Below are 218,328 nucleotides of genomic sequence, written 5' to 3' on the forward strand. Positions count from 1 at the left end.
ATCACTCTGAATTCCTTTCCTGAGTGTAGACAATGGTTCAATGTCCGCTTGCTCCTGCCCCTCTGGGCTCTGTTCAGGACACAGCCCACTTTTCTTTCTGTTGCTCATGTGACAAAGCCCCAGAGGACTGTCACACCAGCCATTCTTTCTCCTCCTGGCAATCAATTGAATGCACGAAGCCTTGACTTTCTCTGATGGACTCAGATCCATGCCTTGTCTTACAGCGTTTCGCATTCTCAGCAGGCTTTTTCATTTCTGATAAATGACTGGGTGCCTGGAGAGGGGCTGTCCCGGTGGAAAGACTGGATAGCTCAGGAGGCTGAGGAAATAAACGTGCTTTTCTCTGATTCAAATCCCATTCGGTTAATGGAGACAAGAGGCTATTGTCTAAAAGCCATTCACCAGCAGAGAAGGAGCAAATCTCCCCCATACCCGGGAGTCTTTGCAAAGGTCACTCCTCTGGCCTTGTTTTGAACTGAATATTGTGTCCCTCCAAAATTCATACTTTGAAGCCTCATCCCCTTAATGTGACTGTATTTGAAGATAGAGCCTTTGCAAGTAATGAAGGTTAAGTGAGGGCATAAGAGTAAGGCTCTGATCTAATAAGATTAGTGTCCTCATAAGAAAAGGAAGAGACACCAGAAGTCGCTTGCTTGAGCACTCTCTCTCTCTCTCTTTCTCTCTCTCTCTCTGTCTACAAGCCAGAAACAGAGACCTTACCAGAAACCAATTCAGCCTGTACCTTGATCTTGGACTTCTAGCCTCCAGAGCTGTGAGACAGGAATGTCTGCTGTCTGAGTGCTGTGTCCATGGCGGGTTGTCATGGCAGCCCGAGGAGACTCAGGCATGAGCCACTGCAGCGAGCTCGCCCAGCCTTGTCTCCTTGGGCCTGTATTTGCATCCCAGCCTTTCTCCTGCCTGCCCCGGCGCGAGCAGCTGAGCCAGGAAGAAGCGTTTAAGGTACTAAGGTACGTAAGGTCGGTTCAGGGGGGGAAGAAGGCCCCTCCAGAAGAACACGCATTTGAGAAGTATTTACTGAGCATCTCCTAGGCCCGTGACTCGGCCCAGTGAAGTCATTTGTAAGCACAGGCTGAGAGCACAAAGGAAGCAATTTTACTAGTAGCCAATCAGGTCCAGATGCTATTGCAGCGTATTTCTTTATGATTCCTACCCTCATCTTCCAGTCTTTCAGAAGCCATCGCAGAGAGGCCAATGAGGTCTTTCTCTTGATCCCCTTTGTTTCCTACCCTCGCCCACCCTCTAACCTAGACTCCTTTTGCTGCCGCCCCTTTAGGTTAGACCTGTGAGGGGAGCTCTGTCCTCATAGCCCAGGCCATCCAGCCCCTCATTATGCACTGCTCTGTCTTCTGCAGGAAGCGCTTGCCAGACAAACAAAGCTCTCTTCTGCAACCCATGATCAATTGGCTGTGGCTTTAACTTTTTTCCCAGTTTTATGGAGCTATAGTTGACGTACATCACTGGGTAGGTTTAAGGCATTCAGCCTAACGGTTTGATTTACATATATTGTGAAATGTTTACCACAATAAATTTAGTGTGCCTCCATCATCTCATATAGATACAATGAAAAGAAAAACCAAAATAAGAAAAAGAATATTTTTTTCTTTGTAATGAGAACTCTTAGGATATAGTCTTTTAGTAACTTTCCTATATATCACCCTGCAGAGTTAACTATAGTCATCATGTGGTACTTTATATCCTTGGTACTGATTTATCTTCTAACTGAACGTTTGTACCTTTGGACCACCTTCCCCCGATAACTTTCCTTTTTAAATTGAGATTTAATTCATGCACAGTGAAATGCCCAGATCTTAAGTGTACTGTCCACTCAGTCTTTTTTTTTTTTTTTTGTCCACTCAGTCTTAACGAACGTGCATCCAAGCACAGAACGTTGATGTTGCCCCAAAAAGTCTGTCTGCCCTTCCCCACTCAATTCTCGCTCCCTGGAAGTAATCACTGATCAGATTTCCATCACCATAACATAGTTTGCTTTACTTAGAATTTTATATAAGTAGAATCATACATTTAGGTTTCGGCTGGTGAGGAGGTCTGGCTTCTTTCACTAGGAAAATGTTTTTGAGGTGCATCTATCTTGCTGCGTACATCATGAGTTTGTTCCTTTTGCTTTGATGGGTAATATTTCACTGTATAGATGTATCACTGTTTGCTTATCCACTCTATTGATGGGCATGCAGGATACTTCTAGTTTGGGGCTATTATACAGAAAACTGCCATCAACATGCTTGCACATGTTGTTTTCATCTCTCTTGGATAAATACTTAGGTCATAGGGTAGTTGTTAAGTTTAACTTTTTAAAACACTGTCAAACAGGATGGACCACTTTATGCTCCTGCTAGCAATATATGAAAGTTCTGATTGCGGCATGTTATCTCTCATTTTATCCACTACAGTGGGTGTCCAGCAGTATCTCGTGATTTTCATTTGCATTCCTGAAGGATCGTGTGTGCTTTTTCATGTGCTTACTGCCATTTCATTATCATCTTTTGTGAAATACTTAAGTCTTTTGTCCAGTTTTTATTTGGTTGTCTCTTTTACTATTGAGTTGCAGGAGTTCTTGATATACTAGATACAAGTCATTTGTCATATGTATGTGTTGTGAATTATTTTTCCCAGTCTGTGAATTGCCTATCAATTTTCTTGATGGTGTTTTTTAACCCACAGGAATTTTTAATTTTGATAGTCTAATTTATTAATGTTTATTCTTTTATGGTCTGCGGTTTTTATGTCCTCTCTAGAAAATATATACCCACCTCAAGGTTGTAAAGATACGTCTGTGTTTTATTCTAGTAGGTTAATCATTTTTGCTTTCTCACGTAGATCTGTGATCCAGCTTCAGTTGGTTTTTGTGTGCGGTGTGAGACGGAACAAAAGGTTCTTTATTTTTCCAAACAGATACACAGTTATACCAGCACTGCCAGTTGAATAGATTTTCTTTTCTCCATTAAATGGCTTTGGTGCCCAGGCTAAAAATCATTTGAATGCTTCTATGTGGACTTACCATTACTTTAATATGTTTATGTAAAAAAGAGCCCCTTCCTACCAGGAGGAAGGGAAGGGCACAGAGAAATTGATTCTCATCTGTACAAGGACTCTACCAGGTCTGCTGTGAATCCTCCAGAGCAGGAGCTGCCCTGTCCTCGAACAGAAGAAACCAACAGTGAATGAGGCCCAGGAGCGTTCAAGCTGGGGAGGTGATGGGCACAAACCAGGGGGCGTTTCTACCTGAGGCCTGATTCTCATGTTAGCTTCTCAAGCTCTCTGATGATGAGAGAGAGAGGGAGGGAAAATAAATCAAAAGAGCCGTTGGCATTTGCAAAGGATAGAGTCCTAGTTTGTTGTTTTCCATCCCCACTGAAAGAGGAATGGTCCCAGGTTCTTCATGAAGCTCTGCCGTGTGGGGCTTCTTGATCCAAAACACAGTCATTTACTCTCATTATTTCTAGAAAACTGCATGGAAACCTCCTCAGTGCTAGGGCACTGAGCAGATATATTTAGAGTTTTACGGCTGCTCTAAATCAGAATTAAGGAGTAAGTAGCCTGACCAATTTTCACTTTCCTATTTCCTCCTCATAAATTCTAAAGTGATTTTTATCATAGGGAAGCTGACATTTTAAGAATAGTAATTTTTTTACATCCATGGCAGATAGGTAGGTCTCTTTGAAGTTTTGGTGGGAAGTCTTCTTTCCAGCTCTGGTTGTCAAAGTCATAGTGTAGGGGCCTTGTAAGTGTACTGAGCGCTTGGGGATGGGCAGGAGGGGACTTGCTGGGCCCTGACTGTGCCACGCGCTGTGCTAGGCCCTTCAGAGGCAGCGTCTCCTCCAATGACCACAACCGCAGCACAAGGGAGGTTTCATCATTGTGATCTTCTAGGTGACCAAGCAGAGACGCAGGGGGATTCAGCCACTTGCTTGTGGGCACAGAGCTAATTAATCCTGAGTTTGAACAGAGGGCTGTCAAGCTTCAATGCCTGTTCCTAACCACGATGTAGGCTAGATTCCTCTGTGTTGCTCTGGGTGTATTATTTGTTTTATTTTTTGCCAGATCAAGCTATGTGTTAAAACTACCCGCCCCCCCCCCCAAAGTGATACAGCGCCCTCATACGCTTTGGCAGCTACAATTTTTCAGGCCAGAAGGATGACATGGTCGTCTCTGATTTTTGAGTTTGGAATGTTTGGCAAAGAAAAGCTGTTTCCTCTGTTGAATCTGATGGTGTTGTTGGAACACAGCCTCCTTCATTTCAGCTTCATTCAGAACAGACAAAAATCAATTTCTGCTGACCTAAAAAATAAAGTAACATGTTACACCAGGGGGGAAAAAAAGATCTCAGGTTCCATGTTATTATTGTGAATAATGACAAAAGCAGGGATGGTGCGGAGCCTCTTGGAATTGCTGTTTGGGGTTTCCTTTTTTGCTTTCTTTGTGGAGAAGGAAAAAATTCTGATTTGTAGATATTTTTTTTCCAGCTCCCCAGATAGTCACTCTTTTTTTTTTTTTCTCAGATAGTCACTCTTAAAAGCCTAGGGATCTAGCTTAAAATGGCTTGTAAAGCATCTTGAAAGGCCTAGGTTTTTGTTTTTGTTTTTGTTTTGTTTTTGTTTTTTTGCACATCTGAACTCCTTCTAACCGTATTGGTGCAATTTTACCTGGAAATGCCCCCAGGACACCGGGTTCAGGAGCCCGCCAGGTGGCCGACATTCATCCTTTCCCTCAGTATCCTGGAGGCACCCGGAAACCCAGGACAAGCCCGGACCCACGATGTTGCAGGGACAGCTGCACGCAGACACGAGGCAGGGGTCCCGTGGGCAGCCCCCTCCTCCGCCCTGAACCCCGAGGCCGCTGCCCTCCTCCAGGGGCGACTCGCAGCCCTGAGCATGGGCCCGTCATGGTCCCTGTCCCCCCCACCCCGGAGGCACAAACCCCTTCTCCCGTTTACTTTATCCTCATTGTTGGAGGACTTTATTTTTATGGCTACCTTGCCAGCCGCAGAAAACAAACCACAACAGCACTTCCGGTTGTCTCCACACCCGCTGCGCCTGGAGCAAACCCCACCTGAAGCCATCGTCTGCGACAGTGCTCCTTTCGTCCGCATGCAAACGTTTCCAACAGGCCTCTGAAAGGCAGCCGCTTTCCCGCAAACACTGCAATTTCAGATATTAATGGCAGCCCCTTGATTAGACATCGAAAGTCCATAAGTGAGCGTTTGAAATGGCATTTCTAAAAGGCAAATCTACCCATTTCAAGTGCCTCCACAGGGTTGTCCGAGAACTGCATTGGTTTTGTTGTTAGGCAGCAAGTTAGCCATGAGCAATGAGAGGTGGTCCCCTCGGCGGACTGTCCAACAGCCGCCTAATCCCGCCAAGCTATTTTGCCAACCCCGCCCCAAACACGCCCCCATCAGTACTCCAAAATGGTCAGGGCACCGAAAACCCCCCCTGGCCGACTGGAGGGACTGTCCTCACTCTGGCACATGCACACACCTCAGGCTATCATGTCCTTAGATAACCTTTGAGCTCATTAAGTGTTCATAAATATTCTATGAATACATATATCTAATTATAACAGACTGCATTATGGGAAGGACATGTGCAGCAGAGCCTCTTGTTATATAACCTGCAGCTGTCAATTAAGACTATCAATCAACGACCTCCTGGATTACGCAAAAACCTTGCCTAAAAAGCTCTACACCCCAGTCCTTGGGGGCCATTGCCTTCCTTGGCCTGGCCCACCTCTCTTTTGAGGTGTTCTCTCTGCTCTCTCCTTATCTTCAGTAAACTCTCTTGCAACGGGTAAGACCTCAGATTCTTCTTTGCGTCCTTACCAAGAACCAAGGCCCATGGGAGAAGGGGTCTCCAGACTCTCTTCTGCTAACAGTGTTTACCAATTTTTGAAAATTCATTTGCACCACCCCTAGGAAAACACTCGGGTGGGTAGCACTAGTTATTCTTCACTCTAATAGTCACCTTTTTCAGATACCTACAGAGAATCTGAGCCTCGCAGCAGCCAAGAAGAAGAAGAAATAGAAAAGGAAAGACAGTGGCGGGGGGGGAACATTGGGTGAAATCTCGCCCCTACCCCACGCGGGTCCATGAGGCACAAGGAGGGGCAGCTGAACACTCCCCCGGCTCCTCTGCAAGCGCCTGGTCGCATCCCTTCAACTTTAATAAACCAGGACCTCAAGGATTTCAGATCTGAAAATCTGCAAGGAAGGGGCTTGCATCCAAGTGGATCACCCTTCCTGGGGGAGAAAAACGCAAGAACTGGAAGCTACTCCTTCCAGGAAATATTTGTGAACCACTTGATATGTGCCCGGCCCTGTGATAGGTCACATGACAGGCCCCCCTCGTGCCCTGCTGCTCCCCACCACCCCCTCACACTTTCCCATCTTTCCACAGGAACCACAGCCCTCTTTGAGGCCGAAATCTCTCACTTTAAGAAGACCTCGGGGGTTCTAGAAAGAGCAACAACTTCAAAATCAGACTGATCTTGACTTCAGTAAAAGCTCTGCCTCTTTGTAGCTGTGGGTGCTTGAAAGAGTAACTTAACTCCACTAAACCTCAGTTTTCTCATCAGTAAAATGGGGAGAACATCTACTTCATAAGATTATCATGAGAATTAACAAGATAACGTAGCAAAGAACATAGCCCAGGGTCCAAAGCCAGTAAACATTCAGTAAATATTAGTTTCCTCATTCTGGCCCCTTTCCATTTTCTGGTTTATTCCAACATCCTCTGAACAGCACCAGACTTGAAAACCTACCTTCCTAATTCACCCAAGCTGCTGTACTAACACCTCAGAAGCCCAGCTCTCACTTCCCTTCACCTCGACATTGACTTCCTGTTACATGCACGTGGGTACAAGAGTTTGTGTTCCTCTAACCCTGGTAGCCAGTGTACTAGTCAGGATTTTTTTATTGCAAGAGACAGAAATCTAATTTGCTCAAACATGGTCTGGAAGGGCATTGATTCCCACCACCGAGAACTTACGTGCTGGCTTATCCAGGGCCCTGTAATGTCACCCAGCTCTCTCCGGCTCCATTTCTCATTCTGCTTTCCTTTGTGGATCAGCCCCCTCTCCTGCTGCAGATGGCTTGTCTGATGGGTGGGAAAGATGGCTCTCTGCGTCCCCGGAATCTCATCCTCCCAGCGTATCGACCTCCATAAAAAGAGGATGCATCACCCACAGTGCCTACACACCAACTCCAGGGATTTGCCCCAACTGGCCCTGTGAGAGTCACATCTTTGTACAACTGAGGGGACAGGCAGATCACAGTGGCTGGGGCTTCTGGTGGAGCCTCAGGGCAAGAAAGGGTCGTCATGACATTCTGGAGGGCACATGCCCGCTGCAGCCAAGGATCCCGGGCCCAGCGACCCAGGGCCTTACCCCTGGAGCATTAGAGGAAGCCTGGCCCGACTGGGGTCTGTAATGGGAGTCAGAGGCGGGCTCCCCACCCGACCCTCCCTTGGGGGCAGGGGTAGAACCCAAACCAGGCTTTCCACGTAACCCATAGAAACTTCGGGTCACAGAATGGGACAAGGCAGGTTTCCCCAGCATCCGGCCTCAGGACATCAAGCTTAGAAAAGTGTGGAAAGGAACAGCAGAGCTACCCAGGGCCACTCGAGCACCTGGTCGAATGCAGGAAGTACTAAGCGCCATGACCTTGACCCTCTGCGCGGCTCAGAGCTTTGTCTTGCTGGACCAGAAATGAAGAAGAGTGAAACTGGAACATGGCAGCTAAGTCAAGTCTTTCAAGGGTTCCCATCACACTGACAAAGCACTACCGGCCTTACATTTATCTGCTCCCAGGACGGACACACACACACACACACACACACACACACACACACACACACACACGGGCGCGCACGCGCCAGGTGCTGTGGTGAGGACGGTTACAGGGAAGTGTCTGCAGAGAGAACAAGAGGGTTGTTTGGCCTTTACTAGATGCCTTTTATCTGGGCATCACAGGAATACTTTTGAAATATTTAATTAGGTCATAACATGTCTGTAAGGAAGGTATTATTATTCACCTTCCCCAACTGAAAAAACTGAAACAAAAAAGTTCAAAGCGCTCCCAGGAAGTGGGATTTCCAGCAGCGTGACGGTCACAGATTCTGAACGTGGCCACCAACTCACCTCTTCCCCTCTCCCGTGGCCCTGAGTGCGCCTTAGCAGCCGGAGGTCTAAATCCACGTGGTTTAAGCTGATAAGGCCACACAGCGCTGGATTCCTAAAGAGGAGGAGAAATTTTAAATATAAAAAATATTTTTAGCTTAATCTCACCCACTTGTAGAGGTCATTGAATCCATTTCTCACTCTAGTCCTGGCCTGCAACGTTTTCTTTGAATATATCAAGGCACAGGGAACCATCCCCAGAAAACACTGGTTCCAAGACCAGACACCAGCAATTGTTGGAACATCCCATGTCTTATTAAGTTAGAATTAGTCTCTTCCTAACTCTATGCGCTACGTCTATTTTTGCCCATTGGAATCCATTCATGTTTTCTTCCTTCCTTTCTATCTTCCAGCTATTATTGATTAAGAACCTACTCTGTGCTGTGTAAATTGGCTTGAGCACCAAGGCACAGCATTGAAGAAGAGAGAAGGGCCCTTGCCTCATGGGGATTATAGTTTGATGGATAAAGAGAAAAAAAAAAAAAAGAAAACAAATGAACAAAAATTTCAACTTGTGCTAAGCCTTATAGTGGAAATGAAACAGGATGATGAGATAGTGCAGGCCCGGGAGGAGGGGCTTTCTGTGAGGGCTTATGAAGGGCTAAGGCGACATATGAGCTGCAACGTGAATGTTCCTGGAATCACACAGCATATTTCCAGCCCTCTTGCCTCAGCCTCTGCTCATATTTGAAGACAGATACCATGACACTCACACACGCGTGTGTAGGCATATGTAGGCACGCAGACACAGCTGTCTTCTTTCCTCTTGGTTAAACATCGATATTCCTCTATCATTTCAAACGTATAAATCTGTCCATCAGTGTTGCTCTTAAAATATAGTGTTCAAAACTGGAGAGTCCACTTTAAATTTGGTCTGACGGATACAGGAGGGGTGGGTCCATGCACTCACTCTCTTGTTCTGGACTCCATCCTACCATTAACTAGACTTCTGTGCTTCCAGACATTGGGGTGCCAGAGTCGCAATCAGCTTTGACAACCTGTATGCATTAGGTCTCCCATTAAGCTCTCAGCCAACTAAGTACAGTAAGTCTATCACATGTGCTGCTGCTGAGCGTCGTCACTAGTATCCTGTAATTTTGTCATTTTGGGTGGGGAGGGGTGGTCAAGAGGAGGGCCTGGGTCTCACCCTTTTTCTGTTAAAGCCATTTTGCTACCTGCTTAATATTTTCTTTTTTTTTTTAGTGCAGATATTGTCATTAGGATTTTAACTGTCCTACATTTCACTCTCAGATTTGATAAGCATGACACCAACATTCAGATCCAACTCGTGATAAAAACATCTCCCAAGAGGGGACAGGGAAGGACTGTGGACAGTCAAGCAGTTATCAACCCAACTAAAATATAATGAGCCAGTCCACAGAAAAGAGAAATATGCAAGACACTTGCTGAAATCCAAATACACTTACACATTCATTCAAGACCCAGTGAACAAAGAAAGAAGGTCATTGTGGCATTAAACGGGTGCTGAGTCTTGAATTTGAATTCTCAGAAACTCTCCTTTTGAAACTCTGTTCTAAATATGTGTTCTAGAATCTTGCCTATTCTATATATGGGCTCACCAGTTTATGGAACACATATCTTTATTTTCCCCTTGAAAATTCCAACATTAATCCCTGGATCATGTTCCAGGATCCCCCAGAGGTTGCTGACAGCATTGATGCAGTTGAAAATGAAGGTGTTTTCTCCATGTCCTAAGACGCAATCCATTTGGGGCCAGAGACTTAGAAACTTAGAACCCATAACAGCCTCACTTACAATCACTGATCTAATGTTGGGTTCCTTTTATGGTCATCAGTCCACCCATTTCCAGTAAGATTCTCATCCCTAAAAAAAAATGTAGGTAGAAAATAGGAATTGAACACTTCTCCATTTATTGCTTTTCGTGTATCGTTTTTGTTGTTCATACCTTTTATTTGAGGATATAGAGAAGTTCCCCAACAGTAAAGCAGAAGGTGATAGAAAGGAAACCTATATAAGAAATAAGTGAAAGACAAATACCGCACAATGTCACTCATATGCGGAATATTAAAAAAAAAGTGAACAAACCAAACCAAATGAAAACAAACACATAGACACAGAGAACAGAGTAGTGGTTACCAGAGGGGAAGGGGCAGGGGGGTGGGCGAAATGGATAAAGGGGGTCAACTGTATGGTGATGGATGGAAACTAAATTTTTGGTGGGTATACAGAAATAGACATATAATGTTGTACACATGAAACTTATATCATGTTATAAGCCAATGTTACTGCAATTTTTAAAATCTTTAAAAAAGAAAAAATGAGATTTTACACCTATCTTTTTAGGATATTTTGAAAATTAAATTTCTAAATTCATATGTGCCTGGTCTAAGCACTATGCTAAGAAATTTCTTTAAGCTTCAGATGACGTTCTCTTTCACACCCAAGGTTTTTATAATTACAAAGTATTCCCTCTTTGATCTGAAATAATTCCACAGCAGCAATACCCACTGTTGCTTCTTTTAACTTCCTAGAAATAGAACTGTCGCCAAAACAAGTGGGAAATCTATCGGCAGCTCTGTTTTCACTGAGTGAGGGGTCCAGCCGAGGTCCGGTTATTTCCAGCCCTCGCTGGTGATTCGCTCTTTCCCCTAAGCCTGCCTTGGGGTTTGTATCGGGAACACGTGATTCACTTCCTCTCTCAGGCCCGGGGATTCCACATGGACAAACAACGCCCCTTCTCTTTTAAGCTTGACTGAGAAACTCTCCATCTTGTGAAGGGGACATTCTCAAAAGGAGGAAGTCCTGTTTCAGTCACCCTTTTGCAAGGGTTGCTGCTGACCTTATGATCAATCTCATCACCAGGAAAGGAACTCAAATATGGGTTGCGCCTACCTAATTAGGTATGTCCCCAAAACAATATATAAAGTATGCTTTTAACTTGGGGCTTTATAAAGACCCTACAGTCATGTTGATGAGATATATATATATATATATATATAGTCAAAATACTGGTTAATACACCAGTATTCAACAAATAGATGAATACAGAAATAAAATATAAGAAATATGTATTATATATATGCTATTTTCTGAATGCTGCGATTGTTCTTAAGTGAGTTGAAATACAACTGAGGTGATAAAGTTCCACTTGTCTCCATGTTTATCTATGCTCTTTTGGATGAGGTTATTTGAAGAAAAGGAGACAGAAAAGAGGAAGCAGAGGAGGAAGGGGAGGGCTGATATTTCGGAGGACCTACTATGCTGCAGGTGTTTTTGACACCTCCTTGTACTTTATGTACATGTGCACACACGACGAAACAACTGTTATTATTACCCCATTTTACATCTGAGAAAACGGGAGCTCAGATGAGCTCAAATAAATGAAATAATGAAATTAGTAAAAGGCAGAAAATGGACACAAAATGAGTCTCACCCTTCTGGCCGCATAGGGAAGGAGTCAGGGTCACTTTCAGCCTCGAAGGTGTGCCCGGGGATCTGCTGCAGCACAGTCACAAGCAGGGGTGAGGAATGGCAAGTCAATGGAGATGACGACGGACAAAGAAACGGCTAAACATTTCTCCCTGCTGATCAACGGAATCAGTATGGGAGGAGACACCTGTCGCCAATGGGAAGAGCAAGGCTGCCTGTCTCCCCTCACTTTCTGCCGTCTCCTCTTCCTTCATCAGGCTGTGATGCTTTGCTGCCTTCTACATCACAGCCTCTGGAAATGTGCCTGCGTCCTCGGCATCCTTAATGCAGCCGCCTGCCTTCCCGCCCCCCCGGGGCCCGGGTCCGCTGCCCCTTGTCCGCTGCTGGCGGCGCCCCCAGAGAGGGTGCTTGGCGCTGGGGAGAGGGGCTGGGGGCACGCGGCAGACGTTCACCGGCTCCTGCACCATCCTTAAGCGGGAAGAGTGTGTCACCAGATGATAAAGTGCTAAACGACAACTCATTTTCATTCTGCGGAACAGATTTGTTGACTATTTCATTCCTGTCACCTGCTCCTTTTCGGGCCACCGTTACACGGCTGGAAGGGCTCCCCGGGGAATCGCTTGACGGGTTGGCGCCTGCAGCGAGCGTGGGTCCTGAGGCTCGGCTTCCCGGCGCGGCCCCGGTGCGCCGGCTCCGTTGGTGTCTCAACACTGCCCTCTGCTGGGCGGCGGCGCTGGCAACGCCCCGAGCGGAGACGCGCGGCCACCAAGCGGTTGAACGGAGAGGGGTCACCTATGCGGGAGGGGAGACGGCGCCAAGGGGTGTGTAGCTGTATACAAGGGGGCACAGCAGAAATCTACCGCCTTCGAGGGCATCGGACCCCACCGGATGGATGCTCAGCTGCTCCTTCTTTCCGCCGCGCGGCCGCTGCTACCCGCTCCCAGGCTGTCAGTGCACAGATGAAGAAAGCCACTGTCGCCGAGGACTTCCCTGCCTGAAAGAGATTTGCTTGGGGAAGGAAGATGCGTGTGTGTTGGGGGCGTGGGGGAGGGTTGCTACTAGGAAAGAACGAAAAAACACCTGGGGCGTATATACAAGATTTCCAGATTCAGGGTCCAGTGATAAACCATTCACCCCAGCTGGGAACCACCATCCCCCCAAGGAGCACTCCCTGAGGGGACCCAGCCCCGCCCGCCTAGCCGGCTGCTGTCCCTCCCCTTCAGGCTGCGTTCCTGGCACTATTCCCCGGTCAGTCACCCTAACTTGCCCCTCCCCCGCCAGCTCTCTCCTTCCCAAGTCCATCCTCCACTCAACCCAAGGAGATCTACATTAAATGACTCAATTAACATAAAGCTCTTCATACAGTGCTAGGCATGGGGTAAGCACTCAAGAAATTTTAGCCAGAAATTTAGTTATCTCTGATCAGCCACTTCCTGCTCAGTGAATGCTTTAAGGGGCTCCCTACATACGTCTCAGATAAAATCAGCGGGCCTCTGCCTAGCTCTCCGCTTCCTCCTCAAGCATCTTCTCAAGCTTCACAAACCAGCGATGGAACCCCCGGGGCTCTCGCATGCACACCCTGTGTCTGATCTCTGCCAGTGGTAATGCTAATCCCTTTACCTACTGGACCCTCTCCTGGCCCCTTCATCTGTTTATTTACCCAAGACTCAAGCCTTGCTGAAGGCCTCTTCTCCTTCAGGAGTCTCCTAAGTGTCTGCTTAGGAGTCTGTCTGCCCTCCATGTATGAGCTTCTTGAATTCCAGGACTGTCTGAGTCATCTGTCCATCCCGTACAGCCTGCACAGTACCTGGAGACACTTGAGACTCACCACATGTTCACTGCATGAGTGAATGAATGAAGGCAGGAAAGAATGCACACACCAGAGGGGTCCCAGAAGCACCTACCTGCCCCAACCATCTCCTTGTACCTGCCAACTCAGAGTCTTATGACTTAATCTGCTCCTGTGGCGGTTGGGAAGGACACAGCATCACCTCCTGGGAGGCTTTGGCCAGTCAAGTTCACCTGGACCTTCAACTTTTTAAATTAGATGAAGCTGGCCACTTCAAGCCTAGCTACCTTTGAAAAGGGACGTGATTTTTGGAGGAGAGGAGAGAGCGGTTCTGGAGACTTGCGAACTTGGCAGAGGACAGGTCTGGCAGGAGTACAAGAATTGAGACCCAGGAGAGAGCTATTAGGACACTAGGCACACAAGGAAAGAAGAGAGTGTGGGAGCTCCGCAGAGGGGCTTAGAGGAGAGGGAAATTGCCTGAGTCCCTTGTACGTGACAAATGCTGCTTATATCCCTTCTGAACCTCATGGCAGCCATAGAAGATCACGATCCCCATTTTCTCAATGGGAAATTGAGGCTCAGATGGATTTGGTTCCATACCTGAGGTCACACAGCAACTAAGTGACAGCCCTAAGATTCAGACCCGGGCTCCATGACTTTAAGCCTATATTTTCACATTATGTTAACGTTTGCTCGGCTTTGAGAAGAAAGGCCAAAGCACCTGGCACAAGCAGGAACTAACCTCCCACCTCTGAGTAAAGTGGTCTAGCCCTTCTAAAGATCATCCTCCTCTCCATCTTGGGAGTACCGGTAGATTTCTCCAGCTCTGAAACAGGCCCCCTTGAATATTAAGGGTCACCTATAATTCAGACCCCTTCATACCTCCCAGTCTGGGCAAGTCCTAGGTCCGATGGGGATCAGTAATTGAAGAGTCTCATTTCCCATCTTATACAGGCGATGTCCACTTTCATATACCCCACGTTACTAGGAAATATGAGATGCTACTTCATTCATCACGTTCCGTCCCTGTGTCACACTTCCTTAGGCATCAGTAGGATTAAATAGCAGTGATTAAAGAGATCTAATCGACTATTACATTCTTCAGAGAAGAAACCCAAGCTCACAAATCTCTGTACTTTGTTGTTTCAGAGAAACCCAGACTTGTGTCTCAACTTTATATCACAAAATGGTGTTGCAGTGAACCAGGAGCTTAGAGCTAAGAATTTGAGTGTGCCATGTTTTTACCGAGTCCAAGTTTGCTCTGCTCGCCACACGACAGGCCAATCAATTGGAGACGAGGTGCTGAGGCAAGGAAGACGACTTTATTCGGGAAGCCGGCAGACGGAGAAGATGGCAGACTAAAGTCTCAAAACAACCATCTTATCGGCGTTTGGATGCCAGTTTCTTTTATAGCACAGAGAGGGGGAGGTGGTGCGGAAGTAAAGTACAAACCACAAGTTTGGCAAATATCGCCTGGAATGGCCAGCCTCGGGGAGGGGATGTGTTAATTTCTTCTTTCTTGCAGCCATCCACAGGTGGACAGGGGCCGGATGTTTCCCTGAACAAAGGCACTTTGGTTTAACATTCAGGCGGAGGGGCGGGGTGCCCCGAGGCAGGCCATTAGGGATAGACAGTATCCTTTTCGTGAACGAAAGCAGCGGAAAGCAAAGGTTACAGTAAAAGAAACAGATCCAACCTATAATCAGATTTAGCCCTTCCCTGTTACAATGTCAGCAGGGAAATCAAATCTCAAGTCTTCGACATCAAGATCCACTGAATTCCACATGCATCCCACATGACCCTCCGGTGATACTATACGTGGCAAGAGTCAGAAATAGCAGCCTGAGAGCAGTGGTTCTCAAACTTCCGTGTCCATCACAATCACTTGGAGGATTATTAAAATACAGACAACTGTGCCTCAAAATCCCTGGAGTTTCTGATTCAGTAGGACTGGGGAAATCCCAGAATTTTGGTTTCTAACCAACTGCCAAGAGATGCGGGTGCTGTTGGTGTGAAGCGCATACTTGGAGTACTGCTGCCCCCGAGCAGGTGTAGCCGGAGTCAGTGGGAGAGCCCAGAAGAGTAAGGCCCGGGACTGGAGCACTCCCTGAGCATCCCCAGGTGGCTTCATCCTTAACTTACACTGGTCACCAAGGCATGTATCCTCTAGTAGAGTTACTTTTCTGTTGTGAAATGCATTTTTAAGCCTCTACTCACCGACTCTGCATGTGCAAAAAACTCCAGAGGCCTCTAGGTGGGTTAGGGCTCATTTGGTTTAAGTGACAGAAAGCCTGGCTCCGGTTGAAATAAACACAAATATATTGCAAAATAAAAACAAATGTATTGGTTCCAAAAGCGAGAAGTCTAAACCTGGCTTGATCAAGGCTCGAATGACGTCACCAGGACCAATTTCTCTTTCTCAACCCCTCCTTTCTCGTGCTCTGTCTCCTCTCTCCCTTTCTCCTTCACATAGTCTCCGTTACCATGAGTCCTTTTCACTGGGGTCTAAAGAAGGCTACTGAAGCTAAAGGCCTGGCAAATTCTTACATTAAAATCTTTCCCAGGATTCCCAGCCAAAATCGCATTCTTGTGATCGCTTCTCATTGACACAAATTGAAGCAAGCCCTCGCCCCGAACCAAACGGGAAAATGGCAATTCACATTAGGCTGACATGACGTACTCCACTCTTGATCCCCAGACAAATCGCAGGCGTTTGGAAGGGGACAGGTGCATGGATTATGGACCTCCCCAGGCCATCAGGCGTCACTGCCACTGCTAACTGCCAAATCTAATGGGCACTCTTCCATCTGAATCTCCCCTGACTTCAATGGAGCATTTGCCTCCCTCCTTGGACCGCTCTTCTCCTGGCTTTCTTGATTACATACTTTCCTTGCCCTCCTCCAATTTCAGTCTACTTTTCAGGATCATCTTCTTGTGCCACTTAAATCCAGGTGTACATCAAGGATTTTTCCTTAGGGATCCTTCTGTTTTATGTACTTTCTAGGATGCCATCCACGCTCTTGCTTTTAAATACCACCCTAAGGCAGTTGATTCCCAAATGTATATCTCCATTCATGGGATATGGCAGAATAATGGTCCTCCAAAAATGTCTACATCCTAACTTCCATAACCTGTGGCTATGTTATGTCACATGGCAAAGGGGGATTACAGTTGTTAATCAGCTGACCTTGAGATAGGAAGGATATCCTGGATTATCCAGTGGACCCAGTGTCCCATAAGTAAAAGGGTGAGACAGAAGAGTCAGTGCCAGACTGGTGTGATGTGACAAAGACTCCACTGTGGTTGCTGCTTTGAAGATGGAGAAGGGGCCACAAGCCAAGGAATTTGGGCAACCACTAAAAGTGGGAAAAGCAAGAAAACGTGTTGTCATGTGTGTTACCTAGGACCCCAGAAAAGCCCTGACAACACCTTGATTTTAGCCTAGTGAGACCTATTTTGGAATTCTGACCTCCAGAACTGGAAGCGCATAAATTTGTATCATTTTAAGCCATAAAGTTTGTGGCAATTAGTTATGGTAGCGATAGGAAACTAATACAGATTTTAGTCTATTGATTCTCAAATAGATATCTCCATCCCAGATACTTTACATGGCAAAGATGTTTTGAAGCCAGCATATGTGGCGAAAATTGCATCTAACTGAAAATACCCTTGAAAATTCCTTAAATCATTCACAAAATATACAAGGATTTTTCTATACATGCATGTACAGTAACATATGTGTACAAATGCATACTGAGTTTGGCTTGTGCTTAGTGGTATGTTACTAAAGCAATGTGTGTTTAGGCCCTAGAGCAGGGATCAGCATACTTAATCTGTAAAAAGCAAAATAGTAAAAATCTTTCTCTTTGGGAGCAAAACTGTCTCTTTCTTAACTTTGCTAATATATCGCTAAAGCGGCCATAGATAACTCACCAACAAAAAAAAGTGTTGATGCCATACCCTAAAAGTTTATTTATAAACACTGAAATTTGAATTTCATATAATTTTCACATGTCATGAAATATTCTTTCTAAAAAACATTTTTAGGGCGGTCTGGGCAAGATGGCGGAAGGGTAAGACGCAGAGATCACCTTCCTTCCCACAGATACAGTAGAAATACATCTACACGTGGAACTGCTCCTACAGAACACCTACTGAACGCTGGCAGAAAACGTCCGACCTCCCAAAAGGCAAGAAACTCCCCCCGTACCTGGGTAGGGCAAAAGAAAAAAGAAATAACAGAGACAAAAGAATAGGGACGGGACCTGCACCAGTGGGAGGGAGCCATGAAGCAGGAAAGGTTTCCACACACTAGGAAGCCCCTTCGCGGGCGGAGACTGCGGGTGGCAGAGGGGGGAGCTTCGGAGCCACGGAGGAGAGCGCAGCCACAGGGGTGCGGAGGGCAAAGCGGAGAGATTCCCGCACGGAGGCTCGGCGCCGAGCAGCACTCACCAGCCCGAGAGGCTTGTCTGCTCCCCCGCCGGGGCGGGCGGGGCTGGGAGCTGAGGCTCGGGCTGCGGTCGGATCGCAGGGAGAGGACTGGGGTTGGCGGCGTGAACACAGCCTGAAGGGGTTAGTGCGCCACAGCTAGCCGGGAGGGAGTCCGGGAAAAGGTCTGCAGCTGCCGAAGAGGCAAGAGACTTTTTCTTACCTCCTTATTTCCTGGTGCGCGAGGAGAGGGGATTCAGAGCGCCGCCTAAACGAGCTCCAGAGACGGGTGCGAGCCGCGGCCATCAGCGCAGACCCCAGAGACGGGTGTGAGACGCTAAGGCTGCTGCTGCCGCCACCAAGAAGCCTGTATGCGAGCACAGGTCACTCTCCACACCGCCCCTCCCGGGAGCCGGTGCAGCCCGCCACGGCCAGCTTCCCGTGAGCCACGGACAACTTCCCCGGGAGAACGCACGGCGCGCCTCGGGCTGCTGCAACGTCACGACGCCTCTGACGGCGCAGGCGCGCCCCGCCTCCTCCGTACCGCTCCCTCCCCCCGCCTGAGTGAGCCAGAGCCCCGAAGCAGCTGCTCCTTTAACCCCGTCCTGTCTGGGCGGGAACAGACGCCCTCAGGCGACCTACACGCAGAGGCGGGTCCAGATCCAAAGCTGAACCCCAGGAGCTGTGCGAACAGAGAAGAGAAGGGGAAATCTCTCCCAGCAGCCTCAGGAGCAGCGGATTAAAGCTCCACAAACAACTTGATGTGCCTGCATCTGTGGAATACCTGAATAGACAACGAATCATCCCAAATTCAGGAGGTGGACTTTGGGAGCAGGATATATTAATTTTTCCCCTTTTCCTTTTTTTGTGAGTGTATATGTATATGCTTCTGGGTGAGATTTTGTCTGTATAGCTTTGCTTTCACCATTAGTCCTAGGGTTAGGTCCGTCCGTTTTTTTTTTGGGTTTTTTTTTTACTTAAAGAATTTTTCTTTCCTAATAAATGTTTTCTTAATAACTTTTTCCTTATTTTCTATTTTTAGAAATTAAAAAAATTTTTTAATAACTGTTTTCATATTTTTTATTTCAAAAAATTAAAAAATTTTTTTCTTAATAAATTTTTTCTTAATAATTTTTTTCTTATTTTTTATTATAATAGCTTTATTTTATTTTATTTTATCCTCTTTCTTTCTTTCTTTCTATTTTTTTCTCCCTTTTACTCTGAGCCATGTGGATGAAAGGCTCTTGGAGCTCCAGCCAGGCATCAGGGCTGTGCCTCTGAGGTGGGAGAGCCAACTTCAGGACACTGGTCCACAAGAGACCTACCAGCTCCACGTAATACCAAATGGCGAAAATCTCTCAGAGATCTCCATCTCAACATCAAGACCCAGCTTCATTCAACGACCAGCAAGCTACAGTGCTGGACACCCTATGCCAAACAACCAGCAAGACAGGAACACAGCCCCATCCATTAGCAGAGAAGCTGCCTAAAATCATAATAAGGCCACAGACACCCCAAAACACACCACCAGACGTGGACGTGCCCACCAGAAAGACAAGATCCAGCCTCATCCACCAGAACACAGGCACTAGTTCCCTCCACCAGGAAGCCTACACAACCCACTGAACCAGCCTTAGCCACTGGGGACAGATACCAAAAACAACAGGAACTACGAACCTGCAGCTTGTGAAAAGGAGACCCCAAACACAGTAAGATAAGCAAAATGAGAAGACAAAAAAACACACAGCAGGTGAAGGAGCAGGGTTAAAACACACCAGACCTAACAAATGAAGAGAAAATAGGCAGTCTACCTGAAAAAGAATTCAGAATAATGATAGTAAAGATGATCCAAAATCTTGGAAATAGAATAGACAAAATGCAAGAAACATTTAACAAGGACGTAGAAGAACTAAAGAGGAACCAAGCAACGATGAAAAACACAATAAATGAAATTAAAAATACTCTAGATGGGATCAATAGCAGAATAACTGAGGCAGAAGAATGGATAAGTGACCTGGAAGATAAAATAGTGGAAATAACTACTGCAGAGCAGAATAAAGAAAAAAGAATGAAAAGAACTGAGGACAGTCTCAGAGACCTCTGGGACAACATTAAACGCACCAACATCCGAATTATAGGGGTCCCAGAAGAAGAAGAGAAAAAGAGAGGGACTGAGAAAATATTTGAAGAGATTATAGTTGAAAACTTCCCTAATATGGGAAAGGAAATAGTTAATCAAGTCCTGGAAGCACAGAGAGTCCCATACAGGATAAATCCAAGGAGAAACATGCCAAGACACATATTAATCAAACTATCAAAAATTAAATATAAAGAAAACATATTAAAAGCAGCAAGGGAAAAACAACAAATAACACACAAGGGAATCCCCATAAGGTTAACAGCTGACCTTTCAGCAGAAACTCTGCAAGCCAGAAGGGAGTGGCAGCATATACTTAAAGTGATGAAGGAGAAAAACCTACAACCAAGGTTACTCTACCCAGCAAGGATCTCATTCAGATTTGATGGAGAAATTAAAACCTTTACAGACAAGCAAAAGCTGAGAGAGTTCAGCACCACCAAACCAGCTTTACAACAAATGCTAAAGGAACTTCTCTAGGCAAGAAACACAAGAGAAGGAAAACACCTACAATAACAAACCCAAAATATTTAAGAAAATGGGAATAGGAACATACATATCAATAATTACCTTAAATGTAAATGGATTAAATGCTCCCACCAAAAGACACAGACTGGCTGAATGGATACAAAAACAAGACCCGTATATATGCTGTCTACAAGAGACCCACTTCAGACCTAGAGACACATCCAGACTGAAAGTGAGGGGATGGAAAAAGATATTCCATGCAAATGGAAATCAAAAGAAAGCTGGAGTACCAATTCTCATATCAGACAAAATAGACTTTAAAATAAAGACTATTACAAGAGACAAAGAAGGACACTATATAATGATCAAGGGATCGATCCAAGAGGAAGGTATAACAATTGTAAATATTTATGCACCCAACATAGGAGCACCGCAATACATAAGGCAAATACTAACAGCCATAAAAGGGGAAATCGACAGTAACACAATCATAGTAGGGGACTTTAACACCCCACTTTCACCAATGGACAGATCATCCAAAATGAAAATAAATAAGGAAACACAAGCTTTAAATGAGACATTAAACAAGATGGACTTAATTGATATTTATAGGACATTCCACCCAAAAACAACAGAATACACATTTTTCTCAAGTGCTCATGGAACATTCTCCAGGATAGATCATATCTTGGGTCACAAATCAAGCCTTGGTAAATTTAAGAAAATTGAAATCGTATCAAGTATCTTTTCCTACCACAACGCTATGAGACTAGATATCAATTACAGGAAAAGATCTGTAAAAAATACATTCACATGGAGGCTACACAATACACTACTTAGTAACGAAGTGATCACTGAAGAAATCAAAGGGGAAATCAAAAAATACCTAGAAACAAATGACAATGGAGACACGACGACCCAAAACCTATGGGACACAGCAAAAGCAGTTCTAAGAGGGAAGTTTATAGCAATACAAGCCTACGTCAAGAAACAGGAAACATCTCGAATAAACAACCTAACCTTGCACCTGAAGCAATTAGAGAAAGAAGAGCAAAAAACCCCCAAAGCTAGCAGAAGGAAAGAAATCATAAAGATCAGATCAGAAATAAATGAAAAAGAAATGAAGGAAACAATAGCAAAAATCAATGAAACTAAAAGCTGGTTCTTCGAGAAGATAAACAAAATTGATAAACCATTAGCCAGACTCATCAAGAGAAAAAGGGAGAAGACTCAAATCAATAGAATTAGAAATGAGAAAGGAGAAGTAACCACTGACACTAGAGAAATACAAACGATCATGAGAGATTACTACAAACAACTCTATGCCAATAACATGGACAACCTGGAAGAAATGGACAGATTCTTAGAAATGCACAACCTGCTGAGACTGAACCAGGAAGAAATAGATAATATGAACAGACCAATCACAAGCACTGAAATTGAAACTGTGATTAAAAATCTTCCAACAAACAAAAGCCCAGGACCAGATGGCTTCACAGGCGAATTCTATCAAACATTTAGAGAAGAGCTAACACCTATCCTTCTCAAACTCTTCCAAAATATTGCAGAGGGAGGAACACTCCCAAACTCATTCTATGAGGCCACCATCACCCTGATACCAAAACCAGACAAAGATGTCACAAAGAAAGAAAACTACAGGCCAGTATCACTGATGAACATAGATGCAAAAATCCTCAACAAAATACTAGCAAACAGAATCCAACAGCACATTAAAAGGATCATACACCATGATCAAGTGGGGTTTATTCCAGGAATGCAAGGATTCTTCAATATATGCAAATCAATCAACGTGATACATCATATTAACAAATTGAAGGAGAAAAACCATATGATCATCTCAATAGATGCAGAGAAAGCTTTCGACAAAATTCAACACCCATTTATGATAAAAGCCCTGCAGAAAGTAGGCATAGAGGGAACTTTCCTCAACATAATAAAGGCCATATATGACAAACCCACAGCCAACATTGTCCTCAATGGTGAAAAACTGAAACCATTTCCACTAAGATCAGGAACAAGACAAGGTTGCCCACTCTCACCACTATTATTCAACATAGTTTTGGAAGTGTTAGCCACAGCAATCAGAGAAGAAAAAGAAATAAAAGGAATCCAAATCGGAAAAGAAGAAGTAAAGCTGTCACTGTTTGCAGATGACATGATGCTATACATAGAGAATCCTAAAGATGCTACCAGAAAACTACTAGAGCTAATCAATGAGTTTGGTAAAGTAGCAGGATACAAAATTAATGCACAGAAATCTCTTGCATTCCTATATACTAATGATGAAAAATCTGAAAGTGAAATTAAGAAAACACTCCCGTTTACCATTGCAACAAAAAGAATAAAATATCTAGGAATAAACCTACCTAAGGAGACAAAAGACCTGTATGCAGAAAATTATAGGACACTGATGAAAGAAATTAAAGATGATACAAATAGATGGAGAGATATACCACTTTCTTGGATTGGAAGAATCAACATTGTGAAAATGACTCTACTACCCAAAGCAATCTACAGGTTCAATGCAATCCCTATCAAACTACCACTGGCATTTTTCACAGAACTAGAAAAAAAAAATTCACAATTTATATGGAGACACAAAAGACCCCGAATAGCCAAAGCAATCTTGAGAACGAAAAATGGAGCTGGAGGAATCAGGCTCCCTGACTTCAGACTATATTACAAAGCTACAGTAATCAAGACAGTTTGGTACTGGCACAAAAACAGAAATATAGATCAATGGAACAGGATAGAAAGCCCAGAGATAAACCCAAGCACATATGGTCACCTTATCTTCGATAAAGGAGGCAAGCATATAAAGTGGAGCAAAGACAGCCTCTTCAATAAGTGGTGCTGGGAAAATTGGACAGGTACATGTAAAAGTATGAAATTAGAACACTCCCTGACACCATACACAAAAATAAACTCAAAATGGATTAAAGACCTAAGTGTAAGGCCAGACACTATCAAACTCTTAGAGGAAAACATAGGCAAAACACTCTATGACATTAAATCATAGCAAGATCCTTTTTGACCCAGCCCCTAGAGAAATGGAAATAAAAACAAAAATTAACAAATGGGACCTAATGAAACTTAAAAGCTTTTGCACAGCAAAGGAAACCATAAACAAGACCAAAAGACAACCCTCAGAATGGGAGAAAATATTTGCAAATGAAGCAACTGACAAAGGATTAATCTCCAAGATTTACAAGCAGCTCATGCAGCTCAATATCAAAAAAACAAACAACCCAATCCAAAAATGGGCAGAAGACCTAAATAGACATTTCTCCAAAGAAGATATACAGATGGCCAACACGCACATGAAAGAATGCTCAACATCATTAATCATTAGAGAAATGCAAATCAAAACTACAATGAGGTATCACCTCACACCGGTCAGAATGGCCATCATCAAAAAATCTAGAAACAATAAATGCTGGAGAGGGTGTGGAGAAAAGGGAACACTCTTGCACTGTTGGTGGGAATGTAAATTGATACAGCCACTATGGAGAACAGTATGGAGGTTCCTTAAAAAACTAAAAATAGAACTACCATATGACCCAGCAATCCCACTACTGGGCATATACCCTGAGAAAACCATAATTCAAAAAGAGTCATGTACCAAAATGTTCATTGCAGCTCTATTTACAATAGCCAGGACATGGAAGCAACCTAAGTGTCCATCATCGGATGAATGGATAAAGAAGATGTGGCACATATATACAATGGAATATTACTCAGCCATAAAAAGAAATGAAATGGAGGTATTTGTAATGAGGTGGATGGAGTTAGAGTCTGTCATACAGAGTGAAGTAAGTCAGAAAGAGAAAAACAAATACAGTATGCTAACACATATATATGGAATCTAAGGGAAAAAAAAAAAAGGTCATGAAGAACCTAGGCGCAAGACGGAATAAAGACACAGACCTACTAGAGAATGGACTTGAGGATATGGGGAGGGGGAGGGGTGAGATGTGACAGGGTGAGAGAGTGTCACGGACATATATACACTACCAAATGTAAAATAGATAGCTAGTGGGAAGCAGCCGCATAGCACAGGGAGATCAGCTCGGTGCTTTGTGACCACCTAGAGGGGTGGGATAGGGAGGGTGGGAGGGAGGGAGATGCAAGAGGGAAGAGATATGGGAACATATGTATATGTATAACTGATTCACTTTGTTATAAAGCAGAAACTAACACACCATTGTAAAGCAATTACACTCCAATAAAGATGTTAAAAAACAAAAACAAAAAACAAAACATTTTTAGCCACGCAGCTTGTGGAATCTTAGTTCCCTGACCCTGGCTTGACCCCGGGCCCTCGGCAGTGAGAGCATGGAGTCTTAACCACTGGACTGCCAGTGAATTCCTAAAACCATTAAACCCCTGCCCCAGAATCACCATCAGGCCGACCCTCACACTCTGAAAGGCCCCTGGCACACATGGTCCACTGAGAAAACGGATGGTTAGTGCCCGCACTTGCTGCTCCCCACTGGGCGTATGCTCATGAGCAGAGTGGCACAAATGCTTTTTAAACTAGTGTTTCCTCTCCCTGGACCTCCCTATCTCTGTATCTATGTGCTGTGTGCAGTTGGATTTGCATACACTACATATGCTAATGACGTGTGGCTCCACTATGTACCCAGCTGCCTGCTGGACGCTCCTCCTGAACATCCCATAAACACCTCACGGGCACTGTGTCCAAAGCTAAGCTCCACTGAACTCATCATCTCTACTTCTTCTCCCCGCCCCACACACTCAACCACCTCAACCAGAAACAAGCAACTTCTAGACACCTTTCCCGGCTTGTTAGCACCACGATGCACCTGGTCACCCAGTTCAGACCTCGAGACATCATTCTCCCCTTCTCTCCCTCACATTCTGCAGCTGGCCCTGAGAGCCTGTGGTGTCCACCCTTGACTCCCAACAGCGCCCTTCAACTATCCCCCTGGCCAGTGCCTTCATCCCAGCGTTCATCCCTAGGACGCTCCATCACAAAGGCCTCCTAAACCTGGGCTGGCAAACTCCAGTCTTGCCCCTTCCAATGCTTCCAACATATTTTGCTGGAGTAACCTCCAAACGCTTCAGCAGAGTCACTCCGTGACTCCTGGACCCAAAGCCCTCCAAGATGTTGCTTCATTCATTGCCGGGTGAAAGGAGCCTGACATCAGGTTCCTTAGAATCACAGGAAAGGTCCCCGTGACCTGGCCCCTGCCTGACTGTCTACATCCTGCTGCCCCCCGCCGCCCTGATCACCAGTCACAAAGAACAACTTGCAACATCAAGAAACATGCTGTTCTGTGCTGTCACGCCTCTGCACGTGCCGTGTCTTCTTCCTGGACTTCGTGCCCCTTTGTCCACATGGCTGATCTCTACTCACTCAGCACTCACGTCTGCTGGGGAGGTTTCCTTAGCGCTGCCTCCTGTGCAGAACTGATGTGATTCCTCTCCATTCCACCTCTGTATCTTTTTACATCTGTCTCTCTGGCATGTAATTAACTCCACCGAAATTGTTTGCTTTCCGGTCTGCCTTCCCCATAGGCTACTAGGTCTTCGAGGGCGATGTCTCTTGGTGTCTCCGGGACCAAGCACAGCACCTGGCCCTCAGTTGATGTCACATGCATAAAAGCTCTAACCTCCAGGCTGACACGAGACCGCCCCCCCCCCCCCCACGGTGCAGTAGAAGGACGCTGGTTCTCGCAGGACTTGGATGTTGGCAGTTATCACTCTTCCAATTCAAAATCTCACTGATTTCCATAAAAAGAGCCACGCTGCTCAGGCCTTTCTGTAAGGGAAGACTGTCCTGTGTGAGGCCCACCCCACAAAAGCTGCATCTCATGCTTGGCTAAATGGCAGCAGCAGGATCATGCATCCCCCCTGGTAGATGAAACCACATGCCCTGCGTCACGTTGCACTAATGACATGCTGCGTGCACCCTAATCCACCCCCTTCAGCATCATGGGAGTCAGGCATTGAGTCCCAGCAGGGACACTGGAGGCCCCATCACAGGAGCGAACCCCGCCCCGCTCCCAGGGCATCGGAGGCGTCCAGCTGGCTGAGCAGCCGCTAGCCTGGGGGTAACAGCCCTGGATCAGCCCTGGGAGTCTCACTACTAAGTACGCCCACGGACAGGTCGATCCCGTGAGAAAAACTGACAAGTAGGCTGGGCTCTGCCGCACAGGAGGGCAGGTGTTACAAGCTGCAGTGTCTCTGATGGAAGGAAGGACACCGACGAGGGTTCTCTCTTCTCTTTTGTGAAAATTGGGGCAACTGCTTCTTGGGGGCAGGGATCCACCTGCGCCAAAAGCCAGCCCCGTCCCACCAGCCTCAGCCCCCCTCACACGACTGAGTCGCCCTCGGCCGGTGCATCTCCAGCTTCCAGAGCTTTCCGGGAACACCTTTCTGGGCCTGGCCAGAGTGAAGTGTCACTTTTCATCACCACCAGCAGCCGATTCCAGCCCAGCTCCCCAGATCCCTCCCAAAGGGCTCCCAGGCCAGAAGACTGGGCCAATATAGGGCTGGTTTCTCACATCGTGGTTTCACTTACTGCAAAGAAGGACACACGCAATCTCCCCACGAGTGAAAGAATCACAAGGTCATAAGGACGAAAGCACTTTGAAGCTCTAGCCTGACCCCTGCCCAATGCGGGTGCCTACCGGGATTCAGCAGAAAGCACAGTTCTTTTTTTTTTTTTTTTTAACATCTTTATTGGAGTATAATTGCTTTACAATGGTGGGTTAGTTTCTGCTTTATAACAAAGTGAATCAGCTACACGTATACATATATCCCCATATCCCCTCCCTCTTGCGTCTCCCACCCACCCTCCCTATCCCATCCTCCCTATCCCACCCCTCTAGGTGGTCACAAAGCACCGAGCTGATCTCCCTGTGCTATGCGGCTGCTTCCCACTAGCTATCTATTTTACATTTGGTAGTGTATATATGTCCATGACACTCTCTCACGTCGTCCCAGCTTACCCTTCCCCCTCCTCGTGTCCTCAAGTTCATTCTCTATTAGGTCTGCGTCTTTATTCCTGCCCTGCCCCTAGGTTCTTCAGAACCTTTTTTTTTTTTTTTTAGATTCCATATATATGTGTTACCATACAGTATTTGTTTTTCTCTTTCTCTTTCTGACTTACTTCACTCTGTATGACAGACTCTAGGTCCATCCACCTCACTACAAATAACTCAAATTCGTTTCTTTTTATGGCTGAGTAATATTCTATTGTGTATACGTGCCACATCTTCTTTATCCATTTATCTGTCGATGGACACTTAGGTTGCTTCCATGTCCTGGCTATTGTAAATAGAGCCGCAATGAACATTTTGGTACATGACTCTTTTTGAATTATGGTTTTCTCAGGGTATATGTCCAGTAGTGGGATTGCTGGGTCATATGGTAGTTCTATTTTTAGTTTTTTAGGGAACCTCCATACTGTCTCCATAGTGGCTGTATCAATTTACATTCCCACCAACAGTGTAAGAGGGTTCCCTTTTCTCCACACCCTCTCCAGCATTTATTGTTTGTAGATTTTTTGATGATGGCCATTCTGACCGGTGTGAGGTGATACCTCATTGTAGTTTTGATTTGCATTTCTCTAATGATTAGTGATGTTGAGCATCCTTTCATGTGTTTGTTGGCAATCTGTATATTTTCTTTGGAGAAATGTCTATTTAGGTCTTCTGCCCATTTTTGGATTGGGTGGTTTGTTTTTTTGATATTGAGTTGCATGAGCTGCTTGTAAATTTTGGAGATTAATCCTTTGTCAGTTGCTTCATTTGCAAATATTTTCTCCCATTCTGAGGGTTGTCATTTTGTCTTGTTTATGGTTTCCTTTGCTGTGCAAAAGCTTTTAAGTTTCATTAGGTCCAATTTGTTTATTTTGGTTTTTATTTCCATGTCTCTAGGAGGTGGGTCAAAAAGGATCTTGCTGTGATTTATGTCATAGAGTGTTCTGCCTATGTTTTCCTCTAAGAATTTGATAGTGTCTGGCCTTACATTTAGGTCTTTAATCCATTTTGAGTTTATTTTTGTTTATGGTGGTAGGGAGTGTTCTAATTTCATTCTTTTACATGTATCTGTCCAATTTTCCCAGCACCACTTATTGAAGAGGCTGTCTTTTCTCCATTGTATATTCTTGCCTCCTTTATCAATCATAAGGTGACCATATGGGGCACAGTTCTTTCCGTGTGAGTGTCTGGATACAGAAGATCGTTTGGCATCCATGACCCCACACAGTCACTGTGGCTACCAAAGTGCCCCTTCACACACCCAAGTGGAGCTTCAGGGGAAGGGCTGCCTTCAGGAAGTCCCCTGGTGCTGAGGTTCACGCAGTTTTCAAAAACACCAGGTCACATTTACTCATACTTCTCTGGGCTGAGAACAAGTCTGGTCCACGCTGAGAAATCACTTCCTGGAGCTCCTGCCTCACCTTGGTTCTCTTCCCCATCATTCTCTTGATTCAGATCTTTATTGAAAAAGAAAAAGAGTCTGGATTTTAAAAAGCACTCACTTAAATCTTGCTCTGTGGGTAGTAACAGTTAAAGAACCATCTGCGCAGGCCCACAGGTAGGGTTGTTCTGGGCACTAAGTAAAAGCGCTTGGCTAACCCATATCTCTTCTCTGCCGATAGTAAAGGCTTGGTGCTCACATCTCTGACATCCTAACCAAGAGCAACTTTTCCTTCCTTCCTTGACTGTCCCCCCACCCCGGCCAAAGCCCCTTCTTCCCTATTCCCTTCCATAGCCACATTGTCATCTATCCAGTTGGAAAAGCTCAAACCCAATATATTTGCAGCCCAACATGGCTGCAAATTGGGTTTTTGTGGGGGTTTTTGGCTCATACAGTAAGCATTTATTTTCTCAAACCCAAGCAATTCATACCATTTACTTCGCTTCTGCAGACTCCTCAGCTATGTTCACTATTTCTCAGCTGCATAACGACTGCCCTAAGCCATGCCCGCGTCACCTGACACCTGGACTATTGCAGCCGTCTCCTCCCATCTTGAATCACTCTCCCTTCTGCTACCAGAGGGAACCTCCTAAAATGCAAACATACTCAGGTCAAAAAGCTCTGGTGTCAAATGGTATGTGCGCACTGTTGCTGTGATAATACCTCAGCGCAGAGACACAGATGGAAATTACCTCCCCAGAGAAAAACATTGGGCCATCGGAGGGGGACATAGAGTGGGGAGTAGTCATTGTGGGGACCCCTGCCTGGGGATTAGGCGCATGACCCTTGTGTAGAACAATCCCCAGGTATGCAGGTGGGCACACCCAGGGCTAACCTAGAAGTAGAAACGGGTTCAGAACATTCAGGCCTGAAACAAGCCCTGAGCCAGAACTCCTTCTAACCTTATGAATAGTGAAATTATGATGATTTGATGCATCTGGAATTTTGGAAACGTCTTAGGCCTCTTCCCTGGCATCAATTTTGCAGAGAAAGGAAGAGGCCCAGGGTGATCACCAAGCAGCCCCATGGCAACTAGCTTCCAGGCTTCTGAGAGAATCCCAATGAGCCTTCCATCAGCAGTGAAGTCAGGCAGGGGGGCCTGCAGCCTGTACATTTCAAACACTTGCCCTGGAGCCTCTCAAAGCTCTTCAGAAAATGTTCTCTTCCTCCGCCTTCCTTCATCCCATCAGGCAGTTCTGTGAATATATGTAACTACCTTTGAACGAAATTATATGTACAAATAAAACAAAGAGAAACAAATGCTATACTAATTATAATTTAGAAACATATTTCCTCACCCGGGATGCCAAGTTATTATTCATTCTGTTGGCTTCTAATCTATTTGGCTTAAGAGTTTTTTTGATTGATGACAGATATGTGAACTAATGCATTATATATTCATCCATTCACTCCGTAACTCTTTATTCACTATCCACAGAAAGCTCGGCATGAATTGGGCCAACTGGATGTACACAAAGGCGCCATACTGTTCATGAGATCTTATGGAATATACTGATCTACAGTGGAGCTTTGCAATATACATGTGCTTTTAAACTCTTTAAACCAATTGTTCAATCAGGATCATTAAAAAAAAAAAGCATGTGTTTGTTTAGATTCAAACCAAAGAATATATTAACATTGTCTTAGAGAGGTGTGCTGCTTTGAAAATATGTCTGCAAATGGTTTGACATTCCTGCCATTGAGAGGTAGCAGTCTGTATGCCCTCCCTTTGAACCCGGCCCAAACTTAGTGACCAGCTGACCAACGAGTTTGGCAGTAATGGTGCTACAGGACTTCTGAGACTGTGCCATAAAAGCAAGGTGGTTTTTACCTGGTTCTCTGGAACATTCACATTGAAGCCCTAAGTCTCTGTTAGGAAGTGCTACCACAGAGAGGATGCCATTCTATGAGGAAGCCCAAGCTGGCCTGCGTAGAAAGACCCTACAGGAGGTCCCGAGACTACATGGAGAAAGAGAGAGGTATGTGCCTGCACAAGCCCCTCTCTCCAGCCTCCTACTGTTTCAGCTCCAGCTACTGGCTGACGGGACCACTCGGTAGACCCAGAGGCAGGTCAGCCTCGAGGAGTCTTCCTGAATCCCTGACCCTCAGAAAGGTGATTGATTATAAAATGATTACTGTTGATAGACACCATTAATCTTGGGACTGGCTTATTACCCAGCAACAGACAAGCGATACAGGAGGAAAGGGAAGGTTTTCAATATGCATTTCTACTGCTCTCATTAGGAATGGTCCAGAAAGTATTTCCTATTAACTTCAACGAGACAAACCACCTCTCTCTTCTTATATTTGACCAGTTATTTCTCTGAGTAGTCAATGTTTCATGTGCCCTTAAGTAACATTGGGCTTCTCTATCCATACTTGACTCTAAAAAGATTATTCATAGATAGCGACTCCAACTTGCTCACATTTTAAAAGGAGACAGAGTTAAAGGAAAAAGCAGTAACCATAGGTTTAGCCAAAGTGTAAATGTCAGAATCCCTGCAGTGGCAGGACACAGAACCAGAAGCAGTTTTTCCTCCACTTAATAGCTGTGTCACAGGTGCTCAAATCAAAGTCCTCTAATTGCTACACAACTAAAATGGCCAAATTTCATTCATCCACAGGCAAAGCTTCCACTGTGCCTCTTCTTTTCTGAAACAGATAATGTGAAATTGTCTGGTCATCAGCAACCATGAGTTACTATCTATTTGTTCCATTTAGCTACAAACAATTCCATCTCTCTCTGTGGCTTGCCTGGGGCCTACCTTGCAACAAATGAAGCAGCTGAGGGTTAGCATTCTAACAAATCTGGATGGGCTTCAGAATCAGGATCTTCTTGGTGTAGAAACAGGACTCACTGAACATTACCCTGGAAAAGGCTGAACAGTATCTAAGGCAACAGAAACAGAATCAGTCACTAATCAGTCAGGAATCCCCCAAACAACTTAGAAAAACTTATTATCTATTCCTCCGACAAACTGGGACAAGGTCAACTCTTGATGGTAAAGAAAAGGGTCTTCTGGGAATTCCCTGGCGGTCCAGTGGTTAGGACTCCACGCTCTCCCTGATGAGGATCCATGTTCAATCCCTGGGCAGGGAACTAAGATCCCCCAAGCTGCGCGCTCAAAAACAACAGCAACAAAGAAAAAAACGGGTCTCCTAAGTGGGTTGATATGAGAAGTAGCTATTCAGCAACATGCTTTTTAGGGGTTTGGGCTGGAGAGTGAGAAGGAAGGTACAGACGGCAAAAAGCCAAAGTGTATTCACGTGTCAGTGAAGCTACTGAAAGTCGAGGCTGACGGAAACACTGGGACAGGTTGAGAAGCCCCAGAGTGGAGACAAAAGAGCACAGATGGAGGCCACGCTTGGCGGCTGCCGTGGCACGAATCCTCTGCCTCTTTCTCCCCTGGATCCTGGATTTCATACCATGTTACGTAACACACCAAATCAGGGCTTCATATTGCAGGAGCCTGCGACCATTAAGAAGATAGAACAATTGTTAGAAAAAAAGAATCTAGAGGAAGGAATCCTACGCATGGAGGAAAAGAGTCCAGAAAAAAACACAGATGATAAAGACAACCAAACATCCACTTCTGTGGCTAGTGCTGACTGTGACGGCTTATGAAGGAATTTCTTGGAAAGCATCTAACAGATCAAAAAGAGTGAAATCTAACCCACGTGCCTGTGGAGTAATTCAGGTCTTACCCCTCAGTGCCTAAATGAGTTCCGAGAAGAAGTTAGATCACAATAATTCTTTCAGGACTGCATGTATCTGTGCACAAATCAGGTAACACTACTAAGAAATAGCTTTAGATCTAGGTGATCATATACAGCAAGAACTCAAAAAATCAGATATTTGATTATACTGATCCCAAAAAGCTTGTTTAAAAAAAATAATAAAATCAGTCAACTGAACACTCCACAGCAGCTGGTTAATGAGTTTTCAAAATAACTCTTTTTTTTCCCCACTATTGTTGCTTCCTAGATCTTCTATGTGTATTTAAAACCATCTCCCATTGGGATGGTCCTCTAATAGTGACAGTTGTGTTTATTACAAAGAATGGTTAACAGTATTTATTTCACATGGTTTGTAGAACAGACTGTATATCTCGAAAAAGAATGAGGGGAGGGGATTCTTGTTTTGACTTCGCAAGGATGCTGTTTGATATTGAATATCCAATTGGAATGCACAATGAAAGAAAAGTATATAATCTTAAAGTGTAGTTTATCTCAAAGATTAATCAATTTGGCTTAAAATACTCCGTGTGCTATCAAGTGTAGATATAATATTCTATGAGCTCATTAGGCATATTCCAGTTAAAAATTAATCAAAACTATAAAAAAACATGGTATGTTTCCTCCACTTTATAGATACTTTTTTTATCCTAAAAGACATACATCTGAGGCTTAATTCTAAACTGAATCAATATTAAAAATAAATAAATAAATAAAAGACAACTCTTGTTGCTGAAGCTTTTGTCTGCAACCCTCGTTTTGGAGGTTCTTTTGGCAAGCTCCTCCCCCATCCTGTGGGCCTGTACAGGGGTGAAATCACCATGCTCATTTCAAGCCCCCCAGCAGGCCCACCTGGACCTGACCGCAGGAGGGAAAGAGATCCCAGGCCAACACGGAACCATAGCCCCAGGACCCAGTGATTGGTTCAGGATGTACATGTGACCTAAGTGGAGAGTCCTCTGTGCCACCTCTTGGCTTCAGAAGGAAAGACTACCCTTTCCGTCTGGGAATCGTGAATGGTAGGAATGTCAACTCAAGACTTGCCAGCAATTTAAAGAAAAGTATGAATCAGGAAGAGAGTAAACCTGACATACAAACAAAAAACAGAAATAAGCTGCTCTGAAAAATGAGAGGAAGAGAGAGAGAAAGTGATAACAGTGTTGTTTAAACCCTTGGATCCAGCCATGCAAAAGTGTGAAATTTTCCCTAGACCTCAATTAAATCAGTCAGGACTTCTGGTTCTTGCACTGCAAAAACCCCTGATTAATACAACTTAGGTGGTTATTTTAATATTTCTTTAATGCTGTCAGTTCCACTGGATACAAAAATTATATATTTTATGTACATCAGAATACACAAAATTTGGATGTACAAAATATTCCAATTTTGTAAAATAATAATGTAAGAAATAATTCTAGTTATGACAATAGCAAACAGTTTTGCCCACTTATTATGTGTACATGTATGTATAAAGAGAAAGAGAGAAGTGAGACCATGATACAGGGCCAGCTAGCCTGGCAGGACAGACCTCCACAAAGTTCATGGTGGGGCTCTGAGGAAGCCTCAAGACCTTAGTGATTTCCATTTCTTTGGGTACTTATCATTCATTTCCAAACCTTCCACAATAAACTATATTACATTTGGAATCAGACCAAAAAAGAAAAAAAATGTCCTTGAAAAAGACTCTACTCCATTTATCAAACCAGCAAGGCTATTTCTCATTAATTGTTGTTTTAATATTAATTAAGAACGTTTATGTAATGTTGAAAAATCAAACTAAAATATATTATCTGTCATAGTATTTCATTGCGTGTGTCTCAGAGTTGTGTCTTCCTATTAATCTCCCCGGGATATTTGCATATCGCTTTTTTAAATTCCCTCCCATAAAACCTTCCTGCGTACTAAGTAGGACATTGTCCTGACCCTGGAAAAAAAGAACAATGGACTTCTTTAGATTAGAAAATCCCTTTGGACTGAATTTAAACAATAGTTGAAAGTTTGTTGCCTGTTTATTTTAACTCTCCCAAGAATGATTCCATGTGCCTCTATCATGTGACCCAGTGTTCTTTTAATCTCGTGTTTTAAAGGAAGAAAAAAAAATCACTCATGTCTTTTTCAGTCAGTTTGAACTAAGTGAGAAAAGAAATAAGATCTGGAAGAGACAAACCAAAATGAGGAACTGAATTTACATAATTGTTTTAGTTTTACTTTTAGTTTTGAGTAACCCCTTCTGGGTAAAACCTGACTCTCCTAGGCCGGCTGTGCTGTGGCATAACCTGTCCCCCATCAAGCCCTCACCCCCTCCCGGGACACTGTCACACCTGTGGATGCAGCTGCCACCGTGGGGGAGAGAGACCCGCTCTGTGTTTGCAGCACCAAAGCCGAGAAAGGGGAAGACAGCGAGGGTTAGCGTTTAAAGGCAGACACCGGGGTTCATTGCCTGGAGGAGAATCTTGAAGTTGTCATGCTGATTGCATGACCTTGGGCAAGTTGCTAATCTCTGTGGGCCTCCATTTCCTCTTCAGTTTAGAGATAATAATAGTAACCAGCAAAGAGGTGTGCGGAGAGAGATGAAAAGTGCCTGCAACGCCCGGGCCCCGGGACATGCGCGTAGTAAGTGCTACGTGATTGTTTGCTATTACTATTAGCCAAGGACTTTCCCAAACATTCACTCTCCTCTGTCTCTGATGTCCCCTGCTCCTCTCGTCCCCAAGGAGAACCGATCACTCACCTCCCACCCTCACTTGGTGCAGGGACACTTCCAAGAGCTCAGGGCACGCATGACATGAACATGTGCATCTCTGCACCACAGCGTAACTCACGAGGTTAATAATAGTAAGACTGTATCTTATTTGTCCTTGTGTGTCTGACACCCAACATCTAGTGGCCATTCCCTGAATTTTAAAGGAATGAGTGGATGAATTCTAACATGAAGAACTGGAGGCTCAGCCGTCCTGAGCGGCTTCCTCGAGATCACACGCATCAGAGCGCCAGTCTGGTGCTTTCATTAAAGGGTCTGCAGGAACCACAGTGACACGCTGCAGTTTCGTGTCCTAGAAAACTAGACAAGCTTGACTAGAAAGGGGACAAGATAAAGGGGCTGTTAAAAATAACGGATTTGGATCAAACATATGACAATAACATGCTCCCTTTATAAGAAATGAAGGCCTTGTCCAGACACGCACACAACCGCTTTAAAACAAAGCGACTCACTCCAGTGCTGTCAAACACGTGATGACTGGGAATGATTCATCTCCTTCCAGAGATCAGTCACCAACCATGGAATCTCGTATGAAGTACTTGGCCTGTTTTTTTAAGACCTCCTAAATCTTGTCGTTCGGTTATGTATTCGTTGCTTTCATTCAAATCGTTGTTTTAAAACTCACTCAGTGATGGTGAATTTTGGAGGGTTTTTCTTCTGCAAAGGTTTGAACCTGAAAGTATAACCACCGAGGAACACTGATCCTCTGAAACACATGGGTATTTTACTAAAGTGACTTTTTAACAATTGATTGTCATCCATTTCTTTTTTTTTTTTAACACAGAAGTTTGTGCTTTGAAAGTGAGTCGTTTGAGCCTTGGTTGTACAAAAACAAAACACTTTTAAACCTCTCTTTAAGACTCAAATGAAAGTCAATTCTTTTTTTTTTTTAATGTGTTTGGAGCTGAAGGAAAGGAGAAGCGGTCACCTCTTCCCCTGTTATTTCTGCTCCAGCTCCCTTTTTGCCTGGTTTGATGATCGGGCTGTTTCCAAGTGAATCCAGAGCTGCAGTATAAACAGGCCGCGTGAAGCCTGTTGGGGCGCCAGCGCCCGCCTGGCCGGGAGAGCTGTGGTCGCTCAGCCCCCAGGAGGCCCTGCCCTCATGGGGTTTAGTCCATGGACACGGGTGGACCCGGCATTTATAAAACTCCAAAAGAATGACCCAAATCAGCACGACATACTCTTCCCAATTTGGGGGAGCAAAGTTTTCTGTTAAACTAATAATGAAGAAAAGAATAAATATTTCTAGTTATTTTGAAACCATGGGAAATTTTTAAATATTTTAAAATATTTTTAAATATTAATTTTTTAATATTTAAAAATATTTTATATATTATTTTTTTAATATTTAAAAATATTTAATATTAAAATTTTTTGTCCAAAACATTCCTGTTTAAAAATGGAAATTTGGGGGAACAATTTGAAATCTATTTATTACATGTGCTTTTTAGCTTTAACAGCACAAAAAGGCATTTGTTGTAACTTTTTTTGGTCATAAAAATTCACAATGATTTCTACTCTACATCAGAAAAGAAGGTGACTTAAAAATAATTATAATGTTGCGGATTGAATTTATTTCCCAAGGTTTTATCATATTCTATAAAAGGAGGTACAAACTATGAAAATTTTTAAAGCACTAGATATCTTTTTTTTGACCAGTTTATGAAAAGCAGGCAAAAACCGAAGAAACCAGAAACATTAACACAGAAAGTCACATTTTCTAAGCTTAAAGCCATTACAGCATCAAGCATCCTTTTCCAGCAAAGGAGCCAGGAGCTGAAGCTGGTCCAAAGCATCTTTGGTCTTAGGAAGTGTGTCTCAGCCTCCTCTGGTGCTAACGTTTTATCCCTTTCACTGCCTTCTGAAAATTCAAAAGACCAACCTCACACTTTCACGTGATCTTTAATTTCTTGGTTTGCTGTTTTGGGGTTTTTCTTAATAGAGGCCAATGGTTTTTGCATGTTGGAAGAAATGGATCAATAGGATTCCATAAGAAGTATGGAGACCCAAAAGCCAGAGTTCGCAAAGCCTGGCCACTAGGTTGCCATAAAACTGTGTTTGGGGCTTCCCTGGTGGCGCAGTGGTTAAGAGTCTGCCTGCCAATGCAGGGGACACAGGTTCGAGCCCTGGTCTGGGAAGATCCCACATGCCGCGGAGCAACTAAGCCCGTGAGCCACAACTACTGAGCCTGCGCGTCTGGAGCCTGTGCTCCGCAGCAAGAGAGGCCACGATAGTGAGAGGCCCACGCACCGCGATGAAGAGTGGCCCCCGCTTGCCACAACTAGAGAAAGCCCTCACACAGAAATGAAGACCCAACACAGCCATAAATAAATAAAATAAATTAAAAAAACAAACAAACAAAAAACTGTGTTTGACAGAACCCCTAACAAGCCATATTCCTGGCCTGAGAAACTGGAAAAACTCTGAATTTTGTAGCAATTGCAAGGATCCTGTATGTGGTGCTTAACCTGCTCTGCTATGCTGATGAGGCAGTGATGGTGTCACTCCCTGCATCTTCCAAGAGGTTTGCAGTGGCAAGAACTCTCAACAAGACCCTGCCCGTATCTTCAGCAGCGCTAGTCTTCTCCTTACTTTGCTGTGTCCTTATAACGGAAGCAGCTTTAGAGGAACCAAATCAGCTCATTTTACCTGGGTCATTTTTGTAAGTCAGGTCTACTAGCAACAGACGGAAACAGACACAGGAATTGCTGGAGAAAGTGGCTTTAGACTCTTCAGAAGGTTTTATAGTTAAAGGTTTTATAGTTAGAAGAGATCTGCACCAAGTTCGGTGTTTTGTTTTGTTTTTTGACTTATGGAAACTTTAATGCCTCAATTCATCTGACTCTTTTACCTTCCCACTGTGTGGAGTCTTACTATTGTATGTCAGGGTCTTTATTTCACCGGCATGCTTTTCTTCTGGAAGACAACACTTCCATATGGATAGTTTGCATGTATTCATGCATCTTTTTTTTTTTTTTTCCTCTAGACTCTTTCAAGAATTTCTATTTTGTGCTGCTTTAAGCAAGTATACACCCTCAAATGTACATCCACCTGCTCTAAAGCCTGCGTGTGAGCGGGCGTGTTTCCGCGCTAAGCAGCCCTGCTGTTTTTGCGGACGCTGTGCTTTGACAGCCATGGATGTACTTGAAATGCTCAGCCTCTCTCTGTGATTTCACAGGCTGCAGTATCTGTTCACTCAAGTTTTGATTCTTCTGCAGAAACCTGATGGACGGAGACATAATTTCAAAGTCTATCTGATAGTTTTATTTCCCAGAACGTGTCTGATCCATATGTAAGGGCCACGAGAAACATGTTTCAGTGATTCTTCCTGGAATATATTCTAACACACACACACAGTAAATCTAATAGTTGAAATAATACAAGCTGCCCTTTTTCTAACCCTTAATATGTGTCAGACGTTGTACTAAATGCTCTGCACACGGTATCTCATTTTGGTTCACAATAATGGTGAAAAATCACTATTATCAGTCCCATTTTCCTAATGGTTCAGAGTAATTTGTCCCAAGTCACACAGGGGTAAGCATCAGAACAGCATTTTGAGCCCAGGGCTGCATCCTCCAAAGCCTGTGCCCTGAACCCTGCTTTCATGTCTCCTCTACAAAGGGCTGCTTCCAAAAATGTCTGTGGAAAAACATTATACAATCATTTCAGTCATTTACAGAGTCTGGCTTGCACACACCTTCAATGGCTGAAAACGACAAGCCAGAAAATTGCATGGAACTTTTAAGAGCACGGAGAGATTTTTCATATCTTCTGAGGCTGTCTTACACTCACATGAAAGCACTGGGAGCTTTCTGTTTTTATTTTTGTTTGTTGTTTTTCAATAGAGAGTTGCCTGTGCTATTCAGTGATTTGAGAATGTTGCTTAGAAAGTACAGAAGCAAAAGATGAATCTGGAGGTTTGAGAAGGCTGGAATAAAGAAAATTTTATTCACTTTCTTTTAATATTTGCAAGATATTTCCTATACCAAAAGTTATGTTGGCCATTCTAGAACTCTTGGCAAATACATGCTTCATTTGCAACCATTTTTTTTTAACCTCAGGATAATGTATTAGGTGATAGTTTCAACATCTTGCTCACAGGGGAAGAAATTTGTTTAGCCGTTAGCTTGCTGATAAACATTGTTTATCAGTACAAAAAATAGCTTGATTGTTGAATTTTTTTTCTTTTGATCCTTTAACTGCAAAAGTGGTTTTATTTAGGAATTTGGTCTTTTTTTTTTTACATCATTTCTGTGAAAGCCACTCCCTCAGAGCGTTTGTGTAGAAGGCCCAGTTAATTCAAAATTCAGAGGGTTTTCTGGGCAACCTGCTGTGGACGATGCTTTACCGAACCCACACAAAGCTCCTCCTGCTGTTTCGTTTATTTCTCTGGGTGGGGTTGGCTCTACCAAAGGACTGTATCCGGGTTCATAAAGCAAGTGAGTCTTTCTTGTGGGTAAAGGCAGGGTCGGCCAATTACGGTCTGCCACCTGGTGTCCTAAGGCCTGCAACCTAAAACTGCTTTTACATTTTCAAACGATTGAAAAGAAACACAAGAAGAATAATATTTCATGACATGTGAACATTACATGAAATTCAAATTTTATTATCCATAAATACAGTTTTACTGGAACACGGCCATGGTTGTTCATTTATTTACCGCCCATGACTGCTTTCGAAACACAAGGACCGAGTTGAATAGTGGCTACAGGCCCCGAAAGCCTAAAATATTTGCTACCTGGCCCTTTACAGAAAAAGTTGGCAAAGAGTAAATATAGTTGTTGAAGGATCTTTTAGATATCAGAGCCCTTCAGTGCTTGTTGGTTTCTTTTTAATCTACCTTAACTTGACAGCTTTTGCAACGTAGAGTTTGGCATGGCTTAGTGTTCTATATGAATAAAAGTTCCAAATGTTAGCATGTTAAACTGTTGTGCAATTTATTGACTAAATAAACATTAAGATGAGAAAGGGCCTTAAGAGCCATCTATTGTCCAAAATGGGCCATATACTTTCTTGTCTTCTGAATCCAGATTCACTGGACAGCCCACACCTCCCCCCATGGACTGGGGGCTGCCCATGATGGAAGCTGGGACCTGTGATGGGGGTGGAGCTGGGGGCTCTGATGCACGTGGCCTGGGCGGGAGCATCCCTTCCAGGTGGCTCTATGCTGCGTGGTTTCTGACCCGGGAACTTGCTCTCTTGAAAAACTTCCCACAGCCAGTTTGTGTCTTGGTCCTTTGCCTCTTTTGCACAGACGGGGTGAAGGATGGACAGCAGCTGGGGGGCCTCTGGGTGGTGTGACTAGAAGCTGCCTTCCTGGGGGCTGAAGAGCAAGTTCAAGTCGGAGGCAGGCTTCTCCCATGTGGCTTTGCCTACCACCACCCACCCCCAAAATTATCTTCTTCGCTTTCGCTCTCAGTGTAGTTTGACACGTCCGCACCACTCAAAACGATGTTTGCTTAATCTGGACATTCCTCAGGGCTCAGCAGCCTGTGGGTCTAAACAAGATCCCTTTTACAACATTAACTGAAATTTCCTTTTCTTGTTCTGCTGCTGCCAAAGACCTCTGGCCCTCCACATCTTCCCACAAGTTTCCTGCAAGGTACTTCCAGGAGTACCCTGAGATGCCCCCGTGTGCTTGAGAATCGAATCGTCAGCCCAGTCTCCCAAGGCCTTCTGCCTCACTCTACTTCTCCCGTGAGGGAGCTCAGGGCTGCCCTGGGAGTGGGAGCTATTGTGGACATTGCCCCACACGCCCCCGGCTCTCTAAACTGCAGACTGTCCAGGTGCCAAGGCAGGGCAGCAGTCCAAGCAAAAAGGGGAGAAATGTCTTCCCAGACTGCACTGCTCTCTGCAACCAGACATCCCACATGTTCTGCTGTGTCCAGAGCCTCCCAAAGATTCCCACAAAACAGCTTTTTCAGGCTGTTATCACTTATTTTTAGGTTAGTAAGATTATTCCCATTTTACAGATTAAAAAAGGAAACTCACAGAGGTAGGCCCTGTGTTACCCTCTGGGGGCACCAGGACCCGAACCCCAGTCAGTCAAACTCCAAAACTTTGCTGGTTCTGTTTCTTTCCAGACTGGGGTTCAATCAAGTTCTAGTTTTCTTTCACCTCTCGAAATTTTTAGACCCTCTCTTACTTTTCTCTGCTCTAAATCTTTGGAAAAAGTGAGGCGCTAGCATCTTATTTCTAATTTTTATAGAAATACACATGTAGTATTGACCTGCAAGGCTTTAATTGGCTAATTATTTCAAGGCTTTAAGGAAAGACTTCTCTCTCTGCCTATTCGAATTATTCCAAAGTTTTAAAAAGGGGAAGCTTTGCAATTATTTGATCAACATAGCTGAGCTCTGATATAAAATCTTACAAAGATAGCACTGAAAAAGAGAAAATGATTGAACAATCCTCAACTACAATAGAAATGCATGAAATTCTACATTAAATATTAGCAAATTTAATCAAGCTTGTATTATCGAGATTAATACACCATGATCAAGTAGGTTTTATTCTAAGAATTAGGAATGGTCAGAGGAAAAAAACATATGAACCTCTTTATGTGTGCGCACGAGTGTGTGTGTGTGTGTGTGTGTTTAGCATGGAGAACGTTACACCAGAATAATAACGGTGGTCACACTAGGTGGTAGGCTTATAGATTCTGGTTTTTTCTTCCGTTTTCTTCTCTGAAAAGCCATTTGAAATATAATGAGGAAAAGATCTTACTCATAATAGCAAAAAACAAAACAAAAACAAAAATGCCTAGGTGACATTTAGCAAGAAATCTGCAGGACTGGTTTAAAAAAACTTTCCTGAGACTACTAAGAGAAGACGCTACTAATTAGAGAGATTTTATGGCAAAAATAAATGCCAAGTCTCTGCAAAATCATCTATAAATTCAATATAATTTCAATAGAAATTTCAAGGAAATATTTTGAAACCTATAAAAATGAATTTTAGACTTATTTGATAGAATGAATATACGACAGCCAGTAGTTTTAAAAAAGACAACAGAAAAGAAGGAAGACTCATTTTCCCATATACTAAAACATGTTCTAAAGCCACAGTAATTTGAAAGTGTACTAACAGCAAAGAACTAGGCAGAAAGATTTACAGAACAGCGTAGACCAGAAATGGGCCCATATATAAACAGATTATAACAGTAGCATTCAGATCAACATGGAAAGGATCAATAAATATAGCTAGAACTTGTTAACTAAAAGGAATTTCAATTGAATTAAAGTTTAAATGTGAAAGATAAAACCACAAATGGACCCTGCTTGTGTTTCTTTTCCAGTCCCAATTCTTTCGTGCTACATTCGAAGGATAATACACATCCAACACATCTATCTTCACCAAAAGTAAATTCCAAGAAGATAACAAAGAAAATACTGAGCCACCATCCTTCTCTTGGGAAAAGTGACAGTGCCTTTTGGGGGAAGAAGAGCATCTTGCTTCTGTGATGAACCGTCATTGCGTAGAGAATTTTAATAATCTGACAAATATTATGATCTTTCTGTTCATGAGTTTTCTAGTTTTTTGCACAGCAAAAGCTGAATATTAATATCTGAATATGTTCTTTTAAGCATCATTGCATTTTCTTCAGAAAAAAATCCTGCTTATTTTTATAAATCTTCACAGTTTTTTAATTATAGGAAGGGGAAAACATCCACATTCATGGATAGCTGTCTTAGATTTATTTCCCACCTAAGACAGGGCTTGAGACAAGGATTCTTGGGAAATTAAGAAACAGTTCTCCAGAGGGGACAGAGGGAGGGAGCAGAGGAAAGAAGATGCAGGACGGGGTCTCAGCTGGAGCCTGGCCGCAGCCTGGGCCCACAGGGCAGCTCTCCAGCACGAACTGCACTGAGGGGGTCCCTCCTTGAGAAAGGGGGCTGGTCTTTTGTGCCCCCTGCCAGTCAGTCAGAGCCACGGGCTGCTCCCATTTCAGGGAGAGGGGATGGCGGATCCTTAATTTCCCAGGTGAGGCAGCTCTGTTCAGCCAAAGGGGCAGCTGGGGGCCTTCAGCAGCCAATCAGAAATTCCACCTTAACTGGGCATCCTGTTTTTAGTTGCTTAATTTGGCAACCCTAGGGGGTGCCCAACACCACGTCCCCCCAGTAGCACACAGGTACCAGGCTCTTTTATGGAAATTACTTCCTTTAGACTTTAAGAGTAGTAGTATTTTCCTTATAGTACGAATGAGGAAAGTTACAGAAATCACTGGAAGAAGTGGAAGGTGGACCCAGTATGACTCCCCAGCCTGAGGACGTCAGCCTCCACCAGCCACGCAAAGGGACCCTCTGCAGTCACTGTTCCCCTCACACCAGGTCCTCGGGCCGGCGCTTAGCCAAGAGGGGGAGAAACCCCAAGGAGGAAACTGCTTAGCGAATCCTAAAAGAGATGGGGAAAATCCCTGCCCACCCCCTTCGCTCCGACCAAGCATCTTGCTAAGGAAAATGCTCTCTGCTCTCGCAGGAAAGGCTGTTCCCCTGCTCAAGGCAACGTGGCTCAGAACCAAGAGAGATGAGCAAACCAGAATACAGAGCTGGAAACGCGCACAGGCCTCTGAATCAACAGGGCTGCCTGGCCCACTAAAGAAAAAAAGAGCCTTCTAAACAGTGAGCTCCAGACTCGGGGCTGCGCTTTGTAACGACAGTCAGGAAGTGTACAGCCGAGAGGGTTGTAAGTGGAAAGGAAAAACAAAGTCAGGGGAAAATACAACCCCTGGATTAGGACTCATTGTATTTAGCCTGGTTGGGTCTTAGAAGATTTCTTGGAAGTTCTAATAGCCTTACCCAGGCTCACACATATAAGTACAATAATAGATGTCCCTTTCATCCTTTCTTCCAAATGTTCTTAGGGATGTACATATTAGCTGAGTATGAGTATATACAGAGAAAGAGATATACACAAAGAGAAAGAGACAGACACACAGAGAAAGAGACAGACACAGAGACAGAAAGCATGAGAAATTGGAATAGACTAAAATAGAGATCCATTCAGAGCTTTTAGATACCAGAATTACAGATCAACTAAGTAGTCAACAATGACCCATGAATGGCACAGAAAAGTACCAAGCAAGTGTCACTCCTTTTGATATAAAGGAGAAATGTAGCCATTAGTGTATGTTTGTAACTAACATTGCAGATTTTTATTACACTGAATGTAAGACCCAAAAGAGCAGAAATTCCTGTCTGTTTTGTTCTCTGATGAATCCCAAGTGCCTGGAGCAGAGCCTGGTATAGAACAAGCACTCAATAAACATTGATTGAATGAATTACATTTCAGCTTATAAATAACCAGAGAACATAGAAACATGTTGGTTCACAATTCCACCCAATCCAAAGGAAAAGGCGATCACTTGAACTCTGGAAACTGCAAAGAATGGGGGAAATATTTCCAAAGCAGCTCCAACGACATTTCAGTTCAATCCAGACAAAAACGTTTCTGTGCCAATTGATGCCGCGCTGAGCAGAGGGAGATGCAGACAAAGATGCTGCAAAAGTCGACTTCACAGGGGACCATCCGCGGCTCCAGGTTGGTCCTCACAGGTGGAGAACCTCAGCACGTTGGGTTCCGCAGAGCAAAGGAAGGCTTCGGTCCTGAATTCTGACTGGTCTTTAGATAAGTTCTCACTCTCTCTAATGTGCAGACCAGCCCTTCCGGTTTCAAATTGTCCGCCTAGTTTTTATGTTCTGCTTCCTCAGTTAGGGTCACAGGGAGGTAGATGATCAAAACGTCCAAACTCCATTAGGATAATCAAATGGGGGAGTGAGGGAGGGTGGCGTTCGGCCGGCTTCCGTCCATCCTTCTGAGGCAGCCTTCTCAAAGATTCGGGACTGTCACTGCCTGGGCCCTCCGTCAGGCACGCTGTCACAAGCAACTATGCAGCTGTGCGTATTTTCTCATTCATTCATTCCATCATTCATTCATTCCTTCATTCATTCATTCCATCATTCATTCATTCCTTCATCACTGAGTACCTCGCCCTCCGCTTGCCTCTAGGCATCCTGGAAGAAGAAGCCTGGTCTTTTCTTCTCAATGTCACGGTACATCCCTTAAAGCTGACTTGGGCTGATTCTTATCTATGAACTTCACAGTACCTGGGAGTTTACCCAGTAAGATTTCAGTAGCTGTGTCTCCTCCGCGTGCAGGGAACAAAATCAGGCGTCTCCACATGGCCAAGTGCCTCCGCGCAGCCGGTCCAGGCCGGCAGCCTGCATCTGGGCTGCTTGTCAACGTGCCAGGGGCTGCGACGCCCCAGCACCGTCCGCCGCCAAGATGTCAGCCGCTCATTCCGCGGGGTCTGGAGCGGGCCCGGGCTCCGCTCTCCTTTTCCTAATCTCTAATCCTCCCACCATCATTGTGTGTCTCCCCTACACCCAGTCTGGTTGCAGAGCCTGTTCCAAGGATTGTTTTTCTGTTTGGCTCCCCAAACCTCTTTAGCCTTCACTCTAAATCTTTTTTATTTTTTATTTTTATTTTTTTGGAATTTTGGAATTTTATTTTTTTTTATACAGCAGGTTCTTATTAGTTATCTATTTTATACATATTAGTGTATACATGTCAATCCCAATCTCCCAGTTCATCCCACAACCCTCCACGCACCGCTCCCCCCCACCCCGCCGCTTTCCCTCCTTGGGTCCATACATTTGTTCTCTACATCTGTGTCTCTATTTCTGCCCTGCAAACCCGTTCATCTGTACCATCTTTCTAGGTTCCACATATATGCATTAACATACGATATTCGTTTTTCTCTTTCTGACTTACTTCACTCTGTATGACAGTCTCTAGATCCATCCACGTCGCTACAAATGACCCAATTGCGTTCCTTTTTATGGCTGAGTAATATTCCATTGTATATATGTACCATAACTTCTTTATCCATTCATCTGTTGATGGGCATTTAGGTTGCTTCCATGACCTGGCTATTGTAAATAGTGCTGCAATGAACATTGGAGTGCATGTGTCTTTTTGAATTATGGTTTTCTCAGGGTATATGCCCAGTAGTGGGATTGCTTGGTCATATGGTAATTCTATTTTTAGTTTTCTAAGGAACCTCCATACTGTTCTCCATAGTGGCTGTATCAATTTATATTCCCACCAACAGTGCAAGACGGTTCCCTTTTCTCCACACCCTCTCCAGCATTTGTTGTTTGTAGATTTTCTAATGATGCCCATTCTAACTGGTGTGAGGTGATACCTCATTGTAGTTTTGATTTGCATTTCTCTAATACTTAGTGATGTTGAGCAGCTTTTCACGTGCTTCTTGGCCATCTCTATGTCTCCTTTGGAGAAATGTCTATTTAGGTCTTCTGCCCATTTTTTGATTGGGTTGTTTGCTTTTTTAATATTGAGCTGCATGAGCTGTTTATATATTTTGGAGATTAATCCCTTGTCCGTTAATTTGTTTGCAAATATTTTCTCCCATTCTGAGGGTTGTCTTTTCATCTTGTTTGTAGTTTCCTTTGCTTTGCAAAAGCTTTTAAGTTTCATTAGGTCCCATTTGTTTGTTTTTGTTTTTATTTCCATTACTCCAGGAGGTGGATCAAAAAAGATCTAGCTGTGACTTATGTCAAAGAGTGTTCTTCCTATGTTTTCCTCTAAGAGTTTTATAGTGTCTGGTCTTATATTTAGGTCTCTAATCCATTTTGAGTTTATTTTTGTGTATGGTGTTAGGGAGTGTTCTAATTTCATTCTTTTACATGTAGCTGTCCAGTTTTCCCAGCACCACTTATTGAAGAGACTGTCTTTTCTCCATCGTATATCCTTGCCTCCTTTGTCATAGATTAGTTGACCCTAGGTGTGTGGGTTTATCTCTGGGCTTTCTATCCTGTTCCATTGATCTATATTTCTGTTTTTGTGCCAGTACCATATTGTCTTGATTACTGTAGCTTTGTAGTATAGTCTGATGTCAGAGAGTCTGATTCCTCCAGCTCCGTGTTTTTCCCTCAAGACTGTTTTGGCAATTTGGGTCTTTTGTGTCTCTGTACAAATTTTAAGATTTTTTTGTTCTAGTTCTGTAAAAAATGCCACTGGTAATTTGATAAGGATTGCACTGACTCTGTAGATTGCTTTGGGTAGTATAGTCATTTTCACAATATTGATTCTTCCAATCCAAGAACATGGTATATCTCTCCATCTGTTTGTGTCATCTTTAACTTATTTCATCTGTATCTTATAGTTTTCTGAGTACAGGTCTTTTGTCTCCCTAGGTAGGCAGGCATCAGATACGTTCTCTGTCATAAGAAGTTCTCTCTGGTGGTTATGAAAAATGAAATGAATGAGGAAGAACCTGGGGTCAGAGAAATCAGTTGAGAAGCTATTCGATTTCAATGACAGAAGCTTTATGCAAAATTGCGTGTGTGCATGTGTGTGTGTGTGTGTGTGTGTGTGTGTAAGGTATGCACAAAAGTTCTCTGTGTACATCTAATTGATTCAAGTTTGTTTTTCAAATTCCTTTTATTGTTTTTTCTTCCTATAAATACTGATGAAAGCTACCTTAAGAAAATCTGTATTTTTAAAATGTCTCTTAAAATAAATTTTAACATTCTGATCTAATTCTTGGGTTTTCTTCAAAAAACACATATGCTTTTGATTTGACCAAAAAAAAAAATCTGAAAAAATCTGTATTGTATAGAGTAAACCAAGTTTCCAAATGATGATTTGAATGTGTTTCATATTCTTACAGGTCACTACAGCTAATAACATTAAGATGTAGCAATAGATCGCTTTGGTAACTTGGGTGAGTTTTTCTTCTACTCCATCCAAATCACTGGAGTCAAGGACTGCATGAATTTCTCTTGGATTTCCCGTTACTGCCAACCACAACAATAGAGATAGCTACACTTTCTATATACCTTTCAAGCACATTAATTTTAATCTGCTGAAACAATTGTTTAACCTTCCATTCAGCTCAAGAGGTTTGAAGTTGACCAAATGATGAATCCAGCCTGACTCCTGGTTTATATGGACCAAGTTTCTTCCTTCTGCTGCCTGTAGCTCAAGTTTTCATTATCTATAGTAAGAAGTTTTTAGAAAAGCAGCAATTTTGCAAGGCTGAATTTGTTCTTCAAAGAGCAATGGGCTAAATTTGCTTACTTTCATGCCTTCTGAAATCCCAGTATCTAGTAGGTTGTTAATCACTTTCCGAATACATGAAACACACAGAGAAAAAAAACAGATTTTATGATCTATGTTGGTTATCTATTGTATTGTGCCCCTGAATACCAAAAAGCCAAAAGACTTTGTAGTTGGAGTTTTGTTAGGCTTCTAGAAGAGGGGTCCAGTGGAGGGACGATATAATAGCATCTATTCTCCACTCATAAATTCCCACCCATCCAGGAGAGAATAGAGTCCTAACGTTTGCATTCTTTTAAGCCAGCCCTTGCCTAAAGTTCACCCCTTCCTGAAATTCAACTCAACTGTTCAGCACATGTCGACCCTGCAGTAATGAATTGGCAGAAGCCTAATTCTTATGATGATTAATGGAGCGCCTCGGACGCAGCCTATTATTTCATCCAAAGTTAAAACAGTGACTCATCATTAATCACTATAAGAAATGGGCCAGTGATTCATAATTCTAAGCCAGCCCATTTCCTTAAGGATCCCGTTTGACTTTTGTTATTCCAGAAGTGCCACTGTTCACAGCCTTGTGCTGCCTACATTCTGACGTGCACATTTTCTGATTAATTCTCTTTAAAAACTCACATACTCCAAGGATATTTCCTTATAACCCCAAAGCCTCTGAAAAATCATACTCCTTTCAGATACCAATCTTTTTCTGGATCCAGCTGCCTTCAGATTATCCAAGTTAAAACAAGCACCCGCAACCCAGAGATTGAATGAATTAATCACGAATCAATAATCCTCATGGTTACCTTTGGTCCTTGGCAAAGAACCACATTTGGAGTAGGGCCATTTGGGTTGAAATGCACTCCCCTTGGTTATTTCTTCATTGTTACCCCTCACCTACAACCAGATGGTCACCAGTGGGCAAGGAAGAGCAGCAACACAACTGAGGCCTACCCTTCCGTTCCTGGCTCAAAGTCACTGACAAGGACAGCATCACCACTTTCTACACAGAAACCTGCGTTGCATCATTTGCCATCTTGACGCTATTTTCTCTAAAACTGCCCATCCTGCATAAGGATTTGTTGCTTTTCTGCTTTACACAAAGAAAACGAAAGCCTTTACTAAGCTAGAGCACCACTGCCTGCCTTTCCTGCTGGTGATCAGGCAGTACACAAAAACCAAAAGCATCACTGCTGGCACGACTGCCTGCACAGAGCTCAGAGAGGAAAACTTCAGCCCCAGAGCCAACTCTTTTTTTCTGTCCTTTTCCTTCTCCTCCTCCTTCATTACCTCCTTCCTGTTTCTCTCCCTTTACTCACTTCTCCTTTTCCCTCTCGTTTTCCCCTTTTCCTATTTTCCTAAGATATTTCTTCCCTAGGGACCTAGTAGTAAATCCCAGATGACAGCTCAGCCCAGTAACGGCATTTAGGAATAAAGAGCTTTGGAGAGGCACGGAGCTTGTCACTATGATCCGTGATAGTCTCTCCAGAAGTTATAATTTCTAACCAAGTCAATTAGGCAAGAATCTTAAGTAACAGGCATACAGATTGGAAAGGAGAAAGTAAAACTAACTGTATTTGCAAATGACATGACCTGATGTATAGAAAATCTCAAGGAACCCACTAAAAAACTACTAGAGCTAATGAACAAGTTCAGTGAGGTTGCAGGATACAAGAAAAATATACAAAAATCAATTGTATTTTGATACAGTGGCAATGAGAAAAATAGAAAAGAAATTAAGAGAACAGTTCTGTTTATAATAGCATCAACAAAAAAATACTTAGAAATAAATTTAACAAAATAAGTGTAAAACTAATACTCTGAAACCTATAAGCTATTGTTGACAGAAGTTAAAAGAAGAACTAAATAAATGGAAAAGCATCTCATGTTCATGGTTTGGAAGACTTAAAGCTATTGTTAAAATGACAATACTCCCCAAATTGATCTACAGATTTGATGTAATCTCTATCAAAACCCCAGCTGACTTCTTTGCAGAAATTGACAAGAATGGGATAAAAAATTGAACCCACAGAATGAGATAAAATTTTTGAAAATAATATATCAGATAAGGGATTTGTATTGAAAAAATATACATAAGAATTATTACAACTCATTAATAAAAAGATATCCCAGTTGTTTAAAAGATGGCAAAGGATCCAGATAGACATTTTTCCAAAGAAGATGTGCAAATGACTAATAAGCACATAAAAAGACTATCAACAGTATTAGCCGTCAGGGAAATGCAAATCAAAACCACAATGAGATTCCACTTTACGTGCACTAGGATGGCAAGAATCAAAAAGTGTTGGTGAAGATATGTAGAAATTGGAACGCTTGTACTCTACTGGTGGGAATGTAAAATGGTGCAGCCACTTTGGAAAACAATCTGGCAGTTCCTCAAATGTTTAAACATATGGTCATGCTACCACATGACCCAGCAATTCCACTCCTTAGGTATATGTTGAAGAGACATGAACACATATGTGCACACAAATATTTGTACACTAATGTTCATAGAAGTATCATTCATAATAGCCAAAACATGGAAACAACTCTCATGTTTATCATCTGACAAATGAACAAACAAAATGTGGTATATACATACAGTAAAATATTATTCCACAATAAAAAGAAATGAAGTACAGATACAAGCTACAACATGGATGAACCTTGAAAACATTATGCTAAGTGAAAGAATCCAGTCAAAAAGGACCATATATCTATATTAAATGTTCAAAATAGGCAAATCACAGAGTTTAGTTTGGTGGTTCCCTAAGGCTGGAGGAGGGGGTAGCATATGGGAGATTGGAAGTGATGGCTAAGGAACATAAGGTTTCCTTTGGGGGTGATGAAAATGTTCTAAGATTGATTGTTGTAACGGATGCACAACTCTGTGAATACACTAAAAGCCATTGATCGTACACTTAAATGGGTGAATTGTATATTATATGAATTACAATTTTCTATTTCTGAAAAAAAAGAAAAAAAAACAATTTAAAAGAAATAAGTCATGGCTTGAAATTTAAAGCTTTTGTGGAAAAGTCAAAGTAAATTCTCCAGAATACTAAAACATTTTAGGATACTATTTGAAGTTCTGGTGTAATTTCTAGTGCTGGAATTTAGACCAGTCATTTGCTTTACTTGTATCATTTTTGCCTATGCCATAAAATAGTGGCTAATAAAATAGCAATTAATAAAATAGCGATGAACAGTTCAACAGATCAGTGCCTCACAATGCATTGTGGGTCCTGCTCATTGTCAATGGTAGTCACCGTGATGGTCCTTAGGTCCTTGTCCTGCTTAATGAAACTATTCAAAAGTCTATCATTCCAGTTAAATTCTGTCATTCTAAGGAAACACTTCAGAAGAGACCCCTTTGGTCAGGAATGAAATAGACTTGTCCTTTGTCATCCGCACACCTGCAGTGGGATTCAATGGGACTAAGAACTTTGGAGAGTAAAAAGGGGGTAGCAGAGGGTGACCCCCCCGTGTTTCAGGCTTAGCTTTCCCATTGCCCTGAGCAAAACTGGAGGCTCATGAGTAATTAATAGCATTCAATCCACCAAAATATTGTGTTTTTAAAAACACAACATTTGGGGCTTCCCTGGTGGCGCAGTGGCTGAGAGTCTGCCTGCCAATGCAGGGGACACAGGTTCGAGCCCTGGTCTGGGAAGATCCCACATGCCGCGGAGCAACTAGGCCCGTGTGCCACAATTACTGAGCCTGCACGTCTGGAGCCTGTGCTCCGCAACAAGAGAGGCCGTGACAGTGAGAGGCCCGCGCACCGTGATGAAGAGTGGCCCCCGCTTGCCACAACTAGAGAAAGCCCTCGCACCGAAACGAAGACCCAACACAGCCATAAATAAATTTTAAAAATTAAAAATAAAAAAAAAACACAACATTTATCATCTCTTTTAAAATGTCCTTTTACTCATGGTGACAAAGACTGCTGTATGTCCCTTAACACACACTTTCCTGTTCTTCCTTAGGCAGCTGTGGACGTGGACGCCTGGTAAACACAAAACTTCCCACCCTCCCCTGTAGCTAGGTGTGGTCACATGACCAAGTTCTGGGAAACGGGAGAGAAGCGGGAGCGGGGTATGCAGTTTGCAAAACCTTTCCTTCAAGGGTGGCTGCACCTTTTTTCCACCTACTTGCTCCCTGATGGCAGGGTGTGGACATGTGGCTTCTCCTCCAGCACCCACTTACACCACTTAAAACTTGATCTTGGTCAAAACTTGGATTTGTGGAGACACTACCTCTGTCCACTGATAGCTTGTTCTCTCCTTCCAGATGCAATGGAGGGTTATGATTCCTCACCCCTTGACATTTGGCTTGGCCATGTGATTTGCTTTGACCATGAAATGTCACTAAAAGTGATATTTGTCATTTTGAGTTTAAAACAGTTAATTAATTGCCTGTGTGTAAGTCTCCAGGGTGATCTGCCAGTCACTGCAATCAGGTAAACCCATTCTAATACATAAGTGCAACATTAAAATAATGTTATTTGTTAAAAATGATCTCATTTGTTACTGCAGCACAGCCTAGCCTAATCCAAATAAAACAAGAAAACTGGAGCCAAATACAGGTGATGTGAGATCATAGAAAACATTAGGATGTTTTTAATGTGTTTCCTGGCCTAGAAAAGTTATATCCCAAGCAACGTACATATTCGTTAAAAACACAGTCTTTGGAGTTTGAGGGGAAAAAACCCACAAAAACTAAAAACAACAAAAACAAAAACAAAACCTGGTCTCGGCAACGGGAGCTTTGCAAGGTGGAGCGATGAGAGAGCAGGATGGGGGCTCTGGGTGCTGTGCCTGGAGCATCTGCTGCCAGACTTCGACGTGAGAGGGGACGAAATGTTCTTCTTGTGTAAGCCACTTCTGCCTGGAGGGTTCAGTCCCTGGCAACCAAACCTAATCCTACCCTTTAGACCTGCCTGCCCAAGAGTCTTTGGATGCTCTGCTCTCCAAAGTCAAAGCCCACCCCTCCTAGTCTGGAAGTGAGGTCTGACGGTACAGCTTGAAGTAAAGGGCTCCAGTGGTGGCTGGGCGTGTTGGCACCATGAGGGGTAGGGGGCACTGCCGGCGCCACAGTCAACGAGCATGAAAGCCCTGCCCCATCTGCCTATGCCTGGGTCCCATCTCTCTTCTACAGGAGCCCTGCCTTCTCACCAAATGGCCTGTGTTTGGTCCACTCAATATGCCCCCACCTATCCCCACCGCAATCATTTTCGTTTTATTTCCTCTGCCTAAAATCTCTCCTATGCCTCTCACTAAATATCAGAGGTTCTCATCCTAGCCCCAACTTACTGTCCATCTCCCCCATAAGTATCCTTAATTCTAGCGTTTCAACGTTCACCCTCTTTTCTCTGGATTTCTACTGTGCTTATCATCTCGGTCCTCAAGTGGCACTAACTAGACATCACATCCTATGGCTACTTGTCTTTAACATATATCCTGTTTTCTCAAACAGATTATAAGTTGCCTGAGGTCAAGAATCATTTCTAGTGTCTTTGCTTCCCCAGGAGTCCAGGAGTGTGGCTTGTGTATATTAGGAATTCGGTGACCACTTGCTGCTGCTGTAAATGATGCTATCACTCCTAATCACAGACCTCCAGCAAATGGATAACGCTTGAAAGTTTAGCTCCGTTGCTGCCCTCAGCAAACTCTTCATCCTACAGACGCATCCTCTTTATGGTCAACAAATGCCTCTTGGAAGATTTCTCTGAGCCATTCAAGCTAATTTTCCTTAATCAGACTTTGTAAATGTCTCTAGGATTACTTATTATTTTATATAATAATTATTTGTTGTTTATCTTTGCTCCTTGATTGCAAACTCCTGCAAGATGAGCATTATGTCTTATTCATCTTAGAACTGCTTGCACCCAGCCAACGACTGGCGTACAATAGATCCTCGATGAATGTTTGTTGAATAAATAAATGAATCATAAATAAAGACAATGGCCCAAGAAGGCTCATGGTTTCCCACTGAATTTGCTACTCTGCCTTTCAAGCCAGTCTCTGGAGCCCTTTGACCCCAGGTTCCAGGCTTTCAGTGGCTCTCTGGACATTAACTAGCCCCTTTGGTGCCCACCCAGATCACACAGTGGCCCCCTCTTCCGGCTCCACTGAAACTACAGTGAAGTCCATGTGAAACCAGCCTGCATTCAAGCGACACCAAGGAGAAAAGGTTGTCTGTCAAACTCAAAAGACAGATGTTAGTACTTCTCAGTTTCAAACTGAATCCTAACTCTTGTGAAGTTCAAGTTTCATTTCTGCTTGGCCAAATGGAATTTCCTGATTCTATGTAAGAAAAGTTTAAGGGTCTATATTAGAAGACTTTGAGGACTTTGGGGCTCTATCTAAGTGATACCCAATTTTATTTTGGTGATTCATGTACACATCTCTTTTCCTTAAAGAGCACAGGTTTTACATTTTAAGAAAAAAAAATATTCTGGCTTTGTTTTTGGCAAGATGTTCAGTGTGTTTCTCCACAACGATATTCAAAAACAGGTGGAGACAATTCCCAAGATCCAGCTGTTATTGGCTTTCACTCCTGGGAAGCGGCAGACTGGGGGCGGAACACCAGCAGGCTCTGTTCTCTACCCAGCTCTGACTCTTGCGACCTTGGGGAAGTTACTGAAATCCTCTGTGCCTCTGTGGCCCTGTCTGGAACATGGGCTAATCACCTTGCCTCCCATTCACCTCCCTGGAGGGTTGCAAGTATTAATGGGTTAATGATGTTTGGAGAGCACCCTGAGCTTTGTATGAAAGATACAGAAGAACAAAGTAAGGGGGTTATTACGCATAATTAAAAGCTCCAGCAGAAACGCTGGTCTGAGTTAACCCCCGATACCACAATAACCAGAACTCAGACATACCATAGGACCAGTACTCAAATATAAATCATTTTTAAATTTTAAAAGTTAAAAGGGGATTTTAATCTGATTGCATGATTATACCAAACTAGCTTGTCTCATGAGCAGGGGGTAAATGCCGTGGGTAAATGCCTGATTCCATTCCTACCCCGAGGCAGTGGCTATTGCCCCGACCGTGGACTACCGTGCACCAAGAGGGCAACTCGCACCCTCACACTGTGCGCTCTTTTAAGACTGACCTCTTTGAAGAACTCTTAGGGGTGGATCAAGAAGATCCACTGCTCCCAAACCATTCTCCCACGTGGTCATGGATTCTTGAAGTTCCTTTAATAAGAAGACAAAACCCTTTGCAAATTAGAGAGGAAACTTAAAATACAACTACTGGGGCTTCCCTGATGGCACAGTGGTTAAGAATCTGCCTGCCAGTGCAGGGGACACGGGTTCGAGCCCTGGTCCGGGAAGATCCCACATGCCGCGGAGCAACTAATCCCGTGCGCCACTACTACTGAGCCTGAGCTCTAGAGCCCACAAGCCACAACTACTGAGCCCACGTGCCACAACTACTGAAGCTTGCGCGCCTAGAGCCCGTGCTCCGCAACAAGAGAAGCCACCGCAATGAGAAGCCCGCGCACCGCAACGAAGAGTAGCCCCTGCTCACCGCAGCTAGAGAAAGCCCGCGCGCAGCAACGAAGACCCAACGCAGCCAATAAATAAATAAATAAATTTAAAAAAAGAAAAAAAGAAGAAAAAAAAAATACAACTACTGCCCGTAGTAGAGCAGAGCAGTTAGCCTGTGAATTACGTCCACCAGATGACGTAAGCGATAGTAGACCCCATCCTCCACCCAGCGCAGGGTTCAATAGAGAAGAGAGAACAAATGACCTTGAGTCCAGGCATGAAGATGAGTTTCTCCGAAGTATAGGGGCTGGGCGCAAAAGGAGAGACTCGGGTCCCTGAGACAGTCACAGCCTCCCTTGCAGCTTCACCCAGAGCACAGACTGCACACAGAGGACCCTCTCCTCTTCCTCCAGAGCACGGCCTCCACTCACACCACCCAGGGAAACGCACAAGCCACGTGCGCCTGAAACCGTGGGCAGGGAAATAGCAACCAGCGCCGTCCTTGCTAGTTTCTGAGGGTGAAAAGGCAGTGTACTGCGGGAGCTCATCAAACATCACCCCGCTCACACGTCTCCCAGATGACCAGCTACACCTTTTAACAGCGGCCTCGGCGCACTCCCGCTGTTGCAAAGTGCTCGCTTTGCCGGTCAGGTTGATGTCTGAGTTGGACAGAATAGAAAGCAGGGATTGCAGAGCGGAGGTGATGTTGTCCATCATTTTCACAGGGGTTTGCCGCGGATGCTCAAGTACAGCAATCCAGGCAGGACCAGCGACGAGCGGGCACAGCCAGAGGAGCGGGGGGGGGGGGGGGGGGGGGGTGTAGGGATCAAGGCTCTGAAGGCAGGTCTTCAGCCTGAAGGATAAAGCGCAGGGAGCTGGGATGACTTCTTCATACGTGTGAAGAGAGACAATCCGCTTCCTCTGTGGCGTTCCAAAGCACGGGACCAGGCTCAAGAGGCGAACACAGTTTAATCCAATAGAAGGACATGCTTTCTAATAGCACTGACCCAAGATGGAGTTAGCTGGCCACTGGCCACTGACCGCTTCCTGAGCTCAAGCAAAGGTTACTGCACCTGATTTGTCTTTATTTTTTAATAAATCTTTTTTTAAGAGATTTATTTGTCTATTTATTTATTTGGCTGCACCAAGCAGCATGTGGGATCTCAGTTCCCCCACCAGGGATTGAACCCGAGCCCCCTGCAGTGGAAGCGCAGAGTCCTAACCACTGGACTGCCAGGGAAGTCCCAACCATGATTTAAGTATTTTTAAATGACATTTTACAGTGAAAAGCATTATTGGGTCACTTCTGAGATGAGAGGGGAAAAAAATAAAGAAAAATTTGAAATGGTTGCCTTGCCAGTTCAGACACTGTGTCGAACAAATCCTTCTCTCAAGGCTCCTCTTTCAATATTTATATCCTCTTTATTATAAATGTGTTAGAGAATTTGAAGATTCATTATAAAGAAGAATTTTTCCTACAGAATATGAGGTTTCGCTTTGTATTCTAAAAGAAAATTTAAAAATTCAAATAAATACAGATTCTGATCTCTTGAATGACACTGGGAAGTGGGTAGAAGAAAATGTCATATAGAGACCAGTGAGTCTAATAATGGCTGAGGATGGGCAACTTTGGCTGCGCACGTCCCCGCTCTGTCCTGTAGGTGGCAGCATTTGTTTACAGCTGTCGCATTTACCTTCAATGGCGGCTGGAGGGCGACCGGGTTGAGCGAGTTTGAGTCCGGCTGCTTCAATTTCCAGAACATCCAGCATAATCAATTAAAATTTTAATATCATTAGGTAACTGCCTTTACTGAAGGAAAGAAAAAAAAAGAAAGAAAGAAGCATAGAAGTAGGTTCTGCCTGACAGAAAGGGAAGCAGCGTACTGATTCTATGCAAGGTCATAGCTCAAGCCACCACCGTCACATTTTTTTACCTGGACCACGTATTGAATCCTTTATTTTTCCTCTGCTCAAATCCACATGAATGCAACAAAAACTGTTGTTTACTGTTCTCTTGTCCTTCCCACGTAGATTTTAGAAAGAAACCAGTGAAGAAGTAGCCTATGCTAACCCAGTGAAAATTCAGAAAGGCCGTGAACTGTCTATAGCTGAAACCCGGAAAGTGGGCTAGCGTGGCTTTTTATAAAAATAAATAAATAAATAAAAGTATACAATTATATTTTAAAGTTATATTTTTAAATATTATACATATTTTAAATATATATATGGAATGGAATAAATTTCTTAAAGTATTAAAAATAAAAAGCCAGATGTGCCTTGCTTGAAACACCAAACATTCCACTCCCTATGCTTGGGGTCTCTGTGTTGATATATTACTGCAAAGCCCCAGAGTAGGCCAGAGAGCATGGTGAGAGCAGGTCTCCAACTGCCATTATGGTCAGTCTTTTTGGAAAACTCAAAATACTCTGTTGTGTAAGATCCTCTAGGGCAAACATTTCCAACCAGTAGACCAGGATCAACCAGTAGGGTCACCTAGCTCCCCAGGGGGTTGGCCAAGTCAGGGCTGTCCACACCCCGCCCACTCATCCCATTCTTATCCCAGGCTTCCTGTTGGGAAAAAGACACCACACAGGCCCACACCTCAGAGGCCTCCCCTGGGGAGACTCCCCCCAGCCCCTCAGCCCTCCCCCATGCCCAGCCTCTCGATCCTTTGGGAAAATAAAAAGTGCTCCACTTCTGGAGAGGCCGCCCGCCCCTGCTCTGGAGTCAGAAAGCCCCACTCTTTGGGGAATTTCCAAACCTTATTGTTCGTTTGATTTCCTGAAACCTGCCTTCTGCCCCTAAAAACCAAAAGCTGTTTTGCATAGTTGTTTCTTTCCCTTTAATTAAAGAAAAATTGCGTAAGTGTTGTTTTGAAATTTTCACGGCTCACTTAGACATAACTGGACACCAGGGTGGCACAGAGTCAGATTTGGGAGAGACTACTTTCAAAATTTGGTAAATATGTTATAAATAGGAACAGAGAGACATAGCTAGTATTTTAAAACGTGTCCTTTCAGAATATTAACTAATGCTTAAATGTATTACTTGGAACTTATTATAGAAAAATTATGAGGTTTACACTGAAAATGTGGGTGCTGTAGTCAGGTTTGCCCGGTGTATAGCCTTGGGAAAGTTACTGTATTGCTTTGCTAAGGCTGCCATAACAAAATACCCCAGGCTGGGGGATTAAAACGACAGAAATCTACTTTCTCACGGTTCTGGAGGCTGGAAGTCTGAGATCAAGGTGTCAGCAGGGTTGTCTTCTTCTGAGGCCTCTCTTTTTTGCTTGCAGTTTGGCAGCCCTCGCCCTGCGTCCTCACGTGGTCTTCCCTCTGTGTCTGTGTCTAATCTCCTCTTCTTATAAAGACACCAGTCATGTTGGATTAGGGTCCACCTTAACGACCTCATTTCAATGTAATTACCTCTTTGAAGACCCCATCTCCAAACCCAGCCACATTCTGAAGCACTGGGGATCAACATGTGAATTGGGGTCGGGGGGTACATAATTCAGCCAACAGTTACCCAACCTTTTGAGTCTCGGTTTACTCACGTTTAAAACAAAGAAGATAATAGTAACAGCCTCTGAGTTTTCCTGAGTATAAACTGCCTTCGGGCTGTAAAGTGCTTAGCAGGGTGCACAGCTTGGGGAACTGGCTGTGGTCTCTGCCATCATCATGGACAAGGTAACAGCAAGAAGACAACACACATGGACACACCCAGCATCAGTGCCCTGCATCACTGAGTCAGAAAGACAGTGCTGGGAGGGATAGACTAGGGAAAAAGAAAGATGAAAACACAATTTTCACTCCCCTCTCCCACTTCTGACACAGATATCTCAGAGCAGAAGATTACTGGACCCATAGGAAATTCCAGCAGAGGAGGGTCTATTTAAAGTTCTGACTTCTCGGCTTCCCTGGTGATGCAGTGGTTAAGAATCCGCCTGCCAATTCAGGGGACACGGGTTCGAGCTCTGGTCCGGGAAGATCCCACATGCCGTGGAGCAACTGAGCCCGTGCGCCGCAACTACTGAGCCCGCATGCCACAACGACTGAAGCCCGCGTGCCTAGAGCCCGTGCTCTGCAACAAGAGAAGACACCGCAATGAGAAGCCCGCGCACCGCAACAAAGAGTAGCCCCTGCTCGCCACAACTAGAGAAAGCCCGCGCGCAGCAACGAAGACCCCCATGCAGCCAAAAATAAATAAATAAATAAATTTATTAAAAAAAAGTTCTGACTTCTAGAATTCAAACCAAACATGGGTTCAGAATGAAAGCAAGAAAAGAAAGATGCATTTTCCTTCCCTCAAAGAAGTGCCTGGCCATGCACAGAGTGGGTGGCCAAGCAGAGAAGACGCAATGGCCAGATGAGTGGCACCCCACGCTCCCAGGCACACTAACTGGCATGGAGTTTCACAAGCAGAGCTCTCCTGGCAGAGACAAAGGCTGGCCTGTCTGTCCCTGCTTCTCCAGGGAAAACGCACGGCCGTTCACCCAGTCACCCCAGTGGCTGTGACACCTGATGCTGGCATAGCAGCCAGCTGCTGAAACAGCATTGCTAAGGTAGCCCGAGAAAACCAAACCATGGCAGATAAACGCGGTGATTTCTTGCTGGAGGGGAAAGGGCCCCAAGAAAAGAGCAACCAAGCAAGTGTGTTCCAGAAAGAAAGGTAAACAGAGATCAGCTAGGTGCCTCACTATTTCTTCCTTCACCTTCTCCTTGGTGCGTGCTTTTAATTTATGACACGCGGTACTAAAGAGACTGCCCATAGATTTAGCATTGACATTTGCTTCATGCAGTAATCCTTTGAATCCCATTTGCTGTAGATTTCCGCAGAGTGACATAAAAAAGACTTGTTTTGAAATTAGTGAGCACATTGTAATGAGCTATTTTTTTCCAGTATTTGGGGAAAACTTGAATAAGCTAACTCACCCAAACTCACCTCGTTCGGCCTGCGCCCAGGAAGAATTCTACAGCAATAGAGGCTGGATTACAAATCATCACACTATCCATTGTTATGAAAAACGCCAACAGACACTAGCTCTAATCACATGATTTTTCCCACACAAACAACTCAGACCCTCACCTGACTTAAGGAAAGGATTTGTATGTGGTCAGTATGGCAACTTCAATAGGATTAGCCTTTTTTCCATTACATTGGTGCACTTCATAAAGTTGTGTATAGTTGTCACATATACAGTAAAGTAGAAACAGAAGAACGATATACTCTCTTGCTCCTAATAAAAAGGTTTCTGAGATTCCACATTTAAAAAAAAAGAAAAGGAGAGGAAAAACAAGAAGTTGGACGTTCAGTACGAGACATTTACTTGGGGAAAACTTCCCATTTTGCAGGGAGGAGACAAGGGATTTCTTTCTCCCCGCCTCACACTGTCAGGGATGTGTCTTGTCCACGCCTCTCCATCCACGATCATAGCTCGTGCGGTGGTCCAGCTCCCACTGTATCGCCCTGGCTGCCAGCCCCAGCAATACCCCTTGGGGAAAGCAAAATAATGGCTTCCAAAGATGTTCATGTCCCAATTTCCCCAAATTGTGACTATGTTACAACAGAAGGCCAAGAGGAATCAAGGTTGTCAGTCAGCTGATCTCAAATAGGGAAATTATCCTGGATTGCCTAGGTGGACCCAGTGTAATCACAAGGGTCCTTAAATGTGGAAGAGGTGGCAGAAAAGTGATGTTTGAGCGAGGTGATGGGAGAAAGACTAGCCCGCCATTGCTGGCTTTGAAGATGGAGGGAGGGACTCAGTATCCAAGGAATGTGGGCAGCCTCCAGGAAACAGGTTCTCCTCCAAAGCCTCCAGGAAGGCCCTGGTGACACCTTGATTTTAGCCCACGGAGACCCACTGTGGACCTCTGAATTACAGAATTACTGCAAGGCAATAAATCTGTGTTATCATAAGCCACTTAGTGTAGGGGAATTTGTTACAGCAGCAGCAGCAGAAACTACCCACCATGCCTGCCCCTGGGCCTCTAGAACTAAGGCAGGGGTAGCCTCCTGTGTTGCTGACCAATGGGTCTCCCCAGTGCCCTTGACTGGATCTCAGATCTTTCATCACATGCGTAACCCACACATCTGGTTTCCTGACTGGTCTGTGACTGATATAGGTACCATCAGAGCAAACTGGTATTTAGTCAAAAAAGCTCAAATGCTAAGAGAAAAAATGCCACCTAATAAGCTAGTTGCCTAAATAGAATCTTCAAACTTCTCCATTTACAAATCTTTTCCAGTGAAAGAATCTGCATCCATACATTAAATGTAAATGAACTAAATGTTGTATGCTTGCATCTCTGATCAGTCAAAAGAAGAAAGTAAACATGGGAACAAAGACCTCAGTCTAAAGAATGTTCTTCCTAAAATCGAAAGCACATACATTTTACTTTAGTGTTTTGCCAGATCTGCCTAAACCTGTCCTAAATAACCAGTGCCATCAAAAACACCTTGCGAGGGGCTTCCCTGGTGGCCCAGTGGTTGAGAATCTGCCTGCCAATGCAGGGGACACGGGTTCGAGCCCTGGTCTGGGAAGATCCCACATGCCGCGGAGCAACTGGGCCCATGAGCCACAACTACTGAGCCTACGCATCTGGAGCCTGTGCTCCGCAACAAGAGAGGCCGCGACAGTGAGAGGCCCGCGCACCGCGATGAAGAGTGGTCCCAGCTCGCCGCAACTGGAGAAAGCCCTCGCACAGAAACGAAGACCCAACACAGCCAAATAAATAAATAAATAAATAAAATTTATAAAAAAAAAAAAAAACACCTCGCGAGCTTTAACCATGGCAATTTTCCCTATTAGGATTTCATAAGAATATCAATAACGTGATCTTGCTTTCATTTCGGCAAAAATAATGTTATACGTTATTGTTAGTTTCTTTCCTAAGAGGCCTTAGGTCTTCTAGAGAGAGGATTTTAAAAATGGAATTAGTTCAGATATTTAGTAAAAGCTTAAGTATTGTACCCCAGGTAGTATCTGCTAAATTATAGAACTTTTGTTTTATGAAAGACTTTATAATTTAGTTGCTTCTTTGTAGTGCATTTAAAGATGTTGTTTTGTTTGAGAAAAAGAAAATTCACCAATTATAATGAAATAAATAGTCCTCCTAGGAAAAACGTCCCCTCCCTCATTCCTTTTCATACAACTGCTCTTGCTAAAGTTCTTGAATTTACAAGAGCACTTAAGGACCCTGGCCCAACAGAGAGTGTATTAGTTTCCTACTGCGGCTCCATAACAAATTCCCACAAACTTCATGCCTTAAAACAACACACACGGATTACTTACAGTTCTGGAGGTCAGAAGAGTAAAATAAGTCTCATGGGGTCTAAATCAAGGTGTCAGCAGAAGCTGGTTATTTCCGGAGACTCCAGAGGCGAATCTGTTCCTTCCCTCTTTTACCCTCTAGAGGTGTTACCGACCAGGGTTCTTGACCTCCTTAATCAATACAAATTGATCCGAGGCCGGACAAGAAATTCGGGCAAGGCTTTACTGGGGCTCCTGCTGCAGCAGCAGGGAGCGAGAACACGTTCCCCTGCTCACTCGCTCTCTCCCTGAGGCAGTGGCGAGCTGGTTCCTTATATAGGGGCAAGTCCAGGGTCAGCCGGAGGCGGAGCTTAGGTGGTGTGCCCACCCCTTTGGTGGTGGTGTGTGCAGCAGGCATGAGCAGCGCCCTGCTTTTGCTCCAGGCTCTTCTTTTTGTATCTTGTTGCCCATAATTTGCCCCAACTGTGCACGTACACGGTTATTTTTAGTCCCTTATAGTTTCTTTGTATTCTATTGCTGGAGGAGACATTTGTCCAGGTGCAAGCACTGCAGCAAAGGGTCCCAGGTCCCAGGTCCTAGCCTGTCTCAGAGGCTGCTGACATTCCTTGGCTAATGGCCACATCCAATCCAATCTGCTTCACGTGGCCTTTTCCTCCGTCTCTGACGCCTCCTACATCCCTCTTACAAGGATGCTTGTGATTATCAGGCCCACTTGGATAATCCAGGATAATCTCCCACGTCAAGATCCTTAACCAAATCACATCTGCAAAGGTGCTTTGGCCAGGTAGAGTAACGTCACAGGTGTTGGGGATGAGGGCCTAAACATATTTAGGGGGTCATTATCAGCCTTCCACAGTCCACCCTCTGGCCCCCAAAGATTCACATGCATCCCACATGCAAACTGCATTAACCCCATCCCAAGGTTCCCAAAGGCCTTAACCCATCACAGTTTCAAGTCCAAAATCTCATCCAAGTCTCAGCAGCTCCCAAATCTCATCTAGGAAATACAAATCAGGTACAGGTGAGTCTCTGCATATAATCCATCCTGAAGCAGAAGTCCTCTCTTCCTGCGAACTAGTGAAATTAGAAAATGAGTTATATGTTCCAAAAAAACAATGATGGGGCATGCATAGGGTAACAATTATAGGCATGCCATTCAAAAAGGGTGAAAACAAAAGGAGAAAAGGAGCATGTGGGTCTCAACCAATATCCAAATGCAACCAGGCAAACTCCATTACGTTCTGGGACCTGGGAATGACTCTCTGTGGCTCAGCCCACAGCTTCACCCTTGAAGCCATCGTTTTTCTTTCTTTCTTTCTTTCTTTTTAATATTTATTTATTTATGCAGTGCCAGGTCTTAGTTGCAGCAGGTGGGTTCTAGTTCCCCGACCAGGGATCGAACCCGGGCCCCCTGCATTGGGAGTGTGGAGTCTTACCCACTAGACCACCAGGGAAGTCCCTCATCCTTTTTCTTGAAGGGTACTGCATGTTTTCAGCTGAGTACTTTTATCAGCCTGTCTCCTACCTGTGGAATTTGGGGAGCCCACCAGCCTTATTTTATTTCATCTTCTTTCTGTCCCTTTGCATCCAAGTGTCAGTGTTTCTGCTGGAATAACATTCTCAAAAACCTGTGGGCCATTATTCAGCCTGCCACAGATTGCTCAGACAGGATAATTAATAAAGGGAGGAAAACGTGACTTCTGGAGGACGCATTTGGCTATCTACGTTGTAAAGCACCACATACACAGAATGCAATCATTCACCGCTCTTAAGTGTGGATTTAAGGTATGTCAGGTCTTTAAATCTCAAGTTATACACTAGAACACGATATTATCTGAAAGACCTTTCAACTGTGATATATCTCCTTACAGGAAAAGTCAGAATGAGTGCTAAAAAGTAAAAACTGGACTGTCCAGAGGATGCTGATGATTAATAAATAGAGAATAATTTTAAAAGGAAGGAGGTGCTCAAATTACAGCAGGAGGTTATTAGGGACAACTTCCTCATAGGACCCCAAATGAGCATCAGGAAGGTTTATGAAGCTGTGGAATCTGCTTCCTGGAAATTTTTTAATAATTTCTTTTGAAATTAATGGCATCAAAGACTTTCTTTCCTGAGTTAGGCCCCCACTGCTGGCAAGGTGGACACTGAAAAAGTGGCAATCAACTACTTTGGAAAACAATTTGGTAAAAATTAAAAAGTGATACCATACAACCCAGCAATCCCACTCCTAGGTGTATACCCTAAGCGAACTCTTGCAAATGGGCCCCTTTAAACATGTTTAAGACAGTGTAGTATATAATGGCAAAAATGCCAATAAGCCAAGCATCTATTGACAGGAAAATCGATAAATACGTTGTTATGTATTCACACAATGGACTACCGTACAGCAGCGAATGTGAAGAATTTATAGCTCTGTGCTTCAGTGTGGATGAATCTTAGTAGCTTAATGGCAGGCGAAATAAGCAAGTCATAGAAAAATACATACATATAGTTTGATACCATTTAATAAAGTTCAAATCAAGCAACACAGTATAGAATACTCACATATGAAACAGAATTGTAATGAAAATAAACCAAATATCAGGGTATTGCTCAACTGGTAGCAGAGTGAAGGATGGACTGGGGGTGGGGAGCAGGGGTCTACAGGGAACTTCAGGATTTGAGGCACGTGCTATTTCTTTGGTCAAATGGTGGGTTCATGAGGGTTCATTTTATTCTGAAGATTAATAATTTCAACATATTGCATAGTTTTAAAGTATAAACCAGACTCAAGATAAAACTAAAAAATTCTCCCAGTGTCATTTTTTTAAAATTATTTATTTATTTATTTATTTTTGGCTGCGTTGGGTCTTCGTTGCTGCATGCGGGCTTTCTCTAGTTGCGGCGAGCAGGAGCTACTCTTCGTTGCGGTGCACGGGCTTCTCATTGCGGTGGCTTCTCTTGTTGCGGAGCACGGGCTCTAGGCGCATGGGCTTCAGTAGTTGTGGCACAAGGGCTTAGTTGCTCTGCGGCACGTGGGATCTTCCCGGACCAGGGCTCGAACCTGTGTTCCCTGCATTGGCAGGCGGATTCTTAACCAATGCACCACCAGGGAAGTCCTCAATGTCATTTTAAAATTAGGGTAGAGGGGAGCCTTCCCCCCCAACAATAGCTGGATAAAAATGCCAGCAGGTTCTGTGACTGCGCTGGTCATTCCTTCCTAATAGAAATTCCTGGTCATCTTACATGAGTCAAATCAGAAATGAGAATGTCTTCCATCTTCACTCCCTGCTGAGATCTGTTTCTCTCACTCCGTCCAGATAGGCATATCACGGGCACGCTACCCAAGGTCAGCTTCTCCTCTTCTATAATTGCCTGTACCCACACCCCCACCCAGAGCTCCTACGAAATCCTCCTCTGAGTTGGAGCCTGAGAAAGGATCTTGGAAAAGGAAACAGAATGTTCTAACTTGACCAGTAAGAGCATAAGCTGGCTTTGAGCCCTCTGGACATGGCAAACTCTAGAACTGACTCCCTCATGGAACTTCTTGAAGATTTCTGCAAGAACCCAACTGTGACACCCATGCGGTAGGCCATGCACTTTCTTCTTCCAGCTAATGCCCCCATGTGGCCCCCATGTGGTTCTCGGTTTTCCACTGCACACAGATTCTCCATTGGCGTGCCATTGCTCTTCCAAGACCCCACATGGCTTCAGGCTGGCTCTCCCCTGTGTAGTCCACATCTGTTTTGCAGGAAACACTCTTGCCCCCTTGGCCCCAACAAATGAGTGCAGGTCAGCTCCACTCTCCTTTGTCCTGCCCCAGAGCAGCTCTCTGGACCAGCTTTCTTTCCCTCTCAATTTCCGGGGCTGGAGGGTGGAGGCCAAACAATAAGGACAGCGAAGGCGGTCACCCTGAGCCTCGGGGATCACCACCCCACCCCTATCTAGCCCTCCATCTCCATGAGGGGTGGGGTGAAAAAGTCACAGAATAGCTTTCACCAAGGAAATCAAGTTCAAAACTTCCTCCAAATGTCTTATCTCTTTTATATGCATGATTTGGGTGAGGAACCAAAGAGTTATGTAACTGTTTCTTGGTTGTTTCCTTACAAAGTGATCTTGGGTGTCTTTCTCAACTCACTTTGGTATTTGCTTTCTTTATGTATTAGTGTCTGAGGCAAATATTCTAATTTAACATCTTTTGACAGGTATTATCAAATATTTCACTTCTCACATGGAAGGGAGCCACCTTGAGATCGATTACAAAACCCACCTGCCTTCCTTTGCTTTTCACTCTCAGACCTGGCTTCCTTGGGGCCGGCACTTTGGGTCAGTCTGTCCTTGTTAGATTAGCCCTTGACCTTATACTGCTTCTTTTCAATAGCATCGTGCTAACACAGCAACCATCAATGAGCACACGATAACTTTGGACCTCATTTATGAAATGGGCATAATATTACCTGCTTCACTCTGGTGAGTGTTAGATGGATACAGAAGTTAAAGCACCACGCAAATATAATTTGTTTTTACTGTTATGATTACAGCACTTCCTTGACAACCTTGGAGCTTATAGTCTAGAAAATAACCATGGAAGGCAGGATCAAGTTCTCCTCTAAAATATGGAATTGAGGAAAAATAAGATATAATTAAAAGGGCACAGGAATTAAAAGTTCTAGAAGGTGTTTGCTGCTTAAAAAATAGGTGTTATATTTGAATAATATTTTGAATTGCTAACTTGAAAAATATAGCCCTTTTCCTGAATAATCTTATTTAGCTGTTCAAGAAATATTGCTTTGGATTATGGTCTAGGATAACTTTACTAGATAAAACACAGGACGCCCAGTTAAATTTTAATTTCAGATAAACAATAACTATTCTTTTAGTACAAGTTAAGTGCAATATTCAGGATATACTTGTGCAAAAAGTTATCTGAATTTCAGATAAACATGAATGATTTTTAAGAGGGGAAAAGCAATAATAATTGTTGTACTAGTTCATTAAGGACCTTGAACTAAACCCCACATATTTATTAAAAGGCTATGGATTTCTGAATTATATTCTATAGAAATAGAACCGTGGGCTTCCCTGGTAGCGCAGTGGTTAAGAATCCACCTGCCAATGCAGGGGACACAGGTTCGAGCCCTGGTCTGGGAAGATCCCACATGCCACGGAGCAACAAAGCCCATACGCCACAACTAATGAGCCTGCGCTCTAGAGCCCGCGAGCCACAACTACTGAGCCCGTGCCCCACAACTACCGAAGCCTGCGTGCCTAGAGCCCATGCTCCGCAACAAGAGAAGCCACTGCAATGAGAAGCCCGTGCACCGCAACAAAGAGTAGCTCCTGCTCGCCGCAACTAGAGAAAGCCAGCGCGCAGTAACGAAGACCCAAAGCAGCCAAAAATAATAATTAATTAATTAAAAATAATAATAATAATAAATAAAAGCAGACCTTACAAAAAAAGAAAGAAAGAAAACCGTGACATCTTAGAACCTCAGTTGGCAAAACTATGGTGGGCAGGAGGTTGCTCTCCTCCAACCATCTGCATCGTGCCTCTTCTTTTCACAGGTCTGATCAAGTTGCTGCTCAATCCCTTTGGACCCTTTGTGAATATGGGACTTCTGCTGTACTTTTCCATTCCACGGGACTTACTAACATACCTGTTTGTTTACTATCATATGGGACTTACTAACATACCTGTTTGTTCACTATCGTATGAAAACAAGATACCTATGATTTTCTTCTCTAAGATCTCTTAGACCCTGACTGGTTCCATTCCCATCCCAATGGTCATTGGTCATCCCAATGGAGACCTTTTAAAACACTTTAAATTATACTCCAATAAAGATGTTTAAAAAAAAATAAAAAAATAAAACACTTTAATGCCTCACCTATTTCACCAGCTCCCTGTCCCTACCTCAGTGACCAGGTTTTGCACAGACAGTTTTGTACCATAAGATCATTATTAGGATTTCCCTGCAGCTCACCTCTTTTATTTCAAGAACCTTTTATTAGCTCTTACACTGCACATCCCAAGACAATCTCTGATTCTCCCCTTACATTTAAGTTTTATACACATAAATAGAGTGAGGTTTGTACTCACCACTCTCTCCATTTCTCATTATCTTCCCCGAATTCAGGGTTTCCCAACTTTGGCACTACTGACATCTTGAGTGAGACAATTCTTTTTTGGGGTTGTGGGCACTGTCCTGTGCATTGCAGGATATTTAGCAACATCTCCGGCCTCTACCCCTAAATGCCAGAACCTCAGTTCTCGCCTCCCCTGGCTGTGACAACCAAAAATATCTCCAGATATTCCCAAATTCCAGGGAAGTGAGAGAAGGGGCGCAAAATCGTCCCTGGTTGAGAACCACTACCCCACCTCAAAGTCTCTCTTTTTTTTTTTCACTTGATGTCAGTTTTCTTCATATGGAGTATTTTACTGGGTAACCAGTTGTCCCAGTTTGCCTAAGACTGAGGGGTTTCCCAGGAGACAGAACTTTCAGTGCTAAGATGGACAAAGTTCTGGATAGACCAGGACAAATCAGTCATCCTACTGGGTGATAAAAGTCTTAAATCCTTGCAAATCCACCAATATCTTTCTTTCACTCTGTCAGATAATTGTTATTTTGGTTAGGCATTGAATTCCTGGTCTTAGTTCTATCTTCTCAGTAGCCTAAGCATGTTATTGTCTCACTTTCTAGCACAAAAGGGACATATAAACAATCGAAGTCTAGTCTGGTTTCTGAAGAAAAGTCTGATGTACTTCTTATCCCTGCTCCTCCATAAATAATGCATTCTCCCACCTCTCCCTGGAGCTTCTTTGAAGATTTTCTCTTTGTCTTTGATTTTCTGAACTTTAAATATGATATGTCTAGGTGTCTTTTCTTTTTTTTGGTATTTATCCTGCTTGGTGTTCTCTGAGGTTCCTGGCTCTGTCTATTCGATGTCTATCATTAATTTTAGGAAATTCTCAATCAGTACAGCTTCAACGGTTTCTTCCGTTCCTCTCTCTTCTCCTCCGGTGTTCTTATTATGCATATATAACACCTTTTGTAATTGTCCCATGGTTCCTACATATTCTGTTCAGACTTTTTCATCCTCTTTTTCTCTTTGCATTGTTTTGTAAGTTCCTATGGACATTTCTTTAAGCTCACTGATTCTTTCCTCAGCCGTGTCCAGTCTATTGATGAGTCCATCAAAGTCATCCTTTATTTCTGTTACAGGGTTTTTTTTTTTATCGCTAGCCTTGCTTTTGGTTCTTAGAGTTTCCATCTCCCTGTTTACATTACCCATCTCTTCTTGCACGTTGTCCACTTTTTGAATTAGAGCCCTTAGCCTATTAATCATAGTTGGTTTAAATTCCCAGTCTGATAATTCCAATATCTCTGCCGTATCTGAGACCAGTTCTGATGCTTGCTCTGTCTCCTCAAACTCTGCTTCGTGTCTTTTGGTATGTCTTGTCATTTTTTGCTGAAAGCTGGGTATGATGTACTGGGTAAAAGGAACCTGGTACTGATTCCCATGGAGGTTTCTGCTCTTGTACCTCTACTCCAATAAACTGTGATTCTCTGTATCTGCCTATCTGTATCTCTAATTTGGGGGGCAGTGGTTTGCCCTGTGACCTCGGTCTCTGATGTATCTAATAAGAGTTGTTGCTTTTCAGTTTGTTAAGTCTTTTTCTTGCTGTGAAGATGGGAGTAATGACTTCCAAACTTTTTACAAGCCAGACTGAAAGCCAGAAGTCCTCCCTTCTGTTTATACCAACAACAAGACGCTCTTATCTCTGCAGACCAAGATACAATTTACTCTATTTGCCTCACATAGGCTCTTCCCACTAATTCCAGGCTCTTGTCAAGCACACAGAGGAGAAATCCTGCATCAACCTCGGAATCTGCCAGAGATGGGGCCATCCTCACACCCTCCAGCCTGGCATGCCTGCTGGCTTCTGCAAGCCTTGGCTCAGGAGAGGAAGCCTGGACACACTCGAGTTGCCATCTTTCCAGAACTCTCTTTTTAATCCACCTGTACCCGATTAGCTGCCAAATCAAATGTAGATTCTGCCTCTTCTCTTTCTTTCCCTGTTGCCACCAGCCTGGCCCAGGTCCCCACTCCTTCTGTTCTCTCTTCTTCACAGGGCATCCTACCAGCTTCCGCCCTGCAGGTCTCTTCCCAAAACATCCCAGTGCAGTCCCCACTGTCAGTGAAGCATGACTTGGATCATTTCACTGCCTCCTCAGAAACTGTCAGTGTCTTCCCAGTGCTTTCTGGATTAAACACAACATGCCTCGTCCTGACATTTAGGACCAATCTACATTTCTAATCTTAACTCTTACTGATCTCCTACAAACAACCTACTTTCAGCCAAACTAAAATTATAGCATTTTCCCAACACCTGGGCATTTCCTATTCTGTGCCTTTGCCTTATCATTTCAATTCTGCCACCTAAGATGCTTTCTCAGTTTGCCAAATTCTTACCCATTCTTCCAAAACCACCTCCATTATAAAAGGACCAAACACACACACCACAACTTCACAAAAAATAGCTAGCTCTTGTCGCACTTTCTCTCTCCTTTGTGAAGCTCCAGGCCACTTTCACTTTCAGCATTTAATACTCCTTTTTATTAGAGTGTGATTGTCCTTTGGGCACCTGTCTTTTCTATGATATTTCTAGTTTTCTGAGTTCAGAGTCTGTGCCATACTCATCTCCATATTCTCCCATAACATCTAACACAATGCTCTGCAAACAGTACACACTCAACAAACATATCTTTCATTTAAATGAAACCATGTTATTTTAGGAAGGCAAGCCATGGTTTTCAGCTCATTCATTATGGTTCTGATGTATTGGATAAAATAGATGATACAATATCCCTGATATTCTCAAGGGGAAGAAGGACTGGGAAACAGATGAATCCCAAATAGTAGAACTCAGAAATGTTCATCTACCTCTTAATTCCTCCTTCATTGCGTCTCTGTCAATAGCTACGTGTTGACCAACTCTCCACGGATTAACTACATTTTCTATCTTTACTAACTTCTTCTCTTACTTAATGACCATTTTATTCAAAGGAAAAAAGTTCTGAATCACTTCATGAATGTTACTATACATGTACTGGGAGCAGGTAACCAGGAGAGATACCGGCAGCCAATGAGCCTGGCGATTTGTGTTGTTGGGTTTTTTTATCTCCCCAAAATGACAAATTACTATAAATTATAGACCTTACGCTGTTTTTCTTACAAACAGTGATCACCACAACTGTTAAATCCTTATTGCTAAGAAACTACTATACTAAGAAGAATATTCAAATTATCTGCCACTTGCCATTGATAAAATTTAGTGCCAGCAATAAATAACTCCAGGTTTGGAATATTACACCCTTGCTGTTCCCGCCACCTCATTGGAAATCACAAAGCTACAATGATAGTCAACATTAACATTCTCAGTCACTAGAGTAAGATAAACTTTTTCTATTGACTCTTTTTATTTTGGTAAAATACACATAACATGAAATTCATGATTAGTGACATTTAGTACATTCACATTGTCGTGCAACCATCACTACTATCTAGTACCAGATACACTGACTTTTTTTTTCTTTTCCTAAAGGCTTTTTGCTAAAATAAATTAGGACTATTTTCTATAATGTAAGCACTATTCATTTTGCAGAATTGGATATTTTCAATCTCTTAGACTCACCAGCTTTTGTCAATAGGACAAATAAACAGCCCAAAAGAAAGAATCACTGCTGGGTCCCTTTGTTGGTCTGTGTAGAGGTATTCTGAAAGTAACAGGTAATTGATATCCATTTGCCTTGCGAGGACCAGGCAGCAACGTGGTTTCTAGCCCCTGGCAGTATGTTTCTGGAACTATAACAAACCTGGATGAAACACAGGAGACCCAAGACCTTGGCACATTTTCACCTAAGCCAAGTCACACCATTAAACCTCAGTTAGGAAATATCAATAACTTGGGGAAGGTGGATTGCAGTTTAGCATATTACCAGCTGTCAGCACCTCAGGAACTAAATTGAACAGCCAGGGAATTGAGATATGAAAAGTAAAGAAAGCAATCACATGGGTCTCCTTTAATATCATCGGTGGCATGACCACCCCCTGCCAGCCTCACGCCACTGCCCCTCCCCAGCTGAAGCAAACATAAACAGTAAAACAGAAGTTTCATTTTATTTTTAAAGAAATAGGGACAGAGCGATTATAAAATTCCAGAAATATAAAAGTTGATGTCTCAAAGACCGCTACTCTTTCTATGCTTATATTTTCTAATATAAACCAGATGTTTTGAGTTTTTCCAAATAACTTCTTTCAGAGAAATAATGCTTTAGTCTTTGGCATGTTTTTGATCTTAGGTCAATTATTCTTACCTACTTTTTCCTCAACCTTCACAGATGTTGTTTTCATACAATTCTAAACGTAAATATCCCCTAACTGGGCTAATTTGCATTTGCAGCTGTTTATCTCAACATTTAATGTTTATCATATAATAGGGTATTGGTTTTGGAAAAACTGGAATTTAATGAGAAAAATGCATTTACAGGCATATCTCAGAGATATTGCAGGTTCAGTTCCAGACCACCACAATAAAGCAAATATGGCAAGAAAGTGAGTCTCATGAATCTGTTGGTTTCCAGTGCATATAAAAGTTATGTTTACACTACCCTATGGTCTACTAAGTGTGCAATAACATTATGTCTAAAAAAGATAAGGTACATATTTTAAAAATACTTTATTGCTAAAAAATGCTAACCATCATCTGAGCCTTCAGAGATTTGTAGTAATAACATCCAAGATCACTGATCACCATCACAAACATAATGAAAAGGTTTGAAATATTTCGCGAATTATCAAAATGTGACACAGACACGTAGTAAGCAAACACCCTTGGAAAACGGGCACCTATAGACTTGTTCTACTCAAGGTTGCCACAAACATTCAACTTGTAAAAAGGCAATATCTGCGAAGTGCAATAAAGCGAGGTGTGCCTGTAGACAGCTCTTTTGACCTAATGATATCCAATTCTTTGGGAAACTTTTGGGGGAACATTAGCCCAATACGGTTAGCAAACTAAGATAGAAGGAATGGCCCAATATACATAAAAATGCCTGAGGTCTCTACAATGGTGGATTTCGTTGACCAACATCAAAAAAGAGGGAAGGAAAATTCTTGAATTCAAAAAGTGTCCTTGAACTTGTTAGATTTATTGTTAGAGTGAAAAATACAACCAGTTTCAGAATAAATTAGATTCAATCTTTCTGAGGTTTCACTGACGGTTTGCATGCATTTCAGGCTCGTAGAAAGCCCAGACAGTAACACAAATCAAAATGGCCATAAAAACAGATATAAGCTGAAACTAGAAATTTCCAGTCTCTGACCAAGACACTACCTCTCGCCATGGCCTGGTCCCCTGCCCTGAACCGACTGCCAGAGGTGGCAGATAAACAAACACACAAACACACACCCAGGTGTCCTAATCCAAATCAGGCCAAGTTAGCGAAAAAAATTCATCACTTGGGCCTCATGACACAGCACAAGGGAGCAATTCTGGTGTGAGTGCCTTAGTCCCCCAGACAGTTAACATAGCCACACTGCAGAACGCAAAACAAACAGACCTCCCTCCTTCCCACAGCCTGTACCACGCAGCTTCTTTTATCAGCTGCCTGGTGCGCCCCTTAGACAGGCAGCCCTATCGGGTAGACTGGGCACCATGCTGTCTGGGATCCAGTCCCGGGAAAGCCCGGATGGGGTTCTATGGAAAACTTCAGATCAGCACTCCCCTCGGCTCCCCCCACCCGACCCCAGCACTGCTTGTTAAGACAATAGGACAGCGGGGGCGGTCTGATCCCAAGTCGAGGCAGCTCAGTCTAGCGCAAGGACACAAAGGCTGCTGAAGGAGGGGCCCAGCGCCCCCGCTGGCCACTGCCTGGCAACGCCAGCCGCGCAGACTCGTAGCCACCCGCCACCCGCCACCCCGGGCCTCGTCACGTGGCTCTGGGCTGGTCTGGGGTCCACTGAGGCCGCCGGTGCTCTGCCCGCTGCTGGAGGGGAGCGGCGACGTGCGCTCTGCTCGCCCCAGAGCGGAGCGTTTCCTCTCATTCCCCTCCCCTTCCGGCGCCGATTTCAAACCCCGGTTTGCAGGCAAAAAGCTTTGCGAGTGTTTAATTTTGGAGGGCTTGCTGGCTTCCAGGGGCTCAGGAATAGCTGAATGCTATTCATTCTGGGGAAAGTAGATTATCTGGTTTCTAGGCTAAGACCTGGCCCGAGGCCAGCAACACGTTTTGGTAAATATTTCAAGGACCAAATGTAAAGTATAAAGCAGGAGCCCTGGCCCCAGAACAGCGCTCCGTAGCACTCCTGGGGAGACACAGTAATGAGTGGCCTGCTGGATGAGGGTGTAAGAGGAAATGCACTGTTGCCAGAAGATGGAAAATGGGCCTAAATCTTAGTGCAGGGCCTCTGGCCTTCTTCCAGGGGACGGTTAGACCTGGTATCAGGGGTGGCACGGCAGGAGTCGCTGAGATGACGCCTTCTGACGCCCAAACAGCTGGCGAGCTGCCCTGCTCCGCCCATCTCCATGCGCTCACCGCCACCTGGACGCATCTGGCACGTTCATCATCTTCTCCGGGGCGTAAATGGATGCCTAGGAGGCAGATAATTTCGCAGGCATATATGTGTGTATTATCATGCAGATACGACAATTATTTCATAATAGAAATGGAACCTGGGCCGTCTCTGCCTGACTTTTGATCCTGCCAGCGCTGCAGAAAAAAACGCTCGCTGATATGTTCCACAGTCAGGAAATGGAAGCACAGAAGGAGAGCGAGATTACAGGCCACTCTGCATTCGCTAACACGTGCTGTGATTTTAGCCCTTTCTTGTGGATATCTCATTTCACAGGGAAGGGGAAAAGGCAAATGGGAGACAAAGAGGCCGCCACCCAGCATGCACGCATTTTCCATCCCAGTGTGTAACTAGAAAATAGAACAGAGTCATCTAAATAAGGCAAAAGCGTATCAACAGACCAGATGCTGTAACATGATGCAAAAAAAAAAAAAAAAAAAAAAGAGAGAAGTGGAGGAAAAGTGAGAGAACAAATAAATGAAAGAAATGTGTAAAACTGACTTTTCCTTATGATAATTTTCTTTTGAGTCAGGTCAGCGTACCCCACTTTGTTTCATTTCATGTTGAGTATATAGATAGATAGATGTCCATAGAGAGAAATGATTTTCTACGATAGATTTTAAACTCAGTGAGGGCCAGACAGGGTACTATTCCTTGTTTAATTCCATAGCCTCAAACTCTTGGTAGAAAATCCAATATTAAACTTTTTTCTTATCTAATTTGGCAGGAATCGGAAGATTTAGGGAAAGAAGGAAGTTAAATAGGATATGAGAACAGGTTTAACCAAGCTTGAATTGACTGAGCTGTAAAAAGAGGGAGGGGAAGGAAGCATCGTGGTCCAAGCCATTGAGTCCGCCATACTCCATTTGTAATCAAGGCGGCAATGGTTAGTCAGTGGCCCAGGACACCCTGGGTGTTTTCTAAGAAGAGCATGTGTGAGAGGGGAGCAAGGATATTTGAGGGAAACTAGTACCCAACCAATCATTCATATTTATGGGCCATCATAAATTAGGTGTTTGTAACTTGCGAGATACTTTCGTTTGCATCATACTTAGAGTAGTTTCAATCATAGTTTAAGGTTAGGAAGATGTGACCAATGCAAATGTTATTTCATTTTAATTTGGATCTATTTCATGCATCTAAGGAATGTGATGGTCCTGTTAGCTCAGCTCTGATCCCCCTCTTTCAGCCTCTACAGGGGTCACACCTTGCCAACATTGGAGGGTGCTTATGCATCTTGATCCAGATAAACTTAGGGGTGCTTGACTGATCTGTCATAATTCTTTCAAACTGTTGGTCCTGTTTTGGATCAATTCATTGCCCTTTCAGCTGTAGAGAAAGGAACACCCTCTGGGGAGAAAGATCTCCACACACCTCTTTCATTTGCCAGGGGCTGCTATGTGAAAACAGCCACCTGCGGCCGTCTGGCATCAATCCATCAATCCATGCCATGCTGCTTGAGCAGGTGGTGGTGACTCCCATTCCTTAACTACTTGAGAAGCCTTCCCCACAAGCTGGGCCATTGATTAAGTGCTCACTTTGGAAGAGGTGTAAGCAAGGACTACAGCGTGATCATAGAAACCACGTGTGCCCACTTGAACAAGAGGAGAAAGACATAGAACAGCATTTTTAAAGGGAGGATGTGATTTTCTGTTTCAAAAGTGGGCCCCCCCGCCCCTGATTCTCGAAGATCAAACAGCCCGATAGGAGCTCTCTTTGTTGAGCCAAGCTGGGAATAATAGTTCCTTTCTCTGAACTCCCAGTATTTATTCATTTAACATTTGGTAAATGCCTACTAAGTGCCAGGCACTTTAAATGCATATTTGTTTTTACAAACAAACCTACAAGGCAACTATTATTATCCACCCCACCTCCACTACCACCACAAATATAATAAATATAAAAATCAGATGAAAGGAATGCAACTCAGAGGAAATGCTAAAAACTAATATAAAATTATCAATAAAAAAGATAGCCAAATACCAAAATATAATATTATTAATATATTATCAAATATTATATTATCAATAAAAATATATCATCAATATGATATTATCAGTTAAAAATGATAGCCAAATACCAAAAATATATAGACTTCCATAAAGGAAAACCTTATCATTTCACTTTTTAGTTTATTATTCCTTTTCACTGAGCTTGATTTTCCTAGAGGTTTCAGAGATTTGACCTAAAGACAATAGCTAAACAGTTCTCTTTGGAAGATAAAATGTTTATTAGCAAACATATACTTATGGTGCATGGTATTATTTTATGCTAAGATGTGAGCTGAGAAATGTGATTTTATTTATTGCAGGAACACCATATTCAAAACCCCTTTGGTGCTATATATGGGAAGCAATGGATGGACCATGGACCCATTAGCTGTGTTTAAATCTCCATTCTAAACTTTAATACTCTAAATCAAGTTTTTGCTAATGTAACTTGTCACAATTTTGGATGTGTCTTTCTGGTTTTTTCTCTTTTTTTAAGTGAATTAGATAACCTGACTACATTAAGTATGGTTTATTTTATATGTATGTTTATAAGACCACTACCATACCAAATATTCAGTCAACGTGGGTCATTAAAACATATAACCTCTGCAAATTAAAACCTAATCAGTAAAACATCTTAAACCAAAAGAAATAGTAGAGGCACTTGAGAAACTATCAAAGAAATACTTTATATTTAGTATTTTCCATTAGGGACATAGGTCTGGAATTCATCCCCACAGGCGAGAGTTGCAGTCATGGGAGTGGGTAAGATGACCAAAGAATAAATTCATGAAGGAGGGAGGCAGTCCTTAAAGGATAGAATCTTAATGGAAATATCTCCAGCTGGGCGTTGAGGGCAGTGGGCAAAACTGAGGAAACCAAAGAACAAGGCAGGGAAGTGGGAGGCAATTGGGGGTGTGCAGTCAGTGCAACAGCAGGTGGGGGGCATCTGTCACTCTGGGCTTTGGAGTTTTGGAGACTGGAGAGAAGCCGGTGTCATTACTGGCACCTGAGTGAGCCCAACACCTGGACACCCGGACAACTCCCCTGACGGGTTTACATGTCCTCATAGGGGCTCCCTTTCAACAGGCTGAAAGAGGACACGCTATTGGCATGATGGTTTTTCCATGACGTTAAACACAAACACTGACACGGTAGAAACCACACCCTTTACGTGGGTTTTCTTTCTTAAAGACATGTCAGTATACCTTGAAGGTGGACTCTCAAAATAAACTTTTATGTACGTATCCACAATAAATATATAATATACATTTATGTATGATATATGATAATTATATATACACATATATAAAGGAAAATGCCTTATTAAGTAATATTCCAGGGCCAAAGCAAAACTCAAGAAAGTGACACAAAGACATGTGAGTGAGTCGTCAAAGGGCAGGTGAAATTCAGTGTGTGATACTGCTAAATACTGTCCCCGAAGGTATCCACATTCTAACCCCTGGAATCTGTGAATATTAATCTTATATGCCCAAAGGGATGCTCCAGTTGTGATTAAATTAAGGATCTCGAAATGGGGGGATTAAATATATTTTAAAAAGCGGGGGGGCTTCCCTGGCGGTCCAGTGGTTGAGGTTCCGCACTTCCAATGCAGGGGGTGTGGGTTTGATCCCTGGTCGGGGAACTAAGATCCCTCATGCCACACAGGGTGGCCAAAAAAATATTTTAAAAAAATAAAAATAAAAATAAATGGGATTATCCCAGGTTATCTGGTGGACCCTAAATGTAATCACACTCTGAGAGGGAGGCAGAGGAAGTAAGAGACGTGACTAGGGAGGCAAGAGGGCTGGGTGATGTGGGGAAGGGGCCACAAGCCCAGGATTGCAGGTGGCCTCCAGCAGCTAGAAAAGTCAAGGAAATGGATTCGCCCAGAGACCCTCCGGGAGGAACCAGCCCTGCTGACACCTTGACTTTAGCCCAGTAAGACTGTTTCCAGACTCCTGGCCTCCAGACCTGTGAGAAAATAAATTTGTGTTGTATTAAGTCAAGTTTGTGATAATTTGTTCTAGTGGCAACAGGACACTAACACAGAGGCACTTTGGAAAAATATCCTCATTTAGAGCACAACATGTGGGTGCGTGCTTTTCTCTGAAAAAAACAAAACAAACAAACACGACAACCTCTTTAATGGATGTTCCTTGAGGGGAAGCCTTTCTCTTTTTTACTGCCACCTTCACTGCACAGAGCCAGGCTTGCAGAATCTGCTTCACACTTACTTGGTCCCAGGTCAGCAGGGGGATCTAGGTTCTGGCGGGAGCGGGGCAGGGGGGCTGGGAGGAAAGGTTTGAAAGAGGCCTGATGAAGGTGAGAGAGAAGAGAGGACTGGTGCTGCCACCCAGCGTAGGTCAAAGAGGTCAGGCCCTCACAAGAGGCCATTTTTGTTTGGGACTCAGGCTTCTGAACTTGAGGAGCAAATTTTAAGGTCAGCAAGTGTTGGGGTGGGGGATGGGAACAAGCAAAAATTTTTGAAGACTTGGGAAAACGTGCTGCTTCATCCTAACATGTCATAAATTCTCACTGTCCTCAGGAACAGTATTGACAATAAAACAAAAAGAAGGATTTTAGAAAAATCAAGCTATAATTCTTCTTGGATTAATGCCTACGTCCCAGTAAGCAAACCTCAACAATGGTCAGCTAAAGCTCTCAAAGACCTAGCGAATGAAACTAAAATGATAAGGGGACCATGCATAAGGGATGCACACAAAATATGCCAGGGGGTAAAGCCACCTACAGAAAGCTCAGAGAGCCAGGACAGGAGGTTCTGCTCAGAACCCCATGGACACGGCCTTCAGGGGTCAGGCGGAACAAGAGGCATCCACGGAGGAAACAGGAACCACTCCAGCGCTGTGAGGGAAACGGGGAGTGTAGGGGGAAGTCTGAAAACAAGCAGGGTGGACGCTGTCAAAAGCCGGATGCAAAGACTGAACAAAGATCAGTGGCAACGAGGAGGTCCCAGTGACCCTGATTTTCTAGGGGTGCTGGGAGCAGAGCCAGGGAGCGGCGGGGAGGGCGTGGAGGTGCGCGAGAGACGCTGTAAGGCGCACCCGGAGAACTAGTGTTACTATTAATAACGACTCACGTATGCAAATGACTTACTTTCAAAGGGAGGGAGGGAAGGAAGGAAGGGAGGGTAAAAGTAGAGAGGATTTAATATCACCCTTAGTTACTCATATCCTGATATGATTAGTGAGACGTAGGTGAGTTGGAGCTCGTGCGCTGGGAATTGCCTGTGACCCTGCATTTTAAAAGATTCCATGTGACCGCGGTGTGATAGAGGCAAAATGGAAACGCAGGGCAGGTTAGGGGGCCGCTGCAGGAATCCAGGAAAGCGGTGAGAGCGCAGCCTCTTCACAGGCAGAGGGGGCATCATCGTGGAAATGGACCTGAAGATTGGAGAGCCTCCTGGGCCGGGAAGGGATGAGAGATGAACCCAGAAGGGCGGGGGTAGGACACGGACCCTGCGAGAGGCTTACACGGCTGGGAGGAAGCCACCTCACCTTTGCCGGCTGGAGGCCAGGCTGGAGGACGGACGTGGGTGTAGGTAAATTGTAGGTAGAGGGTGGGAAGTTACCAGAAAGCACACGCAGGCCCTCAGTTTTCTCAGTGACTCACGAGGTGAAGTTGTCTGCTGAGAGCAGGGGCGTAGGAACTGAGAGTGTGTCTTGAGAGGAGCGCTGAGGTCTATAAATAGTCTTCTAACTAATTAGACTGTGGAGGGAGACTGGGGGTCTGTCTGGGTGCATTCGAGGCCTGATGGTGACCTCTTAGTGGGGACCACAAACCCAGCTCTGCACCCACTCTGCGTGTGCCAGACGTGCAGTTAACATACCTAGCTCGCGGAGCTTTGCAGCCGCAGGGTCTCGGCCATATTTAAACAGCATTGAGGCCTGGAAGAAGCTATTGAGTCCAAAGTGGGAGCTGTTTAAAAAATGGTTTGGATTATTGTGAATTTTTTGTTTGTGCTTTCAAAACATATGGCTTGATACTAACTGAAATAGTGTGGCCTTCGGAAAGTTTCTTAACTTCTCTGTGCTTCCTTTGCCTCTTTTGGAAAAAGTAAACAAGCGAATTAATCCTCATAGGATTCTTGTGACAATTAAGTAAAATGATATATGTAAAACACTGAAAAAAGTTTCTGTTTATAAAAATTAAAGTGCTCAATAAATGATAACTATTTTTGTCAAAAACTATGACTTGTACATATAGATCCACACCTTGAATGTATATATATTTATATGTTCAGTGAAAGTATACATATACAATGTGTTGTAGCATTAATATATGTGTGTATATATATGTAGGTATGCACATATATGTGTATTATATATGTATGTATGCGTGTATAAACACACACATATATATAATTATAGCAACCATTTATTCAGTATGCATTTGTTGAGCACATTCTACGTGCCAAGAACTACGCTAGATTCCAAAGAGACAATAATGAACAAAAATAGACGAAGCATCTGCCATCATGGGGTGAACAGTCTGATGGTTATTACAAGAAGAGGGTCGAACTGATGTAAAATGATAATGTGCTCAGTGCTGTAAAGCGCTCTACCGAGTGCAGTGAAAAGGTAAATTAGCACAGGTCAGGGGGTTCCACCCCACCTGAGGTCACAGGCTGACGTGTCCTTGTCCTTCTCCCCGACTACACTACGATTCCTTCGAAAGCTGTGGGTCACTGCCTACTCCTCTCTGTTTATGGCACCTGACCCCCTGACCACCGTGCGCACAGCAGGTGCTCAGTGTGTGTTTGCTGGCTAACCTGATGCCATGGGATGTTCACCAGCAGTTTTAGTCATGACGGCCATGTGGGGCACCCACCGCCTTTCTTCATAAGAAACCACAGATGGGCATCTTGGTGGTAACAGAACATCGCCGTTGTCTGGCTGGTTTGGCAGGAACAGCTCACCCCAGCCGCTGCGCGGACTCTCAGCCCTAAAATGCAGCGTCGTTGATGCTTTTCCTTCTAAAAAAGCACAAATCACAGTGTTCTTTGTGCTAACGTACATCGAGGACCTATATGTTTATTTCCTCTTGTTTGTCAGCGCAACTTCAATTGATCCAGCAGGTTGTCGGGAAAATGGGGGAATGATTGTTCAATGGGTACAGAGTTTCCCCTTGGGATAACGAAAATTTTCTAGAAATGGATAGTGGAGATGGTTGTACAATATTGTGAATGTACTTAATGCCAGTGAATTATACAGTTAAAATGGTAAGTTTTGTTATGTTTATTTTACACAATAAAAAATCCCCCCCCCCAAAAAAAAAGATTTAAGCTTGGGAATTTAGAAAATAGAAAAAAAAAAAAACTAGGTATGAATAACTGTCACCTTTTTCTTAAAGTCCTTCAACAGTTCCCCATTTTCTCCTGACCAAATCCCAACCAGGCCCTTCATGGACTGGGTCCTGCTTGGCTCCTCCTACGTCTGTCCTTCCTGAACCCCAGGCTCCACCCAGGCCAGATAGCTTGCGTTTCCCCCATCATGCATCTGTGTTTTGCCTGCATGGGTTCTGATCTCTGGGATGCTCTTCTCATCCCCCACCTTCTAGCTGGAAAGCATTATGCATCTCAGCCTAGCCTCCTCTAGGGAACTTTTCCCAACACCCATTTCAAATCTTTCAGCCCCGGCCAGAGAAATGACTGCTTTCTCTCTCTCTCTCTCTCTCTCCCACTTTCCCTTGTGTAGCTCATTATCACAGCAAACACAACATTAAATGCACTTGTTTATTTATAGGTCTGTCTTCCTGTGCCCTACCTTGGTGGCAGCAGGGGCAAAATCTTTGTTTTATTTGCATACTATGGTTTTAAAATCTTTGGCTCCAACGGTGTGACCTTGGGCAAGATATTTAACCTCTTCTAGATCTCTTTCATCTTCCATACAATTTGAATAATAATAATCGTCTCTATGTCATAACCTAATTCCAGATGTTTATTTAGAAAGACATATGAAGAAGCTGAATGACTGGAAGAAAGAGCATTATAGGAGAACACCTTTTGGTGTGTGTATCATAATATAGTCAAAATACTTCCAACGACCTCCCACGTTTCTGCCATAAACTCTTCCACTCCCTCCAGAACCAGCCTGATCAGGCTACAGAGGTCTTTATAACTAAAATATCAGAGTCTTCTTAGAAAACAAAAACTCAATGAAACCGATAAGAAAGGCTCATTGCCATAGTCTTCAATACCGAACCAGTGGAGGCTCTTCATGCTTTAAAGAATATAAGGCAGTCCTGCCGTAGACGTTGAGGGATTTTTGAGTGTTTTCTATACTGACCCACTTGCATCAAAATTTTGGCAAACTAGCCTGACTCCTGGAATTTAAATCAGTAAGTAACCTTTTCTCCAATCAGCTTGGTTTTGGGTGTAAATTCTTATTTTACTTAAGCAGATGCTGGCTATTTTCAAGGTATGGAGCTGGCTTATGCAGTGGACACAAAACATCACGTGACGCTTATGCACCGTTTCTTATAAGGCAACACACACTGCAGTGAACAGTGCCAGAGCCCTCCTGGTGACTGTACCCGATTTCCGTGCAGTCCCATTAAAGCGGGCTCCACACCGAGCCCCAGGAGTGGAGCTTGTGACCAAGGCCTATGCCATCAGCATATCTCACTTCCCCATCCTTTGATCTTCGTGGATCATATGTGACCTAGTCAGAGTCAATGAAATGCAATGACATTTTCACTGCACTTTCTGGGGAAGAGACTCTCACTCAAAACCTTTGACCTAAAACATAAGAGAATGAGTGGGTTAGCAGGGACCTTTCTGGTACCCATAAAACCCAAGGCTAAAGTCAGCGCAGTGGAAGGCAGAACAAAGGAATAAAGTTTCTAAAAGTTGGCAGGTGCCAGTGGTAAGCCTGAGCCCTGAATTGAGACCCGTCTGTAGCTAACATCCTCTTTCAGCTTCTGAGTCAATAAATTCCCTTTTGGACTAAGCCAGTTTGGGTTGGGCTTTTCTGTAACCGCAACTAAATAATCCCAACTGGCCTTCATCAAAGCCACTCTTCCCAAACGGGAGCTCCACACTCTGATTCCATCCAAAAGATAACTGGCGTCTCTAGAGAACCCACATGTGAATAGAATCAGGGCATATTCAAGAGGGTAAGTATCTGGGTAAGAAAATCTCTCCTTTGGGGATACCTGTGGTTCACACTTCTGTGTGGGCCAGGAATCTCCTATAAATTTCACCTGTTGACGCATTTTCTTTGCAGGCACTTTGCTACTTCAGGGGGAGGAGCCGGAAACAGAGGTGGAGAAGGGAAAGCATGAGGCAAAATGTGAATTATTGTGCAGGAAGCAATATAGCTGATGGCCTTTTAGCAGAGGGCTGGCGTGTGGGTACATGCGGTGTGAATTCATGGTGGAGGAACTAATCAGGCAATGTTATCTGATCTGGAACAACAAGAAAAAGAAAGGGTCTCTTTCATTTTCCCCTGCTTTGGTATGTCTGAAAGCCCTTATCAGTGTGATAAGGCTTGGAAGCACCCAACCAGAAAACCTTGACTTGGGATTGTGCTAAAGTGGGGACCTGGGATCTGGGTTGTTTTCCAAGGACCAACCATCATTTCATTTTCAGAATGAATCTGGATTTTTGTTCTGTGAAAACAGGGCAGGTTCTGGATTGAAAACAAAAGTCAGACGTGCTGATGCTTGAATATAAAGAACTACGGAGTTTCATAAGTTCTTCTGAGTAATAGAGGTTAGTCTCCAGCCTGGGGCCGAGGAGGCAGTGGGAGCAGACCCAGAGTCCGTGAGGTTATTTCTCCCATGAAAAGCAAAAGCCTGAAGCAGTACTCTGAATAATCTAAGTGCAAAGCTGCTCCCATGGAAGGCAACAGAGCTTTCAGGAGGGGCCCTGGCCTTTGGGTACCAGGACGGGTTTCAAACTTGCTTCCATCCCCCACTGTCTCCATGGTGACAGAGAAGTTAGTTATCCTCTCTGAATCTATTTCCTCATCTGTAAACATCAGTTAGGTTCTTGAGAGAAGTAAGTGGGTTGACTTACATCAAGAGTGTATGGCCCATCATAAGAACCCAAGTAAATGGCAACAACACGATTTCAGTTACTCTGGGGAGACTTGAATCAAGTACAGGGCTGCAGGTACTGAGACATGAATACCTTCTTCTCATTTGTCAGGCAGAGGGGGCAAAGTTCAGTTTCATCTTAATGTGATTTTCTGCAGAATATCAAGAGAAAAACACCAATTTGCCACCAAATTTCTGCATTTTTCTGGCTTCTTCGAAGCTCAGCAAAATCTTGTCCCTAAACCGCTGAACAGCTCTATAATTCCAGACTGGCTAGAGACAAAACTAAATCAAAAGATTTTCATTGGACCATCAGTTTCTCAAATATTCTCAAGTATTAAGAATTGGGTTTTATTCCTCTTTTTAGGCCAGATACATAGCACAGCACCTTACGGGTTGCTCAAGAAATTTTTATTCTCTTATCTAAGAAAATGAATTCATTTTCAGACCAGCCAACCTAAACTTCTGTTGGAATGTGCTCAAAGAATCGAGGAAGGATGGAAGGAAGGAAGGGAGGGAGGGAGGGAGGGAGGCGGGAAGGAAGGAAGGGAGACTTGCTTGGTGTATTAGTTAGGGTAAGAGCTAAGCTGCTAAGGGCTGATAAAGAAACCCCACATTTCAGTGGTTTAAAAGCAGATAGAAGCTCATTTCTCCACCGCGCAACAGTGCAAAGGTGAGTGATGGTGCTGCACCAGGTCATTCTGATCCCCAGGGCGCTGTTCGCACCAGCGTGACCAAAGCTGGTCATAAAAAAGGGTCCAGGGCTTCCCTGGTGGCACAGTGGTTGAGAATCTGCCTGCCAATGCAGGGGACACGGGTTCAAGCCCTGGTCTGGGAAGATCCCACATGCCGCGGAGCAACTGGGCCCGTGAGCCACAACTGCTGAGCCTGCGCGTCTGGAGCCTGTGCTCCACAACAAGAGAGGCCGCGATGGTGAGAGGCCCGCGCACCGCGATGAAGAGTGGCCCCCGCTTGCCGCAACTAGAGAAAGCCCTCGCACAGAAACGAAGACCCAACACAGCCATAAATAAATTAATTAATTTTTTTAAAAAAAGGATGAAACTGAGGTGAAAAAAAAAAAAGAGTAGGTAAAAAAAAAAAAAAAAGAGTCCAGAGAAGCACACACATTATTTTAAAGACTGAACCCAGAAGTAGCACACTTCACTTCTACTCGCATTCCACAAGTAACAGCTCAGTCACGTGGCCACACCCAGCAACAAGAGAGGCTGCAGAATGGATGCACATCCGTTGTTGAAGAGGATTAAAGACAAGTTACATGATATTTGCAGGGCACATATCTGATAAATGTCTTGCATCATGAATATATAAAGACTCTCAACACAATAATTAGATAACCAACAACTCAAAGACAGTGAACAAAATATTTGAATAGGCACTAAAGCATATGGACAGATGGCAAATAAGCACATGAAAACATGCTCAACATCATTAGTCATTAGGGACATGGAAGATACCACAACACATCTGTTAGAATGCCTAAAATTGCAAAAATAGATGTTATCGATTATCAGTGAAGATAGGGAGGAACTAGAACTCTCATACATTGCTAGTATATGACTCTAAAATGGTACAATCAAGTGAAAACAGTTTGTCATTTTCTTAGGAAGTTATATGTATACCTACTGTATGACCCATCCTTTCTATCCCTAGATATTTACCCAACAAAAAAGAAAGCATATGTCCATACACAGACTCACACATGAATATTCATTGCAGCTTTTTTTGTAATATCCAAAACCTGGAAACAACCAAATGTCCAGCAAAAGTTGAGTGAATAAACAAATTGTATAATACCTGTCTGATGAAATACTGCTTACCAATGAAAATGAATGAACTCTTGAAATACACAAACAGCGTGGATGAACCTCAAAATAATTTCACTGAGTGAAAGAAGGCAGACTAAAAAAAGTGTATACTATATGATTCCATTTATATAAAATTCTAGAACGTGCAAATTAATATATTGTAACAAAAAGCAGATTAGAGGTTACCTGGGGAAAAGGGGATAAGGCAGAGAGGGACAGAGATGGGGGAATTGCAAAGGGATACAAGGAAACTTTTTGGAGTCATAGATATATTCTCTGTCTTGATTGTGGTGATGTTTTCATGGCTGTAGACATATGCCAAAATTAGTGACTTGTACACTTTTAGGATTTGCAGTTTACTGTATGTTAATTCTACCTCAATTTTAAAAGTATGTGCCTTTTTTAATGGATAATGAGGAGAACAGAACTTGGTGGTCAATCGGAAGTATCCTCCACATCTAGTTTCTTTTCGTCACGTTACTATCAAGTTCTGGGATATTCTGGACCACAGGAAGGGAGACTATGGAAGGAAGATTTCTGTTGGGAAATAAGACTCAGGAGATTTATCTACAGCTCTCGTCCCTGCCTCGAGCTCACGCGCTTCTCAAGCATCGACCAAGCTTCCTTCTCTGGTCTTGACTCTTTGCAGTGAACACATCCCGTCCTGCACAGTTCCATGAAACTCTCCCACCCACCACCAGTCCACAGTGCCAACTGCCAGAGACTTTGCACCCCAGCCTCAGCCCGCCTGCCAGACCACACCTTTCACTGTAGCCTGCTGGCCCCAGGCCCCACTCCAGTTCAGCCCACTGGACAAAGTTCTAGCCGGGTGGACGCTGACCTGGCCAATGGGGTGATTTTGCTTTCCCTGACACTTTCAACAGAGTGAGAAAAGTGACTGTATCTGCACCCCATTGAAGCTCACCTAAAACCTTTCCCCAGAATTCCAGTTAGCGTCGATGGGACTTTTTCTCTCAATACTCTTCCAAAAGATGTCTTCAAGTCTAACCCCTTCTGCAGCCACTACGCTCCTTCCCAACTGCACGGCACATTCGTTTTGGTGACACTTTGGAATCGTCCCAGGTGGAAGGCTGAGATATATAAAGCCATCATAAAAGAATTCTAGAGGGCTTGGGCAGGATTATTCTAAGAATTTTATCCATCCACTTCAAGCAATTTCTTCTGTTGATCTTTAGGATTACTACAGAAACAGGCAAGGCTTTTGCTGATTTATCCCAGAATATCATCCTTGTGGGAGCATAGTGGTGAGGTATCACGGATGTAAAGGTTTTTTTCCTCTGACTGGCTCAAAGTGGGATACCAGAGCTAAGTAAGAAATAAGCCTATGTAAGAATGAGAAGATTTAAAGATTATAATTGATTCTCATAAACTTAGTTGGGGAGAGCAGGCTTGCAGGGGGAGTGATTTTCATCTTCCTCCATCATGTACTCAGGCCTCACATGAGAAACACAGCGTACCACCCACCCTCCATTTAGAGGTGAGATTTTTCTTGGAGGGGTGTGTGTGTGTGTGTGTGTGTGTGTGTGTGTGTGTGTGTGTGTGAAGGATGCTAGCATGAGCAGGGCTAGATCAACGGAAATGGTGCTAGCTGGAGTAAATAGCTGCTGATAAATCAAGGAAATACGTGAGAGAAGAGATGGAGGATAGAAAATGCCAGAGGTTGACTAAGTCGAATTACACTGGGACAATGAGATCGGGGCGGTCCTGTTGACCGAAGGCCTTCCCTCTTGGGTTCTTGGAGCAGAATTATCAAAAACAAACTGCAGGAGAGCCTTTCTCCAGCCAGGATTCTTGATAGGCAGTCATGTGGGGGTAATTGCGCCTTTGTCTGGCTCCTACTCCCTCCTCGCCCTCAGACCCTCTGATTTCTGCCTGAATGGAAATAACTCTTGCTGCCATTAGGTCTTGGGGAGGCGTGGAGGGTGGGGAAGGAGAGGCGCTCCACCATCCTGACAAAGGCTCTGGTGGTTTACCTCTCCCCGCGTGAGACAGGCAGGAAGGAAGCTGGTGGTGATGGATTGTCCAGGACGGCAGGCACTGGGGTAGGTGATTTCTCCTTCAATATCTGCCATAACCCTTACAGCGTCCCATGAGATGGGAACTATTAACCCCATCTTCACAGAATAAGGGACCGAGGAAAATAATTTACAGAATAATTTAACCTAAGGAGGTTAAATAAGTTGCCCAAACTTCACAGCTACTACGTGATGGGCTGGAGAACTTTTCCCACACCTGCCCGAAGGTGGGAGTTGACTCACCTGCGGAAGTAAAGAAGCTGGGGGTCTGGGCAAGGCTTGACATCCTGAAACAGGTACTCAGTGATAAATGATACCCAGATCTCACAGACAGAGGTAGAGACAGAGAGAGCGAGAGAGAGATCTCCATCTTGTCTGCCTCAGACCATGTTGATGCAGAGCCTCTAATTTTCAGACGATTTACAAAAAAAACAAGGTCAGGTAGACTTCTTTTTCTGTAGACTCTCTCCTTTTTTGCTGTTTTTTTTTTTCTATGTTATTATAGACCGAGATTTTAAGATGTTTAATTCCAATCTAGAAGGCTATGAGATAAGCAAAACTCAGTAGCAAACAAAGGAAATTAATTTAATGCCCTCTCTTGAGGTCCACCCTAGCAAGTGTTCCACATCCTTTGGAGGGAGAGTCTGGCCACTGCCAGAGTCAAAAACTTCTTGACTGTGGCCACAGAAGGCAGACAGCGTTATTACATGTTCAGGCTGGCACACAGCTAAACTGCACTCCCCAGCCTCTTCGCAGGGTGATGTGGCCCTGGTCCAGCATCCCTCCTGCTCTGATCAGTTGAAAAGGAGCAGAATTGATCCACCCCAATCCCAGGTCTGGATCACAAGTCACCTGTGACCCTCCATGTGCTCTTCTCTTCCAGCCACTGGAACGATCGGACTCTGGGAACTGTCTTGAGAGCCACACACTGAACCTGGTGGAGTCACAGAGGAGAGGAGCCGCTTCTTCCAGTCGCCTCGTGGAGGAGAGCTGCCCGACCGGAAGTGTCAGCCTTGGACCATCCTGAGATCAGAACACAAGCTTGCGGCACATAAGGCAGCTACCATGCAGGGATTTTTCTGTTACAGCAGCTGGCACTTCCTTAACCCACACACCGAAGGCCGGGTTCTGCCCACCTTCCCAGGATCAGGATGGGAACCTAAAAGCACCAGACCTGGAAGAATAAAAACTGCTCTTCCAGAAAAAAAAAGACCTATGGATTTCTGAACCTCAGGACTTTCCTCTCCTGCACTTCATGTCCCAACTATAGGAAGTGTGGAAAGACTTTTTGGAAAACATTTTCTTTATCTGGTTTCGAAAGCAGCATCCAATGATGGCACCAAGAATATATATACCTTATTGGAGGGTAAAGTCTTAAAGTAAAACATTCTTTTTCAGACCGACTGTGGGAGAAGGTCAAAGGAAATTAGCGATCGGGTGAATGATAGGGTATTTAGGTAGTTTTATTGCAGAAAATAAACAGTAGGCTGAAAGTCCGCAGCCTCCAGAAATCCTCAAAAACCTGCTTGTGTGAATCCAGACGATTTATGTGGACCTGGCATCCATTGTTTGAGTGCAATATGATGGTTTAAAGCGCTTGAGGTGGTTTGAGACAGTTTTTCTCTTAAACACTCTAAATTCACCCTTCCTGCAAATGTGTTTAGTCTGGTAACGTGCACTATCTGAGCAACAAGTAGATTTCATTTCAGCATCTGTCAAATGCTGCAGATTCCAAATGGGTGGCACTACGTTTAATGAAGTTTGTTGAGTCGGTCTCCTTCATATTCCACGATGGGAGTAAAGTATACTATTACTTTAGGAAGGAAGGCTCAACATCGTTAGATGATGAAAGGGTTGGTGTGAAAGATAAGTCTTCTCCAAGGACATAAGAAATCCTGAAATAGGAGCAAGCAAGGAGGCAATGATTTCAGATGCACAGGACTTAGACCGAGACCTTGGGTGCAGATACCGCAGGGCTCTCCCAAGTCCTGACTTCAGCCTAGGTAACCGGGGATTATCACTGGAGTATCATTTACCTGGTCAGGGTGCAGAGGAGAAGATCAGGGCTCTCCCAGGGCTGACTCATGCATCCGCCCTCCTAGGGAAGAGCGATGAGACGGACTGAACAACCCATCTGCACCAAGACCTGGAAGAAGGGGAAAAACATGGAGAAGACGCACTGGGTCTTCAGAGCTGAAAGCCAGCACCCATGGATTACACTCTGCTCCCGGTGTCTTTAAGACGCTACAATGTGTGTGTGGCTGGCCCTTTAAAAACAGTTCCAAGCCAGAGATACCTCAGCCAGCAGAATTAGTTTGTTTTAGCAACTGCTTCCCGTGCCCTGGTCTCCCATTACTTCATCTGCATTCCCCAGATGCTGGCCCTGTCCGCCCCCAAGCCCGTGGCAGTTCCCCTCGTGGCTTTCGTAATCTCCCAGGGAACTCCCAGTACCAGTACGAGCCCTGTGCCCCGCAGGACGCCGCCTCCTGGGTCACAGGTGGAACCCGATGCCCTCACCCAGCTTCTCTGTTTGCAACCCTACCTGCCCCAGATTTCAGACCTGCGTCAGAGGCTGCCACAGGAGGAGGGGGGAGGTGACCTTGTCTGGTCCTGCCCAGCCCGGCCTCCACCATGCAACTCCAGGCAGCTGAGAGCAGTTCTGAATCCAGGGGTTGCTTAGGAAGGCTTCATTCAGAGGCCTGCCCCGCAAGGACTGTCCGTGTCTTTGCCCGGAGGCTCAGAGACCCGTCTGGTCGGCCTCTGCCTGCCCAGGGGCTCTGCAGCACGCCCTGCCTCACACTGTCTCCCACCACCAAGGGGTGGGCGTCAGAGAAATCCCCTTGGATGCAAGGGACAGAGGCCGATTCCAGTGAGCTTAAAACAGAGGTTACTGGCTGGGAAGTGACACCGAGTCCAAGGACGCAGCGGGCTTCAGGCAGAGCTGCATCCAGAGCTGGTCCAGATGCTCTTGTCAGGGACCTGTCTCTCTCCATCTCAGAAGGAGGGAGTCCACCCGACAGGCAGGACGTCTGCTAGAGGCTGGGACTTGCACCCAAATGCTTAGCAACCCCAGGGGAAGGGCCCGTCTGTCCTGACAGCTCCAGGGGGAAATGGCCAGAGAGCCGTCCAAGCGGCCAGTCTGGGCCACGTGCTCCACTCTGAACTGGTCACCGAGGCCAGAGGAAGGGATCCCCGTGGTCAGCCAGACCTGGGCCCACAAGCCCCCCCTGAGGCTAAGGCAGGGGCCGGAGCCACAGCTAAAGTGTATTGATGGGTTTTCTTTACAAAAACTCGGGCTCAGCAGTGGCCTCCCCTTTGCTGGGACCAGCTGTCACCCGTAGGCTTTATCTTCGTTGTCATGGACAACCACCCAAAACACCGACCTGCTCACCCCATTGTCCCAGTCTCCCCCTTAACGGGTCTTTCTCAGCGCCCTGGCCTCCTCACGCTGGAGGCCCCCAAGCTCAGGCCTTGACCTCTCTCCTGTCTCACCCGCACCTCCCCACCCCCAATGGTAACCTTATTCTGCCTGTGGACTCGAATGCCATCTCTGTGCCATGGGCACCAAGTTTCTCTCTGGAGAACCGTCCTCTCGTGGGCTCCAGACTCTACTCTTCCGCTGCGGTGACCGATAGGCATCTGGGGAAGACCCAGCCCCCAGTGCCTTGCCCACTCCGCCCCTCCAGCCCTCTCCTGGCCCCCCATTCTCACTGCCCTTCAGGCCAAAAATCCCACCCCACGTCTTTTTCTCCACTCTCTCTGTCCCACATCACGTGCAGGCTGTTCGACCGCTGTCTGAGCTCCGTTTCTCACCTCGTCCACCTTGGCCAGTCTGGGCCGAGTCATGTCACGTCTCACCAGTATGGTCACAACCCCCCACCTGGGCGCCGTCTCCTCCTTGGTCCTCTTTGGCATCCTCTCATCTCAGCCATCAGAATGAACTCATGAAAGTAGTCAGACGATGACTTCCTCGGGTCAGCACCAGAAGCGACCCTCAACTCACTCAGAGTAAAACTCGTACAGCTGTCTGCAGAGCCCCTCACCCCACCCTCCCCATCTCCTCTCTGATATGCTCTGCCGCCCTACCTTGTCCCTCACTCACACCAGCTCCCTTGCCGGTCCTCTGGCTCACTGAGCACAACTGTGCCTCAGGGCCTTTGCACCTGCGTTCCCCCCTCTGTGCACGGAAAGTGCCTCATTTGTGTGCCACATGTGATCAGGCCACCGAGAACCAGGGCGTTTCTCCTGCCTCCCAGGCCCCTCTGTGGGACCAGCAAGCTGTGTCCAAGTCCAACCAGTGGCGATGTTTAATGTCCCTTTTCTGCCCAGGGCAGTCACCGTGCCTTAGAGAATGCATTATTTTGGGAGAAATGATCCTGCCACATGGAGCCCTTGGAGGCTGGGGGAATGGGATGGGAGATGCAGGCAAAGCACAAGAATGCATCTCCCTCAGACTCCATGGATGAAGATGAAGTCAACAATTTCCTCCAATGGGCAAAATATGCATTTTCAAAAAAAGAAGAATTTGGATGCAAAAGGGGGTTGTTATAGAAACACACAAGGAAAGGAGGAGAGCGTGAACACAGTAAAAAATAAAATAGAATCAAAAACAAGAATGGGAGTTTCTAAGGTTGGAAATCACCCATAGCGCTGTAAGGAGCAGCTGAAATCAGACCGCAAAGAGTTAAGTCCAGTCTTAGCTAACAGCACCTACTGATAAGTCCAGGGCACACAGTGTTATTGTGTTAAAGATAATAGCAGACTTATTACAACAGAGAGCTCCACATACATTAGTGCCCACACAATGTCACCTGTCTGTGAATTCAGCAGAATTTGCTCACAGAAGAATACAGTATTGCCATTGTCACAGCTTAGAACTACACATTCATTAATAGAAATGGTATCTCTAGCACCTCTATGCAATACTCAGTCCCAAAAAAGGCTCATTACGGAATGTGGCCCCAGAGCCAGTAATGGCAGTCATTATGACAATGTGCATTAATATCAAAGGGTCTGTAATTATTTTTACATTCTTCCTGGTGTCATCAGTGATTCTCTAAATTGTGCACCTCTTTTGGTGTAGTCATGGGCCCTTAGAGCCTCTGACCATATGCAAAATTTATTGCAAGCTGTTGCAGAAGATATGCCTAGTAGAATGTTTATTAGCTACCATTTTGTTTCAAATTGAACCTCAGATTGTAGTCAAGGTGATTTTGCTATCATTTAGTGATATTTAGCCAAAATCAAATCAATCAAGTGCTTCAGAATTTATAATTGGAATGAATGTAATGAAGGCAACATCTCTCCTCTTCTCTATATTGGGTTAGGATGGTTTGAGCTCGCCACCAAAACTGGAGGAAAGGAGAGAAATTGATATACCCAAGAAAACTCAGTGGGAAAAAAAGATGACTTTGCCAGATTTGTGTTCATTGCTGTAGAAATTCATAATCTTACCCACATCCAGTTCTCCCCTCCACTTATAGGTGGGCCATGTCCCAAGTTCTAGCCTAGACATGACAATGGAAGTGTGATGGTTATTTCTGGGCTGAGTTATAGAAGAGTCTGTGATATCTTGTACCCTTTCTCTTCCTTTTCTGCAATGTTCTTGTGAAAATTCAGCAAGCTGTATATTTCAATGTGCTTTTCTGTGCATGCATTATCCTTCCATTAAAAAACATAAAAATAATATACATACAATGGAATATTATTCAGCCATGAAAAAGAATCAAATAATGCCATTTGCAGCAACACAGACGGACCTAGAGATTGTCATATTAAGTGAAGTAAGTCAGACAAAGACAAATATCATATGATATCACTTATTTGTGGAATTTAAAGCAATGATACAGATGAACTTATTTATGAAACAGAAAGAGACTCACAGACATAGGAAACAAACTTATGGTTACCAAAGGGGGTAGCTGGGGTCAGGGGGAGGATAGATAAATTAGGAGTTTGGGATTAAAATATACCCATTACTCTATATAAAATAGGTAAAAAACAGGGACCTACTGTGTAGCATAGGGAACTATACTCAATATCTTGTAATAACCTATAATGGAAAAGAATCTGAAAAAGTATATATATCACTGAATCACTTTGCTGTATACTTGAAATTAACACAACACTGTAAATTAATTATACTGAATACTTCAATTTAAAAATTAAAAATTTTAAAAAGTAAAAATAAGAGGTGGTCTTGAATAAATTTTGCCCTTCAGTTCTAAAAATTCTGCCATTAGCAGCTCCACTCACCAGGGTTCTTATTTTTGTTCATGGGATAATGAACAGAATGCCTTCTCCCTAGGCCCAAGGACCAAAGGAGGGAGAATATCAGAGTCTTGGTCAGAGATCCAGGTGTTCAGGATTCATTGAGGGAGCGCCTTATGGGAAAAACTGGTGAGGAAGGGAGGGAGTCAAGCATGGCAGGGAGAGAAAAGAGCTGAGCAAGGCTGTTGTCTTGGGTGAAGTCCAGCTCTGCCTGACCCATGGTGGGGGGGTGGAAGGAGCCCTAGGGCAGGGACAGAACTGCAGAGCTATCCCCCCGACCGTGATGCAAATGATCCCGCCTTTTGTACCCTTTTATCAGTCAGTCATTGCCTATGGGCCCCCCAACCTGGAGGGCAGTGAAAGTTTTCCTGACAAGGCTGTTCCCGTCAGCGGAGGGAAATGATTTGGAGAAGCATCCACCTCTGGGAACCAAGATATCTAAAACTGTGTGGACGGAAAACACAAATTTCCCAAGTCAGTCATGATGTTGGCAATGATGGTGAAGAAAGCCACAACTGCTTCCTGGAGCCAGGTTTTGACCTCTCATCCTAAGAAATCTACTACATCCTGAAACAGTGCCTCATCCACACGGAGTGTGAACTTCATGCGGTCACACTCTATGTGTGACCCAGATGCTTTGTTAAAAGGCTCTTCCACTATTGCGTCATGTTAGCAACTTCTGAATGGTGGGGTAGAGGGTCGAATGAATGATCTCACGGTCATGCACCCACTGCCACACCTCCTTTGCCACAGAGCGAGCCTTTGGTCTAAGGACATGTTGTGTATGATCCTGGGTCACGGACTCTCGGTAAGCCCTTGTATAGTCTAATGACCAAGGTCTTGTGGGCAGAAAAGACCAACCCATGTCCAGAATGTGCATCAATCCCAATGAGTGTGAATCACGGCTCCGTCCAGAATGGGAGGGAACCTTTGTGATAGACTTACCACAAGCGCCTTTTTGGTCTGCTCAAGGAGCTCGGCTTTGCTTAGCTAAGAGATCTGACTTCCAGCAGCACAGTTGCTAAATTAGCCTTGGTGAGCGGAAGCCCATGCTTTGGGGCCCATGCAGAGCCTCCTTCTCTGCCTTCATGCTTACTGCGTTCATGAGCCCGTTGCTCACACACTGGGGAAGCCAAGGGTGGAGGTTAACATCAACTGGTCAAGTCATCCTGTCTGTTTGGCTGTTGAGTACTCCTTACTGCAGTGGCTCTTGGCGTGTGAAGTGGCCAAGGCCCAACCTCTCTCCTGAAAGTTGTTTATGAATGAATAGGAGAGATGAATATGAGAAAGAATTCTCAGTTCATATGAGAGAGATCAAAAGCAAAAAAGGGATTCAAGCTGGTTGGAATTTTGACTAGAGGAAGTTAAATCCTCCGGAAATCTTAATTCACAGAGAGTACCCATCTAAACAACTTTTTTCTCATATGATTCAAGCCAATCTGGGAAGTACAAGGAATTCAAAACCTGAGAGATTAAGTCACCTAATTCAACCATTATCCATTGGAAACACCACCATCGACTGAGTCCTGAGAAAAATAACCACCATCCTGTACTGAAGGAACTTGCAAGCCTATTGGGATGAACTTGGATGCAGTGGGCCAGAAATGAACCACAGAAGGCTCAATGGCCTCATTTTACAGTGTTTCTCAAATTGCAGGTTTCAACCCAAAATTGTATCTCTTGTAGGAAGAATAAGTATTGTTTTGTGAAGTTGTGTTACTTTGGATGAAGCAAAATATATTTCGTACTGTGGTCAAAAAAATTGGAAAAGACTGCATTGAACATACAAAAAAATATAATACTTCAACAAACAAATCAAGCCAGCCTCCAACCAAGGGGCACGGAGTTAGCACGACATCAAGAGAAAAGTGAATGACCAAAACAGAAATGTTTCCAAGACTGATATAGCTATCTGAGACTGATATAGCTACAGATGTTTCTGTATCCTAAGGGGTCACATTAATGAAAAATAACACAGGTAACAGCAATAACAACAAAAAGAGCGTAATGCTTTTAAACGTTCTTTGATCGTGACCCTCTCTCAGGGTCATCTAAGAGAGATAAGTGTTTGTGCATGTCCAGAGTCACTTCACATCACAAAAGGACCTCCTCCAACACCACTCATACATGCTGAGCACTCACTTCTCCATAAAGTGGGTCTGAGGAAGTGGCTTTGATACACAGGCCTGAGCGGGGGAGCGACACACCAACCACAAGGGCAGAGGAGGCTGACGTGGACTTGAGATGCTTGCCAACGCTGCTTAAAGGACTGATCAGCACCAATCCTTATGTTGGCCACCAAGAAATCCAGGATTTCTTCTGTAGCAATCCACTCCACAACAATAACTCCCCTGATTTGAGAATTCCCCCATTATGGGTCAACAAAAGTATAAAATGAAAAGGAAAAAATGTATAGTTTTTCAAAGCACTTTTCATCCAGGAAGGGCTCTATATGAGTCATGCTTCATACTTTCCTTCCCAAAGGGTCCTGAGAGCCTCACCCTGCTTATCACTGCCTCCCATATGGGAAGCAAAGATCCTTGTTAGGGACTCCCGGGGGCCCCAAGCCCTCAAACAGGGCTGGGTTGTGTGCAGCCTGGAGAAGAAGGATATTCATGCTTCTATCTACTGCTGAGATGCTGCAGTTCCAAAGTCTCAAGCATGTCAATAGCCATAGTTTTATGCTTGGTTCATAAACCAAAACTGAGCTGCTGGAATGTCAGGGACTCGAGTCACACTGGACAACCGGAAACACAGCCAGAACTGATTGCAAAGGGGGAGTTGGAAAATCAGTTCAGGAGTTTCGCCCAGAACTTGCCTGCACCGCGTCCTCCCCCAGGAGTCTCTTCCCTCCCACTCTGTGCTGGCCTGGCTGCTTCTCACTCTCAGACTGCAACACAAATGTCACCTTGTTGGAAAGCCCCTCCCTGACCACCCACCTGAGCCAGGTCACCCATCAACGTGCTCTCAATGCATCACTTCCTTCACAGCGCTGATCACAATGAATAATTATATGCTGATCGGTATGTTCATGTGTTTAACACCTGCCTCCTCAGGTGACCAGAGGCTCTAGAACAGCCTGTGGGGTTCACCCCGGACACCCAATACACGGTCCCTGGCACCCAGCACTCCAAGATAGAGAATGTTTGTTGAAAGAGCAAATGAGTTCCCTTTATGAAATTGAAATTTCATTACCTGTTATTTACCATTAAGCAGTTGGTTTGCTATCAAGTTTTGAAGAGATAATCACTAGTATCAAAATATGAAGTGTTTAACGTACACTCGTGTTCCTAGTAGCATTGTTTGCAGTAGTCAAAAGATGGAAGCAACCCAAGTGTCCGTCGACAGATGAGTGGATAAACAAGTGTGGTCTATATGTACAGTGGAAAATTATTCAACCATAAAAGGGAAAGACATGTTGGCACAGGCTGCACCATGAAGGAATCTTAAAGACAGTATGTTAAGTGAAATAATCCAATCACAAAAGGACAAAGACTGTGTAATTCTACTTAATATGAGGCACCTAGAGTAGCCAAATCCATAGAGACAGAAAGTAAAATGGTGATTACCAGGGGCTGGGGGCAGGGAGGAATGGGGATTTAATGTTTAATTGGTACAGAGTTACACTTTGGGAAAGATGAAAAAGTTCTGGAGATGGATGGTGATTATGGTTACACAAAAAGGTGCATGTAGTTAATGCCAGCAAACTGCACATTTAAAAATGGTTACGATGGTAAGCTTTATGCTATGGGTATTATAAAAAAATAAAATTTAAAAAATATTTTAAAATATTAAGTGTTTATTACTACTCAGGTGCATGCTTTTGGTGTTACGGCAGTATAGGGCATATTTTGTATAAATGTTAAAAATACTGAAAATGTCGGTCCTCTATTGAATGCAAGTTTTGTATTCTGGCTGTGATTTCGGTGGAGCTTTCATCTCCCGCCTCTTCTAGTTGGAGAGGCCCAGTGTCAAGCTCAGTGTCAGACACACGGCAGGAGCTTAGAAATACTCATTGTATGGCTGCTGGAGGTCCGATAGGATGCAAGGGTGAACAGACAAGTGGGTAGATTAATAAAAGGATGTCCATGATAAAAGAAGTTGTTCAAAAGTATGTTATGGAAACTAGAATTCATATCCTAGATTTGATAGATTTTGGTAGTTGTGACACCTATGTCCTCAAATCACTTCATTCCTTTTTCTAATGAAAGGTATATAAATGATAGATATTTTTAAATAATCAAATCTGAGGGGAATCTTAAATAAGAAAGGCAGAATTTGAAATTGTATGACACTCTTTCTGAAAGAAGAGTTTCATTCCCAAAGATTCAAAAAAATCATAATCCTCATTTTAACATTTACAAGTTAGCCATTTTTTATCAGCCACATTTTACAGGAAAGATCATTGGAGCAGAGAGAGATAAGGACCCTGCTTAAGAGCATGTGACAAGAAAGTGACAGAGCCGGGGTACAAGCCAGAGCCTGTCTCGTGAACCAAAAGTTCTACTAGCTCTAGCTCTTCCTCTTAAAGAAAGAAAGATAGGAAGGAAAGGGGAAGGGAGGGAGAGAGAAGGGACAGGAAGGGAAAGAAGCTTTTAGTTCAGCTTCTTAAAATTTAAAAGCCAAGTCATAATCAACTATCTGGTCTAATTTAATGCTCACATTTTAATAGAAACAACTTAGAGTGGAGCTTCTGTGAACCCCAAGCCCACGTCCAGTCCAAGTCTGAGTCTTGCCAAGTGAAGTCTCTTGTTTCCCAGGACGCTGGACCCCGCAGCTGCCCTGAGAGCCTGGCCAGGGGTCCCACAACATCCAGCGCCTCGCTCACCCTTCCTGTAACAGAGGATAACTTCCCTGAAGACACTCCACAGTTTCCAGGAGGCAGCATTGTTCTCAAATTCCCATTTTGGAGTTCCAAAAGACCTCATTTCCTCTGGCCGTTCTTTCCCCTTCTCAGGCAAGCAGGGGAACAACATAAACCCTTCCAACCCCTTTGCTCTGGTTCACCATCTCCTAAGGGACCTTACAAAATACACTGAAAGTGGTTAAGACACCAATATCCTCCGTGAAGACGCTTTACCACCACAGGAGCACAACCAACCTCGGTGTGGTGTGGAGGGTGTGGAAGGAGCAGGGGCAGGGCGGGAATGAGGGGGAAATCACAGAGGGAGGAGCCTTACGAAGAAAGTCCGTGATACTGGGTCTAGATGATACCAACCCACCCGTAAAAAAATTGATCAGGTGCACTCAGAAGTGTCATTGAATTAGAATTTATTCTAATAAATGTTTTTATGATTGATGTCAAGTTAATCTAGTTTATACATAAAGACAATATTTATAAACAGTAATTAAAAAAAAAAAAAAAAGAGAAGAATTTGAGGGCGGGGATGGTCTGTGTGTACTAGTACTCTGTTCTCCTTGAGAAGTCATTTATCATCATTGCTGGGGTTTCTGCCTGGTCTTTATCCTTTAAACAAGTCTGAGGAGGGCTTCCTGTACCTTAGGGAAATGATATCTGAGTTAGTCTGGGCAGACACCTGCATCTCCGGGCTCGTGTTAGAGATTACACTGAACAGACCTTCCTTTTTCCCCTCTGACAGTGCAGACCAGTTCTCAGTAATGGGAAGAGAGGTCAGACCCCGGGACCGGTCACAGGGGCCCAGGCCATTGCACACCTATTCTTCAGGATCAAAGTGTTGGCAATCTCTCTCCCAGTGGTGAGGCTGAGAAATCATAAAATTACTCTTGGGTGTCTTGCCCTTATTTTATCAGTTGACTTTGTAAAGAATTAAAAAAAAAAACCAAAACATAGAACTTCCGACTGGAAAATGCAAACAAAAGAAGGAAATGATGGAGACACTATGATTTTCGAGCTCTCAAGAAAAGTGCAGCTTTGGTGAAGAAGGAATTTCAAACTTTCCCCTCCTCCATCCACTTCATCATCCTAGTGAGGTCAGGGTAGGAAACGTGCTGATCTCCTCAAAAGAAAAGACTAAAGATCAAGAATTTCAGGGGTTTTGTTTGTTTGCTTGTTTTTTCACTTGATACAATTTGCTTGCTAATTTTTTTAAAATATACATTTTCACAAAAAGCTGTATGTACCCCCATGTTCACTGCAGCATTATCTACAATAGCCAAGATATGGAAGCAACCTAAGTATTCATCAATAGATGAAAGGGTAAAAAGGATGTGGTATATATACAATTGAATATTATTCAGCCATTAAAAATGACATCTTGCCACTTGCAACTACATGGATGGACTTTGAGGGCATTGTGTTGAGTGAAATAAGTCAGACAGAGAAAGACAAATACTGTATAATCTCACTCGTATGTGGAATCTTCAAACACACACCCAAGCTCATAGATACAAAGAACAGATAGTGGTTACCAGAGGCGGGTGGTAGAGGCTGGGTGAAACAGGGAAAGGCAGCCAAAGGTACAAAGTTCCAGTTATAAAATAAATTAGTCATGGGGATATAAGGTAGAGCTAATGACTATAGTTAATAATATTGTACTGTATATTTGAAAGTTGCTAAGAGAGTGGCTCTTAAAAGTTTTCATCACGAGAAAATATATTGTGTAACTACATATGGTGACAGAGGTTAACTAGACTTATGGTGATCATTTTGCAATATATAAAAATATTGAATCATTACATTGTTCACCTGAAACTAATATAATGTTATATGTTGATTATACTTTAATAAAAAAAGAAAATAAGCCATTGTTCAACTCTGAAAAAAATACGCATATACATTTTCAAATAATATGCTCAGTACTCATCTTTAACTTCCAGAATCCTTTTCCGACGAAGCACCTCTAAACTTAAAGCATTAGGTCCAATTACTAGTCTGAAAAAGTAGACTCTGTCTATTGTCTAAAACATCTGGTAATTCAGGGCAAGTTGTGTACTTATTGTACGTTTATCAGACATATCCTGAGTTTGGGGACCTCCTATATTTATCTCTCTTTTTCCAAGACCTCTGCTTCTTTTTTGCAACCACCGTACTGGGTTCCTTCAGGAACCATTAACACAACTTCCCCAGAGAACAGTCGTGGGTAAAATAAAGTCGCACTGAAAGTTGTACTCAAAGTTACACCTGTCTGGCAATAGTGTTGATGAAGAAGCTCCCAAGATGACATAAGGGGGAGCGATGGTCAGAGAATCGGTAACCAACGACTCTCGGGCGTTCCGACTGTGGGAAGGTCATTCCTGGTTTCTCAGCTCTGAGTCAAGAACTGTTGGCTTCTGACCCTTGAGCTGTGGGCCCAAGGTGAAACCTGATGTGACCCTGGCTCTAACCTCTGCACTTGAACTTGGGGATGACCGCGAGGGCCTGGTGGAGCTGACCCGCCAGAGGAGCAGGTGAAGGGCTGCGTCGCCACCTCTTGAGCCGCCCGAGGCTCTGAGACGGTGGTGTGCGCAAGGTCTTGCTGTTTACTCCTGAGTTTAAACTTCAGCCTATGTTGCTTACCAACAGAAAGGCCATTGGTTCTACGACTTGGTTCATCCATCAAGGTCGGTCCAGGCCGACTTGCAGCAGAAAAGCTGACTCTCTTTCACCAGCCTAAGGCAGCTCCTTGCTGAGCAGCAGCAGGGGTTACAGAACTCCCCGGAGGCAACAGTGACACCGTAGCGCACTGGTCCCCTCTGAGCTCTCGGCCGGAAAGCACTCAGGCTGTTCAGACCACGGCCGGTGGAGAAAACCTCCGGGGGTGACTGACACCCTGGAGACAGGGGCGTCCCTCCCACCCCACGAGAGATCAGTGGGAGGGGGTCCGCTCTGGGAACCTCTCTGCTCTGTGTTCCTTCCCAGCCCCCTCCCCTCTCTGAGGTGCATCCTCCAGAAGCTCTCTCTCACCTGATCAAACCTAGGTCCCCACATTAGGGAGAAAGGACAGGAGCTCTTTCTGTCGCACGGGACAGACAGCAGTAGAATCACCATCCTCTTTGGCGGTTCTGGACTCCTCACTGCCGACCCTATGCGATTCCCCTCCACCCCCGGCGGGGTGTACTTCCCTCCTCTCCACGCTGGGCTCAGCCATGCCACTCGCCCTGGGCGATGCCATGACAGCAGACGGCATGCAGGCAGAGGTTTTGGGAGTGGCGGCTCTCTTGCAATTCTGCCATCCTCAGGAGGACAGGCCAGGGCTGGTCTACTGTCCCAGGAGCAGCACAGGAGACACTGCAGCCAGAAGCCTTTCCACCGGAGCCCAGGCCCTCAGACTTGTAAGACCTAATAAAGGGTTGCTGTTTTAAGCAGTGGCGTTTGGAGAAACTTTGTTCGATAGTATTTCGAGGCCACGGTTAAGGAATACATCCTGTTAGGTTTCCCCACTGGGGCCCGCGGTGACTACTGCACTGCAATTTTGATTGAGGATAGAAGAGTCCTCAGAGCCAGAGGGCACAGGGAAGAAGGAAAAGTAGCCTTTCCCTTATTCTCAGCCCTTCCTCAGTGGTCCCCCTTCCCAAATCTCACGTAAATGGAGGAGGGGCTTCTACAGAGGGTAACAATCCTCCAGCTCCCTTCATTCAGCTTTTCTTTACAGCCCAAAGTCCTGTAATCTTGGGGGTGGGGTCCCTGGACCCCCCAAGAACTAATTGGTCATTGACATCTGTTGACGGTCATCAGCGCTTGGCCAGCACCGTCTTACTGTCGGGTTGCAGCACATGCGTTACCCACAGAGGGTGACAGGAAGTGCTTCAGAAAGAGATTCTGACACACGGCGGTGGTGGAAGGCAAGGTAGCAAAGCCCTAGCGAGGCAGCAGCCCCTTTCCGTGTTCTGGCTTCCACTTGGTCTGAGGAAAGAGAGCGCCAGTAGGTGCTCGAATGATGAAGACCACGGGGGCAGGAATGTCTTAACACATGCCTCAGCCCCCTGCCTGTTCTGTCTCCCTGATGTCCTTCCCGCCCCCCAGGTCATGGTCTCACCTCTCAGGAGGGAGGAAGGTCTTACCGACAGCAGAGTTTTGTCATCCTCGATGCTACCCGGGCCCCCTAGGCCCAGGCTCTGCTTTCCGGGCCAGCTCTTTCTGGCTGGTTGCCCACCTGCTCCCCACACCCCAATCTGAACACACGATGCCTCTGAACCTCTGTGAACATCAAGTATCTTCGTCTGAAAACTAAAACCTTCCACCACTGCATTTCCCCCCTTATTTTATTTTGTTTTGTTTCCTTGAATCCTTCTATGCAAATCCAGAAGACCTTCAGTCTTCTGTCTTCTCGGTCATCAAATCTTAATTTTGCATCTTTCCCCGCATTTTATCCTTTCATTCAGAACAGATGCCAATTCGTGTTTTCTTGCTTTAGCTCCTCCTGAAACCCCACGTGTCCCACAAAGGGTTTCATCAGGAAAAGCCGCTCATCACCTTGGACCCATTCTGCACTGAATTACTGACGCCACTCATGCTGCTGGATTTCAAGTTCCTCGATAGCCAGGAACTTCGTAATTTGTTTGGTTTATTTCCTCTGCTGTGCAGTTCTGTGTTCGTTTACTACTCCAAACACAGAATAATGAGGGAGTAGCAGTGTGAAACCCAAAGGCAGAAAATGGGGATTTTTCTTAAAAGGCACAGAGAGAAATTGGGACCTTTTGAATTATTCTGGTGCCTTTTCGCTCTGAAAGAACCACAGAATTTACCCTTCTAGCATTTGGCTCTGGATGAACCTAACGTGGAGATGGATGGAGCAGGAGGGGGAATCCAGAAGGTGGGTGAGTAGCCCCCGGGTGAGGAACGGTTCATTCCTGGGAAGATGGCACCACAAGCCCGTGCTAAGGGCCCAGCAAACGCCAAGTGTTTGTCCCGATGACCGGAGCCTCGCCGGGCAGCAGGTCCAGAGAAGCAAAGAGAGTGTAGTGCACATCTTCTATCCTCTTCCTGCGACCCTCCTGCCCCAAGTCCACCCTCCCCGGGCCTTCGGCCTTCCCCCCTGAGGGCTGCCATTCCACACACTTCTGTCCTCCTTGAAGAAACTTTCTGTCCTTCCTCTTGCCAAAATTCCTTTCTATTCACTCTGGTAGCTACAGTTTACTGGGTTGTTCAGAACTTGACAGACTTGGAGCAAACATATTCCGGAGCTTTAAATAAAGGATCTCATTTAATCCTCGCAGCAACCCCACAACGAAGTAGGCGTTATTAGCATCTTCCTTTTACAAAGGAAGAAACAGGAGCCCTAAGAGTTCATAACTTGCCCAGAGTTACAAACCCAGCTGAGATCTGGACCCAGCAGCTTGACCCCCAAACTGGCCTCTCTCTACTGCTCGGCACCTCTCCTTCGTGGCGGCCAACCTGGCCGAAGTCTTCGGGCGGGTGCAGCCCAGGGACGTGAGGAGTTTAGGGGGTGAAGGAGCCGTCCTTCTAGGGAGGGGCTTCCCCAGCACCTTGGAAAGCCTGGCGCCTGGCACACAGTTTGTGCTCAAAGAATATTCGACAAACGAAGGGGCGTCTTGGCAACAGCCACCTTCTCCACCCCCTGGGCAGAATCCTGCCCCAAGGTTGCTTTGTCGAGGTCTTCCAGGAGCCCCAGAGGAGACCAGGCCTTGGCCCAGCATTTCCCAGAGGCTACGTTTGCGGGAGGATAAGTGTGAGTGTGTAAAGAGCTCTCGTCTGTGCAAAGACGTAGGACCTGCACTTCTCCAAACCTAAACTTCACCACCTCTGAAGCTCCTCCTTTCCCCTGATGTTGGAAGATGTAGCCTTGCTAATTCATGATGATTTAGTCAATTCGAGATTTCTTTTCAGTCCCTTTTAGGTAAATACTTAGTCAATTCATATTTTGCTCCCCGTGCCTTGTCATTTCCTTCTTCCCCAAGATGATCTAAGTTCTGGGGAGAGGAACATTTCTACTCTAAGACCGAAATTATTTCTGAATGAAATGTTTGGAGGAGACTATGGCCCTGTTAGCAGTAAATCCTGAATGGAGGCAGACCCGCGGGTCACGTGAGGTCGGCACAGGGCTGCCCAGGCAGGCCCAGGCAGGCCCAGGCCACCTGCCACCAAGTGGGCAGCCCACGGGGGCATCCAGAGGCCAGGCTGAGCCAGAGATTCGCTGAGCTTTCCAGTACTTTCTGTGATTATGGCAAAGAGACCTTAGATGCAAACACACGTTCCAACGCAGGGGAGCGGTGTCGGAGTGTCCTCTGTCCCAGGAAACTGTCGTGCATCTTAACATGACTCGTAGGAGTTGGACAGTCAGACTGGCTGAGCCGCGTGGGAACTAAAATCACCCTGGACCTTCTGCCCTGTTTTACGCCCTATGTTAGTTAAGGGAAAGAATAAGTATCAACATTTCTGTGGCTTAACACAATCAAAATGTATTTCTCACCCAGATAACAGCCCAACACAAGGGCTCCCTGTGGGCTGGATTGGTTCATCTCATGATTCTACTATCTCCTGACAGACGGGGGGAAAGAGAGTGGTAAAGTCGTCCCTGATTCTTAAAAGCCTCAGCCCAGAAGTGACAAGTTTCACTCCCACTCACGTTCCAGTGGCTGTTCCCCCTGCCCCGCCTCCCTCCCTCTGTGCTCCCTCCACCGTTGACCCAGTTTCCTGGGAGCTGCAGGGGCCTCACAGTAAACCAGACACTCAGGGGGAGACCACACCCTCAGCGGCGCCAGGTGGGGGACGCAAACGCTGGTGGCAAATAAAGCCGGGTTAAAGTCCCAACTTACCTCTAACATGCAAGGTAACCTCGAGCCAGTTACTTCGCTTGGGAGACAAGCTACACGTAAAGTGTTCAGCACACCCTTTGGCTCACGTTAAGTGCTGAATAAGTGTGAGCGATCGTATTTGCTGTCGTCTCCTGGTCAGACTGCAGAGGCCAGAGGAAGGTGCCCAGACCCGGGGACATTTGCTCATGGCCACTGGAACCACCTGCATGGCACGCGTCAGGACTGGGGAGAGGGGTGCACACCCTGTCCCTTCGTCACCCTCCTTGGAGTCCGCACATCTGGAGGAGGAGCTGAAGCAGACGCAGAGGCAGGAAGGAAGGGCCAGGGCAGGGATGCATGTGGGTGTAACAGAGGAGAGGGGCCGAACAGAGGGAGGGAGAGCCAGGGGCAGCAGGTGAGGGCTGGCGGGGAGGCCGAATGAGGAGCAGGGGCCGCAGGGAGGACCCGAGAGCGATACAGGCCCTCGATGTCTCCCAGCCCAGCCCCTGCCCACTTCTCAGAGAATGGGCTACGGGTCTTGGAAATTATCCTTGTCTACGCTAGGTTCCAGGTCATGATTCTCCCAAGTACTCATCTCAGAAACACACTGTTATTCACCACGTGGGTTGAGCTCTGTCCCCCCAAGAAGAGATGTTGACGTCCTAACTCCTGGCGGAGGTGAAAGTGACCTTAATGGGAAATAGAGTCTTTCCACATGTAAGTTAAGATGCAGTCACAGTGGAGTCGGGTGGGCCCTTAATCCACTGTGACCGATGTCCTTATCAGAAGAGACACAGGGACAGGCACACGCCGAGGGGGAAATGCCACGTGACACGACAGAGGAAGAAGGAGGACAGCCAGGTGGCCACAGCAGCAGAGACTGGAGCGCTGCCCTGTAATCCAAGGAACACCAAGGGCTGATGGTCACCGCCAGCCGCCGGGGTGGGGGGTGAGGAGAGTCCCCCCCTGCGCCCCCAAGCAGGAGCTAACCCTGCTGCCGGCCTCCGGAGCTGTGAGAGGGTAAAGTCCCGTTGTTTTAAACCACCTAGTTTGTGGGGCTTTTTACAGCAGCCCTAGAACACTAATACAACCCTCCTGCATTTACCAAATATTATTGAGCATGGATTATCCGCCAGGTATTGTGAACAAAACAGATTTGGGTCTTGGCTTCGTAAAGCTACAGTCTGGTGGGAGAAATCGACCTTAATTAAATAGCTAATTATGAAAGTCCAGGGTGCCCCCTCTCCCGTTACCCCAAATGTGAAGGAGAAATGGGGTCTTAGTCACTTTTTATCCCTAGATCCTAACACAGTGCTTGTTAGGAAATAAAAAAGCTTCATTAAAGGTGGACCACGCGAAGCTAGGCTACCCTGAGATCAAGCTCTCTGTAGAATCATATTCAAAGCCACACTGCCTCCAAAAGCCTTGAACAATGATGCAAGTCTTTAGTCAAGATTCCTTGACGAAGTGGCGGTGGCGGGGGTGAGGGGGTTTACATCACAGCGCACAGCAAGAGTCTCTCCCCAGAAAGTTCCATTCTCGGTGCACCTGCTCCAAATTCCTTGCCCTCTCACCTGCCTTTCTCTGGAGGTCTTCTCAACTCCTGGTCTTTTCTCATGCAAAGTAATTTAAACTCTCTGAGCTTCTCAAAAAGGGTTCTGCTTAGATGCTGGGAGAAGGGTAAATCTATTTGATATTTAGACTTCATATTTGTTCTTCTCAGTAACTGGTGAATTATCAAATGAATGCACAAAGGACCAGCTCCAAGGGCCTCAGGTCTTTGTTTTTAGCAAAGTAGGAACAATTCTGAGTTATGTAAGCAGACCTAGAAAGCCCAGAACTCTATTCAGGTGCCCTTCCTCTAGGGCGGGAAATTAACTCCTGTGAAGCGTCTCTGATATCTGGGCTAGTCTCTGATCTCGTGGCTTCTCACACGGGACCTCTGATATAATAGACACTTTTGCATTTCCCCCGATTTGACTCCAGATCACTGCTTGGTCAAGGTGCTCTGCTGGCAGCCAGAAATGAGAACCTGGGCTGGGAGTTCACAGATGTGTGCTCTTGGGGAAGACCCTCCAGGTCTCTGAGCCTCAGCATGAATCCACACAGAGGGAAAGGATGCTACAGGAGCCCCCTGAAGGCCAGAGCAAGCTGCGGGACGCAACAAGCTTAGGTAGCAGGAAGGGAGGGTCAGAAAGACCAGCCGAAGAACGGAGCCCTCAGTTCCAGAATCTTCGAAAGTTCTCTGTTAAACAGGACTTAGTGATTTGCTTCAGCTCATCATCATTTCTTTGGTAACAGTTTACTTAGGAGATTCCTTGAGCAGCCAGCACCCTTAGAAGAGCAAGGGACCACGACCCAAGGCTCTCAGCATATCTGGCCCAGCAGAGGCAAAGTGGCCAGCAGAGAAATCTGGAACCCAGGAAACTCACGTTGAAATGCCGGGGAACCTCCAGAATTGGGCTTGACACGACCTAACACCTCAGAGTGGCCAGGAATTGCTACCTTCAATACTCTAATGCCTGGACTCCTAAATGTCGTGTTGTTACTATTTATTGGGTGTGGATTGTGATTACCCCACTTGGAACAAATTCATTTGGTGTGAATTTTGAGTGTCATATGTACAGGACTTTCACAAGAATAACTGTATGATTCAGCATTAATTAAACTATCCTTAAAGTGAAATGTTCACATCAAGTCATATTTCTTGGATCCTTAAGCCACTGGCAGAGCCTTTATTGTAACTATGATTATTTATGAATTGTGCAAGTTATTCTCAAATACGTGCATTCACAGACTTCTCCCAACACCCAGCTCCCCTATCTATACATCACTGCTGCTCTTGCCAAACAGATTTGTCCAGTCAATACCTCCATGTCCTAATCTTTAAAGATGTCACCTTGCGGGGCTTCCCTGGTGGTGCAGTGGTTAAGAATCCACCTGCCAATGCAGGGGACACGGGTTCAGGCCCTGGTCCGGGAAGATCCCACAGGCTGCGGAGCAACTAAGCCTGTGCGTCACAACTACTGAGCCTGTGCTCTAGAGCCCGTGAGCCACAACTACTGAAGCCTGCGAGCCACAACTACTGAAGCCTGCCTGCCACAACTACTGAAGCCCGTGCACCTAGAGCCCGTGCTCCGCGACAAGGGAAGCCATCGCAATGAGAAGCCCGCGCACCGCAACGAAGACCAAACGCAGCCCAAAAAAAAATTAAAAAAAAGATGTCATCTTGTGTTCGCAGCTGTTAGCCCATCAATACACATAAAGATTTCTGAGCTGCTTCTATAGCAGTGAAATATATCATATTTTTACACCACATTAATCTCAAGGACCATCCAGCTAGGAAAGCCCTCAGGATCTTTTCTATTATACCCCAAAAATATTCTCTTGATTGCTTATCACACAATGGTTGATTCACCGCTAAACAAAATCGTATTTTAGAATGTGAACGTTAGAATCAGATTACTTCGAGGGGAACAATATTGTAAGTCAGATGACTTCATATGAGCATATTTAGTGTATCACCTCAAACATGCTGATGCCAAGTGAAAAATGGAAAACCATGCAGATATTTGTCATATTCCAACCAGACACTGGATAGTCTAAACACACAGTCCATCAGTTCTCTGGTGCAAATGGGAATGAGCAGAGAGAAACACAACAACACTAGAGAAGATATTCAGGAAAGAAACGCAAAATGGTAAATCATCGTGGTGCTGACACTTTTTGAACTTGACCTTAAAGATCTCAACAGCAAAAGGGAGTTATTTTTAAGTGGGTCAAACTATAAATTTAATTTATGTGGTGATACGGACCCAAAGCAAAGGTGACACACATATATAATTTTGAGTTAGACAACTCATTTTACTTATTTTATTCATTCCACTCCAACTTTTGACATTTGATTAGCCCTCTTAGTATTCAATTTCCAAACCCCTAGAGCAGATGCCTAATGTCTACTGAATCCTTTTTAATTCCATAGTTTGTGTGTGTGTAAAACACAACGTAAGGCAGGGAAGTGAATAGTTTTTTGTAAAGTACAAGATCCATGTTAACGCACAGTCTTGTTGGCTTTTATCGGGAGACAGTGTGAGTCTCCTTGAGACATTGTCTCGCTCGAGCGCATGATGGTGTGATGGATATGATCTATAACGTTCATTTCCTTCATGCGTTCCTTGCCCTATTGGAACAGGCACGGGATGGTGGTAATCCTACGAAAACTCCACATGATTTGTTTATTACTGGAGGTTTATTTACGGCTGTCACCATCACCTGTATCCATTAGTAACCTCACAGGTTCTTAAAGGGACACTAGTAACAATACCTGATTTTAAAAGAAACTCTCCTGAATTTTAGTAAAAGCCCACTTGAAAGGTGTTTCTTTGCTCCACTTCTCCACTGCTTTCCCATCCCTTTTAAGAACCATTTTGAGTTATATCCACTTTTCCACAAAAAAACACTTTGCGACATCTTTAATAAGCCAATGTTATGTAGTGAGGTGCACTAAAGAAAATAAAGATAAAAATGCTCTACACGTTTTTCTTTTGTCTGCACCACATGGCATGTGGGATCTTAGTTCCCCGACCAGGGATCAAACCCTCGCCCCCTGCAGTGGAAGCACAGAGTCTTAACCGCTGGACCGCCAGGGAAGTCCAAAAATGCTCTACACTCTTGAGTGAAATTGAATTCTCATGATCTGACTTGGTTTTGAAATGTTTATTTACTAACATGAAAAGAAAAACCAAATCCAGCCTAAAGTTGTAGTTGTTTCCTCATATCTACTGATACTAACCCAAATTCATCACGTGTACCGGAGTGGTGGCTGTGCTCATTGTATTCTACAGATACCAAGCCAACGTAGCTTCTGGAAGGTTACTACAAACCCTGTACAGGATAAACTCAATGCCCACGGCGTCCAGCAAATAACTAAGCACCTGACCAAGTGCTCCCTGGGAAAAACAGCTGCATCAATGAAAAACTGAAAAGATGAACCAGGCAAGTCGCTAACGAGTATTTGTTGATGAGGCCTCACCTTTCAGAGCACCAGCAAAAGCTCTCACCTGAGCCTTCTGTCTGGACACCGTACACAGGCGCATCAGGACAGTCAGCCATTTGTATACGCTGGTCCTGCATCTGCAAAGTCAACCAACAGTAGATGGAAAGTATTCAAAAAAAATTCCAGAAAATTCCAAAAAGCCAAACTTGAATTTGCCATGCTGTCAACTATTAGCATAGCATTTACATTGTATTAGGTATTATAAGTAATCTAGAGATGATTTAACGCATACGGGAGGGTGTGCGTAGGTTATATTTGAATACTACTCCATTTTATATAAGGGACTTGAGCATCCTCAGATTCTGGCATCCACGAGGGGTCCTGGAATCAATCCCCCTCGGATACCGAGGGACCACGGTACCTTAGGATGCAGTTTGCGGGTCCATAGAGCTTAACTCTGTTCAAAATCATATTAAGGGTCTGCAAAAAAGATGCATAAAGCACTATGTTTTGAAGTGCTTGATCTGTCAGCGTGAAAAATCTTTTTGTGTCCAGATATGTGAAGCGAAATAGAAGACAACTACAGCCACTAGTAACCACACCGTGTACACTACAGTAATGCTACACAGACCTCAGCGCTACGTTATGCTTTACCCAGGATCCAGCCGTTAGGTCAGGGCCAGGCTGGAGAACCTCCCGAGGCCTTGTTTAGCGAACTGTCAACCCCCCTCCACACACACACACACACACACACACACACACACACACACACACACACCACCACCACCACCACCACCACCACCATCACCACCAAGGCACACCACCTTCCCCGCAGGGAAGATAAGCCTCTGCTCTTCGAAATAACAGAAGTGGTTTTGGAATACCAGAGTATCCCGACAGCCGAATTAACTTTCTCACCTCCTGTGTGAGTTTGCAAGGGTTGCTGTCACAAAGAATTGTAGACTAGGAAACAGCAGAAATGTATTGTCTCACAGTTCTGGAGGCGAGAAATATGAGATCAAGGTGTCAGCAGAATAAGTTCCTTCTGGGGGCCCTGAGAGAAGGGCCTTTCTCCTTGGTGTGTAAATGGCCATCCTCTGTGTCCTAGCGTGGTCCTCCCTCTGTGCGTGTCTGTGTCCTAATCTTCCCTTCTTGTAAGGACACCAGTCATATTGGATGAGGGCCCGCCCTAATGACCTCATTTAACTTGATTACCTCTGTACAGACCCTGTCTCCAAATAAGGCCACATATTGAGGTACTAGGGGGTTAGAATTTCAACACGTGAATTTGGAGGGGACACAATTCAGCCCATAACGCCTTCCTACAGGAATTTTGGTGTCAGATAGCACAACCTTTAGACACTTTGTTTCTGGTTTTCTCCATAAAAGAATAAGCCAAACAGATTAAAGACTGAGTTTGGGGGAGCTAATTCATACCCGTGTGTCTTTGCCAACTCCTTTATATTCAGTAGAGGAAAAAACCCATGAAACAAATTATTATATTAGACAGGAGCTAGAAAGCCATAATATTAAGGCGGGTAGACCAGGATGCAAGAGGGTGACTCCAGGCCACGGCACACGGACTGCCCGCTGGCTGGTTGGAGAAGCCTTGGGGAACTTGCCCGAAAGCAGGACCGTGACATAACTGTCACAAAATGGATCCTCCCGGTAATACTACCAACACAGCGTGAAGTGCACCGTCAAGATATTTAGAAGAGTTTGCCTTCAGTCACCAGATGAAGCAAAGGTGATTCCACCTTGAATGTTAATGACCGGACCAAAGAGTCTGATTTTTCTTCTGAGTAGCAAGGAGGAAGGCTCTCAGGCCCTGGGTCCTTTAAGAATGGGATTTTCTGCATTAAATGCAAGCTCAGTAACAAACCCATCTAGCACCGTTCTGTCTGCTTTTCTTGAACCAAATGAAGGCTGTTACTTAGTTGTGACTCTTGCCTGGAAAATAAAGTGGTCTTACAATCTCCAGAGATCTGTAACTTCACACGTGCAGAAGAACTATAAATTACGTGCTTTTGTTCCCAACCCGGCAACTGCTTCCTTAAACTTCTTTCCTGTACAAACATCTGAAGAAAATGCTTGGAAACTGTGGGGAATGGTGCTGTAGGAAGAGAGGCTTCCTTTTAAGGAGAGGGAAGGAGAGTTCCTTTGGAGGATGAGAAAAACATTCTCTGAACTGTGGGGCTTGGTGAGGTGAACTTAACTTTTAAGAGGTGGTACTAGCATCTCATTTGAATTGATTAATAACAGTGAAAATCTCCCTGCGAAAGCACAAAATAGACCATCCCAAACTCAGCAAAATAAAGCCCAAAACCCCATCTGTTGCTATGTTGAACCATTTGACTGGGAAAGGAGGTGGATGACAAATTAGAAGTCTCACACATAAATACCTACACTGAGTCCTCTGCTTGGGACCTTCGTTGGGATATATGGATTACTATGTTCTTAAAAATCTGTGAAAGCGTGTGAGTGGCACATTTATGGAACTTTAGTGAAGCAACATAGATTAAGCAAAGGTGTCAGAGAAGTTTGAAGCAAGGAACATTTTAACGCTGCTTTGAAGGGATTTCCCTCCTAAAACCCATAGAATTATCACTTGATGGTTTTTTATTTGCTAAACGAGATGATTACATTGAACATAGTTTAAACCAACCTCTAAAACAATGGATGGTTTGCAGTTGCCCTGACCACGCCAGAATTCAACTCCGTCTTAGAGTGTTGAAGGGAAAAAATTTCCCTGGGAGTAAAATACTTTTTAAAACATGGCAAATGGCAAGATTCGGCGTTGTCTTTATCCGGGAAATCATGCTCTTGGCGCATCGGCAGTCACTGTCTCTGCGCATCAATGTCCTCTTTAAACAGTGTCGTGCAAGAGCAAAGACTGGCGTTTGGTAATGAAGGAATGGCTTCCCAGATCAGCCGGGTAAACAGCAGTTTGATTAGATCATCTGGCCTTTAATAAAGAAGAATGGAAGCAGCAGAACTGCTAGCCGACCAAACCGTGCTGGCTTTGCAGCGGGAACAGAAAACCCTCCTCCGGCCTCGACAGCAAATCTCCCTGGGTTGTCCCCGCTACTTCAAGTTGACCCACAACGGCAAAGCCCAAGGGAGCAGTTAACACACGAGCTGAGAGCTCGGTCCTGCCTAGGATGTTTACAGTGACGAGCGCGATGCGGCCACACCGGCCTTCGGCGCCGCTCCCGGAGCTCCGGAGCCGGCGGTCGTGCCCGAACCGGCCGGTAGATGGCGCACCGAGCCTCCGACACAGCCTACTCGGCTTGGGCCGGCGAAACAAGCAAGGATTTTGATTCATCAAAAACATAAATTCTACTTGATGAACAATAATAATAAAGGAAATTGACTACTGGGCATCATAGAGATGAATTTTTAAAGCCCCGAAATCAAGTAATTTGAGATTATTTAATTTAATTTACTAAATTTGAATAACTGTGCAGTGTAATGATGCATGGCAGGGCATTTAGGTTTTATAGCTTCTAAATGCTCCTCTTTAGGGCGATTGCTCAGTTGCATGGTCGCCAGAGAACCCTGTCCCCATCTCCAAGCCCTGTAAACAAATCGAGGAAGTAATTACACGTTGGGAAAAAGGCAAGGGGAAATGTAGGAGGGGAGAGACAGCCCAGTAACAAAATTTCCCCTTTTCTCGAGCAATACACCACCTCAAAAGTACTCCAAGGCCAGTGTTAGAGACCTTCTTAACATAAGCACAGCAGCTGAGCCTAAGCTAAGGGCTTTCCAGGTGCTTCTTGAAGTAGGATCCTCATCTCTTAATAAAACAAATAAGAGCTACAGCAATATTTATATTCACGTCTCAATTTTTTTAAGTTGGTGAATATGCATCTCTAATAGCTTCTAAACCAACAAATGAGGACACCGTAAAACTTAGAGATTCTGTTCATCTTTTTTTTTTTTTTTCTGTTCATCTTTTGATCCACGAAAATTTTCTGCAAGCAGATGCAAAAAAGTCCTTTTCTAAAAGTCCAGCCCCCGCCTTCCCCTCCATGTAGCTCCAACGCACACGTTCTGTGCGCACAAACACGCATGTGTGTCTGCATGCACACACACACATATTGGTTCAAATATCTCCGAGTGTGAAAAATAAATAAATAAGGCAACTTCAAAAATCAAAAAATATATATATATCTCCTGGTGTGTACACGTACATGGGGGGATACACACGCTGTCTGTGTACCCCTCTCCTCTATTGTTTTCAGCATAACTGATTTTGGCACCAGCGCTTTAGCACTTTGGAAGGGCCTTCATTAGCACTGGGACAGTGTCCAAAAAGAATCCAGAAAAATCAACACATGGCTGCTCTTGTTCTCACGATAAATGACAGCTTTGGTGGAAAACAACAACAGTCAAGAAGCAAAACAAAAACCAAAAAGCAACAAGAGTAGCGATAGCATGAATAGAGGAAGTCAGACATCACTAAACTCAGATTTTTTAAATTCAAATTTATTTATTTATTCCATTTTTACAACTCTCTTCCTTTGCCACTAACCCTCTGGGTACTTTCGCACCATTAAAAATATAAATAGTGCAAGTATATTAAAGACCCTAATGGAAAAAAAACCCAACAATCATGGGGCTTATGTCTCTTTATAGACACAAACATGCTTATTACATTCTTTAAAATGTGTAAAAACATGTAAGGGGCACATTTATGTAACTTTACTGTTATGGTGTGGCATGAGCTGCCCATGAACTATAACAGCCCCCAATTGAAGGCTGTCCCTTGAGCCTTCCATACCAATAATTCACAGTTCTTTGGAACCGGGGTTCTGAAGAGATGAGCCTTTCTTGGAAACTAGAATCTCCCTAATTACCTGAAAGTCTTGTCTCAAAACCATTAATGGGAACTTTTGGGTAGTTCAGATGCCATGAGACTGTGTAAAGAAGGCAGTAATTTCTAAACTAGTCAAAAACCCAGTAACATTCAATATGTGTGTGTGTGTCCTCACACCATACCTTAATAGGTTGATGATAAATCACACTTTGAAGGAAAGCAGTAACCAAACAAACTATAGAAGACTTTGATTCAAAGGGTTAATTCCTTTGCTTTTCAGCTGTCAAAACAATAGTGGAAAATTGACTTGTGCGTGGCCCTTTAAGGCTCTAGGCTCTGCTCAGGAGACCAGGCAGTAAGGGAGAAAACCCCGTTGGGTGTTAAGAAAAGAGAAGTTATTGTGCTATTCATTCCTCTTTGCCTTCTCTTTCCTCAGTTTCTCAGTTAGACTTTGTGAGTTGTTTGTGAAATCTGAGAGGTGTAATAAGTACTGCTTTACTGAGCAATTACGTGGTGGAAATTTGCAGGGAGAAAGGACTGAAGCAGATGGAAGGGGCAGTGATTTCCTTAAGGTCTGTTTAGTTTGGGAGGTAGGTTATATTGGAGGGTCTTGAAATTGTTCAAGGAAAAGGGAAAAAGGAACAGGGAAGCAGTGAAACAATGAAAAAAGAAAAAGAAGGGAGAAAGTACATGGGATTTGTAGGCATGTGTTCTCTCCCTTCTTTTCTTTTTTCTTTTTAAATTGTTTCACTGCTTTCCCCTTCCTTTTTCCCTTTTCCTTGAAAACCTTCGAGACCTTCCTTGCTTCAGGACAGGAAAAGGATGAGTGCAGGGTGAGCTAGAACCGCCGTGACGGGGAGCCCTGCAGGACGCTGGTGCTGAAGATCCAAAGAAGGAGGCTGGACGTGAGGAGGTAGCAAGAGAAGCCTCTGAAAGAAACACATCTTAAGCTTTAAGACATCCTGGAAGAACAGCTCTGGAGTAATTCAGAATCAGGAACAGCCTGAGAGAGCAGATCACAGCAGAGAGGAAGCAGTGCATCTCCAAATTAACTCATTCCTTCCACAAATATTAATTCAGTGCCTCTCATGTGACAGGTACCCATTAAGCACTAGGCATGTGAAAGTAAACTAGCTACTTCTTCTCAGTGCCTTTCTTACATAGAACACGGCCACCATCTTGTCTGAATTCAGACTCAGTCAGTGCACAAAATCCTCTGACTCAGGAGGCAGAGGTGAGAACGCTTGTGAGTCTGTGGACCAAGAGGAAATTGAGGCTATCTCTCCTGGTCACTGCACGCTGGACGAGCGCCCTCTCAGGAGCTCAGCGTTTATTCCAAACTCTAGCTTAAGTATCTGTGGACAACATTTCATCTTTAGAAATGGCTCCATTTCACCCCATTGCTGATCATTATTATGAATAAACTCATGTTGGACAGATTGTCTCGCTCTCCAAGAAGGACCAGAAAGCCGACTGACAGGTCTCCAAAAGGAGAGATTCCAAGTAGAACGGAGGCTACTTCTCAACAGCCTGTTCAATAACTCCACAATACGAGGACAGAAACAACCTGGAGTTTGGCAGGAAGACCAATGTCAACACGCTCTATATTTGCTTATTTATTGGCAGCTTGGAAGGCAGCCACAATTTATGGTCCTTCATTCCCAAATCGAGGGAGTGATGCTTCCTGCCAACAACATTTCCACACCACCTGACCGGTCTCTCTCTGCACAAGCCAGGAGGGGAATGGGTCCAGGACAGTCGTCGTTAGCCGCCATGTTTGTAACATATTTAATGCCGCCTATACTCCCAAAGGTGCCCAGTGGAGGAGAGAGTGGGCTGCAAGCTCCCCGACGTGGCTTAGCTCTCGCGGAAGGAAGGTTTGCAAGGGCAGAACCTGACTGTCCACACCCAGCCAGCCACACAACCGCAGTGCAGTCAAGCCCACACTGGCATTCTGTTAGGAAGGTGCAACCGGAGGGTTATGCGAAGACCATGCAGAGGGCTCCAGAGAGTTTCAGGTCCATGTGGGTGAGGATACGTTTGGGAAAACTATCCTTCTGAGAAACAGCCAAGGACATCAAGATTTGTTTTAATGGAGCAAAGAGGGAAAGCTAGAATGGGGTTGTGGGACCTGTAAGCGGCTTCAGAATGACACTGGGAGAGGGAGCCTGTCCTTGAGAGTAAGCAGTGGTTCTCAACCGCTGGCACAGCTGGAACAAGAGAAATTGGGACATTTGAGAGCTGGAGAGGTCCTCAGCAATTCTCTAGTCTGACCTCTTCACTTGACAGACGATGAAGTTTATTTTTGAGGGAAAGGTTCTGGACTAGAAGTAGGTCCCCTAGGTCTAAATGGAGGGCTGGATTCTCACAATTGGCTGACACCAGCACCCAAAGGATCGGTTTAGACATTATTAGAAGCACAGACACGTCACCAAAGGCACTCCAGCCACAGGTTAAATTCTAGATCAAGGTAAGCAAGTTTGTTCAGTCAGGAGCACAGCACACCCCTTGCCAGAAGTTGAGGGGCCTCCTGAAATCCTTATGATGGGATCAGACCACTCTTCGTGGACCGCCGATTATACCGCTTCAGAAAGCAAAGGGACTGTGGGAAGAGGGTACAGGCCAAGTTCGACCTGTCCAAGCACAGGAGAATGTGGTTTTATGAAGTGCGGGAGTCAGCCTAGTTATAAAATCCAGAGAGCCTTCTAGACAAGCAGCTCAATGGCCGCTCTCCTGTTGCTCCCCTGAGCTGACAGGCAATTTCATGGGAAGCAGGTTGTGGACACACCGTGTAAGTTACTAAAGCTCGGTGGACCTCCCCCACGGCTGCAGCGTGAAATTTCCCGTTTGCTCCACAACCTCCAAATTCAAAGCAAAATTGCCACCAGCTGTGCTTTCAACTTTCTCCGTTGCAAGTGAAGAGCAAAGCATCTTTGAGGATAACGTAAATGGAGAAAAATTTAGGGAACCCCTTCTGCACCAAGAGTTCGTCAAGGCTGACTCAAGTCAAAGCCAACCCCAGCACTTGAAGAGAAGTCATCTGCTCTCAAAGATGGCATCCTGCCTAGCCCAATGGGTGAAGTAACGAGCCTGGGCTGGAAGTCGAAGAAGACGGGAGGTCTTATCTTTCTGCACACTCAAGATTTAAGTGGGTCCACAGGAGAAATATGACCAGAACCATTTCAGCAGTTGAAACATTCATCATTGTTGCAGAAATGAGGTGAGTGTTATATTTTCAGTTCCCGAAACACCTTGCTCTCCTTTTCACCCTGTATCTTTGCACACACCATTCCCTCTGCCATTCCCCAACCCGTGTTCCATCTCCACTTGGCCAACTCCTGCTCATCCTTCAAAACCCAACACAAATATCTTCTCAGGTGAAATCTCCTATTACTTCCTCAACAGAATTAGGGACTCCCTCCTCTGTGATTCCAGGTATAAAATATTACATTTTATACATCTGATCACAGTATTAACACTGATCACATTAAACTGCAAGAAACAGTAAGGAGGAGAGAAAATAACAAGAGCTTTGGTGTCAGAGATAAAAGACTGTATCTCCCAACTCCTCCATTTACAAACTGTGTCCTTGAGCGAATTATCTAATCTTCCTGATCCTTCCGGCAATTCCATCTACAAAATGGGGGCAATAATGCCTACTGTAGAGTATTCTTGTGAAGATCACATGAGATTGGCAAATAAAGCCCCTAGTGCTAGGTCTGACTTATAGCCAGTGCGCCACAAATTAGTCCCCGCCCCTTTCTCCTCCCTCCAAAGGCAAAAGCACGCTTTTCATCATTGTGTCCTCAACATTGAATTGAACACACTAAGGATTTAATACATGCAATCATGCAATGAATATGATAACTAAGGGCAAACAGGGGCCAGTTTTTAATCATAGAATGCCAGGCCTAGAGAGGGCCCTAAACGCATGGCATTTGACCAGATGATTATCATGGAGGAAGTTCACAGACGGAAAGCAGCAGGGCCCTTCTCTCGTGCTTGCAGACCAGGACTCTCCCGCTTTCTCCCCGCCAGCACGTGCTTACTGCTTTTCGGGGTTGCAGACCAGAGCCTGAGCGGGCCTTTCTGCGGGTGCATTTTAGCCGGCCTTTCTGCCCATGGACTTGGAGACCAGTACTAGTCTTGGTGGCTGCTTTAGTAGGAATCCTGTCCAGCTCTTAGTGGTTAAGTTCAATTTCTCATCATCCACACAAATAAGGCTTCATTCAAATTGGAGATGATAGATGATTAACAGGCATGAGAAAACGTGTTGTGCTACACTCAGAAAGGATGCAAATGACAAAAACACATTGCCTTCTGGAGAGGCAGGGAAATGGCGGCAACAGAATGCACCCGGCTTCTTGCACCTTCGTGTCTGGCTAGACGGTTTTACGGCATTTAGCAGCACTGTGCGAAGGCACCCACGGCATCCCATAACTCTCACAAAACAGCGTTTTCATGTGCTAATGGCAACGGAATCAGAAACACATGGATTTAATTTCCTCCAAGATACCCAGGGGTATAAAAATCAATGCAGGAAAGCCATTTGGCTAACTATATTGGGGGCTTTTCTGAGCCCCAAAATGGTGAGAAATTGTTGGAGATGGCTGCTGAGCCCAGAAATCCCACCAGGTTCAGCCCTCCCCGAGCACAGCCCTGGCCTAATGTGATGTGAAGCCCCGGCTGTGCTTTTGGAGAGAGGCAGGTGCTTGCTGTGTGGTACCTTCGCGGCCGCCATCTCCGCAGAGTTCCTGCTTTCTGCTGTTCGTTCATTCGCTCAGCTGCTCCCACCACAGAGCCGTCAGGGAGATCTCACTTTGGCAGCAGATCGGGATCCCTGCCTGAAAGTTGATAGAGGTTGGGCTATTTGCAGAAATAATGCTTTCCAGACATACTCAACAGTGCCCCTCTTTCCAGATGGGGTGCCATTAGCGTTGCTTCCAGCCATTTCCTCACCTTCTGGTGTACTTGTCAGCTCTCGCGTGTGCATCACAAGCCTTCCATATTCTGGGGAATCTCGGAAAACTGCTCAAACCCTCAGCTTCTCACCACTTGCCTGCACAAATGCGCGCTCGCACGCGCACGCACACACACACACACACACGTCTCCACTGTTCTGTATGCACATACAGTTTTCTTCCTCCACCTCTTGGGAGTCAACTTAGATTTTCCAAGAGTGCTAATCACTAAATGTGATAGTTTAGCAGCTCGGGGAATTAACAGGCTTGAATACCTGGGACACCAAAGAATTCCCTTGGCGTGGTGGTGAGTTCCACCATCTGCAGTCACCGATGACTTTGCTATTCACATTGCCCTTCGGTGGCCTCTGGTTTTCAACGACAGAAGGAGCCCTTGGTGAAGAGGCTACTCCCTGGCCCCAAATCAACCTCTTGAGAGATGAATGAAGCCACTTCGTGTTCGTGGCCCGTACATAAGACACTTAGGGTTGCAGGACCCCATAGTATTACATCCATGTGCTATTTCCTTATTGAGAAATTGCCCGGCTTGCCATATTGTGTGTGAACTCTGGATGGTTTAAACATGCCCAGGCTAGAAATCAGGTCCTTCTCCCAGGTCCTGTGTTAAGGTCCTTCCCAGTTCTCAGGACTCCTGAAGTTACTTACATGCACTCAAGTCTGCAGACTAAAGTGGTCGATGGAGCACCGGGCCGCATGGTGAAAGTCCAGTATGGCAGCCGTGCTCATCTGTCTACCCGTAAGTGTCCCTGTTGGTTTGCCATCCTGCCTCCCTTTCTAATTCCCTCCTGAAGCTGAGCTTCCCTTGTCAGGGGGAGGGGGAGGGGGAGGGGAAGGGGCTACACACACACAGAACCCCTCGCCCTCCTCACTCTCATTTCTCAGTTTGGCTGGGTTTTGTCCCTGAGTGGGATATGCTCTCCCCGAAATCTAATATCTGTCCTGTTTCTGCCTCACATCCTGGGGTGGATGCAGGAGTGGGGCTGGCTTCTCAGAAGCGCCTGACACTGGAGACGCTCAGCACTGCCAGAGTCTGTGAAAGTCAGGCTGGGCAGCCGAGGCCGATTACTAAACACCATGAAGACGAGATAAAACAGAGAAAGCCGTTTACAAACTACAGACCAGTGGATATAATGGATACCTTCCTCTTCTTCTCGGCTCTTCAACTATTACTCAGAATCAGTAGCTCCTGTGTGACCTTGGGCAAGTTACTTAACCCTTCTGTGCCTCAGACGCCCCACCTGTAAAGTCAGGCTAACACCAGTAAATACCTCATAGGTTTGTTATGTGGATCGAAGGAGATAAGGCATGTAACATGCTGAGAACAAGCACGAGTGCGCTAAGCAGTCTCTAAGTGTAGGCTGGTAAACAAACCGTGAATTTTCGTTTTACCTCCAGGAAAGCTTACTTCCTATTACCTTCCATGCTTTTCGGGACTAAAAAGTCCTTGGCTCTTGACCCAGCAATTGTTACCGGAAGATGTGATATTTGTAACACTTCTGGGTCATTATGGTCACTGAGATGTTCTCATCCTTGCTGTGTGAGTTGAGTCACTGATGGTCATCTTGCTCCAGGTGGGACCCTCACTGATGAGCTATTTTTTCTTCTGGAAAGGCACTGTCCTCATCATCTCTGGGAAGATCTCCCACATTCGAACATGATTTCTTTTTTTATTTTTAGTATTCTACTATTTGTGTTTTTATTTTATTTTTTTATTGACGTATAGTTGATTTACAACGTTGTGTTAGTTTCTGGTGTACAGCAAAGTACGCTGGTGTACAGCAAAGAATATATATATATTCTTTTTCAGATTCTTTTCCATTATAGGTTATCACAAGATATTGAATACTATTCCCTGGGCTATACAGTAGGTCCTTGTTGTTTATCTGTTTTATATATAGTAGTGTGTATCTGTTAATCCCAAATTCCCTATTTATTCCTCCCCACCCCCTTCCCCTTTGGTAACCATAAGTTTGTTTTCTATGTCTGTGAGTCTGTTTCTGTTTTGTAAATAAGTTCATTTGTGTCATATTTTAGATTCCACACGTGATATCATATGGTATTTGTCTTTCTCTATCTGACTTGCTTCACTTAGTATGATCATCTCTAGGTCCATCCATGTTGCTGCAAATGGTATTATTTCATTTTTTTATGGCTGAGTAATATTCCACTGTATATATGTACCACATCTTCTTTATCCATTCATCTGTTGACGGTCATTTAGGTTGCTTCTATGTCTTGGCTCTTGTAAATAGTCAAGCCTAATTTCTTGATCCCTACAGCTTTTGATCTTGCTAGAGTGACAGAGATAAGCTCACTTTGCAATTGTTGTACCCAACTGTGCTATGTCCTTCCAATCAGGAAAGGAGAGAGCTTAGCAATCAAATAATTGCTTCATTTGATCACCTGTGTATCTTCCACCTTGATCAAGTCTTCATAGGCTTTGAATCTTTCTACCCAAAGCTGGGCAGATTTGCCATGTTTCTTAAAATCCCCAAACTTTTTTCCTTGATGGTTCAAAACAAATAAAAGCAACAACAAAAAGCTTTTTTTTAAAATAAGTTATAGCAATCTTTTTAACATTTCAAAATGCATCTTATTGCTTGACTGATGGATACATATGGTTTAAAAGTACAAATCAACTGTTCCATACCCAACTCTTCCATATCCATTTTCTTGATGTGCACACGCTTTAATTTCTGGAAGTCCCAAAGAGCAAAATATCACCCTCCCCAATTCTTTCTGCTACTGCTGTTGATAAAAGAAAACGAAGTATATTAGTTACCACCCATCAACCCAGGCTTCTAATTACATTGTGAGACTTGCTCATTACAGCAGGTATGGGGTGCAGAGCAAGAAAGGAGGTGTTTCCATTTAGCCCGTGATGGGAGTAACAAGTGTGCTCAGCCTGACACACCAGCTCCACGCGGGGAACACCTTAAACAATCCCATCAACACCGATTCACTTCAACCAGGTGATACTTTAATGAGCCAACCCCAGTGCTCCCTGGATGACATGAGGCCTCATGTCACACCATGAGAGGGGCACACCACCTTTAAAAGAAAAAAGATCACTAAAAAAGCCAGAGCGTTGACACTTGCAGATGAGTTGAATTCCCTTTGTCCTGTGGACATGCTCGATGCTCGGAGAGCTCCAGGCGTGAGGAGCTGATTTCTGCTGTCATCAGACCTGACCCGCACTCCCCTAGGAGCCCGCGGCCTGTCTGTTGCAATGACAGGAGAGAGAGCCAGGCTGTGGCTTGGGGTCCTCAGCTGTGCGGCACCGCAGGCCACATCCAGCCCTGACGAGGGCAGCTGGATCGCATGAATTTTTAAAGTAAAACAACGGATTTGGGGGGGGAGGGGCAGGGGGCATCTTACTCCCCACCACCCCCCCCTTGTGAAATCCCCACAGAAGAAAAGCACGGACCCAGCATGTTGATCTTGGCAGAGGTACACACAGTCCCTCTGTTCGGAAGATGAGCTGACACGTGCAGATTTGCAGAGAAGCCATTCCAAAAGGTTAATTAAATATTACCATTGTTTTCTGAGCTATTAATGCATGTTCTTTTATTTCTTCATGTGAAAGGCTTCTCCCTACTCAAAGTCAGAGTTTGGATTTGCTTCCCAAACCCTTCCCCTTTTTGAAGCCTGGAAAGAGGATGACCGAGGGACCCAGAGAGAGAGAGAGAGAGAGAGAGAGAGACAGAGAGAGATGCAGAATGCAGTTTGGAGCTGAGCAAGGAGGGACTGTTGTCTGAAATGAAGTCCTTGAAACACACTCTCAGCTGCAGCTGCGGATTGGAATCATGTGGTTCAAGGAAGGTTCTAGAAAGGGGCCAGGAAGGAACCTCTCCTCTTTCCACCTGTATTTATTGGCTGATGTAACTGGCCACTGGAGCTGAGGAATGTTGCCAGCCTACGGCCTTCGGTGATTCCGGGGAGGCTCAGCCTGGGGCGAGTGAGGCCTGAGGCGGGAACACGGCCCACCCTGCACTGCCTGTCTGTCCCCTACCTCCTCCGAGCCACACTGCTTTCTCCCTGCCCAGGGCGGGGACATCCTGAGGTCAGCAGGACAAGGCCCTCGATGCAAATGGGAGAGGGATTCCAAGATGGACAGCGAGGGAAAATAAGACGGAGGTCAGGGAGAGGCCAAGGTTCCTCCGCGGCAGGAAGTGCCACCCTCTGGGACCACAGTTGGCGAGAGCACTGAGCCGCGAGGAGCTCAGCAGTCTGCAGGCGATCTCTCCAGACAGCCCGTCTTCCAGAGCAAGCGGGACATGTTTGGTTTGCAAAGTCAAGATGCCTCCCCGGATGTGGGGATGCGGCAGTGAACCTACAGCGTAACGAATGAAAAACAAGGGACAGAGTGAAGACAGGTGGTGACTTGCTGGATTGGGGGAGTGTGCTGGCGCGGATGGGAAGAGGCAGGACGGGCGGTGCCAAGTCGGGTCACGCAGTCCCACCCAGGACACCGACCCCGAATCTCTGCCCTGCCCACCTGCCCCTGTACCTGCCCTGCATCTGCAGAGGGCTGGCACCTCACGGTGCTTCCACGTGCAGACTTTGCAGCCCGAAGACCTGGGGTCAAAGCCCACTGCCGGCACTCTGGCTGGGCTTCCTTAAAGTTTCTCATTTCCTAATGGCTTCGCTTTTAAACACAAATGGCTATGCTGTGGGGTTGTTAAAATGAAAACATGAAAAGAAGAAGTACGCGAAGTGCCCAGTATATAGTAAGTGCTCTTGCAAAGGAAGGGAAAAGAGGGAGAGTTAGCACGAGCAAGCCTCGGGGAGTGGAGGAGAGCGTGGGGGAGGGGGCCTGGATACCTGGCCCTGTGGGAGCATCTGTTAACAGGCCATCCTGGAGCATCCTGGGTCCAGCTTCCCTGGATGAGTTCATGCCTGTCTCTGATGGTCCTGGCAGGATTCTCTTGCTGGTGGGGTCACCTTGGCACACTAGCTACCCACATCTAGGGCTGAGCCCCTGCATCCGCGTGAGGCTTGGTGGTGACCTGGCTGGGATGGAAAGCGCCAAAGCTAAGTGCGTGTTTGCACAGGCCACAGCTGGAGAAGCAGAAAGGACAGGCACACACGCGTCCTTGTGCGCAGGTCGTAAGTGCTGACATGCGGCCTCCAGAGAGAAGTGCTGGGTCTCCTGTAAGGTTGGTGTCCCGGGGACAGGGATGGCAGGAAAATGATGTCCCAGATTCAGGGACCTTGGGCTGAATTCATTCCAACCAGGTGTGCACTGGCACCGTAAGGAAATGTCAGGGGGCGTTAAAGAAGCTTCCCCCCCACCACACACACACACACAGGCCCTGCTCTTCATACATCACATCATGGGGACCAGAGACCGAGAGGGTTAACAGTGACAGCGAATGACAGAGCACAGTGCTAGTGAGTAGAGGTGCGGTCAGGCAGTCAGAGTCACGGGAGGGAGCTGGCAGAAAGGCCAACCGCACAGACAGACAGCCAGTCGAGGTAGGGTGGGTGTGGCAGACACCCACTGGGTTGTCTAAGGACCAACCCACCCCACCACTGGCAAGTGGGCAGCGGCGAGGACATGCCCACTGGACACTGGTAACCGACGTGAGGGTGGACAGAGCCCCAGCTCCCTGGCTCTGGGCTGACTGTTCCAGAAGCAGACTCCTGACTAGAGTTGCCAAACTCGGCAAATAAAGATACAGGATGTCCTGTTAAACTTGAATCTTAGATAATCAATTAATAACTTTTTAGTATAAGTATAGCCCATGCAACTTTGGGGAGATACTTATAACTAAAAAATACTGAGTTGTTTCTCTGAAATTCTCATCTGCTTGGACATCCTCTACTTTATCTGGCATCCCTCCTCCTGACCCAAACTGGGCCCTCAAGAGAGTGCTTTCTGCAGGATGCAATTAAAAGAGAACAGAGTCTACCTCTTTCCAGGGGCTAAAAGTTCAAGATGTTGTCTGACACCTGAAGAAGGCCAACCAACCAAGGGAGAGAATGAGATGAGGACAGAAGTCAGAAGTCAGCAAGAGGCAGAGACAAAGGGAACAAGATGCTGATGGCATCTGAGGCCAAGTTCACGCCTCTTCCCTGCCCTTCCTGCAGGTGATTATCCTGCTTTCTACTTGCCGATCCCTACTCCCTGCCCACCCTGCCCTAGCCCCCAGCTCCTGTGGACAGAGGAGAAAGCAGAGGCATTGTAATTCATCAGCTCAATGGTAATAAATACAAGCAAATGGACCTTTAGCACAAGAAGGCCAGAGTTACTATGTTATATGGTACATGGTCAAAGCCACATTACAAGAAGAAATACCATTTCTTACATAGACCAGACTGGGTGTTTTTCAAAAGGAAATTAATCGTCAGGATGGTGAATTGTGTTTGATTTCCAAATTTAAAGAGAATACAGCCAGTGCTGAAACATACACCTTCTCCCCAGTCAGTCCACAGAGCCAGAAGTCCCCCTGCGAGCAAAGCAGGAAAGCTTCCTGATAGCTCACGGACACCTAAGTACCTAAAATTTGAATGACAAATTATTGACCACAAATAATAGGCCCTGGGTTCATATCCTACAAACCAGTAAGAAAAACACTGTCAGCACCCCCCCCCCAAAAATGGGCAAGGGGATATTTGCAAAAGAAATATAAATTTCTAATAAACATGAAAAAAATGTTTAATCTCATTAATAAGCAAACAAATATAGACACAAACATTGAAATGGCCTTTTTAGACTGTTAAATCGGCAAATTAAGAAAAGCAGTTCTGGACTCACAGACTTAGAGGACGAATTTACAGTTACCGGGGGGAAGGATGGGGGGAAGGGATAGTTTGGGAGTTTGGGATTGGCATGTACGCACGGCTATATTTAAAATAGATACCCAACAAGGACCTGCTGTACAGCACAGGGAACACTGCTCAATGCTCTGCTCAATACTCAATAACCTAAATGAGGAAAGAATTTGAAAAAGAGTAGATACATGTACGTGTATAATGGAATCACTTTGCTGTACACCTGAAACTAACACAACATTGTTAATCAACTCTATTTCAATGTAAAATAAAAATTTTAAAAAAAGTGGTAGTTCTACTGAATGCAGCCCAGGGTACAATGGTGTGAGCGTTCTTTTGCACGAATCTTGTGTCCGTAATATACAAAGAACTTCTGCAAAATAATAAATGACAAAGAACCCAGGAGAAAGATGGGCAAAGGGATTGAACAGGCGATTCACAGAAGAGTTACAAGTGGTCAAGATAGATGAGAGAGATTTCAGTCTAGATGGTGATTTTGATTTAGGATAGCACTCGTCCTCACAGTCAGAGACGGTCAGGATAAAACACGACACCAGGGCTTCCCTGGTGGTGCAGTGGTTGGGAATCTGCCTGCCAATGCAGGGGACACGGGTTCGAGCCCTGGTCTGGGAAGATCCCACATGCCGCGGAGCAACTAGGCCCGTGAGCCACAACTACTGAGCCTGCGCGTCTGGAGCCTGTGCTCCGCAACGGGAGAGGCCGCGATAGTAAGAGGCCCGCGCACCGCGATGAAGAGTGGCCCCCGCTTGCCGCAACTGGAGAGAGCCCTCACACAGAAACGAAGACCCAACACAGCCAAAAATAAATAAATAAATAAATTTTAAAATGGTCCTCATCAAAAAAATCTTTAAAAAAAAAACAAAAAAAAAACACGACACCAGCTCTTGGCCTATGATGTCATAAGTACTGATAACTTCTATTCCTGGGAAGGACATTGGGAAATAGCCAGTCTCACACACTATTGGTAGGCGTCAACATTCCTGCAGCACTTTTAAGGGATAATTCCACAGTATCTATATAAAGCGCCCCAGAATCTCGGACAGCTCTATGTTTCTTCCTTGAAGATATTGCTTACTCTCCTCCTTGTAAAAGGAAATTCCCAATGCTTAGTGTCTCAGGAAATAATAATTATTCCGTGGGCGTCCCCCCCAAACACATTTTTTAAATTTTCAAACAATGGAGTTATTTTCCCTGGGTTCTGATCCATTTTCTCTCTATTCCGGGCATTCTTTGATGAATCATGTCTCATTTTTTAACATTCCGTTAAGAATGAGGTGACCTATGTGGGCACAGTATTATTCTTAAAAAACAAAGCATAAATGCCGAGCAATGTAACAAAGTAATTACGTTTTCAGCAAAGACGGGGAAAGAGTGATTGTGTGGAGTGGGTGAGGACCTCCTACACGCTGCGGCTCTAAGCAGCTCGGCTAAGTCCTCCTTTTCCTTCTTTGGAATTTTTCCCGCTGCCCCTTCAGCCAAGCATCTTCCCTCCTTCAAGATTTCCTTCGTTCAGGGCAGGAGTCCCCGAGCCTGGAATCCCGCCCTGTCCCGTCTCGTCAGGCTGTCTCCTGAAATCATTCTACCAGCTCCTGAGACCTCGCTTCCACCACAAGCCCCCCCAGCTGAGAGCAGAGTGACTCTCCTCCAGCCGCGCACCTGTTTGGAGCCACTGCGGCTCCCTCTCTCCCCCTGCCATTGTCTGGACTGAACAGCAGCGGGCTCTGCGGCGTCCTGTCCGCTAAATGGCCGCAGCATCCTCTACGTCCTCTCCTGTGCCTGTCTGCATCCAGAGAAGCCGGAGCCCGAGTGTATCAACGTGCTTTGCTTAGATCAGCAACTCGGGAAGCTGCGGAGTGACGCTTGTATTCTCCCAGGTCACCTTGCAGGGCATCACCAAGGACCAGAGTCCTGTGGCTCGGCACACTAGGCTCACGTTTATGGTCACGCTGAGGCTTCTTGAACCTCTCTGTGCCTGTCTCAGTGTCCCTGGGATACAGTAATGCTGACTTAAACTGGCAAGATCCGAAAATCAAACGAATGATAGTGACTTTAGTGAGACAGAGGTCTGCCTTTCCTTTAAACGGTTAAAACACCACTAACAAGTGGATCTAAATATTCGGATCTACCCTCCTGCAATTATATTTTCCTCTTCTGTGATTCAGCGTTGCTGTAATTGAACTGAATTCCACAAGACCAGAAAGCTGGTATCTAGGATTATAAAACACCTTCAGTAGGTAAAATATTTAGGAAGTTTTCTTTTAAGTCCTTTTTTCAGATTTTGTCTCTATCCACCGTTAAAATGAATTTCACACCCATTTTCCCCCTTTTACCTTTGGGAAAGATGCTTGCTTTTACAGCCTCCTCTTAATGTCAAAACAAAAGATCTCTTATACTTCTTAGAATCTTGAGATCCTTTTCTGGTAAAGAGGAAAACAAATGAGCTCTAATTAAGGCAATCGGGGAAGTATTGGATCACTGCAGACCAGAACTAACCCTCTTTAACTTCCATGAACTGGTAGCTCAAATATTAATAGACAGCATGAAACAAGAAAATGCCAGGAATCACACAATTTTTCACTCGTTTACCCTTAATTTTTTCCTAAAGTGTTGTGTGCATTTTTGTAAGCCACAATTTGAATGATATACAGTTTAAGGTGAGATACAAAGAGATAAATTTACAAGATCGTATAAAATTATATTCTGGAGTCAACAGTGCTACTGTAGAGCAGAGGATTTTTCTTTCTTTCCCGTCCTCTGTCAGGAAACAAGAGAAACAGAACAAGATCAGGGTCTAAATCTCTGGTTCGTGTGAGTAATGTTTTCTTATTTCACGTAGGCACTGACAAAAAGACCCCAAGGAGGACAAACAATAATAGATAATAAATTATAGATGCTAGAAAATTGAAGGACATTATGCTTCAGCATTTCTGCCTTCTAATCAACCAGGAGGGATGAGAGGTCCTTCTTCATCTGTCTGCTCACAGACCGTTTGTTCTTTCACACCCACTGTGTCGTGGGTCACCTGCACAGGACCTCAGCAGGCAGACTGTAAAAGCAGGTGAGCAGCCGCTGACTGCTGAACCCTGCCTCCCTCCCCCTCCGGCCATCTGATTTGGTCCAAGGGCATCCTTGAGAGCGGAGAGAGATGAGGAATGATGCTTCTCTCGGTGGCAAGAAGGGGCCGAGAAGACTCACAGGTCCCAGCCTCTGCAGAACCTTTGTCAGCATCGAGGTCTCCATCCGTGCCTCCCTCCCACACCAAGCAGACAATCCCTTCCCCAAATCCAGAAGATCAGCAATAATTGATTTGGCTCTGGCCCGTCCCCTTCTGGGGCAAAAGCAACAGTACAGTTCACTAGCTCTTTCTGATGTCTCCCTGCCCTCCTTTAAAGAGAACCCTCGTGTCTGATTAAAATCGGTCATGCGCCGGTCCTGGAGTGAAGAGGTGCTATTTATTTCTGTCAAGTTCTGCTTGGAAGGTTTGAGGCTTCCTCCTACCAGACATTTTACTAGTAAACAGAAAAGTTACCCATATTGTCATGCTTGCCCTGACCTGCAAGCTAGTGAACAATAAATCTTAATTACAGTTAAATGCCAAAATCTGCAAAGAATGAGGCAGCACTAGTCAACTGTGAATTGGCCGACTCCTCGCCTCGGCTGGGGTGCAGCTGCAGGAATACATAAATTAGTTTGTGATTTGTTTGTGCCGGAACAATCGGTTGAGGCTGGTTCTTAAAAGCATTTCCAGTATCAGTGCACACTCGGGCATTCATCCTATCGCCATGTCAAATACAGGTGGCATCTGGGAAGTTTTATCTTAAAGGACCTTCAGCATTATGCTTGGGTTCATAAGAAAGCGCTATTTCTAAATATCTCGGCAGTTTTCCAAAATAGCGCTCAGTCTCCTGACATCTGCTCCATCCATACTTGCTACCTTTGGATTTGTTCGGGGAGCCGCTGAATAACCTTTTTGTTAGCAATCTCTTTTTCGCACCGTGCAGGGCCACTGGAGTGCAGGCAGACATCCATGCAGGGGCCTTTTTTTCCTTTTTTTTTTCCTGCTGCTGCAAAGCTCATGAGCTCCTTGCTATTCAAGCGTTTGCTTGTCATCATGTTAAATAAAGCCACCCTGTTGTCCCCTTGCCTGGGTCCTCTTGACATATTGGCACCTATATGCAAGAATTAGAAAGATGATTGCCCATATAACTCTGTTCAATGGCTTCAGGCTGTTCTATCAATTTTGAGACTGACAGGAGGTCGGAGATGGAACGGAAGAAAGAACGGAGTTTGGGCTGCTCCGTGCTTGGTCCCATGAATCAATCTGCAATCTACTCATATTATTCTAGACGCAGATCCTGTTCTCATTGGGAGTCAATCATCTTCTAGATGCCCCTACCGGCAGGTTCCTAATAATAAGGTGGGCCCCGGTTCCCCCGAGCCTCTGAAATCAGCAGAGGGTAATGGCAGGCCCGGGGTGCGATGCTATTTCACTAAAGAGGATGTGGATACGTAAGTGGGTAAGAGGGAAGTAGAAAAACCCCTTCCCGACAGAGGTGGTGGGAAGAGAGTTGCAAAATAGGCAGCGTTCTGTTGTATTTTTAAGAAAAGTGTAAGAGGGAGCATTATCCCGTACTTAGATAGCGACGTCAATTTCACTTGGGATTCCCCGCGCGGAGAGGGCCCCCCGCCCTTCCTGCCCTAGGCCGCCTGCTCCCCCAGCATCCCGGCGGCCCCGCCGCCTCTCCGGGCTCTTCCCGGCTCTCGCAGGGCCCCATCCTGTCACCAGCGGTCCTGCTTCCTGTTTGTGTTGCCGCTTTGTTGCTTCCTGGCGGTCATCCGGAGCCGCCCTTCTGCTGCGCCTCCGCCCCGGGACTGGCTCTCTTCCCAGCTCTCTCTTGTGCTGGCAAATCTGTCTCCCTCCGTCTCGGTCTAAACCCCACGTTTTTAAAGGACCCGTCCTGGTGCTGGAGTCCTTGCCGCCAAGCCCCGTGGGGTGAGGGTCGGCCTCTCCCACGTGCTCTGATTCTCTGCAGACCTTTATCCGAAGAGCTGGTTCAAAGCATTTTTGCATTTGCTACCTCACCTGCCCTTTTGCATTCTTTTGAGGAGGGGCGGGGGGTTGTTTCCCGCTTGTATTGATTGAGAAAGAGGCCCAGAGAGACTGAGGGTTGACGTGGTCCTGAGGAAGAGGCGGGTGATTAGCAATCTGCTCACCCAGGCTGCAGGCTGCTGGCCTGACAGCATCCACCCCCGTCCAGTTTGTACTGCAGGCCAAGCCTTTCCAGGCCTCCTTGCATTTTAATCTCCCGTAGGCGTCATTAGCTTTATTTTAAACCTTGGAAACAAGGTTCACAGAAGTTATCATCTTGCCCAGGGTCATACAGCTGGCAGCACACTGCCTGACTCAAGTCTTCCCTCTGCAGCTCCCACTGCGCTTCCCCCAATGACACCCGTGTCTCCTCCAGGGCTCTGCCCAAATGCCACCCCACAGATGAATCTTCTTTAGATTGCTCAGTCCCAAATAGAACTTTCTGTCCCCTCACCCATCTTTATTTATCTTTGGAGTATTTATATTTCTTTGGAGCATTTATCACTACCCAATAAGTATTATATACCAATGCCCAATAATTATTATATATATAAAATAAGTATTTTATTTTTTTATTATTAAAAGAAAATTTTTTTTTCTTGTCTAGCTGTTGCTAGCATGTGTCAGGAAGTTTGATTGTTTTGATCACTGCTGTATCTTCCCGGTCATTGGCAGGCATTTAATAAATATCTGTTGAAGGAAGGAAGGAAGGAAGGAAGAAAGGAAGGAAGGAAGGAAGGAAGGAAGGGAGGGAGGGAGGGAGGGAGGGAGGGGGGAGGGAGGAAGGGAGGAGGGGAAGGAGGGGGGTGCAATGCTTTCCAGCTTGAAGCTAAATCAGTCATAATGTTTGGCCAGGTTGCCAGAAATGTCAGGCAACAATCCCATCTACATATGGAGAACTCGGGCATGAGGTGGACATGTTCAGGATTCTACCATAAACCACTGGTCGATCTAGGACTAAACCATGAAATTCTGGACTAACAGACTAAGCTATCGTCAGTTATCCTAGCAGTGGCTTCCTGCACCCTGGGAATCCTGTCCGGGAGCTGCTTTATTACGCTTCTCCAAGTTTTCCCCCTGCATACTGCAAAACTCTTGCCTAGACGTCGCTAATCCAACCACCAACACTTCATGGCTCCTGGGACGCAGAAGGTGGCAGGCCTGTTGAGCTGACCCCTATGCCTTCCAGACAGTACATACAGAACTTACTGCCTTCCTGCTGGCCACTCCCCAGATCCATACATTTTTTTAAGTCAAAGACGGTAATTCCGGTGTTTGCCTGGATCATGGAAGTAGGCCCTTCCAGTGTTTAAAATCCCTCACGCTCAGAGGATCCAAGAGGAAGTGTTTGGACCAGGACCCCCTAGAGTCCTGGTCCACTAGAAGCCCCACTAGAAGTCCCACACGTGAAACAGAGTCCCTTCAGAAACCCCCTCTCTTTTTTGTCCTTTAAGTGTTTTCCTCTGAGCTGCAGAGAACCCGCCAGGGACGGAAGACAGCATATTTGCAAGTCCCTTCCTGGCCTCTGCCTCTGGGCCCAGGAAAGAGACATCTACCAAAGTCAGATGTGGGGCGGCAGATCTGATGTGCTAGACCAGACCAAGGTCAAAACCCAACTGCTCTCCCTGCTTTTTTCTTTTCTTTTTTCCACGTATGGTCCTTTTCGCAAGTCAACTTAACAGAGATGAACCCAAGAAGAAAACTGACTCTAAATGGGAAGCTTTCACTCTTCCCTAATCCTGGTGGCCCACAAGGAGGCAACTTGAGAAAGCTTTAGTGCAGCTGATGGAGTGTAGGGGGCTAGAAAGTGTGTGAGGCCGTTTCTACTTCAATTTCAAGGAGATGAGCATCTCGGATTAGACTAGAATACAGGTCAAAGTGGATTCATTGGAGGCACCAATGTGCTTTGAAGGATAAAAAGGAAGGAGAAATAACCGTTGACAGAATCACAGTTCAGAAAATCCAGAAAGATTTCATGGAAGAAGTGACTTCTGAAATAAATCTGGAAGGAGCAATAGGATTTTAATAGGCAAAGACGGTGTGAAGGGAAAATGCCCTGGATGAAGGGGGTGACAAAGGCCCTGCAGTGGAGAACAGGAAATGTGAAGGGTGGGGACAGAGGCTGGATGAGTTTGCTGGAGTATGAGGTCCATGCCCAGGAACTGCAGAAGATAAGGCTGCAAAGGAATTAGGGGGTCGAATACCAGTCAAAAGAGTTTGCACTTAATATAAAAGACAAAGGGGAGTGAGTGGTCCAGCCCTACAATGGGATGGTACTCTGCAATGAGAATGAGATTTTTAAAATTTGATTCAAATTTAACTAGTGTAAAGTCAACTCTAAAACCTGATGTTCCATTCAGTTACTGGCAATGTTTAAGGTATGTTTGGACAACTTGGTTTGTGAATCTTCTCTTACAAATGTAATCTTACGAAAGCTAAACGCAGATGAAGTATAGCTGATAAAATTTAACTTTGAAATTGAGATGGGCTGTAACTATGCAACACACACGGGATTTGAAGCTCAGTACAAAAATAGGATATAAAATATCTCATTCTGATGTGGATCACACTTTGTAACGATAATATCTTGGATTTCTTGGGTTACGTTAAAATGTTATGAAAATGAAGACAAAAAAAGGCAAAGAGGAGCCATTGAAGGTTTTTGAGCTGGGCTGCTACCTGATTAAAGATGCATTAAAATAATAATAATTAATAATAAGAATAACTTTGAGCAAGTGTGTGAGGCAGGTTGCAAGGAGAGTCTAGAGACAAGAAAATCCACTGAGAGGTTCTTTAACGGCTACAGCAGAAAAATCCCGAGTCAGAGGCTCAGAGATACACACTTCACTCTCCAAACATTGCTCAGGAGTAGACCCCCTGTTCTCAGGGATGTTCCCACTGGGCTAACACTAAGCCTTACTCACTCCCCCAGTACTTCACGGTCAGGAAAGTTCTGGGCTCTACTGGGAGGGGCCAGTTACTGTGAAGGGTCACCCCGAAGGGTCCTGGACCAACCCTGACCCCTGGTTTGACTTGGAGGCAACCTGAGAAACTTTGTTATTGCATCTCGGGCTGGAATTTACCATTGGAAATGCAGCCTTTATCACTGGCACAAGGAGAACTGTTTTGCATTTGATGACATTTTCGAAATGGTGTGAAAAAACCTTGACATTTTTATTAGAAAATCTATAAAGCCCAAACAAATGGTTTCATGCTGCTTTGCCTCATTCTTCATAGGTTCATTGGCAATCCATCATCCCTCCCACTCCCCTTGAACCCAGCAGCGGCAACGTCTTGCCTGGGAACAAAAGGGCCTCTCAGAGGAGCCGTTTCAACCTCGGTTGTCCTCTGCCTCTCAACTTTTACCCCTTAAATCAGCTACAATCATCCCATTTTCACGGCCCCCTTCCTGGAAGCCTAAACAGTGCTGTTACCTCCTCCCAGAGCCTCTTCCTTTACCTCCCATGACACTGAATTACAGAAGCTTGACCCACCTTCTCTTGAGTCGGACATGGGACTCTCCTTCCCTGGACTCTCTTACACGTGATTCATCTTCCAGTTTGGACCAGATAATTGGATTCAGAGCAAATCAGTGAAGGCTTTCTCTCCTGAAAAAAAATGATACGTCCCTTTCTTAGATTGCCATTTTGGATAAAGATCTCATCTACCCTAAATTTCAACTAAGGTAGCCTGCCTGCATCACTCTGCCTCACTGTCAACTGTACCTCACCCGAGATGACTTCATCTGTCTGCCCATCAGTATGCAACCTCCTGCCTCTGCCTTTAGGCTTCCTAAGACGAAGTGTCGTTTGACTTTCTCTCACCATCTCCACCGTGGGGTTTCTCCCCTGCTCGCCCTTCTCCTGGCCCTGTCTCCCACTCACTGGGCTGACACTGGGCTTAAGAAACACAGGTATCACTGCTCATCCATTGGACCCTATCACTCTGTCTGCGTCTTCAAGTGAGTCTGGTGTCTCTGCCAGCACCATCACCATCTGGTTCTTTCTTAATTCTCCACCTGGCTCCCTCCTGCTTACTTTGATTAATCAGCTTCTCTCTATGTTCTATTTTGTACTCCCCTATTTCTTTCTTTCTTTAACCAAATTTGTTGAACCAACCAATGGTTGGCCAAGGAGGGTGTTAGCATGAGTTTTGTCTTACAAGGTCTTCATGTTTTCATTTAATTCTCACACCATCCTTATGAAGGAGAGACGACGGAGGTTATCGGCTCTATTTTCAGGAGGGTAAAATGGAGGCTCAGAGAGGGTAAATCCCTTTCCTAAGGCTCCCAGCTCATAAAGGGCAGAGGTGAGACCCAGGTCTTCCGCCCCCAAATCACAATGCCTCTCTGCAAAACCCCACGTTTTCACTTCCTCATTGCCGCTCTTCTGCACTCTCATTTCTTATTTCTGGCCTCTCCCACCACTCATCCGTTCTCTGCTTGGCTCAGCTTCACCCACGTGGCTTCCTCTCCTCTTCATCCTCTGCCCCAGGTTCCTCGTGCACAGCAACTGCCGGCCAGCAGCCTCGCACCCTGAGCTGAAATGGACAGATCAGCCAGAGGTCCTGGGTCATCCCAGAGCCCACGCCCTGTTTGGCTACAAGCTCTTTAGAGTAGGATTTTGCTCTGAAATGCTGCCACTGGCTGTCCCCCACCTGCTCTCCACCCTCCCGCTGTCCTGTCACATCCATCTCACAAACACCCATCATACTCTAGGATACTGGCTGCTGGCCGGCAGGACTGTCCCATGTGTTCCCAAATCACCTTAGGCTGTAGCACCTTGGGGGCTCATCTGTGTTTTTTCATCCTTATTGTGATTTGTAGGACTCTCTGGGAGCAAATAGATACCAGGGTGAGGGCTGACAGGAAAGGAAGACCCAGCTGGCAGATTCTCCGGCCACACAAGGGACTGACTATCTGTGCCAACTTAACTGCCTGACAGGCAACAAACCTGTACTACAGGTAAAGGGAAAGTCTGTCCAAAAAAAAAAAAAAAAGGTCTGCTTTGTTGTGGGTTTTTTCTTTTCAAACCAAGACTTTTGGGGTCATGTTTACTGACTCCCCTCCAAGACCAGGATCAGACCCAAACAGAAATGCAGGGACAGTAAATAGAGTTCCTGTGACACCTCAAGCCTGGCAGGAATTCTTTTTGTCCCTTAATCCATCTCCTGTGCCACCAAGTGTGACAGCAGCCAAACCAGGCAGGCCTGAAAAGCCACAGAGGAGAAGTGGTGCCCCCTCCCCGTCCTTCACCCCAGGGGCCAGCGCCACGAGGACAAGCTCTCACATCACGTGGCACTTTGGTTGGGTATCCTGGTATTGCACTGCAGCTACGGAATCAAGGTCAAATAAGTTCACTGAACAAGGCTGAGGGTGTTCCAGCTTGAAGATGACACCAGGATGGGTGGGAAGCAGGTAGGGAGTGGGTGGGGACCAGCCAGCCAGCCCTCCCGGCGTGACATGGCACCTCTCTGCCTGTCCTCTCAAATCCTTGCCAGCTAAGGCCTCAGCACAGCCAGCAAGAGACTGGGACCAGCCCCCTTCCTCCTCAGGTCTTTTGTCCTCCCTGACAGAGCACTCAACTAGGAGTCCACTATATCAGCGGTCCCCAACCTTTTTGGCACCAGGGACTGGTTTTGTGGAAGACAGTGTTTCAACAGCCGGCGGGGTTGGGCGGGGGATGGTGCAGGCGATGGGGAGCGATGGGGAGAGGCAGGTGAAGCTCCGCTCGCCAGCCCGCCGCTCCCCTCCTGCTGTGCGGCCGGTTCCTAACAGCCTCGGACTAGTACTGGCCGGGGGGTTGGGGACGCCTGCGCTATGGATTCTTTCTTGCTGGAAACGATGCAAAAGCACAAATGCTCATCGCCCCAGCTTGTTTTTTGGTTTGGGTTTGGGTTTTTGGCCAAGCTGCGCGGCTTGTGGGATCTTAGTTCCCTGATCGGGGACCAAACCCGAGCCCTTGGCAGTGAAAGCGCCAAGTCCTAACCACTGGACCACCAGGAAATTCCCTATCAGCTTGTTTTTAAAAGAAGATCATGGGGCTTCCCTGGTGGCGCAGGGGTTGAGAATCTGCCTGCCAATGCAGGGGACAAAGGTTCGAGCCCTGGTCTGGGAAGATCCCACATGCCACGGAGCAACTGGGCCCGTGAGCCACAACTACTGAGCCTGCGCATCTGGAGCCTGTGCTCCGCAACAAGAGAGGCCGCGATAGTGAGAGGCCCGCGCACCGCGATGAAGAGTGGCCCCCGCTTGCCGCAACTAGAGAAAGCCCTAGCACAGAAACGAAGACCCAACACAGCCATAAATAAAAATAAATAAATAAATAATAATAAAAAAAAAGATCATGCCTTCCTTCCAACCCCTTCTCAACCTTCCTGCCATCCCACACACACACACACACACACACACACTCACACTCACCCAGAAACACCTGAGGGTTGGTAAGAATCCTGAGAGCGCTGTGAGCTCCTTTCCATGAACTCTGAGTAAATATCAGAACATCTTTTGACCATGACCACCTGGCTATTTAAAGTGATCCTATACTATTTAAAAGAAAAAAACCTTAGGCTCTTTTCAGCTAAAGAAGAGAGAGCTTGGTAGCAGCTTGAGTAAGGTGACAGCCTCCCCTTTCCTTGGTGGCACAGTCTACACAGAAGGAAGGAAGAGAGCGGCTGGGCCGGGCAACGCACGACAGGACCCTGGCCCCTTCCCAGCCCGGTAGCCAGGGGCGTGCTCCCAATGGCAAGGTGGGAAAGCGGACAACGGATGGAGACTAGAAAAACTTGGGATCGGCCACCCTCCTCCCCATTTGATTTTATTCTAACCAGCACAGATTTAATACACGTACACTGTATATGTATACATATATATTTAAATATATAAGTATATCAAATGTATACATATTTGCATACATTTATATGCTACACAGATTGTTTGCTTGTTGTGAGCCCATGCTCCAGACACTGAGAGTGTACTACTGCACTGTCGGTCTGTATTTTAGGCAAGGACGTCCCACGATTGTTTCTAGATGCTAACTGCAGTGGCCCCCAGGGTTCCCAGCATGTCTGTCCACTCCCTGAAAGCTCTTTGAGGGCTTCTCGTCATTAGAGTTCCCTGAGTTTTCACTCTTTCCTGGCAAGCCATCTGACCTCTCTGCACTGCAGCTGTGGTCACCCTCCACCAAATCCATCCATCAAGAGTATTCAAAATTGCAACCAGAAATTTTTTTTCCCGAAAATCTAGAATTAAAATTTTCTTTCCTTCGAACCTCCATTCAGGTTTCATGCTTCATTTTTTTTTCCCCTCAAATTCATTATTTATGCTCTTGGAATAGACAGGGCTGTGCACAAGAGAGAAAATGTCTACCTTTATTTCATCATTTAGCCCCGTTAGCTGAGGCCGCTCCCCTCCGTGATGTGCCTCTTGAACACTTATAATTGCCTTTAAACAGAAGAGCAGAGGCGGGCAGAACGAAGGGGCCTTCGAGAGTCAAATGTTGCAGACAAACAGCCACGGGCTTGAAAGCCTCTGCCTGCTTCTCCTCAGAAGAAGGGGGGGGTGCCAACCGGCAGGCCTTGCCCACAGCCATGAACCATAGCCGGGGGGACATTTTGAGTGACAGAGAACCACCAGAGCACCACTCAGAGGAATCCATAACTGGCGATGGCATTTGTAGGATGCAGGAACGTGGGACCAGGAAGAAAGAAACGCGAGAGGAAAGGCCCAGAGCCAGAGCTGCTGCTGCTGTGACCTGGGACAGAAGCAGGGACGGAGATAGAATTTTCAAAAGACCTTTTCACTTTTCTCATCTTCAGAACCAAGTAGCTCTCTCTCCTTTCTTCATATTTTTGGTGGTTGTTACCGGTGCTTTTGTGTTAATTGAAGAAACACCGAAAGCCTATTTTGTGAAGATATTGCAAGCAACCCCATGGGCTCAGGACAGATTTTCCTTCGTTCTTAAGATGACAATTGTGAACCTGTGCTCCAGTGACACAGGGCATGTGACCAGTAAGACAACAGTTGGGCGATGTCCTGAAACCCCTAACAGGATGTGGCCAGAGGAGACTCACCAAGTCCATTTTTGATTCAGCAGCGTCGCAGCCAAAAAAGTTCTCAGCTCTGCCCTCATTTGCGCCTCGCCAGTGGTGGTACAGCAGGCATGGGATGTGAGGAAGCTGGGCGTGAAACAGAAGGAAACAAAGTCTGATTGCCAGTTCAGCCCAGTCAGAGCTGCAGTAATATCCGCTCATGGACCATAGGTTATCCCAGCGAAATACAGGGCAGCAACACATTTTTTTCTTTTTTATATTGAAATATAGTTGCTGTACAATATTATATGTTACAGATGTACAATATAGTGATTCACAATTTTTAAAGGCTATACTCCATTCATAGTTATTATAAAATATTGGCTATATTCCTCGTGTTGTACAATACATCCTTGTAGCTTATTTTATACTTAATAGTTTGCACCTCTTAATCCCCACCCCTATCTTGCCCCTCCCCCTTCCCTCTCCCCACTGGTAACTGCTAGTATGTTCTCTATATCTGTGAATCTGCTTTTTTGTTATATTCACTAGTTTGTTGTATTTTTTAGATTCCACATATAAGTGATATCATACAGTATTTGTCTTTCTCTGTCTTATTTCACTTAGCATAACGCCCTCCAAGTCTGCCCATGTTGCTGCAAATGGCAAAATTTCGTTCTTTTTTATGGCCGAGTACTATTCCATTATATATGTATATAAATACCACATCTTCTTTATCCATTTATCTGTTGATGGACGCTTAGGTTGCTTCCATATCTTGGCAATTGTAAATAATGCTGCCATGAACATTGGGGTCTATGTATCTTTTCAAATTAGTGTTTTTGTTTTTTTCAGATATATCCAGGAGTGGAATTGCTGGGTCATATGGTAGTTTTCATTGTCTGAGAAACCTCTATACTGTTTTCCACAGTAGCTGCACCAATTTACATTCCCACCAGCAGTGCACAAGGTTCCCTTTACTCCACATCCTCGCCAACATTTGTTATTTGTGTTCTTCTTGACGATAGCCATTCTGAAAATGTCAACAAATTGAACCAGCACTGACCAAGTGCCTGCTTTATCCAAGTTTTAATATACAATTTTTCATTTAGCTTTCTGTTATGGGCTGAACTGTGCCCCCCCCCAAAACTCATGTGTTGAAGTCCTAACCCCCCAGTTCCTCAAAATGGGACTCTATTTGGAGACTGGGTCTTTAAAGAGGTAGTTAAGGTAAAATAAGGTTGTAGGGGGTGGATCCTAATCCAATCTGACTGCTGTCCTTACAAGAAGAAGAGATCAGGATACAGATCAAGGAAAGACTATGTTTAGACACAGGGAGAAGACGGCTACCCACAAGCCAGGGAGAGAGGCCTCAGGAGAAACCAACCCTGCAGACACCTTGATCTCGGACTTCCAGCCTTCAGAACTGTGAGAGAATAGCTTTCTGTTGTTTCCGCCCCCAGTCTGTGGTATTCTGCAGCCCGAGCAGACTAGCGCATCTTCTCAACAGCCTGCACACTCAGAATAGAAGCGAGGATATAAAAGCTCAGTGACAGAAAGTAACTTGTTCAGAACCCAAATTGTGAGGAGGCAAAGCAGGCATGAAAAGGCATCCTCTGTCTTCAACTCAGGAGCCTTGAACAGACAGTGGAGCTTCCAGCTCCTAAAGACAGGAGAAGCTCTGGGCAAGAACGTCCCCTCCTATGGATTGAACCCAGGGATTGAACCCGTAACACCCCACCCTGGGCAGCTCTAGACAAATCATTGACGTGGAGGTCCATGAGGGGCTGCAGTGAGGCTGGCCTGTCTCCTGCCACTCGGAGGAGCGAAGCCCTGAGCAGCTTCACGGGCAGGTCCTTCCCCAGGGCTCCACGTGTGTCACACCAGGTGATCCTCACTGCGTCCCATGAGCTCGGGACGACTGTCACTGCCATTTTATACCCGAGAAGCCCGGGGTGCAGGGTGAAGTAATGGCCCAGAGTGCCCGGCCAGCGGGCACTGCTGAACGAAATTTTGCCCAGGCTGTCACTGTACAGACCACTCTGGAGCCTGAGATCCAGGGGTAGACGTCCATGCTTGGAACTATATAGAAACGAAGCAAAGGCCATTCCAAACTGACTGTATATTAACTAAATGGGAAAAGATTCTCTGGTTTGGGGAGATGCTATAAATCCCTCTTCCTAATTCCAGAAGGTCCATAAGGGGCTAAGGACCAAACAGTACTTTGGGCTTCCCCCTACCCACAATTCAGTGGGACTGTTGTTATTTTTACATGAAATTTAAGGGAAATTGCTTAAAGAAAGAAAAATCCCCATAGCTTTCCAGATGTTAAGAGTCTTTCTTAGCCCCTCATGACACCCTTGTGAGGGAGATGAGAAGGTATTTTTGTAATGCTCACCCATCTTTCCTTCTCCCAAGGGTGAAAATGAGGCTCAGTGAAGAAAATGACGTGCTCACAATCCCAGCAGTGACCGGGCTCCTCCATGGGGTTTCAAGGACCTTCCATGGCCTTCCCTAACTCCACCGCCCCACCTCCCATCGGCTGCTGCAGTTTCTGTGAACCACTCCCCACGTCCACCTCCTGGTTCTCCCAGGTTGTGGGCCTGAGCTCTTGGCGCCATGGCTTTCTCTTCTCAGTTCATCTGGTGCATCTAAGTCTAATAAGATCTTTAGTCTGTCTTAAATCTCTAGACTTTCAGAATTTTCAGAAAAAGTAAGTTCACTCCAAAAAAAATATGTACATAAATATCTCCATGAAAGTTTTTGTGCAGTTGCTAGAGGTTTACAAACCTCCAAAAACACCTGGCCAACACCCCCTGCCCTAGGTGTTCCCTTCTCCTTCTCTAATAAGTCTTTTCTCTTCATCCATTTTTTCCCCATAGCTTTCCTCTCTTGGGTGCCCTCCGTTACATTGATTCAAAGAAGACCTCTGCTTCAGAAAGTGTTCTTTGGGTCACTTCTTGTGGTGCTGTTTTATGCCACTTCCTGTCTGCTCCTTCTAGCACTTTCTCTCCACCTTCCTTTCTCACAGAAATGCTATCTTCTCTTGCATGCTACACATCATACACGTGCAAGCTGACCGTGTCTTTATTTTCTACAACTGTGGCCCCTGCAATTAAATATTCTGTATTCAACTCCCACTAGACAGGAGGCTTGGAAATAGGTGATGGAACACAGGAGACAATGAGACGTAGCTGTGCTCTCGTAGAGTTTACAGGTGAGTATAAAAGATGAAAGCAGACAATTACTTACAAATTAGACACATTTCCTTACCAAAATAGAGACATATGGGACTAAAGCAAGTTACTGAATGAGCTGCCCGAGAATGTGGCATCTCAGGGAAACCTGAATGGTCAGGGCTTGGTCAGGCCAGGCGGGAGCGAGGATGAACCGGACAGAGCAAAGAGCTTGCTGGCTTTTCGCATCAGAGCAGGCCTGGCTGAGCTGGGAGCCCGTACAATCCGTGTGACAGGCATGAATGAGGTGAGAGGACGCAGAGGCCACATTGTGCCCATCCTGAAAAGCCACCAAAAGGACTGTGCACTATATACCAAGGATAATAGGACCAGACAAAGTTTTTTTGTTTGTTTGTTTGTTTGTTTAACTTTTTTTCTTCTTCTTCTTTTTTGGCCCTGCTGTGCGGCTTGCAGGATCTTAGTTCCCCGGCCAGGGATTGAACCCAGGCCTCGGCAGTGAAAGCGCCGGGTCCTAACCACTGGACCGCCATGGAATTCCCAAAGGGTTTTTAATAGAGGAAAAACATGGCCTGATATGGAGAAGGAGCTGAGAGCTTATTTTACTTTTTATTTAAAATTTTTGATATGCAATACCTTCACATGTTTTCAAACACCAGAAAGCATGAGAAGGTGTTCAGTAAAAGCTCCTCCCTTGTCCCTCATTTGCCTCTCTCCTAAACAGGTATCGATTTTTTATAGTCTCTTATGTGTCCTTCCTGACTTTTTCTATACTCACACATAATCAAATAAAACTAGCAATTCTTATTTTTCTCCTTACATATTCAGAAAGTAGCATACCATGCACAGTGTTCTGTACCTTGAATTTTTCTGTGATAGCTTTCGACTGTTTTGCATATTGTCGATTTAGCTCTTAGTGTTAGTATGAGTATGAGTACGAGTATTAATATTAGTATTAGTATTAGTTATCTTTTCACAAATGTAAGTTTTTCCTCCCCGACCAGATGGTTCTGAGAGGCAGAAGCTGAGTCTTATTCAATTTTGTATGAGTTAGGCGTTCGTTAAAAAAAATCTGTCGAATTGAAGTAGGTGAAGAAAGAGTATCTTTGTCAAATAAATCAGTTACTATTGAAAAAAACAAATGCTTCATCTGGCCTATTCACTTCAATTTTTACTTTTACTTAGGCTCCTTTCCCAACAGTCACAAAGGTAGACAGAATGCATAATGAACCCGCTTCGCCATACCCCAGCTTCAACAATTACCAACACTTTGACCATCTTGACTCTCATCTATGCACACCACCCATCCAATTTGGGGAAGGAGAGGGCTGAAGTATTTTAAAACAAAGACATCATGTCACTTCCTCTGTAAATACCCGAGAATTCACCTCTAACCGATAGAGCCTTCGCTTCACGAACATAAGGATGTGCAGACAAAATTAACAGTAGTTCTTCAGCTAATATCCATGCCATGGTCAGATTTCCCTGATTTTCTCCAGAAGGTCTGTATACACTTGGCTGGTTGGAATCAGGAGTCACACTCAGCCCACAGATAACACTTGGTCATTGTGTTGATAGTTCTTACATCTCCTTGATTCCATCACAATCCCCTCTCTTCCCTCTTCTCTCTCTTTCATGCCACTGATTTGTTAGAGAAACCAGGTCGTTTGTCCTGCCCAGTGTCCCACATTCTGCATTTGGCTGATTGCTTCTTTGCGGTCATAGAACTTATTTTCTGTCCCCCATATTCTCCTGGAAACTGGCAAGATTTTTGTTTTGAAAATGTGACCCAAGCTGCGGTGAGGAGAACTGATTGGAGGTGGGACAGTGGACAAGGAGAGGCCATGCTGTCCCCCAGGCAGGAGAGAAGGGTCCCCTACATGACAGCGGTGGCACATAGCTGCAGGGGTGCGAGGACAGAGAAATGGGATGATTCGAGAAAAACTTAGGAGATACGCTCAACCAGACTGTTGGCTAATTGGGAAGGAGTATGCTTCTTGACACTGTGAAGAATCTGGGCCTCACCATGAGACAAATGAAAAAGTCTGCTTCTCCTGGAAACATTTACATGTTTTCTGACCATCTCCTCACAATAATCATGTAAGACAAATTTTAAGGGCATGCAAAGTTGTAGTATTATTGTTGGTATTAAATTTTATTGCTGTGGCTTTAAAATGTAAACAAAAATAATTCCTTAAGTAGTTGGAAATTGTAATGATACTCTTGGGAATAGATTTTATTGCTATGGATACTGTAAAGCACTAAGATAATAAATTTAAATTGCGGTATTAGTATTGGGAATATATTTTATTGCTCTGGCTAGAACACAGAGAAGCAGGATTCCTAACTTTCTTCTCCCCAGCAACAGGTTTATATGCAATGATGCTGGATCTGGTGTGTAGGGAGGATCAAAGGTCACCAGCATCACAGATCCCGTGACAAGGTGATAAACCTGGGCTGATGGGAGAAGGTAGAGAGCGAGCGGCTTGACTCTTACAGGTGGCCAGGGAGCTGGAGAGACACAGGCCCGGTGAGGAGTAGGAGGTGCAGGTGGTCACATGGCCTGCGGGAGGGTCATCTGGGAGGAACTGCTGCAAGTCCCCACCCCACTGAGATGTCCTTGCATCTCACCCACCGGCACACGCACTGCTTCACATGCTCCCAATTTGAGTCTAGTTTTGCAAACAAGCTCTACAGACCATTTGGGTTTTGGTATTGTATGGTCTCTCACTTCATGGACACTGCCTGCGGCTCCCTCCATATCCATCTCAGTGGAGGGACCCCCATGCTCCTGGCCAGAAGCAGCCTAGAAGCTGCTGACTCTCTTCTCTCTCACCACGGCGCATCAGCAGCCACTAGCCCTGCCGATTCTGCCTCCCCAAGTATCTTTCACATCAGTTGCTGTCTCTCCACCCCATCTCAGACTGCCATCGTTTCTCACAGCGTCTTTACTGCTTCGGATCCCGCACCTTGCAGCCCACCCTCCACGCTCATCATCATAATAACCACTGTTACTGAGCATCAGTAATGTGCCGGGGACCGTGCTCAGCACCTTATATCCGCATCTCATCCGACCCTCACGACTTCCCGATGTTGGAGGGACATCTCTTTTTCATAAATGAGGAAACTCAGTTCAGAGGTTAAACATTAAAAGACATAATAGACTTAACGAAAATCACCAGGCATAAGCAGAAAATAAATCTTAGGTCTTTTTTTTTTTAACATCTTTATTGGAGTATAATTGCTTTACAATGGTGTGTTAGTTTCTGCTTTATAACAAAGTGAATCAGCTATATATATACATATATCCCCATATCTCCTCCCTCTTGCATCTCCCTCCCTCCCACCCTCCCTATCCCACCCCTCTAGGTGGTCACAAAGCACCGAGCTGATCTCCCTGTGCTATGCGGCTGCTTCCCACTAGCTATCTACTTTATGTTTGGTAGTGTATATATGTCCATGACACTCTCTCACTTCGTCCCAGCTTACCCTTCCCCCTCCCCATGTCCTCAAGTCCATTCTCTACGTCTGCAACTTTATTGCTGTCCTGCCCCTAGGTTCATCAGTACCTTTTTTTTTTTTTAGATTCCATATATATGTGTTAGCATATGGTATTTGTTTTTCTCTTTCTGACTTACCACTCTGTATGACAGACTCTAGGTCCATCCACTTTACTACAAATAATTCAATTTCATTTCTTTTTATGGCTGAGTAATATTCCATTGTATATATGTGCCACATCTTCTTTATCCACTCATCTGTCGATGGACACTTAGGTTGCTTCCATGTCCTGGCTATTGTACATAGAGCTGCAATGAACATTGTGGTGCATGACTCTTTTTTGAATTATGGTTTTCTCAGGGTATATGCCCAGTAGTGGGATTGCTGGGTCGTATGGTAGTTCTATTTTTAGTTTTTTAAAGAACCTCCATACTGTTCTCCATAGTGGCTGTATCAATTTACATTCCCACCAACAGTGCAAGAGGGTTCCCTTTTCTCCACACCCTCTCCAGCATTTATTGTTTATAGATTTTTTGATGATGGCCATTCTGACCAGTGTGAGGCCTGGGTCCTTTTTTATTCTTTAATACTCCTATTGTCATTTCTTCCTTCCTCCCTTCCTTCCTCCTTTCCTTCCTTCCTCCTTTCCTTCCTTCCTTCTTCCCTCCCTTCCTTCAACAAATAAACCCCTTGGAATGAAACACAACAGCACTGCCAATTTCTCCAGACTCATCCATCACCACAACCCTAAGTAAGGGTAGCACTCATTAACAAAGTAACTTAATAGTTCTTGGAATGCCATTTGCTCTTATCTAGAATGTAATCCCTTTCCCTTTTATTATCTCAAGTCCTATCATCCTTCCAGATTTATTTTAGACATCATCACCAGGAAGGCTACTTTTTTCTCTTTTTTTATTGAAGTGTAGTTGCTTTACAATGTTGTGTTAGTTTCTATTGTACAGCAAAGTGAATCAGCTATACGTATACATATATCCCCTCTTTTTTGGATTTCCTTCCCATTTAGGAGGAAGTCTACTTTTAAACTATGCATTTCCAAACACCATGAGCACACGCGTGTACACACACGGCTGGATCTCTGGCTTCCTCCTGGCTCCTGCTGTACCCTGGGCATCTCCCTATCTTGGTGTTTATCATACTACATTGTAACCATCCCCCTGGTCTTGGAAGCACTTCTGGGCTGTAACTGGCCTGAGGGCAGGGACTGTGTCCTTTGTGTGTGAGCTCCCAGAATCTACTACCTGAATCCCAGTTCACAGTGAGCGCTCAGTGACAGCTTGCTGAATGAATACACGAGCAAACAGAAAGTATAAAATACAATGAATTCAACAGTAATTATTAGAACAATGAGACATAAGCCTCTTCAATCTCAAAGAAATTTCAGGTCATGCTTTATTTAGTTTGAGGAATTATATTTATATACTACATTTCAAATTCAACCCACAGTTACTCACCTGTTCTCAAACACCCAGCAACACACTACCTATAAACTCAAGGCAGAACATAATTAATGGAGGATAAGCAGCCCTTTTCAGTGGCCTTCAGCTAGTGCATGGAAAAGAGCACCATAGCAACCACACAAATAAATATTGGGAGTAATGTTTACCGCGTCACAGCAAACTTGGAATGCTACAATCAGTTAAAGAAATTAGGTTGAGTAAGTTTGAATGCTCTCAAATGCCAGAATCAGCCTAACTTCTGTGAGCTTCTTGTTTGGGAGAAAACTCCTAAATTCTCAAGTTACATGAAGCTCTTTTCTTTGCATTTGGTCCCCATTGAGGTCAGAAACTTGCAGAGTCAGAGTATGGAATCTGAGCATATGGAAAGTACGAGAAGCCGACAGGAACCAGGCCTCTGACCAGCGCCGCTTCCTGCCTCCATTTCTGTTTCCATAGAAATGACCATCGGCTCAGCAGAAATAAGTTCAAGATTCTTCCACTTTGTTTTCCTTTCTTCTTCCTTTGAGATAACCCCTCAAAGTTTTGCTAATTAGAGAAAATGGGCTTGTGGATGAAATTTGAAATGTTTGAGAAGTTAAATATCCTCCTAGTAGCAAGAGCGTGTTTCTACTCTGTCTCACATAGGCCTGCTCCAGTGACAGCTACCCGCCCCCATCTGGGGAGGCGCTCAGAACCTCTGGATCCACAATCATCTTTCCGGTCACTTCCGGCAGTTGGATAACCTTTATGACTGAACACGTTGCTGGGGATTCACGATGGTCCCTATCAAACTGGGATGAATGCATTCCCTAATGTCTGTTTTTATTACATTAGCCTGGGAAGATGAAATCAAAAGGACTACGTTCAACAAAAATGTCCTGTGTCGACAGTTCAATACTCTTTCTACAGGCCCTGGTGATTGCCCTGATTGTGTGCTGGATAAAGGCTAAACGTGCAGCTACCTGTTAGTTTGACAAGGCTGTTCTCAAGCCAGCAGGTTGCTTAGGCTTCTTTTTTTTTTTTCACAGCAGCCCTCTAATTCCAACAAACCTACCGGATTAACAAAAACCTGAAAGTAAAATAGCACAAAATGATATCCCTGCATGAGCTACTATTCTACTTTGCAAACTACAATTACACCAGTTCAATCTAAATGGCCCCAAACGTTATTTCATTAATTCAAGCCATTTCAGAACTGGTAAATATTTCCTCTTCTTGGATTTTCTATTATTATTCGTTCTCAGCAGAGAATCATGAAGCAGGCAAAGGCCACAATGGAGAACGGCGCTAACGGCACAGTCAAGATGACAGGAAGTGAGGGGCACAGGAATGGGAGTGAGAGTTGACAAAGTCGATTTGGAGAGAAAAAGAGAGAAAACGAACAGGGGGAAAGAGAAAGAGAGATCAAAGAGAGGGAGATCAAGGAGGAACTCTCCAGGCGGGTAGGTGGAGCTGAGCGGGCTGGTCCAGTGCCCGCGGCTGGCGTGGGACAGTCACCTCGGAAGCCGGGTCCAGGCCCGCTGAGCCCCACGGCCGCAGGGCATGTGCAGAACCTGAGCCGGCTTTCAAGACCCGCGTTCAAGACACCTTAGGGTCTGAAAGTCAAATCCTTTACAGAGATTTCTTCCTGTGACAGAATCCTTGGACCAATACAGATGCAAGTGTTAGTTAATTTACAAGAGAAAAAAAAATTGTCCTAACATTCTTAGTTGGTCCAAGACCTTCGTTCAGTAAAATAGCTTTCCCAGCTGGGAAAGAGGATTTGGGGGAAGATGATTGTGGAGTTGGGCGCAGACAAACGACTTGTGTATTCTCAGCAGCTCTGTGTTGGGCAGGAGAGGAGAAGGACAGGGAAAAAATATATCTCACTCGTGGATTCATTTCCATGGCAGTTGATGGTTAAGAGGAGGGATTTTGAAAAGAGAAGGACCTGGATTCCAATAGCAGCTTTGCTACTTACTAGATGTGATGGGGGGTAAGTTATTGAACTTCTACAAGCTACCATTTCCCCATCTATAAGAAGGAAATTAAAATAACACCTACCTGAGAGAGTTTCTGTGAGAACTAAAGATGCGGATAAAGAGCTTAGCAAATTGCTGGGTGCCTCTTTGACCTCAAAGGAAGGTTAGATAGTATTATTTGAAGCATAATAACATATGAGATGAATAGAACTAGATCTTAGGAGTCTATGAGAGTGAGGGAAAGGGGTTAAAGCCAATCTGAGGGTTTTAATTCTCATTAGCAAAACTGGGACATGAAGCTTCACGTTGGTGGGTAGCATCTTTCTAAAATCAGGTACTAGAAAAGGAAAGAGATTCTAGAAAGAGGGAGGAGTCCACCTGCACCATCTGCACCGTCCGTCCCTTCCTGCTGGTGAGGATGGCCGTTTGCACCTGGGAGGGGGGGAGGGAGGGAGGCACCCAGGAAGTGCTGGGAAGGGGAGGGGTCACAATGGAGGTGGAACTGAAACCAGTGGAGGTGGGGAAAGGATTGGCAGGGATGCAGGTCAAGCGGGAAGTTCTCCCTTCAGAACAACAAACATCTCCTCCTGGAAAATGTCAGGTGCTAATCTCGGGGACAGCTCTGCCGGGAAGAAGGGCACCTGCCCACACGTCCTGCGGGCAGACGTTTGGGGGAGCAGGGGGTCTTCCGTCATTGTTCGAGCTGAGCTGAACGGCCAGCTGGAGCTCTTGGGCGTTGTGCTAGCCTGGATTTCACACTGTTTGCACAATTACGGAACAACAGACAACAGAAAAGGTGCCAATTCTCTCTTCAAAGGCACATGAACACCCCTCGCTCCCGAGGCCGGTTGCAGCACGCAGACACCGCTGATTCCCGCATCCTTCCGCCTTTGGTACCTCATTCAGGGCCCAGAGCCCTCCCAAGGGGCATCTCCACACCCACCTCCTTTGGATGGAGAAACAGCTCCTTGCGGATGAGCATCCAGGACCCAGGCTCACACTGTGGTGGCAGCAGAGGCTTTTGCTGCCCTCTTTGCCCTCCTGGCTGCTGGGGACGGAAACCAGCTGCATCCCGAAAACAATTCCCCTCAGCAAACAATGCAGCGCCCCAACTAGTCATAATGAGGTCTGGTTCAAGTGTTGGCACGCACACTAAATATTAATTAAAATAACGTGCATAATAAATAATATTGGGATCCAAAGCACAGGACTCCTGTAAAGTCACAGTTGGTAATTACTTGAGCGCCTGCTAACACATACTCAGAATTCCAGGGTTGCTTCCATGACAAAATCAGTCTTGGGGAGGTGACCTTGAGAGGTCGCCTTGTGCGGTATCCTCCTGCTCATAAACTGAACAATGTCTAAGCAACCCCGGAAGAAGAGTATCCATCCTGATTTTCAAGTGCTAAGGAAAGAAATTCCTTGAGAACTCAATAATTTGATTTCATAATAAATACTGGAGTACCAGCTAGGCTGAGGCTCTCTGCTTAGCACTGGGGATAACGGGATGAGGGATGGAGGGATCCATGGTTCTCGTTTTCAAGAAGTAACTGGTTATTGGCAGATAGAAGGTCCTTCTATACGCCTCACCTAAATCTTTCATGCTGCTGTTAAAAACCCATTGCCACCTGGTTAGTCCTTGACTGAGGACCCCACAGGATGCCAGTTCAAATGCTTCTAGAGCCTTTCTTAGCTACCAGGGACTTGGGGAGAGGGGTGACAACAGGTGAGTGTCCCTGGTATTCTGCTCACCACTGAGGTTTCCCACCAACCCCAACAAGTAAAGCAATTGTGCACCGTCTAATTTATCTAGACCGTTAAAATGATTACCAAATGTATCGCCCCGCTTAGTACAGAAACCTAACTGGGAGAGGAAAAGACCCCATTATCTTAATTCCAAAAGCATTTTCTATTTGTGGCCCAGGCAACATTTCAGCATCTCATTAAATGTGTTTAATTTCATTCCCTCAACAGTGACCCACATACCACACCAGTGACCACAACTTCGGTGCCCCAGCCCCTAAATTCTATTAGTGTTCAGAAAGCCTCCTGGTTGCAACATAATGTTCAATCAGTGCAGAGAAATTAATTAAATTAAAATTATTTTTATTGTGATTTAATGAGCTCGATTTAATTACTTTGTTCACTGACTGAGCATTCTGTTGTTACAGCCAGGTCCTCGCTCTTATTCGTGGCATGAATGTTCCCACAGAATTACCCATTTTCTCTGTTCAGCCATTGGAGCAGGCTGGGGGAGTCTGCCAGAAACTCACGATTTATCACAATCAGCATCATCACAAATTATAGGACGCATCCAGCAATATAACTTCTAAATGAAGTGTCTGAAAGCAGGTCACACCACCAGCCTCGGCTGTTAATCCATCATATTTCATAGTCAGCCTGACACCTTGTCCAATTAGCCACGCCTGCTGTGTCACCGGGCAGCCCCTGGGAGCTGCTGCCTCTCTGGGCGCCCAAGTGAGGGGTCCAGCTCCTGCACAGGCTGGCGTCCCTAAAAAGGCCTGGCCGGCCCTCCTTGGCCTCCCCAGGCCCCAGCTTCACACTCACTGTGGCTGTTCCAGCTGCCGCTACTGCTTCCTCTCCCTCTGAGCCTGAGTTTCACCGTCTGAAGTTCAGTATTTCCTCTGACTGCAAAAGGAGGCAACAAACCGCAGTGCCTAGCAGTCCCTGGGACCGAGTCACCAGAGCACCAGAGACTTCCATGATTACATTACAGCTACTGTCCGTAGCTTGGAAGCCTTTACTTTCCTCACCTCTTCAAAACAGCAGTGGGGGGCTTCCCTGGTGGCGCAGTGGTTGAGAATCTGCCTGCCAATGCAGGGGACACGGGTTCGAGCCCTGGTCTGGGAAGATCCCACATGCCACGGAGCAACTGGGCCCGTGAGCCACAATTACTGAGCCTGCGCATCTGGAGCCTGTGCTCCGCAACAAGAGAGGCTGCGATAGTGAGAGGCCCGCGCACCGCGATGAAGAGTGGCCCCCGCTCGCCGCAACTAGAGAAAGCCCTCGCACAGAAACGAAGACCCAACACAGCCATAAATAAATAAATAAATAAATAAATAAATAAACTCTCAATTTAAAAAAAAAAAAAAAAAAAACAGCAGTGGGTATTTGACCCCCCAGGAGATCACACGTGAACTCAACCTTTCTCCCCCGCAGGCCAGTCCACGATGCCGTGGGTGATTCAAGCTGGACAACAGTGGCCGTCACAGTGGTGTTTTACAGAAATGAGATCAGCTCTAGCTTGGCTATATTTGAAATGTGTCGTCTTGATTACTGTGCTCAAAGCTGTGCAGAGCTGTTTTCTTATGTTCTAACAACTGTGTGTCAATATATTTGGCTTTCGGCACGGTCTGACGTGTTTCATTTTATGATCTGAATCCATTCTTCTGAGAAGGGATTCTATAGGCTTTGCTAGACTGCTCTAACAACAGAGGCCTAAGCTTGTTTTTTTTTTTTTTTTTGGTCCCTGGGTTAGTTTCCTGTGGCTACTGTAACAAATTACCACAACTTTGGTGGCTTCAAACAACAGAAATTTATTGTCCCATAGTTCTGGAGACTAGAAGTTCAACCTCAGTCTCACTGGGCAGAAATCAAGGTGTCCCCTTATCTTTGATAAAGGAGGCAAGCATATACAGTGGAGAAAAGACAGCCTCTTCAATAAGTGGCGCTGGGAAAACTGGACAGGTACATGTAAAAGAATGAAATTAGAACACTCCCTAACACCATACACAAAAATAAACTCAAAATGGATTAAAGGCCTAAATGTAAGGCCAGACACTATCAAACTCTTAGAGGAAAACATAGGCAGAACACTCTATGACATAAATCACAGCAAGATCCTTTTTGACCCAGCTCCTAGAGAAATGGAAATAAAAACAAAAATAAGCAAATGGGACCTAATGAAACTTAAAAGCTTTTGCACAGCAAAGGAAACCATAAACAAGACCAAAAGACAACCCTCAGAATGGGAGAAAATATTTGCAAATGAAGCAACTGACAAAGGATTAATCTCCAAAATTTACAAGCAGCTCATACAGCTCAATAACAAAAAAACAAACAACCCAATCCAAAAATGGGCAGAAGACCTAAATAGACATTTCTCCAAAGAAGATATACAGATTGCCAACAAACACATTAAAGAAGGCTCAACATCATTAATCATTAGAGAAATGCAAATCAAAACTACAATGAGATATCATCTCACACCGGTCAGAATGGCCATCATCAAAAAATCTAGAAACAATAAATGCTGGAGAGGGTGTGGAGAAAAGGGAACACTCTTGCACTGTTGGTAGGAATGTAAATTGATACAGCCACTATGGAGAACAGTATGGAGGTTCCTTAAAAAACTAAAAATAGAACTACCATATGACCCAGCAATCCCACTACTGGGCATATACCCTGAGAAAACCATAATTCAAAAAGAGTCATGTACCAAAATGTTCATTGCAGCTCTATTTACAATAGCCAGGACATGGAAGCAACCTAAGTGTCCATCGACAGATGAGTGGATAAAGAAGATGTGGCACATATATACAATGGAATATTACTCAGCCATAAAAAGAAACGAAATTGAGTTATTTGTAGTGAGGTGGATGGAGTTAGAGTCTGTCATACAGAGTGAAGTAAGTCAGAAAGAGAAAAACAAATACAGTATGCTAACACATATATATGGAATCTAAGGAAAAAAAAAAAAAAAAGGTCATGAAGAACCTAGTGGCAAGACAGGAATAAAGACACAGACCTACTAGAGAATGGACTTGAGGATATGGGGAGGGGGAAGGGTAAGCTGTGACAAAGTGAGAGAGTGGCATGGACATATATACACTACCAAACGTAAAATAGATAGCTCGTGGGAAGCAACCGCATAGCACAGGGAGATCAGCTCGGTGCTTTGTGTCCACCTAGAGGGGTGGGATAGGGAGGGTGGGAGGGAGGGAGATGCAAGAGGGAAGAGATATGGGAACATATGTATATGTATAACTGATTCACTTTGTTATAAAGCAGAAATTAACACACCACTGTAAAGCAATTATACTCCAATAAAGATGTTAAAAAAAAAAGAAATCAAGGTGCCCTGGGGCCATGCCCCCTCCAGAGGCTCCAGAGGAGAATCCTTGCCTTGCCTCTTCCAGCTTCTAGGGGCCGCTAGCATTCGTTTGCTTGTGGCTGCATCACCGCAGTCTTTGCCTCCATGTCCACGTTGCCTTCTCCTCTTCTGTGTGTGTGATCTCCCTCCGCCTCTCTCTTACAAGGACACTTCTGATGGCATTTAGGGCCCAGCTGGATAATCCTGGAAACTCTCCCGATGGACACTTCTGATGGCATTTAGGGCCCAGCTGGATAATCCTGGAAACTCTCCCGATCTCAAGTTCTTTAACTTAGTCACAGCTTCAAAGGCTCTTTTTCCAAATAAGGTAACATTTACAGGTTCCAGGGATTAGGTCCTGATATTTTGGGGGCCACAGTTCAGCCTGCTATAGTCCCTATGCTTCATTCTTTATTGACCATACAATTCTGTCCTTGAGGAAGGGACATAGAATGATTTCAAAAATGTGACAAAATTGGTAGCAAGTTAAAATAGATGTCCATGCAAAGCCCATTGTAATAATTAGATAAGAGTTCATGTGATGGTTAAAGAGAGAGCAAGGCTTTTAAAAAATTAAGTTTTTACCATGGCCCAGGAGAAGAAACAGCCCTGTCTCTTCACCTCCAGATGAAGAAAGTACAAGCTTTTCAAACCTTGCTACTAGAACATGTGTGGTTCTTGGGCCCTGAGATCTCACGGGGCCCAGGTTGGCAGTTCTGCTTTTCCCTCCTCCACCTCATCCTGCCCAGAGGGGGCTGTATTTGTGTGCTCTGCAAAGTGTTGAATGAGGAACTTATGCCACTGACCAGAAGTGAAAAAGGGCAGGGACTGTGTGTTTTTCAATTAAATAGAACAAGAGGAAGGAAGTGTTAACTTTGACTTGAGCTATTCGGGCTACCGATGAGAACAAAATCCCTGCAGTCAGGTGTGCCAGCCCAGAGTTTATCCAAAAGGAGTTCTACAGCCGCCTCTTCTGAACATCGTGAAAATGGTGCCTGATCCCCTTCTCTGTCTCCCCGCCCCAGTTACGCCTCTTTAACTCATGTGATTTCTTTCACAAAACCTGACCTCTCCAAGTGCCGGTTTCTTCAACTGGGCCTGATGTCCTGCGTGGGCTCCTTAAAGGCAGGACTCACTCTTCATGTCCTGTGTGAAGCTTGGAGCACATGGCCTGGCACATAGAGGACCCTCAATCAATATCCACTTATCTGAACTGGATGTCTGTCTTACCTGACTCACAGTCTCAAAGTCACGCCGGGCGCGCTGCCTCTGAGGGTAATTCCGAAACTCTGCATGGACAGACGGCATCAGTATTGCTGCAGGTGTCGTTGTTCTTGCACTAACTCATTTTGTAAGGTCCCTTCCAGCCATATGACACTTTCATCCCTCTTAAATTTGGCCTCACAGAATGCGCATCTGTCCTGGAAATGAGTAGAAAGAGGTCTCTGTTACCCGTGCTCTTCAATTCAGAGGGCATGCGCTGTCAGTGGGAGACTGCACAAACTCCCGTGCCCATAGGCAGCCTGGAGAGACCTCTGAATCATCTAGTTCAACACCCTCCCTTTACAGCTAAGAAAGCTGAGAGCTGTCCAATGTCACATGGCTGGTTGGCAGAAAAGAACCCAGGGAGCTAGGACCCACTGCTACTGTCTTCTGGCCCGGTGTTTTCTCCACGCTAGTACACTCCTTCTTTGACCCAAGGTCTTAGCTTGGCCTGGTAGAACTGGCCCAACACGCTACCTCACAGCTAAGTGCTCCAAACTATCAAAGTGTTGAGTATGTTACCGATTCCTCTCACACAGCCTGGGTTGTAAGAACCCATAAATAAAAACCATTGCAAGGTACTCGGAAAGTGTAGAATGTTTTGGTAGGACCTGATTTTGTGGTATATCATTTCGATTCCCTCTTCTTGTCTTCTCTGTGTTTTTGTTTTTGTTTTTGTTTAGTTATTTTCTTGGTGGTTACCTGGGGGGTTACAATTAACATCTTAAATTTATAACAACCTGGTTCGAATAATACCAACTTATTTTCCATAGTATCAAACACTCCGCACCTATACATCTCCATCTCTCCCCCTTTATATTGTTATTGTCACAGATTATATCTTTGCACATTGCATGCCTGTTAACATAGACTTATAATCATTGTTGTATGAATTTGCCTATTAGATCATATGGGAAAAAGAGAGAAATTACAAATCATTACCCAAGTGCAGTATTATGCACTTTTAAATCCAGATACTAGATTTTATATTTAACTATGTAGCTATCTTTACCAATATTCCTTATTTTTTCTTATGGGTGAGATTTACAGTCTACTGTCCTTTCATCTGAGCCTAAAGGACTCCTTTTAACATTTATTTTACAGCAAGTCTATTGGTAATGAACTCCCTTGGCTTTTGTTTATCTGGAAATGTCTTAATTTCTCCTTCAGTCTTGAAAGACAGTTTTGCCAGATATAGAATTCTTGGTTGACATTTTTTTTTCTTCAGGCCTTTAAATATGTTATCCCACTGCCTCTGGCCTCTATGCTTTTCGAAGAGAAATCAGCTGTTAATCTTATTGAGGATCCCTTGAACGTCATGAGTTACTTCTCTCTTGCTGCTTTCAAAATCCTCTCTTTGTGAGTTTTGACAGTTTGACCATAATGTGTCTTGGTGGGAATCTCTTTGAGTTTATCCTGCATGGAGTTCATTGAGATTCTTGGACATGTATATTCATGTACTTCCAGATTTGGGAAGTTTCTGGCCATTACTTATTCAAAATTTTTTTCTTCCCCTTTCTCCCTCTCTCCCCCTTCCTCTCTCTCTCCCTCTTCCTCTCTCTCTCCCCCTTCTAGGACTCCTATAATGTGTACGTTAGTATGTTTGATGATATCCCTCACATCCCTCATGCTCTTGTTCATTTTTCTTCACTCCTTTTTCTTTCTGTTCTTCAGACTGGATAATTCCAGTTGTCTTATCTTTGATTTATTGATCCTTTCTTTTGCCTGCTCAGATCTGACGTTTAACCCCTCTAGTAAGTTTTTCATTTTGGTTATTATACTTTTCACCTCCGGAATTTTTTGGTTCCTTTTTTAATTTCTATCTCTTTGTTGGTATTCTCATACCAACAATGTTCATGTATTGTTTTCTTGATTTCCTTTAGTTCTTTGCCCATGGTTTCTTTTAGCCCACTGAACATATTTAAGACAGATTTAACATCTCTGACTAATAATTCCAATGTCTGGGATTCCTCAGGACTGATTTCTGTCAAACTCTTTTTTTCTTGTGAATGGGTCATGTTTTCCTGCTTCCTTGTATATTTTGTATTTTTGTTATTATTGTTGAGAACTGGATATTCTGAGAAGTGTGTTAACTCAACTCTAGAGATCTAGTTCTCCCACACCTCAGGGATTGCTGAATCTTGCTTGTTGAACTTTTCCAAACTATTTTAGCAACAGGTGTATTCCTTGCTTTGTGTGGTCCCTCATGTTTCTGTTATCTCTGCAGCCAGATTTCCTTAAATGTTTGCCTCCCAGAAGAGCTGCAGGGGAGAAAAAAAATGGGTCCTGTCTCTTTAAATCCCCTCAAAAGCCGCTTCAACACATAGAAGGGCTGACAGCTCCTGCCAGCTCAGTCACTGTTTTGGTGTATGGGTAGACTCCTGGAGCTTTCTATTCTGCTTTCTCCCCATGAAGTCACCCAGTAGTGACTGACTGATTCTAATTTAGAAAAAAGAGAAAATAATTATTAATTTAAAATTCAAAGTACATGTTTTTTCCAAACATGAAAAAACATTTCATAAATGTGGGTCTTAACTTTCTCATGGTCTCTCAGAAGAGATTAAACAACCCAGTGATTTTTATCTGCCATCTTTAAGTCACATACATTCTAAAAATCACTTTAGGAGGCAGGCAAGTATAAAACATGCTGGAAACATGATCTGAAAAAAAACTTAGACCTAGAAGAGTCTAGCAGGAGGGTCAGAATTGAGAGACCAAAGTGATGTTGCTAAATGAGGTACATCTTCCAGAGCATGAAGAAAGCCTGTTCTCAGGATCAAGGAAAGTTTAATCAAGAGAAACATTGACTCTGAGCCCAAAAAAGTCCCTGATCTCCCTGTACTTATTGTATGCACTCTTAGCTCTTGGTCACCTGGTGGCTTGTGGCATCCCCATCTTGTGGTCCTATTTGGTCACTTAACTTGCATACCATTTAACTTCCACTGGGATAGGTGTCCTTTACTCCAGCATAATTAGATCTCTCTTGAGAACAACAATAATTTCTTAAACATTATAATTGAGCTGAAGAAGGAGAAGAAGGAAAGGGGTATAAGGAAGGGTGTATTCCTTTCCTCGGGCTGCTATAACAAATTACCACAAACTTGGTGGCTCAAAACAAAAACATTTGTTCTCTCACAGTTCTGGAGACCAGAAGTCCAAAGTCAAGGTGTCAGCAGAACTGTGCTCCCTCCAAATACTCCAAATCCCTCCTTGCCCCTTCTAGCTTCTGGTGGCTCCAGGCCCTTAAGCTGTGGGGTCTGTACTAATTCTGGGCAATTAGTGTCAGAATTGAACTGAATTGTTGAACACCCAGTTTTGGTGTTTAGAATTAGAGAATTTGTTGGTGTCAGAGAAAATACCCCACTAAGGTTAGGATTTGGATATATATTTTAGGGGTGCATAATTCAACTCACTACAAAGAGGAAGGGAAAGAAGAAACAGGATCCTTGTTTTCTCACAAAATCTAATAGTACTGAGCACATATTAATTAAATCTATGAATGTGTTATTTATGCAATCAACTCAAGAAGGCAAAGTACAGAGGTTAATGGGTGCTTCCTGCTAGAGACCTCTTTTGCCTTTAGTAAAACATGAGGTCTTCGTACAAACTTTATAAAAAAGATTGCAAGATTTTTTTCAGGACTTGCACCACCTGCTCACCAATCCTGAGTTTACATTGCAGGAAATATGAATCACAGGAAATATGAGGATAGGCAGGAAATATGAATCACATTTAATGAGGGTGAAATCTGTGACTTGATCACTGGAATTGTCACTGCCCCTAGAGCTAAGGAAGCATGCAAAGATCTGAGACCCAAATTAAGGCCCCTTTGGACCCCCTTCCTGGATTGTCCCCTGCAGTTTCTCACCATTAAAAAATAAGTGATTAAATTCATGCCAAGGTCAGGTAGCCAACAAAAGGGATATCATTTTTCTCAATCTTATGATTTTTATTTTCTTTCATGTCATTTCTCTCCCTTTTCTAACATGGCATTGTCTCTCTTTCCTTTTTTTAAAAAAAAATAAATAACAAACATTTGCTTTCACAGACATGCAATTTCGTCTTGCATCAATGCCACAAGGTAGGTGTCATTATTGCTATTTTATAAAGAATGAAATGAGGCCCCAAAGAGGTAATGTGAGGTTACGCAGACATTCAGTTGTGGAGCTGGCAATCAGCACTAAATCCCACTGTTTTTCCTCAGCTCTATCATGTCTTCCTTTCCGTTATTTCCTTTTCTTTTTCTATTTCTATTTCCTTTTCCTCCTTTTTCCTTATTCCAAAGGCACTCACAGACCTAGGACATGCACCCACCCATTATTTTAAGAGCGATTGTTCTCAGCACTCTCAGTACCAGAACTACCCAGGGAGATTTTATGAAAGCTGATGACTGACCCCATCCCAGGCCAATCAAATCATAACTTCTGGGCTTCCCTCGTGGCGCAGTGGTTGAGAATCTGCCTGCCAATGCAGGGGACACGGGTTCAAGCCCTGGTTTGGGAGGATCCCACATGCCGCGCGGAGCAACTAGGCCCGTGAGCCACAATTACTGAGCCTGCGCGTCTGGAGCCTGTGCTCCGCAACAAGAGAGGCCGCGATAGTGAGAGGTCCGCGCACCGCGATGAAGAGTGGCCCCCACTTGCCACAACTAGAGAAAGCCCTAGCACAGAAACGAAGACCCAACACAGCCATAAATAAATAAATAAATAAACCCAAAGTTTTAAAAAAAAAAAAGACAACTTCCATCTCGCTTACACCTTTAAAAAAAAAAAAATCATAATCTCTGGAGGTGTGGCCTGGACGTCAGCATTTTGTCAAAAGCCCTCCTCACCCCCGCCAGATGACCTTAAAGTGCAGGATTGAGAATAACAGCTCAATGTATCAAGAGACAGACAATATCTCTTCTTAACCCTAGAAAAGAAAATATTCACTCTTTCAAGCATAATCCAATCTTTGGAGCGCATCTCTGTAAACCTGGTTGACGAAAACCAAGAACAAACTGACCAATAAGACTTGCAGATGGCAATTTGAGCTGACATGCTTAATGCGTCCTCCCTTCCCAAATCCCACTAAAAGATCACAGAGCTATGCTAAGCAGGGAGAAAAGTGTAAGACATTAACATAAAACAAAGAAGAATGGGGCTTCCCTGGTGGGGCAGTGGTTAGGAGTCCGCCTGCCAGTGCAGGGGACACGGGTTTGAGCCCTGGTCCGGGAAGATCCCACATGCCGCGGAGCAACTAAGTGAGTGCACCACGACTACTGAAGCCCGCGCACCTAGAGCCCGTGCTCCGCAACAAGAGAAGTCACCTCAATGAGAAGCCTGCACACTGCAATGAAGAGTAGCCCCTGCTCGCTGCAACTACAGAAAACCTGTGCACAGCAACGAAGACCCAACGCAGCCAAAAATAAATAAATTAAATAAATAAATTTATTTAAAAAAAAAGAAGAAGAATGGTATCAAGGGGCTAGAAACTTTGAAGAAGTTGGCATGATTTGGTACAGGTGAAAATGACGCACCAAATACTGACAAGCACTATTCAACACTGACAAAGAAAAGCCAGGTGGGAAACAAGTGGATAAAATTCCCCCCTCAAAGACCTGGGAAATTCTCAAACTTGATCTGGAAGCAGATGGGACTGTGCGACAGTTGGTGGGTAGCAAATGAGAGCAGTTTGGCAACAACACCAGTGCCGGACACGGAGCTGCTGGCCGCCCAGGAGGCACCTGGGGAAGGAGGGACCCTCATCCACACCTCCAACACAAGAGGCTTCAAAGAAGCTGTTTGAAAAAGCAGTGACTTCCTGAGGCAAAGAGGCCTTCTCAGTAGTTTGCTACCAACTTTTCCCAGCTGAATAGATTCCCCAAGCAAGGAAAATAAAACTACCAAATAAATATAAAATTAAGATTCCCCCTTTGGGACTAAGAGAAAAAGAACCAGTACAATTGCTGACAAAACCATTTCAAATCTCCAAAATGAATAAATACAGATCTCTTTCCAAAGGGAAAACAAATCAAAAAAATAAAATACAATAAAAATCACGGAGCATATGAAAAGAGAAAGAAGACATTTTTGAAGACTCAGAGCAAATGTTTATCTATGAAATAAACTTATTCCAAAGCAGGGGATAAGTTTAACACAATCTTTCATTTAGATTTTCAACGATGTTGGAAGGACATTATGGAGAATAGCTATAAAAAGGAAACAATTGATAAATATTCCTATCAGTGAAAATCATGCTCACTAGAATTTTCCTTTTTTAAAAAAATTGTTTATTTATTTATTAATTTATTTATTTGTTTATTTATTTTTGGCTGTGTTGGGTCTTCGTTTCTGCGCGCAGGCTTTCTCTAGTTGCGGCGAGCGGGGGCTACACTTTGTTGCGGTGCGTGGGCTTCTCCTTGCGGTGGCTTCTCTTGTTGTGGAGCACGGGCTCTAGGCTCACGGGCTTCAGTAGTTGTGGCACGCAGGCTCAGTAGTTGTGGCATGCAGGCTCAGTAGTTGTGGCGCACAGGCTTCGTTGCTCCGTGGCATGTGGTATCTTCCCAGACCAGGGCTCGAACCCGTGTCCCCTGCATTGTCAGGCAGATTCTTAACCACTGCGCCACCAGGGAAGTCCCAAATTTTTCTTTTTTAATCAGCTTTAAGCTGGGTAGTTGTGAATTTTCCAAAGATGGCAAATCTCCCAACTCCCACGTTCATTTGCAATGTGGCCTTCTTCTTTCAGGAGGAGGAGTCTATTTCTTCACATCCTGGAAGCGGTCATAGGTGGCAGACAGACTAAAACTTCTGAGCAGCAGAATGTGCAGGAAGCGATGCGGTGCCAGCGCTGGGCACAGCTCCCCACTGGCCTAGCAGCTTTTGCTTCCTGCCAATTGGAAGTCATCAGTCATGTAAAAGTACGATCGCCCTGAGACCACCACATTGTGAAAAGCCCAAGCCACAGAAAGGCCCTGGAGAGTGAGATACCATGGTGGAGGGCAGGGCCGCCATGCCACAGGAGTAGAAGCCAGCATGTAAGTGGACCCTCCATCCAAGCTGCACCAGCCGAGGCTGCGTGATCAGAGACACACCACCCAGCCGAGCTACCAAATTCCTCACCCTAAGTATCGTGAGCAAAATAAAACGGTTATTCCAAGCCACAAAGTTTTGAGGTAGTCGTGAAACGGCAAAAGATAACAGGCAGAGGCAGCCAATAGCAGCCTGCGGTGCCTTAGAGAAACAGGCGGGTTTGGTGAATGTACACTTGCTAAGTGTTGAAATACCAAGCCCTCTTCCCCAGTTCAGCTCCCGGAATGCTGACAGCCAGGATATTACCCTCTGGGCAGGAGGCGAACAGATTCTCCTCTGAGAAATCTGACCAGCTCTAGAGGAAGACCTAAAGCAGGCCTTCCACACCGCCACCCTACAAAGAAAGTCCCTCTCAGCAGGTCCTGTCCACAGGCACACAGCTTCCAATCAGATTTTAGCCCCCCATCCTAAACATGCAAACAATCCCGGATTCCCAGACCCCTGAGAAAGCCTCCAGCATGAAAGAGAGAGACCAAACACACAGAGGAGAGGGGATTTAGAGGAAACAGAGGCTACATGAGGAAAAGAAAATGAAAAAGCGAAACAATCATTATTGTCCTTGGAGAGGAGATAAAGGAGAAGATATCACACCCATAAAACAAGAACAGAGTGCTATTAAAAAGAAAAAGTAGTCAGAGAGCAAAAGAAGAGCTTTTGGAAATTAAATAAACGGTGGTATAAATGAATAACTCAGCAGAAGTTTTGGAAGATAAGTTAAGGAAACTTTTTAGAAAGGAGAGCAAAAGGCAGAGATGGAAAATAAAAAAGACCTGAAAATTAGAGGACTCAAACAGACCAACAATCATCTGTTTATCCAAATAACAAAGAGTTCCGGAGAGAAAGAACAGAGAAAATGGAGAGGAGGAAATCACCCATGAAGTAATTCAAGAGAATTTCCCCAAATTGAAGGGCATGACCCACACCAAGTCACGTTATCACGAAACATCACAGCAGTAGCGAGAAAAAGAAGATTCTGCAAGGAGAGAGAGAGAGAAGGATTGAAAGAGAGATTGAGAGAAATGTCACGCACAAATGATAAGAAATTAAATGACTTAGAATTTCTCAAAAGCAACACAGAGAGCTAAAAGACAATGGTGCAATGCCTTCCAAAATGATCTCCATACTGGACTTATCTACCCAGACAAACTATGAGTCAAGGGTGTGTGTAGAAGGAAGACATTTTCAGACATATGAAAAATTAACCTCCTCCTACAGTTTTTCTTAGGAAACTGGGAGAGTGTGTTCCGTAAAACAAAGGAATGAACCAAGGAGGAAGAAGATATGAGTTGCAGGGCTCGACTTCAACACAGTAGAACAATAAAGGGACTTCCCAGGCCATTAGTGAAGGGGGACCTCCGAATGACAGTAGCCAGTCGGCACAAGAGCTCATCAGGGAACTCCTGGACAGACTCTCCCAGAACAGTAAAACACAGGACGTCCTCTGTGAATGCTTATCTCAAGAGACATCTAAAACACTGGCATAGAATCAGGGATTGACAAATGCATGGAAAACCAAATAAATAAACAAACAAAACAATTACAATTCAGAGCAGCACCCTCAAGAGTCCCATATGTAATTTTACATTTATTAGCAATCATATTAAAAAAAGAGCTGAAATTAATTTCAATAGTATATTTTATTTAATCCAATTTATCCAAAACCTTATTTCAACATAAAATCAATATAAAATTATTGAGATTTTTATATTCTTTTTCATATTAAATCTTTGAGGTCCAGTATGTATTTTGCATTTATAGCTCATCTCAGTTTGCACACTGAAATTTCTCAGAAATACTTGATTTCGGCTGTATTTAGTTTTCATTAAATCTGCAGTTGAAAAAGTGATTCACATACCAAAAGTGCTCCATACATACTTAATTTTTTTCCAAAAGCCATCCGTTTTTAATTTAGATGTAAACGAATTAATAATTAAATAATAATTACTATTATAATAACATTTTAATAATATTAAAAATTAATTCCTTGGTCACAGGAGCCACATTTCAAGCACTCAAAAGTTCCATGTGGCTAGTTGCTGTTGTATTGGGCAGTTAAGATCCAGAGAGATCAAAAAGTTATGTGGAAAAGGAAAAATCATTGTAGTTACTACATGGCTCAGCTTTGAGTAACATACTCTGAATATTCATTTAATCAGAATTATAATATGAACTCCACCGGGAAGGTGAGGATGGGAAATGTTCATTGTGTCAAAGGAGGAGGAGGAAAGAAAGCTAAATCTTAAATGCCTAAAACTGAAAAATTAAGAAGAAGCAACATAATCCTATTAAATAGAAACACAGAAATAGATACAAAAGGACTCTCTCACCCTAGCTCCAAGTAACTGCCCCTGAGTAAGGAGAAATGGAGAGGGAAGGGGCTTGGGACTCCTGTGGTCTTTTTGTTTTGTGTTTTTTCTAACAAACCTCAGGGGACTGGCTGACTCTTTCAACTCAGGCATGTATGATTTTGATTTTTAAAAAGATCTTGAAAACTGATCTTGGGAAGGTGTGCGGAGTGAGAATTTTCTATGTGATGCTGCCAGTGTAGGACTGTCACTTTAAAATGTGCCCCTTTCTCATTGCTTTATGGAAGGAGAAAGCAGGGGAGGCAGCCCCTAGTATAGGAGGAAAATAAAGTGAAAGGGAGCTCAGAGGCGGCAGATGTATCCTCCTGGCCAAATCCCAAATTGCACTCTTACTCAAGTGCCCATGCCCAGAGCAGGCTCCTAAGAGGTTACACAGGACAGCAGAGCTCTCGGGGTGAATGCCGCCCAGGCCACAGGGGAGGCGTGCACTTTCTCCACATCTCAAACCTGCCCATCTGCGAGGCCTGGCAGCTCCAAGGGCAGCCCCAAGACCACCTCCCCTCCTCCAAGCCAAGCTCACCATCCTTCATGGCCCAGGACAGAGCTTCTTTCCACATTAATTTTTCCTGACTTCTACCATCCTCACCAACAATCTTTTTCTGTTTTTTTTTTCCAATCTCATGCAACTCATGTGGTATGTCTCACACAGTTTGGGCCTTAATTATAAACTGTTTTGCATTGTACACTGTTCATTCCAAGCTGCATGATAAGAACAAGAACAACCCCATATACTTCCGCAGGCCCCTCGGTACTCGGCATGTAGTATCGGTTTAAAGAGCGTTTGATGATTGATTGTTGAGGATATTATATATGCATTCATGCATTTCTACAGTAGCTCTTATCACAGAAACTATGGTATTAGATAGGTAGGTGGATGGATGAGAGAGAGAATTTTTATACATAGGAATCAGGTACAGGGTTCAGTTCATTGTTTCTTCATTTCATGGCACATTATTATAATTAGTCAATATAAAACCCCCTCCCTTCTTTAATTTTATTTTGATTTTTTCCCTGTATCCTTGATCCCCATGACCTGTTTCCTTCCTCTCTCCCCACCCGACAGACACCCATCTAAAGTGTTAGGAATTTGCCCTTGGAAACATACATATCTTAAAGATAGTGTTGTTAGTGTATGCATGCTTTTCCTAACTCTATTAGAATGATATCTTGCTATAGATCCCGTTCTACATCTTCCTTTGTCATTCAACACTCTTTCTAAGGAACTATGTTTATCCGTTGCTTCATTGCTGCACAGTGTTTACCACTTCTGCTACATCTCACCTATCCATTCCCCAAATTACGGAGACTTATGTCACCTCCAGCTCCCTGGGACCCGAAGTAATGCTATGAGGCGCATCCTTACCCACGTGTGTTTCCATATGGACGTAGGCAACAGTTTCTCTGGCGTACGTTGGGATGGCCATGTCATGGCATATAAAATGTATAATATACAATTTCTTAATTGCTGTCCAGAATGGCCACACCCACCTCACTTCTACCAGTTGCAGATGAGAACTCACTGCCGTGTAACACAGAAAGAGCTGTCAGACACAGTGGGACAGCCGAGCACCTCAGAAGTTAAGTCTCACGGTGACTCTCAGCATCTCCACGAAAAGGAGAGGACAGAAAGGCAGCGGCTGCTCTTGCGGGTCTTCTCCCGGGCCACGACGCTTTAATGCAGGGACGAGGGTGAGCTGTGGGAGACCTCTGCCTCCCTGATCTCCCCATTCCGTGCTGCTGACTCACCTGTGCTCGTTAGGGTTCAGCTTATTTCAGACAGTGCTTCCGATTCGTATCTCAGAAGGTTGTGTAACCCGCAGTTTCTTAGAGGGTAAACACACACACGCAACTAAGCAGAAGGACTCGGGCTCTGAAGTTGGCGGCTCCTGCCTAGTAGCCCGGGGACTGAGGAACCCCGCGCCAGGTGTGGCTGTGCGGAACGGTCTCCGTCTTTTCCCGCCCGCGCCCTTGTGTTTCATCTCCCATGGTCTGCAGGGTCCCAGCGGCACGGAGTTCTTTTGTTTACCCTCGTCCTGCCTTCCACCTGGGGCTCCCTAATCGCGGCCCCTCTGAGTCCTCCTCAGCCGTCATCTTCCCTCCGCAAGTGTGCCCTGCACCCTCCACGTGCCCACATTTGAGCTGGAAGATCACACACGCCAGGCGTCACTTCCCCACTTGGCCTCAGCTGCTGCATCCAGAGAGCTGGGCGGCAGGACCGCAGATCAGATGTGGAGACGGAGAAAGACCAAGCACCCAAGAAAGGGCAGACAGCCCTCTCCCGCCTGGGCCCCCGCACCCCGGCGTGTGCCCCTCAGCTTCCTTCCCCTGATTCCCACCATCTGGGATCCACCTAGGAACTGACAAAACTCCTGTTGGTCACATCTGGTTTAAGAGAAAGAAACAAGGAGTTAGGAGACCTCGACTAATAGGCAGCACTTGGCACGCACAATAGAAGCAGCTGCTGTTTACAGCCTGTTTTAGGGCGGCCTCGAGCTGGACCTCACACTTCCTGTCCCTGACTCTCCCCTGGGGGGCATTGTTTTACACGGGGCATTTGCAAACCTCACAGTCCTGCAGCTCAAAAAAAAAAAAAAAAAAAAAAAGAGAAAAAAATCCATGAATCTCATGAAGCCATGAAACTATAACGAACTCTCTTCCTGGGAAAATGTCCCAGCTTCGCTCCTGATTGGCCTCTTATTGTAACGCAGGTCCCTACAGCTCCTAACTCCCCACTTTCTCTCTCCATTATACAGGAATAAGATCAGCCAGTCGGCTGCCCAGTAAAAATGCTACCCCATGAAGCCTTTTCCTGCATAACAGCCAACGAGGTTTGAAACACTTCGGATTTCTTAACTGGGAAAAATACCAGCAAGAATTCAGGTTGTCAGTTCAAGACCAATACCACACTGCCTAGGAGGCAAGGAGCAGGGGCCTCCCCAGGCCCCTCCTGCTTGGTGTTGTTATCTGTGCGTCTCTGCTGACCCCAGGGCCTCTCCTCCCTGGTCTCATCCCCATAGAAACAAGCCAGGAGCTGGCGGGCGCGGAGAAGGCGCTGCGCACCATCTGACTCCGCCAGCGCCCTCCCAATACCCGCTCCTGAGCTCGCTCCGCTGGGCAAGGGGGCGCCTAATTACCTCCCTTCTGTCTTCTCCTTCCTCTCCTCTCCGGTCCTCTCCCCTCCCCACTCCCTCAGAGGACAGCCTTTCCGAGAAACAACACACGCTCACACCTGGCGCGGAGCGATAGGAAGGCTACCATGGAGACCGGGCCCCCATTCCCACCCCGGTGGCGGCTCCTGGGAATAAGCAAATATCTCTAGAATGCTACAAACTCCAGATGTGCCCCGCCGAGTGCCTGGAGACCCGGCTTCCTTGTCTCATTATGCCTATTTTTTTTCCCCACAAGTTTCATATATGCATATCGAGCCTTCAGAAGGGGGAAAAAATGGGAAACGGTAATCTTCCTTTTAATATGCTCTCACATGCCAGCCCGCAACAGCTGTGCACACACCACACGTTGGACTGGACGTGAAATACAGTCCAGGACCGTTTTTTAAGCAGTCATTCCCAGGGCTTACAAAACACATTTACTTGGAGGGAGGTCACACAGTCTTCCCTCTGCATAAAAAGGTGGCTTTGATATAGGTACAGCCATCTGGAAACAGGTTCCTCTGCCATTGATATGTAAAACGCACACATGACACCATCTTGCTCGAGACCGGGCAGAAGATGCAGAGACACACACGGGCCGTAACTGTTTAAATATACAGCCTCCGGTTCTCCGTGGTGCTTACCTTGCTCTGAAGAACCATTTGCCGGCAGCCTCGGTGACTCTGGACAGGCTGGGGGTGGGGAAGGGGTGCAGTTTGCTTGCGGGGGCATTCATCTGTGTGGAGGAGGAGTGTTGTGGAATCCAGATTTGGGGGAAATGATTTGCACACTCTCCAGGGCGGCTCCAGGCTTGCTAATAAGGAAGAATATGTCAAGTGCCTGCCTGCAAGTAAATAGCAAACACCCCATCGAAACAATGACCTCTGCTCCTTTGATCATTACAGCCAAGGGCTTGCTTCACCCCTGGAAGACTTAGATCTCACCTTTAATAACTGGTTTTGTCAGGCATTTAAAGAAAACGTGCAATGGCTCCTATATCGCTAATTGATCTCCATGTAATGGAGTGGGGGGGGGGGAATGACTCTGTATGTTTATTGACATTTACTCTTTAAAATGAGTAAACCGCCCCCCTTGACAAGACCTTCATTGTGCAGACCTCATCCAAACAAATTCTTGACCTCTGAAGCTATTTAACTTTTGTGTTGTTTCTTCCATTTTTACTTCCTAGCCTTGTTTTTTAACGTTTTTTTTTAAAATATACACATGATATGGATAACATAAATCAGCTGCCTTAAAATTCAGAGTGCCAATCCAAAGCCGGACACTCTCCCAAAAGAAAGCCCAGAAAGGATGCAGAGCTCTGGGTAACCCAAAGGGTTAAGCTGTTAAATGCACAAATAGCAGAGCTCCTGTTACCGAGCTAGCAAGGAGAGGGAGCTGACCGGAGGGAGATCACTCTAGGTCAGCCTGTCCTTTACATTGTGGAGAGCTTGAAAGGGGCTCATAAACCCAGCAGCCTATGGCAAAGGTAATTTATTTTATATTCCTAGTCATCACATGCAATATTTTTTGGAGGGGGAGAGCAAATATAATTCAAAGAAAGTGATAAACAATTAAAAAAAAACCCCACATTATCTAGTGATGCTTCCACCCATAAGTCAAGAGAACAGGCACCCTTCTCCGCTTTTGTGGTGTATTTCTCATCCTGTTTGTGCGTCAACTTCTTCAAAGTGCTTCAGGGCTGGGGGCTGGGAGGAGGGGGAGTGGTGGTGGCTCTGCCTGGCCTGAGGTCAGGGTCCTTCCTGGGGTGGAGGAGGGGGAGACGCCGATCCCCTGAGAGGAGCAGCTCCCAGGGTGGGCGCGGACATTTCTGCACAGGCACCTCCCAGCCCCACCCCCTGGGAGCCACGTCCACTTGACTTAGGAATCGGCTCCTGGCTGGGAGGCATTACTGAGCGGACAGCTCTCCAGCTGATTTCCTGAGCTTCTCCTGGGCTCCGAGGGACAGGCTGGGCCGTCCTGCTCCTGTCTCGCATTGGCCACATTTTATGTGCATGAGGTCACTGGGCTGCAGATGAGGTAACTAGGCAGCCGCCCTCGAGCTGGGAGAGGTTACCACGTGACCATTCACGTAAACACAGCGAGGTCCCCGCGGGGCCCACGACAGCTGGCTCTGCTGCTGGCTGCCCTGCCAAGCGGTGGGAGCTGCCGGACTCATGGAGCTTGTCAGAGCTCTTAAAGGAGCCAAATCACTGCCTGAGCTTGTGTCACACGCGCCCTGAACACTGGTCCCCCAGCCTCAGGGCAGAGCAGCATCCTCGAGGGAGGAGCGCTGGCTGGTCCTGTGACAGGTGTGCATGGGGGGGGGGGGTGCTGAATGAATAATACTGCCTCTTAAAAGAGGACCCCACTCAAGGCAAAGAGGCACAGGGGTCTGAGGGGGCGTGGTCTCTGCAAGCCCAGCTCTAAACCTCTCCGCCCTCAGCCAGGGGAGGTGGCCCCAGCCTTTGAGCATCTCCTAGTCATCTCAAAGTTAGAAACATGGCTGGAAAACAAGTATTTTTTTAAAAGCCAATAAAGAAATACATTTTTAAGCTCTTCTATGGAAGGACAGAATGCATTTGAGATGTGGAGCTGTGCTGCTTAGGCGTTTCAGGGCCCCTCAACTCTCAAGGTCAGAAAGTTCTTTCCAAGGTCAAGTCAGATGAACTAAATTCCGCATCTACCCCAGTTCCTCATTTATTCCTTTTTTACAGAGCGCGACCGTGTACCGAGCTCTCCACTGAACCCTGGGAGTGTTGTAGGACCAAAGGTTTGGTCTCCACACTGACGAAGCTCCCACGCCGGCAGACAATTCCTGCTACTACACTAGCAGTATCCACGAGTGATGACAATAAAAAGGGATGCGTGCAGGGAGGGGAAATGTGGGGTGCAGGAAAACAGAGGGCATGTCAAGGAAGACCTCCCTGAGCTGGGACCAGACCTGTGAGTCCCAATAAAATGCACGGCGGCAGCCAAGATGCACTGTGGGACCGGTCACACATCTTACAACAACCTGGGAGGTAAGTTCACTGTGATCCCCATCTTACAGATGCTCACACAGCTTAAGAGAAGTTAAGTAACTTGCCCAAGGAAGTGGCAGAATCAGGATTTGAACCAAGGGGTGGGACCCCAGAGCCTACACTGCATAATCACTCTACTCTAGACAGTCAATGGGACACCAGGACAGGAAGAGCCTCAGAGCCAAGCGTGAGGTCGGTGCCCTGCCAGCAGCACAAGCAGCTGGGCTCACAGGAAGGGTGGGAAGACCGTGGTAGAAGAGAGCTAGGTGATGGAGAGGACATTCTGGAAAGAAAAAGCAGCAAATGTGTAGGCCCGTGTGTGTGTGTGTGTGTGTGTGTGTGTGTGTGTGTGTGTGTGCACATGCGCACATACGTGAAAGAGAGAGAGGGAGTTTGCAAGCCATACTAAAGAGTCTGAACTTTTTTCTAAGGGCCATGGGAAGTCATTGAAAGACTATAGGCAGATTAATGAGATGATCAGATCTGTTTGTTTGAAACGTTGCCCTGGCCGCAGGATGGAATATGGATTGGAGAGCAGTGAAGGGCGTGTTGGGATAATCCAAGAGAGAAGTGATGGCCAGGTCTGAGAGGGAGCCGTGGGCACAGGAGGGAGGTGACTTCCGCACAGGACGTAGAATCAGCAGAGGCTGGTAGCTGACCGGCCACGGGGAGGTGTGCATGTGAATGCAGGGAAGGATGGAGGAAGGGGAGGAAGATGTCTTCTGATGGAGCTGCAGGGTGTGGAGGAAGATCAGGTTTAGAGATGCTCACCAGGCACGCAGACACACAGATCGCAAGCTCAGGACCAAGATCTCGTCTGAAGATCCAGAGTGAGAAGCCGTCGACACGCACACGGCAGTTGAACCTGGGGAGCTGGCGAGCGTGGCCGCGATATTACTGACACCCCATTTCTTTACCTTGGCTCTTTTGGGTTCTTGTAGAAAGGCCCATCCTCCCCCACTGGAATAGAAGCTACATGAGGGCAGGGACATTTTATTGTCTTGTTCTCCACTTGTTCCACAGTACGTGGCATCTGAAATGTAGGCAATGTTCCATAAATATTGTGGAATAAAAGACCTGAAGGATAACTCTTTCTAATATAAGGTTCTAAAAATAATACAGGCAGGCAGTTTTTAAAGTTTTAAAGCGCACAAAATAATTTAAAATTTAAATTCTCTTTCCACCCTCACCCCTCAAACACGCTATGTTAAGAGCAGGAAATGAGCGCACGGAGAGTCCATCGTGACCCCAGCCTTGGTCAGCTGCCATGCACCCTCCTGCAGCATCAAGGTTTACATTTACCTTCTGTCTTTAACTATGTTTGGGTCCTTCTTGCTTTGTCAGTTTAGGTTAACTCTAAATTTCAAGACAACATCAATTATACTACTGTTACTGTAAAAATATCACCCACTGCAGCATCGAGTGATGTGATTGTGCTTGGAGAAAAGTCAGTGCAGCCATTGGACTCTCTGTCACTGAGCTCATACTGCCCAGAGGACAGTGTGCCCCACGTCAAGATCAAAGGCAGATGTGGAGAAAGGGAACCGCCGTGCACTGTTGGTGGGAATGTAAATTGATGCAGCCACTGTGGAAAACACTATGGAGGTGCCTCAAAAAGTTAAAAATAGAACTACTATATGATCCAACAATTTCACTTCTGGGTGTTTACCTGAAGAAAACGAAAACACTAATTCAAAAAGATATCTGCACCCCATGTTCGTTGCAGGATTATTTACAATAGCCAAGATATGGAAGCAACTTGTCTATCAATAGATGAATAAAGAAAATTATACATACATACACATATATAATACATATTTTTCTCACAATTTCTATTATCTTTCTTTTTTCAGATTCGCAGAAGACACAGGCAGCCGTCTTATCATGAAAATCTTCCAGGTTCTTAATCGCATAATGTATGTAATGTAAGTACCTATCTTATTAAAGGCCTTTTTTATTGGGTCCTCTGCTGTCCTACACTCATTTGGATCAACTGCTTTCTAAGACTGCTACACAGCTGTCATCCGGGCTTCTTTTTCATTACACTCCTGGGTTTGTTCCACTGTTTCTCAGATTCCCATTTTTCTCTTGGAGACTTTTTTGTCTCGATCTTGTATTACTCTATCTCAGCCACACTAGCATTCTCTCTGACTGCCGAAAATACCAGAAAGGCTCCTATTTTACAGTCTCTGCATTGGCTCTTGCTCTGTGTTTAATGCTCCCTCCCCTACCTCAGATCCTTACAAAACTCGGTCCTTTATCTGATTCAAGTCAGCTTCAAATGTTGCCCTCCTCACCGAGCATCCCTCTGCTACCATACCGTCAAAAAAATAAACAGACAAAAACAACCTCCCAGTCATTCGCTAGTAAAACAACTTCTTTTATTTTCAACATAGCACCCTCATTTCCTGATATTTTCTAGTTTTATTCACTTACTTATTTTCTTTTCTTCCCCATTAAAATGTCGGGTCCAAGAGAGCAGGAGTTTTTTCTGTCTTTTCTACCTGTAAACCCTAGCCCCTAGAGCAGTGAGAGAAGTGTAGGAGAAGCCCAGGAAACAGGCTGAAAGAGATTGCAGAAGGCCACATTCATACAGAACACCCAAATTTCTTCTACTCTATCCTCTGACACGACAGAAGAGGGGTCAGTCTCTTAGGCTATCTCTTCTGAAATCTTGCTAACCTGTGACTAAAAGCTCTCAGATGGAAGAGGAGCTATAAATTGGTACAACAAGATGCTAAAGGACTGAGGGAGATGCTTAAGGAAAAATAGATGACTGTCCTTTAGCTAATTTACCAGGCTTTGCCTAACTGAAATGGTATGTAAGCTAAAAGAGAGAGATAAATTGTTAAGTTCTGCTATTAGAAATACAGAAGACTGGATATTTCAAATATTCTTTCATTGTGAAACACAGAGATTGCAATATTAAATGAGTTGATTAATAAGGGAAATCCCCAGAAACATAAAGTAAAATAAAACAAAACAAAATAAGCCATGACCAAAAAAGTAAGAAAACTCAGGAGCTGGGGCTGCTCAGGAAAAAAATGCCAATGCCAGGATTCTAGAGCAGGGATTAACAAACCATAGCACATGGGCCAACCACCTGTTTTTGTAAATAATTTTTATTGGCAGATGGCCATGCCCATTCATTTATGTGTTGACCATGGCTGCTTCTGTGCTACAACAGCAGAGCTGAGTAGTTGCAACAGAGACTATATGGCCTGCAAGCTTTTAAAATATTTACTCTGATCCTTTAAGAAAACCCTTAATGGTTGTGCAGGGAAATGGGGTCTTTGGACCTATACAAAGTGGGAGAGGAACCCGAGAGTCATTAAAGCTTGAACCTTCAAAGGGGTTTAATCTCCAGGGAAGGGTGGGCTAGAAAAACATACCTGCTGGCAAAACAAGTCAGAGGTAAATCTTTCTGTTTTCACCACAACAATGTTATTAATAATAGTGATAATAATAAAAATTTTTAAATAATAATGATGATCTCCCTTGGGGATTTGTAACTATGAACCTGCTTCATATGAACCTCAGATTCAAATTTTTGCTACCCACCTAATCTTGAAAACCCCAAACAAAAAAATAAAGTGGTCCCAGTTTGACAACACTTGGCAGAGAGAAATGCAAATCCTCTCCAGCACAAAGCCTTCCTAACTCAGTCACATGAGGATTCCCACAGTTTAAGTTCGATTATATATAAGTTTTTGAAAAGAGAAAAAATTTACCAAACCACAAGGTAACTACCATCATAAGTGAGAATCAACAGAAACAACAAGCATGATTTAAACTCCCAAGAACTTCAAATATTAGAATTATCAGATATAGGACATAAAAATAACTACACATGAAATGTTAAAAGAAATGAAAGATAGAAAAATGAACAAGTTTTGAAAAGGGTACCACCAAAGTGACCAAACAGATCTGACAAAGAACCAAATAGAACTTATGGAAATAAAAATAGAACTATACATAATTAAAACTATACATATATTACATATAATAATTATAATGAGATACATTCATACATATATGTGTGTGGGTATGTTTGTATACACTAATGAATAGGTGAAACAGCAAAATAAACATGGATGAAGAGAAGATTAGTGAACTGAAGACAGACATGAAGGAATCATTCAGAATGCAGCACAAAAAACCAAAAAAGAAATAGAAAACAGAAAGAGAAAGGGAGGAATAAATGAGAAGTTTTAATATACATCCAAACAGAGTTACACAAGAGAGAACAGAAAGAGAGAGAGAGAGAGAAAGACCCTGTTTGAAGAACTAATAGCTAAGAAAATGCCAGAACTAATGAAAGACATGGATCTGCAGAGACAGGAAGCATAATATATCCCAGGGAGAGTAAAAATTCTGTAAATTATCACACATGTTAGGCACATCCTGTGAAACTGTAAAACAGCAAAGCCAAAGAGAAAATCTTGAAAGCAACAAGAAAGGAAAAACAGATCACCTAACAAAGAATGACCGTGGTCTGACAGCGAACTTCCAGCAGAAACAATGAAGCCAAAAGACAGTGGAACCACATCTCCAGAGGCTGAAAGAAAATAACTGTCAATCTAGAATTGTGTTCTCAGAAATATTATCTTTCAAAAATGATAAGAAAATAAAAACATTTTGGCAAAACAAAGACTGAGACACTTTACCATTAATAGACTCTTATGAAAGAAACTTCTAAAGGATGAACATCTAAAAGAACAAGATGATCCTAAAAGGATGCTCTGGAGTAGAACAAGAAATTCTGAGCTGAATTGCAGTGCACGGTGCTTGGTCACAGGAGTGCTCGGTAAATGTCATTTCTTGATTTCCCTTTTCCCCAGAGGTTGTGCTTGGAACCTACCATCAACACTGAGACCTGATCTTAGTGGAAATGGGGGTGTTGAGGAAAGTAGAGAGGATTTTGAAGCAAGAGAAGAAAGGGAGACAAGAAAGCTGGCAAAAACAGCAACACTTTGTGGGAGTTAGAAGGAATGTCTAATAGATGTTTTATTATGTTTTTGCAGTGTGGGATGGATTGTGAATTCTTCTTCCTGTATTCCCACAATATCTTCAGTAAAGTATACATTTCTCTCAAGTGCTTTGCGGAGCCAAATTTACTTCTTTGAAAAAGAAGTAAATGAAAAAGATAGGAGTAAGAGCCCTTCAAATGAAAAGTTAGGGCAGCACCCTAACCAAATCCAGCCTACTTCCTGATTGATTTTTACATTTTTTAATGATTGAAGGAAAAAAGAAAGAAAGAAAGGAAAACATTTCGTGACAAGTGAAAACTACATGAAACTCAAATTTCAGTATCCATACAATTTTATTGGCACACAGCCATGCTCGTTCATTTACATCTAGTCTACGGCTTCTTCTGTCCCATCATGGCAGAGTTGAGTGGTTGCAACAGAGATAACAGCATAGGGACTGAGTAAAGTGCAAGGAAAGAGGCTGGAACTGTTACTTCAGAGGAAATAATGCCTGTGTAGCAACAAGGGTCCCCCACACCCCCATTTGATACATGTACCTCACCTTCTCCTGTAACTTTAGCTCTTTTTTCCTTTTGCCCAAAATATTTGTCATCAGATTCTTTACAGAAAGTGTTTGCCAACCCCTGGCCTAATTGATAGTATTAACATATTTAAAGAAAAAATGTAATAATCAGAAAGGTCAGTGGGTGTTTCAAAGGAAAAAAAAGTCAAGAAAATGAAAGCCAGATGTTCCCAGGCAAGTACTAACTTATGAGGTTAGCCTGACAAAGGCCCTGGGTTAGCAGACCTGGTAGGGCCTGTTGCAAAACGATGCATTGAGCTAAAATTGTGTATCAATAGTTGCTATAACACCACTTGTCAAGCAAGGCTATGTGCCAGACATTGTGCTTCGCACCTCGTATACATTATTTAACGTAATACTCAGAACAAGACTATGAGTGTGGTGGGTGTTATTTCTACTTTAGTGGTAGAAAAAACATGAAGTTCGGAGAGGGTAAGTGGCTTTCCCAAGGCTATGTAGTAAGTAAGTGGACGAGTTGGAATCTTGGACCATCTGACTCCAAAGCTCCTAAACACTAACCTATACAGTTATTAATATTCTAATATTATACCCACTAAGGAACTGTCAGTTTGGTCACTACTGCCTCTGCAGCATCTAGCCCAAAGCCTAGAGCATCTTAGGTAATTAGAAATTGTTTGTTGAACAAATGAAAGACTCTATGCTCACCCAGCAAGGTTTTTATTATAGTTTGGCTTCCTAGGTAGTTGCCTGCATGGAAAAACTACATCAAATTGAGAACTCAAGACTCCTGCCTCTTGCCAGCTCACTCTACCTCTATCAAGTCAAATAAAAATGGAGTTAATATATACATGAGTCATTTATGAAGCTGGTTAGTGGAAATCAATCCCTGATCTACTCTTGGGTGATAACAGAATCAAGACTTTTAGCCTGCAAAGCTGTGGGGACCAAGCCCCGTTCACACATCACACCTGTCGACCTTCAGGGACCCACCAGATGACAGCCTGTGTTACTGTGCATTGCGGTGAGCCCACAGCAGTCAGCCTAAGAAACAAAAGGCCCAAGTGCCAAGGCCACCTCGCCAGTAGGAGCAAAGCTGGGATTCAAAACCAGTTCTTTCCTGTTCTAGACCCAGTGCTGTTTCCTTCTGCCATACCTTCTCTTTTGTATGACAAGATGTCTACAGTCTTCCACTTTTTTTAGTTACTCAAGAAATCCATATCCGTTTTAGGAAAAAATTAACATAACAAATTAGAAAAAAATTTCACATAATCCCTCTCCCAGAAATTATCTATTAATATTCTAGGTTATATTTTTCCAGATTTTTTCTTAGGTGTGCATGTTTTAACCAAAAACACAATTATACTGTTTTATAATCTGCTTTGGCCTCTAATAGAGTGTGAATATTTTATGACACCCTAGATACACATATAATCATTTTTAATGTCATGTTTTACTGTATTGATATGCTGTAATTTATTTAACCAAAATCTTACTGTTGGACAACCGAGCTCGTCCTGGTTTTTAGCTTATAATCTAATGTGTCTATCTTATTCTCAGTAAGCAATTCCCCCCAGCTCCAATCCTAGTCCTCACTTGATCAATGTCTCAGAAGCTAATATTACATTTATAGTGTCATAGCAGTGATCATCACAGCTCTTTGCTCCATCTTTGAGTTCAGAATCAATGCAAAGTAGACACAGTTGTTCAACATGGCAACTTTATTACAAGAAGACTGTATTGGATACCACAGTTTCGATATGGCCACTATTGGCTCTTCCTAATGGAAGACCACATCTGGACCAAAAGAGCCCAAACCACTGCCTCGTCGTACCGTCCGAGTTACATCAAGCACACGGCAAGCAGCAGACCCAGCTTCGCAGCTCCTGGAACCCATAATATTTGTGAGCTGGCAAATCTTTGAGAGAGGAGAAGGGCTAAGATGCCACACTCGCTTCTCACAACCTCAACAATCAGACCCAAACACGCCCACACCCGGGCTGAGGAAGGGCTGAGGAAGCACGAGGAAGAGGCCGGGAGGGTCGCTCCGGCAGAAGGACCCCCGCACTTGATGACACGCCTACGCCTCTCCGGCTGCTGCTGCGGCTTCTTTGTCTTTTCTCCTCCTCCCCCCAGATCTGAGGAGGGATGGCTCCCCACGGCTTCCCCATGTATCACATGCGTGCTGGAAGGCCACCACCACAAAGCTACACGTTCGCCTTGGCCACGGCCACAGGCTCAGTGTGCCTGCTGCCAGCCCCGCTGACTCAGCCCTGGTCAGGGTGGCCGGTCTGCAAAAGGGACTCGTTCTGCCTCGACGTGAGTCATTCTGAGTAATAACAGGAGTTGACGAGCTCCGGAAGAACCTCTTTCTTCTCTCCTTGCCTCTGTCCCTTGCAGGCGGACACCAGAAGGTCCTGGCCACCTTCGGCGCTCCCAGGGCTGCAGCTCCTGTGGCCACCTGCTCCCCACAGGAGGCTGCACACCTGCCCACCCGAATCTGTACTGCAGCTGCCCTGCCCTCCTGAGCCCGCACGGTCAGCAGGTGAGCAGCCTAGCTCCGCCTCTGGGCTGTGTGACCTTGGAAGAGGCACCTGGCTTCTCTGGACCATAGTGCCCTCCCCTGCAGAATGAAGACCACAAGGCCCGGGTAGAAACGTGAAGCTGGCGTGGCAGCAGGCGCCCCGCAACAGGCTGCCCGGCTCCCCACCCCCCGGCGCCTCTGCTCTTCTCTGCCTGTTTGCATCTCCCCCACCCCGCCCCCCAACTTTCCCCACATCTGTCCTGTAAGTGCAGCTTCCCCGGGAACTCTTTCCTGCCTCCAGCCTTGCTCGGGTGCCCTCCCCGTGCCCATGGCCTCCCCTGCCCTGCCCCTTTCATACCCTATCCGCAGGGCTCGGAGATCAATCCCACACCTGCATCCTCACCTGTCTGTAGGTTTTCCAGGGCGGGAAGCTTGATCCTTTGGTCCCCATTTGCTAGCACGTTGGCTGACTCTAATGCAAGGGAAGGGGAAGGGGACAGGAGAGCCGTTCGAATCGCAGCATCCCGACTTCTGGAAATCTATGCAGTGTCTCCCTTTTCGTGTTTATAACTCTCCAAACACAAAATCTTACCTCTTAGACTGAACGTGGCCCCTTTAAGGGCCCTGGGACACAAACCACGGCCACTCAGTGGGCAGCTTCGTGGGTGCTGCTCTGCTGGTGCTGGGTCAGCGGCTCCCAGCCTGGGATCACCGAGCGCCCTGCAGCCCCAGGCCATGTGTGCAGACAACCACACCTCTCCAACGCCAACAGCCCCGGAAGACAATACCGGTTTGTTCCAAAGAGAGAGGAATTCTGAGCAGTGGCTATTTCCTGGATGACTGAGTACTCTTTACGCTGGAAACATGGATGGTCTGAACAGATTTATTCAAAAGCATCTTTCCCCCTTGTTTCAAACTAAGGAGGGGGTTCCGTGTCACCTCTGACGGGTTTGTGATAGTGATACTGGAAACATGGAGGCTTCCAGAGGATTATTTCTGTGCTGCTCCCCACGGGGTAGGCAAATTCCAGCATAAAACCCAGAAATGAGAGGACACAGAAGAATGCCAAGTATATGCACAGTTTTCTGGAAGACTTGGGGCATAATTTCTACCTCTGATCAGTCTCATTGTGCAGACGATTTTGCATGTAACATAGACATTTTTTTTTTTAGCTTGAATCAGGCTAAAGAGAAAAACACTGCGGCCTTTTATAAGGGAAAGTGTCTCCCCAAGGAAATAACTGAAGGCCCCAATTGCTCAACTCTTTCAAAAGAGACTGTACAAAGTTCTCCTGAAAATACTGTGGGGAATAATTCTGTGTCAGCTGGGGAATTGGCTCGATGATCTAATAGGTCTTTGCCCTTGCTCTAATTTCTATGATTCATGTGTGACTTATTTAATTGTTATCATCTATTGCAGATATATAAAAGAATGCTTTTATTCTTAAAAAAAAAAAACCTAAATTCAAATCATCTTTAATATCACACCAAGTTCTTACTCCCATCAGCCTTCAGAACATTGACATATTAACTTTTTGACCTGCCTTGAACCCTCCCGCTACCTCCCAGGATACAAAAAGTACATCTGCAGCGCTGCTGGATGTACTGGAGAGCCCTCAACCCACACAGTGCATTGAAAACAAGTTTGGTAGAACTAAGGGTTAAGTGAGGTCCCCTAGGAATTCCAATCTGTTGCAGGCTGCTAATTCAGAGGCTGCCTGGGGCCTAGGTGTAACCACAGCTAGGCAAACAATGCCTAACTGCCTTATCCTCAGCAGCATTTAGCATTTATCACGGTCAGAAAACCACCTGTTACTTGGGAGAGATTCAAAAGAAGTCTGGGCCATAATTAAAGCAAAAATGAATAAAAACATATTGCGAATCACTACCCAACCCCCAGGCAGATGTGTGATTTAACTGTGGGTTTGATCTATGCTATTAATCTGGAATTAAAAATAACAGACAACAAAACATAGACCCAACCAAGACCCTGCCCTGCCCTGGGGTTTTGTTTCCTTCCAAGGCCATGACAGTTGTGGTTAGTAACGCACTGCAAGCAGAGCTGGCTTGCAAGCCTGAATGGTGTCTGGCAGCTGGCAGCCAATTGGAATCAAACGCACCCCTGGACCAACGTGACTACCCATAAATGAAGTTGAAGGAGCGATGAGGGTTTCCATCCTCCCACACTGCCGAAGGCTCTCTCACGGAGGCCTTTTAACCCTGCCCAAGCCAACAGCAGATCTTTTACCCTAGGAGAATCGCACCTGACCACCTGGATCCCGCCAGGAGATACTTCAGGCATTTCACTGGGGAACATCTGAAAACACATTTCTCCGACTGTCAACAGAACTGCAGTCAAACACAGAACATCACATGGGAGGGTCAGTGGCGGGGAGGGGTCAGTTTCTACTTGCAGGTTCTGTTTGGCGGCTATTGGTTTGTTTTTAAGGCTCTGATTCCACCTCTTTAAGCTCCTGTGAAATCTTCCGGTAGAACCAGGCTCTAGAGGGGGTGAAGGAAAGGGCAGAGGGGGTGTGAGGTGAAGGAGAGAGGGGCAAAGCAATTTTGTGGCACGCGGGTGTTCCTAATTTTGTATAAAACATTACTCAAAAGAATTCAGAATTCGGTTGACATCCATGCAAATGTGTGAAAAGTGGGAAAAGACAAGCTAGCGTTCATTTCAAAAGCTGAAAGCACGGCTTTGATTTGTAACAATCTTTAATCTACCTCTTTTACCACAAAGAAACACTGCAAAGAAAGGAGCCCCAAATGTCACGAAATAAAACCTGCCGATGTTCTGTTGGCATATATTTTAATTCTTGAACAATTACCCTGCCATATACATTTATTCTTGAATGTTGTATATTGACACATTAAATTTTGGAGTTGAAAGAGAAAATGACACATGTAAATATCCCCAAATACAGAACCGACTTTACAATGTAGTCTACTAATCTGCGTGAGTGTGCGTGAGTGTGTGTGTGTGTGTGTGTGTGCACTACAGTAAATCTGTGAAAAGTTAAAAGTATGGCTTGTTTATTGAAGTTGACTTCGTATCACCCTCAAGGACTTTGAATATACATGTTCACGCCCTGAAAAAGTTTTGGGTTAGTCTTTTCTGGGATATGTTATCATCTATATTTAGGATGTAATCTCTAAACTAGCAAAAATAAGTGGTGCTGATGTGAATCTGTACTTGAGGGTGGCCTTTATGTGGCTGCAATCATATTGCTGCCCTTAGATGGCTCCTCCATTGCCTTTCAAATTAATTACACACTGTCATTAATTCAAACCTGCCCAAATACAGCCCCAAACATCTTTTCTGGATTCACCTTGCCTTACTCTACAAAATCCATAGCAGCCACAGATGGCTCCTTGGTGCTTCTTCACAAAGCTCGCTTACATTTTCTTACCTCTCTGTCTTTGCTCACCCTATCTCCTCCTCTGGAAATGCCCTTCCCAACCAATTCCAGTTGAAAACTCATGCCAAGGATCATTGCCTGGATACCCTGACTATGTCTTAGTCATCACTGTATCCCCAGCACCCAATGACTTGGCAAAGGGTAAAGGCTCAATATGCGTTGAATGAATGGATTACATATCCTTTTCAAAAATCGGTGTTTTAATTAAGCTTTCTCCTATCCCTTTGTCTACTGGACCCCAGCGTTCGCTGTTGGAATTCCCCTGTGGGGCTTCCCGCACTGTATCTGGTGTCACCGTCACCTGTCTGCTCCTCCGCCCCGAGCCCCTCCCTCCCGTCGCTCCATGGTGGTCTCCATGTCTTGCTGACTCTCTGTTGAAGTATTCATCCCCATGCCTTCCAGGGACCTTATACTCACTTAGTGTTTAACAACAATAATAATATCTAACTCTGGAACAGTGCAGAAAATTTTACCAAGCACTTTCACATTTATTATCTCATTTTATCCCTGCAATAAGGATACAAAATGGAAAGGACCATCATTTGAAAGATAATAATGGGTAATATTTATTGAGAGCTTACTTCAGGCCAGGCATGTTAAACACATGACTTTGTTGAACCCTCACAACCCCACGAGGACGGCCCTATTTTTGTCCTCATTTTACAGAGGAAGAGCCCGTGGCCTATGTTGGCTCAGTAGAGGACCAAGGGCACCCAGCCGGGAAGGGGCAGCGCTGGGGCCGGTCTGGCTCCAGGGTCCAGGCACTTCGTCACTAGCCCCACCCGAAGCTTAGAGAGGTCGTCAGGAAAACTCAGAGCTACAAATGTCCCAGCTCTCCCCCTACACCCTACTGCCGCTTCTCTCCTCTGGAAAGGACTCTGGCGACAAAAAGAAAAAAAAAAAAGAACTGAACACAGTTTGAAAGCTGAATCTGATTAGCAGGATAGTGGTTAAAAGCACTGATTCTGGAACCAGAAATCCTGGGTTCAAAGTCCAGCTCCGCCACTTCCCAGGAGTGTGGCGTTGGGCAAGCTGGTTATTTCCTCTGTGTCTTCTATCTCCATCTGTACAATGGGGCAGCAAAAGCATCACCCCTTAAGGGTGTTGTGAGGATTAAGTTAGTTAATATATGAAGAACAGGAGGGATGGCGCCCTGCCCCTCTAGGTGGGGTTCTGAAGCCAATGGATGGTTCCAAAGGGCTTCGCTTGGCTTCCAGGATCTCTGTGTGCTAGAACCACTTCTAAACGTTCAAAAGAATGATTTCCCTCCACGCAGAACAGGCCCTCACATCTTAACCCCGGTATAATGGCGTGGTGGGCACTCTAGCATCTCCGCAGCCTCGTGTGTGTACGAGAGAGCCGACTGGGGCTGGAAGTGAAGCCTCCTGCCACGGAGACAGTCTCCTGGTCTAATCTGCCCCCAGCTCACCGCCCTGCGAGAATCCAGCCCATTAGGAAGAAACTAATGACCATGCAGATGCTCACTTTGCCCTGACTTCACACATGCGCCTCCAGATGGGCCTGACACTCTACACCATCCTGGTTTCCATTTGTGCGCACTTAACCCAACTAAAAGGCCCCCAGCGGTGCCGCCTGCACACACCCCCAAGCCCTCTTAGCCACCCAGCACTCTGCTTCCAGCTCTCTGCTTCTCTTTTTCCTTGTTTCCTTCTATTTCTCTGTCTCTCCTTCTTCTGAGTTTCTTTCTCTCCATCTCTCTTTCCCTGTTTGGGTTTTGCTTCTCCTTTCTCTTTTTCTCTCCCTCTCTCTCTCTCTCACTCACACACATACACACACCCCCATGACGTGCTAATTGGGCTCCCAGGAGAGTCTGCCTCACCCATACAGGCAGAAGTGAACAGAGATGGTGAGAAAGGACGGCCTTCACACCTGTCAATTAAGCTCAATCGCTTATTGTGTGAAAATAGCCCCGGTGCCCAGGAGCAGGCCGACCTGGCTGGATCAGGCCGAGCCTCAGCTGTCCCTCCAAAGTGGGCCCAGGGAACAAATGCTCCTTGTGTTCTCCGTGGATGAGAGCATCTCCTGGAATGTCCCAGGAGCAGGTGTGGGCCCCTCCATAGGGTGGATGGAGGGGCCAGTTCCCAGTGAGTTTATAGGACTGTATGTGCTGCAGTTGGTCAGCTATTTTTACAAAATTCCACTTACATAGCTAAAGGACAAAAATCGCATAAGGAGGAAATAGGTGACATCCCAGCACGCATGTCACTGGAGTATGTCAGCGGCAAGGAAATGTCTTGAGGCTGGACTGGCCGTAATAGGAAAGAAATATGACCCGAAACAAAGGTGACTCTATTATTACTTTTGATTTAAAATGGTCTGCCAACTGGAACAGAGCCCATCAAGAGGGAAAGCTGGATGTCACCATGAGGGAAGGTGGGAATATTTTTAAGGGTAAGCTGAGATCCAAGTCTTCATCTATCATTTGATGCACTTGACAATTATTTGAGGGCTCACAGTGTTGAAAGCATGGTGCCAGCTTTCAGAGGATGTCCCCCAGCCTCACAGAGCTTACAGTTCAGAGAAGAATAAGGACAAGTGAGCAAGAAACACCCACCTTGTGTGCGGAGTGTCGTGGACATGGGAGCCCAGGGTGTGAACATGGAAAGTAAGTGGGGGCCGGGGAGGGACCAGAGTTGAGCAGGAAAGGCCTCCCAAAGGACATGGCACAGAAGCTGAGTCCTGACGCATGAGTAGAGTTAACGGCAGAGGGAAGGATGAAGGGTTGCAGGTGAAAGGGACAGACAGCGCCAAGGTCAGAAGGGAGAGAAGCTGGAGGGGGGGGGAAGCCAGATGACAACGGGTCTGATGGGCCCGTTAAGGAATCTGGGTCTCATCCTCAGGTCAATGGGAAGTTATTAAAGCGTTTTAAGCAGGGTACAGTGTGACCAGAATTGCACTTCGGACGCATTGCTCTGACTCCGGTAGAAAGAAAAGAACCTTGGCAGCAGGAGGCAGCTGTAGTGAGACACTGGAGAGCATGAAGGAATCAAGTGGCATTTAGGAGGCAAATCAATAGGGCTTGATGGCTGATTGTTTGAGAGGCTGTTAGGAGAAGGAATCACGGAGGACCTCTCGGCCTTTGGTGTGAAGAGTGGCACCCTTTCCTACCTCAGGGAAGACGGGGGAAGAGCAAAGCGGTCAGGAGATGATGTGTCAGTGTGGCCATGTGGACGATGCGTATGAAACGTCCGGCACTCAGACCCTACGGTGACCCACGATCCAACCTCCTGGAGTTCATGCCCTTGGGTGACCCCTTCCCCTTGAGTGTGGGCAGGACCTGTGACTTCCTTCCAGCCAGCAGACTATGGCAAAGGGGATGGGACATCACTGTTGTGATTACATTACGTTACAGAAGACTCTCTCTCAGCCATCCGGAACTAGAGACTGTCCCGTGGGCTCGATGCAGTGAGCCGCCATGTTGGGGAAGCCCAGGTGACGAGGAGCAGGTTCTAGACACTGAGGATGGGGCCCTAGTGGAAAGTAATTCTGCCAGCACCCGAGGGAGCTTGGAACCAGATTCTTCCCTCAGCTAAGCCTCCAGATGAGATCACAGCCCAACCAACACTTTGATTTCAGCCTTGTAAGACCCTGAGTAAAGGACCCAGTTAAGCCATGCCTGGACTCCTGGCCCATGAAAACCACGAGATAATAAATGTGTGTCAGTTGAAGGCACTAAGCATGTAGTCATTTATTTTGCAGCAATCGGAAAATAATACAGTATCCAATTGGAGATAGTGAACAAGCAATTGGATGTTTGGATCTGGACCACAAGACCGAGGTTAAGCCTGGAGATACACATTTGGCAATTATTAACGTATAGATAGTAGCCAAAGCCATGGGAGAGTGTGCAGTAACAAGGAGAAAGTCCAGGACAGAAACTTGAGGATCCACCAACACAGATGATAAGTAGATGAGCAGGGGTCTCAAAGGGTTCTGAGAAAGGGTGCTCAGCACGGCAGGAGAAAACTAAGAATACGGCCGTATGAATCACAGCTAACATTTATTAAGAACTTACCACGTGCCAGGTACTGTTCTAAGTGGATAGCAAGTATTAATCTATTTAACTCTTACAACCCTCTATGAGGCATTATCACGTTAGTTTAGTACCCTTATATTACAGATGAGGCAACTGAGGTACAGACAGAAGAAGGAGCTTGCCCAAGGTCACACTGCAGAACAAGGGTTCTAACTCAGGGGGCTGCCCCCAGAGACCATGTTCTCTGTCCACCCTCTTACGCCAAATTGACTCTTCCTGTTCTGAGGAACAGAAACTGAATGCAAACTGACTTAACCATGGGATTTACCAGTTCACTGTAACTAAAAAGATGAGGGGGTAGAACATGGGACATATTTCACGCACACCTGAGGGGACAGAGGCAATGTCATCACTCCTCTCTCCCTCTCTCTCTCTCTCTCTCTCCCCTCCCTTCCACCCCTTCCTTTCTCTGTCTCTCAGCGCAGCTTCCCTTGTGTTGGCTTTATTCTCAGACACGCTCTATTGACTCCATGTCAAAGAGAGCTCCAGGCAGATCCTGGCTGATGTTAATCTCCACAGAAGAGTTTTTCTGCCATCACTTGCCAACCCTGAACCAATTACAGGGTCCAGGGCGATGAGTTCCCCCTCCAAATTTAGAATCAATTGAGAGATGAATGCAAGAGCCAGACAAGTAGAACCCACACGTCAGATTTAAAGCTGGGGAGCTGGGGGGACAGCGGCATGGGGAGGAGAGAGACATGACTTAGGCGTTCGGCAAAAATGGGCTTTCTAATGTGGCACCTGAGAAAAAAGTTACCACCAGGCATAGGCAAAACTGGACCAGTGGGAGATGTCCCAGCAGGGGCAGAGCCTGGGACCACAGCCTGCGCAGCCAGGCCGGCCACGTGCATCATCGTGCACCTTCTCTCGGGCATAGGAGAGAAGGGAGCTGAATCTCGCAGGCCCTCTCCCAAGCTCACCTGTCAGATGATTCACCTCTCCACCCACCTGCCCATCTCTCCGTCCCGCAGGGAATAATGGAAAAGGAAAAAAAAAATTCAAGCACAGACCTATCAGAATGGCTAAAATTTAGAAACCTGACAAAACCAAGTGCTGATGAGGACATGGAGCAACTGGAAGAATCGTCCATTACTGATGAGAGTGCAAAATAGTACAGCCACATTGGAAGACAGTTTCTTATGCAGCTAAATGAACTTTTAGCATATGACCCAGCAATCCCACTCCCAAATATTTAGCCAAGAGAAAGGAAAATGTACGTCCACATGAAGATCTGTACATGAATGTTTATAGAAGTTTTATTCATAGTCACCAGAAGCTTGAGACCATCCAAATGTCCCATCAACTGGTGAATGACTGCATAAACTCTAGTATCTGCACAATGGATACTATTCAGCAATTAAAAAGACCATGCCGCTGATAACACACAACAAGGTGGACAAATCTCAAAGGCATTGCACTAAGTGAAAGAAGCTAGTAGTATTTCATCTACGTGATATTCTGAAAATGGCAAAATTATAGGAACAAAAATAAGATCACTTGTTGCCAGGTGCAGGGGGTGGAGGGAGGGATTAAATACAAAGGGGGATAAGGGAACTTTTTGGGGTGATGGAAGTATTCAATACCTTATTAATGATAGAGATTACATGACTATATACGTTTTTTTTTTTAATTCCTCGAATTGTGTGTGTAAAAAGAGTGACTACTACTGCATGTAAATTAAACTCCAACAAACCTAAAACAGAACAAGAACAAACAACAAAAAACAGGGGTGTTATGCTAGTTCTCAAATTTTAACGAGTGTCAGAATCGTTTGGAGAGCTTGTAAAACACAGATTGCCGAGTCCCACCCAGAGTTTCTGATCCAGTGACTCTGGGGTGGGGAATGAGAACCTGCATTCTTAACACGTTCCCAAGGGATGCTGATACCCCTGGTCCAGGGACCACACTTTGGGAACCGCTATTTGTGAAAATCCCTCCATGTGGAAACAAGGAGCAGGAGACAAGGCTTCTTTCCTAACCAGCTATTTGAGCAGCTCGGGGCAGGCGGTGGGGTCGCTGAGGGAGACCAGCCTTTTCATAGACAGCCCCACGGTAAGACAGGGGATCTTCCAAGAGGAAAAGAGGGGGTTGTTTTTCCAAAGGTGGAGGATCAGAAGGTAAGTAGCCCGAAACAAAGTCTACTTTGGAGATGTACCAGAGAAGCCAAAGGAAGCATTTCTACAAGAAAGGAGTGGGAAGCACCGTCAGATGCCCAGATGGGTCAAGGAGGTAAGGACTAGGGGATCGTGCCAGAGTTAGCAGCACGGAGGCCACCGTGACCTTGGACAGACCTCCTCCAAACGGGTGCTGATGGTGGAGCCGGAATGCAGAGGGATGCTGAGGCCAGGTGGGACAATCACTGCAGGAACTGACACAACCATCCGGTGAGTGGGGAGCCATGGGGACCTGTGGGGTGGGGAGGGGAGGCAGCAAGGGGCCAGGGCGTCACATTTCTTTCTTCCCACGGGAGATACTTAAGTGAGGAAAGGAGTCCGTGAATGACAAGAGGCTGAAAGTAAAGGTGGAAGAGAATGGTCATGGAGTGAAGTCCTTAAGGAGGCAGGCCAGGGAGGGACCCCGAGCGCAGAGGGGACAAGTGGCTGCAGAGAGGTCCAAGCAGACAGGCACCGGCAAGGAAGACGGTGCAGATGTAGGGATGCTTGTGAGTTCAGTGGAGGGAAACTCAGCGTCTTCCCATCTGATGGCTTCGATTTGCTCTGAGGAGGAGATAACGTCAGTCAAGGGAGGCCCTAAAGCACTGGGTTGAGAATTCAGTCTCCAAAGTCAGAGTTCAAACCTGCTGCATAACATTGGGCGGAGGACTCCAGGGCTTAACCGACATCTATAAAACGGGGATAGCGGTGGGACCTTCCTCAAGGTAAAGGTGCCTAGAACTGGGCCCGAAACGTAGCAAATGCTCAGCGAGCGTTTGCTTCGTTTGAGTGAAGGTCTTGAGGAATGAAGCAGAGACTTAACCGTAGGACTGCTAAGAGGTCACAGCTATTAAAGTTTAACTTCTACCAAAGAAGTAAAACCCTGGTGAAGCCAGTGGGCTGCGGGTCCAGGCGATCTGCAGATCGTCATCCGTGACCCTGCTCAACCTCTAACAGACATTCAACCTTGTTTGGAAAACTCTGAGAGCCAGTGTGCACACGGGAGAGTGATTCAGAAGTCCTGGATTCTGCTGCCACCTCAGCCACCCCCAGCTGTGGGAACATGAGCGTTTCGGAGGCAAGGCCACTGTTAAGGTCATCTCTGAAGTTCCATCAAGACCCAACAAGTTGGTGTTTCAGAGGCTCAGAATTGAGTCACTCGCCTACAGTTGGCACCTTCAGATGGATCCATTGTGTAAGAAACCCAGGGGGAGGGGGGGAAGGGAGCTGGACCTGGTTAACCTGTGGAGTCCAAGGTGACTCTTCTCCCCGCTCAGACCACCAGCCACTAGCCGCAGCCATAGGTCAAGGACACTGCTTCCATCTCATACAACAGAAAAACGGAGAGCATTTTTCCCCCAGAGCATTCCTTCTCCCACTCTATGTGCCAGAGCTGAGCCTGCATTTCCAACGACGTTTTTTCTCCTTGAATTCCTTGAGCATGATCCAGGTGTGAGTCCCAAATTAATCACAGGAAAAGCAGAACTACTCCAGTTCCTTTGTTCCTTTTCCAAAAGGTGAGGTTTTTCTGAGCTTCTGGTTTGTGTTTTTTCTTCCTTTTTTTCCTTTATGACCTTTTGCTTAGGGACTCGCCGAAAGGCGGTTACCGTATTTCATCAGTCCTATGATGCACATTTTCCTTACATTCAACATCTGGGAAATGGAGATGCATTTTACAGTCCATGGCACCTTAGCTTTGTGTAGTAGTTAAATTGCCCATCTGACAATCAGTGTCTTTGTTTGGATGAACTATGGAAATTGTTCTTCATTGAGTGCCTCAGCGCTGGGACTTTACGTAAATGTTTTCCATGGGTCTAACCACAGCCCTGTACGCTCGATGTGATGCCCCATATTATGATGGAACTCGAGGAGTAGCCAGATTCAGTGACCTGCTTGAAGCCACCCGGTGCATAAACAGCAGAGTGGGATGATGCCAAGTCACCCTGCTTCCTGGAATATTCGAGCTGGATCCGAATCATCAACCAACCACAGCCATGAACAGTGCAGAGGAGATGAACAAGGTTCACAGGAAGATTTCAACTTACACTATACTGTAATGTGTGGACATATCAAGAGAGCCAGGTACACAGAAATTTAGAACCAGCCATGGGAAGAAGCAACCAGAGGACTATTATCTTCCCTGGGTCTCTCAGTCTTGTAAACACGGTCACAGTGACGACAACATCTACCACTCATCAAGGAGCTGCCCATCACTGGATATATGCCAAGCATTTTACCACGTTGTCTTATTTATTTTCTCACAACAGCCCCAAGAAGTAGGTAGCATTTTCCTCATTAGACACTGTTGCTTAGAGTGTTTAAGTTATTCACCCAACATTACAGATCTAGCAAGTATCAGAACTGGAATTCAACTCTGCCTGGTTGGCCCTGGGGAGCACAGAACCCCTGGGCCCTTCAGCCCCATGGTCAAAGGAAGTAGACAGGATGACCTCTGAGGTCCTGTCCCTAAGAGGCAGTGGTCCTGCTTTTACAAATAAGTACACAATGGCACTATGCTTAGTGATTTGGGGTTGACGGTTCCTCGGGAAGTTAAACATAGAATGACCATATCATCCAGCAAATCCACTGCCAAGTATATACCCAAAAGAACTGAAAGAAGGGACTCAGACGTTTGTACACTAATGTTAGCAGCATTATTCACAATAGCCAGAAAGACGGAGGCAAGCCAAATACCCACCAACAGAGAAATGCTTAAACAAAATGTGATATATGTGTAGATATATATATATATATATATAAAGGAATATTTTTCAGCCTTAAAAAGGAATGTCGTTTGAATATATGCTACAACATGAATGAATCTTGGACACTCTGCTAAGTGAAGTAAGCCAGACAAATACTGTATGATTCCATGTATATGAGGTACCTAGAATAGGCACGTTCACAAATCCAGAAAATAGAATCGAGATTAGCTCGGGCTGGAGGGAAGGGAGGGTGGGCAGTGACTGTTTAACAGGCACAGACCTTCTGTTTGGGATGACGGGGAAGCCCTGGTGATGGGCTGTGTGGCAGGCTGCCCGACACTGTGAATGTACCTGATGCCCCTGAACTGTGCTCTTGGAAATGGTTAAAATGGTAGGTTTTATGTGGTGTAAACTCTATCACCATTTTTTTAAATCACCAAAAAAATGTATTGGTGACTAATCATGCTACTCCAAATCCAGAACAGGAAAACTTTTGAGACCTGTGCTCAGAGAGAAGTGACGAACCTCGTTCCCACAGTGTGTCAGGGGGAGCAGCGAGGGCGAGAGGGGAAAGGGGCACGTCTGGGAGGGGGAGATGGCAGAGGATGTGGGTTCTGCCAGGCAACCCCGGGCACACACACACCCAGAGCATCTCAGAGCAGATGGCAAGTGCTGCCACGCCAGCAAGGAACAGCGAGGGATCTCATGTCATTGAGAAATAAACCATCCTCCTCAGGTCTCTGGGGAATCACCTTAAAAACAACACACGCCCGCCTTCTCACAGATCAGACAATACTGTATCCTTCCTGGAACCTGTAAATAACATCCGTGCATCCTAATTTTCACTGCAATAAGGAAGCAGTCGACTTATGAAGTCGCTTCTCGGCCTTCAGGGGACGTTGGCGGGATCTAAAGTGTTTCCTCACGTCAGATCCCCAGTGTCTCGATTACAGAGTGCTGCGCAGCCCCTGATAAATGTGCTCTGACGCGTGCTTCCTGCCAGGGGGTCGGCGGACAGGCTTTCCCGGGGGGCTCCGAGAAGCTCTGTCCCCCGCAGCTAGGCTGAGGCCCCGCTCCCGGTCTCTCTGGACGCGCGCCTGCCTCCTGTTGAAACAAGCGGCACCCCGATGGGATGCTTGCACGCTGTTTTTACAGAGAAAGGAATCAAGTCCCCCGTTGAAAAGAATCTGGAAGGACTCTAGGGCTCACCCGTCTTGGCTCCTGTTTGCGTGGGTGTCGTGGGCGGAGACGAGAAGGCCATTGAGACCCGGCCTGTCTCATCTGGGGAGCGCGGGGGCCGAGGAAGAGCCGGCAGTGGTTTCAAGATTTATCAGAAACACAAACAAAGGAAAGTATTCTCTGAAAACGTAGCAAAAGTCCCAACTCAGGATCAGAGGCTCATTTAATACCTCCATTCCACTTCCGTGGGCCTGCGGAAATCTAAGAACCGCCCAGCTACCTCGGTGCAAAGTTTTACCTGCGCGCCGGCCTGGGGACCGTGCGCGCTGGGAAGTTGGCAGCGGCTCCCCCTGTGTGCCCAGGCTTCCTTGCTCCAAACAGAAGACATGGACACAGGTGCTTTCCAAGGGTGATATATGTGCCATGTCGCCACTCATTTTGCATTTATAATTTTTAATGAGAAAGGTAATATATAACAATAAAATTTATGAAATGGAGACAAAGTTAATTACCTCTAATCCTATTGTCCTAACAAAGGTCGCTTAGTTTTATAGTTAAGTGTTTTAAATCTTGCAGCATAACTGGTTCTGGAAAACACTAAAATGTTTCAGCTGTTTTTTCAGAACAAAAAATCTTACCAGTACATTTGATTTTTTTTTTCATGGTTAAGCCCTTATACTTTCTAAACTCCAAGGCCCTGTTCTGTGTCATGATGAATCTTGTGTCCTCCATAATTCATATGCTGAAGTACTAATTCCCAATACCTCAGAAAACTGAGTATATTTGAGGAAGAGTTTTTAAAAGAGGTAATTATGGGTTTTTTTAAATTACTTTATATTGGAGTATAGTTGGTTTACAATATTGCGTTAGTTTCTGCTGTACAGCAAAGTGAATCAGCTATACCCATACATATATCCCCTCTTTTTTGGATTTCCTTCCCATTTAGGTCACCACAGAGCACTGAGTAGAGTTCCCTGTGCTCTACAGTAGGTTCTCATTAGTTATCTATCTTATACACAGTAGTGTATATATGTCAATCCCAAAGAGGTAATTAAGTTTTAAATGAGGTCATTAGGTTGGGATCTAATGGTGGGTGACTTTATATAAGAAGAGGCGATTTGGACACACATGCACAGAGGGAAGACCGGAGGAGGACACAGAGAGAAGACGGCCATCTGCAGACAAAGAAGGGAGCCCTCAGAAGGAACCAACCCTGCGGACATCTTGATCTCAAACTTCCAGCCTCCAGAACTGTGAGAAAATAAACGTCTGTTGTTTAAGCCCCCGAGTCTGTGGTGATTTGTTCTAGCAGCCCTAACAAAGTAATACAATGAGATATGACTCTTGGTAAACTACTGATCACACTAAATGGTCATTGACCACAAGGTCCACATAAAAATACCCAGGAAAACACACACACAATGTTAATAGCTACAGGTCTGTTACATTGTAACATGAGTGTGTTTTGCAACAATTTTTTTTGTTTTGATCCTGGAGCAGAACAGGGTCTTGCAAAGTAACCACATCCTCTCCCCCAGCTGCTTCTCCCTTCCTGCCAGCCAGCTCCACTCACATAGGTGCTTTGAGAGTGAGCCCAGCACAAGGGGTTGGGTGGGAGATCTCCCTCCATCCTGGCCTGCCTCTCCAGTCCTTTCTGAGAAGGTCTGGTGAACAGTCTACTCATTCTGCCAAAAGGGAGACAAGAGACAGCCCCCAAACCCCGCGTGCCCGCAGTGCCTTCAGAGTGGCTGTGAGTGAGAAGCCTTCTCCGGGGCTCAGAGCCCCCGATCAAGCCTCCAGTGACTCGCCAGCAGCAGGAAGAGCAGCTCCCTTGGCCTGTGGGACCGGCTTCCCAGCGGCACTACTGTTTGCTTTGGGGTGGAAAGCTTCGGCTTCTCCTGTCCAGACCTGATTGTGGGGACGGCAGCCACACAGAGACCCGTTTATGTTGTCACCAGTACCGCTATAAACAACAATAACAAAGAGAACAGAGAGGGTTGGGCTGTTTTTCTTCAGGGGAGCAGGCCGCTTGGCCCTGCAATTTTGAGTCGGTATAACTGGGAACCGCCAAGAGTTGAATCGGTAAACAATCTACCCTTTCCTCATTCCTGCAACATTCTAAAGAGACAGTGAAGGTCAAAAGGGACACAGTTATCTCTGCACCAAACTGCATGAGTTTCTGAAAACAGCTGCAGCCCAGCACCTGGATGACCTCAAGGGGTAGGAAGAGTGAATAAACGTTAGACATCGAGGTGCAGAAAAGCACCTATTATGCACAGAAGAGGATGGGGCCTGCACATCCCTGAGAATGTCTCGTCTATCAAACAACCAGGCACAGCACCAGGAAATTGCTAAAAGGCGCAGCAGCCTGAAGGAGCATCAGCACCGACGCTGCAGTTACAACCTAGTTTCAGCTTTTGCCTCAACCAGACGGTTCCTCTTCTTTCTCATGGGGAACTCTCCCATGACTACTGTCACCTCCTCTCATTAAAGATCAGCCTCTGCATTATCACTTCCTTTGCGTTGTCACCGAGGCCACGAAAACTAAGGGAGAGAGTGACACCCATGTGGCCCTGCCCTTGGGTGCTTCCTCCAGCCTCCCCAGGGATGTCATTTTTTTGCAGGGAGTTGATGGAGGGACTAGCCAGGCTTCCCACAGAGGCGCCCCTCTGAACCAGCGCTGCCCTAAGGAAGCAGGTAACAGGGGAGGCGGTCACCAAAGCCATCAAAGGGGCTCTAACCTTGGACCTGTTCAGAGTAGGTTTTAAGGACCGCAATTTTAGGAGAAGGCATTGACCGGACAAAGGCAAGGGCTCTGTCTCTGTGGGCAACGCGTTCCACACACATCACCCCACCTACTCCTCACAAGTCTGTAAAATATTCATACCCCCATTCTGCAGATGACCCGCCTTCCTTCAGGCCTTGGTTGATGCCAGTTTCTCAGTGAAGCCTTTCCTGGCCACGCTCCCTGAAATATCAACACCAGCCCCTCCTGGAACATTTCTGGTTACTCTTCCTGCTTCGCTTTTTCACCGTAGGACTTTATCACTCTCTAACATGCATCAAATTATATATTTGAGTCTCCCCGACTCAAATTATATATTTGAGTCTCCCCGACTCAAATATATAATTTCTATGTAATCATACATTATAAAAGCGCCATGAAGGCAGGACCACGTCTGTTCTGTTCACGGCTGTATCCCCAGCACCCAGCACAGCACTCAGCACACAGTGCAGGCTCATTCATGTCTATTGAATGAATGAATGAATGAATAAGGCAACTGAAGTTCCGAAGTTGAACCCAGCAATACAAGCTATTAAAAGGCAGAACCAGTACTGGATCTCAAATCTTGCCCCAGCACCAGGCCTCCCTTCCTGGGAAAACGGCTAAAACTGCTACATCAGCTGCGGCCTGGGAGATGGACGACCAGACAAAAACGAGGCACAATAGGACCCAAAGGGGAGCAAACACATGCTGTTCGCATTTTCTTTGAGAAAGGCTAGAAAAGCAAAGGCAAGTTGAAGGACCCGGGAGACAACAGAAAAGTGACAGCTGATTCCAGGCGGGCAAAAGAAGAAAAACATAGGAAGATAAGGCAAAATGAAAACAGATACAGAGCTTGGGGTAGAGAAGCCTCCTCCATCCCTGGGGCTTTCTTTAGCAGCAGATGGAGAAAGGAAAAATTCATACAGCTTCCTGGAGAGTCAGGAGAAGAGAAAAAGAAAGAACCACCAACATGTAAGAGAGTGAACTTTGCGAACAGCTTAAGGAAGCTCTCAGGGCTGGGGTCGGGTAGGACTGCCAGGCGTTGGGGTGAGAAAGTCGTGGTGGGGGAGGAGGAATCCTAAATTGGGGGGTTCTCTTGGAGTGGCCTAGAGGGGGTCGAGAAGCTTCACACTGAGAAAGAGCCAAGCGGAACATAAGAGGGAGCTCAGCACCTCTGAACAAAATCAAGCTGCACAGCCCGACGGCACAGGCCCCACCAATGAAGGGAGGTTAAACTGGGCTTCAGTGATGGGCATTTCCAGAAACTGCAGGCTAGAATCTCCCCCTGTCCAACACCAGTGATTATAAGAAGCGGCAGACATAGCAGCTTCCCTTGGGGGATGAGCCCAGGATTCTTAAAGGAGGAGGCAACGGATTCAAAATATCATCGTGGGTGGGCCTGCACTGTTATGGGTACCACCTCAACCCCGGGGGTTCAGAGCTTGGTCCTGGGGGAAGGTGCCTTGTTAGGAAAACACCTAACAAGGGTAAATGATGGTCACGGGAGTACATGAGGACAGACGGGATAATGACCCGAAACTGAGAGCTGGGGACCAGGTGACAGCCCAGACCAGGCCAGCTTGCTGGAAAAATCCAGCAGCGTTCCGGGGACCTGACAAGTTTTGCTGGCAAGGAACTCCTGAAGGGTGGTCTCAGAACCAAGATGCAGGCGTGGGTTTTACAGAGAGAGGCTCTAGACTAGGCCCCAGGGCGAAATGACCAGAAGGGAGGTTGAACTTCCTGGAATCACGTAAAGGCTTTTCCAAGTACCTCTCAAGAGTGTTTACTACTCTTGGCTGGAGTAACTACTGAATTAAAAATCATCCATATGGGTGAAATGACATGATGTCTGGGATTTGCTTTAAAAAGTCTCCAGGGGACTTCCCTAGCGGTCCTGTGGTTAAGACTCCGCACTCCCAATGCAGGGGACACGGGTTCGATCCCTGGTTGGGGAACTGAGATCCCGCATGCCACACGGCACAGCCAAAAATAAATGAAATGAAATAAAATAATAAAATAAAATAAAAGTCTCCAGCCACCTGAAAGATGGGGGAGGGAATGGAAGAAACGTGATGGACAAAATGTTATACAGTTTACATATTGAAGCTGGGTGAGGGTTACAAGGGAGTTTACTATACCAGTGGCTCTCATAGCGCCCTTTCGAGACCAGCAGCAGAATCACCTGGAAACTTGCAAATTCTCAGGCGGCTGCAGGAGACCCCAGATCTACTAAATAAAAACCTCTGGGGGTGGGCCCAGCAATCTGGAGTTTTCACCAAACCTCCCAAGGCCGCTTCTCCTGTGATTCTGATGCTTGCTCAAATTTGAGACCCGCTGCATTATACTATTTTCTCTCCCTCAGTGTTTGTGCAATTATTTCCATAATAAAGGCTTAAAAAAAAAAAACCAACCCTATGGGCATTTTTGTTGTTTATTTCTTACATCACTTGTCTTCAATTGGCATTTAACTATTGTTTTGATCTTTTCCTGGAGCCAGAACTAAAAGCCAGGAAGCAGATGCGACTACCCCTCTCTCCCTCTCCTCCCTCCGCAGTTTGCAAATGTAAACTTCCTGTAAGAGACGCCCAGGCTGGGTACACAGCACTCACACCTGAAGAACTGGGTCTCCGAAGGGGCCCAGGAACAGCCCTCCCCCAGCCCCGCGCAGCGGGGCGAGGAGACAAGGCGCCTTCCAGGGGTCACCCTGCAGGAGTCCGGGGCCCGGAGGAACTGCCACCCGTTGATCCTGGGGGTCAGCCGGGGCTCCCAAGAAACGTTCCCCTGGCCTGCCTCTCAAAACTGCAGCCCCTTGATCTCCGTTCTCCCTTTAGGAAGTTCTTTAGAAAGAAGACCGAGAAGGGAGTGGCGGGAGCCGGGGCCGGGTCACGGGGCCGCCCCCTCCAGCATCGTCCTCTCGTCCCTCCTGTTTCTGCTCCTGGGAGCACGGGCGAGGCTGGGGAGGCCTGAGTGGCCGCGGGAGGGAAAGGGTTAACAGGCCGGGGCCACCTTCCCCTCCCGGCCAGCCGGCCCCCCTCCCCCCCACGTGCTGTAAAACAATCCCAGGGTTTCCTCTTTAAGCTGTTAGCCTCAGGGGCCATTATGGGAAAGAAAGGTAGCCGGGCTCTTTTATCTGCAAGAATCCATTAAGCTTGGCCTCGGTGCCGCGGGCCGCTGTTTACGGGCAGCTTCACTAGGGCACCCTAGGGGGACCTCTCCCCAGCCCGGACGCAGGCGCACCTGTACCCCATCTCACCACCCCCCTCTCCCCCGCCAGGAACTGGAACTCGGGGTGGGGGGGAGTGGAGAGCAAGAAGCCCCCAAACCAAACCGGAGTTCCGAGCAGTGGAGCTCCCGGTTCACACCTTCCTGCACGCCGGGGGAGGGGGCACATGTGCGACGGCGAGATGCGAACTGAGCCCCTCGCGGTCTTCGACTCTCCACGCAAGTCTGCGCGCCGCCCTCGGGTGCTGAACGCGGGCGGGAAGGCGGGCGCGGCAAGATGCGCACGTGTGCCCGTCGGTCCGCGTGTCGGTCGGTCGCCACGAGCCGCGGAGCGTGTGCGCCTGGCACCATCCCCCAGCCCGGGCGCTCAGACGGCCACCGCTCCCCCCACACCCGCGCCACCGCCCGCGGTGGAAGGTGGCGCTTCGGGCTGCGAAAGTGTTTCCACTGCGGGCCTAGCAGTCAGCCCTTTACCTCTCTCAAGGAAGCTGTGGCGCAAAACGCCGGCTGGAGAGCCCTGGAGAGGACACTAGAGGTTTCCGGTGTCTCATCAGAGCGCAGTCTAACACCGATTAATTATTTATATCTTCCCCCGAGAATCATTTGCCCAAATGCCCACTTTGTGCCGGCCTCCCAATCAAAACGAGGGAAGAAACTCCGACAGGCCCGAGGCATAGGACCAGAGAAAGTTGGCTTTGAATTCTGGTCTTGGGGGAGGGGAGGCAGGGGTTGGGGAGGCGGGGAGAGCAGGGCCCTGGGAAGGTCCAGTGCGATACTTTCTTGGAGCTTCGGGGGCGAGGGATATTCCCTTTTTCAAATTGCCAACAATGCAGATTGTTAAGAGGAGCAAAGGTGGCAGGGAAAGCAACAAAACAAAACAAAACTCTTTCTTTCAATTCTCTGTTGTGTCCAGCCAGAGACAGAATATCAAGTCTGTGCGTCTCCTGCTTGAAATCTCTGTGCAGTGACCTTCTTTGGATCTTCTCCTGCTCTTTCCCCATGAATATAAATATTTTCTCCACTTGCCATATGTTACCCACGCACTTCCACAGACCCCACTGCCACTGCCCCGCTGGGCTCCTTGCAAAAAGAGTCTGCCTGCCGCTCAACCGGGAGGGCCGGGGGAGGAGGGGGCAGTGTTGTTCCAGGGACAATGTCACTTTCCTCTTCGTCAAGATTCTTTGTCAATTGCTGGGGAAATAATTGACCTCAAGCTACTTCAGTCACAACCAATAGAAAAATGGAATGGTGATGTGTCCAGCTGTTAAGGGGAGGCACGCATGCAGGCTGGGAAACAAAGGTGGCTGGGAACAGAGCTGACATGAAAAATATGTAAAGCTTCATGTTGGAATTCCTGGGAAACAGTAGAATTTCACTTAAAAAAAAAAAACACCCTAGTATTCTGTTCATTTGCCACATCTTCTAGTTTGTGGTCCTTAATTTATGCCTTTGGATAGCTTAAAAGAATCCCAACCCAGAACAGCCCTTTAATACAGCTGCCATCTTTTCAGTTCTCTGACCCTTTCCTTAACTTGCACAATGGTACTTTTTTCCAACACCCTCCACTCCATCAGCAGCCAGAATGACACAGTTCTGTCGGATTGAGGGGCCCAGGGAATGATTTGAGAGTTCAGTGAGTATTGTTTGGGGGTTTTTGTTTGCAGGCAGTGGGAGAAAGAGGCAAGAGAATACTAGGCAGGGCACACTAGGAGGAGTGAGACGAGCCCCCAGAGAGGCCACCAAGAAGAAATTCGTAACTTGCCTTTGCTTCGTTCCCTGGGACAGATGATGGTTAAAGAGTGGTTTGTTAAAACAAATCTCCTATTTCAAACCACAAGATGTCCCACCTACGAAGCCAATCCTGTTCCAGGTTGGACCAATCGGGAACAAACCAGTAAGGACATCTGATGCCAGCGATGCGGTAACAAGCAAGCACAATATCAAACAGCAGCTCAACTAGGCCTCCAACACAAGCTCTGAGCCCAAACTGTGTGGTTGGCTTGCAAAGAGGAGAAAAGAAGCCTCTGGAGGAAAAAAATCCAGATGCTACAAAAGCAGCCCAAGAGCTTCGGTGGTTGAAATTTTCTGCTCTCCTGTGTGACTCAACCCACGTGGCAGACGTCTGAGTGTTGACGAACAGCCATCACACAGAAGAACTAAGGTCCCTGCCCTCTCCAGGCTTACAACTGAAACACGAAGGGTGGGGTGTCGTATCAACATGGCGCAAACTCCTGTCACCAGGGGGGAAGAGGCCACCAGAGCCCACGCATGAATTTCTCGACAGCCTGCTTCTTCTCCATGGAGTTGCAGGGAGTGCAGGTATGTGTACAAGTCATCTTGAAAAGAAAGCACATGCAGTGCACAGAAAGTGCATCAGGGTAGAGGTAAGGCTGGTAAAACTCCACGCAGACGTTCAGTGACATATATTTAGCGTCACTGTAGAACATTCCCCAATTGCATGATGCAGCATTCTCAAATGGAATTTTTGAAATTTGTGTGTCTGCTCTAAAATGACCTCAGGTAAACAGGTTAATGGGCATATTTTCAAATTTCTCCAACCAGTAACTACACTTTACTTTTCTCAGAATTACTAACTCTAACCAGTGGGGTGGTATTAAAGAAAAAGAACCTGCTGAAGGAATTCTCTGGTTTCCATCATTGTTTGAAGCTGCTGACCGCCATTTCATTTGAAACTAGAGAGATTTTTTTCACGTACCATCCTTGAAAAGAGATGGATCTGGACTGGTTTTATTCTAGCTGGATCTGGAACTTTCATTCTAGAATCCAACAATTGTCCAACATGAAATATTCTAATTGTGCCTATTAAGCATTACCCCCCGCCAAGTTCACCTAATGGTTCAAAAAAGAATCCTTTAGGTTGGCTGTCTAGTAATGGATTTGCATTGAACTTTCCGTGGTTCTCTTTCAATCTCCCTGGTTGACCCCTGCCATTCATTTGCAAGGTGGGAAACCAAGAGGGGGGTGAAATTTGTGGCCAGAGTAGTTAGTAAGGCTAATTGACTCTTGTGAGGATGAAACCTCTGGTGTGGCCTCATTAGCCCTGCATTAAATCTAACATCTCAGAGTACAGTTGAATGGACATAGCTCTTGCCTGGAATATATTTGTAATTTGGTAGAAATAAATATGGTTCTAACTAAACACTGCCCCATCTGTGAGATGTTCTGGACCAAACAGAAGAAATTAGAGTGAGATGCCAATCAGGATTCTAGATTTATGAAAAGTAAACAGTTTTAAAGTATATGTTTTTCATTCTGCATATAATTTATGTTTAAACATCTTAAAACACTGCATTTTATTGTGCATAAGTTGTGATTCCATGTGTGTAACAAAGATGCCTAGGAGAAAAGCTGAGAAGAAATAAGTCAAGTAGTTTATGTGTTTTTATTTAGATGGCAGGATTATGGGTAAATGATTTTTTTCTGGTTCAATTTTCCAAAATGTTATTGAGTGGTTACAACTACTTTTTTTTTTAAAGATTGATTGATTGCTATGTTGGGTCTTTGTTTCTGTGCTAGGGCTTTCTCTAGTTGCGGCAAGTGGGGGCCACTCTTACAACTACTTTTTAATGGAGTAAAATATATGATCATTCTATAAACATTTGTTCATACTCATGCAGAGAAATCACTACAAAAAAGTGACGTAAGTACTGTTCCTGTTTTCTGGGAAAAAAAGGTGATTTGAACAAGCATAAAGGTGGGAAGGACAGCCACTGAGTGCTTTCCTCCCACTGCCAACCGTCCACGGTGTCACCTCATTTCAGTCCCTCTCTTGGGCAGCACATGGGGTGGCTGATTTTACAGAGCAGGAACTAAGTCTGTAGGAGGATACACGCCGCCCAAGACCGCGCTGGGATAGGAGGCGTTCAGACTCAGTCTGTCTGGCCAGGCTCTTTCCTTCTGCTGCACAGGACACAGAGGACACGCAGGATCAACATTCGATGGCTTAGACAAGCAAATAAATAACGTACCAACATCTCTCCAACCTAAAGTCCCCTACTTGACGGGACAGCTGGCCTGCCCACTCCCCTCACACAAAATCATCCCTACACGTACACATATACACACACAGACACACACACACACACACGCATATACATACAGACACATACATACACACATATACACGCATATATGTACATACACAGAGATGCATACGTATACACACATGCATATACAGAGACACATACATACATATACACGCATACATGTACATACAGACACATACATATATACACACATGCATATACACAGACATAGGCATACACACATGCACACATATATACACACAGACATACACACGCACGTTGCTGTCACTGCCTGCACCAAGGATGATCACCTGACCCAAAGCCACCATGCCATTAACTTCTGAGTGCCAATCAGATCCTCTCTTCTCAAGAATCTGAATAAAAGAGACGTATAAATTACGGTAAAGTGTAACGATAATGAGCTTTTCAGCTCAGATGCTGGTCTGTGGGGCAAGAGCAGGCGTCAGCTCCATAGAGAGCACGGATGTGGAGGACGGAGGCCTCTCAGATGAGCGGAGAAGGCTGGTCCACCGGTGGGAAGCGAGGCAGCAACGAAGGCACCAGTGGCCACGCTGCCCTGTGCTGCCCAGCAGAGCTATGCCCATCCTCACAGCTGCCCCGTGAGCCACGCGCCCCAGGAAGCTCGTTGTATGCTAACACTTCCACGTTTTATTTGAGCTAGCTTGACTAAATTTCTTCCCTTACAACCAAAAGGTCTCAGACTACAACAGAAATAAACACACAAATTATCCAAATGATTGTCTCAATTTGCTAACGATGACCAGTGTCCCCAGGCTCAGGTCCCTGTGGATGTCTCTCAGGAATCTCAAACCCAGCATGCACACAAGCAAACACATCCACTTCCCGCCTGCATTTCCCCACGTGTTCCCAGACTCAGCGTCACTAATACCCTCCCAGTTGTTCAAGTAGAAACCTAGGCGTTACCTCGACCTTCCCCTCTCCTTCGCCTCCCGTATTCACCCTACTACAAGTCCTCTCAAGTATCGCTCAGATCCACCCATTTCTCTGCCCCTCCACTGCCCTGCCCTAGTCCAGGCTCCATCGCCTGCTGGTGGTATCTGCAGCAACCTCCTATACCCGTACTTCTAATGCTGAAGTCTGATTGTTGCGCGCGCACGCACGCGCGGGCGTACACACACACACACACACACACACACACACGAGCATTTAAAACGCTCTCGTGGCTTTCCTTTCCCTTGTAGGGTAAAATCAAAACTCCCGAGCTCAGCCTACGAGGCCCTGGCCGTGCACCCTCTCCTGTCCTGCCTCTCAGCATCCCGCCCACGCTCTGCCCGGGCTGAATCTCTTTCAGTTCCTCAAAAATGCTGTGCTTCTCTGCCCGAGGGACTTTCGTGCACCCGTTCCCCTTCGCACGGAACTCCTCCTCTACCTGGCTGACTCCGAGTCTCCTGTGGCGTCTCGGCTTAGACCCCGTGTCCTCCACAGAGCCTCATGTGACTCTAAACTCAAGGCGGAGGAACCCCAATATGTGGTCAGCTTAGACCCCGTGTCCTCCACAGAGCCTCATGTGACTCTAAACTCAAGGCGGAGGAACCCCAATATGTGGTCAGCTTAGACCCCGTGTCCTCCACAGAGCCTCATGTGACTCTAAACTCAAGGCGGAGGAACCCCAATATGTGGTCAGCTTAGACCCCGTGTCCTCCACAGAGCCTCATGTGACTCTAAACTCAAGGCGAAGGAACCCCAACATGTGCTCCTGAGACCTTCTGACCACTCAGACCGCGTACCAGCCTTCTTGGTCGTTCCTCATTTGTATTATCTGTCTCCCCTGCTTGACTGTAAGCTCCATGAGGGCGTATCCCCAGTGCTGAACCCACAGCGCATGCTCAGGAAGGGCTGGAGGAATGAAACGGATTAGGTTCATAACAACATATTGTTGGATATTTTAGGGAACCAGCTCTTCCACTCAGTTTTGTTGTAGCTTACACCTTTTAAAGATCTGATACAAGTCCTGAAAGGGAAGGTGCAAGATGAGGCCAGAGAACAACATGAATAATAATGATTACTGTTACTAGTATTAACTCACCTGAAATTTCTCCTCCCTTTTTGCACTAGGCTGTAGCTTATAGTCTCATTCCTCTGATTACACTTTGACTCTCTTTGCCCTTATGGTGAGTCCTTACCCAGGACCATCTTGGATCTTCATGCAAATCAACCTCACAGCCCTTTCCAGAAGTCTCTCCTAACATCAAACTTACGGTGGACATAAACCAAAACATCTCCACTACACATGTGCAGGAGCATATCATTTGGATGAGGAAACTGAGTCCTCGCACAGAGACGGCTGATGTAACAGATCAGACTGTTCTTTCTCTCCCACAGGCTGCCTTGGGGACCAAACAGTCTATGGAAGGATGGATCAGACAGGAGAGCTTGGAGGCTGGGGGCAGGGAAGTAGTGACCAGAACATCACAGACACAAAGGGCTCAGGAGCTAGATATGTGTGGTGGTCTTGGAAAGGAAATAAGAGAGATTATCAGCCGGAGTCACTGTGGATGAAGATGCCTCAGACCCAGAGCCTCAGAGAAGCAGACAGCAGCCGGGAGGAAGGGTGTTCAGGAGAAGGTGGAACCAGAATGGTTCCAAGGGTGGAGTCATACATTCTGGGGCAGGGAGAGGATTTCTGTTGGAGAGGGAAGATGATCACTTGGGTGTTAGGCAGTCTGGGTTTGTGATGCCACAAGCAGTCCAAGTGGAACTTGGAGTCACAGGAAATCATCTGCAGAGAGGGCTGGGGATGCCAATTCGGAGGTGACCAGTGTAGAGTCGGTAGTTGCAGGATGGATGCGGGAGATTCAACAGTCTGAGACAAATACAGGGCCAGCAGGTACTGCCCAAGTGACATCAAGACGACCAGGGAAGACTGGGAGAAGAACTTCAAGGAGCCAGAGCAGGCCGAGATCAGAGGCATCCAGAACGTAGTGTGAGGTGACAAAGCCAAGGGAGGAGAGACTTTAAGCAGGAGTTGGTTTGCGACCTTCCGCGCTTATCATGTATCTGAGCCCTAGCCACGGGCTAGGCATGTTCCAAGGAGATCTTCACCGATGGGCTCATTTAATTCTTGCAGCAACTCTCTGGGAGGGGTGCCATCATTATCCTCATTTTACAAGTGAGCTGAGACACCGAGCAATCGTACAATTCATCAAGGTCAGGTGGACAGAAAAAGGCAGAGGTAAGATTCAAACCCGTCATCGTGGGACCCAGAGCTGGATCTTGAAAGAGGAAGGGAAATATGGAACAGAGAATATGCCAGTGTTCTGTGATGCTAAGTCACTTGACAGAACAAAACAGAAGTCTCTATTCTGCATGAGCATTGAAATTGAAAGAGACAGAAGTCTAGACACTCTTCTGATTAAGTGAGGCGAGGACAGGGAGGGAATCAGAGAGGTCTGAGAAGGGCCACAGCCCTGCTGGGCTGCCTGCTGCCTCTGCCTGGGGGCTTCTCTGCAGCCCCCTTCCCTCGCCCTCCCCTACCGGAAACGCAGCCCCAGGGCTGCCATGAGGGGTGCTTTCCAGTGGCCGCGGAGCCAGTGAGGGCCGAGACGGGGAGCAACTCATCCACTTGCCAGAGCCCTGGGGGCAAAAGGCCCTGCAACCCAGGAGCGAGGCGGAGGCCCTGGGAGGGACTTGCCTGAGGCCAGCAGCTGGGGGTGGGGGAGGGAGGTGACCATAGAAAAAGAAAAAGTCAATTGTAGGAGCGTCTGCGTTTGCTTACAAGTGAACTGAGAGCCCTAGGGGTAAGGCAAAGGGGCTGTCCCACCCCGTCCCTCAGCTCCGTGCTTGCTGCTGCCTCACTTAATATTCTTTTATCTCTTCCTCTCCTCCACATTCCACCCAAGAACTGGAAAAGCCTTGCCCACCATTCAAAAATCTAAATTTAGGAATGAGAAAAGCAGGAAAGGAAGGAAAGAGATGGGCCCTTTTTCCAGGGAACTCAGAGGTGACTTGATGCTTTTATGGGAGAAAAGAACCAAATCTGCCCTTGGCTGCTGGGACAGACCGGAGAGTGAGGAGGGACACCCCAGGCCTCCTGGAGGAAACGGGAAGCAGACCTGGGGGGCTGGATGGCAGGCGCCTGAGAGGAGGCCCACACCCAGGTCTGAGGGGACTGCTTCTGGGGGCACAAATCTCTCCCGAGGGGAAATACTGGTCCTGGGTCACGGGTCACGGGTCTCTCCCCTCAGAACTGCGTGACCCAAGCCTGTCCCCACCAGTTGGCCAACTCCTCAAGATGTACCCTCTACACCTTCCGCCCGCACTGCATACAATGGATTTTTGCTCTGCAATAGCCGTGTCTTCTGCTTTCAATCAATATTGCTGGCTTTCAAGGCAAGGCAAGGAAGATTCACAGGTAAAGAGGGCAGCGTCTGAGCTCTCAGCCGGCCTGCTGGTTTGCGTGTGGAAGTGAATCAGGGCAGACGCCGGTTGCAGGCAGGCTGCAAGTCAGGACAGCGCCCCCTGGAGTTGTGCATGCGGCCATTGAAGGAACTCTGGGCCTCCCCTCCGCCCCGCTTCTCCCCAGCCCTGTGACCTGTGCCTTCCCTGTCTCTGCAGCTGAAGCAGCGCCTCCCAGCCTTCCTGCATCTCTCTGCCTGGACTGTTTCTCCCAAGTGGCACCATGGCTGCCTCCCTTTTGTTTCTTGATCTTAGCTCAAATGTCAGCTCCTCAGAGAGGCCGTTTCTCTGTCCGGTGGTATTATTTTCAAAGCTCTCATCCCTATCCAAAAGTCATTTAAAAATTTACCTGTTAGCTCTCTCTCCCCCATAGGATGTAAGTTCCGTGAGAGCACGGCCTCGGCCTGCCTTGCCCTTCCTTGCCTTTCCTAGGTGTCCTGGGCACCTAGGAAAGCACCTGGCTGGGATCAAGGCTGCTCAGTAAAAGGATATCAAACTGAATTCATTTGAACTGAAGCTTCCACCCACAACAAGAGGCCAAATGTTACAAATGATTTGTTTCTAAGCAATTACAATTTAGCTACAAATAATTATTTTTGCCCATCCCTCAAAAGGATGGTCCATCTTCTCCCTCCTCCTTTGCCTCTTTCATCTCACCAGATACTACATTCGGAATGTCGGGAACATCTGTAAACTCCCCTTGGTTAAAGGGAACCTATGACTTTAAAAAGACAGTCATCACTGAAGTTGGTATAAAACACAACGGTAAAAGGAAAATCTCCCAAGGAGATAAAGGGCATCAGGAGTGGGGCGGCACCTTTTTATGAAGAGTTCCTAGGTGGTGCCTGGCTGGCTGCTCCACCCCGTAAAATAGGGCAGCAGGGAAACCTGCCTGTGGCCTGGTTTAACCCTTCCCTGGCCCTCAGCTCACTAAGATGCTGGGGAAGATCAAAAGAATTCGAGCACTCCTCGCTGACTGGAAGAAAACAGCAAACGAAAAAAAAAAAGACTGATTCCAGTATTGCTCCCCAGCCCCAAGCTTTCTTCTCCCAAAGAGCCTTCTGTTCAGAGAAATTAAAGGACTCTGATAGCAGATCACAAATTCAGGACAGAAAAGCTTCACTATGCAGCCAGAGACTGTATTGTGGGTAACCAGACATCGGACACTGTTTTTTGCTTATGAACTTTTGGAGACCATTCGAATAAAAGACTATTTGTTCCTGGACAAACACTCACCAAGCCTTTAGGAGGAGGGGGAATTTTTGTTTTGCATTTTCCCTTTGTAAAAAAAAGAGAGAGAGAGAGGAGAGACTGAGACAGAGAGACACTTGCTCTATTTACTTTTCAGATGGAAGAACCTAGACTAATTTGTTTACTGTTGCTGGGGATTTGTGTTTACAAGTTCCTATGCCGTTGTTGCGGTAAAAAGAAATGCTATTTTTAAAAAGCAAAACCCCACACAAGCCTCCATATGCAGGGCTTTTCTTCCTCTTCCTGTCTCCCCACCTTCATCTGACAGGTGGTCAGGAACCTATAAGGCAAGTCAGCACTCAGGAGCTAACTCGGAGGCACTTTTCTCTCCCTGCCTCCCTTCACAGAAGGCCATACCTGACCTGGAAAGCACTCTCTCGTCAAAGTTCAGTGAAATTCTACTTGCCCTAAAAGTCACACCCCAGATCTGCTGCTTTTCAGAAAACCCAACTCCTGGCCTGTAGGAGGAACCTACACCCTAGGTTTCAATTCCCCATCCCTTGCAGTCTTCATCCTCCTTGTATCCATGGACCGTGTCTGCGATCAAGCTAGCAAGATGTGGACTGATGTCCTTTTAAAAGAGGGTGTGCCGTAACTGGGTCACTCACTGTGTGACTAATCGTGGTTGCCTGGAACCACAGTGACTGTGGCTTCAACCTGACTTGGTTGTTTGTAAACCACAAAATGACCCAGCCATCTGCAGGCTCTGGAGCTTGCAGCTCTTCCTAGGCCCGTTCCTCCCTCAGCCGCGGAAGGGATGGGAGCAGCCCTGGGCTTGGGGCCTCTGGGCATGTGCAGCAATCCAGACGGGTGGATCTGACCTCCTCAGACTTGCTCTCACTCAAGTCTTTGCAGGCTCCAGCCTCAGCAAAAGCACTGGCAACAGCTGCTCTCTGGTCCCCAGTCCACTTAGCCGCACTGAGTCCAAATGAGAAAAAGAAGGGGCCCAGAATAAATTTCTTTTCAAGAAAAAAAAAAGAAAGAAAAAAGACTTCCCCCAACTTACTGCGGGGTCCTTTGTTGTCCCTATCTTTTACTCATTTGTTGCACTTAAAATGTGATAAAATCCATACATCTTTCCCCAATCACTACAGCAATTTAAGGAATTTTCAGGACAGAAGCATCCTTTGCCAAAGGGTCCCCCAACGCATCCTAAGTTAGGAGCACCTGAGGTTGCTTTGCTGTAATGCTGGCCCCCGGCAGGGTCAGGGATCAGTCTGGTCCGGGTGCAGGGGGGGAGCAATTAACCCCTTCCCTTCCTGCCACCCGACATCATTTTTTGCAGGCCTGCAGTGCTAAAAAAAAAAAAAAAAAATCACTCAGGGCCAAAAGGTATAGTTATAAATGAGGAGACCGATTGGTGGTAGGGGAGGGGAAGGATCTGTCCTCACTGCCTCTCGGCACAAACGCCTCACCCCACCTCGCTGGAAACAGGGTGTTTTCCTACATAGTTGGGGTAAAAGTAGTCGAAGGTCAGCAGTGGACTCAGCCGCTCCTGCGGCCCCGCCCCCTTACCTGCGTTCCTCTCACCCCCTCTGAGCAATCCCTCAGGGAGACACTCACTTTTTGCTTTCTTATCACATTAAGTCTGTAAGGTAACTACCGTCTTGGGGAGGGGAGGGGGGAGGCGTTTTCTCCAAAAGGACGGACGGAAGCAACAACTGGGAAAGAAAACAGGCAACGCTTGTGAAACCCCAAACCGGATTGGTAAGAGCAACGTCATAAATTGTGGATCCCTCGAGCCGCCTCCGGCCTGTCACCGCGCGGTCCGTCTCCAGGGACTCGCCGGGCGCGGGCGACACCGTGGTCCGGGCGCGCGGGTCGCCGGGGCCTGCGATGCCCCGCGGGGCCCTGGGGGCAAGGCGCCCCCCGAGCCGGCCGAGGCCAGGCTCGCCTTTGTTCGCCGGGACCCCCGGAGCGCGGGCCGGGCCGGGGGACCGCAGGGGCGCACGGGGCAAGTGCGGGGCCGGGACGGCGGCGTCACGCGCGGGACGCCCATCTGGCCCGGCCTTCCTCCAGCGCCCGCGGCGGGGCGGGGGGAGAAGTCAAGGTCAGCGGCGGCGGCGGCGGCGGCGGGGCCTCGGTGGGCGCAGAGCCCCGGCCCCTGGGCCCGCGCCGCGCCCCGCCGCCAGGCCGTGTGCGCCCCTGCTCGCCCTTCATCCTTCCTGCGGGGCAGCTGTGCCGTGACCCCGGGAGCCTCCGGGCTGGCAGGATTAAAGGAGCCTCCGCCCTGCGTAGGAACTGCAAGCCGGGTCCCCCGACTCTCACCAACCCCACCTATTGTTTTGTTTTTGTTTTGTTTTTTGGCAGCATTTCAACCACTCTTCATAAGGTGGGCAAGCCCCCCCCCCCCCCACGGTTCACATTTAAATTTGTTTGTGTGCCAAATCGGCCTGCTGTTACAGCCTTTCAGCCCTGCCACCCGCACCGCAGACACAGTGAACTGGGAGATTAAAGTCACCGAAAAACGACTCCTCCTGCAGATGTTGCCTGCGGAAGGCTGCTCTATTGACGAATGTGCAAAGGGGCTTTGTGTGTGTGTGTGTGTGTGTGTGTGTGTGTGTGTGTGTGTGTATGAGAGAGAGAGAGAGAAGGAGGGAGAGAGAGAAGCCTCACATTTGTTCTTCGGTAATTTGTCTTCAGTATGCTTTTTTTTTTTTTTTGATGATGATGATGAAAGGTCAACTATGAGACTCAAAAATAAGCAACCTTCTCTAGCAAGCCCCTACTCCCAGAAATGAATGGCAGAGTTGGGGGTTCTCCTGGGGCAGAAAAAAGGGAACTCCAAATCAAGCTGAGTCGGGTGTGAGTTAGGCCCTGGAGAAAATTGTGCGGAGAGGAAACGTGGGGGGCGGCTTCCTGGATTTCTGCTGCAGGAAGAAACCACCAGTGGGAGGGAGGGCAGCGAGGGGAAGGGCGAAAGAGGGGCGGGGGAGGGGAGAAGGCTGGGAGGAGGGACCGGGCCTCCTTAAGGCCGAGGGAGGAGGGCGGGGTGGACGGGGGAAGGTCGGGCTGCCTTTGTTTGGCTCGGGCCGGCAGGGGCTGGGCCCCGGGCACTCGCCTGAGAGCGCCCAGGCGGTCAGCTGCCCGACGAGGTACCAGCTGGCACCTGTGCCTGAGAATGCCGCGTGCATTAGCAGCATCATTATTGAGCATTAGAGCACTGCAAAGATAATTACTGCCAGTTAGAAAAAAGGAGGACGGGGGACTCGAAACCCCAGACCCCTTGGCTTATGAAACTCCCGGTTTACACGTGTAATTTCCAGCAGGGCTGGGAGGCCACCACCTCTAGCAAAGCTGCCAGTCTGTGACTCTAGATTCGACAGCTGGAACCAGTTCCCCAGGGGCTTCTTTCCAGCTCTCCTCCTAGCTCAAAGGTCAAATTAGGGTCAGAGATAAAATGTCAAAGGTCATCACTCTAAAATATTCTGATAACCAAAGCAGTTCTACCTGGAATACCAGAACTATCCTTTTTATCTGGAATTACATAGGTCAAATAAGGGGGAGTGGGTACTTTGGTCTTCAAATAACAATAATCACCTCGACAGCTAATTGCTGAGCTCTTTTCATGTGTCAGACACTCTGGAAGCACTTACCACCACCATTTGACAGATGAGAAAACTGAGGCTTAGAGAAGCCCTGGGGGGTACACGGAGTTACTCAGCGCCCAGCAGTCCTGTCCCACTGCCTGGAAGATGAGGAGATGGCAGTAGGAGCTAAAAGCCCACCAGAGAGCAAGCAGAATGAGAACGTATATTCTGATTTTCTGTAGCCAGCAAAGACCCTTTCTCAAAGCTTGAGATCTGGCACAGAAATGCTCGTTCTCCAAAGACACATCCTCTCCACACATGTCCTGGTTCGGGTCAGAAGTAAACCTCACAGAAGTTAATGTTAGGGTTTCTGGAAAACCAACTGTTTTCACGAAGTGCCTTCTTTTTATAGGTTGGTATAGTAATTTAATTAGTGAAAAATGTTTCACAAACTTTCTTCTTAAAAAGTTTGCCTTCAACACATGCAACTCATTATATGGGCAATAATAAACTGTTTAGGGATCAAAATGGGCTTTACGTTCGAGACCCAGCTAGGCTAGTAAACTCACCGCCCAACTCCTGACCTAATTTTTTTGACGTTGTAGTGACTGAAATTAGAGAAGACGTTTAATTTCAGGTGTACATATGTTGAATTTATAGCATCAGATTATGATGCCAAACTGAAGCATTATTGCTATTAATACTGATAATAATGACTAACAGCAATCACGTAAACTGGGCAGTTATTATGTGTCAAGTATTGCACCAACTGCTAAGCATTCATTATCTCATTTAATCCTTACAAAGAAAACCCTGACTTCCACTCCTTCCCCAGTCTCCACTCCACACAGCAGTAGCCAGAAAGCTCTTTTTAAAATGTAAATGAGGTCAAGTGCTGCTCTCGAGTGAAGTCCTCCAATGGCCTCCCAAAGTGCTCAGGAACTGAGCTCCAACTGCTTCCCTTGGCCCACAAGCCGGCACCACCTGGACCCGCCTGTTGCCTATTTCCCCTCGCAGCCCCACAGCACTGTTCTCCAACCAAGAGTCCAGTGTTCTCTTTCTTCAGCCTTCAAAGACATTTGCACCTCAGGGCCTTTGCACATGCTTCTCCCTCTGCCTGAAATATCCAGCCTTTGCCTGGCTAATTTTGTTCATTCTTCAATTTAAACGTCTCCACCTCATAGAGACCTTCCTTCAAACCAATCAAATCACCCTATTTTCCTTCATAACACTTAACATCATGTAAAATTGCTTATTTTTTGTTTGCTTACTTGTTCATTTCCCTCCCTGAGCAACAAAAGCCAGAAGGACAGGGACACACATTCAGTGTTGCTCTCCGACGTATCCTCCACACCTGGTGTTTTGGGGACACGCAGTGGTATTTGTTAAATTAATCAACAGAGACGCACTCTCACAGGAGGATACTATTATTACCCTCACTTTATAAATGAAGAAACTGAGGCGCAGGGGTGTTGAATAACTTGCCAGAAGTCCTACAGCTGAAATGGGGCAATGACTGTTTCAGGTCGCTAGCTTTGACTGAGGCCAAAAACAAAATGACAAACACACGTGATCGTGAAGAAATGTTAAGACCAAACTGGATAGAAAAGGGACTCTGAACAATTTGAATTTACAGAAGGGCGCTATTTCCAAATACATCAGAGATGAATACATCATCTTGCACACTTATTCCAGCCATACAGGTTAACATTAAGTATTCTGTGGCTTCAGATGCAATGTTTCCTACTAGTTCTGACTTTTTTTTAAGGTTTCAAAGTACTTGAGGATTCAGACAAGGTCTCTTCAAATAGCACGGGCTGACGGGCGTTCCATCCAGTCATTTCTGCTCTTACCTAAGGAAACCAGCAGAACATGGTTTTATTTCACAATAGTAGGAGCCAGATGTAGCCACAAACCCAGTGACCTATTCTTCTAGTACAGTCGGCCCTCCCTATGTACGGGTTCTGCATCCTCAGAGTCAACCAACCTCAAATCAAAAATATTTGGGGAAAAAAAGAATTCCAGAAAGTCCCCAAAAGCAAAACTTGAATTTGTTCCATGCAGGAAACTATTTACATAGTATTTACACTGTATTAGGTATTATAACTAATCTAGAGATGATTTAAAGTTTAAAGGAGGATGTGCATGTGTGTGTGCCATTTTATATAAAGGACTTGAAGATCTGCAGATACCCTGGGATCAATCCCCCTTGGATACCGAGGGACAACTGTACTTCTGAATCTTTGAATAAATCATAAGAAGCCCTCACCCAAGAGAAAGGCAAAATTCAAAAAGAGGAGGGGCTGATTTATCCCTAAATTGCTGGAGTGCCTTTAAAATTAAGGATTTGCTGTTTCTCCAGACAGTAAGCAAATGGCTTTTTTGTAAGGAGGAAAATGTCCTTAGTCTTCTCTTTCTGTTGCTTTCACAGCTGAGATAAACCTGCAAGTCCTACTGAGGAAGTGCGGCCGGGTTCCAGCAAAGCCCTGTAGCTGCACATGCGGTAGCTTCCCTTCCGAGAACTGAAGTTTTCTGTTTCCTTCCGGCAGGAACCATAGATGATCCACAGGAAAATACAGGAATTCGATTCACATGGAACAAAACACAACAAGCCCAGGGGGAGGGAGAGATTTTCCTGAAATATATGAATTTCCCTGGTTTCACATGACACTGTGTATGGTTTATAATTCACGTACCACAGGAGGCTGAAAATTGTCATTTCCTGGCCCCTCCAATGGTGGTTTTCCAGTGAGGGGAGCGTTTTGACTAACCAGAGCTGTTTTTTTTACTTTGAGCCTTCATGTTTGTGAAAGAGAGCCGACCTGTACTTGCAGGGGGAGGGGATGAGAAGGTGGGCTGCAGAGGAACAACCTAGAGTTGGTCTTATTATCAATCATCTCTGCCTGTTGTCGGAGTTTAAACAAGAAAAACCTACCCACACAGACCGGCACTGATATGCATTTCAGCATGTTACTTAGAGCATAAGTGAGACATCATCT

At 45.5% G+C, this 218,328-nt stretch overlaps 1 protein-coding gene and 1 long non-coding RNA gene across 4 annotated transcripts; one reads left to right on the plus strand and one right to left on the minus strand.

Moving 5' to 3' along the window:
• Window positions 1-961: 961 nt before the first annotated feature.
• Window positions 962-172,228, minus strand: LOC309615300 (uncharacterized protein). Of its 2 annotated transcripts, XM_082364729.1 has the most exons (8): window positions 169,718-172,134; window positions 155,680-159,076; window positions 153,486-155,344; window positions 142,472-142,576; window positions 112,750-112,850; window positions 8,173-8,266; window positions 5,089-5,205; window positions 962-4,317 (listed from the first exon to the last, which is right to left on the minus strand). In XM_082364729.1, the coding sequence occupies exons 3-8, from the start codon at window positions 153,660-153,662 to the stop codon at window positions 4,303-4,305; spliced, it is 609 nt and encodes a 202-aa protein (XP_082220855.1). In that variant the 5' UTR covers window positions 153,663-155,344; window positions 155,680-159,076; window positions 169,718-172,134; the 3' UTR covers window positions 962-4,302. The 2 variants fall into 2 exon arrangements, with proteins under 2 accessions (XP_082220855.1, XP_082220856.1); XM_082364730.1 differs by lacking the exons at window positions 962-4,317; window positions 5,089-5,205; window positions 8,173-8,266; ... (2 more) ...; window positions 155,680-159,076; window positions 169,718-172,134 and adding exons at window positions 140,286-142,152; window positions 172,148-172,228.
• A 680-nt stretch (window positions 172,229-172,908) lies between these two features.
• Window positions 172,909-176,488, plus strand: LOC309615307. Of its 2 annotated transcripts, none has more exons than XR_014236714.1 (3): window positions 172,909-172,992; window positions 174,221-174,526; window positions 176,380-176,488. It is a non-coding gene; the product is annotated as an uncharacterized lncRNA (long non-coding RNA). The 2 variants fall into 2 exon arrangements; XR_014236715.1 differs by lacking the exon at window positions 172,909-172,992 and adding an exon at window positions 173,596-173,815.
• Window positions 176,489-218,328: the final 41,840 nt, after the last annotated feature.

The sequence above is a fragment of the Balaenoptera borealis genome (assembly GCF_965194805.1).
Source record: "Balaenoptera borealis genome assembly, chromosome: 17".
NCBI lineage: Eukaryota > Metazoa > Chordata > Mammalia > Artiodactyla > Balaenopteridae > Balaenoptera > Balaenoptera borealis.

Excerpts from the sequence above, each read along its gene's own strand:
- LOC309615300 (XM_082364729.1), bottom strand. The coding sequence starts at position 153,662 with ATGACTAGTTGGGGCGCTGCATTGTTTGCTGAGGGGAATTGTTTTCGG. Across the intron at positions 8,267-112,749 it reads TTTTGCTGGTGCTCTGAAAG|GAATCCAGCGCTGTGTGGCC; the intron begins GTGAGGCCTCAT and ends CCTCCTCTTTAG. Across the intron at positions 5,206-8,172 it reads GCCACGGGAGAGGGGAAGAG|GGGCTGCCATTAATATCTGA; the intron begins GTGAGTTGGTGG and ends TGTCTAATCAAG.